General features: G+C 43.6%; 7 protein-coding genes, 1 long non-coding RNA gene and 1 other non-coding gene across 90 annotated transcripts; 4 read left to right on the top strand and 5 right to left on the bottom strand.

The window, feature by feature from the left end:
- Positions 1-16,742: 16,742 nt before the first annotated feature.
- On the bottom strand, positions 16,743-16,849 carry LOC145508035 (U6 spliceosomal RNA). Its single transcript, XR_014055305.1, has one exon. It is a non-coding gene; the product is annotated as a U6 spliceosomal RNA (small nuclear RNA).
- A 20,358-nt stretch (positions 16,850-37,207) lies between these two features.
- Positions 37,208-45,898, top strand: ZNF687 (zinc finger protein 687). 10 transcript variants are annotated; one of them, XM_081487565.1, is made up of 11 exons: positions 38,126-38,515; positions 38,752-38,847; positions 40,342-40,503; positions 41,191-42,464; positions 42,611-42,789; positions 43,190-43,366; positions 43,448-43,610; positions 43,771-44,103; positions 44,224-44,336; positions 44,528-44,669; positions 44,794-45,898. In XM_081487565.1, the coding sequence occupies exons 3-11, from the start codon at positions 40,359-40,361 to the stop codon at positions 45,289-45,291; spliced, it is 3,024 nt and encodes a 1,007-aa protein (XP_081343691.1). In that variant the 5' UTR covers positions 38,126-38,515; positions 38,752-38,847; positions 40,342-40,358; the 3' UTR covers positions 45,292-45,898. The 10 variants fall into 10 exon arrangements, 8 of the variants coding, with proteins under 8 accessions (XP_081343689.1, XP_081343683.1, XP_081343685.1 ...); XM_081487563.1 differs by lacking the exons at positions 38,126-38,515; positions 38,752-38,847 and adding an exon at positions 37,208-37,343; XM_081487561.1 differs by having other exon boundaries at positions 37,432-38,515; positions 40,342-42,464.
- A 226-nt stretch (positions 45,899-46,124) lies between these two features.
- Positions 46,125-72,849, bottom strand: PI4KB (phosphatidylinositol 4-kinase beta). Of its 25 annotated transcripts, none has more exons than XM_081487570.1 (15): positions 72,702-72,849; positions 71,659-71,831; positions 70,500-70,678; positions 64,581-65,517; positions 59,892-59,936; positions 57,214-57,441; positions 56,092-56,319; positions 54,064-54,173; positions 53,367-53,471; positions 52,740-52,863; positions 51,747-52,012; positions 48,458-48,590; positions 48,110-48,230; positions 47,395-47,457; positions 46,125-47,013 (listed from the first exon to the last, which is right to left on the bottom strand). In XM_081487570.1, exons 4-15 carry the CDS (start codon positions 65,487-65,489, stop codon positions 46,832-46,834), a joined length of 2,514 nt encoding a protein of 837 aa, XP_081343696.1. In that variant the 5' UTR covers positions 65,490-65,517; positions 70,500-70,678; positions 71,659-71,831; positions 72,702-72,849; the 3' UTR covers positions 46,125-46,831. The 25 variants fall into 25 exon arrangements, 24 of the variants coding, with proteins under 24 accessions (XP_081343696.1, XP_081343698.1, XP_081343692.1 ...); XM_081487572.1 differs by having other exon boundaries at positions 70,578-70,678; XM_081487566.1 differs by lacking the exon at positions 70,500-70,678 and having other exon boundaries at positions 71,656-71,831.
- A 10,869-nt stretch (positions 72,850-83,718) lies between these two features.
- On the bottom strand, positions 83,719-90,165 carry RFX5 (regulatory factor X5). 10 transcript variants are annotated; one of them, XM_081487547.1, is made up of 11 exons: positions 90,127-90,165; positions 89,421-89,538; positions 89,140-89,268; positions 88,855-88,888; positions 88,349-88,431; positions 87,789-87,908; positions 87,463-87,582; positions 87,241-87,322; positions 86,740-86,941; positions 86,418-86,518; positions 83,719-86,264 (listed from the first exon to the last, which is right to left on the bottom strand). In XM_081487547.1, the coding sequence occupies exons 3-11, from the start codon at positions 89,253-89,255 to the stop codon at positions 85,263-85,265; spliced, it is 1,860 nt and encodes a 619-aa protein (XP_081343673.1). In that variant the 5' UTR covers positions 89,256-89,268; positions 89,421-89,538; positions 90,127-90,165; the 3' UTR covers positions 83,719-85,262. The 10 variants fall into 10 exon arrangements, with proteins under 10 accessions (XP_081343673.1, XP_081343680.1, XP_081343677.1 ...); XM_081487554.1 differs by having other exon boundaries at positions 89,511-89,538; XM_081487551.1 differs by lacking the exon at positions 90,127-90,165 and adding an exon at positions 89,862-89,946.
- Positions 90,166-100,632: 10,467 nt separating this feature from the next.
- On the bottom strand, positions 100,633-161,945 carry SELENBP1 (selenium binding protein 1). Of its 6 annotated transcripts, XM_081487539.1 has the most exons (15): positions 161,618-161,807; positions 149,637-149,692; positions 149,418-149,527; positions 112,345-112,707; positions 106,516-106,572; positions 106,260-106,372; positions 105,794-105,979; positions 104,995-105,115; positions 103,316-103,498; positions 102,858-103,036; positions 102,096-102,174; positions 101,879-102,000; positions 101,533-101,625; positions 101,251-101,369; positions 100,633-101,052 (listed from the first exon to the last, which is right to left on the bottom strand). In XM_081487539.1, the coding sequence occupies exons 4-15, from the start codon at positions 112,403-112,405 to the stop codon at positions 100,890-100,892; spliced, it is 1,476 nt and encodes a 491-aa protein (XP_081343665.1). In that variant the 5' UTR covers positions 112,406-112,707; positions 149,418-149,527; positions 149,637-149,692; positions 161,618-161,807; the 3' UTR covers positions 100,633-100,889. The 6 variants fall into 6 exon arrangements, with proteins under 6 accessions (XP_081343665.1, XP_081343664.1, XP_081343669.1 ...); XM_081487538.1 differs by lacking the exons at positions 149,418-149,527; positions 149,637-149,692 and having other exon boundaries at positions 161,618-161,722; XM_081487543.1 differs by lacking the exons at positions 112,345-112,707; positions 149,418-149,527; positions 149,637-149,692 and having other exon boundaries at positions 101,481-101,625; positions 161,618-161,945.
- LOC145505322 (single-stranded DNA-binding protein 2-like) lies at positions 142,461-143,543 on the top strand. Its single transcript, XM_081487034.1, has 2 exons — positions 142,461-142,556; positions 142,596-143,543. Exons 1-2 carry the CDS (start codon positions 142,461-142,463, stop codon positions 143,541-143,543), a joined length of 1,044 nt encoding a protein of 347 aa, XP_081343160.1.
- PSMB4 (proteasome 20S subunit beta 4) lies at positions 161,808-166,981 on the top strand. 3 transcript variants are annotated; one of them, XR_014053054.1, is made up of 9 exons: positions 161,808-161,954; positions 162,196-162,402; positions 162,642-162,788; positions 162,955-163,036; positions 163,412-163,528; positions 163,729-163,817; positions 164,002-164,079; positions 164,848-164,897; positions 166,348-166,981. XR_014053054.1 is itself a non-coding variant. In XM_081487545.1 (7 exons), exons 1-7 carry the CDS (start codon positions 161,815-161,817, stop codon positions 164,012-164,014), a joined length of 795 nt encoding a protein of 264 aa, XP_081343671.1. In that variant the 5' UTR covers positions 161,808-161,814; the 3' UTR covers positions 164,015-164,121. The 3 variants fall into 3 exon arrangements, 1 of the variants encoding a protein (XP_081343671.1); XR_014053053.1 differs by lacking the exon at positions 166,348-166,981 and having other exon boundaries at positions 164,848-165,450; XM_081487545.1 differs by lacking the exons at positions 164,848-164,897; positions 166,348-166,981 and having other exon boundaries at positions 164,002-164,121.
- On the bottom strand, positions 165,392-227,692 carry POGZ (pogo transposable element derived with ZNF domain). Of its 33 annotated transcripts, none has more exons than XM_081487525.1 (20): positions 227,494-227,635; positions 200,233-200,357; positions 199,106-199,264; positions 198,833-199,021; positions 191,667-191,842; positions 190,665-190,773; positions 189,214-189,504; positions 188,915-189,106; positions 183,889-183,995; positions 182,867-183,204; positions 182,328-182,482; positions 174,976-175,076; positions 174,145-174,291; positions 170,976-171,110; positions 170,687-170,859; positions 170,389-170,529; positions 169,854-169,910; positions 169,542-169,654; positions 169,265-169,289; positions 165,392-169,137 (listed from the first exon to the last, which is right to left on the bottom strand). In XM_081487525.1, exons 5-20 carry the CDS (start codon positions 191,766-191,768, stop codon positions 167,466-167,468), a joined length of 3,858 nt encoding a protein of 1,285 aa, XP_081343651.1. In that variant the 5' UTR covers positions 191,769-191,842; positions 198,833-199,021; positions 199,106-199,264; positions 200,233-200,357; positions 227,494-227,635; the 3' UTR covers positions 165,392-167,465. The 33 variants fall into 33 exon arrangements, with proteins under 33 accessions (XP_081343651.1, XP_081343643.1, XP_081343650.1 ...); XM_081487517.1 differs by lacking the exon at positions 227,494-227,635 and adding an exon at positions 216,416-216,733 and having other exon boundaries at positions 188,915-189,133; XM_081487524.1 differs by lacking the exon at positions 227,494-227,635 and adding an exon at positions 216,416-216,733.
- On the top strand, positions 227,495-232,982 carry LOC145505455 (uncharacterized). Its single transcript, XR_014053055.1, has 2 exons — positions 227,495-228,109; positions 232,572-232,982. It is a non-coding gene; the product is annotated as an uncharacterized LOC145505455 (long non-coding RNA).
- The last annotated feature ends 6,605 nt before the right edge of the window (positions 232,983-239,587 follow it).

Below are 239,587 nucleotides of genomic sequence, written 5' to 3'. Positions count from 1 at the left end.
CAGATGAAAAAGTCAGAATACCACATATCAGGGATCTTGGAGACATTTCACAAGGTGGAAGTTGGTGAAGGAGAAACATGATTCATCTTGGAGCACCAAATTTAGAGGCAGGTTTTTTTGGGGCATGGAATAGAATGCACAATTCGTATAATCTCCCCCTTTATTACTATTATATTTGAAAAGGTAAATAATATTTTACACATAAAATACTTAACCTATTTATGAAATGAGATGTAAAGAAATTAATATATCTGAAATTGCTCAATGTAAGCTAGAATATTACTTGTCACATACCTAGCCTTCTTGAACCCACTTCTTCACATCCTCCTCAGAACTTTTATCCTGAATCTCACATTTATTATTTTTTTCCCTTCATGTCTTCTCATATACATAAAGATTCCTGACAAGAATGTTCAGTTTTAATGTGTTTGAGCTTTATAAAAAATAGTTTTAGGGCGTTCACTGGCAGGCAGTCCAGTGGTTAGGACTTGGTTCTTTCACTGCCAGGGCCTGGGTTCAGTCCCTGGTCAGGGAACTAAGATGCCACAAGCTGTGTGATGAGGCACTCCCCCAAAAAAGTCCTATACTCTGAGACTTACAGGACTTGGTTTTTAACAAATGTTTTGTTTCTTAGGTTCTTCAAAGTTGCTGCACTTAGCGGCTGGTTATTCATTTTTCATGGATGTATATGTATTCTGGGAATGTTCTACAATCGCACCATTTTCCTGTAGATGGATCTGGTGTTGCTTCTAGTTATTTTTCTAGTATCAACAGGATCTCGGTGTTTTTTGTACATACCTCCTCATGCATCCATACAGGAATTTCTTTAGGATACTTTACAGGATAATGACGAATTGTTTTTCAAAGTGGTTGTATGGATTTGCACTCCTTCCTGCAGCCTACAAATTCCTATTGAACTCATCCCTTTCCAGCCCTTAGGACCATTACAAGTTCTTAATTTCTGCCAGTCCAGTGAGGATAAAATGATAACTCATTGTGATCTTAATTTATGTTTCTCTAATTGCTAATGAGGTTAATTATCCTTTTATTTTTTAAAAAATAGGTCTTTGTATTTCCATTTTTTTGAAATTTCATACTTTTTGTTCATTTTTCTCTTGAGTTCATTTTTTTTTTGGTGGGCTGAGTCTTCATCGCTATGCAGGGGCTTTCTCTAGTTGTGGTGTGCAGGCTTCTCACAGCAATGGCTTCTCTTGTTGCAGAGCACAGAGTCTAGGCTCGAGGATTTCAGTAGTTGTGGCGCACAGGCTTTAGTTGCCCTGCAGCATGTGCAATCTTCCCAGACCAAGGACTAAACCCATGTCTCTTCCATTGGCAGGCAGATTCTTACCCACTTCTTCCCACCAGGGAAGTCCTTGAGTTAACTTTGTATTGATGTTTTATAGAAGTTCTTTATTCTTAGTATTAAATCATTATTGGTTATGTATTATGTCAAATTTATGACTTGTCTTTTCACTTTTTTTTTTTTTTTGGCACTTTGTGCGTGCTTAAGGGATCTTAGTTCCTCAACCAGGGATTGAACCTAGGCCCTGGAAGTGAAAGCACTGAGTCCTAACCACTGGACCACCAGGGAATTCCTTTTCATTTTTTAAAAGGTACCTTTTAGCGACCAAAATTTTTAAATTTAATGTCAGATTTCTTAATCTTTTCTTTCAAAGTTACTGTTTCTTGTGTCCAGCAAACTCTTCCATAGGTCAGAAAGATAACCTATTTTTTTCTGAAAGTTCTATGGTTTTACCTTTCACATAGAAATTCCTTATTCTGTCTCAGTGTACACTGAGATGGAATCCAATTTCAATTTTGTAATATGGAAAGCCCTTGTTACAGCATTATTTATTGGGGGGGATAAAAAAACCTCCTTTCACTGTAGTGCTACTTCTGCCTGGGCCAAGATTCCATGAATTTTTTTTTTTTTTTTAGTTCTACCAGTTTATTGCTACCAACCCATCTCCCTCCACCCTCATGCACGCATGCTCAGTCATGTAACCCCATGGATTGCAGCCCACCAGGCTCCTTTGTCCATGGACTTTTCCAGGCAAGAATACTGGAGTGGGTTGCCATTTCCTTCTCCAAGATTCCATGAATTTAATTTGCAGTATCCTGAAGTCAGACCTTAAAGCTTGAATGTCAACAAGGTTCCATATTGGATGTGTACCATTTCTGAATAGTGAGTTTGAAAATGTGTATGTTGAGCAGGACACTAGTATTTTTTGAATCAGATATTTACTTGAGAGAAATGGCTCGTCGGACTTGGCAGTCTTTTATAGGTGTTGATTTTAAAGATAATGGTCACTTTGGCTTCCCTGAGTCTGGGGATAGTTCCCCAGCCAGATCATGTTTTGGCAGAGTCTGCCCATCTAGTTGTGATGGGCCCTGTGTCCCATCTCTGGTCCTCTGCATGCCAGCTGAGTGACTTCAGTGTTCATGAGGATGACTCAACCAACACCTTGGCCTCTTCCAATTCAGAGATCATCATCACAGTTCATTCTTTTGTATTTATGGCAACACAGTGGATCACATCCACCTAAGAAATGCTCCCGGCTGATTCAAATACTCGACCCATGGACCCCTCTTTTTTTCAGCTCTCCCACTTTGATAGTCCGTATATGCTTTTCAACAGTACTGTGAAAAATGTGTGTACTCTGGGCATTCGATTTCAGGAATTTAAATAATCAGAGAAATGACAGAGATATGTACAAGGATGTTGAAAGAAAGGAAACAACCTAATATCCAACAATTATGTTACATCATTGTGGAATATTACACACTGTCAAATTTTATTTTAGAAAAACATTTAATGATACTGAATATATGATTATATTAGCAGATGCTTGTATAACAGTGTGCCAGAGACTATTCTAAATGCTTCACACTTTCGAATTATTCAGCTTCCACAACCCTATGAGGTAGCTGTAGCATCATTAATCCTAATTTACAAATAAGGAAACTGAAAGCCAGAGAGGTAGGTAACTTACTTTATAGTGATGGTGCTGACAGTGTAGTCTGTGAACCTCTAAGAGTCCCCAAGACTATTTTAGGGAGTTTGTGAGGTCAAAACTATTATCATCATTAATACTGTGTTAGGATGTTTTTCTTCTCTTCCACGATGATGATACTTGCAGTGATGCCGAAGCAGTGGGGGTAAAACTTTTGGTGCCTTAGCACAAATCTAAGACAGTGGCAGTCCACACACCCCTGGATTGAAAACAACACAAAGACTGTCCTTGATGAAGCAGTAAAATCATGAATTGTATTAAATATCAACCTTTTTAAAATATTTGTTTCTTTTGGCTGTGATGAGTCTTTGTTGCTACTCAAGGGCTTTCTCTAGTTGTGGCAGATTGCAATGGAAGGCAGATTCTTAACCACTGGACCACCAGGGAAGTCCCTAAATGTCAGCCCTTGAGTTCACATCTTTAGTATGTCTGAGGTAAATTGGGAACTACATAGAGCATGTGGCTGCATCCTGGGATACAGTGATGGACTTGAGGAACCGTACTTGTGCAGTTGTTCGACTTGTAAGATGAACTAGCCACTTTTTTTTTTTTAAATAAAATAACATTTTTACTTGAAAGAATAATGCCAGGGGCTTCCCTGGTGGCTCAGAGGTAAAGAATCTGGCTGCCATTATATGTGACATGGGTTTGATCCCTGGTCCGGGAAGATCCCAGATGCTGTAAAGCAACTAAGCCTATGTGCCGCAACTGTTGAGCCTGCACTCTAGAAATCGGAAACTCCGACTACTGAGCCCACAAGCCACAACTACTGAAGCCCTCGAGCCCATGCTCTGCAACAAGAGGAGTCACGGCAATGAGAGAGAAGCCTGTGCACCGCAACTACAGAATATCCCCCCCTTACCACAACTCAGGAAAAGCTGGAGCAGCAACGAAGACCCAGTGCAGCCAAAAAAGAGAATAACTGCCAGACAAACTATGGTTATTCAGACTTGAGTATTTGGCAAACACTTTCTCAAAAGTAAATGATGTAAGCTTCACTTCAAGGAAAACAACTGACAGTTTTTGTTGTCCGTGATGAAATTTGAGTTCTCAGGTGAAATTTTGAATTTTGGAAAACTTCTATGTGCCACAGTGAACTTGACATTCTCAAAATATTTTAGATGGGTGATATTAATAGGTTCCTATTAATGTATCAAAGTTGTGTATTGTAATGTGTAAACATTAGGAAGCTCTGCATTATGCAGTGAACCAATATTCTCCAAATGATCCATTTCAAATGCAAAAAAAAGAAAAGCAATGGATTCAGATGTAACAGATTACAAAAAGTATACTGATATGGTTTGGGATCCCACATGGTGACACATTTTAAAGACTACTGTGTATTGAATTTCCCTGGTGGTATAACCAACCGGAAGGGTTAATTTTGAATCCATACTGGATTTGCTTCTGTGGCTTTAATTCTTATATTGCTGCTTTTCTTATGATAGGCATATATAAATGCCTCAGGGAGACCTGCCCAGCCCCTTCCACCTGACCTTTGGGCTAGGGTGTCTGGTTCACTGGGAGTTAGCTTGACCCTGCCCACTTGTGAAGGGTCTTAAGGAAGTGAAACTAACACATCCCTCTGCCCCAGGCTTGCCATTCTAGGAGATAAGGGATTAGGTGACATTGTACAAGAGGCAGTGATCAAGACCATCCCCAAGGAAAAAAAAAATCCAAAAAGGCAAAATGGTTGTCTGAGGAGGCCTTACAAATAGCTGAGAAAAGAAGACAAGTTAAAGGCAAAGGAGAAAAGGAAAGATACATCCATTTGAATGCAGAGTTCCAAAGATTAGCAAGGAGAGATAAGAAAGCCTTCCTCAGTGATCAATGCAAAGAAATAGAGGAAAACAAAAGCATGGGAAAGACTAGAGATCTCTTCAAGAAAATTAGAGATACCAAGGAAACATTTCATGCAAAGATGGGCTCAATAAAGGACAGAAATGGTATGGACCTAACAGAAGCAGAAGATCCTAAGAAGAGGTGGCAAGAATACACAGAAGAACTATACAGGGGCTTCCCTGGTGATTCAATGGCTAAGGTTCCGAGCTCCCAATACAGGGGGCCCAGGTTCGACCCCTGGTCAGGGAACTAGATCCCATATGTCATAACTAAAAATCCTGCATGCCTCAACTAAGACCTGAAGCAGCCAAATAAATAGATAGATATTAAAAAAAAAAAGAACTATACAAAAAAGATCTTCATGATCCAGATTCAGATGGCGTGACAACTCTCCTAGAGCCAGACATCCTGGAATGCGAAGTCAAGTGGGCCTTAGGAAGCATCATAACGGACAAAGCTAGTGGGGGTGATGGATTCCAGTTGAGCTGTTTCAAATCCTGAAAGATGATGCTGTGAAAGTGCTGCACTCAATATGCCAGCAAATCTGGAAAACTCAGCAGTGGCCACAGGACTGGAAAAGGTCAGTTTTCATTCCAATCCCAAAGAAAGGCAATGCCAAAGAATGTTCAAACTACGCACAATTGCACTCATCTCACACACTAGCAAAGCAATGCTCCAAATTCTCCAAGCCAGCTTCAACAGTATGTGAACCGTGAACTTCCGTATGTTCAAGATGGATTTAGAAAAGGCAGAGGAACCAGAGATCAAATTGTCAACATCCATTGGATCATCAAAAAAAGCAAGAGAGTTCCAGAAAAAACATCTACTTCTGCTTTATTGACTATGCCAAAGCCTTTGTGTGGATCACAACAAAGCAAAGTTCTCAAAGAGTTGGGAATACCAGACCACCTGACCTACCTCCTGAGAAATCTGTATGCAGGTCAAGAAGCAACAGTTAGAACTGGACATGGAACAGCAGACTGGTTCCAAATCGGGAAAGGAGTACATCAAGGCTGTATATTGTCACCCTGCTTATTTAATTTATATGCAGAGTACATCATGCGAAATGTCAGGCTGGATGAAGCACAATCTGGAATCCTGATTGCCGGGAGAAATATCAAAAACCTCAGATATGCAGATGACATTACCCTTATGGCAGAAAGCCAAGAACTAAAGAGCCTCTTGATGAAACTGAAAAGAGGAGAGTGAAAAAGTTGTCTTAAAACTCAACATTCAGAAAACTAACATCATGGCATCTGGTCCCATCACTTCATGGCAGATAGGTGGGGAAACAATGGAAACAGTGAGAGACTTTATTTTTCTGGGCTTCAAAATCACTGCAGATGGTGAGTGCAGCCATGAAATTAAAAGACACTTGCTCCTTGGAAGAAAAGCTATGACCAACCTAGACAGCATGTTAAAAGCAGAGACATTACTTTGCCAACAAAGGTCAGTCTAGTCAAAGCTATGGTTTTACCAGTAGTCATGTATGGATGTGAGAGTTGAACTATAAAGAAAGCTGAGCGTGGAAGAATTGATGCTGTTGAACTGTGGTGTTGGAGAAGACTGTTGAGAGTCCCTTGGACTACAAGGAGATCCAACCAGTCAATCCTAAAGGAAATCAGTCCTGAATATTCATTGGAAGGACTGATGTTGAAGCTGAAGCTCCAATACTTTGGCCACCTGATGCGAAGAACTGACTCATTGGAAAAGACCCTGATGCTGGGAAAGATTGAAGGCAGGAGGAGAAGGGGAAGACAGAGGATGAGATGATTGGATGGCATCACTGACTCAATGAATATGAGTTTGTGTAAGCTCTGGGAGTTGGTGATGGACAGGGAAGCCTGGTGTCCTGCAGTCTATGGGGTCGCAAAGAATCGGACATGATTGAGTGAGTGAAATGAACTGAAATGGCCTTTTTACTTTGTTTTTTCACCTCCCACCCATCTCTGATCCATAGAAGAACTTAGCTTCCAGGCCCTGACAAGATGGTTATTTTAAAGCGCTAGCCTGAAATCTTCTCAGTCAGCCTCTCAGTTGATGAGCTTGGACTCAGTAACAGTGGCGCAGAGGATAAGAATCCACCTGCCAATGCAGGGAACATAGGTTCAATCCTTGGTCCAGGAAGATTCCATATGCTGCAGACCAACTAAGCTCATGCATCACAACTACTGAGACTGCCTGCTGAAACAACTGAAGCCTGTGTGCCTAGAGCCGTCGCTCCCCATCATGAGAAGCTGGTGCACCATAACGAAAAGTAGCCCCCACTCGCAGCAACTAGAGAAAACTTCTGCAAAGCAATGAAGACCCAGCATAGACAAAAATAAATAAAAATTAAAGTGACTGTGTATCAAGATTTGGTGTAGTAACAAGAAAGAATATCCACAGTTATCCGAAAAAGCATTTTGAAATATTCCTCCCTTTTGTAACAACATATTTGAAAGGTCATATTTTCTTTATGTATGTCAATCAAAACAACATTTTCCAGCAAATTGAATGCAGACACAGATATGAGAATCCAGTTATCATCTGTTAAAGAGACTTGCAAAAATGTAAAACAGTACACCCATCTCATTACATTTTTGTTTTGGAGAATGTAGTTATTTTTCATAGAAACTGAACTATGTTAACATGTAATGCGTTTATGGTTGCTATTTCTTACAGGATTAATATTTTTAAATTTTCTGTTTTAATTTCTAATATAGTAAATATCAATGTATATGTAATTTACATAAACAAAAGCTCTTGGGAATCTTCAATTTTTAAGAGCGTAATGACCGCCATGCTCTTGTGACCAAATTAGACATGAATCTCTCTTCTTACGTAGAGACTTCTTCGCTGAACCAAGTTCCTCCCGGTCTATTCAAGGACTTCTTTCCTGCTAAAGTTCAAGCGGCTAACAGTGAAACTGAGCTTGGTGCAAGCAAGACAGGGTTTTATGCAATGGCCAGAGAACATGGGTTCTAAAAGCACCTTCTCCCCAAAGGGAGGGGAGTAAGGAAGTTTTAAGGCCTAGGAGGCAGACATTTATTCAGGATTCTAGGAAAGAGAAGGGGATTTTCAGGGGCAGCCAGGGCATGGGCAGTCTTCCACTCTCCTTTGCACACAGCATAAATCATGCCTGTTAGACTGCAAATACCCACTTTGGGTGGAGATCTTAGCATGGTAATAAGAAGCAAAAGTAAGGCTCTAACACCTCCAGGTTCCATCTACCTGCTGCGGTCAAGTCAGAGCTATTTCGGGGGCGGTTGATCACTGTATTTCTCTCAAAGTACAGCTGCAAAGCATCTCTGCCAAATACTTTCAAAACAAACACAGATCAATCAGAGCAGAGTCCTTCAGCTCTCCGGGGTTAGTGTGGAAACACAGAGATGAATGAAGGCAAGGATAGCAGTGACCTTTTAGCCTACTTCATCCACCATCTTGGATCTTGCCGGTTCAGTCTGGTTTTGTCTCTGACTTGTAACCTGTTGATAAAACAAAAGTAGCCTGTAAGGTTAAAAACGAACAGTTTCTACTCCTAAGGCCTGCTACATAGCATGCATGCATGCTAAGTCATTTCAGTTGTGTCAGATTCTTTGCGACCCTATGGACTGTAGCCTGCCAGGCTCCTCTGTCTATGGGATTCTCTAAGCAAGAATATTGGAGCAGGTTACCATGCCCTCCAGGCAATATTCACCACCCAGGGATCGAACTCTCATCTCTTACATTTCCTGCATTGGCAGGCGAGTTCTTTACTGCTAGTGCCACCTGGGACACTTAAATGTTTAATTATACCTAATTGTTTCCTAGCTTAAAACAAGGACTGGCAAGACAGTGGTGAAAAGGGCTTACCAGGTGGCTCAGTGGTAAAGAATCTGCTTTCCAATGTAGGAGACGTGGGTTTGATCCCTAGGTCAGGAAGATCCCATGAAGAAGGAAATGGCAACCCTCTACAATGTTCTTGCCTGTGAAATCCCATGGACAGAGGAGCCTCGTGGGCAGCCTACAGTCCATGGGGTCGCAAAAGAGTTGTACACAACTTAGCACCTAAACAACAACGTTTATTTCTGGACTATAGAAACGCAGATTTGGGGGGAAGGGGTTGCTTTTATGAATGTTTGAAAATGTTTCAGGATGTTACTTTTGTAGTACAGGGAAACATGTAAAATTACTTCTTTGAACTCTATTTTTTACTGATAGCTTCTTCCTTGCTTTGTGTCTATCTCTAATGAGCAAAGGCCTCTTAACCTATCATTTAAACCACTATCTTTCCAATGATTTTTATCTCCCAAGTTCCTTTTTAACCCACACTTGCCCAGCTAAACCGCAAGCATGGATTGGTTCTCAACCACCTACCTTTTCAATATTTTCATCTGGACTTGTCTGTTTCAGAGAAGTTAAGTCATTTGAGTAAAGAAACGTAGTTAATTAAGGGTCAGAGCCAAGATCAAAACCCAGTCTATTTCACTAAAATGTGAGCCTCCACGAAACAACTATTTCCCATTATCAGCAGCCCTCTCATCATTTCCTTGCAGCAACTACTTCATCACACTTTCCTCTACTCCCCCATCACTCTCAGCAGAAGACATCACCTTTACAAAGGGAGTCAAGGCCCTTAGACAGTAAGCTCTGAAAGTTCTGAACCTCTTCTCTTGTCTTCTTCAGCCTCTCCTGGCAGCAGTTATGCCCCCTCTCTCTCCTGTCTCTCTTGTCCTCAGCATCTGCTCTGCCAGTCCTTTTCCCTTGGCATATAAGCATCAAGTCCACACTATCAATAACCTTACCTGAGACTTTATGCTTTGCTGGTTGATGTTTTATTTTACAATGAAATCTATTTCCTTTATAATAAAAAAATATATAAGTTATTTATGGAAAGGGAAAATGCTCATGATGTATGAAATGAAACAAGAAACCTTCAAAGTAGATAATTTTTATTCAAAATGTCTCCTCTGTCAACTGGGTTTATAGAAGAACTGTCTATTCTTTTCACTTTTCTGTGCTTCCTGAGTTGAATGAAAAGACTATGTAACTACTTTTGTAATCAGAAAAGCTCACATGTTGTCTTTCAAAAGTAAAATCACCATCACAGCAAAAAGAATAAAATACCTAGTAAAAAACCTACCTAAGGAGGCAAAAGACCTGTACTTGGAAAACTTGGAGACACTGATGAAAGAAATAAAAGATTCACAGATAGAGAGATATACCATGTTCTTAGATTGGGAGAATCAACATTGTAAAAGTGACTATACTACTCAAAGCAATCTGCACATTCAATGCAATCTCTATCAAATTACCAATGACATTCTTCACAGAGTTTGGACAAAAATTTTACAATTTATATGGAAACACAAAAGACCCGCAAGAGCTAAAGCAATTTTGAGAACTAAATACAGAGCTGGAAGAATCAGTTTCCCTGAGCTTAGACTATACTATAAAGCTAAGGTAATCAAAACAGTATGGTACTGGCACCAAAATAGAAATATGAATCAATGGAACAGGATAAGAAGTCCAGAGATTAAACCCATGCTCCTATGGTCACCTAATCTATGACAAAAGAAGAAGAATTTACAATGGAGAAAAGGCAGCCTCTACGAATAAGTGGTGCTAGGGAAACTGGACAGTTAAATGAAAAAGAATGAAGTTAGAGCACTCCCTAACACCATACGCAAAAATAAACTCAGAATGGATTAAAGTCCTAGATATAAGACTGGATGCTATAAAACTCTTAAGAGGAAAGCATAAGCAGAACACTCTGACATAAATCACAACAAGATCTTTTCGACCCATCTCCTAAAGTAATAAAATAGAAGCAAAAATGGACAAATAGGATTTAATTAAACTTAAAACCTTTGGACAGCAAAAGTAAACATAAACAAAATGAAAAGACAACCCTCAGAATGGGAGAAAATATCTGGAAATGAAGCAACCGACAAGGGATTAAGCTCCAAAATATACAAACAGTTCATGCAGCTCAATATAAAAAAAAAAAATCACCAAATCAAAAAGTCGGGCAGAAGATTGAAATAGACGTTTCTCCAGAAGACATACAGATGGCTAAGAGGCACATGAAAAAGATACTCAACATCACTAGTTATCAGAGAAATGCAAATCAAAACAACATGAATTATCACCTCACACTCGTCAGAATGTTTTTGTTGTTCAGTCGCTAATGTCTGTATGCGGGTTGGAAGAGAATTTCCAGACATGAGGCAGAATGAGAGGAGAATAAAGTTTATTAGAGTGGGAGGTGCTGTTAGAACAGTGGGCTGGCTCAAGAGAGAGCTGAACGCTTTCACAGGCTTGCAGCTGTTTTTTACAGCCTCAAAACAGAAAATTCCTACTGGAAGGGTGACATTAGGTGATTGGTTAGGATGCTATAGGGTGGATAGTAGGGTGGGTATTTTACATAATATGGAGTCAAGGAACTGGCTGGTTTAGATTTGGAGGCTCATGGCAACAGTTGCTATGGGGCTTGGTCAGTTCTAGGGATTTTTATCCTGTGACTTAGGAACAGGGCTCCACAGCTATGACCTTGGTATAGGGCTCCACAGTTAAGCTGTGTCTGACTCATTGCAACCCCATGGACTGCAGCATGCCAGGCTCCTCTGTCCTCCACTATCTCCCAGAGTTTGCTCAAATTCATGTCCACTGAGTTGGTGATGCTATCTAACCATCTCATTCCATGCCACCCCTTCTCCTTTTATTTATTTGTTGATGCTGCAAAAACCTTTATTCTTTCCATTTGGTCCAAGGCTTGTGAGGGCTCCAGGGTGTTAAGATGCTGCCTAGTGGCTGCAGAGAGGGGGCTTCAGGCAGAAGCCTTGATATTAGGTGTGTGTGTGTGTGCTCAGTCATGTCTGACTCTTTGGAGTCCCATAGACTGTAGCCTGATGTTAGGGGGTCTCCTCAAAGACCACTGGGCTTCAAAGGCTCCTAGCCATGGTTGAGGGTGAGCCTTTCAAAGAGATATTCACCCAACCCAGCCTGGGGACCAGCCAGCCGGCAGAGATTGCCCAGGTGGTCACCATCTTCTTGAGGAGTTTCACCTCCTCATCTAGGAAGTGGTTTTCCAGGAAGTCACAGAGGTAGGGGTCTGCATGAGCAGAACCCAGGCCATGCAGATCCGATATGGTCTGGTTCAAGTTCTTCTCTATGAGAAGGGCAGATTCCATAGCGTCCTGGGTTTTATCCCACTCATCTTCAGATGATTTATGCACGTCCAGAAAGAGGGGGCAGCCACTGCACTGGTTTTGCATTTTCAAGAGACTTTCTATGCCCTCACGCTTCTCCTAGGCCAATTTGCAAAAAATTGGGCCACACCCTCCAGAGCCACAATGTCCTGGTCAAAACAGAAGCCCAGAGAGAGGTAGGTATAGGATACATGTTGACCAGGTGATGACGGCGGCCTCCACCTTGGTGGAATAATTCTGACAAATCTGGGAGTTCTTGGTTGATAGGTAATAAGGAGTGAAGCTCAAAAAATGGTGGCTAGTCCTGGTGATCACGGACAGCTGAGTGGTTGATTCCAAAGCCTGCAACTGGAAAAAAAGTTGGAGGGTGGTTGCAGGCTGGAGCAAGGGGGTGTCCTTGGGTCTGTTCCTTTCAAGAACTGTTGAAGCACGAGACAGATCCATGGGACCACCAAGTGCAATTTGCCCCCTTCTCCTTTTAAGGCCTTCAATCTTTTCCAGCATTAGAGTTTTTTTGCCAATGAGTCAGCTCTTCCCATCAGGTGGCCAAAGTTATTAGAGCTTCAGCTTCAGCATCAGTCCTTCTAATGAATATTCAGGACTGATTTCCTTTAGGACTGATTGATCTCCTTGCAATCCAAGGGACTTTCAAGAGTCTTCTCCAGCACCACAATTTGAAAGCATCAATTCTTTGGCACTCAGCCTTCTTTATGGTCCAACTCTCACATCCATACACGACTACTGGAAAAACCATAGCTTTGATTATATGGACCTTTGTCAGCAAAGTGATGTCTCTGCTTTTTAAACATGCTGTCTAGGTTTGTCATAGCTTTTCTTCCAAGGAGCAAGCATCTTTGAATTTCATGGCTGCAGTCACTGTCTGCAGTGATATTGAAGCCCAAGAAAAGAAAGCTGTCACTTCTTCCACTTATTCCCCTTCTATTTGCCAGAAAAGATGGAACCAGATGCCATGATCTTAATTTTTTTCAAGTTGAGTTTCAAGCCAGCTTTTTCACTCTCCTCTTTCACTTTCATCAAGAGGCTCTTTAGTTTCTCTTCATTTTCTGCCATTAGAGTGCTATCATCTGCATATCTAAAGTTGTTGATATTTCTCATGGCTATCTCTCCTCAAAATGGCTCTCATCAAGAAATTTACAAAGAATAAATGCTGGAGAGGGTGTGGAAAAAAGGGAGCCCTCCTACACTGTTGGTGGGAATATATATTGGTGCAGCCACTATGGAGAACAGTATGGAGGTTTCTTACAAAACTAAAAAATTGAACATATGACCCAGGAATCCCACTCCTAGGCATATACCCAGAAAAAAACCAAACATAATTTGAAAAGATATATGCACCTCAATATTCAATGCAGCACTATTTACAATATCCAGGATATAGAAACAACCTAAATGTTCATCACTAGAAGATTGGGTAAAGAAGATGTGGTACATAAACACGATGGGATATTACTCAGTCATAAAAAGGAATGACATTGGGTTGTTTGTGGAGACATGGATGGACCTGGAGAGAATCATATGGAGTGAAGTCATATAGTTTAATATAAAGTATATTTTTCCTCAGATTTTACTTTATAAGGCAATGTCATATTTTGACAAATACTTGTGAGATATTCTTTTATTGATCTTCCTGAGAATAGAATGGAGACAAAATATGAATCAAGCACAAGGCCCTTATCTGATAAGATAGAGAAATCAGAGCAATATGTCAAATGAGCTAAGACTATAATGATGAAACAACAGAATGAGGTACTGTTGAATCAACAACACTTTATGTACCTCACAGCAATGAGAAAAATATTTTCCTATCCTAAGAGGACAAATTTGATGCAAAATAAATTTTTATAATGTGAAAGCACATTGTATGTTAGGGCTTCCCTGGTAGCTCAGACTGTAAAGAATCTGCCTGCTAAGGAAGGAGACCCAGGTTTGATCCCTAGGTCAGTAAGATCCCCCGGAGAAAGAAATGGTAACGCACTCCAGTATTCTTGCCTGGAAAATTCCATGGACAGAGGAACCTGGTGGGCTACAGTCCATGGGCTTGGAGAGTTGGACATGACTAAGTGATAACATATACAGATTATTATAATGTGAAAGCACGTTAGAGTAATCCAAGATGTATTTTTCTAGTAGATTCCATTAGGATACCTAACGATCACTGGGGGACTCAGTCAAATGTCACTTCTAGTTCTCAGAGACATACTTGTTTAGTACATCTTGGGCAGGGTAATTAATATGCATTTTTAAGCACCTTCTCAGATAAAACTGACTTAAGTTGTTAACACTATTTTCATATTGTGTGAGAGAGGAATGGATAATTTATACAACTCTTCCTGTTTGTTTTTGGCTGCACAGCCTTCAGGATCTTAGTTCCCCAACCAGAGATTGAACAGGGGCCTTTGGCAGTGAAAGGGCGGAGTCCTAACCATTGGATTGCCAAGGAATTCTCTATACACTTCTTTTTTTAGACTTCTAATAGATGCTTTTAGGGCTTTCCAAGTGGCTCTAGTGGTAAAGAATCTTGCCTGCCAATGCAGGAGACATAAGAGGTGCAGGTTTGATCCCTGGGTTGGGAAGATCCCCTGGAGGAGGGCATAGCAACCCACATCAGTATTTTTGCCTGGAGAATCCCATGGACAGAGAAGCCTGGTGAGCTACAGTCCATAGTGTTGTAAAGACTGCAGCTTTTAAATGCTTTTAATGTACATAGAGACCTCCATGAAATGCTATAACAGATATAGAAATTTGCTGCATCTTTTGAGAGACAAAAAAAGAAAAACTAAACCCATAGCTCATCAGGAACAAAATAAACCTCTCCAACCTACTGCTTTTATGAAATATCACTTTAAACTTTTTATCATAAATTTTGGTAATAAAATAAAATCAGTTCACTTAGTATACTTTTTAAAGTAGAAGATGAGAATTTAGCTCTTTACTCAATATGTAACACTCATCTCCTCTTCCAATAGTAGACAATAATTTTTGGATAAATTGGTATTTATTGTTTATATAAATATGATTTTGTAAGGTTTGTTTTTGCTGTTGATTAGTCGTTAAGTTGTCCAGTTCTTTTGCAAACCCACCAGGCTTCTCTGTCCATGGTATTTCCCAGGCAAGAATACTGGAGTGGGTTGCCATTTCCTTCTTCGGGGAATCTTCCCAACCCAGGGATCAAACCTGTGTCTCCTGCATTAGTAGGCAGATTCTTTGCCACTGAGCCATCAGGGAAATTTGTCCACTATTAAGCCTCTATTAAATCTGCCTTTTATGGATATTTTTGTTTTTCCCAGAATTTATAACTGCCTTGGGTTTTTTTGTTTCTTTGTTTTGCTTTCATTCCCTCTGTTAGAAGTGTAAACCTCTTAAATTGGTCAAAGTAGGTAGCCTGATGACCTTGTGTGATGGCCTTCTGTTCTAATCTGGCTGGTTGCATGAGGCCTGTAGCAAGATTGTCGTGGTTCTTCCCTATACCTTCATCCAGGGAATCCCTTTGTTTGTTTTCTCTGCGGATCTTCTGTTTCCTAGATGCCATGCTCTGCTTTAGTGGAATTCTTCATCCACAAGTTTCCTGAGGAAGGGAGCCCAGAAAACAAATTTCCTGTCTTTGCATGCCTGAAAATATCTTGGCAGAGTATAGAATTTTAGATTAAAAATACTGTTTTTAGAATTTTGAAGGCATTGTCCCATTGTTTTCTAGTTTTTAGGAATATTATTAAATCCAGTGTCATTCTGAGTGTGCAACTGAATATCTTTTGTATGCAGCCTGATTTTTCTCTCTGGACGACTTTACAAGTTGCTCTTAATATTTACTCTGAAATTTGATGATGAAAAACCCTTGGGTGTTTGATTTTTAAAAATTTTTGTTTGTTTCCTTGTTTTTTTAATTTAATGTGCTGGTAATTTCATGGGCCCTTTCTAGCTATAAACTCATGTCCTTCAGTGTAGGAAATTGTTATTGAATTATTTCTTTAATAATTTTCCTACTGATTATTTTATTTCTTCTCACTTTCTAAAACCAGATACTCTGTCTCCTAGACTGAATTTCTAATTTTCTTACATTTATTTTATATTTTCTATTTCTTTGTATTTTTATTCTATCCTCCAGGATATTTCTTCAACTTTGCCTTTGTTGTTTAGTCGCTAAGTCGAGTCCGGCTCTTTGCGACCCCATGAACTGTAGCCCACCAGGCTCCTCTGTCCTTGGGATTTCCCAGGCAAGAATACTAGAGTGGGTTGCCATTTCCCTCTGCAGGGAATCTTCCCAACCCAGGGGTAGAACTCACATATCCTGCAGTAGCTGGCGGATTCTTTACCACTGAGCCACCAGGAAAGCTTCAACTTTGTCTCAGAATTCTTTTTATTAAATGACAAACTTCCACTTATACATATATACATATTTTCTTTTCTTTTTGGCCACACCCCATGGCTTGTGGGATTTTAGTTCTCCGACCAGGGATCCAACGGCGCCCCCTGCAGTGGAAGGGTGGAGTCTTCACCATTAGACCAGCAGGGAAGTCCCTCACTTCATTTTTTTGTGGGGGGTAGGTTAAAAATATGTATTTATTTTTAACTGATCACTTCATATTTTTAATTTCCAGAAAGTCTTATTTTCTTTTTTTAAAAAATATATTAAAGTATAACTGATTTATTATATTGTGTTAGTTTCAGGTGTACAGCGCAGTAAATCAGTTATACAGAAAGCATGAAACGCTTCATGAATTTGCATGTCATCCTTGTGCAGGGGCCATGCTAATCTTCTCTGTATTGTTCCAACTTTAGTATATATGCTGTAGAAGCCAGCACAAGTTTTTATTATTTTCTGAATGTTCCTTTTAATACTAGCATCCATTCTTTTGTCATGGGTGCAATGTTTTCTGTTGACTTCTGATGATATTAATTGCAGTTTTGAGGACATTTTCTTCTGGTCCCCTCATTATATGTTACACTCGAGGTTCCTTTTCTTTTGGCTTCTGTCTTTTATGTGTGAGGCTTGTGAACTTTGGCTGTCTGTTCCAATTTAGGCATGAGGTCCAAAATTGCTGATTAGAAGCCCAACGCAGGAGCCAGAGGTGGTCAGCTGGGGGTGACTCACCGTGGGGTGGGTGAGGGAGGGGAGGGATCCATCTTCTAGTTCCTGTTAAGGTTTTTTCCTGTGTCAGTCATCATCCCCAAAAGAAATTTTCAGTCCTCTTGCCTCTACTGCCAGAGGACTAAACACTTTCAATTTTTAAAGTCTTTACAAGTTCTAAGACTCCAATTATTTCATGCCTTTTTGGTTTTCCTCTCTCTACCTCATGAGTAGAATGGAAAATATTCAAACTTAAGGATTTAAAACCTTACACATGAGACATTCCATTTTTCAAAATTATGTCTCTCATTGTCTCTAATCTTCTCCTTGAGCTTTTATGCTTTTTAATTTCCATACTCTCCTTTTGATGTGATTTCTGGATGCAGCAGAGATAAATGGGTATTCTCAATCCACCATGTTTAACCAGGAGTTCCTACTTCCTTAAGTCTTAATTACCTTGTTTTTCTCACTCATGAGGTGGTTGTAAAAATTAAAAGCGGTAGTGCATGTGTAACAGGATGTTCGAACAGATTTTTCTTGTTGTCTTAGAGTTTGAGCTGAGTCCTCAGGGAAGGAAGAGCATGTAGGTTCCCCACATGATAGAGAAAGACTTTACTGGACAGACAAAAGAGAACAACTCCTCTAACAATGATGGTCCCTTATCATCATCTTCAGCCTCTATAAATGATACTCTTGACAAGGGAATGAAGAGTTGTGGAGGTAAGAGTTGTCAGTCTGCTCTATAGAGCTTTGTTATCTCCCCTACTTCGTCCTTAGAAAGGTGAGCAGAGGCTACAGACCAAGTAAGGCGAGTACCAAAAGACTGGGGGTGTCTGCAGGAAAATCACTCCTTGACCGGATGATTCTTGGGTAGTAGAATTATTATCCCAGTGCTGCAACAGACCACAAGCAAAGCACTGTGAGAGAGGTTTTTAATTAATTAATTAATTTGGCTGTGCTGAGTCTTAGTTGGGGCACTCAGGATCTTCAATCTTCGTTGCACCATGCAGGACCTTTTTTAGTTGCTGCATGCTGGATCTTTAGTTGTGGCATATAAGATCTGTTCTCCAAAGAGGGATCAAATCCGGGCCCCCTGTGAGAGAGTTTTGGAAAAACTTGACGTGAGTTTACTGGCATTTGGGAGATGCTTATGAACCTAGGGAAAAGTATTTGCTGATGGTTTGGTGAACAGGGTATGTTAGAGAATGACTGGAGCCCAGACCAGGAATGGCAGTGCTTGAGAGTAGCCAGTGCTTCTAGCCTCTGGCATGATAAGGATGTGGAAGTTTCTCATGGGCCAGGAGGACATCATGGAGAGTACCTGGGTTTTAACCATACAGATGGGGCTCTGTCCAAGAGAGGTCCCTGCAGGGCAAGAAGACTCTAATGGCAAGGAACAGCGTGCTAGAAGCTCAGAATGCTCTGCAGGATGTCAGTTGGAGATGCACTGTGATACCAAGGGGTGCGCGGTGTGGAGGGCCCGTGAGTCTCCTCAAATACCACCCTCCAAGAGAAAGCCAGTACTTAGGCATCTGTCATATGGAAGGTTCTAACAGACCTGGTCATATAAAACTACCCTTTTTCTTTCTCCCACTATTCCAAGCCTGGAGAAGTCAGAGGCAGGAAGTGGAGGGAGAATGAAAGAAGAGTGAAGATAAAAGTACCCCTCTCCCCACTTTGCGGTTTCTGGTCTCTGGGCTTTGAGTCCAACCTGAGCTGGGGGGTGGGGAGTGAGCTAGGAATTAAATATAAGATTGAAATTTTTAAAAATGGACTGTTCGAGACTTGTATTCCATGAAAATAACAAGAAAACCATGGGGTGTACTTGAGAAATGTGTTCCAAGGATGGGGAAGTTTGCTGACAGAGCAGAGTTGAAGACAGCAGCTGATGGCAGGATGGGATGGGTGGGGGGGATTCTTTGTACCTTATCAAACCCAGACAGTTAAATAAATCAGTTAGAACTTAAAGTGCTAGGCAATCATTCAATCAGTATTTATTGCCAAATTCTATGTAAGTTTCAGGGAATAAAAACAAGAGTGAAACCAAGAGTCCCTGCTTAGATAATCAAATGAGGAAGACATTCTGTCTAAGGTAGGAACTGCATTTAGCAGCTAATAATGGAGACCAGAAATAAGATTGAAATTTTACTTTTCTCTTGTGTAAAAAATGTCCATAGATAGAGGGTTCATAGTAGCTCCACTGTCAGCAGAGCCCAGGGTCCTCCTATCTTTCTGTACCACCATTCTCAGACTGTGGTTATCATTCTTAAGACTTGTGGTCTAAGGTGACTGAATGGAGCTCCAGTTGTCATATACCGAATTCCAGCCAGAAATCAGGAGGAAATGGCAAAGGGCAGAAAAGGATCCATATCAGCTTTTTTGCCCCCTTTTAAAAAGCCTTCTTGGGACTTCCCTGGCAGTCTAGTAGTTAAGACTCCAGATTTGCAATGCAAGAGGAACAGCTTCAATCCCTGGTCAGGGAACTAGTATCCCACATGCTGTGTGGTGCAGCAAAAACAAACAAACAAAACAGCCTTCTTGGATGTCTCATCCAACAACTTTGGCTAACATCTCATTGGCCAGAATTTTGTCACATGACCACTCTTAGCTGCAAGGGAATGTGGGAAATATAAAAATTGTTTTATTGAGGAAGAAGCAGAGAATAGAGTTTAGATAGGTAACCACCAAACTGTGTAGCAGTACATCCCTTTAGCTGCTCAGAATCTGTTAAGTTCCTCATGTGGCTGTTTGTGGTCCAGCAAGCTGTAAACCAAAGACAAGGTTTCAGTCCCCAACACATCTGATATACAACGGTGGAAAAGTCCACCACAAGCAAAACTCTCGTTCAGAAAAGGAAAACACCCAGCCGTCACTAGTCACTGGTCTATTGATGGGTTGTATATGCTCTCATCCCTTGAACCGGGATGTGCTAGTAGCTGCTTGGCCAGTAGAGCATAGCAGAAGTAAAGCCCTATAGCCTCTGAGGCTGGGCCCTGAAAGGCAAGGTGGCTGCTGCCTTGTTTGCTGAGACACTTATGCTGGGACCCCCTAGTTAGCACTCCAACTGCCCTAGGACCACCATCTCCACCATCTTGTGAGGAGGCCCACATTTGCCTATACAGAGAGCCATGGAGAAGCCCCAAGAATATATGAAAAAGCGAGATGCCCAGTTAGCCCAGAGCTGCTCCAGCTGCAGCTGTGTGATTGTAATCATGTAAGGTAACTCGAGTGCCCAGCCAAGCCCTTAGGAGCTGTGGGAACTCTGGGGATAACAAATAATTGTTATTCTGAGCCACTAAATTTTGGGGTGGCAATAGATAACCAGAACAACACTGTGTATTGGATCTGGGGGGCAAGAACCACCTGCCCCAACACAGGAGTAAGTTCCTTGCTTGGTCTGTTTGGCTTCCCCAAGTTCTACCCTCTTGGGAAAATCCTCATTTTTTTTCCCATGATCCCTTGCTCTGTCCTCATGAAGGTGTTTTTTTTTTTTTTTGTACTTGTGTGCATGCTCAATCATATCCCACTCTTTTGTGACCCTATGGACTGTAGTCCACCAGGCTCCTCTGTCCATGGAATTTCCCAGACAAGAATACTGGAGTGGGTTTCCATTTCCTTCTCCAGGGGATCTTCCTGGACGAGGGAATGAACCTGCGTCTCCTACGTCTCCTTCATTGGCTCTCGAGTTCTTTACCACTGAGCCAACCAGGGGAGCCTAAGTGATAGTTGCTCAGTCATGTCTGACTCTTTGTGACCCATGGATTTTTTTCATGTTTATTTGTATTTACTTATTTCTTAGTTTCAGCACGTGGGATCTTTGATCTTCGTTACAGCCTGCAGGATCTTTAGTTGTGGCATGTGAACTCTTAGTGGTGATATGTGGGATCTAGTTCCCCGATTAGGGATCAAACCCAGGCCCTCAGGATTGGGAGTGCAGAGTCTTAGCCACTGGACTCCAGGGAAGTCCCAGGCAAGTAGTTTCTTGTCCTCCATCTCTCATGGCTCATCTGAAGTGGGCCCTGTGGGTAACACTTCCTTAAGGGCTACACACCTTTGGCAGCTACCTCTAGAGGGAGCCTCTTCTGTGTAAGAGATTCAGGATGTTTTTGCCAACAGCCATAGCTGCTGTAGGCCAGATGTGGGTTTTGTTTGTTTTTGTTAGCGTGGTTTCCTGAAATAAATAGTAGGCTTCCAATCAATTCTTAAGCATGAGTTACTATGGCCAAAGATCTTAAGTGAGTGCATGCATGCGTTCTCACTCACTTCAGTTGTGTCTGACTGTTTGCAACCCTATGGACTGTAGCCTGCCAAGCTCCTCTCTCTATGGGATTCTCCAGGCAAGAATACTGGAGTGGATTGCAGGCCCTCCTCCAGGAGATCTTCCCAACCCAGGGGCTGAACCTGAGTCTCCTGCATCTCCTCCAGTGAAGGCTGATTCTTTGCCGCTGAGCCATTGGGGAAACCCAAAGATCTTATGTAACATATTAAACCTTAAAGATCACATTTTGCATGTTTGTTTCTGTGCTCTGACTATCCTCCCTAATTATTCTTCAAGGTTTGAAGGAGAAAATAACACTGCTAATCTGGTCTTTGCTGGGAGTTTTGCAGCTCTTAACAGTGATCAATGCAAAGAAATAGAGGAAAACAATAGAATGGGAGAAACTAGAAATCTCTTCAAAAAAATTAGAGATACCAAGGGAACTTTTCATGCAAAGATGGGCACAATAAAGGACGGAAATGGTATGGACCTAACAGAAGAGAAGCAGAAGATATTAAGAAGAGGTGGCAAGAATACACAGAAGAACTACACAAAAAAGATCTTCATGACCCAGATAACCATGATGGTGTGATCACTCACATAGAGCCAGACATCCTGGAATGTGAAGTCAAGAGGGCCTTAGGAAGCACCATTATGAACAAAGCTGGTGGAGGCGATGGAATTCCAGTCGAGCTGTTTCAAATCCTAAAAGATGATGCTGTGAAAGTGCTGCACTCAATATGCCAGTGAATTTGGAAAACTCAGCAGTGGCCACAGGACTGGAAAAGGTCAGTTTTCATTCCAATCCCAAAGAAAGGCAATGCCAAAGAATGTTCAAACTATGCACAATTGCACTCATCTCACATGCTAGCAAAGCAATGCTCAAAATTCTCCAAGCCAGGCTTCAACACTATGTGAACCATGAACTTCCAGATGTTCAAGCTGGTTTTAGAAATGGCAGAGGAATCAGAGATCAAATTGCCAACATCTGTGGGATCATCAAAAAAGTAAGAGAGTTCCAGAAAATCATTTACTTCTGCTTTATTGACTATGCCAAAGCCTTTGACTGTGTGGATCACAACAAACTGTGGAAAGTTCTTAAAGAGATGGGAATACCAGACCACCTGACCTGCCTCCTGAGAAATCTGTATGCAGGTCAAGAAGCAACAGTTAGAACTGGACATGGAACAACAGACTGGTTCCAAATCGGGAAAAGAGTACAACAAGGCTGTATATTGTCACCCTCCTTATTTAACTTCTATACAGAGTACATCATGAGAAATGTCGGGGTGGATGAAGCACAATCTGAAATCAAGTTTTCTGGGAGTAATATCAATAATCTCAGATATGCAGATGACACCACCCTTATGGCAGAAAGCAAAGAAGAACTAAAGAGCCTCTTGATGAAAATGAAAGAGGAGAGTGAAAAAGTTGGATTAAAACCCAACATTCAGAAAACTAGCATCATGGCATCTGGTCTCATCACTTCATGGCAAATAGATGGGGAAACAATGGAAACAGTCAGAGACTTTATTTTCTTGGGCTCCAAAATCACTGCAGATGGTGAGTGCAGCCATGAAATTAAAAGACACTTGCTCCTTGGAAGAAAAGCTATGACCAACCTAGACAGCATATTAAAAACTGAGACACTACTTTGCTGACAAAGGTCTAGTCAAAGCTATGGTTTTTCCAGTAGTCATGTATGGATGTGAGAGTTGGACCATAAAGAAAGCTGAGTGCCAAAGAATTGATGCTTTTGAACTGCGGTGTTGGAGAAGACTCTTGAGAGTCCCTTGGACTACAAGGAGATCCAACCAGTCAATCCTAAAGGAAATCAGTCCTGAATATTCATTGGAAGGACTGGTGCTGAAGCTGAAGCTCCAATCCTTTGGCCACCTGATGCACAGAGCCCACTCATTGGAAAAGTCCCTGATGCTGGGAAAGATTGAAGGCAGGAGGAGAAGGGGACGACAGAGGCTGAGATGGTTGGATGTCGTCACTGACTTGATGGATCTGAGTTTGAGGAAACTCCGGGAATTGGTGATGGACAGGGAGGCCTGGTGTGCTGCAGTCCACGGGGTTGCAAAGAGTCAGACACGACTGAGCGAATGAATGAACTGAACTGAACTGAGCAGAGGGTGCTTGAGAAAGGGTTGGTGTCTGTGTTAGATCCTGGTAGGGTGACTATTTAGCAGCTACCATTCTGAACTGCTTCCATTTGGAGGGTAGAGAAGCAATTGACTCTTTCAATCCAGCAGGCTCCGTTTAATAAGACTCGCAGTCAACTTTTATGTTCGTGCTTTTGTGTGTGCCTGAAGTAAAGAGCACTTTCGTAAGCAGAGTATTATTTCCTTTTTAATGGAGACGTGTGCATATGTGTGTGCACGCAAAGTCATTTCAGTTGTGTCCAATCTTTGCAACCTTATGGACTGTACCCCGCCAGACTCCTCCATCTGAGAGATTCTCCAGGCAAAAATACTGTAGTAGTGGGTTGTCATGCCCTCTTCCAGGGGATCTATATGACCCAGGGGTTGAATCCACATCTCTTACATTTCCTGCATTGGCAGGTAGATTCTTTACCACTAGCACCAGCTGGTTTTCAATGTACACATTTTTAAAATTTAATATCTATTTTTATTTATATACTTGGCTATGCCAGGTCTTAGTTGTCGCATGCAGGCTCTTTAGTTGTGGCATGAGGGATCCCCAACCAGGAATCGAACCCAGGCCCACTGCATTGGGAGCTCGGAGTCTTAGCCACTGGACCAGCAGGAAAGTCCCCCTATATTGTACATTTTAAATATGTGCAGCTTATTGTATGTCAGTCATACCTCAACAAATCTTTTAAAAATGTTGTATGTGTCTGTGAAAAGAATATGTGCCCCCAATTATTGGCTGCAGGGTTTTAGATAATAGGTCAAACCTTCAATTATGTTGTTCAAATCTCCTATATTCTTACTGAAACATATTTTTTCTTTTTATTGAAAACTTTATCTATTTTTGGCTGTGCTGGATCTTTGTTGCTGCATGTGGGCTTTCCCTAGTTGTGCTGAGCGGAGGCTTCTCTCTAGTTGTGGTGCTTAGGCTTCTCATTGTTGTGGCTTCTCTTACAGAGCAGAGGCTTTAGGGTGCACAGGCTCAGCAGTTGCTGCTCTCCGGCTCTAGAGCGCAAGCTTCAGTAGTTTTGGCGCATGGGCTCAATTGTCCCGAAGCATGTGGAATCCTCCCAGAGCAGGGATCCAACCCATGTCCCCTGCACTGGCAGGCGGACTCCCAACCACTGGACCTCCAGGAAGTCCAAAACACATTTTTGTTGATCCATCGATCAACTGAGGGAAATATGTTAACATTTCCCACAATTGTAGTTATCAATTTTTCCTGGGAGTTCTGACAGTTTATAAATTTGGAGCTGTGTTATTAAGAAACATAGGTTTATAATTATGTCTTCTTGGTGCATTAAAACATATCACTGTGGCAGCTCTCTTTATCTCCAGTTCATGCTCTTAGTCATAAATTTTATTTTATCTAGTAGTAACATACCTACACCAGCTGTTTTATCTGTTTGTTTAGTATTTGCTTGGCACATATATATTTTTTGTTCTTTTACTTTTAAGCTATTTCTTATGTTTTAGGTATCAACATATTGTTTAGTTATCAACATATAAATGGGTATGAATTTTTATTTACTGAATTTTTGTCGGGGGGGCTAACACATGGCTTTGGAGATCTTATTTCTGAGACTAGGGGTCGAACCCGTTCCCCCTGCCGTGGAAGTGCAGAATCCTAACCACTGGACCACCAGGGAATTCCTCAAGTTAAACAGTTCTAATATTCGTAAACAGGTGTAAACAAAACATTCTGGTCCACTCTCCCCATTTCCCCCTACCTAGAAGCAACCACTTTGAAATCTTGTATCTGATACTTTATTAATTATCTAAGTAACATACAGTGACTGCTTGATTTTTTACTTAATAGCATTATGCACTGATATTTTTTTTAAGCCACACTGTGAGGCATGTGGGATCTTAGTTCCCTGATCAGGGATCAACCCTGGCCCCCTCCATTGTGAGCTCGGACTCTTAAACCACTGGACCAGCAGGGAAGCCCCTAGGCACTGATTTCTAAAATGGACAAAAAGGCTCAGCTGTTTTACATCCGCCTTCTTCTTCCCCCATTTCCTCCATATAATTATATATAACAATTTTCGTTAAAGGACTATTCAGAATTTACATTATTTTGACTATGCAAATAATATTCATAGATGAGTCACTATGATACTTGCCTTGAAGTGCTTTTGGTTCTCTAGCTATTACTAATTGACCCCAAACTCTTCTCCAGCTGTCTGGATCTCATCTGAAAGCATCTGTCAATCTCACTTTCTCACAGACATCTTTCTTTGAGCCTCCTGCTGGTGCCTCTCTGACCTCCTTGCCCTTTCCTCTTTGATCTCCCTTCATGCTCATCCTGGGAATTCAAACTCCTGACTTCTCTACATTGAATCCTACTGAACGTTTTTGGACCCTTTTTAAAAAAATTTCACTTACTTATTTAATTTATGGGTTATTTTTGGCTGCACTGGGTCTTCATTGCTGTGAAAGGGGCTTTCTCTAGTTGCGGTGCATGGGCTTCTCATTGCAGTGGCTTCTCGTTGTAGAATACAGGCTCTAGGGCGTGTGGCCTCAGTAGTTGTGGCTCGTGGGATCTAGAGTGTGGTCTCAGTAGTTGTGGTGCACGGGTCCAGTTGCCTTGCAGCATGTGGGATCTTCCCAGATCAAGGATTGAACTCATGCTCCTTGTATTGGCAGGTGGATTCTTAACCAGTAGACCACTAGGGAAGTCTGGATCCTATTTCCCATATTCCACTGGACTTCCTTCTTGGTCTCCTCTTTGCTTTGGTGGACCAAAGCCCCCAGTTTTCTTTGAGAGAGTTATTCTAGCCCAACCAGCCAACCACCAGCATGACCTTATTGGCCTGTGGCAGTGAAGGAGATCACAGACCGAAGAAAATGTGAGGCATTTCATGAAATAAAGGACAAGATTATGTGTGCTCCAGGATTGGGGGCAAGGGTGAACCTTAGGTGAGATTTAAATGAAGCAGTGTTCTTGGAGGTTCAAAGGAAATAGGGATCTGTCTAGAGGTTAGTAACCATCTGGAGTCTGAAGTCAACACTGATGTAGAATGATGTGTCCAGAAACCCCTTATCTAAAGCTTTGCACCTGGGCTGCAACAATCAGTGCTGCTCCTCCATCTCAGGGTGACTTGGATCCTCCAGGCAAAAGGAGAATGACTCATTCTTACTGATATGCTTTCCAACAGCAATGTTTCTTATAGTTCCTGATTTCAGAGAACAGGGTTTCTCAGTGCATCAGAAAGCAATAGTCACAGAAAGGGGTTGTTAAGAACATCTCTGCTACACAGCTTGGGGAAAACAGTGTTTCTTGTTCACTTTGCTGGCTTTCTGTGTCTCTTATCCCAGCCTGATGAACGGCAGGGGGAACTGACTCTCTCAGTCACAGCTACGTTTTAGTTTCCCAGTGTGTGTGGGAGACAATATTTTTGAGACTTTCTGGGGAGCTGTTAACTGTAAGGTTCTCTGTAGGATGATCTAGCCAGGTCTTTTCTTGAGGGAACCCCAAATGTCAGTATCTTTAGATCAGATTCTCCAAAGCAAACCTATTCCAGTCTCCTACTTGGAGACAATAGTTCTGATTGCCAGTGTTCTGGGTACTGAGCTAGGGGGAGAGGCTGGGGTTCTCGGAATACAAGATGTAAATGTTCTCTCAGTCCTCTCTGGAGCATGAACCTCCAGGTTTCTGCTGTGGTTGAGGAGAGGCAGTCAAATTGCTGTGTGGACCTGGGATACATGCCTTCTTAAACAGTTTCAAATAGTTCTCCTGTTTCTCATCCCGCATTTATCAACCACTTCAGAGGTATCTGGTGTTGCTGACTCCTGATAATCAGGGGGTTCTTCATCTGCAGTGTCATCAGTTTGTTTTTTCAGCTTTGCCCACTGACTTAGAATTCAGTTTTCTTTGATCTATCTAGTCAGTCACACATATTTATTGGCTTTTTTAGCATCCAATGCTGTTGTCTTTTCCATTCTCCTTGTCTTTGGGAGCTTCTGTCTTTAAAAACAAAAACTCTTTACTGTCATTTCAGTAGATTTCAGGAAGGAAAAAAAATAAATGAGTATATCCAATGTACCCTCTATACCCAAATGCCTGTCTTGTTTTAAAACCATGTAAATCGGATATTATCATTGTTGTCGTATATAAGCAGTGTTGATTTAACTTTACTCATGAGTTTACTAATTTTTTTCCACACTAATTCTTGCTTTACAGATCTTCTTTCTGGGATAATTTTTATTCTTCCAGGAGGAAATCTGCTAAAAAAGTTCTTTCTGTTGACGTAAAATGTCTTTGTTTCACCCTCACACATTCCAAGAAGTTTGGACTTTATCATGCAGGCAATTGGAGAGAGTGAAGAATTTTAGGCATTTGAGTATGATTAGTTTCATTTGGGGCGGGGCAAGGATGAGGAATCTGTTGAAAACACCCAGGCTAGATATAATGGTGGCTGGAACAGGGTTGTGATCGTGGGCTTGAGGGGTGACTCTGAGCGATATTAAGGAGGTGGGATTGACGAGCTTTGGTCATGACAGGGGACTAGAAAGAAGGATGAGGAAAAGACAATTCTCAGGTTTCTGTGTGGGGGTTAGTGGTGGTAACTTTCCCTGAGATGCAAATCCAGGAACAAGAGAATGTTTGGTAGAAAGCAGTGAATTTGGTTTGCATTATGGGGCTTTGGAAGTGTCTGGTATTTTTGGTGGCACCCTGGAATTTAGGTGGAAGATCTGAGTGAGAGATGCAGAGTTACTAGGCCAAGGTGATAAATGTTTGTGGACAAGGTCACCCAGGGAGAGGGTATGGGTTGGAGAGGGAGTGTTAGGGTAAGGGGTGTGAGGGCTTCTAATTTCTGAAGAGTAAGTCTACCTGAAAGAGAGTGTTGTTGAGTTGGGGAGGAGGCGGCTGAGGGGACTTTTTAAAAAAATTGTTTATTTATTTATTCCTGGCTGTGTTGGGTCTTTGTTGCTGTGCAGGCTTTCTCTAGTTGTGGAGAGTGCGGGCTGCTCCATAGTTGCGGCTCGAGGGCTTCTCATTGCGGTGGCCTCTCTTGTTGCAGAGCATGGGCTCTTGAGCACAGGCTCAGTGGTTGTGGTGCACGGGCTTAGTTGCTCTGCGGCATATGGGATCTTCCCAGATCAGGGATCTAACCAGTGTCTCCTGCATTGGCAGGCAAATTCTTTACCACTGAGCCGCCAGGGAAGCCCCTGAGGGGACTTTTGGTTGGACTCTGTATATGCACATATATGGCAGTTTCAGTGGCTCAGTTTTCCCTTAGATTGCAACAATTTAAAATAAACCACAGGAAAGCTTTTCCCTTCTTTATTACCACAGTCCCACCTACCCTTTAGCAAGACAGCTGCCTGCGAAATAAGATAAATTTAAGCTCCAGGTAACAATAATAAGCCACCAACAGCACTGGGATCAAACAACTGTGAGGACTGGATTGGTCAGGGTTCTGTAAAGTAAAGAAAATCTAGCCTAGGTATTTTGAGGAGAAAGGAATTTATTGAATTAGGTTTTTACCAAGTTATTAGAAGTGAAGTAGGAGAGGGGTCTACTCTGGGCTTCCAGGAATAATTCTCACAACATGTCAAAACCAGTCTGTCGGGGAGGCTGCTATATATACCATGATCAGAAAGCTGGGAGGCTATCAGAAGATTTACTGAAACTATTCAGTTCAAGAATACAATACTGGGACTTTCCTGGTGGTGCAGTAGTTAGGACTCTGCACTTCCACTGCAGGGGGCATGGGTTTGTCCCCTGGTTGGGGAACTAAGATTCCCAGCATAGCCCCTCCCTCTGAAAAAAAAGTACCATTTATTTATTAATTTTTTTAGTACCACTTATTAGAAAAACAAAAGAACACAATACTACTCCATTGCAATTCAGTGGGGGAGAGGATGGTCTTTTCAATAAATGGTGTATATCCATATGGAGGAAAAATGAACTTTGATCCTTAACCTCATACCACATATAAATATTAATTTACAATAGGTCTGTGGCTGAGACAGTAAACAATCTGCTGTGATGCAGGAGACTTGGGTTCGATCCCTGGGTTGGGGAGATACCCTAGAGAAGGGAAGGGCAACTCATTCCAGGGGATTTCATGGGCAGAGGAGCCTGGTGGGGGGTCGAAAAGAGTCAGACACCACTGAGTGACTAACACTAATGAACTTAAAAGTGAAATGTAAAACAAGCCTGCTAGGGAAAAAAATTTTTCTTGACCTTAAACAGGAGGTGGAAAACACTAACCTAAAAGAAAGGTTGATAAATTGAACTTTATTAAAATTTAAAAAATTCTGGGAATTCCCTGGTGGTCTATGGTTAGGACTCTGAGCTTTCACTGCCATGGCTCAGGTAAAATCACTACTTGGGGAACTAAGATCCCACAAACCATGTGGAGCAGCCAAAACAAACAAACAAACTTCTTGGATGAACTTGGAAAACATTCTGCTAAGTGACAGAAGCCAAACATGAAAGGTCATATATTGCATGATTCCATTTGTGTGAAATATCTAGATAGTTAAATCCATAGAAACAGAACAGAGGCTGGTGGTTGCCAAGAGCTGAGAGGGTGGGGAATGGGAGCAACTGATTGATGGGTATGGAGTTTCCTTCTGGGGTGATGAAAATGTTTTAGAACTAGATAGCTGTGGTGGGCTGCCGTCTATGGGGTCGCACAGAGTTGGACACGACTGAAGTGACTTAGCAGCAGCAGCAGCAGCTGTGGTTACACAACAATATGAATATGCCACTCAATTGTTCACTTTCAAATGTTAATTTTATAATATGTGAATTTTACCACAAAAAATTAAAACTTTATGTTCACGAAAAAAATCATTAAGAAGGTAGAAAGGCAGACTTCCTTGGTGGTCCAGTGGTTAAGAATCTGCCTGCCAATGTAGGGGCTACAGGTTCAATCTTTGGCCTGGGAAGATCCCAAATGCCTTGGGATGACTAAGCCCATGCGCCACTACTACTGAGCCCATGCTCTATCTAGAGCCTGTGCTCCACAGCAAGAAAAGCCACTGCAATGAGAAGCCCCAGCATAGCAACTAGGGAGTAACCCCTCATCGCTGAGGCTAGAGAAGGCCTGAGCACACCAACTTGGACCCAGTGCAGCCAAAAAGAAAGAAAGAAAATAGAAAGGCAAGCTACAGCCAGGAAGAAAATATCTGGAATTAATATTCTCTCTCTCTCTCTTTTTTTTTTTTTGATATTTGAACTACTTTATTCTGATTCTAAACAAAAAGGAGTGAGAACGACAGTAACAAACAAGATTCCACCTCTCAACATTGTGATGTGACTATGGCAGTCTTTTTATAAACTTAAAAAATATTAATTTATTATTTTTTGGCCACGCTGGGTCTTCATTGCTGTGAGACGGCTTTCTCTAGTTGTGGGGAGCAGGGCTACTCTTCGTTGTGGTGCTCAGGCTTCTCCTTGCAGTGGCTTCTCTTGTTGCGGAGCACAGGTTCTAGAGCATGGGCTCAGTAGTAGTGGCGCATGGGCTTAGTAATCCTGAAGCATGTGGGATCTTCCCGGACCAGGGATTGAAACTATGTCCCCTGCACTGGCAGGTGGGTTTTTATCCATTGCGCCACCAAGGAAGTCCTATGGCAGTCTTATATTTGAAACTTGAGGAGGAAACAGCTGTATCCCACAGCACCTAAATATGCAGGTTCAAAAATAAAGGTATATTTTTTAACTGCCACATTGACTCCAAAGCCCATCCATCTCCTTCAGCATTCAGAGATTAAGCACTTGTTCTGCTTAGCTGTATAATAAAGTGGCAAACTTGCTGTACCACTGACATCACAGAACAGTTGCCTATAAAACTGGACTTCTGATGCTGGACCCCAACTTCACTTTCTCACAGGTCATAATCTTTATCCGGGAGAGCAGTCGTCTGAGCAACCTCTAGATCATGCTCGTACTGCACCTCTGGTGGGGCAAGAGCAGGCATAGCAACAAATACCAAGTTAGGGTCTCCAATCAGTACCCACGTACTTCTCAAATTCACCAGTCAGATGTCGGTTCATGAATGTAGCTTTCTAGTACCACCATCACCAACCAATACAAGTTTGAACTGAACTTGGGGTTCTTCTTGGGCAGCTATCATGATGTTACTTCCCAAAGAGTTTCTGCCGGTCTGACTGAAGGCTGAAAAGATCGCAGAGTGCAATTCAAATCTGAAATTAACATTCTTGACAAGGACTTGTGTCCAGGATATATAAACAACTACAAATCAAAAAGCAAAACAAGATAAAACAAAAACAAACAAAATAGACCTCCCTGGCAGTCCAGTAGTTAAGACTCCACACTTCTACTGCAGAGGGGCGTGGGTTCCCTGGTGGGTTCAGGGAACTAAGATCCCACATGCCACATGGCATGGCCAAAAACAAAGAAATGAACAGACTAACAATTAAATCCTGGACAAAGCACTTTACAAAAGAGATGATACAAATGGTCAATAAGAGTAATGAGAAGGTGCTTAACATCATTTTTAACCAGTGTAATACAAATGAAAACCACAATGAAATACCACAATGTATCCATCAGAAAACATCTATTTCTGCTTTATTGACTACGCCAAAGCCTTTGACTGTATGGATCACAACAAACTGTGGAAAGTTCTTAAAGATATGGGAATACCAGACCACTTTTCCTTCTTCTTGAGAAATCTGTATGCAGGTCAAGAAGCAACAGTTAGAAATGGACATGGAACAACAGACTGGTACCAAATTGGGAAAGGAGTATATCAAGGCTGTATATTGTCACCCTTCTTATTTAACTTCTATGCAGAGTACATCATGTGAAATGCCAGGCTTGGATGAAGCACAAGCTGAAATCAAGACTGCCGATAGAAATATCAATAACCTCAAACATACAGATGACACCACACTTATGGCAGAAAGCCAAGAACTATAGAGCCTCTTGATGAAAGTGAAAGAAGAGAGTGAAAAGCTGGCTTAAAACTCAACATTCAAGAAATGAAGATCATGGCATCCGGTCCATCACTTCATGGCAAATAGGTGGGGAAACAATAGAAACAGTGGCTGACTTTATTTTCTTGGGCTCCAAAATCACTGCAGATGGTGAGTGCAGCCATGAAATTAAAAGACACTTGCTCCTTGGAAGAAAAGCTATGACAAACCTAGACGGCATATTAAAAAGCTGAGACATTACTTTGCCAACAAAGGTCCATCCAGTTAAAGCTATGGGTTTTCCAGTGGTCACGTATGGATATGAGAGTTGGACCATAAAGAAAGCTGAGTGCCAAAGAACTGATGCTTTTGAACTGTGGTGTTGGAGAAGACTCTTGAGAGTCCCTTGGACTACAAGGAGATCCAACCAGTCTATCCTAAAGGAAATCAGTCTTGAATATTCATTGGAAGGACTGGTGCTGAAGATGAAGTTCCAATCCTTTGGCCACCTGATGCAAAGAGCCCACTCATTGGAAAAGTCCCTGATGCTGGGAAAGATTGAAAGCAGGAGGAGAAGGGGACAACAGAGGCTGAGATGATTGGATGGCATCACCGACTTGATGGACATGAGTTTGAGTAGGCTCTGGGAATTGGTGGTGGACAGGGAAGCCTGGTGTGCTGCAGTCCATGGCGTCACAAAGAGTGGGACAGGACTGAGTGACTGAACTGAACTGATCTACCAGAATGTGTGTTAATTGTTCAGTCATGTCTGACTCTTTGCAACCGCTTGGACTGTAGCCCACCATGTTCCTCTGGCCATGGTATTCTCCAGGCAAGAATACTGGAGTGGATTGTCATTTCCTTCTCCAGGGGATCTTCCTATCTACCAGAATACTTAAAACTAAAAGGATCGACAGTGCCAAGTGTTGGTGAAGATACTGTAGGACAACTTGAACACTCATAAATTGCTAATAGGAGTATAAACTGGAATACTTAGGAAAGCTGGTACTACCTAGTAAAGGCAAAGATAGATATCTAGACCACTATACATATGTATATGCTGCTGCTGCTGCTGCTAAGTCGCTTCAGTCGTGTCCGACTCTGTGCGACCCCACAGACGGCAGCCCACCAGGCTCCCCTGTCCCTGGGATTCTCCAGGCAAGAATACTGGAGTGGGTTGCCATTTCCTCCTCCAGTGCATGAAAGTGAAAAGTGAAAGTGAAGTCGCTCAGTCGTGTCTGACTCTTCGCGACCTCATGGGCTGCAGCCTACCAGGCTCCTCCGTCCATGGGGTTTCCCAGGCAAGAGTACTGGAGTGGGGTGCCATTGCCTTCTCCGACATATGTATATACATACATACATATATATATACTTTTCTGAGTATATACTCAGGAAAAATTGGTGTACCTGTCCATCAAATAGAGATATAAGAATTTTCATAGTAGTTTTAATTTTTATTTTTTTGGCTATGCTGGATCTTCGTTGCTGCTTGGGTTTTTTCTCTAGTTGCAGTGAGCACGGGTTGCTCTTTAGTTGGGGTGTGTGGGCTTCTCATTGTGATTGCTTCTCTTGTTGCCGAGCACAGGCTCTAGGGCTTCAGTAGTTGTGGCTGAGTAGTTGTGGTGTCCAGATTCCAGAGCAAGGCTCAATAGTTGTGTTGCAAGGGCTTTGTTGCTCCACAGCATGTGGATCTTCCTGGACTAGGGATTGAACTTGTGTCTCCTGCACTGGCAAGCGGATTCTTTACCACTGAGCCGCCAAGGAAGCCTCTATACATACATTCTTATAATAAGTTCACACATAGTACCAGTATCAACAACCTCATATAAGCAGATGATACCACTCTAATGGAGAAAGTGGGTAGGAACTAAAGAGCCTCTTGATGAAGGTGAAAGAGGAGAGTGAAAAAGCTGGCTTAAAACTCAGCATCCAAGAAATGAAGATCATGGCATCCCGTCCCATCACTTCATGACAAATAGATGGGGAAAAAGTGGAAACAGTGGCAGATTTTATTTTCTTGGTCTCCAAAATCACTGCAGATGGTGACTGCAGTCATAAAATTAAAAGACACTTGCTCCTTGGAAGAAAAGTTACGACAAACCTAGACAATGTATTAAAAAGCAGAGACACCACTTTGCTGACAAAGGTCCATAGAGTCAAAGCTATGGTTTTTCCTGTAGTCATGCACAGATGTGAGCTGGACCATAAAGAAGGCTGAGCACCGAAGAATTTATGCTTTTTAATTATGGTGCTGGAGAACTCTTGAGAGTCTCTTGGACTGCAAAGAGATCAAACCAGTCCATCCTAAAGGAAATCAATCCTGAATATTCATTGGAAGGACTGATGCTGAAGCTGAAGCTCCAATCCTTTGGCCACCTGATACAAAGAGCCCACTCATTGGAAAAGACCCTGATTCTAGGAAAGACTGAGGGCAGGAGGAGAAGAGGGTAACAGAGAATGTGATGGTTGGATGGCATCATCAACTCAATGCACATGAGTTTGAGTAAACTCCGGGAGATAGTGAAGGACAGAAAAAGCTGGTGTGCTGCAGTCCATGTGGTTGCAAGGAATGGGACCTGGCTTAGTGACTGAACAACAACAATAGTACCAGTATATGAGTCGTAATTACGGTTCCATGGGCTTTCCTGGTGGCTCAAGTGGTAAAGAATCTGCCTGCAATGCAGGCGACCTGGGTTCAGTCCCTGGATTGGGAAGATCCCCTGGAGGAGGGCATGGCAACCCACTCCAGTATTTTTGCCTGGTGAATCCCTTGGACAGAGGAGCTGGCAGTCTACAGTCCATGGGGTTTGCAAAGAGTGGGACAGAGCTGAGCGACTAAGCACAGAGGCACAGGAAGACTCAGAGGAGAGAAGAATGAAATGCTGGTGGGCATTCCCATACATATATTCACACACATTCACATACATCCAGTATGCGATTCTAGTTAGTTTGTTCAGAAGTGGATGAGGAGCTGTGAGTTGGGACAACTGCAAGCAATCTTCAGAAAGTCAGAGCTGGAGCTGCTGCTGCTGCTAAGTCGCTTCAGTCGTGTCCGACCCTGTGCGACCCCATAGACGGCAGCCCACCAGGCTCCGCCGTCCCTGGGATTCTCCAGGCAAGAACACTGGAGTGGGTTGCCATTTCCTTCTCCAATGCATGAAAGTGAAAAGTGAGAGTGAAGTCGCTCAGTTGTGTCCAACTCTTCGCCACCCCATGGACTGCAGCCTACCAGAGAGGGTTCCTAATCCCATTTGCCATGGCTTTACAAAGCACTTTGACATTCTAAACCGTTAAAATCATCACAGAAACCATGGCAGGTGGGCATTATAATCCCAATTTTATCCATGAGAAAATTTGGTTGAGGAGGTTGAGCAACTTGCCCCATGGAACCATATGACAAATGGTGGCCCAATACTCCCACCCGGAGGTTCTGATTCACACTTCAATACAATCGCTATTAACACTCTTTCAGGGAGCGCCATAGTTGTCCTGGGTTCCGGAGTCTTGGAAAGCACAACAGAAACATCTTAATAACTACATTTAAGGTTTTCAGCGGCTGTGTGCAAGGCGGAATAGGCAGGCTTGTCGGCCAGCTGGGGTACGCATGAAGTGGTATACTGGACTTGCAAACGAGTGCAGCGAGCGCTTGCTGACTTGCTGTTGTTGTTTAGTCGCAAAGTCGTGTCTGACTCTTTGGGACCCCACCCCCCCAACCAAGGAGTGTAGCCCGCCAGGCCGATTAGAGAGTATCACTTTCGGAGTATCCCTCCTCTTCCTCCGCCTTCAGGGGGCGGGGCCACAAAGCGCGGGAAAACCGGCCACGACTCCACCCTCTACCCGTGCTGGGGGCGGGGAAGACGAGAACTCTTAAATGGGTAACGGAGGTGGGGAGGGTTTCTCCATCTCCTGTCTCCGTGTTTAGGAAGCCTAGTACAGTGCCGCTTTAAGAACCCTTTTGAAATGGCCCTGGCCACGCCAGCACCCTAACGTCACCTCTCCCTTACTTCCGGTCTGCAAGCCCGTTCCAGGCTTCAGGTGCCCGTTCTTTCCACACTACAAATCCCGCCCCCGCTACGAGCCCTCCTGCAGAGGGAGGAGCAGTGGTTGACGCCATCGCCCAAGAGCTAGCCCTTGCGAGGATCCCATCCAAACAGATTATATGACGGTTTAGATAGTGGGAAAACCGCGAGGAAATGGTCAACCAGATGACGTGATGCTTTCGGTGACGTCCCACTTTGTGACTTCTGCATGGAAAGACTGGCATTGGGGTGTTGCTTGAGAAAACAGCGCAAATGAACCCACACACCCGGGTTCCACTCAGGGCCAACGAGGTTCTCCTCAAAGTGCCCAACAAATAAAAAGCAGAAGGTTCTGATATTTGCATAAGTGAACTGCAGGTTTCTTGGATCGTGACCAATAGGGAGTGAAGGGGCGGAGACGCACCTGGGTTAGTCACCGCCTCCAGTAGGAAAGCAGGGAATCAGATTGGCTTCTTTCTAAGCGACAGTCGCGGAGGCCACTCATTTTTGAGACGCACAGATGGGGGCAGGTGGGCCCCGGCGCAACCAATGAGGAGAAGCATCTCCAGAAGGACCAAGCTTCTTGCCCAATGATGCCGGGAAGGCTGTACAGAGCTGGTTCAGAGCGGCAGCACTTAAGGCCAACCCAGTGTGGAGCTGGGAGGGGCGCAGTGCTGAACGACGGGGGCATTGACCAATGGCGAGTGCGAAAGCGGGCAGCCCAGACCAGGGACGCGAAGGGAGCTGAGGGAGGGGGAGGTTGAACCGGAGAGAAGCAGGAAGTAGCGGCGGTCGTGGAGAGGGCGGCGGCGGCGGCGGCGGCGGTAGCGGCCGGAGCCGTGGGGAGACCGCTGGGTCTCGGCCCGTACTGGGAGCGGAACAAGAAAGCGTGTCTAGGGTAAATACCCGCCTTTGGCCCCGCCCCCTGGGGGGGCGGGTAAATACCCCCGCCCCTCCCCCACTTGGTCAACTACCCCCCCCTCCGCGCCGCCCCCCGGGATGGCTTCTACTGTGGCCCCGACGCCGCCCCCGTCCCGTGGGGCCGGTGGGCGAAACTCCAAGCCTGTTGAAAGCACAGCCCCTAGCAGGGTAAACGTGGAGGGAGGGTCGGGGTCCCCAACTCCTGGGGCCCCCGTCCCAAGAGGCGTCCGAAGCGCGGCCCGGGGACTGGAAGCTGCGGGATGTCGCGACCTAAAATGGTGTCCGTGTCCGGGGTTGGGGGTGGGGGCGGGGGAACTGGGCCAGGCCGGAGCGGAGCCTGCACCCCGCCTGGGCGCGGGTCAGCGTCCGGGCCCGGACGGGACTCAGGCTCGAGCCCCGGGCCGCGGCGCGCCTTCCGATTCCTCTCTGGTCTCGAGAGAGCCTCGGGAGACCGCGGGGGGAGGAGGCTGCGCTGCGCAGGGAGGGAGGGAAGAAGGTCGGAGTTGGGACGGACCCCGGCTGGAGAGCTGCGAGTCAGGCAGAGACAGTCCCCTCCCCACTCTCTTTCCACGCCTCCCCTACTCCCGTATAGTCCAGGGCCGGGAGGTGCGGCGCGGCAGCTCCCTAAGGGCCTGGCCTGGCGGAGGCCCGTCCTTCCCTTCGCACGCGGGTGAGAATTAGAGAAGGGCGGCGCGCCTCAGTTTCCCCTCTGACTTCTCCCATGTACACTCCCTCCCCCCCCCGCAACCCTGGACATGCTCCCCGCGCCGGTCCTCGGCAGATGGCAGAGACTTAATTCAGCCCGCTGCCCAGCTTGGCGGTAGCCTAATCGCCCCCGGCCGCCGGCCCCTCGCCCTCCTCTGCGCAGCAGGCCCCGGGCCAGGGAAGGGGACGCGGGGCCCCCACCCGACCCAAGCCAGTTCACCCTCTTCCTGTTCAACCCCTTCCTTTGGCTTTTGGGGAAGAACGGAGGGAAGGAGGGGGGCTGGAGCCCAAGAGACAGGGCGCAGCAGCCGCAGAAAGGCCTGGACTGTGGGGCGGGGGAAGCCTCCACGGCCTTGAGCTCCGCTGCTTGATCTACTGCCTGTTCCTGACTATCCGATGACCTCTAAGTCACTTGGACGTCAAAGAGGGAGTTGCTTGGGGGAGGCAAGTTCGTGAGTGTATTCTCATAGTCTCCATTGATCTGTGCTCCACCAGCCCACTTTTCTGAGGGCCCAAGCGGAAGGTGGCTCTGGCCTCTCAGGGTGGGAACGGCGCCGGGGCAGGGGAGGGCTGCAGCCATCCAGCAGGGCGGACGCAAGGTTGGAGGGCTTTGTTTAAACCCAGAACCTACAGAATGAAGTAGAGGGGGATGAAGGGAGAACTCCCCTTTCTTCCTCTAGTTGGTACCCTCTCTTTCCACCCTCACCTTGGTCCCAGCAATGCCAGCTGCCACCTGCTGGGACTCTCTCCAGTTACAGTCTAAAGGCTGGAAGGAGGTGAGAAAATTGGCCTGGGAAATGGCTTGGATCCTGGGCAGGGAATGTGGAAGGAAAGAGACTTCTTCAGTTGCTTCTTCCTAGATATAGTAACACTGTGGGGAGAGAGAGATAGGGAACAGACCTGGGTTCCCCACAGACTTTCGGCTGACCTTGTTGGTTTAGTACCGCTTTAGTCTCTTGGGGTTTTCTTTTTTTTCTTGTACTAGGACAGGTGGGGGTTGGGTGAGCCTTCCTAGGCCACTGTTGCCAAGGGAAAGTGAAAAGGGTGAGGAGTGTGAGTTGGGGATAACCTGAGGTGAGGAGCTCAGAGGAGACATGACAGGGGTGAGGGGCCTGACTTTTGCCGATTGTGGCAGCTGTGTTGGATAAGCCCATACCCTGGAGTTTTAGTCCTGAGAGAGCAAGATGGGGAGGCGGGGGCGGGGTTGGCTAGGGGAAGGCCAGGCACTCCTGGGAAGGTAGGTGAGGGAGCAGCAGGTGTTTGTGACAGCAGAGGCTTAGGCTGGGGCCCTTGTGACCAGGCTGCTGTCACGGTTTTCCACTGCTTCTCTTTGTCTCTTTCTGTTCCTGTGTCTTATTCTTTCCATTTTTGTCTCTTGGGCAACTTCCCTGAACCCACTTCTCCCTGTTAACCCAGCTAGATCTCCAAGTGCCAGTAATGACCCCAAGTGGCCCAGACTTGACCTTCCCTGACCCCTGACTCTCATCCCTAACCCCAGCCCTAGATTTCCAGTGCTTATTCTCTCCCAGGACCTTCTCGGCCTGGCATGTCCTAGCTGTAACAATCAATTATTCTGTGGGTTCTGACTCTCAGGTTTAGGATTCATATCATGCTCAGAACAACCCTATGATAAACCAGTTATTTGCCTGCTGTTTCAGACAGCAAGAGTAAGGCAGTTGAGTAACTTGTTTATACATACAGCAGGCTGTTGATAAGGCTGGAACTGGAATCAATCCTTGCATCTTGGCTTAAGTTGCTGCCCTTTTGTGCATATGGCCTTTCAGATCTTTGTGGACCCCCAGAAGATCCATGAAGAATATGAATGGATCCCATGCTGCCGTGAATGAGCTTTTAAATCTAGAGCATCATTACATTCGTCTCCTTAATAGTAGTATTGATTAGTTGATTGATCCTGTGCTGGGCACAGGAGGGGTTGTGGTGGTTTCAACCAGGACAATCACAGAGCTCCCTCCATCTCTACTCTCTTATCTCTCAGCTGTGTCTCTGAGAAGTCTCTTTTCTTTTGCTTTCTCTGGATCTTCTATGGATCTTTCTCTGGAATGTGCATGCTACCGTCCTTTCCAGTTTTAGGGTTTGGCAAAACAGGTACCTCCACCAGCTCTCTAGGATTTGCACTATGATGGAGGTGTATCCAAGTCAGTGTGCATGGGCTTCTGAGAGGGAATGTATGCGGAGATCCTGAGGGAGGAGGGCCAGAGTTCCTGCTTTCAGACATCTCAGTTTCTCACTTTTTTCCCTGTTCTCTTCAGGTCTGGGACAGATTGCCATGGGGGACATGAAGACCCCTGATTTTGATGACCTCCTTGCTGCCTTTGACATCCCTGACATTGATGCAAATGAAGCCATCCATTCTGGGCCAGAAGAAAATGAGGGGCCAGGAGGCTCCGGGAAGCCTGAACCCAGTGTAGGAGGTGAATCTGGCGAAGCAACAGCAGCTCCTGCTGGGGATGGCCCTGGGGGACCCACCCAGGCCTCTGACCATGGCCTGCCACCGCCGGACGTCTCAGCAGTCAGCGTCATCGTCAAGAACACTGTGTGCCCTGAGCAGTCAGAGTCCCTGGCTGGGAGTTCAGGAGGGGAAGGGGCCCGGGCTGGGGGAGTGACGAAGGAAGGCCCTCTGGGACCTCGTCTGATGCAGAATGGTTTTGGGGGCCCTGAGCCGTCCCTTCCAGGAACCCCACGCTCTCCAGCTCCTCCCAGTGGGGGTACCTGGAAAGAAAAATCCCTGGAAGGCAAAGCTCCGCTGGATCTGTTTGCTCATTTTGGGCCTGAGCCAGGGGAGCACCCTGATCCTCTTCCTCCCTCTGCACCCTCCCCACCTCGGGAAGGGGCCCTGACCCCACCTGCTTTCCCCTCTCCCTTTGAGCTGACCCGGGAGAATGGCCCAGCCTTGCTGCCCCCCGCTTCTCCCCCATTGCTGGGGGCCTTGAAGCAGGAAAGCTGCAGCCCTCTTCATCCCCAGAGCCTCGTTCAGCCAGGCTCAGGCGCTAGCCCTGAGGCCACTGGAGTCCCTGCCAGTGCCTCCCCTTCCCAGGTGGCAGGGGTGTCCTTCTTGAAGAAGTCTCCGGGGCACCAGAGCCCTCTTGCCTCCCCTAAAGGGCCCAGCTGTCAGCCCCTGAAGGAAGAGGAGGATGAGGGACCAGTAGACAAGTCTTCCCCGGGAAGTCCCCAGAGTCCCTCCAGTGGAGCTGAGGCTGCGGACGAGGACAGCAATGACTCCCCTGCCTCCAGCTCCTCTCGGCCTCTCAAGGTGCGGATCAAGACCATTAAAACATCCTGCGGAAATATCACAAGGACTGTAACCCGGGTCCCCTCAGACCCTGATCCCCCTGCCCCCTTGGCTGAGGGGGGCTTCCTGGCAGAGGCTAACCTCCTGAAGTTGTCCCCGGCAACCCCAACCCCCGAGGGTCCGAAGGTGGTGAGTGTCCAACTGGGTGATGGCACGAGGCTCAAGGGCACCGTGCTGCCCGTGGCCACCATTCAGAATGCAAGTACTGCCATGCTGATGGCAGCCAGCGTGGCCCGCAAAGCTGTGGTTCTGCCTGGGGGCACTGCCACCAGCCCTAAGACGATGCCTAAGAATGTGCTGGGTCTGGTGCCCCAAGCCCTGCCCAAGGCTGAGGGGAGGACAGGGCTGGGGACAGGGGGACAGAAGGTGAATGGCGCCTCAGTGGTAATGGTGCAGCCTTCTAAGCCGGCCACTGGGCCGGGGGCAGCAGGTGGCACGGTGATCTCACGGACCCAGTCCAGCCTGGTGGAGGCCTTCAACAAGATCCTCAACAGCAAGAACCTGCTGCCTGCCTACCGGCCGAACCTGAGTCCACCAGCTGAGGCCGGGCTGGCCCTGCCACCCACGGGCTACCGCTGCCTCGAGTGTGGGGATGCCTTCTCATTGGAGAAGAGCCTGGCGAGACACTATGACCGCCGGAGCATGCGCATTGAGGTCACCTGCAATCACTGCGCCCGCCGCCTGGTCTTCTTCAACAAGTGCAGCCTGCTTCTGCATGCCCGCGAGCACAAGGACAAGGGCCTCGTCATGCAGTGTTCACACCTGGTCATGAGGCCGGTGGCCCTGGACCAGATGGTGGGGCAGCCAGACATCACGCCCCTACTGGCTGTCCCACCTGCCCTCGGACCTCCAGCCTTGCCCACCTTGGGCAAGGGTGAAGGGGCCGTCACCACATCCGCCGTTACTGCAGTAGCCGCCGAGGCCCCCGTGCTGCCGCTCTCAACGGAGCCACCTGCCAACCCTGCCACCTCCACTTACACATGCTTCCGCTGCCTGGAGTGCAGGGAGCAGTGCCGTGACAAGGCCGGCATGGCTGCCCACTTCCAGCAGCTCGGGCCCCCTGCCCCTGGGGCCACCAGCAATGTGAGTTGCCTTTCACAGCCTCTCCCTGGGAAGGGGACAGCCAGGTGCCACGGGGACACGGTCTAGGAAGGTGTGGGGGCTTGGTTAGAAGGAATGGGTGACAGGCCCCTCCTCACAGACTCACCTTGTTTCGACCTCCTTGACAGGTGTGCCCAACCTGCCCCATGATGCTCCCCAACCGCTGCAGCTTCAGCGCCCACCAGCGCATGCATAAGAACCGACCTCCCCACGTCTGTCCTGAGTGTGGGGGCAACTTTCTGCAAGCCAATTTTCAGACCCATCTCCGGGAGGCCTGCCTACATTTCTCTCGCCGCGTAGGATACAGGTGCCTCCCACACCTCCTCCCCATATGTTGACACTTTTCTTCCTGTACTTGATGGTCTCGTGGCTCCTGGGACCAGCCTTTTAGAAGGCGAGCCCGTCTCTCCTGCTGAATCACTCAGCCATGCTGTGTTGGCGAGTGCAGCCTGAGCTCTCTGCCTTTCCGGCGCTCCCCCGGAGAGGAGCTAGCGAGCGAGCAGGACCACCTCTGGAGCACCAGCTCTACCTCTGCAGGCCTCCCCTCTGGGCCTGGGTCCTGTGGCTCTTTCCTTCCTCCACTTGCTCATGTTCCACTGCTGATTATAACTTCTCAGGCCACCTGGTCCCTGAGAATGAGTGTGGGGTTGAGGGTGGCTGCGGGGACACCCCCTACTCACCACCATCCCTCCGACTTTCTCCCCAAGGTGCCCCAGCTGTGCAGTGGTGTTTGGAGGTGTGAACTCCATCAAGTCCCACATCCAGACATCACACTGCGAGGTTTTCCACAAGTGCCCCATCTGCCCCATGGCCTTCAAGTCTGCACCCAGCGCCCATGCCCACCTCTACACCCAGCATCCCAGCTTCCACACGCAGCAGGCCAAGTGAGACCTGGGGGGGAGCATAGGAGTGGGGTTGGGCCTTGATGGGGCAGGATGTCAGCACTGTCCTCTCCATCCACACAGGATGATCTACAAGTGCGCCATGTGTGACACGGTCTTCACTCACAAACCCCTCCTCTCCTCACACTTCGACCAGCACTTGCTGCCCCAGCGTGTCAGCGTCTTTAAGTGCCCATCTTGTCCTCTGCTATTTGCCCAAAAAAGGACCATGCTGGAACATCTCAAGGTACAGGAGTCAAGGGACGGAGGCGGGATGCTCGGCTGTATCATTCCGGGGTTAAGATCACACACCCCTCTGGAAATGGGAGCAGGGGAGAAGCCAGGACTTGGGCAAGGCCAGGCCCTCCTGCCCACCAATAGCCACATGCCTTGTCTCCCTCTCACAGAACACCCATCAGTCTGGGCGCCCGGGGGAGGAGACCGCTGGGAAAGGAGCTGGGGGTGCCCTTCTGACCCCCAAGACAGAGCCTGAGGAGCTGGCTGTGTCTCGGGCAGGAACCGCTGCCCCTACTGAGGAATCTTCTTCAACCTCAGAAGAGGAGGAGCCACCCAGCTCCCCTGAGCCCCCTCGCCCAACCAAACGGCCCCGGCGAGAACTGGGGAGCAAAGGCATCAAGGGTGGGGGAGGGGGCCCTGGAGGCTGGACCTGTGGCCTCTGTCACTCCTGGTTTCCTGAGCGTGACGAATATGTGGGTCACATGAAGAAGGAGCACGGCAAGGTGAGGGGGGGCGCCCTCTGGGAGCCAGAGGGGCTGCACTGGGGTTGACCTATGTGGCACTGGGGATGGGGTCCCAGATGGGAGCCTGGCTCTGAGATCCCCCACCCCCTGCTCTCCTAGTCAGTGAAAAAGTTTCCCTGCCGCCTGTGTGAGCGCTCCTTCTGCTCGGCCCCCAGCCTGAGGCGCCATGTCAGGGTCAACCACGAGGGTATCAAGCGAGTTTACCCTTGCAGGTAACCTTCACCCCTGTGCCCCTGTCCTCTTCTGTCCAGCAGGGTGCCCCCGACCCTGGTTCCCCAAAACACCTTCCCACCTGCCTCTTAGGTCTGAGTGGACTGACGGTTGAGGCCTCCCTCTGCTCAAGCCACGAGCCTTGGTCTTTGGGCTGTGCCCCGGCGCCCACCCCGCCCGCTCTCCCCTTTAGGTATTGCACAGAGGGAAAGCGCACCTTCAGCAGCCGCCTGATCCTGGAGAAACACGTCCAGGTCCGGCACGGCTTGCCGCTCGGGGCCCAGTCCCCTGGCCGGGGGAACGCCCTGGCTCGGGGCCCTGGTGCCAGAGCCCAGGTAGGCTGAGGCCCAAGCTTCCCAGCGAGGACGGTGGGAGTGGGAGCGTGCGCAGCCTCAGGGCGCTGGGTGGGGGTGCCGGGGCCATGGGATGACCTGGACACCCAGTTTCTTTCTTCTGCAGGGGCAGGGACGGAAGCGCCGCCAATCCTCAGACTCTTGCAGTGAGGAGCCTGACAGCACGACACCTCCAGCCAAGTCCCCCAGGGGCATGCCCGGGTCGGGTGGCCATGGCCCCCTGCGCTACCGGAGCGGCGGCTCGGCAGAACAGAGCCTCATGGTGGGCTTGAGGGTGGACGGTGGTGCCCAGCAGTGCCTCGACTGTGGCTTGTGCTTTGCCTCGCCTGGCTCCCTGAGCCGTCACCGTTTCATCAGCCACAAGAAGAAACGGGGTGTGGGGAGTGCCAGTGCCCTAGGCCTGGGGGATGGGGAGGAAGAGGCCCCCCCTCCTTCCAGGTCCGACCCAGATGGTGGAGAATCACCCTTGCCTGCTTCAGGAGGCCCGCTGACCTGTAAGGTCTGTGGCAAGAGCTGTGACAGCCCTCTCAACCTCAAGACCCATTTCCGCACACATGGCATGGCGTTCATCAGGGCTCGGCAAGGGGGCAGTGGGGACAACTAGGGCCCAGGCCTGGACTGAGTGAGTCCCCTCCCTCTTCCTTGGGAGCTCTGGGTCACTGCTGCTGCCTGGTCCCTGGGCTGGGGAGTTCCATTATAATTCATGTTTTGTTCAGCTCCTCTTCCGCTAACCCCCAAGGACAACCAGCTTTTGAGGATGGTAGTTACTTGTGGTCCCCCCTTGGGTCCTAGTAGAGTGGGTCCTCCGTTCCTTCTTTCTGAGCCCAACACTAATTATTTTCTTGCTGCAGTTCCCCCCCATGTGGGACGGGGGGGTGGGGGGGGGAGGATGGGAAGGCCTGATACTGGGGTGGTCAGGGACACACTCCTCACCTCTGTGGGCACGGATGGCGGCCCCATCCTTGTCCCAGCATGCCCTTCAGACTCACTGGCACTCCAGCCCCCCACCCCTGCAGTGCCTTTCACTTTTTTTTTTCCCCCAGAAATCCGGGGTGGGGGGGTTGGTGGGGGTGAGTCCTGTCAAGGGGGTTCCAGGGAGAGGAGAGGACAGGCTCTCAGGAATCCTTTATTCTTGTAGTAATAATACTAACAGTGGGGGAAATGGGAGGGAGAAAACCAGACCATTAAAACTGCTCGTGGTTTAATCCCCATTCAAGCTCCTCTTTTTATGTGACTTAGACAATGTGGACGGGTCTGGGAGGGAGGTGAATGACAAAGCTGGGAAGGCCCTTCTTGGGGGATGAGGTGGTTATTGACCAGGACAGGCAGGGAAAATGCAGTCTTCCTCCCCCTTGTTCTGTGTGGTTCCTTTTATAACCTGAACACAGGCATGTCCACTCCCCACCCCTGAAAGAAATACATCTCAGAAATGACACAGATGGCTAACTAAGGACTTTATTTCAAACAAAAATTAAAAATAAAAAATTGAGAGCTATCTCCCTGGGTGTGGGGAAGGGATAAGGGCAAGGAATTCCCCGAGGCTAGGCCAGTACCCTCAGACTGGAGGGGCCGTGATCATTCCCTTCCTCACTTCTGGGATGGGGGACCTCAGCAAGTGCAGGACCCTATGCCAAAGCCCACCTACCCAGGGGAACTCAGGCTAGGGCTCAGTCCCTGGGAGGGGACAGTCAGGCAGCAGCATGGCCAAAGGCCAACCACAGGATCAAGTCCTAAGTACCAAGAACCTACTCTTCTCCTTCCTGGGACCCAGAATACATGAAGAGGATGGCCTGTGGAAAGAACCTCTTGGACCCTGGTGAGGAGAAGCGAGGCCCCAGCGCCCCCCACATTTATCACTTCTGTTTTCTGGAGGGCATTGAGTCCTGGAGTCCATCAGCTGGTAATACTGACACAGCTGGGGTGGCAGCAAGGAAGCCCCAGTCAGTCTGGACCCCACAGCTGGCTCTCCCCACCTTCCCTGGCAAGCTCTACTGTTACCACATGATCCTTTGTATTTCTTGCCTTCCATTTCCCTTGGTGGATGGCTAGGTGGGTGGGGCTTCCTGGCTTAGGGTTTCTCCAAGGGCCTTCCCAGGGAGGGTCCCCGAACCTCCCCATTGCACTGGGGCTTGAGGAGGAGGGTGTCACATGATGCCGTTGGTGAGGTACTGGAAGCCGTCATAGAGTTTGGTGGTGATAGACCGCATGCTGCCGTCCACCATCTGCTCCACCAGCAGCTGGAGCTGCTCCTCAGTCATGCTCATGTGGAACCTCTCCTTGAGGTTGCGGATGGTGCTGGAGCCATGGAAGCAAGGAAGCTGAGAACCTGGGGGCAGCAGCGAGGAACAGGGTCACAAATGGAAAGGCGGGAGGGCCAGTGTAACAGTAGAAAGCTAGGCTTCCTGGTGCCCCTGCCCTCCCACCTCAGAGATCCCTGACAGCATGGATGCAGGTCTGCTTGGGCAGAGAAGGGAGAATTGGCGGGAGGCTCTGTCTTGAGCCCCTTTTCATCCCACACTCCTAAGTGCCTCTAGGTAAGGGCACAAGGCAGAGGAGGGCAGGGGGTCAGCACCGTATCTCCTCCAAGAAGGGTGGAGAGAGCAGTCTTAGGACTCAGAGGGAAGGCTGGGAAGAGTCTGGGGAGCGGGCCCTGAGCTGGGCACTTATCTGGTTGCAGGCCTCTGCCTATGCTACGTCTGACACTCACAGATGACCTGGGCCACCGTCATCATGGGGCCAGACGGGGATGCTCCTGAGCAACGGCGACAACCTGTGGGGTGGGAGCAGGGATGGGGAGGAGGAGACTGGCAGCTCAGACTGGGTGGACACCAAAGCCCTGAGGAGGAAATGAGGATGAGGGCCCAGAGAAGATGGGAGAGGAGGGGTCCTGGACAAAAGACTAGATGGCAAGGCCATGAGGCAACAGCAGTGAGAGCAGATAAAGAGAAGAACACGGCTCGGCTCAGAGCAGAAGGGGTGAGTATGGCCCAGGGAAGGGGTCTGAGGATAGGGCCATCAGAGGTCAGAGGCCAACGGGGAGCAAGATGGTGACTGAAAGCACCTGAGTTGGGGAAGAGCCAAGCGACAGAAGGAGACAAACTCAGAGCTGGACCAAGGATGGGGAGACAGCAAGAGACCAGGGGACAGGAGATGGGACTCTTTTTTTTTTTTTTCCCCTTAAGGCACATAGGAGGTAGTTTCTGTTGCCTCGGTTCTCCCACCCCCAGGACTAGCTGTCAGGAATCGGGAGGAATATGTGGAAGAAGAAACAGGGCACTGGATTAGAGCTGGGAACCCCACCCCAGTCTTGAGGTGGAATCAACTTTCTGGAGGCTCCATGCCCCAGGGACCCACCATAATGGGAATCCCGAAGCACCATGGGTCCCACCCTGTCCCCGAACATAGGCTTCTCCCCAGCCCACCTTGCTGCATGATCTCTACGATCTGCACCACCTTATCCATGTGTTTCCGAGCAGCGATCAGCCCCTGCAGCATCAACATCTTGTAATAGTTGAACATGTCGCCATCCAGGCCACCCATCACCTGCGAGGAGAGAGTTGTGTGAGCAAGGGAGCTCACAACTTCCTCCCTTAGGTAAACGTGCTGAACTCTGTTACTTGCCCACCTCTTATCAGGCAGGAAGCCTCCCAGGACATCCAACCTCACCCTGACTTATTCCCATTTCTGATCTGTTTGTTCCCACTTGGGGGAAGACTACCAGCTCCCCATCCCATGACAGCACAGCGAGGCACCTCTCCTTCCTGACTCACATCCACAAACTCTGTGGTCAGCTTAAAGGCTGATGTCTCAAAGCCCAGGTTTCGGGGTGAGCTGGATAGGATGAAGCCAAAGTCAATGTGGATGATGTGGCCTTCTGCGTCCAACAGGATGTTCCCATTGTGTCTGAGGAGGGGGCAGATGAGAGGAAGAGACAGTAGTAAGTCTGACTGAGGTGGGAGCTTAAGCTGCAACACACTGGCCACACGACACCAGGCAAGGGCCCTGCCACCTTTCCTGCTGCCTAGAGCTCTGGGTCCAACCCCTAGAACCCAAAGCTGGCAGTGGAAAGAAAGGAAATTAGAAAAGTAGACTGCTAACAAAGGCAATGGGGTCTGATTTGCTATCATTAACAACTTAGTAAAATAGTTTTAAGATTATCCCCATTTCCCAATAATTGCGCTTCTAAGCACCCAATCCCAATCTAGTAGAGAACTGGGAAGCTAGAAAAGACGGCCTCTGTACTCTGGCCAGCTGTCACAGAGGCCAAGCACTTGGCTTAGTGGGAGGCGGCCAGTTACAACCTAATTACCTGTGTTTTGTTTGTAATTCATATCAGCCCACTGCAAATCAGAAACCCCACTAGAAGGGAACAGCAATCCCAGGCTGAGTGGAGTTTAAATGTAAAATAGTGTGGGGGCTTCAAAGAGTCAGCTTTAACTGTCTGGTAAAACCACTTATGTAAAAAAATTCCCAGGAGGCAATTCCTACAGGCTAGCTGCATGAAGGAGAGAGAGATAAATCCCAGGTCTTTGTGATTCCCACATGAATGGCCAGTCGGAGGGGAACAATTAACATGCTAAGCATGTGAGGCCTGGCCCATAAGGGACCTCCTCAGTGTCAAAAGAGGCTTTGTTAGGCTAAGAGCTCACAGTCTGAGGCCACCTTCTCTGGGGTTGGTTTGACTGGCCAAAAGAAGAGGGACAGAGGGAGAACCCAGTCCCATCTGAGTCCTTACCCCTCTGGGGAAGCATAACAAATTTAGCAACACTCAATCTTAGAGCCAGAAAGCCCTAGATGTCCTAGTCCAGCCTCTCATTTTACAGGTGAGCAAACAAACCCTGATCTCTCAAGGTTCAATCTCTCAAGTCAGAAATGACTGACCTGTCCAAGGTCCCAAGCCTGGGAATGAAGGGCAGTTACTCTTCTCTCCTTAACCGCTGGAGGGAACTCCAGCTGCACTGCTGCAGGGGCCTCATTCTGAAGCACTTAAGGGGGCCTTCAGCTGCTTCCAGTTTGGGGCCCCCATCACTGCTAACGCTTCTCTCCAGTGGATGAGTCCATTCAGGACTTAACTACATCTATTCTTTTCTGAGTTATTATGAAAGGTTTACCCCCTGCCCATCTCTTCCTCCACTTTTAAAGAATGGACTCTTATCTTTCAAATATATTAGTTTCCTAAAGAAAAGCCCAGAGGCCTGACTATCACCTGCTTCTCTGCCCCAGCTTACTCAACGCAGGGGCTCAGGCTCTAGGCTCTCTGGGCCCTGGGTTCCAAATCCTGACTCTTGAGGGACAGTCTAAAGCTTACAATCAAGCTTTACTCAGCCATAAAAAAGGAATGAAATAATGCCATTAGCAGAAACATGCATGGACCTAGAAATCATCACACTAAGTGAAGTAAGTCAAACAAAAAGATAAATATTATATGATATCACGTCTAGGTGGAGTAATAACTGAACTTATTTACAAAACAGACTCACAGACATAGAAAATAAACTTATGGTTACCAAAGGGGAAGAGGGAGGATAAACTAGGAGTACGGGATTAACAGATACATACTACTATATATAAAATAAACAGTAAGAATTTATTGTATAGCACAGGGAAGTATATTTAATATCTTGTATTAACCTATAATGGAAAAGAATCTGATAAAGAATATATATGTGTGTCTGTGTATATATATCCCTCTGACTCAGATGGTAAAGAATCTGCCTGCAATGTGGGAGACCTGGGTTCAATCCCTGGGTTGGGAAGATATCCCCTAGAGAAGGGAATGGCAACCCACTCTAGTAGTCTTGCCTGGAGAATTCCATAGACAGAGGAGCCTGGTGAGCTACAGTCCATGGGGTTGCAAAGAGTTGGACTCGACTAAGCAACTAGCACACACACGTAGTTGTTTAGTCACTAAGTTGTGTCTGACTCTGCAACTCCATGGACTGTAGCCCACCAGGCTCCTGTGTATACACACACACACATACATATATATACATAACTGAATCACTTTGCTGTATACTTGAAACTAACACGATATTGCAAATCAACTATACTTCAATTTAAAAAAATGTCAGGCATCACAGGCACTTAACAGATGCTAGATTTCTGATAAGCGGCTCTGTTGGCTAACCTTAATGTGCTGCCATACCACTGGGAACCCTGGAAGCACAGGCCACTGAACTAGTGCTTTCCCAGGACAGCTGCCCTATGCCCTCTGAGGGGCCCAACTCACAGGTGCATTCCAAGTACTGACCCTGAGTCACTGTCTGGAGACAGTCTTAAAAAACAGGGCCTCAAGGGTGTAATAATCTTTGGATGGTATGTTGTTCACCTATATGCAAAGATGAGCTTCCTAAAGGTCACATGATACTGGCAGAAATGGCAGCTCTGGGCAAAACAACAGATACTTAAAGAGTTTTGGAAATCATGCCGGAAGAAGGAGAATTCAGAGCTGAGAGTTTCAACTTTGTGTCCACCATGTCTTTCACATTCATCTTTCTGCTCTCAGTCTCTACCACTGCCCTCACACCAGGCCTCGTCACCTCTTGTTTGACAGCTGAAGGTCCACTGATCCACCCTCGCACACAGTGCCACAGGGCACACTCACTCAACACAGACTGGCTCATGGTATTTTCTCTGCCTACAGAATAAACCTCCTGAGCCTCATGAAGGCCCTACTAATCCAGCCTCAACTTACGTGACGTCACTGCTACTACTGTGCCATGCAGTGTTGCCCACGCTTAAATGACCTCGAGTTGTTTCCTCTGCCTGGAACATCCTTCCTTTCCATCCACAGCTTTCTCTGTTCTCATTCTCCTTTGTCTTTCAAGACTCTGCATGCTCAGACCCTTGCTCCTCCCATAAATGCTTCACTTCTTTGCCCCTTGCCCTGGTACTTGTCAGTCTGCCTCCTTGCCTTAACAAAACAGGAATACATCTGTCTCCGCCTAAAATATGTTATTTCATCTTTATATCTTGGCAGTGGAAAGTGGTGATGAATAAATGAGGAGACAGAGGAAACTCTGGAGAAAAGCTAAGGATCAGGGACAGGAATTCACCTACCTGTCCTTGACCTGCAGCAGGTAGCAGACCAAGCAGTAGCCAGCACAACTCTGCACAAAATTGCGCTGGGCACTGAGGAATGCCTCAGTGGTGTAACTGCCATGCTCCTGTAGGAAGTAATCGAGCAGGGAGAGCTGTGACTGCTTCTTCACCTGGTGTATGGATACAGCGTTGACCACTGGTTCAATCATGCCACTGTCAGCCGAAATCACAAGAATCTTATATGGCTTGATCCACAGGGGTACTCGCTCCTGTTCCCAAATGGACTGTGAGGAAACACACAGTGGCGTTGACTCTCTGTCTAAATGAGAGGAGGAGGCTAAAATCCCTTCTGTTCCCAACCTCAGACAGTTCCCATCCTTGGTGGCCTTGGATTCTAGGGCATCGAGTAAGTAAAACCCTGTGATCCCACTGAGGACCAGGAAGTTTTGAAAGGAAATCCAGGGTCTGACAAGACACAGGGTGGCATGTAGGAAAAGGCCTCTTATAGAGAGCAGTTCAAAAGAGGAGGAGAGGAGACCTCACTGTCACAGCCCAGGCAGGGCAAGTGGGAACTGTTAATCCAAGGTCAAAAAACTGGGAAAAAGACCAAGAGATTTAGGTTCAGAGAAACCTTCTCCAGAAAATGAAAATATTTATATCAAGAACTGATTAAACAGGTGAATTTGCTGGTAGGCAACCACCCTGGGGGGTCAGGGATTGATATCTCAGCCCACCGCAAACCACTTGCTGCAAAGGAGTTGGGAGTTTTTTGATCTGTGATCAGAACAGGTGCCAGTCACAAAAGGGCCACAAGAGATCGCTGTGGAGCTGCTCCTGGGGCTTTACTTCTGGGGAGGAACACCAGCTTAGTTTAATGGAAATCCAACTTCGGCCTAGGCAGGAAGTTGCTCCCCAGCAGAGTTCCCTGCAGAAGGACCTGTGTGATCACCTCAGGTGGGCTACAGATGGGCTGAGTTTCCCTTCTTTCTCCCCCCGCCCCCATTCTCTTACCTGCAGTTGCTTTAACACCTGGAAGGCCAACAGCTCCTGCCGAAGGTCATCCCCACATTTGACAATGACTGACAGGAGCCGCCAATTGGGGAGATGGCCATAGGGAGAACCCTCTCTAATGCGCCTGTGAAGAGAAGCAAAAAAGTGTCAAGGGTGATGCCAGGCTTCCTTAGTGGTCCAGTGGTTAAGAATCTGCCTTGCAATGCAGGGGACATCAGTTTGGTCCCTGGTCCAGGAAGATCCCATGTGGGATCTTGCAACTAAGCCCTATGCCACAACTACTGAGCCCATGTGCAGCAACTACTGAAGCCCACACAACCTAAAGCCTGTGCTCCACAAGAGAAGGCACTGCAATGAGAAGCCTGCGCACCACAACTAGAGTGGCCCCTGCTCTCTGCAACTAGAGAAAGCCCACGTGCAGCAATACCCAGCACAGCCAAAAATAAATAAAAAATATTAAAAAAAAAAAAAGAGCGGGGGTGATGCCAGGTTGAGGACAGAAACACAACTTCTATAAAAAATTCAAATCAAACCCCTCTCAAGGTAAGGACTCAGACTGCCTGAGGCCTGATGGATTTTTCAGAGGAGACTGACAGAATATGGAAGGTGTATCCCCACCCAGCTCACCGCACTTTCTCCTGCCAGGGCTCTTTGAGAGCAACTGCAGAAGGATCTTCTGGGTCTCGTTTGAAGGCTGTAGGGGTGTGAGCCAGCTGCTCGGAAAGGCGCCGTCTAGCAGGAAGAAACTGTTATCATTTGCTTGGAGGAGTTACCCCAGAGCCTCCTGTCCCTGTCTATGCCAGCATTTCCTGCACTGTTTCCTTGACTCTGGGCACACAGAGATAGAAACCTGGGCTGAGAGAGACTCATGGAAGGAAACACACCGATACCTTTCTACTCACCTGTTGGTTTGCAATCATGTTAAATGCAGATTAGCAGCCCCTCCCCATTTTCCTACCAAGATTCTGCATCAGAACAGATACAGCTCCAGCATCTGCATTTCCCACATCATCTCCTCCTTCTCTGAGCAATGCGTCGGACACGCGTGTCCTCTGTCTTCCCAGACTCACTCTGGGAAACGCTCAGACCTTTCTCCGGTGGTTTCATTCCTTTGGAGTCCTTTTAAAATTTACTTTCTTTCTGTAGTAGCCCAGTAACTTCCCAACCCACCCCTTCACTCCCTCTAGTTTGGTGGCCTCAGGACAAGGACAGAGTAAGGAAAGAGAAGAGGGAAGCTACAGGCTGACAGAAAGGAAGGGAACAAAGAGACAGGCGGCGCCTAAGACAGGGATGAAAAAGGAGGGGCCACACGGTCTGGCCATACCGGATGTCACCTGCTGCAATGAACACAGGCTCCTTGCTTTCCTGGCTGGTGATGCTGTCCACGGAGAACTGGGAGATGTTGTCACAGCTGTTGGTGTGCACTTCAGGGAGCTGGGGAGAACAGGGCACTGCAGGTCAGAAGCGCTAAGCACAGGGACGCCTCTTCCACCTCCTCTTCAGATCACCCTTCGTGCTGCCCTCTCCACAGCATGACCAGTCCTCCCTTTCAAACTCTGCTCCAAGAAGCCTCCCCAGGTCATGCATCTCCTGGACCCTACACTATCTAGGTTCCCCCTCCACCCCCAGACCCTCTAGCAGTGTTTTTCAATGTGTTGACTATAGCTGCATCAGAATGACCTGGAATGCTGCTAAAACACAGATCCCAAGCCACCATCGATCTGAATTTAAATGACTGGGAATGGGATCTGGAAGTATGACTTCCTAACAAAGCCTCCAGAAGACTTCCAATGTGTTCAAGTTTGCAAACCACTGCCAGGACCATCACAGAAAGCTGAACTTTCAGCTTTATACTGAGAGCTCCCCAAGGCCAGGAATGCGGTCTTCCTTAGGGTCCAGAACAGACCCTCTCCAGGCTAGGTTCCTCTGAGCATTTCTCTAAACTAAGCCATCCAGTCTTTCATATGTTTTGGCTGTGCTGGGTCCCTGTTGCTGTGCAGGCTTTCTCTTGTTGCTGCGAGCAGGGGCTACTCTCTAGTTGTGGTCCTCAGGCTTCTTATTGTGGTAGCTTCTCTCGTTGTGGCTCCTGCACTCTTTTTGTGGCACACGGGCTTGGTTAGTTCGCATCATGTGGGACCTTCCCTGACCAGGGATTGAACTTGCATCTCCTGCACTGGCAGGTGGATTTTTTTTAGCACAGAGCCATCAGGGAAGCCCTAAGCCATTCAATCTTATCTCATCTCTCTCTAACTATAAAATATCAGACTCCAAGGCCCATATCAAGTCCCTTCTTTTCTCCTTCCTTTGTACCAGTGCACTTCTCCTGAACCCCATTTGCCATTACTGCACACTGCTTTGTTGTGTATCTTATACATAGATTTTTTTTTTTTCCTCTTAAATGTCTGCATCTGGTCTCCCCAGATGGACTGCCAGCTCAAGTACAGAGTCTGCCTTTTCACAAAGTGGAATCTGGTTGGGTCACAGCTCTAACAGAATCCTGTTCTTGATCCCTACAACCCCAGAACAAAATCCCAGTTTCTTTCTGCACCTTACAGGATCCTTCTTACATCTGGCCCACGTTGGCCTCTCCAGCCTCATTCTTTACCACTCGTCATCTCCTGACCACACATCAGAGCCACACAAAATTTCTTTCTAGTCTTAAAATGGGCCCAGCTCCCTTCTATCTTCTGGTCTCTGCACGAGCTGTCCCCTCTGCCTGGAATACTCTGTCCAGCTAATTCCTACCTCCCTCCAGGCCTCAGCTGAGATATTACTTTCTCCAGGAAATCATTTGGGGTGTGTCCAACCCCAAGTCTGGAATAAGCACCACCCCTACCTGCACATGCTCCCCTGACACCAAATTCTCTGCAGCACAACTTGGATCACACCCCACTACATCTACCTGCTGACTGGCCTTGTTCCCTCTCCTATTAGGTCACAAACTCCTTGCATGCAGGGGCCAAGCCTTATTTACTAGCACGCAGCACTCAGAGTGGGCACAAAGAAGGCCCTCCATAAATATTCCTTGAATGAACAAAATGACTTATTCTTCTTTGCTTTATATAGCAGGTGTTCAATATATATTTTGATTAAATTTTCCTCTCTCCCCTGGGCTTAGAAGTTCCTCCTTATGTTAAGCCTAAATTCTTCTTGCAGGAAAACAAGCTCCACCTGAATCTATTCCAGACTAGACCTGTTCAGTGCTTCCCCTCTCACCCCTGTCACTAACTACCCCACTCATTTGGGCACTTGCTCCAGCCTGCCTCAGGAAGCGTTGTGTTCTCTCAAATACATTGCAAGTGCCCGGCGAACAGGTCCTGTGCCCAGTACTACTTGCTTGGAGCTCCCTCACCTCCACCTGCAGCTCGCCTATGTCATCCACCGACCAGGCCTCGTCATCGTTGTCATAGTTGGGCACAGTGCTGAAGCTGCCTGCCCGCTGCTCGTGGGTGATGCCGCATTCGGGCAGGTTCTCTACAGACCGGGTGCTCCGAATTCGGTTCTCGGGGATCCGGGCAGGGACATTAGTGGTGTCGAAGTTTTCACATTCGAGGACTTCCACATAGATCAGGTAGGGAGCCTGGGGGGATAGTGAGAACAGTATGTGTAATATACCTCCACCACTGTTCCCCCCAAACCTCAACCCTGGTAACAGTTTGTCCTGCTACCCACCCCTGTACCAGCCCGCCTCCATCAGTCCCCAGACACCAGGAATGCCTTACTTAGGGCAGGAACTGATCCTATGAATACATATGTAAGAATCTGGCTGAGAGTATATAGGTCTAGCAAATGTTCAGCTGAGCTTCAAAATGTATAGAGGGTGCACCTGACCAAAACCACCCCAAACTATTAATTACCACCCATCAGAGAGGCCAGAATGCCTCTGTGGGCTTGTCCTCAAAACAGAAAAGACTAGGAAAAAGCTGGGCACTGTGCCAAGCAGGATTCTAATCTTCAATATGTCTTCTGGGGAAAAAAAACAAACATCTGAATCATTAGTACCCATTTCAAGCAGCATACTACTTTAGCTAATTCTCTCCAATGTGAACTGGGCACCTTTCTCTCCTTCTCCCTGCCCACTGTGATCAGAAAAGGTCTTAGAAACAAACATTTCTCTACTCTTATTGTTGCTGTACCTGGAAAGCGTAAGAGTTATGGAAGGGCTGGAGAAGAGCTCCCAGAAGGACTAGAAGGAGGTGAGGAGAGCGGCTCTCCTCTGAGACAGGGCAGGAGGCAAGCTGAACACATTAGGCCTCTTTGGTCCAGAAAAACAAAGCCTAAGAACAGGGAAAGGCGGGCCCTCGGAATCACAGCAGAGCAGAGGTGAAGGCAAGGCTGACAGGTGCATATGAGCTATGGAGAAGTCCAGGATGCCAGGGGGGCTTCCCTGGGCCCGTACACACACCCTGGGCCCGTACACAACCACGGGAGTAGAGTCAGATGAGGGGTCTGGTTGAGGCCAGAGCCCACCTACCTTGTCCTTAGAGTTGAGGACGACAGCCTGGGTGTGGGGCACGCGGACCACGTGGTGGTCAAAGCAGGCAGTGGGCAGCCAGACTCGGGCGGGGAGCTTGTGGTTGAGCAGGGAGAGCTCTGAGATCAGCCGCTGTGTCTTCTGCTCCTTGGTGGGGAGTGTGGCCAGTCGCTTGCCAATCGCCATCAGGGACTTGATGAATTCTCGCTCAGGAGCCAGTCTGACGGGCTACGGGGGGTGGGGTGAAGTAAAAGATGGTGAAGAAACCATAGAAAAAAGTGGTCCTCCCACTCAGTCATGACTAGCCCCACAGGCCAGGGGCCCCAGTGTCTCCAGTACTCCAGGGAAGGGATCCCTTCCGGCCCTCTCAGGAGATCCCACCCATGTCCATCAACCTGAATTGGGAACAGGCAGAAAAGCCATCACTGCCCTCCTTCACAGGCTGTTTCTTGATGGGAAGAGGGTGTGTGACACCAGGTAACTCGATGCACCCCACTTCTCTTGGACTTGAGTTCCCGAGGAACTGTCCCAAGGCTTCCAGACGAATGGGAGGAGAGGTCAGCCAAGGACCCAGACGGAAATGCTGCTCACACCTGAAGCGCTTCACCCATCTCAGTAACGAGGCCATCCCTCTCCCCACCAGGATCCCTGGGCTGGGTCTCCACCAGGCCCACAGAGCTCCAGAGGGGAGCTGTGAATCAGTACACCCCCATTCAAAGCAGGATTCAATCCAGTCAAGTGACTTTTGCTACTTCCATGGCATTCCCCTGTCCACCCCACAATCTCTCACCGAGGGTCAGTGCGCATGCAGGGTATAAGGCAGGATGAGCAGACTTTGCACTAATGAGGGAACAATCAACGGGGAAAGAAAAAGCAGATGGAGGCTGGGAGGTGTGCTCAGGTGGGTGGAGAAGACAGCTCCTTTCAGGCCCTGGTGCTGGCCCTGAAGGCCTGTCTTTTTCAGTGATTCCTCCTTGGATCCTCTTCCCCTACCTCTCAGGGACTAGGCTACCCACATTTGCTCCCTCCTGTGGGCTTGGCTGCTCACGCGGGGCACTTCAGTCATTTTCAGAAACGGCAAAGTCAGTGTTGGAAGTCAGGCAGGGATGGGGAAAGAGATGGGCTCAGCTAGACATGGAGAGGGCTCCTTTCCCAGCCTAAGGGGCTCCTTTCCCAGCCTAAGTCCTTCCACCTTAAGGGGCATTTTATCAAGATGGCCACCCAGCTCCCCGGCCCATCTCTCCTCAGCTAGGCAAGAACAATATCTCTTCCTCAAATAGAAACAGTAGTATCTCACTCACCAGGCTTCTCTCTCCCTCTTTGTGTGTCATGCTCAGTTTCCCGAGTGAGAATTTCTACCCTCACTCCCTCACACTGCCATAAAGAGCTTCTTTGGAAAGCTAGGCAGTACCAGGCCCCCCTCTGCATGTGCTCAGAGCCAGGGTTCAAGGGGATAGCTCAGCTCTCAGGCTCTACCCACAGGGGGCTGGCCCAGGGCCCCACACAGTAATGAAGACCGGGGTGTCTGAATCAGTCAGGAATGCTTTGGGAGGCAGGGTTGAAAAAGAGATAAAGACAGGAAGACAACAGAACTAGACCTCTGGTCCCTGGAAATATCCTAGGGGCTTCAGAGAGAGAGAAAGAAAGGAAGAGGAAATCTGGAGACTCACTCCTTCATTCATCCTGATCCCCTAATCCATCCACTCAGGTGGCAAACGGTCATGGTCCCAAAGACCCTCCACCCCAACCACTTCATAGTTATTTCAGATTAGAAACAACAGAATTCCTTCCCAATCTCAATTCAGGCTTTGGGCTGGGAGCCCCTAAGTTACGTCAGCATGTTGGAAATATGACCCCAGGCCTCGAGAGAGAGGCACTGCCACATGGGAGGAGTGACTGAAAGGGGGTCAGCACAGAACAGAGAAAACTGATTGGGAAGACAGATCAAAAGTAAAATGTAAAAGAATCATCCAAACTCCCAGAGGGTCCAGCATTTCCTCTCACGTCTCTGCCCAGCAACAAGGTCCGAGACCCTGTGGGACCGGAGGGTCAGGAGTTAGTCCAGAGGGAACAAGAAAGGAGAATGAGGGTTAAGAAACATCCTGGGCAGGAAGCTGGGAAAGGGAAGAACTCAGACCTGGAAGAAATGTGAAGTTAAAAAGGAAACCGGCTGTGGGGAGGTACAACTTTCCTTCAGGCCAAATCCTGTTTGCTTTTCCAGTCAGCTCACCCAACATGGGGCCTGGCATTTGGAAGACACTGAATAAGTATTTGATGGTCTGATGGCAGAAGCCACAGGGAAAGGGTGCTGGGTGGGAGAAACAGGATGCTGGGGGTTTCTGCCAAGCAGTTCTTGGCTTCAATCCAGGGGTAAATTCTACCTCTCTCCCAGCTGTTTGCTCTAGAGAACCAGGAGCTGGGGGCTGAGTTGCACTGCATCCCAGCTGTCCTGGGAGAAGGATCAACTGAGCCCCCTCAGTCTGGGCTCATAGCACTGGCAATGAAGAGCAGGGGCTCCTTCAGGTCTCGGAGGCCTGGGAGCGAGGGGCTGAAGTCCCAGGAAGAAAAGGCAACTTTTAACGCCAGCCTTGACCTGGGGACTCAGAAGACCTGGGGACGGAGAGGAAATGCGGCCATGGGGGGAGTCTGCCACCCAGTCCCAGCCTGGCCCCACTTACGGAACTGAATGAATTATCAATACTCTCGGTGCTGGAGGAGAGCTCCTGGGAAAGGGCCGGAGGGCAAGGGGAGAAGAAGGGGGCAGGGAGGGAAGGGAGAGAGACAAAGGCAAAGAATTTAGCTCCAACCTGGATCATAACTGTTTTTCTTATGTAGCTCTACCTTTCCGCTTTAATGAAAGAAAGTCAGCCCACAAATGCCACTTGCCCAGATTCTTGACATTGTGGAAGATGCTAGAAGGCTAGCATAGACCTTGAAGTCAGAAGGGTTGAAGAGGTAATGGCCTCTGCTTTTCACCTCCTGCCCTTCTGTTCTTGCCTGCACAAGGCTTCCTTCTAGGACAAAATCCTACAGCTGGATCCCTGAGGGAGGCAGGTACCTCGATGCTGCAAAGCTTTCCTGCTTCCTCTTTATTCACTCACATACTCTCAACCAACCCCTTCTCCACGGAGACCACCATTGAGACTGAATTTAACAAGCTGCATGGCCCCCATACCAGAAATCCCATGTTCCTCCAGCTTCTTGGAGACATCAAGGAGGAAGCAGAAGAGCTAACCTTTCAGAGCCAGGTACATCTCCCCTCTAATCAGCCTCATTATCACCCTAGCAAACCCAATCCCACCCTTGAATCATGTGATGAGGGCTAGCAGGGACCCAGGAGCATGAAACGTCTGTGCTAGGTGCTGCTGGGAGTTAAGGATGAGTAATTCTCTTACCTACCAAACTTCTGTAGGCTTCCGATCAGGGTGTTTCATGTGACACTCAATAAACTACAATTTTTGTTGAGAAGCCAGGTCCCAACTGAATCCATTTGAGAAAGCTGAGCGGCTGGCTGCTCCACAGCAGCTGTCCTAGTCCCAGTTCAGGGGAGTTAGCTAAAACTCATCTCATTCCTATGTCTTACTAGCGTCTGTAAGCAAAACAGGGACAAGGACTGGTGCTGAAAGTCACTGAGTGGCTCTGCTGCACTCGTGCACAGGCCCACCCTGGGTTCTGTCCACCAAGGTCTCCCAGGACAGGGAGAAGGGGCAATATGGGTACACAGTGCGCAGGAAGGGAGGGTCCTGGACTCGAGAGACAAAGTCAAAGCAGCTGCCAGGGCAGGAGGGCAGTGGTCACTGAGCTACTCTGCAATCAGAATTTCAAGCATCTACTTAATTCGATTCCACGGTTTACATTCTATTCCAGCTGGAGGCCCTCTTGTCGGGTCTTTCTTTAGAGAATCTGAGGAGAGTGGCACTTTGAGGGAGAAGTCGAGCTGAACACTCTCCCAAGACCACAGCTCTTCTGCTTGGGGGGTAGTGGTGGTGGGAGGGAGCACCAAGGCAGTGAGGATACTCAAGTTGATGATGACTTGCTGGCTCGATCTCTCCCCAGGAGCTGGGTGGGGAAGGAACACTAGGCAGGATATGGGTTCCACAAGTCCCGCTCCAGCTGCTTCTACAGACAGGACGGTCCTGTCTGACTCATTAACAGCCTTGTGGGCAGGGAGATATATCATGAACTGCTCCTCTCTCCTCCTCTGGAGACTTGAGTCACTCAAACTGAGTCAGCTCTAAGGAGAGAAGCTTGAGGCCAAGAAGCTGACATCACACTCTATTGGGCTGGAAGGCCTCCTGGGCTTCCAGTGTGATATGCAGATTTCTCTGTACAAAGGTTATGGCCCTGAGAAGACAAGGCTGATCTACATTATGTGGGGAAACGTGCGGGGTGGGGGTAGGATCTAAATCACTCTGTTCCCTGAGCCCCCACCCTAGGCCAAAATATTTACCATGTGGCTACAACTGGAAAGGAAAACTACCTGAACAACTTAAGAGTTCCCTGATTAGGTTGAGAAAAACTGCTCTGAAGGGTTGGGCTGGGGCGGGGATGGGCGGAGGGGGGGAGAATGGTAGGAGATGGGAGAAATCAGTGCTGGAGCCCTTTAATTGTAGGGGAGAGTGTAAAGGATTCCTCATTAAAAAAGAGAACCCTCTGTGAGATGTGGGCAGAGAACTCTGCCGGGAGACCCTAGGCAGGAAGAGACCACAAGAGCACCTGGGATGCTTCTTGGAGGCCTCAATTCACCCTCCAGAGGTTCCCTGCTGGTGGTGGGAGCACAGTATTAAACTCGGAACCCACGGGGAAAGCCACAGAGGGCAAGCAGGGTGTCTCTCCTTTGAGAGTCTCTGTTCAGACCTTAGGTAATCATATGCTTTGTTTTAGTGAGCTGTATACTTCCTCCTCCCTCATGTGCAGGAATCAACATTTCAGGAGAGGCACGAACTCCACCAGAAAACCGCTAGAACTAATAAATTCAGTAAAGTTTCAGGATATAAAATTGAAGAGTCACAAACCAAACAACTTCCTAGATAATGGGATCTCCCTATTACCTTGTAAGTTTCTTGAGAAAAGGACAGCATTTTATCCTACATCTCCCACTGCCTCCAGCACAGGGCTCTGCAGTGGACAAGCTCAAGAACTACAGGCTGAATGAATAAATGCTGCATGAGAGGGGAGAAGGAGGATTAGAAAAAAGAAAACCAATACTTGGGAGACAAAGGCCTTGAAAGCTGTATCTCCAAAAAGCCAAAAGGGTTTGGAGAGACCTCTGTGCTGAAGACTCCAATGCTTAGACTCCTGGTGACTCTCACTCTCACATTTCTTGGGGAGCCACAGTGGATTCTGGTGTCTCTTTCTGCTAGCATCATATAACCTGGGAGTGGTGTCTCCTTTCGTCCCTGGATCTACTGACCCAAGAAAAAGGAGCCAGGTTGGGAAGAATGGCAGCTGGAGAAGCCAATCTAGAGGATTTAAGCATTTATAGAATACCTGTGTCTCAGCATCACCCCAAACCCCATCCTAGGCAGGAGTGAGCTGCAAGAGGGACTAAGGATCAACACAGAGTACAAAAAGCCTGAGGCCCCAGTTTTTCTGGTCCTAAGATGAGTACTACAAAATGCCTATGGAGAAAAGCCAAGAGGCACCTGACACGGGGCACCAAGGGATTCACTTACAGCTGCTCACACTCATACCACTACAGGCTTGACCCCAAGAGGAGCTCCCAAACCCTTCACGACCTTAGTCCCACCAGCTCTGGATGATTCTTCTTGCTCTGCAACAGCCTCCCTTCAAGACCCTGGGATTCCTGCCAAGCTCAGCCGGAAATGAAAATGGTCCATTCTGGTTCTGAGAACAGCTGGGCCCTGCCTGTGCATGGGCGTGGAAACTTTCATGGCTAAGGCCTAGGCTGTTCTTCCCCGTATAGACTCTGACAGCTGAGGCTGGGTGTGACGGACAATGGTTGAGAAACTTGAGGCAAATCATCTAACCTCTCTGTTTCCTCAGTGGTAAAATAATACCTGTCTCTTAAGGTTGTTGTGAGGATTAAATGTAAAATATTTGACATGACGCTTGGCACGTACTAAGTGCTCAATAAATGTTAGCTCCTTTAGCTTCACTATTATTATCATAATAAAATACCAAATTTCCAGACAGACCTCTTTCCCTCCTGCCTTTCCCTGCCCTAGTCACTCTGACCTCTCTTTACTTGAAAGAAGTCCCATTGTATCAAAAATGTGGGTGGGTTGTGGGCCCCAGAGAGGCAGATGCCAGTACCACAGCTACATGCATTCTCCAGCAAGTGCAAATTCCTCGGTCTTTTCTCCCTTCTTCCCTAAGGCTAGACTGGCAGCCAGATGGGAGCCTGGCTGGTGGGGAGTCAGGGGTGGGGTGGGGACTGGGAGACCATTTTCTGGCTGGGACATTAGGTAGGTCACTAATGGTTGTTCACTGGGCAAGTTTCCCTGCTCTCTGTCCAGATGTGGAATAAATGGTGTGTATGAAGCCTGGCGTGCTGCATCCATGGGGTTGCCAAGAGTCGGACACGACTTAGAGACTGAACAACAATATGACCAACCTGATGGCTTATCTCACCCCCACTCTGTATCCTAAATGGGGCACCCCAACTGCTGCTTTCTCTTCTGAGGTTTCAGGTCCCTGACTTGACACTGGGTGTGCCCAAGATTTACTCTGTGTCAGGATTGCTTCCCTCTTTCTTCTGTGCTTCTCCCAAACGATATAGGAAAGAGACAAGCAAGACAGCCCTTCCCCCAAGGAAAGGCAGGCGGGAAGGCATTCTGCAGATGCCTCAGTGATAAGGAATGAACCTTACCCTTATGTCAACAAGGAGCAGGATCTCCAGGGAGTGAGGGAGAGGGATTATGAAGAGCAGTGGCCAGGAGAATGAAGCTGAGATTCTACTTATCATCTCCCCTCCCCCAGCACACACAGAATGCACACACACAACCCCTTTTCCTCCTCTCCATGGTTGCTGCTCTGAGAGGTCCTGGTGGATATCCCAGAGTTCAAGTCAGGCTGGGGAGGGTCTCTGCCATAGTTCTCAGGAAGTAAGAGGATGGCAGTGCAGTTTAGTAAAAACCCACTGGACAGTCAGGAGTATCAGCCTTGCTATTAAGCTATACGACCTGAGGCAAGTCACTTTATCTCCCTGGGTCTCTGAATTCTTCCTTTGTAAAATGAGGCAGCTGGAATACATGAATCCTAAGGTCTTTTTCCATTCTAACATTCCATCTTTAATTGGTGAAATGAAACAGAGGGAAGGAGTGAAATGGACAGAGTAACCCTGAACCAGACATCCTGACTCCACGCCACCTGGCTTGCCCCTCCGTCCCGCCCCAGAATTTTACCTCATCCTCATTCTCCACTTTAGGGTTGCTGGCTGTCCGTTTCAGGTTGCTGCTGAGACTTATGCTGGCGGTGGCATCTGACTTAGAGCGCTGGTGAGTCCTTTTAGAGGGAGACAGCCCTGTGTCGGGGGCTGGGCTCAAGGAGGGCAGCTCCCTCTTTCGGTGAGCGGGCTTCAGCTCATCTGAGAGGATCAGCTTCCGTAGCTTGGTCCCACGGGAGTGTCGCTGAGTGGAAATGTGCATGTCTGAAGAGTAGGCCCCCAGCAACAGGGCACACTGGAGGGAAAAGTTAATGCTCTGGCGGCAGCGGTGGACTATGTAGGGCTTGATGGCATCACCCACGTCCTCGTCCATGTGGATGTACATGTTAAGCAACTGGGGCAGATAGAAGTCCACATCCTCATTACGAAAGCAGAAGAGCCGGTTGCCGATGTAGGCCTGCACTCCAGGCTCCTTGGAGTTATACAGGTATGAAATGGCCATGGAGATGTCAAACAGTTTCGACTCAAATAGCCTCAGCAGCCAAGACTGTTTGGCCGAGTTGTTCTGCCGCCGCCTTCTTGCTCCCTTGCCTGTGTATGAGGCCACTGTGGCCCCCATCTCATCTTCCTCTTCCCTTATCTGGGCGGGTGGGTCGTCCAGGCAACGGATCTCGCTGTCCACACCATCCCCATTGACCAGCTCCAGTGGGGTGTCTCTGCTAGAGATGGCCACGCCTCCATGCAAGAGCTTGACTTTCTCCAGCACCTCCTGGCAGGCCTTCTGGGCCACCTCAGGGTCAATCACTGAGAGCTCCCCGACCCCCTCCGTGATGACACTTAGCAAGGAGCCCCCATTATTTCCTGGTGGGCCAGGAATGGGATCGGAAGTTGGCTTCAGAGGGGCAGGCTCCACTACCGTGTCTCCCATGGCCACAGCCAGACTTTGAGCTTCCAAGCTAAAGAAGGAAGGAGGGAGAAAGGAACAGAAAGGGAGACACACATACATACACACCATTAGTGGTGCCGACCTCAGGTCTGGCCCTCGCCAGGAAACCTTCCCAGGCATCCCCTTTCTTTACGTCTTCTGGGACCCATTCAAACTCAGATGAAAAGTCATCCCCTCCCAGGAAGCTACCCTGACTCCCTCCTTCCATCTCCGACCCCTACATTACTCTTCACTCCTTTTGTGCTTAGCTTAGCCTCTGTTCTTAGCTAAGCTTCAGCTTAGCCTCTGTTCTTAACTTCTATTTGCAAAATGTTGCTTTATGTGTGTGACGTTTATATAGGTTTACAAGTTCTTCAGATAGACTGGCAAGCAATTCTGGTCTTAATTCTCTTGTCCCCAACCCTTCAAATGGTTTTCTCCCTCCATGCTCTTCCTATATCTCCCTCAAATGCCTTGCCAGTAACCTTTATTTTTTCCTCTTTAAACTGTATTTTCTTCCTCATATAACACTCCATACACAGGTCCTGAACATCTCATCTTTATTTAGCGCTAAAAATCTTGATGTGTTTTTCCAGTTACAGATACTTTTCTTATTTTCCCTTTTAGACTCAAAGCACCCAAAAAATAATGGTCAGCAAACACCACACCAGGCTTTACCAAGAAGAAAATAGCTCAGAAACAACCATTGTCAATCCTGCCGAGGTGTGCCATTTCTCTGCTTGTCTGAGCACATGACATTGTTCTCCCTTCCTCCAGTGCTGTGGTAGCTGAAGGATAGTGGAAAAACTCCTGAACTTGGAGTCAAACAGGCTGAGATTCAAAATCCTGGCTCTGCCAGTATGTGTATAAACTTATGCAAACCACATATCTTCTGAGCTTGTTTCCTCAACTGTAAAATGGGAGAAACATGTCTATTTCTTAATGTCACTGTGTAGTAACAGAATGAGTAACTTTATGTGTGTAAAAGGAACTAACACGTCTGCCCCTGGCACACAGTGTGTATGTGTGTGTGTGTGTGTTAGTCACTCAGTCGTGTCCAACTCTGCGACCGTATGGACTGTAGCCCACCAGGCTTCTCTGTCCATGGAATTCTGCAGGCAAGAATAGTGGAGTGGATTGCCATTCCCTTCTTCAGAGGAACTTCCCAATCCAGGGATCGAACCTTGGTCTCCTGCCTTGCAGGCAGATTCTTTACTGTTTGAACTACAGGGAAGTCTAGTATAGGCACACAGTAGTACTCTACAAATGCTAGTTAAATTCTAATCACCTAAAAGGTTAATAAACAATGCACGTGCACACGCCTATGTTGTTTATAAGGGGAGTGACTTAGTTAACACTTGTTACTCGAGACTCTTCTAAAACATTTATGTGAGCCTTCTTCTATCCCAATCTTACTTTCCCCCATTCTCATACACACAGTCCAAGAACTGGAGGGGCTGTGAGAAGACAAAAAGATATCAGTCTGGAGGCCACGTGTCCAGAATGTCCAAAGGAGAAGAAAACATACAACCAAGGATCCCTCTATGGAGGGATCAGAAGGAAAGTCAGTGAGAGGACACTGTTAATAAAAGCCACTGCCTTCCTAGAATGATTCTTCAGAGACGCACCAAATCCAAATCAGGAGCATCAGTGCAGAACAGGAGGAAATCTCAAAACAAGGACTGGGAGAGGTACACTATATTAATGTCAGATTGACACAGCTCCAGAGTCTGGCTGTAGGCAGCAATGCACTCAAGAGGCCTCTTCACAAAAACACAAATAGCATGAGGCTACGTCACACTCAAAAGCATGAGCAAGAGGAAGGCAGGAGCAGTTGTGGAGCTGGAAGGCAGGTAATTTCCAACTGATAGTGACATCAATGAACCTGATAAGTGGGGTTTGACCCTAGTGAACCCAAGTAAGTGGAAGGAGGCTCAAGATACAGATTCTCTAGTCACTCTGCAAAGCCTGAGTTTCCACTGCTACTCTTTCAGTGCCTCTTCTTGAACCTCTGAAATGTTAAGACTCAAGGTTACCTTCACCTGCCCAACATATATAGTCCAGCTTGCTCTCCCCCAGCAGTCAACCACTAACATTGTGCAGGAAGATGGATGGAGAACTCTTAAGTTCTCAAGGAGTATTAAAAAAAAAGGCTACTTCAGTTTATTTTTCTCCTAACTCTGTCAAGCAAGAAGTTCATCCCCCAATTAGATTTCTCTGACGCAGTCTGAGATTGGAATCAGCAAGAAAGTGGCAACTCCTTCAGTATGCCCTTTCCCAAATGAGGCAGTGACCTCTGAGCAGTAGAACCAGCATGGCTGCCTGGCTGCCCATGTGGATCTGTCTCTACTCGCAACTGTGGGTTGCACAGGAATAATAAGAGGGAAGTGTTAATCAGTACCTGCTGCAACTCTGTAGCACACTGCACCAGAGGGTTCTCAAATTCCTCAAATTCAACTGGGACCACTATTATCCTTTAGGTCTGCTTAGACACTCACACAACAAACCCAAATCACTTTATACAACCAACTTTTTTTTCAATCTCTATATGCTTGGCACATGTTTCTTTTTTCCTCTACTCCAGAGATTTTCAAGACACCAAAAGCTCCTAAAAGACCACTTTTCAAAACTTCCAAGGGAAAAGAAGTTCAGACATTCTCCCACATACAGCATTTCAGATTCCACTAGGAAATGCAGATGATCTGGAAATGGTCACAAGTGGGATTACTAATGGCACCAGGAAAGAAGGCAAGGAGGCCATCATTTCTTTTATCCAAGAGTTGAGCTAGAAATCCCACATCACAGTTATTTAGGGGACTTGCCCACTGAACAGAACAGGTCCTCCATCTGACAGCCTTTACTCCCCAGGGAACAGATAATGTCAAGAGGAGGAGGAAAAGCAAACTCCTCTCTTGTAAAGGGCAGCTTTGCCACTAGAAACCACCAAACTGGAGCTTGGCCTCCCTCTTGGCCTTCCTGAGTCTCAGGAACTGCCTGCCTCTGAAACAAGTCATGGGGAGAAGGAGGAGTTGAAGGAAATGTAGGTTGTTTTGGCAATTTAGGCAATAAGAAATAAGAAATGGATTTTTCAAAACCTAAATCCAGATATGGTCTTTAACATCAGTTAATTCATTCTGAAATGCAAAGAAAATACAGCTTTGATAAGTAACTATTCTAAAGAGAGTGAAAGGACTAGAAAGCAAAAAAGGAAGAACTGGTTTCTGTATTCACCACCTTCCCTCTTTTAAGTCAGAGAATAAGGAAAACCCCAGAGAAGAAAATCCAAACCTTTAGTATCAAAAGACTCCTATGGCTCTCAAGGACACAGACAACTGAGGCTCTACATTTCACACTGGGAGCCTAAAGTGGCCTTCCAGTCAGGCTAGAAGGGAGCTGAAGAGGTCTACCATGACCCAGACTAGCAGCTAGCTTCTGGGAAAGGGTGTGTGTGGGAGGCGGACGGGGAATGTCGACAACCAACTGGCTGCACACCTTATGTCTGGGCAAAGAAGGGAATCCTCAGGTGAGCGTCAGAGGGTTGTTCGGGGCAAAGCAGAGGACAGCAGTGAAGGAGGACAGAGAGAGTACATGTGCATGTCTTCTGTGACTGAGCATTGAAGTCTGCAGAAGATTTTGGGGGTAGGGAATGCTATCATTTAACCTGGCTTCTTGCTTCTCATCACCTCAAAAGATTCTAGACAAACAACCCTCCACTGGCCTCCATGAAACGACTTGGTGGATTGGTCTCTGCTAGGACAAGATGTAAAGAGTCCCAAATCAATTTCCTCACATAGTTAATCACCATCCCCTTCTTGAAATCTTTTTCCATGAACTAGATAAACATGACTGCTTTAGATCAATCCTGATGGTTTTAAGATGTTCTTGTATTTTCATAGAATGACCCTTAAGAGATCATCTTATTTATTGCTCTACCTCCAAACAGAAAGGTGAGCTTAATTTTCCATCGCCTTTTAAAAGATCCCTCTGGAAAAAAAAAAAAGAAAGATCCCTTTGAGATGGAGAGAGATGGATCATGTGAACCGGAAAAAAGAGTAGTGGAGCCAATATCTTCATCCTACAAGGTAGGTAGTTAAGAGAGGCTATTAAAAGTTAATGGATAGGGTGGGAGGTGGGAGGGAGGGGACATATGTATACCTATGGCTGATTCACACTGATGTATGGCAGAAACCAACACAACATTGTAAAGCAATTATCCTCTAATTAAAAATAAATAATTTTTTAAAAAAGTTAATGGAAAGGAGGTTCAAATATATCATTTAAAGGTACTCAGGCTTCCAGTAGAAACAAAAACAACATATAAACAAGAGGTATGAATCTTCTAAAACACAGTCTTCTTTTGTAATGATTAATAAACCAAAAAACAGAGGAACAAAAATTTTATCTAAAGCTCTGGCAATAACTGTCAGAGAGAAACACTAAAATAACTAAGAGGTTACCTCTAGGAGTAGGGATGAAGGGAAAGGGACTACTGATTTTCATCATAAATTCTTTTAAGTCCCACTGGATTTGTTACCAAATGCACATATGTCTTTAATAATAATTTTTAAAAAGAAGTTGCTCTTCAAAAGGGACTCCTAATCACTAAGCTGCCCGTTCTGCTCCTGAGGACTCCCTCCTCATGTCTCAAAGTTTAACTCAAACCTTTCTTTAAGGAGGTCTTAGCTCATCCTTCCCTCTTAACCTCAATGGTAAAAATGGAGTTTGAGTACAACCGTTTCCTTGTAGAAACACAGAACCAAGCCGTCAAACAGGCTCAAGCCCTTCCAGGAACCAGGTAAATGCTTACCCGAGGCCCCATGGCAGGGTGGCATCAGGGGATAGGGTAGGGAGAGCAGTGGTCTCAGGGAAGTTAAGTCAATATTGAATGAGGTGGAGAAATCTGTTCACGGCTCTAGAGCTGGCATAAGCAGATACCAGCCAGACAGTCCAAGCCAGCTCTGGGAGCCCCTGCTGTAAAAGACAGATGGCAAAGAAAGCAACCTGTACACTCACCTCTCTCTGAACTGTTCCTCCCCACCACAAGCTCCAAATGCACTTGAACTAGGCTCTCTTTGGTCTCATGTCACTTACTGAAAGGTCCCTCTCAAGCTTCTTCCCCAAATTAGACAATCTCACTTTGCTGCTTTGGATAGTGTTCGGCAAATGTGTTCTCACGCAGTGTGGACTCAGCTCTGAGAAGGAAGCAGAGAAACTAGGAGGAATATGACTTATATGACTTCTTTAGAGGTGCTCCCAAGTAGCAAAGCTGCTCCTAAAAAGGGGTCTTATGAGGTCGGACACTGGCTGGCTAAGGAGGAGGCAGACAAAGGGGGAAGTGGGACAAGGTAACATGATTACTTTCAAACAGGCTTAGAGTAGGAAGATGAAGAGAACTTCATGTGCCCTTTGCACTACTGGAGGGCAAGAGAGAGACATGGCATACAGGTGAGCAACTAGCTTCCTAAGTCCCAACTCACTCCAAGTGTTCTTTTCCAGCCAGTTTCCTCCAAGGGTTTTCCCACAAACATACTTTACGCCTACAGAATCGGGAGTTACGGCTCAAGTACAAGAGGAACAGCAAAGCTGGTCAGCAGCTTAAAGCAGTGAGGAACCAAATCAAGGCAGATGAAAGAATCAAGCCTGGAGCTTGCCTTTCAAACTTTGATTTACTCCCATGGTTGGAGACTAGAAAGGTTCAACAGAGAGACCAGAATGAAGGAAAATTCTCAGAACAACTAACTCACTACTAATAAATACCTTGTGTCTGAGGAACCCAGTGTTTCGTAAACAAATAATGAAGTCAAATTTTTTCCCCCACATTGTGCTATAGGCCTATAACTGTACCTATGCCTATAGAGTGGACCATTTTCTCAAAAAATGTCACGCTAAAAGTCAAGTCAAGTCACATCCTGAACCCAGGAGTCCTGATTCTCAATATACAAGCTCTTTCCATTGGCTCATGTTCCTTTTCCCAGTTACCCCCTGACCAAATCAACTTTACCGCCTGACCAAATCCACTCCAGGCCTAAGCTCTTACGGAATCAACCAAAACCATTCTAGTAAAGCCACAGAGAGTAAACTGATTCCTCTTAGGGGTGGGAAGACACTATATTCTGTGATCCCTCTAAGACAAGCCTAAAATTAAATAATCCAAAACAAAATTTCTCACAACCTCATTCAGTTTCCATGCAGGCCTGTTCATTCCTCCAGCAAAGTGTAATCTGATAGGAACTGCTTTAAACTTGCTCCATCCTTCTGAAACACTCTCTGTCCAGAGAAAAGCCTGAGACAGCTGAGGCTCTCCTTCCTCCCAACCCATTTTCTTAGCTCAAGGTTTAGCTGATCCTGAAATAAGAGATATGTAAAGGTAGAGTGACAGAGAACACATAAAGACCACAGGGAAAACAGTATCACAAGGATCATCAAAACCCTTGAAACTCGAGGGAGGTGTCAAAGTTGGAAATCCTGAATGGGAAGGAGCACTGTCAGATCTCTCTTCTACAGGAACAAACCTCCTGAGGTTGGGAGATCTGAGGAAGGGTCGAGAAAAGCTAAAGAAAGTTACAGAAATCATTAAGTACTCTGGAGAAGAAAGGATTAAGGTCAAAGCAGAATGTAAACAGTACTTTGGGAATGATGGTGAGGGCCTGAGATCCCTTAAGGAGAAGGAATAGACAATTCTTGGAAGTCAGGAGCTGGGTGGGTGGGTGGCAGTGAGGTAATGGAATCAGAAGCAGCAGAGGAAGAGACCGCCAGAGGCTCGGGAACCAGGGGCTGGGAATGCACAGAGACATCGGAGTTAAGGGGCAAAACAGGAAAAGGGATAAAGGCAGAGGCTGTGGGAAAAGGGGCTGGGACACAGACAATGAGGAAAGACAAACAAGGATGGACCCTATAAAAGGCATCGTGATGTGGAAAGGCTTGACGACTTAAGAGAAGACGATTCGGGACAGAGGCAACAGGGATAAGCATGAGGGAGGGGGGAATCCCCGGCAGAGGGAGGAGCTAAATAGAAGAGGAAGCCAAAAAAGCAGAGGAGGACCCCAGGCTCGGGAAGAAAGGGTGGAGAAGGAACCCGGGGTGCAGCTGCCACCGGGAGGACAGTTTTGTAGTCGAACCCAGGTGTGGGGGTGGGGGAGGCTGTGCTGGACAGGGTGGGAGAGGGACCCCTTCACACACAGGGCAAGGGGCACTCACAGGGTAGGAGTCGCTTACCTCCGGGGGACCCCGGCGGAGGGGGTGCGGGCGGTCGGGGTCGGGCTGCCGACACCGCCGCCTCAGCAGCAGCGGCCGCTCCTGGGTTCCATTGGCCGCCTGCGCTTCCCTGACAGCGGCCGCGGCGGCTGCACCAGGCCCCGGCTGCGGGGCTGTCCTCGGCGCTGCCTGAGGGGGCCTTCGCGCTGCTGCGCGTTCGACCGGGCCTCACAACCTTCTCTTCCTCCCTCGCACCACCAGGGTTAAAAAAAATAAAATAAATTCCTCAGCAGATCTCGATTTTTCTTCTGAATTCAGGCCCTTCGTGGGCTATGCTTTCTTGCTACTCCGACACTCAGGACCCTACCGATCCCATAGTAATCTAAGGAGTCGGGTGAGCTGCCTGAAACATGCCTGTTCAGAAATAGAGAAGGGGGCGGGAAGAGAGATTTGGAAGCCGGGGAGGATTAGAGGACCAGGGGAGGAGCTTACGGGTGGGAGGAGGGGCCAAACCTTGGGAGGCGGACCTAAGAGGCAGCGTTTGGGAAGCTAAGGAAGCCGAAAGGGAAGTAAAATTTTCTGGATAAGGGGGCAGGGGCTCCTGGCTTAGAGCAGAAGGCGGCTGTGTAGCGGGCGGGCGTGGGCCCCCTGCTAGAGGAGAAGTACAGGCTTGCCGCGTACTTCAGTAAACACTGGAACATGCAAATTATACGTAAATAAGCCCGTTCGAGTTAGCAACCGAGTTACCGTAATGGCAATCAGTGACTTTCCCCTATTCCACACGACTGTTTTAGTAAATCAGGTCGGGGGACGGACGCTGGGGGCCGAGCTGGACAGCAGAAAGAGAAAGAAAGGGCAAGCGGGGAAGATAGTCACCTTCACTATCCTATTCTTACTCATGTTTAAGGACGACGCCAAGGTTACGCCTCTTATCGCTTGGGGAATGGCGCGGTCCAACCGCGTCAATGTTTCGCCGTTAGCGGCGCGACTCGAGGCCGCGGTTCTGCCTCCGAGGTCACCACCTGCCTGGGCAGCCTTTGGCCTTCAGCCTCCGGACCTCGATTCAGCTTAGGAGGGGCTGGACTGGGCCAGGTTGGGAAAGGTGAGTGAAATGACAAAAGCTTGGAGGGCATAATCACGCCTTCCGAACAAAACCAAACCATGTAAAATCTAAACAAATAAACAAAAATACGGCCTGCAAATTGACTTCTGGTGTCGTCTTGTGTAATTCTATTTGTCAGTTAGCTTTCTGACTAGGAACCCTTTGCATCAGAACCTCTGTCCCGACGTAACCTCTGCCCCTCATAGGACCTTACTTAATAGTCTACATTGAAGCTAGTTATTTGAGCCCAGATCTTGGACGGCACCCTCCCTGCCACTTAAAGGCTGTTTGATTTGGAATGACTGATTTATCCTCTGTGAACCTGTTTCTATGTCTGCAAAGTAGATCCAGGTATATTAACACCCTACAGGGTTTTGTGAGGACTAAAAGAGGGCACAGATTACGACTATTATCGGGACAATAATAGGAGGGAATGGCAACCCACTCCAGTTCTCTTGCCTGGAGTATCCCATGGAGAGAGGAGCCTGGCAGGCTACATACAGTCCATGGGGTTGCAAAGAGTTGGACACGACTGAAATGACTTAGCACAGCTCAGTTCAGTCGCTCAGTCGTGTCCGACTCTTTGCGACCCCACGGAGTGCAGCATGCCAGGCCTCCCTGTCCATCACCAACTCCCGGAGCCTACTCAAACTCATGTCCATTGCCTTGGTGATGCCAGCACAGGGAAAATAATATAAATGAAAGAGGGTCATTGCTTCAGTGTTTGGATGGCAGAATAAAGATTAATAGCTTGAAAATACCTATGTAAAACGTGCAGTATGTATAAAAGAACAAATAGGGTACCTGACTGCTAAAGGAACATATGGTTAATACAGAAGGCCACTCTGTATATGATAAATAATGTATGAAAGTTTTCTCAATATTGTGAGGCAGGTCATACAGGAGATACTGGAAATGATCCCAGTGGAACAAGAAAGAGGAGGGAGCATTCTGAAGGGAATTTGCTCATGAGAAGACAAGCTGATAAGCTAGGTTAAAGCAAGAGTACAGTAATGAAAGATGAGCAGAGAAAGAGGCCAAGAGTGCCAAAGATAGCTTAAATTTGTCACCACTGGTCTGGAGTGGGGAATCACCAGTCCACCTGTCAGGCCCAGCAGCTCTTGGCCAGCTCCTAGTCAGCTGTGGAGCAAGAATGGAGAGGTGATGACCCTGCTTTGCCTAGAGTTTACAATGTCACATGTCCATCCCCTCAAAGAATAGGGATTCCAAGGTCTGAAGGAGTAGCTTTTTGAAACATTGTGAAAAGAGACGTACATTTTACTTTTTATTGGAGGAAGTTTTTCTACTTTCCAGTAACATCTCTGTTCAAACTTTAAAGTAGGAACTTTTTGTAGGTATAGCAGTTATAAGTCCTTTATTAACTGAGACCCATCTCACACACACACACACACACACACACTATTGTGAGGTAGATTTTGTTTCAAGTTTTCTGTGTTTATAGATCTAAGGGCCTTTATGTGTTTCTTTGCATCTATGACTTTGCCTTTCTGCCTTCTTTTGGAGTTTCCTTTCCCTCTGTTTCTGGGTCTCCAACTCCCTCTAATCTGAGCTCCTTAAGGCAAGAATGAATTTATTTTTGTATCCTAGTCGTATCCTTAGTTTCCACCACAAGAAAATGTTTATATTTGTTTATGTAGCAACAAATTGAATGCAGAAGCAGATACCAGAATCCAGTCAAGCATTAAGCAGATTTTGAAAAATGTGTAACAGTGCCAATTGTCAGATTTATTGTTGTTGTTTTGGTAAAATAGTTATTTTTCATAAATGAATTAATAAAATAAAAATATTTATAAATATGTTGACTAAATTATTCACCCGTTTCCTATTTTTCTTTTCTCCTCAGTCTCTTTAATTGTTAAATTACAAAACTGAATACTATTCTGTTTCCCATATTTAAGAGCATATTATCTAAAATTCCTCACCACACTGAAACTATTTTTTAGATTCTGTTTTGATAGAAAAAAAACAAAAAAACACCTCTGTCTTAGGTCCTAGGGAGTCACTAAAGGTATAGATGTATGTCGGTGACCCGTACATGGTGACTCTATAGGAACCCACACTGTCCTGTATATGCATGAAGCCTCTTACTTTGATGGGAAAGCATGTATGCATGTGGGGTGTGAGGGCAGGAAAGTACTAACAGGGTCAAGTAATGTCATTTATTTATTTATTTTTAAATTTATTTATTTGGAGGCTAATTACTTTACAATATTGTAGTGGTTTTTGCCAAACATCGGCATGAATCAGCCATGGGTGCACATGTGTTCCCCATCCAGAACCCCCCTCCCACCTCCCTCCCCATCCCATGACCCAGGGTCATCCCAGTGCACCAGCCCTGAGCACTCTGTCTCATGCATCGAACCTGGACCTGTGATCCGCTTCACATATGATAATATACGTGTTTCAACACTACCCTCTCAAATCATCCCACCCTCGCCTTCTCCCACAGAGCCCAAAAGACTGTTCTTTACATCTGTGACTCTTTTGCTGTCTTGCATATAGGGTCATCGTTACCATCTTTCTAAATTCCATACATATGTGTTAGTACACTGTATTGGTGTTTTTCTCTCTGACTTACTTCACTCTGTGTAACAGGCTCCAGTTTCATCCACCTCATTAGAACTGATTCAAATGCATTCTTTTTAATGGCTGAGTAATATTCCATTGTGTATATATATCACAGCTTTCTTATCCATTCGTCTCCCGATGGACATCTAGGTTGCTTTCATGTCCTGGCTATTGTAAACAGTGCTGCAATGAACATTGGGATACACGTGTCTCTTTCGTGTCTCTTTCAATTCTGGTTTCCTTGGTGTGTATGCCCAGCACTGGGATTGCTGGGTCGTATGGCAGTTCTATTTCCAGTTTTTTAAGGAATCTCCACACTGTTTTCCACAGTGGCTGTACTAGTTTGCATTCCCACCAGCAGTGTAAGAGGGTTCCTTTTTCTCTGCACCCTCTCCAGCAGTTATTGTTTGCAGACTTTTTGATAGCAGCCATTCTGACTGGCGTGACATGGTACCTCATTGTGGTTTTGATTTGCATTTCTCTGATAATGAGTGATGTTGAGCATCTTTTCATGTGTTTGTTAGCCATCTGTATGTCTTCTTTGGAGAAATGTCTGTTTAGTTCTTTGGCCCATTTTCTGATTGGGTCATTTATTTTTCTGGAATTGAGCTGCAGGAGCTGCTTGTATATTTTTGAGGTTAATTCTTTTTCAGTTGCTTCATTTGCTATTCTTTTGTCCCATTCTGAAGGCTGTCTTTTCACCTTGCTTATAGTTTTCTTCGTTGTGCAAAAGCTTTTAAGTTTAATTAGATCCCATTTGTTTATTTTTGCTTTTATTTCCATTACTCTGAGATGTGGGTCATAGAGGATCCTGCTGTAATTTATGTGAGAGAGTGTTTTGCCTATGTTTTCCTCTAGGAGTTTTATAGTTTCTGGTCTTACGTTTAGGTCTTTAATCCATTTTGGGTTTATTTTTGTGTATGGTGTTAGAAAATGTTCTCGTTTCATTCCTTTACAAGTGGTTGACCAGTTTTCCCAGCACCACTTGTTGAAAAGATTGTCTTTTCTCCATTGTATATTCTTGCCTCCTTTGTCAAAGATAAGGTGTCCATAGGTGCGTGGATTTATCTCTGGGCTTTCTATTTTGATCCATTGATCTATATTTCTGTCTTTGTGCCAGTACTATACTGTCTTGATGACTTTGTAGTATAGTCTGAAGTCAGGCAGGTTGATTCCTCCAGTACCATTCTTCTTTCTAAAGATTGTTTTGGCTATTTGAGGTTTTTTGTATTTCCATACAAATTGTAAAATTATTTGTTCTAGTTCTCTGAAAAATACCATTGGTAGTTTGATAGGGATTGCATTGAATCTATAGATTGCTTTGGGTACTATACTCATCTTCACTATGTTGATTCTTCCGATCCATGAACATCGTATATTTCTCCATCTATTTGTGTCATCTTTGATTTCTTTCATCAGTGTTTTATAGTTTTCTATATATAGGTCTTTTGTTTCTTTAGGTAGATTTATTCCTAAGTATTTTATTCTGTTTGTTGCAATGGTGAATGGAATTGTTTCCTTCTCTGTTTTCTCATTGTTAGTGTATAGGAATGCAAGGGATTTCTGTGTGTTAATTTTATATCCTGCAACTTTACTATATTCATTGATTAGCTCTAGTAATTTTCTGGTGGAGTCTTTAGGGTTTTCTATGTAAAGGATCATGTCATTTGCAAACAGTGAGAGTTTTACTTCTTTTCCTATCTGGATTCCTTTTATTTCTTTTTCTTCTCTGATTGCTGTGGCTAAAACTTCCAAAACTACGTTGAATAGTAGTGGTGAGAGTGGGCACCCTTGTCTTGTTCCTGACTTTAGGGGAAATGCTTTCAATTTTTCACCATTGAGGATAATGTTTGCTGTGGGTTTATCATATATGGCTTTTATTATGTTGAGGTATGTGCTTCTATTCCTGCTTTCTGGAGGGTTTTTTTTAATCATAAATGGATGTTGAATTTTGTCAAAGGCTTTCTCTGCATCTATTGAGATAATCATATGGTTTTTATCTTTCAATTTGTTAACGTGGGGTATCACATTGATTGATTTGCAGATATTAAAGGATCCTTGCATCCCTGGGATAAAGCCCACTTGGTCATGATGTATGCTCTTTTTAATATGTTGTTGGATTCTGTTTGCTAGAATTTTGTTAAGGATTTTTGCATCTATGTTCATCAGTGATATTGGCCAGTAGTTTTCTTTTTTTGTGGCATCTTTGTCTGGTTTTGATATTAGGGTGATGGTGGCCTCATAGAATGAGTTTGGAAGTTTACCTTCCTCTGTGATTTTCTGGAAGAATTTGAGTAGGATAGGTGTTAGCTCGTCTTTAAATTTTTGGTAGAATTCAGCTGTGAAGCTGTCTGGTCCTAGGCTTTTGTTTGTTGGAAGATTTGATTACAGTTTTGATTTCCATGCTTGTGATAGGTCTGTTAAGATTTTCTATTTCTTCCTGGTTCAGGTTTGGAAAGTTATACTTTTCTAAGAATTTGTCCATTTCTTCCAAGTTGTCCATTTTATTGGCATAGTTGCTGATAGTAGTCTCTTATGATCCTTTAAATTTCTGTGTTGTCTGTTGTAATTTCTCCATTTTCATTTCTAATTTTGTTGATTTGATTCTTCTCCCTTTTTTTCTTGATGAATCTGAATAATGGTTTGTCTATTTTATTTATCTTCTCAAAGAACCAGCTTTTAGCTTTGTTGATTTAAATTTAAATGTCATCAAATTGAGAAAAGAAGTTGGCTTATTTATCAAAAGTTAGTAAAATTAGAGGACCCAGGTCATAATACAGCTCCAGTTATATACTAAACACCCCTATGGTTAAATAAACTATAAAGAGTAATTTTTTTCCTGAACCATAGATATTGGTTTTTTTTTTCCCCCAGAGAAAAGAAAAAGAAGCTACTAGCAATTATTGCTTGGCCTCTTACTGTGTATAAATACTAATGCTACCTCATTTATTCCTCAGTACATCTGTGTGAAAGAGATTTTATTTTATGGAAACTGAGCTTCAGAACGGCTAAGTCATTGGTTTTTGAAATTGTTTTACTTCAACCCACAATAAGAAATCAATTTTTTCATCATGACCATTGAAGAGACCATAGACATGGTCTTCACTGAAGTAAGTTTCAAGAAGCGATATGCAATTACCCTACTATATGCAATGCACATTGATACTTTCTACTCTATTTCACTTTTTAAAAGATATTTTTTGGTCGTGGCACAAGGTATATGGAATCTTAGTTCCATGATCAGGGATTGAACCCACACCCCCTGCATTGGCAGCATGGAGTTTTAACTACTAGACCACTGGGGAAGTCCCTATTTCACTTTTAAAAACATTTAGCTTTGCATATTGCTAAATTGGTTTCACAACCCACTACAGAGTTGCCATCTGTTTTTGAATCTGGTTTAAAAAAACTGGACTAAATAATGTTCAAAATCCTATTGAAAGTGGTAAAGCTAAGATTAGAACTGAACTCACGCTCTTTCGGGTAAAATGCCTCTTCACAAACATGTCTTAAGAAATACTGCATATATATATATATATATATTATTAGCTTTATCTCATAAGATGGAACCAGTAGAATGATCCTAGACAAAGCAGGAATAGGCCTACTGATGAACCATGACAAAACACATAGACAAATATATAATGATATTAATTCCCCCGTTTAGCATGTGAGTCAATGTGGTATTTGCTTTGATTTTTTTAAGAAAATTGACTGTTGCCTACAAAAATAAACAATACATTCATTTATTTGAGGCCACAGACTAGACATATAGAGTTTGCCTTGGTTTAATAGCAAAAGATTATTTCAAGTTTTAGTAAGTAACAAATTTTTATTTTTGACTTACTTTATGCTAGGGCTAAAATGAAAAAAGACAGCAGTGGGACTGGGGAACAGGGTATTGGGGAGAGAATAAGGAATGGTAGAGAGGAAGCAATAAGCAGTCCCCAAAACCTTTGTTTAGCCCTTCATCTAACCAACTGAAGACTGCCTGACCAACAGAATAACTTGTTTCATGTTAGATTTTTAAAATATTAGGGTAAAAATATAAAATAGGCTACTTAAAACCCCCATAACATTCATGTAAACCTTAAAATCACCCAGTGGTCCTGTCTCCTAAAGTGAATGGATATATCCCCAAACCCAATCGTGGTGACGGCACTATTCCCTTGGAAGCTTCTATCCTATCACCAGTGGTTTACTTTTCCGTATGCCTATCACCTCCAAATTGTTAGCAACCTGGTCCAGTCCCTCATCTCCTCCCACATGGATAATGGCAACAGCTGTCTGGAGGGTTCTTTTTGACTTCAGTTCCTCCATCCTCTAATGCAAACTTCACACCTTTCATTCATTCAAGCAATGGATTACTTTCAATTCCATCACTGGATAACTTTTACCCATTCATTCAACTGTTGTGTGTTCTTCTTCCAGTTGATTTCTCTCTCTTGTTCATACATAACCTTTCTGCCGGACAGGTCTTTTTACTGGGTTAGACTGCCATGTCTTTACTCACATTCCACATCCCCAAACTTCTGCTTTTCCTGGAATGACTTTTTTTTTTTAATCTACTTAAGCTCTACTTAAAGGCTTAACTCAAGGCTACCTTTTCCATGAAGCCTTCCCAAATTACTCAATCTCTGAATTTATAGCTCTTAGGCAGCAGAACGGGTATCATGATTCAGTTCTTTGTATCATGTCTTCTGTTGTTCTGTCCTTGCTTTATGAGTTGGCCTTGTCCTACTTACCTCTACTAGGAAGTCATTTCTGATCCCTGTCTATTTCTCTGGGCTCCCACCGCTCTCTGTGCTTACTGCTAACATAACTCACACTGTGCTGAGATCATTATTGACTTACGGATAGTGCTAAGTCAGCTAGCTTCCAACAAGTGCAGAGCTCTTAATAAGAAGGAAAATGCCAAAACTACAGTAATGGACTTCTACTTCTGGCAGCATGGAGGAGAGAAAGGGCTCTCTCACTAGAACACCACTGGATCCTGGATAAATTACAGTAAACATGTTTGTCATGCTCATCAGAAAGTAGAAGAGATCACTAAAGGAAGGGGAAAAAATAGCACTGAGCTGAAACCTTATGCAGAATGAGTAACATGCAGCAGAAGCAGGTTTGCTCTGGGAAAAAATGCCAGTATCAATATCATGAACAGAGGCTAAACCCTGGGCCCAGCCAAAGCAGGGGAGAAAACCTGGGACTCCTGAGTTAAATCAGGACTCCTGAAGGGGTTAACACAGTCCCAGGTAAGGAGCACCCTTTGTCAACTGGCAGAAACAAGTGCAAATTCTCTCTGGAGGAAAGTACCCCCAATTTAGGTCCACTGGATTTCCTTAGATTAAGTTTAACAAAATAGGAGCTCAAAATCCAAAAATACAAAATATACCAGGGAACAAGCTGCTATGGGAAAATCAGCAAAAAACAACAAAACAGTCAGATATCCAAGGTAAGTTACAGAATATAAAATTGTTGTTGTTTAGTTACTAAGTTGAGTCTGACTCTTTGTGAACCCATGGACTTTAGCCTGCCAGACTCCTCTGTCCATGGGATTTTCCAGGCAAGAATACTGGAGTGGGTTGCCATTTTCTTCACCAGGGGATCTTCCTCACCCAGGGATCGAACCTGCATCTCCTGCATTGGCAGGCAGGTTCTTTACTACTGAGCCACGTGGGAAGCCCCAGAATATAAAAATAACAATCCTGACAAACTTCAAAGAACTGCTATCACAGAGACCACATTTCCTGAGAACAAATTATCAAACTGAAAATCAGTATCAAAAAGATAAAATGTTAAATATCTAGATTTTGGAAATTTAGAAAACTTTTCTAAATCACGAATCAAAAAAGTCATAAAGGTAATTTAAATATTTTTAGAACTAAGTAATAAATACTTTTAAACAGAAAAATGTGGAGAATATAGGGAAGTGGGTCCTTGAAAACTTATAATAGAAAAAAAGACAGCTTGAAAATTAATTAGATAAAAATTAAGATGTAAAAGAACATAAAATTAAAGAAAGCAGAAGGAAATACCACAGATAACATCCATAATTAATGAAGTAAAAAGCAAATATTTGTGGCTTCCCTTATAGCTCAGTCGGTAAAGAATTCACCTGCAATGCAGGACACCCTGGTTCAATCCCTGGGTTGGGAAGATCCCCTGAAGAAGGGATAGGCTACCCACTCCAGTACTCTTGGGCTTCCCTTGTGGCTCAGCTGGTAAAGACGCTGCCTGCAATGCGGGGGACCTGGGTTTGATCCCTGGGTTGGGAAGATCCCTTGGAGAAGGGAAAGGCTACCCACTCCAGTATTCTGGCCTGGAGAATTCCATGGACTGTATAGTTCATGGGGTCGCAAAGAGTCGATGTAAAAGAACATAAAATTAAAGAAAGCAGAAGGAAATACCACAGACATCATCCATAATTAATGAAGTAGAAAACAAACATTTAAGGGAGAGGATCAACAAAGCCCCGAGTGGCAGCTAAATCAAACAAGTAAAACAAATTTCTGGTGTAGTCGGTCAAAGGGGAAAAAAAGAAGGCACAAGTACACAGCAGAAATGAAAAGGAGGACACGACTGCTCAAGGAGCTAAGGCGAAAAAGAACATGGAAGGAATTGCATTTTAAAAAATGACGTAAAATGCACAAAACTCTAGAAAAACACTTTACCTAAATTGACTCAAGAAGAAAGAGAAAGCCCAAATAGCCTATAATTATTAAAGAAATTGAGTTAATAGTTAAGATGTTTCCCACAAAGAAATGCCAGGCTCAGATGGCTTACCAAGCAAGTTTTATCAAATGATCAAAGGACGGTTCATTTCAATCTAATATAAACATTTTTAGAGAATGAGACAAGAGGGAACAGTTTCCAACTCAGAGGATGTACAGACCAAAGGAATCATCTCAGAAGCTTTAGAAAGCCTACTAAAAACAAAGGCACTAACCTGTACAAGAATAAGAATGTTAGTGGCAGCATTATTTATAACTGCAAAATACTGGGAACAACCCAAATGTCCATTGACGGATGGATAAATTGTGGTTTATGCACTTGAAATATTATATAGATAAAAATGAGCGAATAATAGCTATCTACAACATGGATGAATCTTAGAAATAATGTTATGTGGAAAAAAAGAGCAAACCACAGGGGAGTATTAGAGAACAAAATTTTGTAAAGCTACAAAAGCAAAACCATTTTTAAAGGGTATATACATAAATGGAAAGGATATATATATATACATATATATATATGTATATATTACAGGTAGTTAATAAACACAAAATTAAAGATGGTGACCTCCAGGGAGAGGCAGGATAGGCTAGGGGAAGAACACAAGAAATTCAGTAGTATTTCTAATGTTTTAATGTACCAATTGGGTGATGGGTCACTTAATTATTATGCTTCATAACTTATTCACGTTAAATATATTCTTTATAGATATCAAACATTACATATAATTTTTAAAAATCTGCAATGGTGGAAATAAATGAACAAATGAATGAAGGCTCCCTGAAAGAAAACGGAGAATCCCTGATGGAAGCTACCCTATGCAGAAGACAAAGTAGGTCCTTAATTAATGTTGGTTGGTTTACTGCTTTTCCCAAATATATACCTGAATTCCCTTCCTACTGGTGCTCCCTGATAGGCAAGGTACCTCCGTCCATACACACAGCCTAAACCCACAATCCCGGTCTGGCTAAGTCCTGACACTTACATGACAAGAGACTGACACCTGGTGGATACAGAGTGAATTTAATACAATGACTAGGGAGTAAATCTCACTCTACTTGGTGCAAGAGGCAGTAGAGTGGAGCATTGGGAAGCAGGAATGAAGAGGACACTAAAATTCAGAAAGAGGAGAATGAAGGATATCCACCTCTGAGATGGAGGTGGAAAAAAAAGGGGGATTGTTATCCAAATGAGACTAAAGAGATAGTCTCCAAACGAGAAAGATTTCCTTCTCATTCCTTGAGACCAGAATAAGAGGAAAGAAGTTACAGCTGCAGTAAGGAAAATTCAAGACTATTTGGAAAAAAGGAAGGAAGATAACAGGTGTCAGCCTAGCAAGCTAAAACCACACCTACTTCATAGCAGTGGCCAGGTGTCAGGTGACTCCCCGGGAACTCCCTACTCCCAGTCCCCGTTGAGGAATCTATGTGATTCTAAGGAGGCTGATCCTGCCTTTTTTTCAAAAGGTGCAGGCCATGATGTAGCACAAATAAGCAAATTAGCATTTATTATACCAATCTCCTGCCCACAGTGACTGGCTAGGGGTGGGTGTATGACCCAGGCTGACCTCACTGAAGTAAATCTTAGGGCTATTGCTAGGACTCCTGGCACAAAGATGCCCCCTCTTTCTGATTGGACATGAGAGAGGAAACATGGAATTCTAGGAGTGCTGGCAGCCACGAGGTGGACCAGGCTTAAGATGATCCTACAGAAGGTAGAGTGGTGGGGAAAAAATCAATCAGGTATTTAGAGACTTATGGAGTCACTGGATCAGCTTTACCTGGAGCTGGCCCTACCTCTGGACTTGCCAGTCACATGAGCCAATAAATCTTTGTTTTTAAGCCAGTATGAGTTAGGTTTTCTATGATTTAAAACCAAAGACTCCAAACCTAGGCATTCAATGTATTTCATCCTATATTCCCACAAGATAGCGCAGGGATCCAGGAGAGGGGTCACTACAGATTAGTGACTCTAAAGCCAAGGGGACTGAGCTGGAAAGGTGAGAGGCAAAAATCAGGCACTATGTAAGACAGGGTGCCTCAGCTGTCTATACAGAAGAGAATGAAGAGCCAAGTGAGAAGCAAGTGCAAAGAAGGGCCTCTTCTAGGCAGCCAGGTAGAGTTAACATAGGGCTATAAACACTCCTCCCCACATACCTATCATGGGGGTGCTGCTTTGGGGTCTTTTCGCTCATGGGGCATGGAGCTCGGAAGCACATGCCCCTTTAAGTCTTTATTACCCTGTGTGGAGGTGTCTACTTCTCCCCTGACCAAATGAAGAGCCTCCTTTTGGCTTCTACTGCCCCTGATGACACTCACTTTGGGTGTGACAGGAGGAATTTTATCTTCTGCTTCTTTGGCATGACGGGAACCAGGGCCCCTTCCTCCTTTGGAAACAGCGCCATCCTCCTGACCTTGGGCAAGTACCCCCTTCTCAGCCTCTCCCACTGGCCCTGACCCCCCTAACCCTCCAGCTGAGTTGCTCTCTCCTCCAGAGGCCCATGTCTCCCGTGGTAACCTTGAGGACTGGGCTGAGTCCACAGCAGCTGCTGACTTGTCGGGGGTAGAATTCCTTTCCCTACTTCCACCTGATTTTTTTCGAGGGCGCCCCCGTTTTCTTTTGGCATCACTTCCTGTATCGTCTAGATCCTGCTTTGTGGCTTTAGCTGGTGGGTCCTGCCCACTGGCTTCGCTCACAGGCACTTCAGCTGTCCTCTTGACACCCTTGTCATGGGGTCCCGGGTCACCACCTATGCCCACCTCCCTGTTGTCTGCACCCCTTGGCTGAGCGAGCCCCCCAGGGGGAGCTTGCCCAGGCCCAGGTCCAGGTCCAGGTCCAGGTCCAGGCAAAGCAGGAACGGTTGGTAAGATCATGTTAATGATGGGAACAGCTGCTTGGGGTCCCCCAGCCCTACTGGGCAGAGGCAGTGCAGCCATTTTCAGAGTGCCTGAAGAAAGTTTGGGGGCTAAGATGGGTGGAGAGACTCGGATTGGTGGAATAAGTGAACGAGGGGCCCGGGGGAGGAGCAGAGGCAGCCGGGCCACTAGGGCATTAACCTGCGGGTTATTGGCTACTGGCGCCGGGCTCTCCACTACATTCTTCTTTCGCTCTCCACGTGCAGAGGGGCCAGCCCCAGCCCGGGGGTCTAGCTCTTTAGGAGGCTAAAAAGTAAAGAGAAGAACACAGTAAGTGGGAAGACTGGACAATGGAGGGAATATAGGAACAGGACATGAAAAAGTACTGAACCCACTGCGAGAAGGGTATACTACACCCCCAGCCCAGGGGAGTAAGGTCAAGGGCATCAGCTTCCTCACCTGGGCCTGTCTCTCTGGTCTCTTATGAGAACCGCCCTCCAGGTTCTCTACCCCATTCTTGGATTTAGATGACCGTTCCCGAGGGGCATGTTCGTCCTCTTCTGCGGAGGTGCCAGAAAAGGAAAAGAGGTGAGGAAGAAACAGAATGGAGGAGGGAGGTGATTCTGATTGACTGGTAGAGAGGCAGGGGAAAGAGGTGGGCTAAGGCATGTCTGGGAAGGGTCTCTAAGAACAGAAGGTGTCTCTCTCCTCGTATGTGGGAAAGCCTTTAAGGTTGAAAGCAGCTGAAGGTTTCTCAGAACATAATACAGGGTCTACCCACCAGCGAGTCCCATTGCTTTGAGCACATGGGCGTGTGCAGATCGGGCAGAGATGAGATGCTGCTGTAGCAGGAAGCGGGCAACCTCAACAATGGAACTGAAGGACCGTTTCAGGATTCGCTCAGCCCAGTCACAGGTCAAGGCACAGGCTGCTTCCACCAGCTCATCCCGAGGTGCTGGGGTTACTTCTGGGCCCATTTCTGGCTAAACAGGGGAAGGACACGCCCAATTACACTGTGAACAAAGGTCCCTCTGCCCCTCTCAGGCACCAATGCTGACAGTAAGACCAGACTAGGGATGGCAGTAGCTTCTATCATCCCATCCCAGAAACCCCTAAATTCTCTTCCTCCTCTGCCTCAGCCATAGCGTAGGCAGAAGGGCATATCCTATAGGCTAAGAAACTGTGCTGAACGACCTGGGCTGTGTCAGGCCTCAGAACATCTCCCAAAGTCCTCTGCCATCTACCCTGGGGAGAAGAGTGCAGTTGGAGGGTTGTTACTTACACTCTCAGAGCCCTTTAGGTCAAGTCCGGGCAAGGGCGGCATAGATACCAAGGTCTTCCTTCGTATGCCACTGTAGCAATATCTGACATAAGTTAAGGGGTAACAGCACACTGGAGGTCCCCAAGTAGGAAGGTTGGGCTGTTTCCACTTCCAGCTCTTCACATCCTCATCCTAAGTTTCTTTCCCCAGGTCTTCCAGCCCACCCTCTCCAGTCAAGGATACTTGGATTGGCCCCGGCCACCAAGCCTTCGGGCCTTGATGTCAGGGAATATCTCTCTGATGATTTTGCCAAAGTTGGCTGTGCTGAGTGGGCGGCAACACGCGAGGCTCTCGCAGTACTTCCTGAGTGAGGCAGGGATAGAGTGGGAAGAATACTCAGAGAAGGAGGTTTGTGGGTGGGTTCAGAGGGTCCCTGGGAATCAAGGTTGGGAAACCCTTGAAGAAGGCAGGCTCCACCAAGGCAGGAGCCTCTCCAGGGAGGAGGGGGTAGTCCTAGGCCCACCTTCCCACCCCCCTACCCCCCCATCTTCCCCCTCCCATCCACCCACCTATAGGCATCATAAACACTTTGTTTTGGCAGGCAGGTGTCAGTATGCTCTTCTAGGTGGTTGCGGATCCACCTGTAAGCATACATGTACTCCTCATTGCTGAGTGTACTTGGCTCTGAGCTGCAAGAGAAATAAAAGAGACAAGTATTACCAACATCCCAACAGTTGCCCTGGTTCCATCCAGATTATCACCTCAGTAGGGCTGGACTGAATCAGTGCATCCAGAATTCACCTTTCCCAGGTAAACCAAGGCAGGACAGCAACTTTTATTCCCGACTAAGGAGAGCTGTTATGAGTATTCCTATTCACCAAGCCCTTTTTAAGGGAGCCTTTCTTTTTTTTTTTTAAAGCTTTTATTGAATTTGTTACAGTACTGCTCCTATTGTTTATGTTTTGGTCGGGAGTCATGTGGGATCTTAGCTCCCCAACCAGGGATTGAAACCACACCCCCTGCATTGGAAAGTGAAGTCTTAACCACTAGACCACCAGGGACCACCTCTAGGGAGCCTTTCTTTAAAAATAAGCACCTCTGATATCTAAAATTCCAGCACCAAACCTACCTTTTGTCTCCAGTACTGGGCCCCGAGGGGAGCTGAAGGTAGAGATACAGCTTGTCATTGTCTGAGAATTTCTGTACATCTTGCTGAGGTAGGGAGGAAGAGAGAGGCAAGAAAAATTATAAGGCCAAGACATATCCAAGGTAGGATCCTCTGATCCTTACTAAACAGTCTAGCTGAGTGAGTGTCAGGCTAACAAAGCACCTTAGAAATGATTTGAGGCTAGGTGCGCAACGTGCCCTGAGGAGCCCTTAAGGATTACCAAGGTGAGAAGGGGAGTGGAGGGGATCAGCTCTGGTTTTATTTCTACTGGGATTCTACACAAGAGGTCACAGAGATGAAGCAAGATGCTCAAGGTCAAAGCGATAACAAGTTGTAAAGCCAGTTATGTTCTGACAGGGCAGAAAGCACTGACTCCCTTGCATAAACCTTTCTGACCCATATCCTCACCATCTTCATCCCCCCCCCACCAATGCCACCTCTCTTGCCTTCTTCCCCAGAATACTCACCAGGATCCCCTCTACTTTGTTCTGCACGGCCTTGCTGTAGAGAAGAGGAAAAAGCTGGAGGTCATACAAAAGATTTCTCCCCATCCCTGTGGCTGACTGCCAGGGAGAGGAAGAGGTCTGAAAAGCCTAGCAGGTGCTCAAGAACTGCTACCATGATGAAAATCTCCCCTGGTCGGATGCACTCGCTTGGGGAGGTGCAGGTCATCTAATACAGAGGAAGAGAAGTGCTATAGGGATCTATACCCAGGTCTGAAACAAGGTTTAGAGATGGTGATGAGTACTTACGAAATGGTACCTCGGAGCCTTTGAAGAAGGGTGGTGGGTTCCCCTGCCTCAGCACTACCTGAGGAAGTCCTTCCCCCAGTCTTTGGGCTCTTAGCATCAGGTTCATCTTCTGCCATCCTGGCATGAGGGCTAGAGTTGAGAGAAGACAAGACAAGAAGATTTAACAAGATTTCCCTTCCCCGCTGGAGGTCCCAGGGCACTCCTCACCTCTCTACCCAGAAAGACAGAAAAACAGAAAGAAAGCCTCTGAATTTCCCCAGTGGTCTTTTTCTATAACTTGCCTTCTCCAAAAATTAGAAATTATTCCATTACTTCTCCAGGCCCATATATACCCAAACAGATTTTTGCCATCTCCATTCTATATGCCCCACCTTTCTGCAGTCTCCTAAATGTGGAAAACTGTAAAGAAAGAGATACGGGGGATTGGGAATCCACGTTAGAGAGAAATTTTCATTTCTTCCTCTGACCCCATGCTGCCCTCCTTTCCCTCAACCACCACCACAAGATAAAGTTGTTTAATTCTCTAATATACTCCTCACCACTGAATTTGCCTGGGAGGTCAGAAAGGATACGAACATTTTCTGCCCTTCCAGGCTTGGAAAAAACTGGGCCTAACTTCTCTTTACTTAATCTCGCCACGGCTTCCCCCGCAGCTCCCCCTCCCCACGTCGCCGGCCCCTACGTCATCGCCCTCAACCTCCCCTCCCGACGCGCGCCCCCACTTCCCTCCCTTCCCCCTCCATTCAATCCCGCTTTGCTGCAAAGTAGGGGGTTCAGGGTAGCGGAACTCCTGTGCTGGGCGTAGGAAACCCGGTTGCGGGAAAGGGGTCCTAGATTCGGGGCACGTGCACATGGGTGAAGGAGCAGTTGAAAATACAGCCAAAATCTTGTCTGCTCTCCTCCCAACTCATATTGCCCCGTCCCTACCTTTGAACAATCACCTTCCAAAACAAGCAACAATAAAGGTAAGGGAGAAAGAGAAACTACCTCGTAGCCACCTTCACTCCAGCCCAGCCCCACGATCCTGGCCCAGCGGGCTCGTGCGTTGCTTTATTTCCTTTTTTCTGAATGGCTGGAACGGCCCCGATCTGCCTAGATACTCGGACGGCCTGCTCTACGATTGGTCGTTGCTGCCACCCGGACACAGAAGGCGCCGGGCTCGCACCGGCGGCCGCTAAAATCTGCCTGGTAACAGAATCTGATTGGTCAATAGGGGAGGGAAAATCCAAAGTTGGTCTTATTTGAGTCAAGAGGGGGAAGTCCGGGTTAGGTTTCGGTTAAAACTGGGGTCGGTTGGGACTGCCGGTCCCAAGAGGTTCTTCTCTTAAAGGGACCGCAGGACGAAAGACCGGACGCTCTCCTTCTTTTGAAGCTTTCTTTGCTTTCTCCGTCCGTATTTCAGTTTTGCCTTCGGGCGTCAGAGCTACTGGAAGAAAAGATTCAATGGATGATAAAATAGCTAGAAAATTACAGGTAGTAATGATGGAAGTCGCTGGAAACTGACATTACTAGCTTTTGATGAAAAACAAGTTGAACTATTCCCCCCTAGTCCCCACCACCCAACACGTGCTTCCGGACTCTCAGAAGAAACCTACATGCACAAGCTCACATTCCTCAATTGATGGAGGCCTCTTAACCTCAGCAGCTGTACCACGTAAAGCTAAAGTGCCCTTAGTCTTCCTGGGTTTCCCGCAAGTACCTCTTTTCCTTCCAAAGAGTCGCTGCTACTTTTGCATCCCCTTAGTTCTGCAGTCAGTGAACAATGGAATTTTGACTTATGCCCCCAAGGGGTGCTGAATTCCCACGTGGACTTTTTCACCTCAGAGAACATTGTACTGAACCGTCAAGCGTCCCTCTCCCTTTTGGTTAAGGCTTTTTAAGGTCATGAGTCTGATGAAAACAATGAACCTTCTGCCATGAAAATACAGGTACAGGCCAAGTGGTGCATCTAATTTAACAGGTCAAGGACTCAAGGATAACTACCCTTTGAATGGATGCACAGTTTTTTGTTTTGCACAGCAGATACGTTACACTCAAAACTGTGTTTGTAGTCCTGACCTGCAGTTCTCCAGTCTCATCATCATTGTGCTTTTGTTAAGAGGAGAGAAGTGTTGCCTCCTCATGTGTTCATGCAGCTCAGTCATTTTGACTCTTTGTGACCCCCTGGACAGTAGCCCACCAGTCTCCTCTGTCCAGGGAATTTTCCAGGCAAGAATACTGGAGTTGGTTGCCATTCCTTTCTCCATGGGATCTTCCCAACCCAGGGATAGAACCAATGTCTCTGGGGTCTCCGGGGTCTCCTGAATTGGCAGGCAGATTCTTTACCACTGAGCCATCTGGGAAGCCTGATTTCGTGATCATCGCCCTTTGCAGCCTGCATTTCCCTACTACCAGCTTTGGAGGGTCCTGGGGGAACAAACCCAGGGGATTGTGGAGTTGGGGAAATACAAATATACTGGCAAGAAGGTTTTCTAGTAACAGCTAAAATTTATTTGTCTATTGCGTGCCAGACACCAGACCAAATGTTAAATACCTTATTTTGAAGTAGGAACTATTGTTGCCTCCATTTTACAGACAAGGAAGCAGACTTGGAGAGGTGAAGGGACTTGTCCAGAGTTACATTGTAGTAAGTGCTGGAATCAGGATCCAAAGTCAGTCCCTCTGCCTTCGGAGCCCATTCTCTTGAATACTGCCCTAGATTGCACCTATACAGATTTTCAGGTGCTCGTGTACAAATATGGGTATAGACTGATGGAAAGATACCCCAAACATCACTGTTTGGTATAAAGGGGAATGTAAAGCACTTTAAATGGAAAAAGAATTTGGGGTAAATTATGCTGGCTTACAAATTTCATTCTTTTTTTTTTAATCTTAATAATCTTGTTTATTTATTTTTGGCTGTGCTGGGTCGTTGTTGCTGCATGGGCTTCTCATTGCCGTGGCTTCTCTTGTTGCTGAGCAGGGGCTCTAGTGCACGTGGGCTCAATAGCTGAGGTTCCCAGGCTCTAGAGCACAGGATCAGTAGTTCTGGTGCACAAACTTAGTTGCTCTGAGGCATGTAGATCAGGGATTGATCCCGTGTCTCCTGCATTGGCAGGTGGATTCTATATCACTGAACCACCATGGAAGCCCTGGCTTAGGAATTTGAAGGTGGCAGAGAATAATCAGAAGCTTTAGCAAAGGGAGGAAAAGTACCATAGCTGTGAAAAGGAAATTATTTTGACAGCACTGTAGAAAGGCCAGGTTGACTCAGGAGGTGGGGAAGGCTAGAGATGGGAAAAACAGGCAACTAAATATTTATGCCAAATTTTTGCCTAAGAGCTGAGGATACAAAGCTGAATAAGGTATAATAAGGTACTGTTGCAGGAAGGAAGCCAATTCTGACTCCATGTTGGAAACTGTTTCTTTGACTTGCTTGTATTATTATAATCATACTCAATGGCTTGCCTGGAGAACCCTGCCCCTCTGCTTGACTGTAAACTAAAGTGCCTTTGTTCGGCTCATGGAGAGATAGTTTGTCCCTGCCCACCTGTGAATAGAAGAGACTAACATACCCCTTCTGAAGGCTGGACATTCCCTTGGAAATGTTTTACAAGACTGAAGACCCTTTCACTTTATTTCCCCACTGCATCTCCCTCTCTACTCTGCCTTTTGACTTTAGTTCCTCATTGCTTCTTTCTCTCTAATCTATAAAACAACCTGGCATCCAGACCCCAATAAGATGGTTATTTTGAGGTGCTAGCCTTGGCTTAACACCTTGTCTCTTGGATTCATTGGTCTATTGTGCAGCGAGCAGAGTGAGATTGGACTTGGTAACAGTATGATGGTCCTTGCCCTGAGAAGTAACAATAAAAATTGTCTGATAAGCATCATTATAATAACAGCAAATATTTACTAACATTAATATGTGCTGAGGGTTGTTCTAGGGCCTCATATAGGTTACATTTTTAATCTCATAGCAACTCTATCAGATAGGTACAATGATTATCCCTATTTTACAGATAAGGAGACTGAGGTAATGAGAGATTAATACTTTGCCCAAGGTTACACAGTAAGTGATGGACCTAGCACCTGAACTGGGCTGCCTGGATTCAGAATTTGCTCTTAGGCACTATTATACATTGCCTACTAAAACTGGGAAGGAATTCCTTTTTTTTCCTTTTATTCCTTTTTAATATTTACTTTTAGTTATGTGTTTGGGTATGGCACGTGCAATCTTCAGTCTTCCTTGCATGTGACCTTTTTTTAGTTTCGGCATGCAGGATCTCCAGTCATGGCTCCTGGGCTCTAGTTCCCCCACCAGAGATCAAACCTGGGTCCCCCATATTGGGAGCTCAGAGTCCCAGCCACTGGATTACCAGGGAAGTCCTAGGAGGGAATTTCTTAAACAAACATAAGAATGTAAACCATAAAGGAAAATACTGATAAATTTAGATACATTGACATTAAAAACAAATTTATTTTAAAAACTACTGTAAAAAGAATGCAAATTCAAGCTACAAACTTGGAGAAGACGTTTTCAAGACATAACTGAAAAGGATTGTTATCTGGAATTTATAAAGACCTCCTACAAATAAAAAGATGAACCACCAAATAGACTAAGGGGCAGAGAAAATGAACAGGAATTTTATAAAAGAAGCAGAAATGGCTCATAAAAATGAAAAGTTGTTCATTCTCTATAGTAATCAAGAAAATATAAAGTAAAACCACATGAAGATATCATTTCACACTGATAAACTGGCAAAAATTTAAAAGTCTAGCAATATTGAGATTTGACATGGCTGTGGATCAACAGGAGCTCTCATCTACTGCTGGTGGAAAGTATAACTTGGTATAACTATTTTGGGAAATCGTATGTTTTGGTATAGCTATTTTGTATTACTTGGTAATGTTGAATGTGTTAATATCTTATGATTCTGCAATCCTACCCCTACAGATATGCCCTAAAGACAGAAGGAGTAAGGTTTATAGTCCCATTGATTTTGCATTAGCAAAACTGGAAACTCAAATGTCCACCTGCAGTGGAATGATAAATTGTAGTACATTCCTATGATGGAATGTCAGAGAGCAGTATAAATGAATGAGCCATGGCTACACATGTCCACAAGGGTGAATTTTAGAAACAGTGAAAGAACACAAAAGAAAATATACAGAATGGAATGAATAGCTATTTAATGGCAGGCAAAACTGAATAATGTATTATTTATGGATTTTTACATATCTGGTAAAAAAATAAATGAAAAGTAATAGTATCATTATAATAAAGTTAAGGATATAAGTTACCTCTGGTAAGCAAGGGAAGAAGGGTTCGGGAATAATTGTTCAGCAGCCAATCAATCAATAATACCTTCCATAGGATCTAATTTAATTTGTTTGTTTCCCAAATGGATGGCCAGTCATTTCAAAATGTTTATCATTTCCTTCTTATTATAGTTATTTCCTTTTATAATGTTATCTTAGACTTTTATCCTATGCTAAGTTCCCTTTTATAGTTGGGCCTATTTCTGGGCCTTTTTCTCTTCTGTTGATTCTGTTTGTCTATTAGTCTACCCATAACACTCTATTTTAATTAATGTAATTATATAGTATGTTTGGGGACCTCCCTGGTAACTCAGTGGTAAAGAATTCACCTGCCAATGCAGGAGATGCAAAAGACCTGTGCTTCATCCCTGGGTTGGGAGGATCATCTGGAGACAGTGAAAGTGTTAGTTGCTGAGTGGTGTCTGACTCTTTGCATGACTCCATGGACTGTAGCCCACCAGTCTCTTCTGTCCATGGAATTCTCCAGGCAAGAATGCTGGAGTGGGAATGAGGAGATGCAAGAATGAGGAGAATCGTGGGTTCTCCTCCAGGGGATCTTTCTGACCCAAGGATCTAACCTGGGTCTCCTGCATTGCAGGCAGATTCTTTACTGTCTGAGCCACCAGGGAAGCCCCTCCCCTGGAGAAGGAAATGGCAACCCACTTTAGTATTCTTGTCTGGAAAAATCCCATGGGCAGAGGAACGTGGCAGGCTATATAGTCCATGGGGTTGAAAAAGAGTCAGACATGACTTAGTGACTAAACAACAACAGCAACAGTGTGTTTTGATGTCTAATGCTGAAAGTTTTCCATTATTAGTTTTGTTAACTGAAAAATATTATTCCTACATAGGGAAGATTATATTTTTCAAATATGGGCACAATAACATTTCTGGTTCCACATGCTATTCCAGAACCTTGCCACTTTCCCATGAAGAGGTGGAATTTGTTTCTTGTCCCCTTAATTTAGCCTTTGTCAGTGTCTCAATAAATGCATGTGGTGGAAGTGACACTGTATGACTTCCAAGTCTGGGTTAGAACAGGTAATAGAGTTTCTTCTTTCCTGTCTCTTGGGACATGCCCTTGGAAACCAGCCACCATGTTGTGAGGAAGCCACGCAGCCAGATGGAAAGGCCTTGTGTAGGTCATAGCCCCAGCTGGGGTCCCAGGTGACAGCCAACATCAATCATCAGACATGTGAGTGAGTGAGCCATCAAATGACTCTAGCCTCTAGCTTTTAATTTGCTCCCATTGACACAGAATGGAACAGAAACAAGCTGTTTCCACAGAGCCCTTTCTAAATTACAGGTTTGTGAGTAAAAATATTAATCCGCTAAGTTTTGGAGGTCCTTTGTTACACAGCAATAGATAACTGAAACAGTGCATTTAAATTTCTAGATTAGTTTTAGAAACATCTTGTCAAGTTTCATTGTAAAACCTTCACTCCTCTGAGGTAACATGTTCTGCTAAGTAGCATCCCACACCCATTAACCTGTCCACAAGTCTACCTAAATGGAAGTTTCTGTTGAATTTCTTCTTAAAAGTGGGAATTTTACTATACATATGTAAGATATATACACACGCACACATATATCTGCAACTTAACTTTAAAAATAATACTTACTTGTTTTTATTTGTTTATTTGGCTGAGCCAGATCTCAGTTGTGGCACGCAGGATCTTCAATCTTCATTGCGGCGTGTGAACTCTTAATTGCGATATGTGGGATCTATTTCCCCAACCAAGAATTGAACCTGGGCCCCCTGCATGGGGAGCGCAGAGTCTCAGCCACTGGACCACCAGGAAGTCCCTGCAACTTGGAATGGCAGTGGGGTGGACACTTTCCAGTACTCTCACATCTATCAGCGTGGTAGACTGAGGCTACAGCTTTTCTCAGGGCGGAAGGGTGTCCCTGGGCTTAGCAAACTCTCCAGAACCTTCCAGATGGTTTTCTAGGCCAACTTGTGGAGCTGACCATGGTGCTGGCACGAGATCCCAGGCGATATACCAGAGTTTTCATGTAGCAAGCTCAGCTTTGCTATTGTTCAGTAGCCCAGTGGTGGGCCATGGGGTGGAATCTTCATGAAGACAAGAGAGAGAGGTCTTCTCATGGTGGATATATCAGGGATTAGGGGAGACTGGGTCACAGATTGCTGGTGGCTGGGTTGTCTGAGACAGGAGGGCCTCTCTTGTATTTGGAGTGTCTGTTCCAGTGATGTAGGGGCAGAAATAGTGAGGTGAGGCCAGGATTAGGATGCAGGTGAAGAGGTTTCTTTAGAAAAATAAAGTTTCTATTATGAAAAAATTTCAAATATAGAAAAAAGGAAGGAAAACTATAACCCCCATATACACATACTCATCATCCTGCTTTAAGAATTATCAACATCTGGCCAATCTTGTTTTATCTAGACCTCCTCCACTCTCCAACTCACTCACTCTAGATTATTTTATAGATACTCATTGTATCATTATAGCTGTTATATATATATATCAAATAATATATATCATATATCAAATAATTCAGGATTTATGTAAATACCTCAGTAGACTAAAAATAAGGACTCTTTTTAACACAGTCCTAATGCCATAATCATGCCTAAAAAATAATCTGTTATTATCATCAAATATCCACTGGGTGTCCAAATTTTTCCAATTTTCTGAAAGAAAATGTATTTTTCTGTGATATGTTCAAAACAATAACAGCAAGGTCCACACATTGCATTACATTTGGTTTTGGTTGATTTTTTGTAAATCTTTCTAATCTATATTCTCTCAGTTTATTTGTTGAGGAAACTGGTCATTTGCTGTATAGAATTTCCCATGCTCCCTATTTTTATAATTGCACCTTTATAGTGAAATAACCTTTTATTATTTAAAAATTATTTATTTATTTATTTGTATTTATTTATTTATTTTTGGCAGCTCAGAGTCTTCATTGCTGTGCAAGATTTCTCCAGTGGCAATCCTTCTCATTGCAGTGGCTTCTCTTTGTTGCAGAGCACAGGCTGTAGGCAAGAATGCTCAGTAGTTGGGGCTCACCAACTCCAGAATGCAGGCTCAGTTGTTGTGGCGCATGGGCTTAACTGCCTGACAGAATGTGGGATCTTCCCAGACCCGGGATCATACCTATGTCCCCTGCATTGGCAGGCAGATTCCTAACCACTGGACCACCAGGGAAGTCCTGTTTTTAACCTATTAAACTTGTTCCTCTGTCTCCTGTATTTCCTGTAAACTGACCATGAGCTCTTCAGTCTTGATCAGTTTAATTCTGACTTTTTGGCAAGAATACTTTATAGGTGGTGCTCTGTACTTCCTACTGCATCACATTAGGAGGTACTCTTTTTGTGATATAAAGATTGAATAGTGTATTCAAGTTTCATCATCTGATCTCAGTTCAGTTCAGTTCAGTTGCTCAGTCGTGTCTGACTCTTTGCGACCCCATGAATCGCCAGCATGCCAGGTCTCCCTGTCCATCACCAACTCCCAGAGTTTACCCAAACCCATGTCCATCAAGTTGGTGATCATCTGATCTAGCCATTATGAAACCCCATTTCAGTCTTTCATTGAATGGTTTTAGCAGTCACTGATGATTATTGCGTGGATCCAATTGTCATTAGAGGTTACATATTGGTACTATCCAAATTCTATCACTCCTTCAGAATTTACTAGCTAAAATTCTTTGTTGCTCTTGTTTGGTTGGTTGTTTTCTTCATTTTATTTTTGCCTGGGAGTTGAGAGGCTTTGGGGTTGGGGGCATCAATTTAGGGGCAGCATTTGATGTCCCAGGGACTGATGGGACATGGAATCCAGCCCCTAAGGGCTGTCATGCACTGGGGGAGCTGATGGCTACCCCTCCCCACAGGTAAGGACACCTGGGGTCTGACTGCCTTGGGGTGCTAGGTGGTGACTCACCAGGACCACGCGTTCCTGCCTACCAGCTGACATTTTGTAAAGGACTTTGTAAGGGACTTTTCCTTATCAACTATTTGCTTACCCCAAGGCAAGTTCTTTCTGAAGAAGTTTGGTTATCGAAAAGGACAGGGTAGAAACCTAGGAGAGACTTGTGTTGTCTGGGTTTGCTAAGTCGCTTCAATTGTGTCTGACTCTTTGCAACCCCATGAACTATAGCCCACCAGTCTCCTCTGTCCATGGGATTCTCCAGGCAAGAATACTGGAGTGGGTTGCCATGCCCATCTCTTCCCAACTCAGGGATTGAACATCTCTTGTATCTCCTACTTTGGCCACCTGATGCAAAGAGCTGACTCATTTGAAAAGACCCTGATGCTGGGAAAGATTGAGGGCAGGAGGAGAAGGGGACAACAGAGGATGAGATCATTGGATAGCATCCCAGACTCAATGGACATGGGTTTGGGTAGACTCCAACAGTTGGTGATGGACAGGGAGGCCTGGCGTACTGTGGTTCATGGGGTCGCAAAGAGTCGGACACGACTGAGTGACTGAACTGAACTGAACTGTATCTCCTACATGGGCAGGCAGGTTCTTTACCATCAGCACTACCTGGGAAGCCTGAGACTTCTATTACATGCTACGTGCTAAGTTGCTCAGTCGTGTCTGACTCTTTGAGGCCCCATGGACTACAGCCTGGCAGGCTCTTCTTTGAACTCTGTTAAGACCCGGTAAATCCCAAGGCTCCCTGAAACTTAATCATCCTTTACAGTCACTTGTTCATTAAGGCAGAAGCTGGATGCTGAGAGTAGGCAGGAATTCTCAGTATAATGTGGCATATATTCAAGCTGAGATGAAGTGTTTGTTGTTATTGTTTAGTCGCTAAGTCATGCCTGACTCTTTTGTGACTACCATGGGCTGTACCCTGCCAGGCTCCTCTGTCCATGGGATTTCCAAGGCAAGGATACTGGAGTGTGTTGCCATTTCTTCCTCCAGAGGATCTTCCTGACCCAAGGACTGAACTCATGTCTCTTGCATTGGCAGGTGGATTCTTTCCCACTGAGCCACCAGAGGTAAAGTCACTAACCTGGAGCCATTAGGGAAGGAGGTTTTCCCAGGGATATGACAATCTAGTCTAGATGGCAGGTAAGGCAGTGAGGGAATCAACACTCAAGTTGAGGTAGGTGTTTCAAGACCTCAGGGAAAGGGAATTTCCCTGATGGTCCAGTGGTTAAGACTCAGTGCCTCCAATCATTGGGGAACTAAGATCCCATATGCTGCATCACATGGTCAAAACGAAACAAAACTGTAAAGACCTCAAAGGGAAAGAGGGCAGCCTGGCCATTGTGGGGATCTTAGACTGTTCCAGTATTTAGAATAAAGACATCTTTGTGGTAGACTGAAAAGAAGGTAATACCTGCATGTTGCTTGGTACTGTCTTGGATAGAGAGTAAAGGAGTCAATGGAATTACCGCTTGGCTGCTGCCTCTTAGATGCCTGAAACTTCCATTGCATTCCTCTTACAAACAACTAATGACTTAATGCAGAGAAAGGAGACATCTCTGATTTGGGCAAGGTTCTAAAACACCGTCCAGGCAAGGAGGGAAGAGTACTGGGGCCTGGTTGGCTGGGTTGGTTACCTTGATGTCCCAGCCTTCCTGCCCCATCTTGTTCCTGTCTTCCAGGTAGGAGATGACAAACATAACCTCCCCAGACCGGTGTGTTCTTGCAGTCTTGTCAGCAGCATTGGGAACTGACAGCACCATCTATGTCAGGGGACTAGGGGATCTCCTGTGTGTGAGAGGGCATGTTACATTCTCCTGGGGGTGGTGGATGAGATGGTTGGTTCATTAAAAGAAAGCACAAATTAGCGACTTCTCTGGTGGTCCAGTGGCTAAGATTCCACATTCCCAGTGCAAGGGGCCCAGGTTTGATCCTTGTCAGGAAAGTAGATCCTACATGCCACAATTAAGAGCCTGCACAGCCAAATAGATAAATGTTTTTTTAAAAATTTAAAAGATTAAAAAAAAAATAGTTTAGGAACGCTGATTGATAGTCTCACCCTGCCAGCTCTCCTTGTGACAACCACCTTCAAAATCTTCAGGTTCTGTCTGGCCATAAAAGTGAGATTTTGGCACCATTAGCATCGTACTGTAATCATTGGCATGAACTAGTCATCATAACTACCCCACCCCTTGGTCCTCTTCAGGACTTTCCTGTGCAAAATACAAAGGGTCGGCAGAGGAGGAGCCATAGGCCCAGTGCCCCTAGAGACAAGGTGATCTCAGGAAGAGGTTCACCAGTTTATTTCTTATAAAAATCATTCCCAACAGCTCATGTAAAAACAGCACAGTGAGCGGCTTGTGGCCATGGCAGGCAGATGGAGACATGGCTTACTCCATGTCAACGGCCTGGGTTTGGCTTTAAAAGGAGAAGCTGCTAAGGGTCAGAGGCTGCGAGAGCAGAGTGAAGGCAGGTGTCTGCAAAATGGAGGGTTCAAAATGTGGAATGCAGCTAGGAGCTGGAGTAGGGAGCTGAGGGGCTGCTTCAGAGCCAGATGTCAGAGCTGCAGTCGCCCCCAGGGTAGCGGAGCTCATGGGCCAGGGCTGGGCCAAGGGGCTCCTTCCCAAAATCCACCAGGAAGTTGGAGTTCAACTTCAGCCCTCCCCTTACTGTGTCTACGTCGATCTGCAACATCACAGAGCCTTCCCTGGTGGAAACAGGGCAGGAGAAGAAAGAGATCAGAGAGGGCCACCTCTCCTTCTGTCAAAATTAGGTAAGTGTTGTGGGAGGGAGGAGGGCTTTCTGAGGAGGGAGCAGAGTCTGCAAGCGGAACTGAGGAGTCTTCAGGAAGCCCAACCCCTCTGGGAGAGGAGGGCTGGGAGGGGAGCCCAGGTAGTCTCCTTACCTGATGAGATCAGGGTAAAACTGCTTGTCCCAGGCACTGTACAGCGATGTGGTGACATAGAGACGTGTCCCATCCAAGCTGAGCTGGATCATCTGAGGGCCTCCAGCCACTCGCTTCCCCTTGGGAAAACCAGGGGTCAGACCCCAGGGTTACATACAGATCGTGGGAATCAGTGGCACCACTCAAACCCTGAGAGGTATTCAGCTGCAGCCCAGCCCTCTCCCTCATACCTCTCCAGCAGGGATCTGAGGGACCCTTGATCTGTAGGGGAGACAGCCTCACCTTGACCACCAGGGGCTCTGGCTGGCATTTTAGCTCCTGGTCCTCCAAGACCTGCACAGGGCCTCCCTTAACAATGCTGCCCCCAAGGAAGATCTGGATGGGGAGGTGCAGAGCAGAAAGGAGGACAGTGGTGGGCGGTGAGGACCTTTCAGGAAGAGCACCTCACTTCCTCAGGTTCCCCACATGCAACCATGATTCCCTGTGGTTCTGGCCCGAACATTCCTCAGCCCCCATCTCTGCTTTTCCTGCGCCTTCTTTACCATCCCCCAGGTACTTTATACCCTCCGCCTCATGTCTAGACATCTACTTCCTCCCTCCCTCCCTCTCCATCCTGCTGGGACCCCACCTGTCCCACGAGGCGGGGCCTCTTGGGGTCAGAGATGTCGTACTGTCTCAGGTCCCCGTGCAGCCAATTGCTGAAGTAGAGAAAGCGGTCGTCCAGGGACAGCAGGATGTCAGTGATCAGGCCTGGCGGTAGGGGGTGGGGTCCAGAGGCTTTAGGGACTCTTGTTCCCCAGCCCAGGAATCAACATTCCAATTCCCATGCTCCCCTGAGCACTCACTTGGCATTTCAGGTAGTATCCAGCCCTTCACTTTCTTGGGGGGCACCTGGATCACCTTCTCCACTGACCAAGTTCCTCCCTGCATTGGGGTTAGGAGGCAGAGAGGGGAGCCTGTAAGAGTTGGGTGATGGGTGTCAGGTCTAGGTCTCCCCAGAGTGTATTGTCTGCAGAGAGAGAGTAGGTATAGGGTCTTCTTGCCACTAGGGTCTAACTCCCATGCAGACCCTCCTAAGGCAGGGATGATGTCTGCTTTCTCCTTGTATTCCCAGCACTTAGCACGGTGTGTGTGCACATGCTAAGTTGCTTAAGTTGTGTCTGACTCTTTTCGACCCTATGGATCTCAGTCCACCATGTTCCTTTGTCCATGGGGTTCTCCTGGCAAGAATACTGGAGTGGGTTGCTGTGCCCTGCTCCAGGGGTTCTTCTCAACCCAGGGATCAAACCCACGTCTCTTTACATCTATCTGCATTGGTAGGTGGATTCTTTACCACTAGCGCCACCTGGGAAGCCCTAGCACAGTGCCTGACTCACTAAAGATTTTTGAATAAATACGGCCAGTTGGGGCTTAGGGAGAAATTAGCCTAGGACAGAGAAGAGAGGCAGGGCAGGTGGCCTTATTTTTAATTCCTGGGAAGTCTGGGTTGGTGGAGCCAGAGGAGGAGGAGGCCTGGGTCACCCTGAAGGAGAAGGGAGTGACACAGTACGGAAGCTGGCAGAGAGTTGACAGGACTGCTGGGAGGAGAGGGCCAGAGCTCACATCACCTGGTTCTTGTAGAAGCGCTGGATGTTGGAGCCAAGGGCACAGCCCACGAAGCCCTGGTCAGCGGCTGGGTTGTGTAGGAAGCGGATCTCCAGGGGGATGAGACCATCCTGCATAGTCAGGGTCTGCACCCTCTCATGGCGCTGCCAGTCCCACACGTATAAGCGTTGCCCATACAGCCCTGGGGTGGAGACGCGGTCGGAAGATGGAATCAGGATCAGGGTAGGAGAGCCTGGGCCAAGGCTGGGGCCCAGCCCAGGGTAGAAGGATGAAAGATGGGTTGGAGGGAGCAGAAGGATGCTTGAGCAAGTCAGAGCACTCAGCACATCCTATACCATCACCCCAAGGTTCCGGGGTCCACATGAGGGAAGTAAGATGGCTGGAGAGTGGGGGTTTGGAATAGAAAGCAGGGGTTCATGTGAGCAGCCAGCCAGCCCACGGGTATACGGGGGATTCTCACCTGCCTCCACATCAGCAGGGTTGAAGCCATCTCGTAAGACATTGGGAGCTGCCCATTCAGTACTGATCATGACATTGTGTCGAGGTTGGTACCAGAAGTCATAGCCCATAGGCGCAGCACCTCCAGGCCGCTCCCACGTCCCCTTCACCTCAAATGTCTCTCCATCCAGGAGCACAAAACCCCCTGAGCAGTGAGGAAAGTCAAGCGGTAGGTAGAGGTGGTGGAGACAGGACCCGCATCCAGCCCTTTACCCCAGGCCTGTCCAAGAGGCTCTGAGTCCATCGCCTGGTGCCCCTCCTCCCACTGGGTTTGCCAGATCCTTAGATTCAGGAGCTGGATTTGGCCACCTGTCCAAAGGGTCCCACCCAGAAGCCCAGGTGAAAGGTGGGGACTTGCTCTGGTGTCCCTGCCTCTCATCAGTTCATCCCTCTCCCAGACCACAGGATTCATTTTTCCTCCCTTGTGCCAGGATCTTTTGGGACTCTGTACCCTATGCTTCCTCTGCCCAGCCTCCTACTTTCAGTGTAGGATTCCTGCCAGAGTCTAAACTCCATTCTGCTCACTACATTTTTTAGACAGAGAAAATGCTCTTTATTTGTAATTCGACATGAGTGCCCACTATGTTTTTCCCTAGCTGAGTAGGTTGTGACACCTTGCCATTTCTTTGCAAATGTAAATAGATGTCTACTCCTAAGTGTTCTTAAATCTTGGAATTTCATGCAACCCATCTTCTGAAAAAAGCAGTTAAATGGAGTCTAATGCAGTAATCTTGATCTAATGCAATCTAATGCAGTAATCTGCAGTCTAATGCAGTAATCTACTGCAGTCTAATGCAGTAATCAGTAAGGTCATCCATGACCTTAACTGATAGTTCACTCCAAGCCCCTTGGATGGAAAGCTCTGCTGAAACAGGTGAGGCTGGGAGAGAAGCAGTACAGCACGGTGATTAGGACATAAATTGGGGAGCCGTAGTGCTGGGTTTGAGTTCCAGCTCTGCCACTTAATAGCTGCTGACTTAACCAGTCTGTGCCCCAGTCTCCTAACATGTGAAACAGGGATCACAGTAGCATCTATCTCGTAGGTCGTGTCTGGCATATAGTAGACATTTCATGTAAAAGCTATTGATTACACCATAAGTGAGCAAGTAGCTGTGACAATTAAGGATCCCAAGGATTGTGAGATTTGCTCTTGAATTTGGGAAGGCTGATATTAAATGTATTTGTTTTCTGAGGCCATGTCTGTACTCTCTCACATTCCCCATGGCAGACCAGAACTTGTAAATGAATTCATCATTCAAGGCTCATCCTCATAAAAATAATTGAAACAACTGAAGTTACACACATGTGTGCTAAGTCGTTTCAGTTTTGTCTGTGTGCAACTCTATGGACTGCAGCCCACCAGGTTTCTCTGTCCATGGGGTTCTCTAGGCAGGAATACTGGAGTGGGTTGCCCTGCCCTCCTCCAGGGGATCTTCCTGGCCCAGGGATCGAACCCACATCTCTTATATCAACCTGCATTGGCAGCTAAGTTCTTTACCACTAGTGTCACCTGGGAAGACTAAAGTTACATGATTATCATTTAAATATTGGATGAGACCCACCCTCTGATTCTCCCTGGAAGGTCATTCCATCCCTCCCGTAGTTTGGAATCCGCTTCCCTCACAGGTGTGCCTACAATACCTTTGCCATTGCCCTTGGGGTCTCCTAGGGTACTGATCATCACCTCCCCACTGGCCAGACAGTGGCTGGTGTGGAGGTAGCCCAGGTCACACTTGGCATGGATCTCCTTGGGCTCAATGACCTGGAGATGGGTAAGGAATGATGTCAGAAACTAACAGGGCCAGGAGTCTCCACTCCTTACTCCTCCCCTCCCACACTTCTATTTGCTGACCCACCCTCTTTTCCTTTCAAACATGGACACAATTTTCCCTGTAGGAATAGGGCAAAGATTCAGACTGCAGAGCAGAAGGGGCGTCAGAGAGACTGACAACTCTCTGGCAGAAAGCTGGAATTTCTCGCCTCCCTCCTCCCCGCTCCTCCCCAGTCTTGAGGGCATTCACAGCCTTTTGAGACCATAAGCTCCTCCCAGGCTGGGAGGATGCCAGTGTCAACTCTGTATCACCAGCGGCCAGCAGTGAGTGCCTAGCACAAAGAGGGCACTCAGCAAAGTGTTGAAAGGAGGGATCAGAGGCTCCGCCTAAGGGAAACCCTGGGCTTACTAACTCACTGGGGAAGAAATGGCTCCTTCAGCTCAGAGTGAAAAACAAGAGACTTCTTCCTCCCCTGTGGTGCCCCTGGGTGTTGATGACCCAGCACACCTGCTAACTCTCCTCCAAAGTCCAGCCCCGCTCTCTGCTGCTGAGCCTGACCCTGTGAAGGAGCCCGAGGCAGCTGCTGTAGGGGTGGCTTTCCTGCCCATAGGCTGCCCCAGGTGCTGAGCACATTAGGGGCTCAGAGCTGGCTAGGGCAGAGGACGTGCCTTGTGCAGCTTTGGAGCACGGGGCTCGGTGGCCACATCTACCACATAGACTCGGGAGGAGATGAGACTGGGCAGCACCAGCTTGGTGCGCGACTTGGTGCTGTCCCCGAAGCAGCTGCTGCACGTGTTCCATCCTGAGTGATGCAGTTCGTCCTTCAAGTTGGGCATGGGCAGCCGGTGGATGACCTAGCAGAGGAGAGGGGGTATGGGCAGTGCTTATCCAGACCATGCCTCCGTGTGCTTTTCAAAAAGGGGCCCCCTGGACCCACTGCAGCTGGCAGCAAAGCACAGCCTTGATTCCAGCACTTGCATGACCTTGCACATGGGTGGGGGTACTCTTGTGCAATGAACAACCTAAACAACCAGACCTAGGGAGGGTGAAGAAGGATGGAGTGGGGAAGGGCATTGTCAGGGCTATCTAGAGGAGGGGGTCTTAGGGCCCTCTGTTGTCCAAGCCCCACCTCACCTGGGAATACTGGGGAGACTTGGGGTTAACATCCACAGTGGCCAGGTAATCGGGGGCTTCAGTGCCCGTGTTTCGGTAAATGCAGGGCAGGTAGACAATCTCCTCCCTGGGTCCTAGAAGGTAGAAAGCAGGCAGTGGGGGTGACAGGCTGGGGAGGAGGGCCAGACCAGTGCAGGGTGTGCCAGCAACGGGGTCAGTAACAGGCACTGGCTTGCCCACTCCTGGGGATGCTGGATTTCAACCTTCTCACACTTACCTTTCATGGCCTCCAGAGGGGAAGGGTAACCAGGTCCGCACTTGCCACATTTGGTCGCTGTGGAAACAATGGGGCTTGTTGGCTGGACCACACTCTGGAGGACGAAGGCTCCTTCCTTACATGCTGCAACCCTCGGTCCTCCCATCCTGCCCCTGGCCAAGGCAGAGGCACCGTCCCAGGTCCCCTCCAGACCCTCCTGAGTGTGTGGGAGTGGTGGGAAGAGTTGCAGGGGTACAACTTGAAGGTGCACAGACCCTCAAGCAGGACCTAGGGGAGGCAGGAGAAGGGTAAGTGCAGGGGAGGCTGTGTGGTGCAATGGTTATAACATTGACTCGGGTCTCCATCTCAGCTGGTCACTGACTGGCCATGGGAACTTAGACACATCACTTAACCTCCTTGACCTCAGTTTTCACATTATCTGTAAAAAGAGGGTAATAAGAATACCACAGTGGGCTTGTATGAGAAATAAACCAGGAGTTGAAGTCAAGCTTGCGGCTGTGTACTTGCCTGGGAGCAGCCAGTAAACCCTGGTTGTGCTTGAGGAACAGCCCTCAGGTGGCGCCGGTTCATCTCATTTCACTTGAAAGGCATCTAAGCCAGGAGCTGGAATACTTCCTGCTTCCCTTCCCTTTGGGTCCTGACCTCAGGCTGCCAGCCAGCGCTAGGGTTATATAACCAAGAGTCTGGGAAGGGATAGGAGGCTGAAGTTCAAGGCTGCAGGACTGACACCAGCTGAAGATCCTTAGACCAGTTTCTACCCCTGGGTGGGCCCCATCCACTTGGTTTATCTGTAAACCAACCCTGGAGAGTTCAGATGCCCAACCACCAGGGCTGTAGGAAGTGGCCCTCCTTGTCCCCTGAAGTCTGGCAAGAGAAGCCACGTGGATCTAGGGGACCAAAGTCAGGAACCAGTCAGTCCCTGACAAGGAGGGCTACCACTAGGCATTAAGCATCAAGATTTGGGGCCTAACCTGGAGGAAGGGCTGAGGAATAAACAGAGAGAGCTGTAGGTTGACGGAGAAGGCAATGGCACCCCACTCCAGTACTCTTGCCTGGAAAATCCCATGGACGGAGGAGCCTGGTAGGCTGCAGTCCATGGGGTCGCTAAAGAGTCGACTTGACTGAAGCGACTTAGCAGCAGCAGTAGCAGCAGCTGTAGGTTGAAAGAAACCCTGGAGTGGAGCTCACAGGACTTGACACAGCCTCCCTGCCTGGCGCATGGCCAGTCTGGCCACTGCTCCAGAGTCCAGCCTCCACTGGTGCCTGGGCTCAGGCCCTCAGCCAGGTAGCCAGGTCCCCTACTTGCAGCAGCCATATGACTTAGGAATCTGAAAGGCAGTGACAGCATTGTAGAGTCCAGAGTGTGGTTTCAAGGTCCAGGTTTAACATCTACTCTCCATTTTCTCCCCTTTGCCTAAAAAGGCTAATAATACCTCACCTTCTTCTATAAGTGGCTGTGAAGGCCAAACAAGACAAAGTATTCAGAAGTACTTTCAGGTGAGAAATGTTGTATAAATATGGGTAGGGCTGTGCCAGAGATCCAAGGCAATTGGGCTGGGCTGGGACAGGTGAGGCCCAGCTCCAAGGAATTAATACTTGTTCAGCTCTACAACCAAGCTGTGTCAGGGTTTGGCACAGGAGGTGAGGGGGAGGGGAAGGAGGTTCAAAACTCCAAGACCTCAAGGGACTTCCCTGGTGTCCACTGGTTAAGAATCCGCCTTGCAGTGCAGGGGATGTGGGTTCGATCCCTGGTAGGGGAATTAAGATTCTGTAGGCAGTAGGGCTACTAAGCCCACAGCTCTGGAACCTGTGCACCACAACTAGAGAACCCTTGCTACAATTAAAAGATCCCTCGTGCTGCAACTAGGACCCCATGCAGCCAAATAAATGAATAAAAATATTAAAAAAAAAAAACACCTAACTCCAAGACATCAAGACAGATACAAAAACTGCAAAGCCAGAGACTGAGAGAGAAGTAAAGGTATGAAGGAGGTGTGCTGTGAAGGAGGTATCGCCCCTAAGCACCATCCTCCCATCCCAGAGCCTAAGTGCCCCATCCCCCAACGCCCACAGCGTTTCTCCCAGTCCGGGTCAGGCCCTGTGAGCCACTCAGACTCCACTGAGCATCAGTTGGGAGCATCTATCTTAAGCATCTCAAGCAACATCTTTGAATATCTTTGGGTTTGAAATGAGCCCAGGGGTTCTTCCAAAGCCAGGCTGGCTTGTTGGGCATTCCACCAGTACAGGAAACAGCCAGGTCCCAAGAGGCAAGAACCTCAATACTCCCAAGCAGACCCAGGCTGCTCCTCAGCCTGACATCAAGAAGTCCATGGATAGGGGAATAGGAGAGCTTGAGACTTGGAGGACTGAGAAGGTGGGAGGCACTGAAATAGTCTGAAACACCCCTTCTCCCCCGCCCCCCGTTTGAAGAGACTGTGGGGGCTCCCTGATCTCTCTCCTGGAGTGATTGGTGGGGCAGGATAGCTAGAGAGCGATCCGGCCACGGAAGACCGGGTTGCCTAGTCCCTGCAGTGAGAAGCTGGCCTAGGGCTGAATCAGGGTTGTCAGTCTCCCATGGTAACTGTTAGAGACGGTACAGTTGCTCCTAAGTGCCCTCACCAAGGCGCCCTGGTCCCAGGTTGCAGCTGGGGAGCTGGGTGGGAGCCCAAGGTCACCTTTCCCAGCAGTCCCTCTGCTTTCCCAGAGGGACGATTCCAGAACTTTGGTTCTGGGAAATCCAGGGGTCGGGGTGTGGTGGCGTCGGTGGAGCAGAGCCGGGCAGCTCCCTCCGCTAACCAGCTCCCGTTCCAGGTTTTCGGTCACTTCCTGGTGGGGGGCGGGCCAGCGGCGGGCAGCGCACGGTGGTCAGAAGCCCCCCTCCTTACCCATGCTGCTCGCTGGTGCGCTTTGCTCCCGAGGGTTCTGCCAGGAGTGGGCAGAGAAAGAAGGTGTCCGGGCTAGCTGGCTGTGCGGGAAAGGGGCAACGGGACGGAATTTATACAAACAGTTGGGGTGGGCGGGGCAGGGGGAGGACCCGGGCCGCAGCTGGGAGGGAATGACGGATAGCGGGGCACTTTCAAATGGCCTGGGCAGCTGTTTGTGTGAGAGTGCAAGTGTGTGTGGGAAGGAACCTGAGCGTGTGCAGATGTGTGCTGTGTCTGAGCACGTTTCCCTTTAGTGGGGTGGGTGCCTGGGCATGTGCTTTTGTGTATCTGGGCGGGTTCTCGCTCCTGTATACCTGTGTGCTGTCTGCGTGTGTACTTTTATGCGGGAGTGTGTATTTGTGTCTGTGTGGCTATGTGAGGGTGCTTGTATGTCACAATCTGTGGCTGTGTATGTGTGTGCCTGTGCACATCTGTGTACCTGCCAGAATGTTTATGCCTTTGTGGGCATGGACATGTGTGCCTGTGTGTGTGTGTTTGCATGAGTGTGTATGCTCACACATTTCTGGATTGCTAAATGCTCATCTCTGCACGTGGACCTGACTCTTGGCATTCAGAGACCCTGAGGACTGTGGGCTCATTTGCTCCCCCATCCATAGCTAGGGTCAGCTCTCTCCTGAGGTTCCTTCTTATTCCAGACATCTGTGTTCCCCAAGGCTGCTCACCCATGTCTTCCTACCACAGCTGCCCTGACAGGAGCCAGGGCGGGGTTGTGTGTCCAGGTTCCACCTTCCCCAGACCCGTTTACTCCTCATAAGCTTTGAAGTGGAAGGAAACTTGGCAGCGCTCATTATTACCCTCTACTACCCTCATAAACCTCAGAAGGTGAAAGTGGAATGCCTCCCCCTCATCTCCCAGCCTGGGGCCACAACAACTCCTTAGGGCAGCCTAGTAGGGCCCAAGGACAGTCCAGCGTGATGCCATTGTCCCTAGCTGACCATGACAGGCCATAAAACTCAGGCTCTCCATCTATCCAGGAATGAGTTTTCCAACTGGAGGATTCCATGACTGCTGAGCCTGCTAATATAGTGTCCCAGCCCCTAGGCAAACGACAGCTACTTGCTCAAGAACTGAGGCATGGTTGAAGCCTGATCCCTTAACTCTCTGGGGCTGCCCTTATCTGGGGAGTGAGGGTTTAGAGAGCTGAACAAGAGGACCCCCACAAATTGCTCTCCATCTCGAACCCGAGGGCCCCCTCTCTCATCAAACTTGGCCATGTGACTGGGGTAACCCCTGCCCCCCTCTTCTAGGAACCTGCTGGCTCTGGTCTCAGGAAGCCTCTTTCATCTTCTTGGATGAAAGTTCCGCGGTGAAGTTTTTATTGGAGAGTGAAAGCAATAACGTTTGGGCTTGAGGTTGCCAGTAGAAAAGAGCCACAGGGTTTCCAAACCAGAGTGGCAGGCAGGAGAGCAAGACTGGGCTTTGGTGCGATGGCTGTCTGGCCTCCTGGTTCCCATGGGTGAGGGATCATTTGACTAAAGGGAAGATGCTCTGTGGCTGCCCATGACCAGGGTCCTCCCTTATCCCCTCATCACCAGTGTCACTCAGCCCCTCTTGGCTCTTTCCTGCTTCTACATTCTCGCCATTGTACTGTCGCCCAGGCAGCTGATAAGGGGGTGCAGCTGTCCCACAGCAGGTGGCCCCTGAGGGCTGCTTCTTTACCTTTGCCAGCTTCCTGCTTCCAGGCTGCCTCCACTCACCCTGCCCCATCCCTCTGGCCACCGTCATCCTGGGGTCTCTATTGCCTGCCTCTTCTCTACTCTTCTACTTTTTGGCTTGAGTGAGACTAACAGCCAAGATCTGAAAGAGAAAGAACCCTCAGCCCCCCCTTATCAGAAGTTCTTAACTTCAAAGAAGCTATTATTTCACTTGTCCCGAGTCTGTCACGCAATGCAAGTTCTCTCATGCCCTGCGGCTCCACACTCTCACCTCTAGCCTCTTCTCGTGATTTTTCTCTCAGAATCCTCACTCTAGAGCCTGCAAAGTTCTGGGGAAAGTTGTCCCAATCAGGGCTGCAGGTAGAGGCAATCCAGGGTCAGGGTTCAGACTGATAATGATAACAGAGAAGCACCCTTGGTGTATTTGCTTCTTTGGGTACGAACAGGGCTTGGGGTGAACTGTACCCCAACGAGCACGGGTTTCCTGAGTGCCCCTACTGCTGCTTCTCAGGAATTTCAGGGATCCCTTTCCTGAAACAGAGGACAACCAGAGCTGGGCGAGCTGGACTTCAGTCTACTCACCTGGGTGGCCCTGAATGACCCCCTGACTTTGGGCATCCTCCAGCCCGAAACAGGGTGCTTGGGAAGGCTGGCGGGGTGGGTGTGTTCCTTCTGTTGTTTCAAGCCCCAGAGAAGCGCAGTAAGTATTAGAAGTGATAGGTTATCAGGTTAACAGCTAGACAGCCAGACGATTGTGTAACCGCTGCCTGAGCTTTGGCTGTGGCCTCCACAAACAGGAAGTGGGATGTTCCTGGCTGAAGTGGGGGGTCCCGGAGCCGCAGCCACAGGGGACAGGGGTGGGGGGCACTGCTGGTCCCCCCTTTTTCTTCCACCTGAAGCCCTATTTCTTTGGGACCCTGTAAAAAGGCCCTGAGAACATTGACAGGGAAATGGGGAATTGAGGAAAGATGTACTAAACCCAGCGAAGGAAAGGGAGAGAGGAGATGATGAACAATATGATGTATTTACAAAAGAAAAGAAACCTTGGTGTTCTTGATCTCTAGCAAAACAAAAGTGACAGGGAAGGAGTTGCAATTGGCCTGGGGGTGATATTGGGAAGAAAGGAAAATTAAGTTATGAAATCTCCTCCCACGCGCCAGCCCTTGTCTAGTGCCCAATTTAACCCTTGTCCCAACCCAATCTTGTAAGTAAATCATCTTTTCTCTTACAAAGAAACTGAGGCTCAGAGAGGGTCAAGGCCACTGACAGATGGTATGGCAGGATTTCCATCCAGATCTGCCTGATTCAGGAGCTCACAGTTTTTATAATCATTCCTTGGCATTTCTGTGTTTTGCTTTGCTTTGTTTGGTTGAAGGAGGAGGGTGGGGAGCACAGGAGGAATGTGGAAGGCTGTGGTGTTTTGTTTCTGAGAAATCTCAGAACTTGGAGACTTTCTCTGAAAGGGGGAGAGGAGTGAGGAAGCAGATGTCTTCAGCTTGGAACTGTGCAGTCTTGGTGAGGGGAGTGGTGAAGACTCCCCTATGCTCCAGGAAAGACTGGGAGCATATACATCTGAATGCCAGCCTGGTTACCTTTGGAAAGAGGCAAAGAAAGGAAGGGGATAATTTTCCATTATTTAAAAAATATAATTCTGCATTTTAAAAGATAACCATCATGGGGAATTCCCTGGCGGTCCAGGGGTTAGGACTCAGTGCTTTCAATGCGGTGGCCAGGTTTCAAGCCCTGGTCAGGGAACTAAAATCCCACAAGCTACACAGCCAAAACAAAGCTGTGGCCAAAAAAAAGAAAAGATAAAAAGTATGTGCTACTTTTGTAACCAAACCCCAAGTAAAGGTATTAAAACAAAACAAACAAATATATATATTAATATTAGAGAGAGAAAAGAAGGAAGGAAGGAAGAAAGAAAGAAAGGAAAGCAGGGTGGAAGATCAATGTGGTGCAGTCAGGGCCACAGTGGGGTCCCATGCCTTGGAGGACTGGCTCTGGACCCTTCACACAGCAGTTGTCTCACTAATCTGTCCGCCCTCTCCTTTGGAAGACAAACGTGTACACGGTCATTCATGTATTCAATCTCCACAAACACCCTGTTTTGGTAGACAAAGTGGTAAACAAGACAAAATTTCTATCAAAAAGGTAACATTCTAAGGGAGACAGCCGTAGAATATTATCTAATATCATTAGATAACAAGTAATCAAGTAAATGTATAAATAAATAAGATCATTTCATATACGTTCTAGGGTGCTTCCCTGGTGGCTCAGATAGTAAAGAATCTGCCCACAATGCAAGAGAGCTGGTTTCAATCCCTGCGTCAGGAAGGTCACCTGGAGAAGGGCATGGTAACCCACTCCAGTATTCTTGCCTGGAGAATTCCATGGACAGAGGAGCCTGGTGGGCTACAGCCCATGGGGTCACAAAGAGTCAGACACGACTGAGTGACTAATGCTTCCATATAAGTGCTAGGAAGGAAGTCCGACAATGTCAGGATGATAGAACAACATTCGATAGGGCTATCTGGTATATTCAGGGACAGATTTGTGTGCAAACGAGCAGCATAAACAAACTAAGAGCCCAAGAACACACGAATGTATACAAAAATGTCTGTAGCACATAAAGTGGCAGCCTATGGCAGCCTGGAGCAGAACTGGCTAGACAGGTTGAGGTTTTAACCAGCTCAGAATTTCTGAGCCCTGCCCTGCTCATTTCTCCACACTCTCAGAGGAAGAGAATAGCTTTTACTCAGAACCTATTACCAGGTGTGACTGGTGCCAGGCTGGGCGCTGCATGCTAGCAGCAGGCCCACAGCAAACTTGGAGAGGCAAGGAGCTTTTTTTTTCATCCTGCATTAAAGAGACAGAATCTTACTAATTTATCCAACTGCTTACGCTCATCTCACAGTATCTCCCATCTCTGAACAATGCTGAATTCAGAGCCTGCTGCCCAGACCAACAATAAAGCTCAGAGAAGAGAAATAAAGAGAAAACCACACTGCCCTCTGCCAGGGCTTCCTGCAAAGGGCAGAATGTGAGAGAGCTTCCTTCCTACCTCTAACACACGCAGAAATATCCTACCTCTGGCCTGCAGCCAATGCTTGAAACTTTGCCACCCACCGTTTCTATCTTTGTCTTGTGGGGTGGCCTCTTCTCACCCCTGAGCTGCAAGGATTACCCCTGGGGTGGTAAGCCACAAGCATCTTAGCAGTGTGGTTAGATGTATGCCTCCCAGTGGGCAGTGCTGAGGAGTGGCTATTGGTCTAATGGCAAGAGCAAGGGAGACTCGAAAGAGGGAAAAGAAGGTGTTTTAAAAGCGCTTAACTATTTTGTCCCTATTTCTCTTTTTATTTTTCCTTAATTGTTTTTTGGGCCATGCCGGGTGATACATAGGATCTTAGTTCCCCTCCTCCTTCTTTTTGTGTGCAGTCGTGTAGTCCATGCGACCCCATGGACTACAGCCTGCCAGGCTCCTCTATCCATGGACTTATTCTGGCAAGAATGATGGAGTGGGTTGCCATTTCCTACTCAATGGAATCTTCCTGATTCAGGGGTTGAACCCGTGTCTTCTGCATTGGCAGATGGGTTCTCTTCCTCTGCACCACCTGGAAATCCCCTTAATTCACCCGCCAGGGATCAAACCTACACCCCCTGCCTTGGAATCACGGAGTGTTTTTGTGGTTGTTGTTTTATTTATTTTTGGCTGTTCTAGGTCTTCGTTGCTTCTGTGCAGGTTTTCCCTATGTGTGGTGGTTGGGGGCTACTCTTCGTTGTAGTGCTGTGGCTTCTCATTTTGGTGGCTTTGCTTGTTGTGGAGCACGGTCTCTACAGCTTCCAGACTCTAGAGCACAGGCTCAGTAGTTATGGTACACATGCTTAGTTGCTCCGTGGCATGTGGGATCTTCCTGGATCAGGGATCAAACCTGTGTCTCCTGAATTGGCAGGCAGATTCTTTACCACTGTGCCACTAGGGAAGCCAGGAAGCTTGGAGTCTTAACCACTGGACTTCTGGGAAAGTCCCTGTCCCTATCTCTTGAGAGAAAAAAAAAAAATAGAAAGTAGGATAGGGAGATCTCTATCTTTCTCTCATTCTGGAAGATATCAATAAATACAAAAATAGAATGAATAGTATAATGAACCCACAGGAACACCATCCACTTTCAGTAAAAATCAGCTTGTAACCCATTTTGTTTCAACTATACCTCCCAGCCTCCCTCTACCTTGGATTTTTTTTGTCAGTGAACTCTAGGCATTTTATTATATTTTGAATTAATATTTCAGTATGCATCCCTTCAAGATAATTCTTTTTAAAAATATTTTTAATTAATTAATTATTAGGGCAAAGGCTAATAGAGTTTTGCCAAGAGAACGCACTGGTCATAGCAAACACCCTCTTCCAACAACACAAGAGAAGACTCAACACATGGACATCAGCAGATGGCCAACACCGAAATCAGATTGATTATATTCTTTGCAGCCAAAGATGAAGAAGCTTGATACAGTCAGCAAAAACAAGACCAGGAGCTGACTGTGGCTCAGATCATGAACTCCTTATTGCCAAATTCAGACTTAAATTGAAGAAAGTAGGGAAAACCACTAGACCATTCAGGTATGACCTAAATCAAATCCCTTACAATTATACAGTGGAAGTGAGAAATAGATTTAAGGGACTATATCTGATAAACAGAGTACCTGATGGAGGTTCATGACATTGTATAGGAGACAGTGATCAAGACCATCCCCAAGAAAAAGAAATGTGAAAAAACAAAATGGCTGTCTGAGGAGGCCTTACAAATAGCTGTGAAAAGCAAAAGAGAAAAGGAAAGATATATCCATTTGAATGCAGAGTTCCAAAGAATAGCAAGGAGAGATAAGAAAGCCTTCCTCAGTGATCAGTGCAAAGAAATAGAGGAAAACAATAGAATGGGAAGGACTAGAGATCTCTTCAAGAAAATTAGAGATGCCAAGGGAACATTTCATGCAAAGATGGGCTCAATAAAGGACAGAAATGGTATGGACTTAACAGAAGCAGAAGATATTAAGAAGAGGTGGCAAGAATACACGGAACTGTACAAAAAAGATCTTCAGGACCCAAATAATCACGATGATGTGATCACTCACCTAGAGTCAGACATCCTGGAATGTGAAGTCAAGTGGGCCTTAGGAAGCATCACTACAAAGCTAGTGGAGGTGATGGAATTCCAGTTGAGCTATTTCAAATCCTGAAAGATGATGCTGTGAAAGTGCTGCACTCAATATGCCAGAAAACTTGGAAAACTCAACAGTGGCCATAGGACTGGAAAAGGTCAGTTTTCATTCCAATCCCAAAGAAGGGCAATGCCAAAGAATGCTCAAACTACCACACAATTGCACTCATTGCACATGCTAGCAAAGTAATACTCAAAATTCTCCAAGCTAGGCTTCAGCAATACGTGAATCATGAACTTCCAGATGTTTAAGCTGGATTTAGAAAAGGCAGAGGAACCAGAGATCAAATTACCAACATCCGCTGGATCATCGAAAAAGCAAGAGAGTTCCAGAAAAACATCTATTTCTGCTTTATTGACTATGCCAAAGCCTTTGACTGTGGATCACAACAAACTGTGGAAAATTCTTCAAGAGATGGGAATACCAGACCACCTGACCTGCCTCTTGAGAAACCTGTATGCAGGTCAGGAAGCAACAGTTAGAACTGGACATGGAACAACAGACTGGTTCCAAATTGGGAAAGGAGTACGTCAAGGCTGTATATTGTAACCCTGCTTATTTAACTTATATGCAGAGTACATCATGAGAAATGTTGGGCTGGATGAAGCACAAACTGGAATCAAGATTGTCAGGATAAATATCAACAACCTCAGATATGCAGATGACACAACCCTTATGGCAGAAAGTGAAGAAGAACTGAAGAGCCTCTTGATGAAAGTGAAAGAGGAGAGTGGAAAAGTTGTCTTAAAACTCAACATTCAGAAAACTAAGATCATGGCATCCAGTCCCATCATTTCATGGCAAATAGATGGGGAAACAGTGGAAACAGTGGCTGACTTTAATTTTCTGGGCTCCAAAATCACTGCAGATGGTGATTGCAGCCATGAAATTAAAAGATGCTTACTCCTTGGAAGGAAAGTTATGACCAACCTAGACAGCATATTAAAAAGCAGAAACATTACTTTGCTAACAAAGGTCTGTCTAGTGAAGGCTATGGTTTTTCCAGTAGTCATGTATGGATGTGAGAGTTGGACTATAAAGAAAGCTGAGTGCTGAAGAATTGATGCTTTTGAACTGTGGTGTTGGAGAAGACTTTTGAAAGTCCCTTGGACTGCAAGGAGATCCAACCAGTCCCTCCTAAGAGAGATCAGTCCTGAGTATTCATTGGAAGGACTGATGCTGAAGCGGAAACACCAATACTTTGGCCACCTGATGCGAAGAAGTAACTCATTGGAAAAGACCCTGATGCTGGGAAAGATTGAAGGCAGGAGGAGAAGGGGACGACAGAGGATGAGATGGTTGGATGGCATCACTGACTCAATGGACATGAGTTTGGGTAAACTCCGGGAGTTGGTGATGGACTGGGAGGCCTGGCATACTGTGGTCCATGGGGTCGCAAGGAGTTGGACACAATTCAGCGAATGAGCTGAACTGAACTGAACTGTTGGATGTGCTGAGTCCTTATGACTCGACTCCTCGGGCTTACTCTAGTTGTGATGAACAGGGGCTACTCTCTAGTTGCTGTGCTCGGGTTTCTCATTGTGGTGGCTTCTCTTGTTGCAGAGCACAGGCTCTAGGACTCCCAGGTTTCAGTAGTTGCAGCCCATGGGCTCTGTAGTTGCATTTCCCAGGCTCTGGAGCAAAGGCTCAATGGTTATGGTGCATGGGCTTCGTTGCTCCGTGGCATGTGGGATCTTCCTGGACTAAGAATGGAACCCATGTCCCCTGCATTGGCAGGTGGATTCTTTACCACTGAGCTGCCAGGGAAGTCCTTGATTTTCTGTTTAAATGAAGAGTCTGACTAGAACAAAAATTGTGTCTTGTTATACATCTAGTCTACAAGAAGAAAAGGTGAAATGGATTTGAAAATCAGTTACGTGTTCTAGAAAAGATAATACCGGTTATAGGGACACAAGTGAAAGTTTGCCATCACCCCCAGCCCCCCACCAATCCTTCCTCCCTTGCCAAGACTGGCTCCAGGAGAGCTGAGACAAGAGCCATAAAATGACTTTAATGCCATCATCTCTATCTTTATAGAGGCCCACTTGGCTTGCACCCTTTCAGTTAAGAGCCTGGGAAGAAAGAATTGCATCAGTCTTGGTTAATGGCCCAAATTAAGCCATGAAACCCGTTAATCAAGCCTTCATTTTGGACATGTTACAATACTGTAAATAAAATATTCAAAGGAAAATAAAAGCCCTTCAGTTTGAGACTGGAAGGACCTTTGGTCCCTGGAGTCATATTCCTGAGTCACAGTTTCTCTACTAAGAATTGGGACGGGCAGGAACAAATCATCTCCTTCCCTGGGGAGCCCAGGGCCTCTGCTTTCTCACCTCAGCACCAAGATGCTGCCTGGTAAGAAGATAGGGGCTGCTTCTCCCAGAAAGACAGGAATCCCGAGGTCTGGGGAGACCTGTCCTTAGTTCTACTTGAAATCAGAGGAAGGCCTGGGAAAAGTCTTCATGTAGATTCTCTGTCTTCCATACACTTGTCTAACCTTCTGTTTCCTCTAGGATCTCCCCAGAACCAGGAATATTAACAGTTTCTATTCGGTAAAAAAATATTTGTGAGATTTCCTGTCTCAGCTTATCAAAAGTCTGCTCAGTAACCAAAGTTTAAAAGTTTTAAACTGAAAAACAGTGACTGCTTCCAGATCCAAAAATCTCCAACAAATTTATATTGGAAAAAGCGCAACAGAAAAATGTGCCGAGAATATGAAAATGAAAGATAAATGGCTAATAAACAGAAGAAGAGGTACTCAATCTCATTAACAACTAGAGAAATGCTTGTTAAAACAGCAGTATGATATGATTTTCAAAAATAAAACGATTGATAATATTCAGGGCTGGAAGGAGTATGGGGGAAAGGTCATGCTTGTATTTTATTGGCAAGAGTATGAAATAGTGGAATATTTTAAGAACGCAATTTAGCAACACCTAGCAACATTTTAAGGGGTTTCCCAGGTGGCTTTAGTGCTAAAGAACTCGCCTGTCAATTCAGGAGACATAAGAGATGTGGGTTCAATCCCTGGGTTGGGAAGATCTCCTGGAGAAGGGGATGGCAACCCACTCCAGTATTCTTGCCTGGAGAATCACAAGGACAGAGGAGTCTGGTGGGCTATGGTCCATAAAGTTGGCAAAGAGTCAGACATGACTAAAATGACTTAGCGCAGCACAGCACAGCAACATTTTAATCAGAAATCTACTCTATGGAAAGACAAGTATACAATACAGACAAGCACACTGATATGTGAATAGGCTGTTCATTGCAACATTGTTTGTAATAGCAAAAAGTTGAGAACAATCAATAGAGGAAATGGTTAAATATATTATGTAAAATCAATAATATGGAACACCAAGTAATCATAAGATACAGTTTTGTATTGTATTGTTCAGTTGCTCAGTCGTGTCCAACTCTTTGTGACCCCATGGACTGCAGGATATCCAAGGAGTCGAGGGGTAAAAGGCAAAAAAAGAGAGTATAATCCCATTTAATTAAAACTATAGATAAAATTAATGTGTTAAACAATGTGCACGCTAAGTCACTTCAGTCATGTCCAACTCTTTGCAACCCTGTGGACCATAGCTCGCCAGGATCCTCGGTCCATGGGATTCTCCAGGCAAGAATACTGGAGTGGGTTGCCATGCCCTGCTCCAGGGGATCTTCCTGACCCAGGGATCGAACCCACATCTCTTACATCTACCTGCATTGGGAAGAGGGTTCTTTACCAATAGCACCATCTGGGAAGCTTGTTAAACCATGTAGTTTAAATTAATTAATTGCTTAAATTAATTTAATTTGTACTAATTAGTTTAAATTATATATGTTTAACTTATATCTGTGTATATTTATATGTTCATAGAAAAGGGTTTGTAGACATAAAGTGAAAGTGAAAGTCGCCCAGTTGCGCCCGACTCTTTGTGACCCTGGAATTCTCCAGGGCAGAATACTGGAGTGGGTAGCCAGCCATTCCCTTCTCCCGAGGATCTTCCAAACCCAGGAATCAAACTGGGGTCTCCTCATTGCAGGTGGATTCTTTACCAACTGAGCTATCAGGGAAGCCCTTTGCAGAGATAAATCTTCCTTTATTATATCAGGCATACCAAATATAACTAACAATGGTTTTCTCTGAAGACTTGAAATATAGGGAGCAATTTTAAATTTTTTATGTTATATATCAATTATATATTTTTATCTTAATTTTTAAATTAAAAGAATTTTTGTGGCCACTTGGTGATCTTAGTTTCCCAACCAGGGACTGAACCTGCAACCTTGGCAGTGAAAGCTCAGAGTCCTAACTGTTGGACCACCAGGGAATTCCCCAATTATGTGTTTTTAAAATTTTAATAGTAGGTTTCAACTAAATGCACAATTTGAAAATTGAAATAATGAAAGACTACAGTAACACTGTTTCCTATTAGAAGAACAACATTTTAAAAGGTTAAAATCCAGTATTGGTGAGACATGAGGAAAAGGGCATACTCATTTAGGACTGGTGAGAGTACCAATTGGTGCCTTATTAACAAAATACAGTCTGTCAGTACCTATCAAAATTTAAACCATGCATATCATTTTCATAGGAATTCCATTTCTAGGATGAGGTTCAGAGACACACCTGGTCAAGTAGGCAAGACATAGGTAATAATGCTTACTAAGTCCTTGGTGCTGTTTTAAGGACCTAAAGACAAAGTGGCATGAACCCAAGCCTCACATACAAGCATACCTGTACCAGGTACTTCTCTAAGTTCTTTACATCCTCTGTTTGTTTAATCCTCATAATAGCACTGTGAAGTGAGTGCTCTTGTGTCCATTTGACAAGTATGGGGGTTACACATACAAAAGGGAAATAACTTGCCAAAGTCATACAGGTAGGGAGCGGCAGAGGCCAGGATTTGAACCCAGGGAGTTGACTTTAGACTCTGTGCCTCTAAACTCTACATTATAATGTGGTAAATCATGTAATCTTCACAACAACTCCTTGGAATAGGTTGTTTTTATATTTTATTGTTTGGGTCTGGCCAACACATACATCCTTTTTAAACTTAACCTAGGCCCCCTGCATTGGAAGCACAGCATCTTAACCACTGGACTGCCAGGGAAGTCCCCCTCTTCTTTTAAGTCTGGTGGGAGACAGAACACACCAACCACTACAGGAACCAAAAGACCAGACCCTCGCTGTCTCAGGTCCCCTTGTAGCCAGGAGCAAGCATGTGACTTGGCCCTGGACAGCCAGACTGTGACACAAAGAAATAGTTCCAGTGGGAAGTGGGCTTTGGTGGATGTGGGGCCAGGCAAGTGTGTGGGTGGACAGCAATGCTATAGAAGACCCCAGGGTCCCATGATGCTGTGGTGCCGGGGCCGTGCTTGAAATCTGAGAGGCAGAAGTAGTGCTCGGAGAATGGAGTCTTGGGCCAGGAAAGACTCTGTGGCTGCTCCTGGCTGCAGTTCAAGCATGTCGGCTGCTGGAGCCTCATGACTCAGGGGATCCAGTGGTGTTTGATAAACGGGAGTGATCCCTGAGGCTGTGACAAGTGAGTCTCAGAGAGAGAGTCCCCAGGGTGGCCCAAAAGGGTGCTGAGGCCCAGCCCACTTCAGCAAGTAACTGTACTTCTCTTGGCAAATAGCTTTTGGATCCCAACAGAACCCAAGCATGGGGTTTTGTGACCCTAGCCCCATCATGAACTGAGGATTACCTAATCCATTTAGTTGGCCCAGGGTCTCACAGGCCCCGGTGCTCCTCATCCTCAAATAGAGCTGGGTGGAGCCTAAAATTACCCTGAAGGCAGAAAGAAGCTACAAAATACCCTAGTGTGTCCTCTAGCTTGCCCTGTCTCACCAAATAGCCTCTCTTCCTGCAGTCCACTCCAGTGGCTTCAGGACAAGTTAGGCATGAAAGATAATGGGAGAAAAAAAATAAACAACATTCCAGCTTGGATTACAGCTGGCTGGCTCTCTGCCATATACCATCACCAGCTTATTATTAAGAGACCGACAGCAAGAATTCTAAATAGATAAACAACAAGGTCCCACTATATAGCACAGGGAAATATATTCAATACCTTGTAATAATCTATAATGGAAAAAAGAATCTGAAAAAAAAATCAGTTATATATATGTGTATATATATATATATATATATATATATATATAACTGAATCACTTTACTGTGTACCTGAAACTTATACAACATTGTAAATTAACTATACTCCAATTTTAAAAAAATGCTTAAACAAACCCATGGTTTAAGAAAAAAGATTAGTAGCAAGAATTCTAGAACCAGATTGCCTGTATTTGAATCCTGGTTCTACCAGTTCCTAGCTATATCATGTTAGGCAAATGTCTTAATCCTTCTGTACTTCTGTTTCCTCATCTCTAAAAGAGAGACAATAAAAATACCTACCCTCAAAAGTTGCTTTGACAATTAAATAACAATATATGTAAAGCTCTTTGAATAGTATTTTCATGTCCTAAGTATTACTGTTATTATTGCAGTAATAAAGCCCTTCTGAGAAAAAGTTCTAGAGCTCTGTTGTACAACAGTGTGAATATACTTAACACTACTGAACTGCAGATTTAAAAATGATTAAGATGGTACATTTAATCATGTAGGTTTTTTCCACAATTAAAAAATGTTTTAACACTTAGAAAACAGAAGTTTTTAACATGAAATTTTATAATTAAGATATTTACTTTCAACTCTAGAGAATCAATGGTCCTTTTCTTAAATTGTAGATAATTACTAAATGTCTCTTGATAAAGAATAATAAAGCCCTTCTGAGAGATGATCCTGAATGTTAATGGAGAAAGAAAATCCTGCAATGGGTAAAATTTCAAGTAGAATACATCATTGGCTCCGCTGGGAGAAGAAGACCCAGGGGATCTCTAGGGATTCATGTGCAAGGCCAGTGCTTTGGCTGGGTGGACAAACTTGGCTGGAACAAAAATCAGAGGTTTGGGAAGAAGTCTTGTGAATAGAACTCACAGGAGGACCCCAGAACACAAGAATATTTGTGTCCAGTACATCAACTCCCCATCATAAGGCTGACTCCCTTAGAGGCTGCTCCTGTGATTAGATGGGTGAGGTGAATCTGACTTGTGGTTGTCATTCTGTCCCTCCCTTCCCCCCAGACATTCCATGCACAAAGTGGCTGTGGTGCCAAGGACGCAGCTCTATGTGGCCTTCATAGGATGGACCACCTCTTACCAAGTCAGACCTAGTGGGGGCTACTACTTGGCCCACAAATGCTAGAAACCCAGCCCACCCATGTGATGAAGTGTGTTTATGTTAGCTCTCTTCCAACGTGGAAGGGGCAGAAATTTGTTCTCTCTAGAAGGCAATTACATATTTTTTTTCCACTGTTGATTTCATGATTATTTTATTTTTTAAAAACTTATTTTTTTTTAATTGGAGGATCATTGATTTACAATGTTGTGTTGGTTTCTGCCATACATCAACATGAATTAGCCATAGGTATACTTACATCCCCTCCCTCTTGAACCTCCCTCCCACCCCCAACCCCACCCTACCCCTCTAGGTTGTCACAGAGAACCAGGCTGAGCTCCCTGGGCTATATAGCGACTTCTCATTAGCGATCTATTTTACCCATGATAATGTATATGTTTCATTGCTACTTTCTCAATTTGTCCCACCCTTTCCTAAAAGGCAATGACATATTTTTAGCCTTGGATTTCTTTTCCCTGCTCACTTACATCTGCCATCCCCACCACTTGTGGACATTCTAGATGCCTCATATACATGGTTCCCCACAAACATGGCTTCTGACCAGGAGGATCTCACTGTACGGTGACAGTGCTAACAGTGTCTGGCATGTGAAGATCTCTGCAAGTATTAGTGTAACCGAGAGTGGGGTCCAGCTGCTCACCCCTCAGAAGCCAATAAAGAAGGAAGTTGGTGGAAGGTTTGCTCTATTTTGGATGTGACAACTGGTGACAGGCGGAGGAGGGGGACTAGAGCAGACTACTGTCCAAAGGCTGACTCCCCTTGACGCACAATCAGTGGGCAAGAGCTTTTATAGATGGAGGGAGGGGGCTACATGCAGAAACAGCATAGTCCTCTTGAAATTGGTCATGTGGTGGTCTGACCAGCATCATCCTGATTGTTACAAGGACAGTTAGTATTCAGTTCCAGGGTTGGTTTTTATTCCCATTTCCTTGAGGCCACTTCTCAGAATTTTCATGTCTATGTCATGGCTACAGTCTGGTCATTGGTAAGTTAACTTCTTCCACCTGGCAGGAGGTTTGGTATCTATAAGACAGCTCACAAGATATGGCTCAGAACATTATCTGTAGCCCTTGAGGAGGGACTAAAGGCTCTTGACTTTGCTTACTGACTAAACTATTATTGCTTTGTCCTGTTTGACTGCTTTTTTTTTGTTTGTTTCTGTATTTTCCCACTCCTCTGATTAAACTTATTCTTTGGCTGGAGTTTTTCCACAGACAAAATGCAGGCAGAGGATGTGGCAGGGAAGGACCATATGGTCCTGCTCTGTTTCATTAGCTCATCTAATCTTCATAGCAATAATATTAAACTACATACTATTATTATTTCAATTTTACAGATAAGGAAACTGAGTTACAGAGAAAGGTTTTTTAATATAACTTTATTTATGTATTTATATTTGGCTGTGTTGGGTCTTTGTGGCTATGCTGGCTCTCTCTAGTTGCAGGGAGCAGGGGCTATTCTATAGTTGTGGTGTGCGGGCCTCTCATTACGATGGTTTATCTTGTTGTGGAGCATGGGCTCTAGGGCACATAGGTCGATAGTTGTAGCGCATGGGCTTAGTTGCTTGTGTTATGTGGGATCTTCCCGGACCAGTGATCGAATCCCTGTCACCTGCACTGACAGGTGGACTCTTTACCACTGAGTCACCAGGGAAGCCCGCAGAGAAGTTTTGTAAATGGCTCAAAGTCACAGTAGGTAAGCATGTGGGGAGCCCTATATTTGAATCCAGACAGTTTTGTTCCAGAGTTCACACTCTTACCTATTCCAGGAAGACCCACGGGAGTCATGGATTTTATGATGTAGCCCATCCCTCAGAAGCAGGTGGCATTACACAGACTTAGTTATGGCAAAACCTTCTGAGGATGGCGTGCTGACCACAAAGGGGAGTACAGTGTATGCTCTGAACTGGCAGCCATTCTATGACACCATTTCCTCTCAGCCAGCACACATAATGGCCCCAAGAAGACAGAGAGAGAGCAGGGAGTGGGGCCTCTCACTCCTCCACCTAATAACCCATTCATGACATTTTTACTTGTAGTCCCATGACTCTGGGCTCTTCTGGTTTAGAGGTTTGATAGTCCAAGGAGGGGCTTCCCAGGTGGCACTAGTGATAAAGAACCATCTGCCAGTGCAGGAGACATAAGAGATGCAGGTTCGACCACTGGGTCAGAAAGATCCCTTGGAGGAGGGCATGGCAACCCACTCCAGTATTCTTGCCTGGAGAATCCCATGGACAGAGGAGCCTGGCGGGCTACTGTCCATAGGGTCACACAGAGTCAAGCACTACTGAACAACTGAACACGCAAGTACACACACATCCCAAGGGGATGTGCTCCCACAAAGAGGAGATACCAGTAGTCCCCTTACACCGGAATTGGAGGCAGACACCTGGCTATTTAAGGCTTTTTATGCCATTGAGTGAACAGGTAGAAAAGGGGGATAAGATATTAGCTGGGATGATTGATTCTGATGATTTATAGAAAATAAGGTTACTGTTACACAACAGGATGAGAGGAAGATATGTGCAGCCCAGGAGCACGCAGGGATATATTATACCACCATGTCCAGTGGTTAAAGTTAACAGAAGACTAAAGCAGCAAAAGCAAGAAAATAGAGTTCAGATCCTCCAGGAGTGAAGGCTTAGGTCACTCTATAAGAAAAGAACCCAACCATCTTAAGTCCTGACTGTGTAACAGTGGTTTAGAGACTGAGCTCTGGTACAAGATTACCTGGATTTATATATTTTTATTTTTAATTTTAAAACACTTTTTAAAATTATCAAAGTATGATAACACATTTACAGGAGACTTGGAAAATACAGAACAAGGTTCCACTATATATTACTATTTTTTTAAGTAGATAAATTAAGATTTTTAGTTGGAGTCTCAATATCAAGCTCTCAAAAATCTATAGAATGAATATACAGAGAAGTAGAAGGATGTAGTAGATCTGAAAAGCATTGTGAACCAATTCAACATAATTAAGATTTATACAATTTTCATACAACATTAGGTTATAAATCCTATTCAAGTTCCCATATGCTATAAACAGGAGACACTAGAACATATCCTGGGTCATAAAACAAGGTGCAAACATTTCATGGCCTAAACAGACTACTTGGATTTAAATCTGAGTGCTAACACATGCAAGCTGTGTACCTGTGTCTACTTTAGTTTCCACACCTGTAAAATGGGGATAATAATAGTTCATATATCAAATGGTTATTTTGAGAATTGAGTAATACTTATAAAACACTTGGGACAGGGTCTGGCATGTAGTAAACACTCCATAAATGTTAGCTATGATTAAGGCAAAGGAATGAGAAGCGACAGAGGAAAGTCATAAATACCAGTAACAGCCTCGGGATCAGTTGCGAAAATGAGAGCAGTATACACTAAAACTTGTACAGGAATGTTTATACCCGTTTTACTTGTAAGAGCCAAAACTAGTCAGAAACAATCCAGATGTTCTGCAGTATGTGATTAAACAAACTGTGGTACATCCACACCATGGTAGATTACAGCAGTCAGAAGAAATGAACTATTGCACAGTGAAAGAAACCATCAACAAAATGAAAAGGCCGCCTACTGAATGGGAGAAAATAGATCCAAATCGTCTATCTGATAAGAGGTTAATGTCCAAAATTTATAAAGACCTCGTACAAAATTTATAAAGAGCTCATACAACTTAACAGCAAAAAAACAATCTAATTAATAAATGGGCCAAGAATCTGAATAGACATTTTCCCAAAGAGGACATAAAGATGGCCAAAAGGCACATGAAAAGGTACTCAGCATCACTGCTCATCAGGGAAATGCAAATCAAAAGCACAGTGAGATAACATTTCATACTTGTTAAAATGGCTATTATCAAAAAACAGCAAGTAACAAGTGTTGGTGAGGATGTGGAGAAAAGGAAACCCTGATGCACTGTTAATAGGAATAAATTAATAATAAACAAATTGGTGCAGCCACCATGGAAACCAATATGGAGGTTCCTCAAAAAATGAAAAATAGAACTGCCATATAATTCAGCAACTACAATTCTGGGTACCTAGTCAAAAAAATGAAAATACTAACATAAGGAGATATGAGTACCCCCATAACATAGCAGCATTATTCACACTAGCCAAGACATAGAAGCAACCTTAGTGTCCCTCTATGGATGAATGGATAAAAAAAAATATTACACACACACACACACATACATACACATGGATATTTTTTAGCCATTAAAAGAAGGAAATCTTGCCATTTGCAAATTTGAAAAATCATGAGTGGACCTTGAGGGCAATACACTAATTGAAATAACTCAGAAAGACAAAGACAAATACTGTACAATCTCACTTATAAGTGGAGTCTTAAAAACAAACCAAACAAAGTCATAGATAGAGAGAGCATGCCAGAGGCAAGGACTGGAGAGGCAGGGGGAAGGGGATCAAAAGGTACAAACTTCCAGTTATAAGATAAATAAGTCATGGGGATGTAATGTATAGTGTGGTGACTATAGTTAATAATACTGATTGTATAGTTAAAAGTTACTAAGGGTGTAGATATTAAAAGTTCTCATCACAAGAAAGAAAAATTTTGTAACTATACTGATGGACACTTATTGTAGTGATCATTTACAATAAATACAAATATCAAATCATTATGTCGTATACCTGAAACAAATATAATGTTGTATGTCAATTACATCTCAGTTTTAAAAAAATGAACTATTATTATATGCAACAACCTGGTTGAATCTCTAGAGAATTATGCTAAAAAAGCCAGTCACAAAAGGTTACAAGCTATATAATTCAATCTCCATAACTTTCTTGAGATGATAACAATATACAAATGGAGAACAGATTAGAGATTATACGGAGTTAAGGTGTGCATGGGACCTTTTAAAGGAGGTGGCCATTATCTTCATTACCTCTACCATAGTTTGGCCTCAGGTCGAATAACAGGGAGGGGACTCAGCCCTGCCCTTCAACAGAAAATTGGATTAAAGATTTACTGGGCATGGCCCCGCCCATCAGAACAAGACCCAGTTTCCCCCTCAGTCAGTTTCCCATGAGGAAGCTTCCATAAGCCTCTTATCCTTCTCCATCAGAGGGCAGACAGACTGAAAATCATAGTCACAGAAAACTAACCAATCTGATCACATGGACTACAGCCTTGTCTAACTCAATGAAACTATAAGCCATGCCAGGTAGGGCCACCCAAGACAGATGGGTCACAGTGGAGACTTCTGACAAAATGTGGTCCACTGGAGAAGGGGATAGGAAACCACTTCAGTATTCTTGCCTTGAGAACCCCCAAGAACAGTATGAAAAGGCAAAATTATAGGACACTGAAAGATGAACTCCCCAGGTTGGTAGGTGCCATATATGCTGCTGGAGGTCAGGGGAGAAATAACTCCAGAAAGAGTGAAAAGACAGAGCCAAAGCAAAAGCAACACACAGTTGTGGATGTGACTGGTGATGGAAGTAAAGTCCGACACTGTACAGAGTAATATTGCACAGGAACCAGGAATGTTAGGTCTATGAATCAAGGCAGATTGGAAGTGGTCAAACAGGAGATGGCAAGAGTGAATATCGACATTTTAGGAATCAGCAAACTAAAATGGACTGGAAAGGGTGAATTTAACTCAGATGACCGTTACATCTACTACTGCGGGCAAGAATCCCTTAGAAAAAATGGAGTAGCCCTCATAGTCAACAAAAGAGTCCAAAATGCAGTACTTGGATGCAATCTCAAAAACGACAGAATGATCTCTGTCTGTTTCCAAGGCAAATCATTCAATATCACAGTAATCCAAGTCTATGCCCTGACCAGTAATGCTGAAGAAGCTGAAGGTGAATGGTTCCATGAAGACCTACAAGGCCTTTTAGAATTAACACACAAAAGCGATGTCCTTTTCATTATAGGGGAATGGAATGCAAAAGTAGGAAGTCAAGAAATACCTGGAGTAACAGGCAAATTTAGCCTTGGAGTACAAAATGAAGCAGGGCAAGGCTAATAGAGTTTTGCCAAGAGAACGCACTGGTCATAGCAAACACCCTCTTCCAACAACACAAGAGAAGACTCTACCATGGACATCACCAAATGGTCAATACTGAAATCAGATTGATTATATTCTTTGCAGCCAAAGATGGAGAAGCTCTATACAGTCAGGAAAAACAAGACAGGGAGCTGACTGTGGATCAGATCATGAACTCCTTATTGCCAAATTCAGACTTAAATTGAAGAAAGTAGGGAAAACCACTAGACCATTCAGGTATGTCCTAAATCAAATCCCTTATGATTATACAGTGAAAGTGAGAAATAGATTCAAGGGATTAGATCTGATAGACAGAGTGCCTGAAGAACTATGGACAGAAGTTTGTAACACTGTATAGGAGGCAGTGATCAAGACCATCCCCAAGAAAAAGAAATGCAAAAAGACAAAATGGCTGTCTGAGGAGGCCTTACAAATAGCTGTGAAAAGAAGAGAAGTGAAAAGCAAAGGAGAAAAGGAAAGATATTCCCATTTGAATGCAGAGTTCCAAGAACAACGAGAGATAAGAAAGCTTTCCTCAGTGATCAATGCAAAGAAATAGAGGAAAACAATAGAATGGGAAAGACTAGAGATCTCTTCAAGAAAATTAGAGATACCAAGGGAACATTTCATGCAAAGATGGGCTCAATAAAGGTCAGAAATGGTATGGACCTAGCATAAGCAGAAGATATTAAGAAGAGGTGGCAACAATACACAGAAGAACTGTACAAAAAGATCTTCACGGCCCAGTTAACCATGATGGTATGATCACTCACCTAGAGTCAGACATCCTGGAATGCGAAGTCAAGTGGACCTTAAGAAGCATCACTACGAACAAAGCTAGTGGAGGTGATGGAATTCCAGTTGAGCTATTTCAAATCCTGAAAGATGATGCTGTGAAAGTGCTGCAGTCACTATGCCAGCAAATTTGGAAAACTCAGCAGTGGCCATAGGACTGGAAAAGGTCAGTTTTCATTCCAATCCCAAAGAAAGGCAATGCCAAAGAATGTTCAGAGTATTACACAATTGCACTCATCTCACATGCTAGCAAAGTAATGCTCAAAATTCTCCAAGCCAGGCTTCAACAGTACATGAACTGTGAACTTCCAGATGTTCAAGCTGGTTTTAGAAAAGGAAGAGGAACCAGAGATCAAATTGCCAACATCTGTTGGATCATCAAAAAAGCAAGAGAGTTCCAGAAAAACACCTACTTCTGCTTTGTTGACTATGCCAAAGCCTTTGACTGTGTGGATCACAGCAAACTGTGGAAAGTTCTTCAAGAGATGGGAATACCAGACCACCTCACCTGCCTCCTGAGAAATCTGTGTGCAGGTCAGGAAGCAACAGTTAGAACTAGACATGGAACAGTAGACTGGTTCCAAATCGGGAAAGGAGTATATCAAGGCTGTATATTGTCCCCCTGCTTATTTAACTTATATGCAGAGTACATCATGCAAAATGCCGGGCTGGATGAAGCACAAGCTGGCATCACAATTGCCAGGAAAAATATCGATGACATATGCACATGACACCACACTTATGGCAGAAAGCGAAGAACTAAGGAGCCTCTTAATGAAAGTGAAAGAGGAGAGTGAAAAAGTTGTCTTAAAACTCAACATTCAGAAAACTAAGATCATGGCATCTGGTCCCATCACTTCATGGCAAATAGATGAGGAAACAGTGACAGACTTTATTTTTGGAGGCTCCAAAATCACTGCAGATGGTGATTGCAGCCATGAAATTAAAAGACATTTGCTCCTTGGAAGAAAAGTTATGACCAACCTAGACAGCATATTAAAAAGCAGAAGATTACTTTGCCAACAAAGGTCCATCCAGTTAAAGCTATGGGTTTTCCAGTGGTCATGTATGGATGTGAGAGTTGGACTATAAAGAAAGCTGAGTGCTGAAGAATTGATGCTTTTAAACTGTGATGTTGGAGAAGACTGTTGAGAGTCCCTTGAACTGCAAGGAGATCCAACCAGTCCATCCTAAAGGAGATCAGTCCTGGGTGTTCATTGGAAGGACTGATGTTGAAGCTGAAACTCCAATACTTTGGCCACCTGGTGCGAAAGAGCTGACTCATTTGAAAAGACAATGATGCTGGGAAAGATTGAGGGCAGGAGGAGAAAGGGACGACAAAGGATGAGATGGTGAGATGGCATCACCAACTCAATGGACATGAGTTTAAGTAAACTCCAGGAGTTGGTGATGGACAAGGAGGCCTGGTGTGCTGCAGTCCATGGGGTTGCAAAGAGTCGGTCACGACTGAGTGACTGAACTGAACTGAACTGAAGGTGTGGATGGAGGTGAGAGGAAAGTTGGTGTGGCTATAAATAGGTAACAGAAGGTGATAAAAATGCTCTGTATCTTGATTGTATCAATGTCAATTTCCTGGTTGTGACAGTGTACTATAGCTTTGCAAGGTGTCACCCTTGGGAGAAACTGGGTAAAGGATACACAGTATCTTTCTTTCTTTTTTTTCATTATTTTTTTTAATTGGGGGATAATTGCTTTACAATATTGTGTTGGTTTCTGCTATTATTATGTATTATTTCTTATACAGCATGTGAATTTATACTTATCTCAAAATAAGTTTAATTAAAAATTGAAACAGCAAGTTTTTATTCATATTTTCTTCCTTTGTTTTGTGTATGTGTGTTTTTAACTTGTATCATTTGCCAATTTTGTGGTGTAAATACTACTGATTTCAAGCTACCAAGGTGCCATCACTAAAGGTGGAATTGGAAAGAGATGTGCACAATCATTCCCAGGTGGTGCTAGTGGTAAAGAACCTGCCCTGCCAATTCAGGAGACATAAGAGATGCAGGTTAGATCCTTGTCGAGAAGATCCCCTGGAGGAGGGCACGGCAACCTACTCCAGTACTCTTGCCTGGAGAATCCCATGGCCAGAGGAGCCTGGCTGGCTGCAGTCCATAGAGTCGCACAGCATTGGACACACCTGAAGCGACTGAGCACATATGCACATGCACAATCAGGTTCCAGAAGCCAGTGCAGGCCAGCAAAACCTTTTTGCCCTATTAGTTTGGCAAAAGTTAGAAAGGTTGATAATGCACTGTGTTGGAGAGGTGTTGGGTCTTCCCAGGTGGCTCAGTGCTGGAGAATCCACCTGCCAATGCAGGAGACATGGGTTCCATCTCTGGGTGGGGAAGATCCCCTGGAAGAGGAAATGTGACCAGTCTAGTATTCTTGCCTGGATAATCCCAAGGACAACGAGGTCGCAGAGTCAGACACAGCTGAGTGACTGAGCACACAGGCATGGAGGGGTATTAGAGGAGAATATGATACATTATTAATGGAAAAATCTATTAATAGAAATACCTTACCAAGTGCATAAAGACACAAAAATAGCCATCTATTGTAGAACTATTTGTAATAGTAAAAACAGTAGACATTTCATTAAGGAGGATGGTGAAACAATTCATGATTGGAAACTTTCCTGATGGTCCAGTAGTTAAGACTCTGTGCTTCCATGCAAGGAGGGCAGGTTCGACCCCTGGTCTGGGAACTAAGATCCCACATGCAGAGGACAAAAAAACCCTAAAAACAATTCATGATTGTACATCTGAAACTAATACAACATTGTAAATCAACTATACTTCAATAAAAATAAATTAAAAAAATAAAAAATAACATTTTATGATAGATCTATGTTGTGGAATACTATGAAGTAATCACAACAAATATTATAAGTAAGCCATACATGCTGGCATGGAAGGAGAGTCAAGATATTTGAATGTGAAAACAAGCTGCCATACTGTCTGTACAACATGATTTTTTTTTAAAAAGTAAATAACTTTGATTGCATGTGGACAAAAGCAGTCTGGAAAGACACAACCAAATGCAAGTGAAGGTTATTTCTGGAAAAGGGTGAAATTGAATATTTTTACTTTGTTTATGTATTTTTATCTTAATTTTTAAGATAACAAATAGGTATTGTTTATCCTTTCTACAACTAATTTTTAGCCCAAGCAGGCCTGAACAGGACATATTTCATAAAGCTCATAGAGGACTGTCTCAAGGCCAGGGACCCTAAAACAGAAGGTGACTCAGAAAAGAAGGACATTCACTGAAAAAAATTCCAGTAATTAATTTAATCCTATAAATTATCTTAATGAGAATGAAAACAGCAAGACACTGGAAGCAACTAATGTGGCTGCAGAGACAAGTTCTCTGAAATAGGATTTTTGAAGGGCTTGTTCCAAACATGAAAAGAGGAGGGCTGAAGTTTTCCCCTTTGCTCTCCAATATCTTTGCTTGCTTTTAGATGACTTTATAACACCAGCTTTACTGAGATACAATTCACATACCATAAAATTTACCCATTTAAAGTATACAGTTCAGTGGTTCTTTTTTTTTTTACTGATCATTTCAGTGGTTTTTAAGTACACTCACAGGTGATCCAATCATCAACACAATTGAATTTTAGAATATTTTCATAATCTCAAAAAGGAAATAGTATCTGTTAGTAGCTACTTTCCATTCTCCACCCCCAGTTCTGCTGCTGCTGCTAATCTATAGATTTGTCTTTTCTGGACATTTTGTATAAATAGAACCATATAATATGTGGCTTTCTATGTCTGATTTATTTCACTTCGTGTGATGATGTCAAGGTCCACCCACCCATGTTGTAGTAGGTATCAATACTTCATTACATTTCACAGCCAAATAATATTCCATTGTACGGCTATACATATTCTGCTTATCTACTCATCAGTTGATCGACATATGGGTTCTTTCCACTTTTTGGTGATTATGAATAATGCTACCATGAACATTTGTGTACCAGTTTCCTCTGGACATATATTTTCATTCTCTTGAGTATCTCACTTAGGAGTGGTGAGAAACCTTTTTCTGTCTGATTGAGGAGGGGGATTTCTGTCTCTATCATGTTGGTGGCTTTTCTCAAATATCTAGTTATACCTGGTGATCCTGTTTATATTTAAATCAGATTTTTTTCAGCATGTCCATCTCAATCCAGCCTTTCAAAGTAGCCGTTGCCTCCAAATTCCAAGATTCTTAGGATATTTTTGCTTTGCCACCTTTTTCTTTCTTTTTTTTTTTTACTTTTTATTTTTTTATTTGGCTGCACTGGGTCTTAGTTTCCACATGTGGGATCCAGTTCCCTAACCAGGGATGGAACCCGGGCTCCCTGCATTAATAGCAGAGTCTTAACCACCGGACGACTAGGGAAATTCCTACTTTACCATCTTAAAGCCCAAAGTCTCTGGTATACCTTAAAAATTAACTACAGAAGCATTGATTATGTACATTCTTTTTTTAAAAAAGTATAATAAAGTTAACCCTGGAGATGAGAATGGCTACCCACTCCAGTGTTCTTGCCTGGAGAATTCCGTGGACAGAGGAGCCTGGTGGGCTGCAGTCCACGGCGTCTCAGAGTCAGACAAGACTGAGTGACTAACACACATACACGCACACAGACAGAGTAAAGCTCAAGTTCCGTTATGACCCCTTTCAGCCCTCTTTCCCTTTCCAGAGATCAAGTTATTCCTCTCACTCCAGCAAAGCATACTTTCTGCTTTAATTCTGTTTTGGATTGGCAGATTTTTTTGATTTTTACCTTGGGTATATTTTTAAGAGATTCCTTGAATTTTTCCCCAGAGTGTCATTATAAATAAGATTATATAACAATCATTTTCAACTGCCATCATGAATCCATTTTGTTTGTATATACATATACATATATGCCTAATGTGTTTTGTGTGTTTAACACAAAACCTATAACATCATTCATATCATTCTGTGGTTTGCCCTTTTCACTCCACAATGTGTTATATGTTAGGTTCTTTCTTTTTAGCCACCTTGTATCATTCATTTGTAATAACACTTTGCATTTAATTTATTCATTTCCTCTTTGATGGGCATTTAGACTATTGTCAATTTTTTGCTATTACAAATAATGCTCCAATGAACATCCTTGAACCTGTTTCCTTGTGCCTATGTGTGACTGTCTATAGGTCATAGAGTCATTCAGCAGGTATATTTTTCAATTTTATTAGATGCTATCAAGTTGTTTTCAAAGGGCCTGCTTCAACATACACTCCCATCAGCAATCCATAAAAGGACCTTTCTCCATACCTTCTCCAACAGCTGATATTGCCAGATAATTAATATCTGATAATCTAATTGGTGAAAAAGTAGTATTTCTATGTTTTCATTTGCATTTTGTTAAGTGAGGGTCTTTTATATTTTATCGTTTGGATTTCTTTTCTATACATTGTTATTTATATTACTTGCTCATTTTCTTAGGATTTTTCCTACTAATATGTAAGTAAGTGTTCAGAATTCTAGTTCTTTATATGATATATTTATTTCCCTGTCACCTATATTTTACTTTGTAATAGTATCTTGGATCATAATGATTTTTAAAATTTTGAAATCAAATTTATCAATCATCTTCTTTACAGTTTGAATCATGTTTTAGGAATTTATTTACTATCATAAAATGTTAGTTCTCCCAAAATTCATGTACATATTTAACATAATTTCATTTAGGATCCCAATATGATTTGGTGCTTTTATAATTGGATGCTGCTGCTAAGTCGCTTCAGTCGTGTCCAACTCTGTGCGACCCCATAGACGGCAGACCACCAGGCTCCCCCGTCTCTGGGATTCTCCAGGAAAGAACACTGGAGTGGGTTGCCATTTCCTCCTCCGATGCATGAAAGTGAAAAGTGAAAGTGAAGTTGCTCAGTCATTATAATTGGATAAAATTATCCTAAAGAAAGAATAAATAAGGAATTGCCTGTCAGTCCAGTGGTTAGAACTTGGTGCTTTCACTGCCATGGCCCTGGGTTCAGTCCCTGGTCAGGGAACTAAGATCCTGCAAGCTGTGCAGCATGGTCAGAAAAAAGAAAGAATAAATACACTAACTAGCAAGACAATGTGTTAATATTCATAATATGTCAAAAGCTCTTAAAAATTAATCCAGTATAAGAATGTACAAACAATATGAATAAACAAAGCAGAGAGGAGAAAATTTTCTGCCAAGAAATAATGAAAAGATGCTTAAATTCACCGTTAGTCCAGAAATTCAATGTAAAACAACATTATGACATTCCATCTGTCAGACAGGCAAAAAATGAAAACGAGCTATTGCAGCTATTGCTGGCAAGGATGTGGAGAAAAAATGTGCTTAGTCACTCAGTCGTGTTCAACTCTTTGGGACTCTATGGACTTTAGCCTGCCAGGCTTCTCTGTCCATGGAATTTTCCAGGGAAGAATACTGGAGTGGGTTGCCATTTCCTTCTCCAGAGGATCTTCCCGACTCAGGGATCAAACTCAAATCTCTTGCATCTTCTGCACTGGAGATGTGGATTCTTTACCACTGTGTCACCTGGGAAAGAATACTTTCATCTTTAACTTTTGACAAAAGGTAACAAACTCAGGGCTTCCCTGGTGACTCAGATGGTAAAGAATATGCAATGTGGGAGACTCAAGTTCGATCCCTGGGTCAGGAAGATCTCCTGGAGAAGGGCATGGCAATCCACTCCAATATTCTTGCCTAGAGAATTCCATGGACAGAGGAGCCTGGCAGGCCACAATCAATGGGGTCACAAAGAGGTGGATACGGCTGAGTGACTAACATGTTAACAAACTCAGATTTATATACTGAAAAAATCTTTTTGTTTATAAATATTTTCTTACAGATCTCTCATTACACCTTTTTGTCTGGATTTACGTTTTATTTTCTTTAATGTTCTTTAGTTCTCATAATAATTCTATTCCTCAATATTGTTATGCTCTTCTGAATGGAATTCTATATTTCATTACATTTTCATAGCATGCCCATTTAGTCTCTTTGATTTTCTATATAGGCATTCATTTGCCTCTCCACATTTTTTTCTTCTTTAATTCCTATGCCTCATTTCTTTTTCTTTCTGTTTCCTTCCTCCCTCCCTTCCTCCTTTTGTTTTATTTATGAGGCTAGAATTGCCAGTCTATCAGATGCACTGATAAGGTCTTTATCATATTCTTTACTTTAATGAGACTATGGGACTACATCTAAAGTTTTACCACTAACTACTGTTTATTGTTGTTGTTTAGTCGCTAAGTAGACTCTGTAGCCCCATGGACCCTCCTTGTAGGTTTGTTTTTTTTTTTTTGATACGCAATTTTCTTTATTTTTGGCAGTGCTGACTCTTTGTTGCTGGGAGGGCTTTTTTTCTCTAGTAGTGGTGCTCGGGCTTCTCATTGTGGTGGCTCCTCTTGTTGCAGAGCATGAGCTCTAGGGTGCTCATGTAGGGTGCTCAGGCTTCAGTAGCTGTGGCTCCTGGGATCTAGGGCACAGGCTCAATAGTTATGGCACATAGGTTTAGTTGGTCCACAGCATGTGGGATCTTCCTGGACCAGGGATCAAACCTGTGTCTCCTGCATTGGCAGGTGGATTCTTTACCACTGAGCCACCAGGGAAGCCCCTCTTTGTAGGAATTTGGTGGATATCCTTTATCAGGCTAAAGAAATTTCCCTCTATTCCTATTTTGTTAAAAGATTTGTATATTCTTTTCATGGATGTCTCTTTTAAATGTCATCAAATTCTCTTTCTGCTTCTTGTGATATATTCTCTCTTTTTTAATCTGGTGAACTACATTGATAAATTTTCTAACGGTGAATTAACCCTGAAGTCTTGAGATAAGCTCTACTCAGTCATGTGTAGTTTGTTAGTCACTCAGTTGTGTCTGACTCTTTGTGACCCCATGGACTGTAGCCCACCAAGCTCCTCTGTCCATGGAATTCTCCAGGCAAGAATACTGGCATGGGTAGCCATTCCCTTTTCCAGGGGATCTTCTCAAACCAGGGATTGAATCTGGGTCTCCTGCATTGCAGGCAGATTCTTTACTGTCTGAGCCACCAGGAAAGCCCATAATGTATTATTTAATATACTGCTGGATTCAATTTTCATTATTTTACTGTTTTTGCAAACACATTTAATAAGCCTAAATTTTTCTTATACTCTCCTGTCTCAAACAGTGGCCTTTACCTAAAGGTATACAATTTGACTCTAATCTTCCCTGACTATTCACTCAACAATGTAGTGACAACGACTCTTAAGCATGATTTTGGCAGGAAGCATGTTAGAATTATCTTCCAATTTCTGTTTGTTTCACTTAGGACGGATAAGGGGGAAATGTGAATACCCATAAACAGAAAGGCTTACTTCCCTGGGAGGGTTGTATAGGTTGGCCATGAAATTTCCTCTACTTCTGCTAGAACCTGGAGCCATGCAGTTCAATAAATACTTAGAGGTGTGATGAGAAGACAGCTATTTTGAGTTGCTGCCTAGGCATTTTACAGTGCGACAACCCCATCACACCAGAGTTTGAACATTTAGATAAAGACTTGAGCTTAGAAGTCCTATGCCAAGTTCCTGTTTTGCTTTTCCTGGGGAATATTTTTAGTTTTTTCTTTTAAATCGATTTTTCTTGGAGTATAGTTGATTTACAATGTTGTGTTTCTGCTGTGCATCTAAGTGAATCAGTTCAGTTCAGTTCAGTTGTTCAGTCTCGTGTCTGACTCTTTTGCGACCCCATGGACTGCAGCACACCAGGCCTCCCTGTCCATCACCAACTCCCGGAGCTTACTCAAACTCCTGTCCATTGAGTCGGTGAGGCCATCCAACCATCTCATCCTCTGTCATCCCCTTCTCCTCCTGCTGTCAATCTTTCCCAGCATCAGGGTCTTTTCCACTGAGTGGGCTCTTTGCATCAGGTGGCCAAAGTACTGGAGTTTAGCTTCAGCAACAGTCCTTCCAATGAATATTCAGGACTGATTTCCTTTAGGATGGACTGGTTGGATCTCCTTGCAGTCCAAGGGACTCTGAAGAGTCTTCATCAACACCACAGTTCAAAAGCATCAATTCTTCAGCGCTCAGCTTTCTTTATAGTCCAACTCTCACACCTATACATGACTACTGGAAAAACCATAGCTTTGACATATACATATATCCACTCTTTTTAAGATACATATATCCACTCTTTTCAAGGTTCTGTTCCCATATAGGTTATTGCAGAGTACTGAGGAGAGTTCCCTGTGCTACGCATGGGCTTCCCAGGTGGTGCTATTGGTAAAAAATCTGCCTGTCAATGCAGGAGAAACAAGAGATGCGGGTTTGATCCCTGGGGGGATCCTCTGGAAAAGGAAATGGCAACCCATTCCAGTATTCTTGCCTTGAAAATTCCATAGATAGAAGAACCTGGCGTATTATTTATCTATTTTACATATAGTAATGTGTATAAGTCAATCCCAGTGTCCTGATTTACCGCCCCCGTAGCCCCTTGGTAACCATGTTTGTTTTCTACATCTGTGACTCTAGTTCTGTTTTGTAAATAGGATCATTTGTACCATTTTTTAAGATTCCACATATAAGTAATATCACATGATATTTGGCTTTCTGTGTCTTGACTTATTTCACTCAGTTGACAAAATTTAAGTCCATCCATGTAGCTGCAAATGGCATTATTTTGTCCTTTTTATAGCTGAGTAATATTCCCTTGTACATATATACTACATCTTTATCCATTCCTCTGTTGATGGACATTTAGTTTGCTTCTATGTCCTGGCTATTGTACACAGTGCTGCAATGAATACTGAGGTAAATGTATCTTCAAATTACGGTTTCCTTTGGATATATGCCCAGTAGTAGGATTGCTGGATCATGTGGCAGCTCTATTTCTAGTTTTTAAAGGAACCTCCATACTGATCTCCATAGTAGTTATACCAATTTACATTGCCACCAACAGCATAGAAGGATTCCCCTTTCTTCACACCCTCTCCAGCATTCATTGTTTGTAGATTTTTTGATGATGGCCATTCTGACAGGTGTGAGATGATACTTCATTACAGTTTTGATTTACATTTCTCTGATAATTAGTGATGTTGAGCATCTTTTCAATGTGCCCCTTGGCCACTTGTATGTCTTCTTTGGAGAAATGTCTATTTAGATATTCATCTCATTTTTTGATTAGGTTGCTTTCTTGGTATTGAGCTGAGAGCTGTTTGTATATTTTGGAAATTAATCCCTTGTGGGTCACTTCATTTGCAATTATTTTCTCCCATTCTGTGGGTTGTCTTTCATTTTCTTTATGCTTTCTTTTACTGTACAAAAGCTTTTATGTTTAATTAGTTCCCATTTGTTTATTTTTGTTTTTATTTTCATTACTTTAGGAGGTGGGGATCTTTTAAAATAACCACTGAGTGTTGTGCCCCAGAACGGTTGGTGACCTCTATCCCAAGCTTGCTACATTGCTCTCTATTTCTTGCTCGTTTGTAACATGGGACAGAGAAGTGGCCTTCCCCTGGTTCATTGTGCATGCCCCTGTTCCCCCACACACACTCTGTTTCTGGGATCTGTAAGGAATAAATCTTGTGACTCCCTTTGTATAAATGGACTGTGATTGTGCCTTCAATCAAAATGACCCCAGGGTTTCACTTCCCCAAAGTGTGAGCATGGATGCTGAAGGAGCTACCTGCTGACCAAAGCGGGGTGGCTTGTGCCTCCTGATTCAGCAAGTCACTGCACAATCTTAATTTAATACACCAGGTACGGGCCCCCAAACACAAAGAAGAAGAATGGATGAAGTAGAACTGGATGTGCAAATAGCTGGCTTTTCTACTGCGCATTCCAGGGGATGAGCTTTCATAGCACGAGGGGTCCTCTGAATGGGATGGGTCAGGCCAAGTGGTTTGGGGAGAGAGCATGTGTTGTGAACATCTGCTTGCTCTTTTAACTTTAGGACTCAAATATTGTGAATCTGTGAGTATGAATAAAAAACACTTTAATAAGAGGGACATTTTAATCATGTCTATTTCAAACTAGTCATTGCTACTCTCAAAAGTTTATATACCAGGGGACTTCCCTGGCAGTCTAGTGTTAAGGACTTCACCTATCAATGCAGGGGATGCAGGTTTGATCCCTGGTCAAGGAGGTAAGATCCCACAAGACTAACCAAAAAAACTAAAACATAAAAAAGAAGCGATATTATAACACATTCAATAAAGACTTTGTGGTCCACATCAGAAAAATCTTTTAAAAAAGCTTGTGTACCTTTATTTTCTATCAGTCACTTTATTAAATTCTTATAAATTTTTAGTTTTTAATTGACTATGATTTCTAGAAGTATAATCATATATGAAAAGCTAAATAATTTTATCTCTTCTTTTCAAATATTTATGCTACTCTTTCTACTTTATTGCCTCATTCCTTCAGCTGTAAGCTCTACAAAGGCAAGATATTTTTTCATTGCTCTATAGACTGTTATACCTAAAACAGTTCATAGCAAACACTCAATAAACATGTGCTGAATGAATAAACAAATCACACAAAATCTTCAAAATAATGTTAAATATTTACACTAATAGTGGACCTCCCTGTCTAGTTCTTAATTTGAATACTTTAGCAGTTAATAAGTTTGTTGTTAGTTTTAGGCAAATGGACACTGTTACACTTAGATTTCTATTTCTATACATATTTTGCATAGAGTTTTATTAGGAGTGGTTGTTGATTTTCACACACTGCTTCTTCGGGGGTATCTATTGATACAATCTTATGGGTTTGCTCCCTTATGTTATTGATATAGTAAATTATGTTGATAAAATTAGTAAAAAGTATTAAAGTCCATGGTCTATATAAGGAAAAAGATAAAATCTTAAAGATCAGAAAATGACTATGGAAAGGTAAACCATATTTCTAGAAGGAAAAATTCAATGTAGGAATGTTAATCCTCGGTGGCTGCGTGGGTCGCCATGGGGACGGGGCTGTTCCCGGGGAGGCTGTGGTGGGTCGACGGGTGCGTGACAGTGGGAGCTGCTCTCGGCACAAGCATGTACGGCAAAGGCAAGAGTAACAGCAGCGCCGTCGCGTCTGACAGCCAGGCCCGGGGAAAGTTAGCACCCTACGTATATGAGTGTCTGCTCCATGTAGGAGTTCAGAAATCAGCCCAAACATTTTAATCAGAGATAAGATGGGAAAAGAACATCACGTCGGGGGAGCCACCAGGATTCTTACATTCTTGGTGGTGTGTATTTTGGGATCTCTACTGTGCAGCTCCAGAAAGACGGGAAACATGTAATTCAAGTGAAGCAAAAGCCTTCCATGGTTACAGTGCTGCAGCAGCTCCCAGTCCAGTGCTAGGAAACATTCCCCCAGGAGACAGTATGCCAGTAGGCCCTGTACCACCAGGGTTCTTTCAGCCTTTTATGTCACCTCGGTACCCTGGAGGTCCAAGGCCCCCGTTGAGGATACCTAACCAGGCACTTGGAGGTGTCCCAGGAAGTCAGCCATTAGTTCCCAGTGAAATGGACCCAACTAGACAACAAGGTCATCCAAATTTGGATAGGCCAATGCAGAGAATGACTCCTCCAAAAGGAATGGTACCCTTAGGACCACAGAACTATATAGGTGCAATAAGACCCCCACTGCATGCTTTAGGTGGCCCCGGAGTGCCTGGAATGAACATGGGCCCAGGTGGAGGTAGACCTTGGCCAGACCCAACACATGCCAATTCAATACCATATTTCTCAGCCTCTCCTGGGAATTATGTAGATCCTCCTGGAGGTGGAGGGCCACCAGGAGCGCCCATCATGCCTAGTCCAGCAGATTCAGCCAACTCGGGAGACAACATGTATACTTTAATGAATGCAGTACCTCCAGGACCTATCAGGCCTAATTTTCCAATGGGCCCTGGGTCAGATGGTCCTATCGGTAGATTAGGAGGAATGGAGTCACATCACATGAATGGGTCTTTAGGCTCAGGAGATTTGGACAGTATTTCCAAGAATTCTCCCAGTAATATGAGCCTGAGTAATCAGCTGGGCACTCCAAGGGATGATGGCGAAATGGGGGGAAATTTCTTAAATCCTTTTCAGAGTGAGAGTTGCTCCCCTAGCGTGACAATGAGTGTATGATCCATTACCAAGTCTCCTCATGGAAACCACAGTGAGTCAGCCCTTCACAGAATTACTATGGAAGAAAATTATTCATCACAGTGTACAGTTAAACAAAGGAATCTCAGTCACACCAAACAAACCTTTTTATTTCCTGCTCTCTTCCCTATTTTGTGAAGAAAGCGGGTCCAAACATGATTCGAACAACTGTACGGAGTGGCACGTTAGAAGTGCCCTCAACTGAACGGCAAATGATGCATGTATGTACGATCTGTGTATGTATATGTGTATTGTATGTGTGTATGTTATACGGACACATGTACATACATACACTGACTCACAGGACATTGTAAAATACTATCACATGACATCTTAAGTAGAAATGAGTAGGGACTTTTATTTCATCCTTTTTTTTCACGTTTACATTTTAATTATTAAAAGTTGCTCCTGCCCCTCCCTGAACTATTTTGTGCTGTATATATCACTGCTTTATCTAAGTTATTTTTTAAGGTGAACTCAGATGTTATGGTTTTGTAAATGTCTGCAATCATGGATAGGAATAAAATCACTTTTTGGGAGCTTTCACTAAAAAAAAAAAAAAAAAAGAAATATCAATCCTCAAATGAGTAAGTATTTTCCATTGAGAACCTCAATGGGGGGTTGTGGTCAGAATGGCAGAGTAGGAAGACCCTGAGCTTACCTCCTCCCACCAGCATATAAAAATTGCAATATTTACGGAGTGACTATCCATGAAAATGACCTCAGGAGTAGGAAGAAAAGATCATTTACAGTTGAAAATATAAGGAAGGGACTGTAATGAGACAAGTAGAAGAGGTGGAGATGGGGTATAGTAGAAACCCATGTGCACACAGGTGGGCAACCCACAAATAGGAGGATAATTATAATTGCAGAGGTTTTCCCCAAGAAACAAGAGATACAGTCCTCACACCAGACTTCTCAGGCCAGAGTGTCCTGCATTAGGAAGATAAGCCCCCAGAACGTTTTGAAGTCCAGCAGCACTTGCTTTTGGCAGAGTCAGAGGGCTGTAGGAAAGAGATTTCCCCCCCTAAAAAAAAAAATTTATTTATTTCTTTGGCTGTGTTGGGCCTTAGCTGCAGCACACAGGATTTTCCCTGCATCATGTGGGATTTTTATTGCAGTACATGAACTGTCAAGTTGTGGTACACAGGTTATGGCACAGGGCTCCAGAGCACATGGGCTCAGTAGTTGTGGTGCACAGGCTTAGTTGCATTGCCACATGTGGGACCTTAGTTCCCCAACCAGGGATTGAAACTGCATCTCCTGCATTGCAAGGTGGATTCTTTTTTTAAAAAAATAAATTTATTTATTTTAGGGGGGCTAATTACTTTACAATATTGTAGTGGTTTTTGCCATACACTGACATGAATCAGCCATGGGTTTACATGTGTTCCCCACCCTGAACCCCCCTCCCACCTCCCTCCCCATCCCATCCCTCTGGGTCATCCCATTGCCCCAGCCCTGAGCATTTGTCTCATGCATCAAACCTGGAATGGTGTTCTGTTTCACATATGATAATATACATGTTTCAGTGCTGTTCTCTCAGAACGTCCCACCCTCACCTTCTCCCTCCGAGTCCATAAGACTGTTCTATGCATCTGTGTCTCTTATTCTGTCTCGCATATAGGGTTATCGCTACCATCTTTCAAATTCCATATATATGCATTAGTATACTGTATTGGTGTTTTTCTTTCTGGCTTACTTCACTCTGTATAATGGGCTCCAGTTTCATCCATCTCAATAGAACTGATTCAAATGTATTCTTTTTAATGGCTGAGTAATATTCCATTGTGTATATGTACCACAGCTTCCTTATCCATTCGTCTGCCAAGGGACATCTAGGTTGCTTCCATGTCCTGGCTATTGTAAACAGTGCTGCGATGAACATTGAGGTACACGTGTCTCTTTCAATTCTGGTTTCCTCGGTGTGTATGCCCAGCAGTGGGATTGCTGGGTCATATGGCAGTTCTGTTCCCAGTTTTTTAAGGAATCACCACACTGTTCTCCATAGTGGCTGTACTAGTTTGCATTCCCACCAACAGTGTAAGAGGGTTCCCTTTTCTCCACACCCTCTCCAGCATTTATGGCTTGTAGACTTTTGGATAGCAGCCATTCTGACTGACGTGAAATGGTACCTCATTGTGGTTTTGATTTGCATTTCTCTAATAATGAGTGATGTTGAGCATCTTTTCATGTGTTTGTTAGCCACCTGGCAAGGCGGATTCTTAACCATTGGACTACTAGGGAAGTCCCGAGATTCCACTCTTAAAAGGCACATATCAAATCTCATGTGCTTTGAGATCCAGGGCAGAAGCAGTGATTTGAGAGGGTCAGACTCACTTGCTGATCTCAGAGAGCCTCCCGAAGAGGCAGAAGGCAACTGAAACTCACCCCGGGGGACATAGATGCTGGCAGCAGCTATTTTGGGAGTGCATCCACCATGAAGACACTGGTGTTGGCAAGGACCCCTTTGGAATCCTCCCTCTAGCTTGTTAGTGCCAGCCCTGCCCACCAGCCGGTTGGCACCAGTCCTGGGATTCCCATGCCAAGCAGTTAGTCAAGTAGGGACAAAGCCCCACCTAACAGCAGGCTGGTTTTCCTAAGACCACCTGAGACCTAGTCCCACATACCAGAGGGCCCAGGACCCAGACCTGCCCATTAGTGTACCAGCACTAGCCTTAGGACCTCAGTGCCCCCACAGCTAGCCATTAGACCCAGTCCTGCCCACCAGTAGGCTAGCATAGCCCTAGGACCTGGCCTCACCCACTAATAAGCCATAACCAGCTCCAGGTTACCCCAGACCCTACAGCCAGCCACGTCAGGAATTGGCCCTTCCCACCAGCAGGCCAACAGCAGTCCCTGGACATTCCTCCAGGCAACCGTTCGGCCAATCAGCAGGCTGACACTATCTCTGGGACCTCTGATCCCATAGCCAGTCACTCCAGAACCTGGTTCCATTCACCTGTGGACTAGCACCAGGACTTGGGTTTCGCTGGACATGTACCCAGTTGCAGCCAGGATCAGGCCTAAGCCATCAGTGGTTGGCAGCCTCCACACAAGGCAGGGTCTAGAAACCAACCAGACCAGGGACCAGCCATGTCTAATAGCACCCCCATAGTCAACCAGACATGACTGAGGGACTCATGCAGCACACAGAGGCACTCCTAGAGCATAAAACTCTGACGATCAAGGGGAGAGCACTGCAGGGCCCCATTTCCTACATAAGGCTACGTCTCTATGACTGGAAAACACAAACAACCTACCACATAGAAATAAAAACAGCAAGTTAGGCAAAATGAGGCAACAATGGAATAGGTTTCAATCAAAGGAACAAGATGAAAAGCCAGAAGAACAAAGTGGAGACAAGCAATCTACCCAACAAAGAGCTTAAGGTAATGTTCATAATAATTCTCAGAGAACTCAGGAGAAGAATGGATAAACAGAGTGAGAAGTTATGTTTTTAACAGAGTTAAAAAATATAAAGAAGCAGAGATGAAGAACACAATAACTGAAACAAAAGATTACACCAAAAGGAATCAACAGTAGAGTAAATGATACAGAAGAACAGATCAGCAAAATGGAAGAATAGAGTAGTGGAAATCACTCAAGCTGAATGGAAAAAAACGAAAAAAGAATTTTAAAAAATGAGGACAGGAGACTTCCCTGGTGGCCAAGTAGTTAAGAATCCACGTTCCAATGCAAGGGACATGGTTCCATTCCCTGGTCGGGGAACTAAGATCTCACCTGCTGCCAGGCAACTAAGCCTGGATGCTGCAACTCCTGAGCCCGTGTGCTCTGAAGGCCACAGACACAACTAGGGAGAAACCTCCATGCCTCTGTGAAGAGCCCACAGGCTGAAGCTAAGACCTGACATGGCCAAAGTAAATTCTAAAAAATGAGGACAGTTTAAGAGACCTCTGGGAAAACATGAAACATACAAATATTCATATTATAGGGGTCCAAGAAGGAGAGGAGAGAGACAGAGAAAGGTACAGATAAATATATCTGAAGACCTAACAGCTGAAAACTTCCCTAACTTGGGAAAAGAAACAGACATCCAGGTCCAGGAGGAAAGTTCCAAACAAGATCAACCCAGAGAGACTCACACCAAGATACACTATGATTAAAATAGCCAAACTTTAAAGAAGGAATATTAAGAACAGCAAATGAAAAGCAACAAGCTATATACAAAGGAACTCCCATAAGACTATCAGCTGACTTCTATGCAGGCCAGAAGGGGGGGGGCATGATATAATTAAAGTGATGAAATGGAAACAGCTGCACCCAGGAATACAGGAATACACCCAACAAAGCTTTCATTCAGATTTGAAGGAGAGATCAAGTTTCACAGATAAGCAAAAGCTAAAAAGAAGTTTAGCACTATGAAACTAGCTTTACAAAATTGTTAAAGGGTAGTTACAAGATTCAAAATTAATATACAGAAATCTGCTGCATTTCCATACACCAACACGAACTATCAGAAAGTAAAATTAAGAATACAATCTCATTCACAATCACATCAAAAAGAATAAAATACCAGGAATAAATCTAACTAAGGAAGTAAAAGTGTATTTTGTCACCTTGCTTATTTAACTTATATGCAGAGTACATCATGCAAAATGCCAGGCTGGAAGACTCACAAGCTGGAATCAAGATTGCCAGGAGAAATAGCAGCAACCTCAGATATGCAGATGATGCCACTCTAATGGCAGAAAGTGAAAAACTAAAGAGTCTCTTGATGAAGGTGAAAGAGGAGAGTGAAAAAGTTGGCTTGAAACTCTACTTTCAAAAACTAAGATTGTGGCATCTGCTCCCATCATCTCATGGTAAATAGCTGGGGAAACAATGGAAACAGTGACAGACTATTTTCTTGGGCTCCAAAATCACTGTGAATGGTGACTGCAGCCATGAAATTAAAAGACGCTTGCTCCTCGGAAGACAAGCTATGACAAACCTAGACAGCATATTAAAAAGCAGAGACATCCCTGTGCGGACAAAGGTCCATCTAGTCAAAGCTATGGTTTTTCTATTAGTCGTGTATGGATGTGAGAATAGGACCATAAAGAAGGCTGAGTGAGGACGAATTGATGCTTTTGAACTATGGTGTTGGAGAAGACTCTTGAGAGTCCCTTGGACAGCAAGGAGATCAAACCAGTCAATCCTAAAGGAAATCAACTCTGAATTTCCATTGGAAGGACTGATGCTGAAGCTGAATCTCCAATGCTTTGGCCACCTGAAGTGAAGAACTGATTCCCTGGAAAACACAGATGCTGGGAAAGACTGAAGCCATGAGGAGAAGGGGACAGCAGAGGATGAGATGGTTGGATGGCATCACTGACTCAATGAACATGAGTTTGAGCGAGCTCTGGGAGATGGTGAAGGACAGGTAACCTGCTGCAGTCCATAAGGTCACAGAGTTGGACATGACTGAGTGACTAAACAACAACAGCCACAACAATTTTTTGGGAATTCCCTAGTGGTCCAGTGGTTAGGACTCCATGCTTTCACTGCTGAGGGCCTGGATTCAATCCCTTGTTGGGGAACTAAGATCCCACAAGCTGTGTGATGCAGCCAAAAGAAAAAAAAGAATATATATATATATATATATATATAAACACTTTTCATCAGCATAATTGAAACTAAAATAACATTTCATTATCAGATTGGCAAAAAGTGAAACTGTGATAACACCCAATGGTTTTGAGAGTGTGGGGAAACTGGGACACATTCTAATTATACAATCATACACCATTTATGAGAGTCAAAGTTTGATACAATCTGTATTAGTTGGCTTGGGCTGTTATAACAAAATACCACAGACTGGGTGGCTTAAACAATAGAAATTCATCTGCTTACAGTTTTGGTGGCTGGAAGTACAAGGCCAAGGTGCCAGCAAGGTTGATTTTTGGTGACATCTCTGTTCCTGGATTACAGATGGCTGCCTTCTTGCTGTGTCCTTACATGGCCTTTGTGCATGTGGAGAGAGAGAGATCTCTGATGTCTCTTTCTCTTATGCAGACACCAGTCCTACAGGATTAGGGCTCTACCCTTATGACCTCATTTAACCTTAATTACCTCTGTGCCTAGTCTCCAAGATAGGATTCAGAACTTCAATATGTGAATCAGGATGACTGTGAGGAGAAGCAAAATTCAGGTCATAACACAGTAACTGTCTTTTTTGGAGGGACCGCTCTACCAAGTATGCATGTGGAATCTTAGTCCCCCAACCAGGGATTGAACCCATGCCCCCTGAGGTGGAAGCCTGGAGTCTTAATCACTGGACCTCCAGGGATGTTCTAGAGAATTGCAGATATATATACATATATATGTGTGTGTGTGTGTGTGTGTGTGTGTATTTTTTAAATAATTTTATTTATTTCTGGCTGTGCTGAGTCTTCATTGCTGCTCAGGCTTTTCTCTAGTTGCAGCAAATGGAGGCTACTCTCTAGTTGTGGTCTTTGGGCTTCTCGTTGTGGTGGCTTCTCTTATTACAGAGCATGGGCTGTAGGGTGTGCAGGCTTCAGTAGCTGCAGCTCCTGGGCTCTAGAGCACAAGTTCAAGAGTTGCGGTGCACAGGTTTAGTTGTTTCACAGCATGTGGGATCTTCTCAGACCAGGGATTGAACCTGTGTCTCCTACATTGGCAGGTGGGTTCTGTACCACTGAGTCATCATGGAAGCCCCATTTAAAATATTTTTTAATATGTCTAAGTTTTTAAAGATTTATTAAAAAATATTTTTGGCCATGCCACACAGCATGTGGGATCTTAGTTTCCCCACCAGGGATCAAACGTGCATCCCCTGCAGTGGAAGCATGGAGTCTTAACCACTGGACCCCCAGAGAAGTCCCCATAACATAGTATTTTTGAAAAGCATCTGCCAACATCTATTAAAATTAAAAATATGCTTATTCATCACAGCCAACAGGTGGAAATAACCCAAATGCCATCAATAGATGAATGAGTAAGTAAAATGTGGTGTATAGCTTCTGTAACATCTTACAGAAAAACCCAAATGAACGTTTTGGCCAACTCAATACATACAACAGGATATTATTTTTCCTTAAAAAAGAGTGAAATCCTGACAAACAAAATGAATAAACCCTGAAGATACTATACTAAACGAAATAAGTTAGACAGAAAATGACAAAGATTCAAAGTGGAACAGGGCTTACCAGGGACTGGGGTGAAGAGGGAAGAGGTAGTTATTATTTAATGGGTATACAGTTTCTGCTTGGGATGAAGAAAAAATTCTAGAAATGAACAATGATGCTAGGTGTACAATATTGTGAAGATACTTAATGCCATTGAACTGTACACTTAAAATGGCTTAGATAATAAATTTCATGTTATGTGTCATTTACTACAATAAAAAACTCAAAACAATTTTAAACGTACACGCCAATTTACACAATTGAATACCACAAACAAACAACAACAATACCACAAACAAACAAAAACAATCATACCATTATATACAACAACACGAATGAATCTCAAAGACAAAGTGTTGAGTGGAAGAAGCCAAACACAAAAGAGTACATACTGCATTATTCTGTTTATCTGAAGTTCAAGAGCAGACAGAATTTCTATGTTAACAGAAGTCAGAATAATGGTTTTCTCTGCTGAGGAGGATTATTGATGAGGAAGGAGGAAGGAACATAATAAAGAGTTTTCTGGGGGCAAGATTTATATCTAGATCTGAATGGCGGTCACATGGATATATACACACATAAATGTTATTTGAGCTGTACATCTAGAATTTCTACACTATAGATAAACCCATAAAGATGTAAAAAACCCCACGTATCTTTGATTTAGAAATCACAATTTTGGGAATCTAGCCTACTGAAACAAAAGCATCACTATGTAATAATAAAAGTTTGCACATCATAAAAACAAATCGCAAGATTCTGGGACAATGATGATTACACAGTTTTTGAATCTCACTGAATTCCCTCATAAAAATAGAACAACTAGGCAGCAAAGCCAAAATCCCATTAACAATGACAAACTGACGGGACCGCAGCCCCATGACATCCAAAAACAAGCGGGTGGGGACAAACCACGTAAAAGTTAAAAGACCAGTGTGGTGTCAGCACTTGTGTGGGAGAGACACTGGGGCCTCTGACACACCTGAGAATACCAGACCCCCAAAGAGCCAACAGACATTCATGGGAAAGCAGAACAGGGTAATTTGAAAACAGCAGTTCAAGCAGAGCAGGGCTTTGCCCAGTCATGAAGCTGAAGAATGCAAGGAGTCTGTGGTAAGGTCTGAGGGGGCTGGAGTAGCCTCAGTCCCAGGAACTGTCTGACTGAGCAGGAAGGCTCCTTCTGGGACAGGGCTCCACACTGAGGAGAAACTGATGCAAGCAGAATAAAAATCAATTAAAACAGGACAATAGAGCCGGATGAAGAGAAGGAAGGTCTAAGTAAAAGCGAAGAGAAAGCTAGGAAATCTCCGAGAACAGGTCATGTTTTTTGAAACATTACCTAAAACACAACAGCAGAGGGAGCTCTGTGATGTTAGAAAAGCTATCCTGAACCATGCCTCTTAAAAGTTCAGGAAAAGAAATATTTCCAAAAGAAAAGAGGAACAAGAAAGGATCGAGGGCAATTCCCACACAAAGTTATTATAAAAATAAAGAGAAAAAAAAATAAAGAGAATAAGAAGCAGAATAACATCCTTACTGACAATGGAAGTACACCAGGCAGACATGTTCACAAGCAGAACAAACTATAATATGCTATTTCAAAATGAGTTGAAAGATATTGTGAAAATAATGTAGGAAATGAAAGAACAACAGAAATCAGAATTGAAAAACACAGCTATTAGGCGACTAAACATAGGAAGTAACTGAAAATAAAAGAAAAAATCTTTTCAGAAATGAAGACTAAATTAGAAGGAATATAAGACTAAGTATATATAACAGTGTCTTAAGAGAAATAGACGGTAAAAATTTTTTAATTAAAATAAATGAAGAGATACAGGGAATACATACTAAAAGCTAAAAATCAAGAAAAAATTTAAATAACTACATATTGAACTAACATACGAAGGCAATGGCACCCCACTCCAGTACTCTTGCCTGGAAAATCCCATGGACGGAGGACCCTGGTAGGCTGCAGTCCATGGGGTCACTGAGAGTCGGACACGACTGAGCGACTTCACTTTCACTTTTCACTTTCATGCATTGGAGAAGGAAATGGCAACCCACTCCAGTATTCTTGCCTGGAGAATCCCAGGGACGGGCGAGCCTGATGGGCTTCCGTCTATAGGGTCTCACAGAGTCGGACATGACTGAAGCGACTTAGCAGCACCACATATACAAGATTATCAATTCAGAATAACCACTGTTGTCATGTTCTAGTAAAATTACTGAGATTTAAGGGAAAAAGTATTTCATTATCCAAGCTATCTACATAAGGGAGAAAATTATATTGTCATTAGACTGTTTGACAGGAATAATTTATGTCAGAAGAATTCTCTGGTGGCTCAGAAGTAAAGAATATGACTGCCAATGCAGGAGATCCAGGTTAATCCCTGGGTTAGGAAGGTCCCTTAGAGAAGGAAATGGCTACCTACTCCAGTATTCTTGCCTGGAAAGTCCCATGGACAGAGGAGCCTGGTAGGCTATAGTCCATGGGGTCGCAAAAAGACTTATCAACTAAACAATGACAACTGAGATACACTCAAAGGGGAAAAATGTGGGCTAAGGGTTTTATTCAGCAAAACTGAATTGGAAGTTTGAAGGGCACACACAATTGTTACTAGTGATAACTAAGAGAAAGTATACTCCATGAGCCCTCCCTGAAGGATCTAGAAAAAAGCTTTACAAACAAAATGATTACAGCAACATCAACAGAAGGACTGGTGATAAGACATATATATGTGTGTGTATATATAACTTTTAGAACTAGGAATAAATATATGTTTATTTTCTTTTCCCCAAACCCTTCCTTTTGTGAACAATTTAATCCAAAGCCATTAGGTGGGACCAAGCAATGTAGGCAACCAGGTGAAGCAGAGAATGGTGCAGAGTCACAGTGGCCCAGCAAGAGATGTGAGGAAGACATATAAGCAGGGAGGTGGCAGTGATAGGGAACTGACATAGGCTGTTGGAGCCACAATAGGATAGAGGGTGTGCACTTGGAAAATGGCCCAGTATGGTAGCCTGAAAGGGGTCCAGAGAAAATCTTCATGAATGGATGGTCCAGTAGGCTGCTGGAGCCAGAGCAGAGTGAGGAGGGCAATGGTGTAGGGATGCAGATGTTGACAGTGATGCAAGATTGGTTATGCATAAAAGAATTGATTTACATACAGAGAGAGGATAATTGGAGCTAGATTTCTCATTTTCAGAAAAGGAAATTACAAATATGGAAAGGGAGGAGGTTAGAATATGCCCAGTAGTGCTGGATTGAAATTGGAGATACTGGTATAAACCTGTATAGTTTTCAGTTCAGTTCAGTTGCTCAGTTGTGTCCAACTCTTTGCGACCCTACGGACTGCACAAGGCCAGGCTTCCCTGTCCATCACCAACTCCCGTAGCTTGCTCAAACTCATGTCCATCGAGTTGGTGATGCCATCAAATCATCTCATCCTCTGTCGTCCCCGTCTTCTCCCACCTTCAATCTTCCCCAGCATCAGGGTCTTTACAAATGAGTCAGTTCTTCACATCAGGTGGTCAAAGTATTGGAGTTTCAGCTTCATCATCAGTCCTTCCAATGAACATTTCAGGACTGATTTCCTTTAGGATGTGCTGGTTGGATCTCCTTGCAGTCCAAGGGACTCTCAACAGTCTTCTCCCACACCACAGTTCAAAAGCATCAATTTTTCAGCGCTCAGCTTTCTTTAAAGTCCAACTCTTACATTCATACATGACTACTGGAAAAACCATAGCTTTGACCAGATGGACCTTTGTTGGCAAAGTAATGTCTCTACTTTTTAATATGCTGTCTAGGTTAGTCATAACTTTCCTTCCAAGGAGTAAGTGTCTTTTAATTTCACGGCTGCAGTCACCATCTGAAGTGATTTTGGAGCCCCCCCAAATAAAGTCTGTCACTGATTCCACTGTTTCCCCATCTATTCGCCATGAAGTGATGGGACCGGATGCCATGATCTTAGTTTTCTGAATGTTGAGTTTTAAGACAACTTTTCCACGCTCCTCTTTCACTTTCTTCAAGAGGCTCTTTAGTTCTTCTTTGCTTTCTGCCATAAGGGTGGTGTTATCTGCATATCTGAGGTTATCGATATTTCTCCTGGCAATGCTGATTCCAGCTTGTGCTTCATCCAGCCTGGCATTTTGCATGATGTACTCTGCATATAAGTTAAATAATCAGGGTGACGATATACTCCTTTCCCGATTTGAAACCAGTCTGTTGTTCCATGTCCAGTTCTGTTGCTTCTTGCTCTGCATACAGATTTCTCAGGAGGCAGGTCAGGTGGTCTGGTATTCCCAGCTATTGAATTTTCTACAATTTGCTGTGATCCACACAGTCAAAGCCTTTGGCATACTCAACAAATGAGTAGAGGTTTTTCTGGAACTCTCTTGCTTTTTTGATGATCCAAAGGATGTTGGCAGTTTGATCTCTAGTTCCTCTGTCTTTTCTAAATCCAGCTTGAACATCCGGAAGTTCACAGTTCATGTACTGTTGAAGCCTGGCTTGGAGAATTTGGAGCATTACTTTGCTAGCATGTGAGATGAGTGCAATTGTGCAATAGTCTGAACATTCTTTGGCATTGCCTTTCTTTGGGATTGGAATGAACACTGACCCTTTTCCAGTCCTGTGGCCTTTGCTGTTTTCCAAATTTGTTGGCATAGTGAGTGCAGCACTTCAACCGTATCATCTTTCAGGATTTGAAATACCTCAACGGGAATTCCATCACCTCCACTAGCTTTGTTCATAGTGATGCTTCCTAAGGCCCACTTGACTTTGCATTCCTGGATGTCTAGTTCTAGGTGAGTGATCACACTATCGTGGTTAACTGGGTCATGAAGATCTTCTTTGTATAGTTCTTCTGTGTATTGTTGCCACCTCTTCTTAATATCTTCTGCTTCTGTTAGGTCCATACCATTTCTGTTTTTTATTGTGCCCATCTTTGCATGAAATGATCCCTTGGTATCTCTAATTTTCTTGAAGTTTATATATAGTTTTCAGTATATATATTGATAGATAGATACAGAAATAAATATGATGTAAATGTATGTGCACAGCTCTATCCACTAAGTAGTCTTAGGGACAGCAAAATCTCAGTAATGAACTCACTAGAAACCAAATTTGGTCTCTAAATACCAAGGTCAAGAATTTCAGTGATGGTCCAGTGGTTAGAACTCAGTGTTCTCACTGCCGAGGGCCCAGGTTCTATTCCTCGTAGGGGAACTAAAATCCCACAAACTGCGGAGCCAAAAAGCAAACAAACCCACCCCAAAACAAACAAACAAACAAAAAGAGGAATAGATATCAGTCTCCACTAAAAGGAATCAAGGTCCATTGGAAAAATGACTGATCCAGGGCTGGTGCAGAGAAAGTATGAGCCTGGAACGTCTTGTTTTGCCAAAAAGTAAGTGATCAAATAATGATGTGTGTGTCGGTCGCTCAGTCATGTCCGACTCTTTGTGACCCCATGGACAGTAGCCTGCCAGGCTCCTCTGTCCATGGAAATCTCCAGGCAAAAATATTGGAGTGGGTAGCCATTTCTTTCTCCAAGGCATCTTCCCGACTAAGGGATCGAACCCAGTCTCCCACATTGAGGCAGACTGTTTACCATTTGAGCCACCAGAGAAGTCCAAATAATGATAGGATATGTTAAAAGGATCCAGAAGCCAGTATTTTTAAATTAAAAGGCTCTTGCTGGCCAAATCTGGAATAATTTGAGCATCAGCATGAATGTTTAAATCTATGAGTTCATAAAAATATATTAAAAAATCTTACTGGTCACATTTAGATAATGATAGGGGCAAATCATTTTAAAAGTTATTAAAGAGAAAGAATAAAGCATTTATCTGGCCTTTCTTACTTGGGTTTATCCCTGGTTAACCAAAAAGTAGATGAGAAATGTCTCTTTATGGAAACATTCAAGCTAATGAATGAAAACAAAGTTACAGAATTAGAATGTCATTATTGTGCAACACCAAATGAATTAACTGAAAATGAGCAACTGATAATATCACAATAAAGAGAGACAACTAGACACAATGGGCTTCCTGATTAAAAAACACACCACCACTTACAGTCTTGCCAAAGGCATCAAATATGAGTGTAAAGAGACCTCTGGATTGAGCTGTCCATGTGCAGGAACTGAAAGACTGAAGAACATGTCACAATATTCTATTAGCATGCAATCAGTAAAACCCAGGCTGTGGGCAAAAAGTAGGGTACACGGCTCAAACATCCTGAGGTCTTCAGCAGATATACTGTCATGAAAAGAAAGGGCTGGAGGAGGAAGTATGTAGATTAAGAAACTCAAAACACATAGAAAGTCAAATAAACCGGAAATCCAAAGTATAGTGTCCAGGGAAGCACACTTGGATGATGAAAGTATAAAGAAGTCCAAGGCGATAACTAACACAAAATTCAGGAGAATGGCTATTTTCGGGAGAGGAAGACAACCGCGATCAGAACTAGGCTAGCTGGAGAATTTCCATTTCTTGATTTAGATGGTAGTTGTTTTTTTTTTTAATATTTTATTTTATATATTTATTGGACATGCAGCATGTGGGATCTTAGTTCCCCAGTCAGGGATTGAACCCATGCTCCCTCCATTGGGAGCTTAGACTCTCAACCACTGGACCACCAGGGAAGTCCCTAGATGGTAGTTTTAAGGGTGCTGGCCTTAAAATAATTCATTAAGTCATATACTTGATTTATGTGTTTTATTTTTCAGTTTTACAAAGGTAAAAAAAAAAAAACCCGCAGCATGGCCTTCTGATTACAGATGTGGTAGGCTGATAACGGTTTCCCAAGATATATCCACAGCCTAATCTCTGGAACCTGTGAATACTTCCTTTTCTGCAAAATAAGGAAAGAGAGCTTTTATGTGGAAAAAGGGATTTTCCCTGCAGATGTGATTAAACTAAGGATTTTAAATGAAGAGACTATAATGGATTATCTGGGTGGGTCCTACCTGTAATCACAAGTGTCCTTATAAGAGAAGAGCAGAGGGGGAATCTGATAGAGGAGGTTCCTGAGCAGAGGAGTAAGAGGAAGATGGAGAGAGATTAGAGTGATGTACACACAGGCCAAAGAACACAAAGTAAGTAATGCCAGCAGCCACCAGAGGCTAGAAGAGGCAAGGAATGAGTCCTCCTCCAGATCCTCTAGAGGGAGTGTTGCCTTGATGTTGCTTGGCTTTCAGACTCTGGCCTCTAGAACTGCACGAGAAAAAAATCTGTTGTTCTAAGCCACTAAGGTTGTAATTACTTGCTAAGGCATCCACATAAAACTAATAAGTCAAGTAAGTTGTAGGGCATGGCTGGTCAGTATTCCTCCTATAATAAGAAGCTACAAAAATTATAAAAATCGTATTTTTTTGAAGGAAACAGGACATGTCAAGGGAATGAAGACTAAACCAAGTTAAATTCCAATGACAAGAGAATCTTTCTGAAGTGAGCTGAGCACAGGCTGGAGATGAGGCCTAACTTAGGTAGAATGTCTCTGCTTGGGGAAGAGAAATCACTGAAGATTTTGATGGTCATGCAACATTGGAGTGACAAGTTAAAACTTAAGGGGCCTCAAATGATGGCTAGTTTTATATCTGGAAAATTTGCTGAACTCTGGGAATGTTCATGAGACTGGAGAGTTGGGCTAAAAGCTTCTAAAAAGTACAGTGAATCTCCCATGTGTGTGTGTGCTTATTCATTCAGTCATGTCCAATTCTTTGTGACCCTGTGGACTGTAGTCCACCAGGCTCCTCTGTCCATGGGGATTCTCCAGCCAAGAATACTAGAGTGGGTTGCCATGCCCTCCTCCTGGGGATCTTCCCAACCCAGGGATCGAACCCAGGTCTCCCGCGTTGCAGGCAGATTCTTTACCATCTGAGCCATCAGCAAAGCCCAAGAATACTGGAGTGGATAGCCTATCCCTTCTCTGGGGGACCTTCCCAACCCAGGAATCGAATTGAGGTCTCCTGCATTGCAGGCAGATTCCTTATCAGCTGAACTACAGGGAAGCCCAAATCTCCCATAGTCTGGCATTACTGATTAGGAATGAAGACTTTCTGAGGCAGAGAAAGAAGAGCCTCAACCACTCAACTGGTCTCCTCCTCAAAATACTTGCCAGACTTTGAGACTCCCTGGAACAGGAGCCTGGAGAGCTAGCTCAATCTTCTTCAGTATTTCAGAGCTAAGGAGATCAATACCTGCCCAGCTTTCAATTAAAAGATTGTGAGGAACATGCCTGAAGAATATGGGTGAATTGGGCTGAAACAGCAACCCAACCTTGACATAGCCTAATCCTTGACAGGATGGACTGCTCAATCCCTCATCTTATCTGCCTAATGGGAAAAAGGGAGAACACTTTCTGGTGGAAGGGAATGATATGGAGCCTTTGTAGTTATTCACAGTTTCTGGAAAACAGCAAAAAAGCATGAGACTTGTAAAGAGAGAAGAAATATGACCAAAATGAAAAGAAAAAAAGAGATAACAGAAAAAGACTCACAGATGACCCAGATACCAGAGTTAGTATGCACACAAGGTGCTCAGTCGCTAAGTCACATCTGATTCTTGGCAACCCCATGGACTGTAGCCTGCCAGGCTCCTCACACATATGATCAATGATTTCAACAAGGGTTCCAAGCCCATTCAGTGAGAAAAAGAGTCTTTCCAACAAATGATGTTGAGAAAACTGGTTATCTGCATTTGTAATAATGAAGTTAGAGCTTATCTTACACCATAGACAAAATTTAACTCAAAATGGATGAGATCAAAACATAAGGGCTCTAAGTATTAAGCTGCTAGAAGAAAACATAGTGGAAATGCTTCATAACAGTGCATTTGGTAATGATTTCTTGGATATGACATCACAAGTATGGATATGATATCAAAAGTATAGGCAAGAAAAAAAGATAAACAGGACTACATAAAAATCTGAAACTTCTGTGCATCAAAGGACATTGTTGAAAAACAATCTGTTTCTGCTTTTGTGGAACTTTTGGTTTAGCAGGGCACCCAGTCTTTAGATAAGTGTAACACATTCTGTGAGAAAGATATTGCAGAACTGAATTATAGAGGATATAAAATTGCAAAAATCCCTAGGGCATACCCACAGGGAAGTGCAGCCATGAAAAAGCTTGGACACATTTTCTTTTTCATCTTTTTGTTATAGCCCCCAGGGCCTGGCCCTGAGCAGGTCAAGAAATGATCCTTAACTCTTTTGTAGTTGAAGTTTCAAATTCCACTTCTCCTAAAATATGGAGCATTAGCACTTTCACTGTGGGAGTGTGTAAAATCTTAATGAGGTGGTGGTGATGGTGATGATTAATTTCAATTTAGTCTAGTGTTATTTCTGAGCATTTCAAGACATTCCCTATAACCAGAGGATATCCTGACATGTTACAGAACCAGTCTGATGACTACTGACTTAAAAGCTTGAACACTGGTGAGAGCTAAATACTAATTAAACTCAAAGCCAACCACAGAAAACTGGGCAAACTTAAAAATGACATTCCAGATAGTACCAGACCTTATTTAAAAAGAGAAGAAACTTCTTAAACTTGCCTTGTTTCAGTTTAACTTATGACTTATTGTTTTCATCTTAGCACAAAAGACATGCTAGTCACCTTCTTCTGAATACTGCATCATCAAACATTAGTGGTTCGCTTTCCCTGTCATCCTACTCTCAGGCTGGATGAATCTAGATTTTCACTTTTCTTCTTTTAGACCCTGTGGAATTTGATTGCCTGCCTGATCTCTGGAACTGGTACCGGCCCTACCAGAGCCTTAATCTAGGGATCTAAAATGGAGTGAGACCAGAAACCAGCAAGCCACCTCAGGCCACTTCCAAACAAGGATATAGTCAGTTAATTGATGGCTAATTGCTTTCAAGTTCATGTGATGAGGGCTCTCCTAGCTATGAATGTCAAGGATTCTAGCAGTTTTGGAGGAATCCCAGTAAGCCTTTTGTTACCACCTGTTATGTGTCCAAGTAAGCCTCTGAGAGGCCCAAGAATCACCTGGAATATGGGGGTTGGGAAAAGATGGCTATTAATTAGAAGAAAAAAATATACTACCTGGTTTTCAAGTCCAAAAATTGACGCAAAGAGCATCATTTGGGTGCCTCTAACGCAAGATCTTGACCCTTCCCTTTGCAGGATTTCAAGACCTAATTAAATAACTTCATTTCAATTAGGCTAAAATTTCATGCATTGCTTTGGTTCAAATTAAAATCAGGGAATTTAAAAAACAAAACTGATTTGGTTTCCTGCTGAGTAAAACATTTTGAATCTAGTTGTGAAGGGAGGAGTGGCAAAGGAGTAGTTTTAGGGTTATTGTTTGATTCTAGAGACTGCTTCCAGGCACTGCTACAGAATCACACTGAGATTGGAATTTAGTTACAATCCCACAGTCGATGGAATTTTTCTGCTGTTTAAAAGGTAGGCAAGAGCATCTGACAATCAGAAAACTTTCAGAGATTTGTCCAAGGTCCTACAGAGTGAGTGATCCACCTGAGATAGCACATATCCCAAGGTACTCGCAACTGTTTGATTCCTTTTTAAATTCTGAGTTTGAAAACTCAGACCTACCATTACTTGCCCTGTGATCGGGTTAATCACTACACAAGTCTCGGTTTCTTATCTGTAAAATGCGTCGAATATGCCACATGAAGCTGCTTTGGGAAATATAAATTTTTTTTCCCCCTCCCTCCGGGAAATATAAATTTAAGAGACCCTGAGTTCACTGTTAGTTTCGTATGGGGTTTTCTTTTCCAATCTAAAAAGAGCTGCTTCCTCGCGCAGCGTCAGCGTCTTGAAGTGCCCCACCCCCGCCCCATACCCATCTCCCACACCACCCACCCCTTCCTTGAATTCGTGTGTCTGAATACAGTTCTAGTGCAGACTCTACCGCGTTATAACACGAGGTCAGGCAATTCCAATTCTCAGGGTCTCGGTCGCTGCCCGGGACACGGATACGGTTGGGCCCGACCTCATCAACATGGCTGCTGGAAGTGGCTTGCAGGAAGAAGAAAGGTGCGGCACTGAAGGATCATTTCCGCTTCCGTTGGTGCAAAAGCTTTCACTTCTCGTGCTACCGTGACTAAGATGGAAGCACTACTGGAGTCGCGGTCCGGACTTTGGGCCGGGGGTCCGGCCCCCGGGCAGTTTTACCGCATTCCGCCCACTCCCGGTTCCTCTGTGGACCCGGCGTCCGCGCTGTACGGGGGTCCGATTACGCGCACCCAGTAAGCTCTCGGCGCCTTAGCCTGCGCAGGGGGAGGGACAGTGGGGCCTGGTGCTGCCGGCCGGTTCTGGGAGCCGGGGAAGTCGAGGCGAGGACCCTGGGGCGCCAGCGGGGGAGCTCGGGGAGGAGGGTCTCGGAGAATGAAAGGAGCCGTGGAAAGTCAGAAACGGAACCCACAGCTCGGGAAGCGGGCTCGTGCTTTTCGCCGCGCCGCCCCTCGCCAGACCTCCCTTTCTCTCTAGGAACCCCATGGTGACTGGGACCTCGGTCCTGGGTCTCAAGTTTGAGGGCGGAGTGGTGATCGCAGCAGACATGCTGGGCTCCTACGGCTCCTTGGCTCGTTTCCGCAACATCTCTCGCATTATGCGAGTCAACAACAGCACCATGCTGGGTGCTTCCGGAGACTATGCTGACTTCCAGTATTTGAAGCAAGTTCTCGGGCAAATGGTGTAAGTCATCTAGAGAATAGAAGTAGTTGCCAAGTGGGGAGGGGAACCCACTGTTTTTTAATCCCTTCAAAAATTTCTGCGGGTAGAGGACAGGGAGACTTGCTGGGGGTGGAAGATGTGAGAATTTTTGCAAATAGTTTATTTCAGTGGGTTTAAGTAGGGAAGATTGTGGTAACGTCTTTTGGGGATGGATGGAAATCCTGACTTCTCTCCCTTTTCTCGCAACCGATTCTTATAAGGATTGATGAGGAGCTGTTGGGAGACGGACACAGCTATAGTCCTAAAGCTATTCATTCATGGCTGACCAGGGCCATGTACAGTCGGCGCTCCAAGATGAACCCCCTGTGGAACACCATGGTCATTGGAGGTTATGCTGATGGAGAGAGGTTGATTTTAATACAAATAATTTAATTTCCTTGACTACCCACCCTCTCGTGCCTGTGTAGTGTCTGTCTCTTCCCCCTGAGTGAATCCCACTTCTGCCTCAGACCCTATAGTCCCATTCTTGAGCTAAGATAAAGAAACCTAAGATGACCTATTGTGTCTTTTTAGCTTCCTGGGTTATGTGGACATGCTTGGTGTAGCCTATGAAGCCCCTTCGCTGGCCACTGGTTACGGTGCATACTTGGCTCAGGTAAGTAGTCAGTTGAGGGGTAGAAGACAGAAGGTAAGGGGATTAGTGGCTGTCTGCTTGTTTTACCCTTTAAATTCTGACATGAGAAACAGACTATGTTCCCTACTGCTGGGTTTATTTTTGGACCAGAGGCTGTAATGACAAGGTGGGGTATGTCCTGGAGTGAGTCAGTATATGTATGCAAAGTGAGGATACCCATGAATTTCCCCTTCAAGTGGGTTTTAGCACAAGTAAGCAGAATTCATTCTGCTGAGGCAGTAGGTGTAATGTCAGCTTTTCACTCATTTATGATTCTTTTTACATCATGGATTTGCAACAGATCATCTGGTATTCAGCCCATGGTATTTCCTATGTTTTATCCCCTAATCTCCCTAGCCTCTGCTGCGAGAAGTTCTGGAGAAGCAGCCAGTGCTGAGCCAGACGGAGGCCCGAGAACTAGTGGAACGCTGCATGCGAGTGCTGTACTATCGAGATGCCCGTTCTTATAACCGGGTGAGAAGTGTGAATAGTAAATGGGGATCTAATTGGCAGGCTATGCAATTCCTGAGTCTCTGTACTTTGAAGAACAGGCCATTTCTGTGTCTCTGATTTCTCACATTTCAGAAAAACCCTCCACTTGACCTTTGACCAGGCCTGAGACTTCTTTGATGACAGGGTTGGTATTTTCATTGAGAGCTCTGCTTTTTTTTCAGTTTCAAATCGCCACTGTAACTGAAAAAGGTGTCGAAATAGAGGGACCCCTGTCTGCGGAGACCAACTGGGATATTGCCCACATGATCAGGTGACTGAAATTAAAATTACAGTGGAATAATAGTTGGGAGATCCCTGGTTGTAGTAAGGTTGGTTTTTCTGGAGGTCTCAACCAAAAATTCTCTGGGTGGCAAGGGTTTGGGTTGAAGATAGAGCTACTTTTGGGAATTGATCTCTCACTCTATGGCTTCACGATTGTCTCATCTCTTTTTTAGTGGCTTTGAATGAAATACAGATACATTATCCAGAACTGAAGTTGTACCCTTCTAACTTTGAACTTGGCTGGTTCAAAGGTACTGTTCTTTTGTAAAATAAATAAATCCTTTGAAATGCTGGCTGAGTGGTTGTATCGTTTGACTAAGTCACACCAAGAATGAAACTGCTAAGTACTGCTATATGCCATCTCCCTGCCTGGTCAGAGAACTCTGGTTCTTGTAGCACGTATAGACTGCTCTGCATAATACAGAAGATCCACTACTGTCTTCATTTGGGTCTGTACTGAAGGCTGCTTTGTGTAAAAGTCAGACTTGATCTTTGTGTGATAATACAGTTAGCTTTTGTGTTTAACATTTTTCTTCAACATTCTCACCCATGCACTAGACTCTAAAATACAGGCTTTCTGGTTAATGTTGACTGCATATGCAATTTTAGTTAAAATGTCATTTCAAAGATGGAAATGTACCATCTAGTAGAGCTGTAGATTACTCCCAAACCAGAATAGCCTTAATCCTGCACCCATCCAACCTCCTCACCCTTCATGGGGAAACCTAATTTTGACATATAACCTAAATGTTTATTTCCAAATCTACTACTGATTTCTAGCACTGTAAGAAGACCTCTTAGAAGTATTGTGTGTTCACTTAGAAGTTCTGTAGTTGTGAGTCAAATCAGTTGGGAGTTATTAGCCAGTTCTTTTGCCAGGATGGTGTTAAACTTGAATTTTAAAAAACACCCTGGGTAATACTGATGGTGTATCTTTTCTAAACCTCTTTTTGAGGAACTAGTGTAAGCAGGAAACCCCAAAACTATTACAGGCATACCTTGTTTTTTATGCTTTGCAGATACTGCAGTGTGTTTTACAAATTGAAGGTCTCTGGCTACTCTGCACTGAGTAAGTTTGGGTGTCATTTTCCCAACAGCATTTGCTTACTTTGTGTCTGTGTTAACATTTGGTGATTCTTGCAGTATTTCAAACTCTGATTATTTGTTATGGTGATCAGTGATCTTTAATGTTACTACTGGAAGAAAGATACAACCTGCTGAAGGCTAACCTGGTGATAAGCATTATTTGGCAGTATTTTTTTAAGGTATCTCACGTTTTTAGATATAGTGCTATTGCATATTTAATATACTATAGTATAAATATAACATATGCACAGGAAAACACAGAAAATTTGTGACTCGCTTTGTTGTGATAGTTGCTTTATTGTGGTGGTCTGGATCCCAACCTGCAGTATCTCCAAGGTATGCCTGAAATTCAGTGAGGTGAATGCTGAGGGAGAAGTCAAACCCCTTTCACCTGTGTCATCCATGTTAGCAAAATTTAAGCAAAAGAAAACCATCAGCTTTCAATCTGAATTTGACACACTCAGTCTCAACACAAAGTAGTCAATAAATACTTGTTTATTGATTAAACTGAATTATAAAAAACAAAACAAAAAAAATTTTCTTCTACTACTAAGCCATGCAGGCAGAATCCACAAAAGTAATAACTTCCTGGCCAAAACCCAGCCAATCCACTGTTGGTATTATGGCCTTAGAAAAATTACCCATCAGGAAAGTCATACAGTGTGCAGAGGCCAGGAACCCAGCTCTGCTAAGTCTGGGGCTGCTGCGGAGACTACCACAGAGAAAGATTAGTCACTGTACATAGGAGTTGACCATAGTTCTTGAACTTTCTGAAAGGCAAAGTTTTGACTCAAAAGTCCATATTCTGTCAAAATGGCATCAGGCAAAAAGCTGGGGAAGAGAAGCCCAGGTGGTTCCTCCATTCAGTTTTCATATGCCATGGGTTCACAAAGCTGGCCAAGCTGTTTACGGAAGGGAACACTCCAGTTCACTATATTATAGTGTGCTGGGAGTTAAAAAACACAAAAAGAAAAACAGATGAGGAGAAATAGGTGGTGTACCACCAGGCCATCACATTTTGAGCACCTCCCAGTTTGTGAAAGCCTGTTCAGATAGGGTCACCTAGGAAAAAAACCACATTGCTTATAAATCCATTTCCCCTCATTTTATTAAATGTTCCACTTATGTACATTTTAAAGATGAACCATTTACAAGCCTACGCGGGTTGCCTCCTTGGCTCACAGAAGGGAAACATTGCAGAAAGCCTCAGGATGGACAGAAGGACAGTATAGCTGTGGGAAAGGTAGACCTGGATTTTTTTTGCTCCTTTTCTCTGTTACAGTACATTTCAGTCTACAGCCATGAGTACATACGATTAAAAAAAACTCCCTCATGCAAATTGTAGAAAAAATTTTCTTTCCTTGAAGCTGGCAGTGAAAAATAAAGATTCATGTCTTTTTCTTTGTGCACACCCCTATGTGTTTCTTCTTCAGGTCAGATTCTTCTCTAAGCATTAAGAGAAATAGGGGAAAGCCACAGGGCAAGCAGGATTTCAACAAGTGGTCTTTTTAAAGTTCAATACAACTTCTTGCACAGTTAGCTGCTGGCTGGAGGACATGTGATCCCTTGAACAAGTATGCTGTCCACTTAATAGTAAGTTCGACAAAGCAGGGACTGCCCCGTGGATTGCAGGATGAAGACCCATACACTGGGAATGGCTTCCACCCTAAGGTTCTGTGTGATCACCTCAGTACCTCTTGCTTGCTAATGACCCACGTATGATCCTTTGTCCAGAGGGATGGTGTAAGAATGGGGAAGGGGGCCAAGGATCACGAGTGCAAAGAATATTGGTTTTGTTGTGTTTTTGTTGGAGGGAGGGTGGTGAGGAAAAAAAATCTCATCATTCTGGATGATTAAAGGTGGTTTCATGCATTTTTAAAGCCACAATTTTATATCTAGAGTTGATGTGGAAACCAACATCTCTGGAGAGGGAAGGAAAGAAAGGAGAAGTAAGAGAGTTCAGTGGGATTCTTTTTCCATTTTCATTTTTATATAAAAGTGTTAAGACCACAATGAAAAAACTTTTTAATCCATATATATATATATATAATAAACCAGTTTGTGAGCTACAATGTTTGTCTTTCCCATCTTCAGAAATGTTCTCACATTGACAATGGTTGGATAGCATCATGCCCAAAGACATTGGCCACACAATAAAATAAACAAAACCCAGATGTACTATGATACAGTTGAGGTAAAAGGGGAAACAAAAAATTTAACATTCGCCCACAAAGGATTTTTTTTCTTTTTCTTGATTTTTGTCAGAAAAATACCAAACACAGTGATTTAAATTTAAAAAAAAAGTCACAAAAACCTGTTTTTAGCAGAAGTGAATGACCAACAGGCCAGCTCATCGGCTCAGACGTGATCGCTATAGGTTTTCCTAATAATCCACAAATCCACAGGGATGTATATAAGTCAACATCGGGGGGAGTGGTGGCATAAAATTAAAAAATATAAACCAAATACCCCCACTTGGTATACCCCTTTATCCTCTACCCTCCCTCACGCTTTCCCACCCCTACTCCACACCCCTTTATGACCCCAACACTCAAATCTCCATGAGATCTAGGTCAGCTTCTTCAAAGCCATAGAAAGATTCGGTCTCGCTTTCACCCTCAAAGAGCTGGTGAAGGCTTTCAGGCTCAACTGTCTCTTCAGGAGATGACCTGGGTCGAGGAGTGGAAGCTGAGGGTTCCTCGGACTGTTCCCCACTCAGCTTTAGCTGCTCCTCTAGGGAGGCAATTAGCTCCTCCTGCATGTCAGCATTTCGTGTGGGTGAGTTCATGTTGCCATCAGGGCCAGGCAGAACGCTAGCCACCAGGAAGGACCGCTGAACTAGCTCTGGACAGTCCCCAATGACACCAAGCACCTCAGCCAGCCAGACCAGAACTAGCTGAAGCAGGACATCAGAATCACACGCAGTATCTGCCATTTCCCGAGCCTGCTCCTTCCACTTTTTGTGCAGGAAGTTCTTGACAGTCCGTTTGATGCATACATCTAATGGCTGGATTTTAGAGCTGCAGCCTGCGGGGACGACTGCAGGCAAAGTGCTAGAGGCACTCAGCATAGCCAGCACCTCTTCTGATAAGTGAGTGCGGTGACAGTCCATCACCAGCATGCCTTTGCTGCGCTGGCAAGCCGTGTGTTTTTGCCACACTCGGGATGACCACAGCTCCATGATCTCATCGTCACTGTAGCCACTCTCCTTCGCCTCTAGCAAGATAGAGTCTGGCACGTTAGCAGGCTGATCCATCTGCCCTCGGTAGAAAACCAGGGTAGGGAGGACAGTGCCATCTGCCAGGATGGCCAGCACCACGTCACACCAAGGCTCCCCTGTGCCCACTGTCTGCAGGGCATTCTCCTTTCGGTCTTCGCTGCTCAGAACCTCCGTATCAAGGAACAAGGAGATCTCATCGATAGCCACAATCATAGACAAGGACAAGTCCTGGTTGTGAATTTGCCGTTGTACAAATTCAATGAAGAGTCCTGCATTCTCTGCCACATCCTTAGGTAGAGTATGGGCCACAGCTCGCCGTGCGTGGGGAGTCAGGTGGTGCCGTAGCATGAAACGCACAGCCCACTCATATGAGATCTTAAATCCTCCCTCCAAGGAACGTCCTATTTTGGTGGCTTTCTGGAACAAAGTCTCCTCATTTACAGGTAGCTGTTGCTCTCGCTGGGTCAACACCCACTCTGCCAGTTTCTCTTCCGCCTCTAAGCTCAGATACTTGCCCTCCAGACTCTCCCCCTGAGAGGCCTGGAAGCGCCGGAGCCAACGCCGGATGCGTCGCTGGGGGTTTCGGAAGTGTTCAGCTGCCTGTTCTGTGTTGCAGCATAGGGCAAACAGGACCACTCGAAGCTTCTTCACAGAAAGCTGCTCCTTCTTGCCAACCCCACTGCTACTACCACCCCCTGATGCTGGCTCAGGCTCCTGGGTGACTGGGCTCCCTTCATCCTGGTCATCAACATTCAGACATTCGGCCTCCTCCACAGCCAAGGGTGGAAGGGCTAAAGTCTGGAGATGCGTGGGGGTTGGTGGTGGGGTTGCAGTTGAGGCCGGTGACGGGAGTGCCTGGGCCACAGGAGCTGGCAGCTCTTCAGGCTCAGCTGGGGTGACTCCAGCAGACTTCACAGTGGCAGCTTTATTAGAAGGGAAGGAAGGAGGAGGGTACAAGTTTTTCAAGTTCCGGTCGTGCACTCGGTCACGAGTCTGCCCATGCCTAAAGGGTTAGCAAAGAGGAAGAAAAAGCTCAGTTAAATTAGGAAAACAAAATAATATTAGTAGTAGTAATAAAGAATAAACATACTATAAAATAGAAATTAAACCATCAAATGAGTTTCTGTTACCTTGAGTGAGATATCCAAGTGAGTCCTATGGGAAATAACACAATAAAAATAGGTTAGCTTGGTGAAAAAACAAACCCTCCTGAGACAGTTCTTGAGATTTTAACCAAAAAAAGCACATCTACTACTTTCCCAGTCTTATATAAATCTCAGGTTAGAACGCTTCCAACTTGGTGAAGTATGTCTCAACAGTGAATGGGTTAGGCCAAGAGGAGATTCACCTGACTCACTATGACCTGTATCCTTAGTCCCACCTCCAACTCCCATCTCTCTTACTCACCCCGTGGCAGGATGCTACTGGATCTATGAGAAGGGTTGAATACCAAATGCTTAGCCATGGCATCTCCCACAGAGGTAACAAAGGTACATGAAGTGCAGGCCAGCTTGCTTCCACTGAGAAAGAGAGTCAAGAGTATGTCAGACAAATGCAGCAATGACTCTACTGAGAGTTAAGCTTCAAGACTTAATAAAGAAAAAGTGTGTCCCTCTTTTCTCCTCTCAAATTAATGCATATGTCTATCCCCCAAAGTAATATAAGGGATTTAATGTAAAGCTTGAACAATTAACAGACCATCAGTAAGTTTGTCATTACCTCACAGAATTTTTAAACAAAGCCAAATACTTGGGGCTCTTCCGTGGAACATGATTGCTGAGAAAGACAAAGAGAAAGTTGTATGAGTTACATGGTTCTGCTCGCTAAACTAGAGATCACCAGCCATTGACAAGGCCTGAACAAAAGAAATGCCTCTTCAATCAATCCTAACCTCAACCCAAGCTTATCACATTAATGTTTCCTATTAATATGAAATAGATCCTGGAGGTGGGGGGAAATCTATTAAAAGGCATATTCTGGTTGTGGGTGGAGGGGTGGTGACCAGGGCCAGAGGACATATTTCTAAGAAGTGCCCTGGCCCTTGGACCACATTTTGAGTAGCAAGGTTGTACAAAACCAGATTACAGACCAAAGAAAGCCAAATAAAGCTGGGTCTGGTCTCTGACAATGCTAGCAAAGGTGCACAAACAGCTCTGAAAGTTGAAGGGGGAATCACCATAGCAGGGGAGGGAATGAAATGAGTTCTGAAGAATCTGAAATCCCAGAGATGAACATTGGTTTAATCCTGACTCACTTGATCATGTGGTTGGCATAAGCTCGAGAACAGCAGGTACTATAGCGACACAGAGAGCAGTGGACGTAAGTAGGGAAATGATTGGGGAAGTCTGGGATCTCAAAGCTGCACTCCAGACACGTCTGCCGGCCCATGACACTCCTGTCGAGAAACAAAGAAAATCTTATTACTGCCTCAGGGGTCCCCAAACTGTACAGATTCAGGCAACAGACTCTGCTTAAAAGGCTACCAGATGACACTGGCTCTCAGGAATAGCTGTTGCCCACCCGGCCCCCAGCCTCCAACAGAAGGCACTGACATTTTCCTAACAGCTCTCTTCTGAACGTTGCGCTGGACAGGGGGGTAAAGGAAGACGGGCAGAGGGTCTGCTGAGGAGGCCAGTGGCGCTGCTTCCTGCAAGCTGCCAGGAGGTCCATCACTGGAGGGTACAGGAGCAGTTCGTGGCTGTCCCCGGGAAGCCCGGATTGTCACCTGGGAGTCAAGGGAAGGAATAATTAGACACTACCTACGAAAGAACCTCAGAACACTGAAAAGCTCTATTCCTCCCCTTCTTGGATCTGTGAAGGGAATGTCGACAAACCCTTTACCTTGGTGCCTGGTTTCAAACCTTCCAGCTGCTTGGGTTTACGGAAGGTTTTATGGTGCTGCAGCTTGTGTTCAATTTTGTCCTTGGCAAAGAGAAACTGCAGCCGGCATTTGTTGCAGTGATAAACATTCCTCTTCTGAAGGGGAAAAAAAGAGACAGAATCCTTTAAAGGTTCCCAATGAATTTTCTTCCTGAGGAGAAGGTAGATCATTGCCAATCATAGCATTCTTTCCATCTTTCTGTTGATAATTTAACAGAGTTAAAAAGAAATAGACAACATAACACCTAACCTAATTTTTCAATCTTTATAACTTTACATATTTTGCAATATAGTTATAAGCCTTATTATTAGGTGGTGAGAATCATCACGTCCCATGCTCCCAGAGAAAGGTGGACTGAAAGCCAGGTTAACTAGGTCCTCAGAGCATCACCCACTGACTTGCTTTAACAGCTTGGCTGAGTGGCTTAAGCTTTACTTGCCCTACTACGTTTTTTTAATTTAGTTATCGTTTTTATTTGAATTACTGTCAATGTTCATTTCATCCTTGATAAACTATAAGCTTGAGATTGTCTTACTACTTTATCTTTACAGTGTGGATGGATATTGCTACTATTTCTGAATATTCTTGGTTTTTTTTTTTAAGTATTTTATTTTTTAATTATTTATATATTTGCCTGTGTCGGGTCTTTACTGCAGCATGTGGGATCTTTAGTTGAGGCATGTGGGATCTAGTTCCCTGACCAGGGATTGAACCTGGGCCCATTTGCATCGGGAGCACAGAGTCTTAGCCACTGGACCACAGGGAAGTCCCTGAATATTCAATAAAATGTACATGGTGGAAAAAAAAAATCATTCTTTTATTTTGTACTCCTTCATATGGTAAGTTTACCTTCAACTCCACTCCTCAGGCCCCTTCCACAGAAACAACTTGTTACCAGCTTCCTGGGTATTCTTTCACAGATAGTCTGTGCATATAACCATATAGCAAACTCAAATATCTCCATTCACCACCCCTGTTTTCCTTTTTAACAAAAAACAATAGTACTTTCCTACACAGTGCTGTTTTTTCCCTCTTAACACATCAACACATACAGATATGCCTCCCTGAAAGGCCATTTTGAGATTCAGTCTGCCCAATACTGAAATAGGACACATGTCTATGATTCCCTCCTAGGATAGCAAAGGCTCTATAACCTCAGCTACAGGTGACAGTTCCTATGCTAGTATATGGAAATACATAAATGGTGGATTACAGCAGTCACTATGTGTGAACCTAAGAAGGTGCTTACAAGCGAGAAGCCAGGGCACATGTACACACACGTGGATGTTACCCACCGGTGCACCCATCTTGTTCTCTATTTTGTTCCCTCTCTATGTACCTTCACTCTCCTCTAGTGGCTCCTTTCCTGCAGCATTTTAAAACAAAGGCTTATATATTCCATCTTCAAAACAAAACACAGCAGCAACAACAAATTCTCCCTTGCTACCTCCTTCCCTGCATCTGCCACCCCTGGTCCTACCGTTCAAAAATTTCTTTAAGTAAGTTGTCTCCATTTCTTTACCTCTCATTCATTTGTCCCACTGAAATCTGGCTTCTACCCTGCTGACCAACAAAATGGGTAAATTAAAGGCTGGCCTCTCACGTTTCTATCTTGCTGATACCTTCTTGCAACACTTGACCACACACTTTCCTTCAAAATGCTTTTGTCTCCGCCTCTTCCTCAACATCGAGACTCTTTAGATTTTCATTCCAGGACTATGGCCCTGGCTTTGTGGAGAGAGAACTCAATGGTCCTTCACCTTATTCTCAATTTGGGGGCTTGGGGGTGGGGGTGAAGCTTAGCACTTACAAGTTTAAATCTACTGGATTTATATAATGATGATTTCTAAGTCTCTTTCACAATTCAGGCCTCAGACCTATATATCCAACTATCTATTTATACTCAATTACACTTGATGTCCATAGATACTGCCAACTCAGAATATCCATCCAAACTTAGAATCCTCCCCTCAAAAGCTACTTTCTCCAGTGTTCCTATCTCAATATAGTCTCCCCATTCATCCAATTACCCAAGACGGAATCCTGGGCACTATTCTTAACTACTCCCTCACTACCTTCACCTAATCCATCTCATAGCACTTATCTTCTCAGTATCTTGCAACTCTAATCCTCTTCGTCTTCATTTCAAAAGCAATGCCACTATCATCTCTCAGGTAAACTACTGAAAAAGCCTTTGGCTTGTCTCCCTAACTCTTGGAGCAGCCAGTGTAATCACAACTAAAAGCAAATGTGAACACATCACTCCAGGATTTGAAAATCTCTTCAATGGCTTCCCAACATCAACTTCTTTTTTAATTAACAGAAGTCTGTATTTTATGTTGATTTGCTTAGTTTTTACATACACTCATTTTTTTGGCTCTAGGTTCCCATCCAGGATACCATCTGATATTTTACTAGTCATGTCTCTAAGTTCCTCTTGGCAGTTTTCCTCAGACTTCTCCCAACAACTTCTTATAATAAAAGTTGAAACTCCTTTTTATTTTTTAACTATTTTATTTTTTGGTCAGTTAAAGCCACAGGTTTGTTTATTTACTGGTCGTGCTGTGAGGCATGGGGGATCTTAGTTCTCTAAGAATTGAACGCGGGCCCCCTGCATTTGGGAGTGCAGTCCTAAACACTGAAGCACCAGGGAAGTTCTGGAGACTCTTTTTTATGGCTCTAAGACTCTCCACGATCTGTTCTCTAACCTCCAACCTCCCCCATAGCCTACACACTCCAACCACACTGAACTTTCAATTCCTTGAGCCTCCCTGTGCCTCTGAGCATGCTGTCCTTCTAGTCCACTTCACCTGGCTCATCCTTACTCATCCTTCGGGTCTTGAACACCCCTTTTCCTGGAAGACTTACTAGGTTCCCAGAGTAGGTTATGTTCTTTTCTATATTCTGTATTTCCCCTAACACAACATTGTTCCTGCTTTATTGTACTGTTTAACTGTCCTGTTTAACCACCAAATCTCTAGCATCTAGCCGAGTGCCTGGTACATCTTACTGGAATTCAATACATTTTTCAAACTCACACATATAATCTTCTCTACCAAAATTATTTGCCTCGCTCAGTCCTGGCCCCAGCATCCATAATTAAACAGGGCATTGCTTGGTGTCTGGTACCTGGTGCCTCATGTAATGCTGTTGGAACGCACTGCCATTTTTGAAGACCTTCAAGCAATAAGGGCAGAGCAGGTGCCGAGTATCCTCATGGATCATCCGAAAGTGGACATCTACCTCAGAGTAGAGTGAGGAGCGGTATTGACACACCTGAATGACATAAGGAAAATAAGCTAGAAGTGAAGTGAACAACTGAGGTCTTAGAAAAGGGGTAGCAACAAAAATGTTAACATAGAAAAAAAATTTTTCCTAAATGTACAGAAATCAAGTTATTTTTCTGATTTTGTAATGCAGGGTTATGTTTGTGATCATGAATTCAGCTGTGAAATATAATAAAAACAGGAAGGACAGGAAAGTCTGAAAAGTCCAAATTCTGGCTAAGAGGAGCAGTTTTTTTCCTATCTCCACAGGGAATATTCAGGAGACAGACACTCCCTCACTTTTTAAGAAGTATTTATGTATTTCGCTGCACTGCATCTAGAATTGCATGTGGGATCTAGTTCCCTGACCAGGAATCAAACCCAGGCCCCCTGCACTGGGAGCACAGAATCCTAGCCACTGGGCCAACAGGGAAGTCCCAGACACTCCCTTACTACAGGTATTGTGTTCCAAGACTGGGTTCCTTGGCTGGGTACATGCATATATCCTTTAAGTTTTCCTCCTACATGAAGAACCCTGAAAATAGAACCTGGGTTCAGTATTTCTTTTGTACTTCCTCAGTGTTCCTTAAACTGAGTATGTGGAATAGGTACTGGGCAATGTTCATTAGTGGATTCTTCACATTCAGCCTGAGAGCAAAAGACTAAATAAAGCTTCCTAAGGAAAAGGCAATACCTGGCAAACATAAGGCATCTCTCCAGGCTTATGAGTATCCTTCATATGCTGGAGAAACAGTGGCTCACTCTCAAATGCCCACTCACAGATCTTGCACTTGGCTGTAAGAAGAAAAATAATCAATAAATACACCTGAAAATAAGACCAAAATCCTGCTGATCCATAATCTTTATTTTCTGACTCCTGTATCTTTGTTTTCAATAGTATCAGTAACTTATGAGGTCTCTTCTTTTCTTTAAAATGGTTGTCAACAGTTGTGTTGCTGATAAAAAGTATCCTTCTCTCTCTAGCTCAGATGTCTTCACCAAAGCTCCGTTCTAGAATTTGAACTCTCTACAAGACATTTAAGGAGAAGGCACCCCACTCCAGTACTCTTGCCTGGAAAATCCCATGGACAGAGGAGCCTGGTAGGCTGCAGTCCATGGGGTCGCCAAGAGTCGGACACGACTGAGCGACTTCACTTTCACTTTTCCCTTTCATGCACTGGAGAAGGAACTGGCATCCCACTCCAGTATTCTTGCCTGGAGAATCCCAGGGACGACGGAGCCGGGTGGGCTGCCGTCTATGGGGTCGCACAGAGTCGGACACGACTGAAGCGACTTAGCAACAGCAACAAGACATTTAAACATGAATAGTCTACCATCTACTATAACTGAATTCAGCACCCTCCTGCTTCTCATCATTTCTCTTCTCAATTCCCCACCTCCTCCTGGGCTCAAAACTTAGGCATTATCTGTCTCCAAATTTCTGTGTTCTGTCACCATTATTTCAAAATGCATTGAGCATGATCCTCTACATAGAAAACCCTAAAGAATCTACCAGAAAATTACTAGAGCTAATCAATGAATACAGTAAAGTTGCAGGATATAAAATTAACACACAGAAATCCCTTGCATTCCTATACTCCAATAATGAGAAAACAGAAAGAGAAATTAAGGAAACAATACCATTCACCATTGCAACAAAAAGAATAAAATAGTTAGGAATATATCTACCTAAAGAAACAAAAGACTTATATATAGAAAACTATAAAACACTGATGAAAGAAATCAAAGAGGACACAAACAGATGGAGAAATACACCGTGTTCATGGATTGGAAGAATTAATATAGTGAAAATGAGTATACTACCCAAAGCAATCTATAGATTCAAGGCAATCCCTATCAAGCTACCAATGGTATTTTTCACAGAACTAGAACAAATCATTTCACAATTTGTATGGAAATATAAGAAACCTCAAATAGCCAAAGCAATCTTGAGAAAGAAGAATGGAACTGGAGGAATCAACCTGCCTGACTTCAGGCTCTACTAGAAAGCCACAGTCATCAAGACAGTATGGTACTGGCACAAAGATAGAAATATAGATCAATGGAACAAAATAGAAAGCCCAGAGATAAACCCACGCACCTATAGACACCTTATCTTCGACAAAGGAGGCAAGAATATACAATGGAGAAAAGACAATCTCTTTAACAAGTGGTGCTGGGAAAACTGGTCAACCACTTGTAAAAGAATGAAACTAGAACACTTCCTAACACCATACACAAAAATAAACTCAAAATGGATTAAAGATCTAAACGTAAGACCAGAAACTATAAAACTCCTAGAGGAAAACATAGGCAAAACACTCTCCGACATAAATCACAGCAGCATCCTCCATGACCCACCTCCCAGAATATTGGAAATAAAAGCAAAAATAAACAAATGGGACCTAATTAAAATTAAAAGCTTTTGCACAACAAAGGAAACTATAAGCAAGGTGAAAAAACAGCCTTCAGAATGGGAGAAAATAGTAGCAAACGAAGCAACAGACAAACAATTAATCTCAAAAATATACAAGCAACTCCTGCAGCTGAATCCCAGAAAAATAAACGACCCAATCAAAAAGTGGGCCAAAGAACTAAACAGACATTTCTCCAAAGAAGACATACAGATGGCTAACAAACACATGAAAAGATGCTCAACATCACTCATCATTAGAGAAATGCAAATCAAAACCACAATGAGGTACCATTTCACACCAGTCAGAATGGCTGCTATCCAAAAGTCTACAAGCAATAAATGCTGGAGAGGGTGTGGAGAAAAGGGAACCCTCTTACACTGTTGGTGGGAATGCAAACTAGTACAGCCACTATGGAGAACAGTGTGGAGATTCCTTAAAAAACTGGGAATAGAACTGCCATATGACCCAGAAATCCCACTGCTGGGCATACACACCGAGGAAACCAGAATTGAAAGAGACACGTGTACCCCAATGTTCATCGCAGCACTGTTTACAATAGCCAGGACATGGGAGCAACCTAGATGTCCCTTGGCAGACGAATGGATAAGGAAGCTGTGGTACATATACACAATGGAATATTACTCAGCCATTAAAAAAAAATACATTTGAATCGGTTCTATTGAGATGGATGAAACTGGAGCCCATTATACAGAGTGAAGTAAGCCAGAAAGAAAAACACCAATACAGTATACTAATGCATATATATGGAATTTGAAAGATGGTAACAATAACCCTATATGCGAGACAGAATAAGAGACACAGATGCATAGAACAGTCTTATGGACTCTGAGGGAGAAGGTGAGGGTGGGACGTTCTGGGACAATAGCATTGAAACATGTATATTATCATATGTGAAACAGAACACCATTCCATGTTCGATGCATGAGACAAATGCTCAGGGCTGGGGCAATGGGATGACCCAGAGGGATGGGATGGGGAGGGAGGTGGGTGGGGGGTCCAGGAAGGGGAACACATGTAAACCCATGGCTGATTCATGTCAATGTATGGCAAAAACTACTACAATATTGTAAAGTAATTAGCCCCCCTAAAATAAATAAATTTATTAAAAAAAAAAATGCATTGAGGAACTGTCACTTCTGCATTCTCACAGGTACAAACCTGGGAGAAGCCCAGCTGCTAATCAGCTGGCTTCCAATACCTCCTATCTCTCCAATAAATAGTATCTATTCTTTATATACCATCGTCAAGTAAATGCTCTTAAAATACTGTGTTACTTCATTCCTCTGCTCAAGGAGAGACAATGATTATCTCCTATGAATAATTCAACAGTTACTGAACATGTACTAAACGTGGACAAATACAGATTTGTCCTTAAAAGACTGACAACATGAACAGAATTTCTTGCCTTCTTAGGAGTTATTGCTAACAAACTGAGATAATTAAACTTTAAAATTAGCCATTTTATCAAACTTCTATATAAGGCTGCAATTCTAAATTTTTGGCAAATATTTTAACTGCTACATATTGTGAACTATGCAGGCAAAATAAAGACAGTTATTTGTATTTTTCTTAACATTACTGAAATTATTTTCAAGTTTTTGCAAACACATAAATTGTAAATTTGAAGCTCTAAGTGCTTATTTACTGTCTAACCCTTGCCCGCCACCCCCACACTCCCAAATGAGTGAAGCTGAAATAAAACAAATGAACAAAAACCAGGGGTTTTAAATCTGGGGTCCAAGGAAGAGATCTCAGGGAACCCTGGTATCCCCCGACATTATCTGCAAAGAGTGAAATGTTTATATTTCTGGGAAGTTTTGTGTTGATTCTCAAAGGTATCTGCAACCCATTTAGAACCACTTCCCAGAGGTACATTAGGTATGAGAACAAGATAAATAAAAAATTCTGCCTAGAATGAGGAAAAGTTGATAACATAAGCTGAACCTTGAAAGGAATAGTGATTTGCCAGACAGAGAAGACAAGAGAAGAACTTGAGCAAAGGCATGGAACTGCACGGCATGTTTGGGAAACTGTAACTAGTGGCATGACAATCTTTTCTCCCGTTTTCTTGCCCTTTACTTCTCAATTCAATTCGCTTAGCGTCTTTTTTTCTTTTCTAGAGCACTTTAAAGCATTGGTATTTTTCCAGCCTTCTGTCCAAGCCTTTTCCTAGTCTCTGTGTTTTCCCTGGGCAACCTCACTCACCCTTAAAGGCTTTTCCTATATCAGCTCTATTGTTACAGCTGTCTCATAATATCAATAGTAACATTTATTAAACAATTTCTAATGCATAAGCAACATCCTAAGATTTATATGTATTATCTCATACAAAGAAAATCAGTGAGAAAGGAACCAAAGCCATCAGTGGATTTAAGGGATCTCTAATAACCTTTCATACCTGTTCTAAGGGGGAAGGAGTTGATTTGAAAAAGTTTCAAGAGGGAGAATTGACTGATTTTCCAAAGTGGCTATCCTAACACTGTCCCTCCCAGCATTATCACTCTCACCTCCTTAACACCCACCACAGTCTCTTGCTTTGAGAAAACAGGTGTGAAATACTATAGATTCTGCTTCCTGCTTTCCATATTTGGAAGGACAGATCCTTTTTGCCTTTTTAAGGTTCATCCAATCTCATCATTTCATGTATATATACCATGACTTTACCAAACAAGGGGTTCTCCCTTTCCTGAGTCTTTTTTCACAAAGGATCCTTCTGACATGTGAACACAAGTTAAGCATCCATCCCTCAACCTTACCTCTTCCTTAGTCTATTGCCCTTAAACAAGTTTAAACACAATAACCCACTGATGTTTTGGAGACAATTCAGGAAACTTGAAAATGAAGATAGATGATATTAAAGATTTTTAATTAATCCTGTTATGTCTTGATAAAGATACTATGGCTATGTATTTTATTTCTTTCAGGCTAGAAATGAAGTTTACTAAAGTGTTAACTATATTAGCTGGACTGATCAAGTTTATACTTGTTTAAACCTGTAGTTATCACAAAGTGTGATTTCCATTAGAACCCATAGCTTGAACACAGATCTGGTTGCTGAGGGCATGGAACCCCAGGAAGACCACTGGACTCTGTCGCACTTGGCCTTGGTTTGTGGCAGATGTCCCACTCTCCCAAGGTGTCTCCCATGGCGTCTGCTCCGTGGCTTATGCACGAGTGATTTTACATACGCGGAGCCATCTAAGTGTTTCAGAGTAGGGTAGTTATGCATTTGCTCACATGAATAACCAAGTGTGTCTCTTCCCATCACCCTTCAGAACCCACATTCTTCAGGGACCCATCCCAAGTGTTCCCTAAGATTCCTGACTGCGGTCCATGTAGAGTCACGCGATATGCAGTGGGTGTTAACTCTTCAGTAAATGTCAGCTCTCTGACCTCTTGGCCCCATGTTGAGAGATACAGATGGAAAAAGGCCATCTTTTCTGATGAGGATGGGAATGCCTGTGTATTTTAAATGTCCTTACTTCTCAGAGATATATAATGAAGTATTTAGAAGTGAAATGTCATTATGTCTATAATTTAGTTTAAAAACACTTCAGAAAATAAAAGAAAAAAATTTTTTCAAAACTAAAAAGAAAACAATGGATCTCAAGATACTAACGAAAAAATAAGTTACTTTCATGAAGGATCTGCCACAGATGCAAAAAAAAGGGAGCTATAAAAGAATCCAAGAGTAAAATTGATATATACTAAAGCGTAGAAAAGGCATTTACCTGTTCGGATCAACAATGTCTCAGGTTTTTCATCAGTATAAACTGAAGTCACAAGACACTCAAAAACTTAAAAGTCAAGGATAGAACAGTGGTAAACGAAGAGGAAAAGACTGATGAGGTTCTGCATTGTCCACTTTGTTTTTTCCCATTAGAAGAACTAATCTTGTTATGTATAGTACAATATGTAAGTGGAATAACACACTCCACCAGATTCTGTATAAAAGCAGATGTTTTCACTGGGAGATTCAGATAAGTAACTTGGACTTCCCATCACTGACAGTGAAGAATGTGGGACCTAACTTAGACCAAGCTGCTACTCTGCTACATGTGGTGTTATGATGGTTGATCCCAATATCTACTCCACCCACAAATTGTTAGTCCAAAGTTCCATTGCCTACTATGGTAACCACCAGTATACACATGGCTAGTGAATACATGAAATGGGATGAGCTCAAATTGAGATTATTTGCTTTGGTATACACACTAGATTAAAAAAAAAAAAAGAATTTAAAATTTTTCATTAATTTAAAAATTTTGATTATATGCTGAGATTATCTTGGCTATTTTGAATTAAATAAAATATACTATTAAAATTAATTTCACCTTAAAATATTTTTATTTCAAACGACTACTAAAAAAATTAAAATTACATACGTAGCTCATTATATTTTCTGTTGATCAGCACTCATCTGAGTCACTCATGACAATCCTACTTCCCCTGACAATATGACCACAGCCAAAGAGATATAAATGGAAAACAATTTTGCCTTACAAGGAACAGACTTAGGAAAGATACAGGAAGACATGGTCTCTTTTTCATCTGTACAATCTTACATCTGAACGAATTCCTGAGATTAACATAGCCTTCCTGCTAGAGAGCCAGAGACAAGAAAACTGTTGAAAAGTAAAGACTTAAGTTCTGGGCTTGAAGCTTCCTCCACCTTAAGTCTTCTCAGTTAAAGGATCTAATAATAGATGTCCTTAATGTTTAATCCATTTTTAGTCAAGATTTTTAATCTGCAGCAAAAGCATCTATATTATGCATATTTTTCTGTCTATACATGTTTGCTTATGCTGTTCGCCATCACATAAAATCTTTTCTTACTATTTTCCATCCACCTAAATCCTTCTTGTAATTAAGACCAAGTTTATACATTACCTATTCTGTGAAATCCAGCCACAAGGATCTTTTCCCTTCTCTGAACTATTTTACCTATCATTCATATAATCTAATGTCTATATTTATAGTAAATACATAGTCTTGTTCTCAGATTTTCCTAGTTAAGCAATTTTTGTCTCTTCAACAAAACTAGAAATCCCTTATATGATAAAGGAAATATTTCTAGAAGACTGGATTCAAATCCTCATGTCACCTTATTAGAAGTGTACACTCTTAAGTAAATGACTAAATATTTCTGGGGTTGTATTAGCCTGTTTCTCATCTTTAAGATGTAGCTAACACTCCAACTCATCTTGTATTTCATGAAAGCACTGTCTTAATGGTAAAGTACTTGATAATATTATCTTTTATCCTACATAAAAACTATGATAGTACTAACTAAAGTGGAGACCCAAATACAGATGCTTGCTCCTTCTATAAAACAATCTAGGTAACAAACCCTTAAAATATACCTCTCTACAGTGGTCCAAGGCCCCTAATAATTTGGAATCAAGCACTGAACTCAACTCAAGCTTGAACAGAATAGAAGCCAGGCTTGTAAGAAAACAGAGTAAGTGAAGTACTGATTATAAACATGCAAAAAACCTACCTGACACTGTTACCCACATATGAATAAATATAAAGGGCTTGCCACTAGTGCCATTCATTGAGTGAAGAACAAAGTACACCCCTAGAGTTTATGAACTTCCAAACTTACTAGTTGATTCATAGGGACTATGAACATTTTCCAAGTGGCACTGGAGCTGGAAGGGAGTGGAAAACTGACGATAACAGTGCTGGCAGATAGTATGACCATCCACCTCACCGTTCTGCTGATCAAGTTCTACATGATGTTTCATATGGTTCATAAATCTGTAGCACAGCACAAAGGAAAAGTACAGACAACATAAAAAATCAGAAGCCTTGGAGAAATATAACAGCAGAATCACAGAACAGACTTTACACATGTCCCTTCCCTCCACCTTCCCACCCAACTTCCTCTCTTTTGGGACAGTCCTTTTCTCAGCCCAGAAACTAAGCGAGTTCCCGAAACTTTTCTGAGAAAGGAGATGCACTGGTCTCACTCTACCCAAAGTCATCTTTTAATTATTACCACAATATCTCCTGTAGTATTAGTTATTGATTTGATAACCCTGGCCAAGAGAGGATATAATTAGGGCCATTCTCCAAACAGAAAAACTTAAACATGTAAGAAGCTTTTGTCCAAGGTGAGCTCCAAGGCTCTTCAACACTCACCGAATGTTGTTTTTTAGCCTTTTGGTACAATGTGGGCATCGGAAAGATGTGGCGACCTTAGGGAAGTTTGTGAGCTGGGCTACTGTGCCACCATCCCGTCCATAGTAGAAGTCATCTACTAGCATAATGAGCTTGGTCTGGACGGCATCACCTACATTCTCATTTGGCTCTGGTACTTTGGTAGGTGGTGACAGAGCAGGAATAGGTGTAGAAGAGGGAGTGGAAGCAACAGGAGCTGTTTTCTCAGGGGATGGGGGCTTTGCTGCTGATGGGACACTGGGTTCTGAATCCAGAGACTTTCCTTTCTTCTGGTATTCAACCATTTCTGGGCAACAGTACTGTAAAGAAAGAAGACATGACATTTGATCATCCTGGTTCTCCTAGGGGCTGGGATGCATGTACTCCTCAGGTCCACTAACATTCCTTGGTAACAGTTTGGTTCTAGGTATTCTCACCTAGTTTCCACCCTGCAGTTTTCTACAATATCCAGGTTTCATTCTTTTTCATGTGTCTGTGTGTGTGTACTTATAGATATATGCCACTTCAAACACCATACTTTGTACTTCTTCCTGTTTTAGATCCTTGAACCACTTGCTAGTATAAGCTGGTTCCGAGGTCCCTGGTAGGAAGAAGTCCCACCCTTTGCATCTGGATTAATACCAAAAAATGAAAGGCTTGAGTTGGAAATTGCTTAATAGCTCCTGATTCATCCAATGACACAATAAATAGAAAATGAACTGAGGCCAAAAAGTTCTGATTATCTAACAAACCCGTCCTCCTGTGCAGTTCAAAATCTACCAACTAACGAATTAAAGTCACATATGTTCTGATCTATTTGAGGGACTTTAAATGTTTCCTATTACATTTTTGAGTTCATTCTAAAACAGGCCAAGAGTATAACCCTTTAAAAAACTTGCAAGTCATTTCAGAGCCCTTGCCTTACACTCTCCCAAGACTATAGGAAGTAAACAGTGAGTGGTAGCCATTTACACTGGATCCCTATCACAGGTGATATCACTTACACACATGTGACCTCTCAAAGCTTCAGTAACACGGAAGTGAGCATTACACTGTGGACATATCTTCCGTCCACCATCCTGGAGGTCAAACACTGGGATGGGCGAGGTCACTGGAAGAAGTGAGAACACAATAAGATTAGTAAGATGATATTAGAAAAAGACTACCAGCCTTTTGGAAAAAAAGGTTATTAAATACTTCATGAGAGGTATAATTAAGGTTGGTAAGCAAGCATGAGAGATCACTATGAGGCACATTCCTTTTACCAGTCTTCTAACTCTAGGCCAGGGGTTAGCAAATCACAACTCGTAGACCAAATCCTGGAGAAGGCAATGGCACCCCACTCCAGAACTCTTGCCTGGAAAATCCCATGGATGGAGGAGCCTGGTAGGCTGCAGTCCATGGGCTCGCTAACAGTCGGACATGACTGAGCGACTTCACTTTCACTTTTCACTTTCATGCATTGGAGAAGGAAATGGCAACCCACTCCAGTGTTCTTGCCTGGAGAATCCCAGGCACGGGGGAGCCGTCTATGTGCCATCTACGGGGTCACACAGAGTTGGACACAACTGAAGCGATTTAGCAGCAGCAGCAGCAGCAGCAGCAGCAGACCAAATCCAGCCAGCTGCCAGTTTCTGTTTGGCTAATGAACTAAGAATGGCTTTTATTGGGTTGGCCAAAAAGTTCCTACAAGTTTTTCCATAAGTTGTTGGGGAAAACCAAACAAACTTCCAGGCCAACTCAATATATTTTCTGTTGTTGTTCCGGTTATAAATCATGGTAAAATATACTTCACATAAAATTTCCTCTGAACTATTTTAAAATGTTTGGTTCAGTTGTTAAGAACATTCACATTTTCATGCAAGCCATCTCCAACACTCTTTTCACCCCTCAAAACTGAAACTCTATACCCATTATAATTCCCCATTGTCCATTCCCCCTGGAACTCTAGCAACCACCACTCAAATTTGTTTCTGTGAATTTGACTACTCCAGATACCTCATGTAACTGGACTCACATAGTATCTGTCCTCTTGTGACTGGCTTGTTTTACTTAGCATAATGTCCTGAAGGTTCGTCCATATTATAGCATGTATCAGAATTTCTTTCCTTTTTAAGGCTGAACAATATACCACTTAAGTACTGATGCTTTTGAACTGTGGTGTTGGAGAAGACTCTTGAGAGTCCCTTGGACTGCAAGGAGATCCAACCGATCCATCCTGAAGGAAATCAGTCCTGAATATTTATTGGAAAGACTGATGCTGAAGCTGAAGTTACAATACTTTGGCCACCTGGTGCAAAGAACTGACTCACTGGAAAAGACCCTGATGTTGGGAAAGACTGAAGGTGGGAGAAGGGGACGACGACAGAGGATGAGATGGTTGGATGGCATCACTGACTCGATGGACAGGAGTTTGAGCAAGTTTCGGGAGTTGGTGATGGACAGGGAAGCCTGACGTGCTGCAGTTCATGGAGTCACCGAGTTGGACACGAATGAGCGACTGAACTGAATATACCACTGTGTGTATATATCACCATATTTTGTTTATCCATTCATCAGTTGATGAACATCTGAGATGCTTCCATCTACAGGCTTTTGTGAATAACATTGCTGTGAACATGGGGGTACAAGTATCTGTTTGGGTCCATGCTTTCAATTCTTCTGGGTATGTATACCCCAAAATGGAATTACTAAAACATGTGGTAATTTCATGTTTCTTTTTTTGAGGGACCATCATCCCATTTTACATCCCCACCAGCAACGCACATGGGTTCCACTTTCTCTACATCCATCACCCACACTTACTATTTTCTGCCTTTTCTTCTTTTTTGGATAAGAGCTATATTAATCAGTGTGAAGCAGTATTTTCTGTAATTTTGATTTGCATTTTTATGATTAGTGATGTTTTAGCATAGTCAATAAAGCAGAAATAGATGTTTTTCTGGAACTCTCTTGCTTTTTCGATGATCCAGCGGATGTTGACAATTTGATCTCTGGTTCTTCTGCCTTTTCTAAAACCGGCTTGAACATCTGGAAGTTCATGGTTCATGTACTGCTGAAGCCTGGCTTGGAGAATTTTAAGCATTACTTCACTAGCGTGTGAGATAAGTGCACTTGTGTGGTAGTTTGAGCATTCTTTGGCATTGCCTTTCTTTGGGATTGGAATGAAAACTGACCTTTTCCAGCCCTGTGGCCTCTGCTGAGTTTTCCAGATTTGCTGGCATATTGAGTGCAGCATTTTCACAGCGTCATCTTTCAGGATTTGAAATAGCTCAACTGGAATTCCATCACCTCCACTAGCTTTGTTCGTAGTGATGCTTCCTAAGGCCCACTTGACTTCACATTCCAGGATGTCTGACTCTAGGTGAGTGATCACATCATCCTGATTGTCTGGGTCGTGAAGAACTTTTTTGTACAATTCTTCTGTGTATTGTTGCCACCTCTTCTTAATATCTTCTGCTTCTGTTAGGTCCCTACCATTTCTGTCCTTTATTGAGCCCATCTTTGCATGAAATGTTCCCTTGGTATCTCTAATTTTCTTGAAGAGATCTCTAGTCTTTCCCATTCTATTGTTTTCTTCTATTTCTTTGCATTGATCGCTGAGGAAGGCTTTCTTATCTCTTGCTATTCTTTGGAACTCTGCATTCAAATGGGTATATCTTTCCTTTTCTCCTTTGCTTTTCGCTTCCCGTCTTTTCACAGCTATTTGTAAGGCCTCCTCAGAGAGCCATTTTGCTTTTTTCCATTTCTTTTTCTTGGGGATGGTCTTGATTGATTCCTGTCTATGCCAAAGCCTTTGACTGCGTGGATCACAATAAACTGTGAAAAATTCTGAAAGAGATGGGAATACCAGATCAGCTGACCTGCCTCTTGAGAAACCTGTATGCAGGTCAGGAAGCAACAGTTAGAACTGGACATGGAACAACAGACTGGTTCCAAATAGGAAAAGGAGTACGTCAAGGCTGTATATTGTCACCCTGCTTATTTAACTTATATGCAGAGTACATCATGAGAAACGCTTGGCTGGAGGAAACACAAGCTGGAATCAAGATTGCCGGGAGAAATATCAATATGCAGAGTACATCATGAGAAACGCTGGGCTGGAGGAAGCACAAGCTGGAATCAAGATTGCCGGGAGAAATATCAATAACCACAGATATGCAGATGACACCACCCTTATGGCAGAAAGTGAAGAAGAACTAAAGAGTCTCTTGATGAAAGTTAAAGAGGAGAGTGAAAAAGTTGGCTTAAAGCTCAACATTCAGAAAACTAAGACCATGGCATCTGGTCCCATCACCTCATTGGAAATAGATGGGAAACAGTGGCTGACTTTATATTTCTGGGCTCCAAAATCACTGCAGATGGTGACTGCAGCCATGAAATTATAAGACGCTTTACTCCTTGGAAGGAAAGTTATGACCAACCTAGATAGCATATTAAAAAGCAGAGACATTACTTTGCCAACAAAGGTCCATCTAGTCAAGGCTATGGTTTTTCCAGTGGCCATGTATGGATGTGAGAGTTGGATGGTGAAGAAAGCTGAGCGCTGAAGAATTGATGCTTTTGAACTGTGGTGTTGGAGAAGACTCTTGAGAGTCCCTTGGACTGCAAGGAGATCCAACCAGTCCATCTTGGGGGAGATCAGTCCCGGGTGTTCATTGGAAGGACTGATGTTGAGGCTGAAACTCCAATACTTTGGCCACCTGATGCGAAGAGGTGACTCACTGGAAAAGACCCTGATGCTGGGAAAGATTGAGGGCAGGAGGAGAAGGGGACGACAGAGGATGAGATGGTTGGATGGCATCACCGACTCGATGGACATGGATTTGGGTGGACTCAGGGAGTTGGTGATGTACAGGGAGGCCTGGCGTGCTGCGGTTCATGGGGTTGCAAAGTCGGACACGACTGAGCGACTGAACTGAACTGAATAACGATGTTTAGCATCTTTTTGGTGCTTAATGGCCATTTGCATATCTTCCTTGAGAATTCTCTATTCAGCTCCTTTGCTCATTTTTTAATTGGGTTGTTCTTTTGTTGTTGGTTGAGCTGTAGAAATAGTTTATATTAAGCCTTTATCAGATATATGATTTACAAATATTTTCTCCCATGAAAAGTGAGTTGCTTTCCCACTCTCCCTAACCCTAACCCTCTGATGCTCTAAAGTTTTAAATTTTGAAGTAGTCTCATTTATCTACTTTTTCTTTTTGTTGCCTATGCTTTTGGTGTCATATGCAAGAAATCACTGCCAAATCCAATGTCATAAAGTTCTCCCCCTATGTTTTCTTATAAGAGTTTTATGGTTTTAGGTCTTTTATTTTGGGATTTAATTCACTGAGTTAATTTTTGTATATGGTAATGGCCCAACTCCATTTTTTTGCATGTGACTATCCAGTTTTCTCAGTACCATTTGTTCAAGGTTTTCATTTTTAATAAAATAAAATCAAAAGAAGGGTAAGATTTTCTGACACGTGAAAATAAAATGAAATTCAAAATTCAGAGCCCATAAAGTTTTAGTGGCACATAGTCATATGTCTATGGTTACTTTTGCACCAAAATGGCACAAAGTAGTTGTGATAGAATCATACTGTACATGAAGCCTAAAATATTTACTATCTGGTCCTTTACAGAAAAGGTTTGCCAAGTCCTATTCTAGGACTGAAATTGAAAATGGTTATGCTTATAACCCTTCTACACCTGAACACCTCTCTACCAAATCTCAACTTTAAAATCTAGTTCAGAAATCCATCTCCTCCTCCCTGAACTATCTTTTGATTATCCCACTCATCTCTGATCACTCAATCCATTTCACTAGTCTCCAAAGCACAATTAACAGAAAATTCCTTTGGGGTGACTTAGTTACACTTTTCACAAGTGGTAATCCCCTTTACTACACTAAAGTTTCTGTGATAACAGACTATAGCAACTATACCCTATTTTCTCTATTTCACAGTATAGACTTCTGATACAATAAACACTTTATGCTAATGTTTTTGAATGATTGGCTGCCTAGAGTCTTTCTGATTATCGTACCTTTCATTGAAGACTCAGGCCCGCTGGTTCTTTGAGAGCCATGTGCGGAGCTGTTGTTGGATACCACCACTGGCCCAGGACTCTGGCCCAGGGAAGGGATGGTGTTAAGGGTATTCACCAGTTTGGCCACTTCATTGCTATTTTCACCTGTAACACCAGGTCGCTTCACAGTGACAAAGCTGGCAATGCTCACTGCAGGTGGAGAGGGGAAGGAGGGAGCTTTGTTGGCCAAGTGATAATCATCTGTTCTCCAGCCACCACCCATCCCAGCTCTGCCATCTCCTCTTCCCAAGCCTCACCTAGTTTGGGATTCTGAGTCTGGTTGGATTGGCCTGGAGGCTGAACAGCAAGGTGCCCCAGTGAGGTCGGTTGTGTGGCAGTGGGAGTGGTGGAAGTGCTGGGAGTGGACTTGGTCGACTGGGACTGGGACTGTGGGACGGTGCTTCGAATGGTGAGAGTGGCTGGGATGACGGTGGTGAAGGTATTGGTGGTGGGCCGCACAGGCATCGTGGAGCCTGGCCTCACAGGGGTCATCTGAGAGAACACTTGTGGGACTCCAACTGTCGGCTTAACAAACTGGGTACCTGGGGCTTCAAAAGAGAGACAAAGAAAAGCACCAAATCTTGGTTAGTGAGCTCTCCTATAACACATTCCCTCTGTGTTTACTGGAAATACTGGGATAGGAAAAGATTATTTCCCCAAACTGATGAAAGTAGTTAGCCTCAGTAATCAGCCCTAAAAACGTTACAGTGAAAGCAAATTTCCATCAACTCCTCCCCAAACAGCTTAGCACACTGCCTTTTCTATTTCAAGAGTAAATCATGAATAGTCTGACCTTGGTATTGGAAGAGAATAATGGGCATAGAGTGGGAAGCAGTATGGGTATACATAGGCCAAGAGGCAGAGCTGGTTCTGAAAAAAGTAATCCTTCTTTCTCAGAATACTAAAAAGAGTCTTTCATTCTCTTATACAAACTCACATAGAAGACAGACTATGTATGCCATTCTACTAGGATGTCCCAAAGGTGAGTCTCCTGGATCAACTATAGACAATTCACTTACAAATATTTAAGAAATGTCAGAACTAGATAGGAGAAGCTCAGACCTGAAGGCCAAGATCCCAATGGGCTCTGAGAACAATGACAAAAACTTAGGAAGACAAGCTACCTTTACCACAACTAAAATAATACAGTATTTTTTGGCCCAAAATGTAGTAAACACTGAATACAGAACTGGGGGCAAAATTACAAGATTTTAAAAAATTACCTTTCAATTTAATTTCTTAAAAAACAAACAAAAAAACCCACCACTAGTCATTGGCAATATTCATCCTCAAAGAATATGCCATTTGTTTAATTTATATTCCAAATCTATGCTGTTAAATGCAAGCAAAATGAGTTTCTAAGTCTACCATGTAAGTAAGTAGACTTATCAGGAATACAGAATTTGGGAGTTTGCATTAATAATAGTCCTTCATAACAAACAATAGCTGAATAAAACAGCAGAAACAGAAAAATAACTATAAAAACCCTGTTTTACTACCTCATGAAAAGTGGTAAAAAGTTAAAAAGAAAAATAAAATTACCACTCTGGCCAAAGGTTAGGAAGTTTTTTAAAAATGGGGCTTAAATCAATATGATTTTTGCAGTTTCAGAAAGTATACTTTTTAAATGACCTTGAATACTTAGAAACAACAAAAACAAGTCTTTTGGATGCTGGTTTATTCCAAATGGGTAGACATTTTTCCTTACCTGGGACTAGTGTAATTGGTCTAACCGTTTGGCCTTGCTGTACGTTCAACACAATCCCAACCTGATTCATTGCATTTTGTACAGGCCGGACATTTCTTACAGGAAATCCCTGCATTAAAAAGCAAAATGATCTTTAACATGGAGATTAGCTAACACTAGCAGAGACTGTATTCAGACCTATGTCCAAAAAATTCCCACACTCTTACCTAATGATTCTCTCTCTCAAACTAGAGCTTTTAAATGATTGAGATGGAGAAAATTCTGGACTTCTGGCAAACTTTTGAGTGACAAATATTAAAACTGGAGAATGAGGTTTGGTGCATATGAACAAAAATGAAAACCTAGTTCTTAAGAGAACCTCAGTTTAAAAAAACTCATCCACAAACTGACCCCTAAGAATGGGAAAAAAACTGACACTAATGGAGTGATTCAACATATAAACAATTGTAGGAAACTGTTTCCAAAGTCTACTTCAAAAGGCCATACACCTCTGGGAAATTTGTGACAAGGCAGGAAAAAGCATCTGCCTTTTTATCCCACACCAGCACTGGGTTTTCAACTCCAATTCACATTTATATCAAATAAGTCATCTTCCTTCTCTTTCAAAGATCTCCCTGCACTTCACCAATTTTGCACATATATTTCCGTAAGTCAACTAACTCACCCCATTTTAAGAAAAATAGCCCAAGCAAAGGATGAGAACTTTTGAGGACCAAGTGTTAAGGCTTCCTAATGCAAGCTTCCCACTCTCTCCTGCCTAGACCTCAATCAAATTACTTAATAGCCCTCTAGGGGTATAAAGAGGAAATCACCCAGCTGTATGCTATGTTAGGCTTTCTACTAAAGTCAGCATCAAATTAAAAAACTAGTAAATGAGAAAGCCTGATCAAAGAACAGAACCTAGAACCATTTCTAATTATGCTGAAGACTCAAGTCAGAGCCTTCAAAGGTTTCCATAGTCCTAGAATTCTACCAGGTCCCAGAATTCAGAGTCCAACTTACCTGTGTAGTGATAAATATTGGTTGTGAGGCCACAGGGGAACTAGTCACATGATTGGCATTCTGCATGACCTGCACAGGCCTCAATACTGGTTGAGTAACCATTGTACCGAGACCTGGGGTTGGATTCTGGGTTAGGATGAGCGGCTGTCCACCTTGTTGGACCAAAGAATTGCCAGCTAAAGGGTAAAAAGAAGAAGAAAAAAAACACTGTAAGCCACAATTTATAAGTTAACACAATGGTCTTAGGTAAGAAATGGTGTCCCCATGTATCAAGATATCCAAGACTGCCACTCACCTCAGGTTTAATGTCACCAAACTTACCAAATATTTGAGCTTTACCCAAAGCTACAATTAACAGAAAAATACATAGACACAGAAAGTTCACTAAAATCTCCCTCATATATCTTAACTTGTTGTTATTTAATTGCTAAATTGTGTCCAACTTTTTTGCGATCCCATGGACTGTAGCCCGCTAGGCTCCTCTGTCCATGCAAGTTCCCAAGCAAGAATATTGTAGTGGGTTGCCATTTCCTTCTCTAGGACATCTTCCTGACACAGAGATCGAACCCGCATCTCCTGCACTGGCAGGCAGGTTCTTTACCACTGAGACATCATGGAGACCCATGTATCTTAACAAGGCATGTCTTAACACACATGGTAAGACTTTTACATGGCTATCACTTGGATGATTTAAGTGCCCACATATAATCTCCCCATACCAAATCAGCGAAACAAAGTAACATATAAATTCTTTCTCCATATTTTTACTACGTAAAACCTATTTTATTTGAATGTGATTTGTTGTTAATCTACCTTCAACTTTTTAAAAGAGGAATATTCATCGACAAACATTAATTCAGCAAGTACACAAAAGAATGGGATCACTTCCTAGTGAGCCAAACTTCAGAAATGCAACAGATTCTCTAAATATCCATTGTCTTGTACAGGTATGTATAGGTATGCAAACAGAGACTTCTTTATGTCATCAGAACTTATAAAGAAAACACCTGCCAAAACTATCAACATGACTTCAGAAGATTCATTCACGAATAAATAGTAACAATATCATAAATATTTTAAAACTAAAGTATTTTAAATTCTTTTTCCTGTGTGATAAAAGTAACTTTGGAAATGTTTTAAGTCCTCTATTTGCTGTATGTGCTCAGTTGCTCAGTCATGTCTAACTCTTTGCGGCTCCCTGGACTGTAGCCCACCAGGCTCCTCTGTCCATAGGACTTCCCAGGCAAGTATCCTGGAGTGGGTTGCCATTTCTTATTCCAAAGGCTCTTCCCAACCCAGGGATCGAACCCTTGTCTCTTGAGTCTCCTGCACTGGCAGGTGGATTCTTTACCGTTAGCTCCACCTGGGAAGCCTCCATTTGCTAAGTTTGGCTAAAAAATCACTAAGTTTCGTGATTTATAAAGACTACTCTAAAACAGAACTTCTATTTCAGAGAGCCAATATGCCTAAATCAAAGATTCAAACAAAATACTGCAGCTCTTTTCACTAGAATGGGATGGACTCCTCTGAAGTTTTAAATTACATGTGACAAATGGTGTTACTAGTTAGCTACAAAGCTAGACCACCAAAGTGGGTAGATAGGTGGCTGGCTATTAATGGGCCAATAGTGACTTGCCCCATGTTCTCCCAGAAACTGAGAGACCATCAGTGTACTAGACTCTCATAGTTACTGGGCCAGCAGACAAGTAATTCTAGAAGCTGACAGACAAAAGACTTCCAAGTTCTGTCTATGCTAATTATATGGGCCTTTCTCTCTATATATATTTCAGCTTAATATTTTATTATGAAAATGTTCAAATGTATATAAAAATAGAACACTATAATAAACCTCCATGTACTTATACCAGCTTCAATAATTATCAACTTAAGGCCAACCTTCTTTCATCTGTACCTCGCACCCTCTTACCAGCTCCCATATTATGCTGAAACAAGTATCAGATCACATCATCTATAAATACTTCAATATATATCTCTAAACAATAAAGATCCTAAAAAAGAGGAAATATAACATCATTATCACTCCTAAAAAATATTATAATTCTGTGACTATAGTGGATAACACTGTATGATATAATTAAAGTTTGCTGAGAAAATTTAAACATTCTCACTATTCCTATCCCAGCCCCCCAAAATGATAAATATGTGAGGTGATGGATATGTTAATTAACTAGACAGTGGGAATCCTTTCACAACACATACATATATCAAGTCCCCACAATGTACACATTAAGTATCTTACAATTTTATTTGTCAATTATACCTCAATAAAGTTAAATATATAATTCTTGGGGGCTTTCCTGGCGGTCCAGTAGTTAGGACTCTACACTTCCACAGAAGGATGCACAGGTTGGATCCCTGGTCTAGGAACTAAGATTCCACATGCAGCCATTAACAAACAAAACAATTCTTTGATATTAAATATACAGTTAAAATTCATATTGACAATTATATTTTTTTGTTTGAGTTAGGTTACAAAAGGATTCATAAAGTACAACTGATGGACATCTTAAATCTCTTTTAATCTATAGCTTCCCCATCCATCTCTTTTTATTCCTTCACAATTTATGGTTGAAAAATATTGACTAAATAAAAATATACATTTTCTATTCACTATTTTAACTGCTAGGGTAAAAGAAAATAAATTATCTGTTATTTATCTGACACTAAAAATTCTTAAGATAAAATCAGTGACTCAACATCTCATCTAAATATAGGAAGGGAAGGATGGAAAATGTTTCGTATTTATGTGGAATCAACTAGCATTAGGAAGTCTCAAAAGACAGGCCTTGTTTCCATGAAATCTATACATAGTCTACTACTATAAAGAATGTTAACACAAGCATTTTCTGCAAATATTCTCTGATGTCAGGGTCATGTTTGAATTTTGGTGAATTGTTAGGATCTTTCCAAAAATAAAGTGCAAACAAAGAAGGTTACTAAGCCTAGACTAAGTTTACAATTCAACTGAAAGCAAAACCAGCATATGGCAAGTCACCCAGAATAAATATTTATTTAATGAATTCTATAAATTCATTCTAATAATTCCAATTCAAACAAATGAATTGTTTTTAATGATTCCTGCATTCTTATTCTTTTCTAAAAGAAATGCTAACAATTCAAAAGTCTTCCAAAGTTCTACTTCCAGAAAATGAAAAAGACAGTCAGAATCTTGAGGTTTAAAAAAGCCTTTCAAAGAATCAACCAACCAATCTTCTACCTGTAGGTCTGCTCTCAATTAAGTACCGCAGCCTTAAACAGATTAAATAATAGAACATCCAACAGCTTCTCTCAAAACACATTCTGTTTATTTTACAAATCTGAAGGTCTTGATTTTTTTCATTAAGTTTATTTACATAGCCTTAAACCCCAGAGATAAGAGGGCTAAATGGAGTTGAAATGGACCAAACAGGAATTGAAAATCATAATTACAGTAAAAAAATTATAACATTAAATTCACATCATTCACAGCTCAGAATTAAGCAGTAGGTCATTTCATTTCATAATGTTCCTTTCCAATGCATACATACGATCAGCCATAACTACAGGAATAATTTCTAAATGCTGAGTGATGGATTCTGAAGAATGGCAAAAACAATAGTAAAAATCTTCTGTAATTTTATTCCTGACATTTTCTTAAAAAAGAAAAAAGCCTTACTGAGATGTAATTCACATACCATACATACTATATCACCCATTTGAAGTGTACAATTTGAAGACTCTTTAGTATATTCACAGGTTTTGTGCAATCGTCACCACTATTTAATTCCCGATTTCATCATCCCCAAAAGAAACCTTATAACCATTAGCAGTTATTCTCCCATTCTACTTCCCCCAGCCCTGGCAACCAACAATCTTAGTTTCTGTTTCTATAGATTTGCCTGTTATGGGCATTTCATAATAATGGAGTCATACAATATGTGGTGGCCTTTTTGTATTTGCCTTCTTTCACTCAGTATGTTTTCCAAGGTTCATTCATGCTGTAGTATATATCACTATTCCACTTCTTTCTATGACCCAATAATATTCTGTTGTATGAATATACCACATTTTGCTTATTCATTCAACATCTTAGGTAGTTTTCACTTCTGGGCTATAATGAATAATGCTGGCATTTCAAGAGTATTTGATAAAAGTCACACAGTTGTATATTTTATACAAAAAAGAAAGCTAGACAAACTCAATCTATTAACATGTACTTATCTATGCATGAGAGAAATTTTAAGCCTTTAGTTTTTTTTGGCTGTGAGACTTATGGGATCTTAGTTTCCCAACCAGGGATTGAACTCAGGCCCTCAGCAGTAAAAGCTCGGAGTCCTTACTGTACCACCAGAGAACTTCCAGAACTAAAGAACTTTTGGAAGAACACACAAGACATATGTAACTGTAGTAACCAGTCTATACCTTTTTTTTTTTTTAAACCATGAACACAGGTCAACATTTTAATTTGAATACTAGAGCTTTCTAAAATAAAATCAATTTTTATATTTCAAAAAAATATTTGGACATAGGCCACAGGAATCAAGGGTCCATTCAAAGAAATTAAGTCATGTGATGCTCATAATGGGCCTCGAAACGCTGTAATCAAAGGAAAATTTAGCAAAAGTGGTTGCTCATAGCACTTTGACAAGATTATTTTAAGAGAAACATAGGAAAGCAGTATAATGCAGTGGGAAGGCCACAAGTTTCGAAGTCTAATAATTCAAATCCAGTTTAGTCACTTACTATTTGACCTTACGTATATTATTCAGATTCTCCACACCTTGGTTTCCACATCTGTAAAAATGAAAAAATCTCTAGCAGTTCCTCATCTTTATATATATATATATGAGGGTTACTAATTATATGTTGAAAAATAATTCTAGGGATTTTCTATGTAATAAAAATCATTTTTTTGATATCCAAAGATTGACTGGTGAGGCCATATGTAGAGCAATCTCTTATGGCAACTTGATACTATCAAATTTTAAATATCTGACCCAGCAATCTCACTTTATATGACAGATATGCTTACATAGTAGGCACAGATATGATGCCTGAGAATGTTAATCATAACACCGTTCATAATCACAAAAAATGGGATTGTAATAAATGTCCAAAAATATGGAAGGTAAATGGTTATATCCAAAAGTAAGAATACCAGGTTCACTTCTACTGGAAATATAAGATACAACATGTCTAGATGGCCATTTCAGGAAAAATACTGATCAAAATCCTTAAAAATTGTGATAACCTCTGATACAACAATTTGGCATTTAGAAATGTATTCTCAGAACTAAGGATATGAGAAAAGACAGAGATGTTTACAAAAACTCTTTTAAAGTAGTAGTATACCCCTTTACAACCTATTGCTAAGGATTGTTAACCAAACAACAGGAAATAATCATAAAAAAATGTTACATAAAGATTTATTAAAATGAAAAGATAGTCACTACATATTAAGGGAAAAGCAATTAGAATATGTATGGGCCCATTTTTATAAGGAGTGAATCACTTCACATAGCATATAGATGTACATATATGGGGACTTCACTAGCTGTCCAGTGGTAAAGTGCCAGTGCAGGAGACACAAGTTCAATCCTTGGTCTGGGAAGATGCCACATGGCAACTAGACCTGTGTGCCACAACTATTGAGCCCGTGCCTCAACCACTAAGCCCTAGGGCCCATGGTCAGAAACAAGACACAATGCTGGAATGAGAAGCCTGTGCACTGCGACTAGAGGGTAACTAGAGAAAGCCCGCACAAAGCAACAAAGACCACGTGCAGCCAAAAGTAAGTAAGATAAATAAAGGAATTAATTAAAAAGATACATTTAAATACAGAATAAGTTACAAACAGTTATCTCCAGGTAGTAGGATTATAGTTAAAAATTGTTCTCTTCCTCCTTTTACTGCCCCCCTTTTCTACAATGCACATATTAGTCTTGTAAAATAATTAAAAATAAGTCTTTTATAGCAATGTAATATTCTATGAAGCTGTTTAGTCTAGACATGAATCTTGAAACATAACTTGCCAACAACTCATTTTCAGAATGTAGAAATAGTCATCAGAAAAGAAGTAGAATGTATGAGAGGAAGGAGACATATTAAAAAAATGTTACAATGAAGCTCATAACTGACCTTTGAATAGCAGGAGTTTTAAGTATGCTGTTATAAATCTGAAAGGGGCCGTTATGAAAATGATCAGACTGTAAGAGAAATGTGTGAGCTCACTAAACAAGGATTTCAGTGTAGATTTTGTCTTTATCAAATGAAGTTACAGCAAGAAGCTATAGTTAAAGTTTGAATGGAAGAGCCTGCCATTGTTGTTCCACATCTGGTAGTTGCTGTTTACATTCCTATAAAGGACGCCTTCATAAGCTTTTTGCAGGTACATGGTGAACACTTCAGTTGCATGGGCAAGAAAGGATCCAAGGTCATGGATACTCAGCTGATTTGTCTGTTTTCTTCTGCCTCATCCTGATTTACAAGCAAAATCTAGAAAACCTGCAAAAGTAAGTGCTTGGTGGTTTATCTAGGAATACTACAAAAACAATGCTGTTATTTTTGGTGAAGAAAATCAATTTTGTATAGTTTATTTCAGTGTAAATAAAATGTGAACTTTTTGTAAAGTTCAGGTATATTTTTTTTGGTGGGGATGAAACATATTCTTGTGGTAAATTCTCTTTTCAAAAATACTTATCATCTTCACAATTGAAGACAAGTTCTTTTTTTTTTCTTTCCTTTTTTTGGTATATGGTTTACTACTTTGGGGAATAAAAAAGCCATTTTAATTGTGAAATTATTAAGATTTATCTAACTTTTAAAATATTACATGCTATATGACCCCTGATATAAACTGTTAATGCTTGTATAATTGTTGCTGGCTAATGTAAATGAATGAATATTGCAAAAAAAAGAAAATAGAAAATGAAACAGAAGCCAATACTATATAACTTCACTAGTTAATAAACTCACTAAAAAAAACACTACTCTTTCACCATTTCCTTCAGGTAGACAACAACCCTATCCTATTTTCCACACCCAGGAACCAATGACCAAATGAAGCTGCCAAAGAAAATATGGAACAAAACTGCCCTGGGAGAATTCTTACCAGACTAATTAAAAACAAACAAACAAACAATCCCGCCCCCTTCATATCTCCTTACCAGTTAGGAATTTGGGGTTTACATGTTCTTTCCTAGAAATTATCAATAGTAAGAAATCAGCTGCCCTCTGACTGGAAACACCAGCATCGATTCAGCACTAACTCAGAAGAACAGCACCACTCACTTCCATATCAGAGAATCAGGACTAAACTCACTCCAACATCAGCAGAACCACATCAGTACCTAAAACTGAACAGGTACAGCTAATCTTAAGACCTCTTTTAGTCTCTCAACCCTCTAGCCCAGGAAGAATTTCCCAGTAATCCCACTTACCATTGTTGTTGGCAATGAGTGTGACAAGAGTCTTCTTAGTACTGTCGCTGTTCTGTGCCCCGCTGCTACTAACGGTGGTGGATGTAGAGAGATGCCCAGCAACAGAAGCATGGGCAGCGATGGGCACTGGAGCCGAGACAGGCTGCTGGCTCACAGAAACTGTGGGGAAGGGGAGGCACAGTCACTTGGAGACAGGGACAGATGACACTGAAGGACACTTTTCTAATCTTTCATCTTATTGCGGGTCTCTATAGCCAAAAAGTTTCCTGCTTTATTCGTAAATCTGACTGGTTATCTGATTTCTCCTCTTATGTGTCCCTCACACCACAAATTAGACACAATGCCTTCTTTTTTGTCTCAGATTTCCTGGTGAATTAAGTTAGATTACAAGCTCACTGAACCAGATTTCACTATTTTGCTTACAGAGCACAAGCAAACCTCTAGAACTCAAAAGGCTTATCACCACTACTGGTATTCATAACTACGCATTAGTAAGCTGTCCACAAGACCACGAACTGTCCTGTTTCAAACCAATGCCATCTTCAGTTCTCAAGGCAGGAAAGATTTTAAAAAAAAAAAGAGCAACAGATACAATTCAGGGGAAAAAGAACTACCACCCACTTTATGAATTTAGGGCAATCTAGAATTTGACCCTGCAACCGCACCTTTTTGAAAGAGAAGCTACAAGCCTAAGTTTGTAAACTGTCCCTGAAGGCAGACACTAAGCAAATTCTGCTCAGCTCACAAAGGAAACCAAGTTCAAATAAAACAAACAAAAAAATCCCTCAAGACTATGGGAACCTGTTTTTGACTGGGTATATAAATGAACACTAACACACACCACTTGTTCACACATCATTTGGTAAGAGAATTGCTTACGTGTTTGATAAATATTGGTTAACTCAACTCTCAATGTTTTTAAATTTATTAAACACAGTGTTCCTAGCTTTGTGTGTAAGGAAAACCAAAGCACTTACAGACCAGAGAATAGGGGGAAAAGGTAGTACCAGTGCCACAGAGAAGCGACCTTGAATTCTTAAAAGTCTTCCACCTCATACTGTCTTAACAAAAATGCCATTAAATTCAGTCAATATAACAACAATCTAAGATCAAAGAGTTTTTGTTACCTGTAGTAGTTTTATCCACTGAATTATAATCCTCAACTACAGAATCCTCAATGACATCACTGATTTTCTGCCATGGCTCCAACTCCTCCTCCTCACATTCCATAAACAGGTCGGTGTCCGCCATGCTACAAGAAAAAAAGATTAAATAAGATACTGACCTCACAATGGGAGAAATAGTTTTATACAAAATATGGAATCAGACTCTGAAGCTATTGGTAACCTATACCATTGTGCTTCCTCTACCATTTCGCCTAACCTCCCCCATTTCCAAGGTTCCAGAATTATAACTTTTATTCTTAAAAAAAATTAGTGTGGAAGACTCCACAGCAAATTATTTACTAATTATGGTCAAAAAAATTTAAGCTATAATACTCAGGGCTGGGATTAGGGTGAGGTGAACTTCGTAAGTGGAGGGTCAGACCTTTCTTATAAAATTGATACTTTGCTCATTATGAATTTTTTTGCACGAATATTTTTTTTAAATGATATATTTGCCATTTGAGGAAAGCATCCTAGGAACTTGTTTGGAAAACCAGGAACTTTTGAAGAAAGCACTAACCATTCTCATTCTGTCTCTAGACTGCTGTTCTACTGATCCTGGACTTGAGGTACAACATTTCCAGCCTCCAGCCAACTCTGCTTGCTGTAGACTGGCCCCCACAATCCTAATTGGCAAAAGCCAGTTCCTTAGTATCATCCTGTTGCTCATGTTCGGAATTCAGTGGTATTTGTGTACTGACAGACTCCTTGGTTTGTCACATGTCTGAAGGGAGGGGAGATTCTGTCAGCAACCAAGGACCTCGCTGTTCAGTCCTGAATGGAATTTCCTCCAAGTACGTGGTTTATCCCTGAATTTGTGCTACCAAATCCATGTGGTGGTTGCAACTTTTGCAACCCCATGAACTGTAGCCCGCCAGGCTCCTCTGTCCATGGGATTTCCAAGGAAGAATAATGGAGTGGGTTGCCATTTCCTTCTCCAGGGGATCTTCCTGACCCAGAGATCGAATCCCAGTCTCTGGCATTTAGCAGGCAGATTCTTTACCACTGAGCCACCAGGGAAGTCTGTATCTATCTAAGCTTCTTTATCTATAAATATATTTAAAGGTATTTATAAAGTATAAATATACCAAATCTATAAAGGTATATAATTATACCATTCCCTAGATTTTCTCTAGTTGTTTAATATACTGTACAATTTTAAACACATTGCATCCTTAAAGTTGTCTGTCCATTCACCTTTATTTCAAAAATCTGAACAAAGGCCCAGGATATACTTAAGCTCTGTGGTGAAATTTAAATGTAAATAAAATAAAAATAATAGCATAAAAATGATATATAAAATACTATTTATCTTGATTACTGAGCCTTTTTGTACTCAAGATAAGAGTCACACTCTAATTTCAACCTCTGTGCATGCATGCATGCTCAATACTTGACTCTTTGTGACCCCATGAACTGGGCACCAGCTGGGAATTCCAACCTTAAACTCCACGATGATTTTGGGAGTCAGCCTTTAATTTGAAAACACTGCTTAAAATTACATTCTTTTAAAAATAAAGCCTACCTCTTTGCAATGCAAATAAACAGCTGTTATTATTATGCTGCCCTCCAATATTAGTTGAGTAAAGGTCAATTTCTTTGCCTAGGAAAGGGAGTAGCTGCTGCTGCTAAGTCGCTTCAGTTGTGTCCAACTCTGTGCGACCCCACAGACAGCAGCCCACCAGGCTCCGCTGTTCCTGGGATTCTCCAGGCAAGAATACTGGAGTGGGTTGCCATTTCCTTCTCCAGTGCATGAAAGGGAAAAGTGAAAGTGAAGTCACTCTGTTGTGTCCGACTCTTAGCGATCCCATGGATTGTAGCCTACCAGGCTCCTCCATCCATGGAATTTTCCAGGCAAGAGTACTGGATGCTGCCCTCCAATATTAGTTGAGTAAAGGTCAATTTCTTTGCCTAGGAATGGGAGTAGCACTACTGCCCAATGTTCAAACAAAGCTTTTACTGCAAGAGCTCTCAGTGCCTCAGTATCTTAGAATTTTTTCCACCACACCCCTAAGGCAAAAGAAACAAAACAACCAATTTAACCTTTACCTTAGGGCCATACAATTTGATGGTTTGCAAGATGCCCAATAGATGGCGTTGTCTACTTGAAAATTTAAAATATTCCATAGCTAGTCAAGGGCCCATTTTAATGGGTAAAGTGCTTTACCTGATTCTAACTGGTCTCTAATATTCTAATTATTTCTGTTTTCTCAAATCAAAACCATACAGGAGAGATGCTATGAGTAAGGTAAGAAAAAGTTCTAAGGTATCAACTTAAATTTCCTTGTCGTTTAGTTGCTAAGTCGCGTCTTGACTCCTTTGAGATTCCATGGACTGCAGCCCACTAGGCTCCTCTATCTATGGGATTTTCCAGGCAAGAATGCTGGAAGGGGTTGCCATTTCCTTCTCCTGTAAATTTTCTTAGTTTTGCATTTAATTTACATATACGAAAGACAATGCTAGCCAGAAACTGAATAAAAAGCCAAATCTGTATCACAAGCGTTCTTTGAGTCAAGACTACACAACACACTTTTGTATTTTCCAATCTAGTTCCATTGAAAGAGATAACAGTCTAAACAACTTTTTTCTAACTACTTAATTTTATACTACTGTTCTTTGCTGTATAACTTTCTTAAGAGCCCAAAGCCAACAGATACTTCATGCATACTATAAAACATCCATCAGAATGCATATAAACTGTGGATAAATGTTTTTTAAGGACCTTCTTTCATCTCTGACCAGCTGCAAGCAAAGTCTTCATACATATGCTGAGGACTCGGTAGAAAACTTTCTATGGGAATAAGTAGAGCTATCTGAATGCAAATTGTGGTTTTCAGTGTGATGAATATGGATATCTTAATAGCACATCCAAAGGCTAGTCTTTTACCTCAACTACTTATAGCATCTTAAGAGACTGAGTTCATGTTTTGTCATGAACAATGAAGATTGTCAAACAATGAAGATTAATAAAAATAACGAAAGTTTCCTCCCTCTCACAGTCAAATTATGTTATTTCCACCACGAAGAAGGTATTCTAAGAAACAGAGTGGAAAAGGCAGCTGTGAAAAGATGGCAAGAAGGACATTTATGTCCTAATTACTTTTTACCAAGTGAGAAAAAATAACTCCCTAGCGTATATGCTCTGCCAAAACAACCAATGTAAATTAAAGGGCTCAAGAAAGAAAGAAAATTCAACTCAATATATTTTTCAAGATTTTTACAATGTGAAAGATGGAGTTAACCAACAAGGCCTATCAACTCAGAAAAATAATAAATCTGCTGACTGAACATATTTTATGACTTACACCCAAAACATCTCAGAAAGACACTGAAACCAAGTTTTTCAAACAGTTCTCAATTCTGATCTAGACTCTGTATCTGAGGATGGGATCATTCCTTTCATTTCATCATCTATAGCTCAGGGTCAAAAAATTAACTCTGCTGAAAAGATGGGCCATGCCAAAATAGATATCAACGTGAATTAAATTCCTTGTAAACTTTAAAAATGAAAAATGCAAATTTAGTACCCTTCTGTAGTTTTCCAGCTATCAAAAAGGAATTTTCATTAATACAATGAAGTGCTATATTTAATATCTCCACCAAGATGCTCAAGAAACACAATCATTCTCTAATCCATGAGAATACAGTCAAGTGATCTATGGCACAGAGTTACCTTTCAACTATTTTTGAACAAAGAAGACAAGAATTACTATATATGTAGTACTAAAATGTATAAATCTTTCCAAACGATCAGTCTACTTGGGTTTAACTTTTCTCCAGCTTAATTTCTCACAAGGCAAAAAAAAATCTGTAAATTTTTCCTATTATTTTGCTATAAAGGATAAGTGTACTCATAGGCTTGGCATATATTTCACACTAAAAAACAAACTTATGTTCAAGTTGAAACATTTTCATTCCTCCTGAAAAAGTGCCAGGTAAAAATGTGAATTTTGGAAATTAAAGGCCAGCATGTAGGGAACACTATGCTCCATCAAGAGGAAAAACCTGGACAGGCTGTAAATTTGAGAATCACACTATAGCCAAGTAAAGGGGCAAACCCCCATCATGTAACAACTATGAATCTCTGAATCAATACTCTAGGGATTCCTTTTCTGCTATTCTTAAAATAAGATATAAACTTTAATTATATATAAGAGTAGGGAACTCCCTGGCAGTCCACTGGTGAGGACTCTGCTTCGACTATAGGGGGCCCAGGTTCGATCCTTGATTGGGGCAAACACAAACACACACACAAGAGTAGACATATATCCATAACCCAGCTTTAAAAATTGTCAACCAGGCTTTTCTGGTGGTCCAGTGTTTAAGAATCCACCTTGCTATCCTGGGGACACTGGTTCAATTCCTGGTCCAGGAAGATCCTGCAGGCCCCGAAGCAACCAAGCCCATAAGCCATAACTAACTGTTCCCATGCTCCACAACAAGCTACCACAATGAGAAGTCTGCACACCGCAACTAGGGAGTAGCCCCTGCTTGCTGCAACTAGAGAAAGCCTGTGCACAGCAAAGAATACACAGCACAGCTAAAAAAATAATTTTTTAAAGTATCAACCAATGTTATTTCATATATGCCCTCTTTCCTTCATATTATTTTGAAACTAATTCCTAATATCAAGTTCCTAAATATTTTGTGTGTTGTATGTGCTCAGTCATGTCCAGCTCCTTGTGACTGTAGCTGTCCTCCGTCCATGGAATTTTCCAGGCAAGAATACTGGAATGGGTACCCATTTCCTACTCAAGGGGATCTTCCTGACCCAAGGATTGAGTCTGCGTTTCCAGCATTGGCACATGGATTCTTTACCATTGCGCCATCTGAAATATATTATGTATCTCTGAAAGCTAAGGACTTGAAAAGATCATGTATCCAAAAAAAAAAAAAATCACAGAGAATTCCTTGGCAGTCCAGTGATTAGGACCTGGTGCTTTCACTGCCAGGGCAGGATTTGATCCTTGGCTGGGGAACTAAGATCCTGCAAGCCCCCAGCCAAGTTAAAAATTAATTAAATAAACAAGTCATAGTACGATTAACATGCCTAAAAGATTTATAATCTCAATATCAAATATAAAGGCAACACTGAAATCTCAAATTCTCTCAAATACTGTAATTCTTTTAAAGATTTATTTATTTTTGGCTGCACTGGGTCTTCACTGCTGTATTTGGGCTTTCTCTAGTTGAGGCAAACAGGGGCTACCCTTTATTGCAGTGTGCATGCTTCTCATTGCGTTAGCTTCTCTCATCCTAGAGCATCGACCCAAGGTACGTGGGCTCAGTAGTTGTGTTACATGGGTTTAATTGCTCTTTGGCATGTGGGATCATCCTGGATCAGGGATCAAACACCCCTGAACTGGCAGGCAGATTCTTAACCACTAGACCACCGGGGAAGCCTCTCAAATACTGTTATTTTTTTCAATTTTTATTTTATATTGGAGTATGATTTACAATGTTGTATTAGTTTCAGGTGTACAGCAAAAGGATTCATTCATACATGTTCATATATCCATTCTTTTTCAGATTCTTTTCCCATATTGGTTATTACGGAATACTGAGTACAGTTTGCTGTGCTAATACAGCAGGTCCTTGTTGATTATCTATTTTATACATAGTAATGTGTATATGTCAATCCCAAACTCCTAATTTACCCCTCCCCCCTTTCCCCTTTGGTAACCATACATTTGCTTTTTTCGTTTTCTTTAAATTATTTATTTGGTAGCTTTGCATCTTCATTGCTGCTTGCTCACTTTTGCTACTTGTGGAGAGTAGGGGCTACTCTCTGGTTTAGGTGTGCAGGCTTCTCATTGTGGTGGCTTCTCTTGTGGCGGAAGACAGGCTCATAGAACCCAATGGCTCAGTAATTGTGGGGCACAGGCTTAGTTTTTCTGTGACACGTGGAATCTTCTCGAACAAGGTATCAAACTGGTGTCCCCTGCACTGGCAGGTGGATTCTTATCCACTGTATCACCAAGGAAGTTCATAAATTTGTTTCTGAAGTCTATGAGCCTGTTTCTGTTTGGTAGGTAAGTTCATTTGTATCATTTTTTAAGATCCCACATATAAGTGATATTCTATATTTGTCTTTCTCTGTCTGACTTCACTCAGTATTATAACTTTCAGGTCTATGCATGTTGCAGCAAATGGCATTATTTCATTCCTTTTTATGGCTGAGTAGTATTCCATTGTACACATGTACCACATCTTATTTACTCCTCTGTCGATAAGACATTTAGGTTGCTTCCATGTCTTCATTAAACACCATATTTCTTAAAGTTTGCTTTGATTTGGAGTCAAACAAGGTCTACATATTATGATTATTTGACAGATTTCTTAGGTCTCTTTTAATTTCTAGATCTTGATAAGCTGGATCTACAGGCATGATTAGATACAGGTTTAACATGCCCCTCTCCCCCTACAATACTCATAAGGGCAGGATTTCCTTCCATCAGGAACCCTCCCATCCAGGCTCAATGCCTAGATATAGTCATTCTAAATCTATCATTTCCTTTTCATTTGTTAACTGAAACACTCTGATTAAAAAAAACAAAAACATATCTACTATCTGGTTACCCAGTGGTGCAGTTCATATAGAAGTCTTGATTCTTTCCATCTTGCTTCTCTTTAATTACCAGTTTTCAAAATAATAATGTTTCACTAGCATTTCTTCAAAGTGATCACTAAGCTTGTTCTTAAACTATCATTATATCACATTACACATCTAATCATATTTGATGTGCTTTGATCCACAGCAGTTAACCTTATTGATATTCAAAGTGTCCTATTTTGCTCACTGGGAACTTCTCAGTCGGCTCCTGAGTTCTTGTGACACAATGCTTAGTAGTGTTTGATAAAATTCTGGCTATGGGATAAATAAAAAGTTCCAGGCTCATCTCATACATTCCTGCCCCATATCAAGAATCATTCATTTTCCCAAGGAATCCTGATTCCTTCTGTTACAGAATGATATTCCAAGATCACAGTCTAGATTCTAGGGGCTTTTCTGCTCATTTTAAACATAAAATTATTTCCACATTAATCCCCAACTCTTAGTCAGCTACCTTCAATTTGCTTCTGTGTCATTTGGCAAAAAAAAAAATTCCACTTCTATAAATAATCCTTGTCTTAGCACCTTAAAGTTCTATTTTCTCCTGAGATTCTTGAGATGTTTCAATCTTTTAAACTTACATTTATTAATTCTCAGTACTTTCACTCTTTTCCAAACCTTTCCCTTCCCCTTCACAAGATGCCTACATCATTTTCCTTACTGGTAGAATTCACATCTAGTTAAAAAAAATTTTTTTTAAGAAGAATCAAAGAGGACACAACATATAGATTTTAATCAAGTCCTTTAGCAAGTAACTTTTTTTTTTTGAGTCTGTCTTCATTACCTTAACACAATCATCTAGGTTTTGTTGAATTTTTAAGTAGTTTATTTTTTATCACTGAGTAGTGCTTCATTTATGGATAAGCCATCATTTGTTTATCCACCCACATGTTGGCAGATAATTGTTTTCAATTTTTCAGGTTATTATGAATAAATCTGCTATGAACATTTGGGCACAAGTCTCTGTATGTGTATATGTTTTTATTCTTTTGGATAAGTAACCTGAGAGGAATTTCTGGGTCATACAGTAATCGTACATTTGGCCACTTTTCTGAACACTAGCATAAGTAGCTTCTGACTTTCCCAATTTACAAGTCCTGCAGAGATGGCCTTGTTGTTTATTTATTAATTTATAGTCATGCTACAGGGCATATGGGATCTTAGCTCCCAGACTAGAGATTGAACCCTGCCCCCTGAATTAGGAGCACAGAATCCTCAATGATGGACCACCAGGGAAGTCCCTGCAACTTATTTTATAATGTGGAGTTGCTTAGCTCCTATGACCCTTGAAGTTTGGGGCTCTTAGCTGATACACTGGAACAATAGGAACATTCATATTTAACTAACATATAATTCAATTTAACATTCTTCCCTTAACTACCAGAAATATTTGAGTGGGCAGGAACCATGTCTTTCTTATTTATTAAACTGAAAAAAACTGATTTACGATGTGTCAGTTTCAGGTGTACAGCAGTGATTCAGTTATACCTATTTATGTTCTTTTTCAGATTCTTTTCCCTTACAGGTTATTATGAAATACTGAATATAGTTCTCAGTAACTATTTTTTAAAAGACTGTCTTTTCATGAATGCCAAGAAATAAACAGATCACTCCGGAGAATTTTGAACAAAACTTTTAAGTACTCCTAACATAAACTTTATCCAGAACACATAGCTAATAAGGTTCTTTTTCAAGCTTAGTGGGAGGGGGGAGGGGGATGAAATAAAGCAAAGACCTACACCTGACTTACAGATGAAGAGCTGCTTTCTACCTTCAATAAAATTTCCAATAGAGCCAAAAAAAATGTCATCAAACTTCAGTGTTCTTCAACACATAGTAAAAACAGTCCAAACTGTGCAACATATCTACAGAAGGTAACTATGTCCAACAGCTGCACATAGGTTATATAAAAGGCAATCTAGATCATTAAGGAATTTACATATGCCAGTGGCTTTTATCCAACTCAGTAACATTCAAACAGGGATAATTTGCCCCCAGAAGACATTTGGCAATGTCTGGAGACATTTTTGGTACTCATACTAGGGGTGGGGCTGGGGAAGGGTGCTACTGGCATCTATCTAGAGACAAGTGGCCAGGGGTGCTATTAAACATCCCACAATGCACAGGTTAGCCAAGGACTTACCAGGCCCAAAATGTTAACAGTGCCAAGATTGAGAAGCCCTGATCAAACTGAATCCATGTTCTGAAGCGGAAATTAAAAAAAAAAAAATCATCTCACATTCTATGCATATAGAACTTTCATTTTTCTTTTAAACTGAAGTATAGTTGTATTCAGTTCAGTTGCTTAGTCGTGTCCAACTCTTTGCGACCCCATGGACTTCAGCACTTCAGGCTTCCCTGTCCATTACCAACTCCCAGAGCTTACTCAAACTCATGTCCACTGAGTCGGTGATGCCATCCACCCATCTAATCCTCTGTTGTCCCCTTCTCCTCCCACCTTCAATCTTTCCCAGCAATTCTTCTTCAAAGAATCCCAGCGGATTCTTTACTAGCTGAGCCACAAGGGAATCCCATAGTTGATTTACTTTATGTTAATTTTCTCATTTCTTTTTAAAATAATTTATCCTCTCTGTAACAGAAAAGATGAGCACAAGATTCCCATGAATTGTTCGAATGGTTACATCTTACACAATAAAAACATTTTTATAAAGCTCATATACATCTAGTTTTGTTTCACCCTGTAATGATCTACCTGTGAAAGAGTTTGTTCCTGCCTAAGTACATAATTTCTCCTTAGAAAACTTGAGCACAGCACTATGATGTTAGTTCTCTAAATTTATGGTTACAATCAGTAATCCCCATTATCAGTATTAACTGTGGTAAATTATCCTTGTGAAAATAATTTCCCAAGTCCCCAAATCTCCATTTTCAAAATTTCTGGTTTTGACCTCTTTACTATTCTATTCCTCTATGGGTTGCTTTTGCTAAATATACCAATTCTTCTTCCCTCTTCAACTTTCAGATCATCTTCTCAGAGGGTGGCGAACCAAAATGACATGATGCAAACTTATTACTATGGTCTTTCTCAAAGTATTATTGTGCTTGAACTTAAAATTACAGAAGTAGCTCTATATCTCAAAGCCAAAGGTTATGACAATAATAAGTTTAAATAGAAAAATGTGAGCTGATAATCCAAACTCTACCTGTCATCAGCTGTTTGCTCTGTGGCTTGTTCTTTTGTTAGAACAAAAAAAACCAAAAGCTATTGACAATAATATGTAACCTGAATCAAATCTAGCACTTAAATTTAATGTCTACTTTTTAAGAAGTATAGCAATAGAAGAATAAGTAGTACCACAGGGAAATAATGAGATAAATCCAGAAAGTGGGACATTTTAAAACAAAATAATCAGACAAATGCAGAATACAGAATACTTTATAAAACTGCTAACACACTAAAAATGTCAAGCACACACCCACAATTACACACATGCACACACACACAGAAGACTAAACCAGACTGAAAGAAACTAAAAAGATATAACAAAATGCAACACGTGAAACTTTATTGGATGCTGGTTCATAAAAAAGGTATAAATGACATATTGGGGACAACTGGAACATTTAAAAATAGTCTAGATACAAGATTCGGAGAAGGCAATAGCATCCCACTCCAGTACTCTTGCCTGGAAAATCCCATGGACAGAGGAGCCTGGTTTAGCCTGCAGTCCATGGGGTCGCTAACAGTCGGACACGACTGAGCGACTTCATTTTCACTTTCAGGCACTGGAGACGGAAATGGCAACCCACTCTAGTGTTCTTGCCTGGAGAATCCCAGGGACAGGGGGAGCCTGGTGGGCTGCCGTCTATGGGGTTGCACAGAGTCGGACACGACTGAAGCGACTTAGCAGCAGCAGCAGATACAAGATTATATTTAAGAATTTTACTTTTCTTAGAAAGGATAGCAGTATTAGTTATGTAGGAGAATGTATTTATTCTTAGCAAATGTATGAAATGTTCAGTGGAAGTATCATGACTTTCAGGTGGTTCAGCAAATATATATTTTGGTGTTTTCTTATAGACATCAAATATGCCAGCGTGTTAAAAATCATTGAGTCTAGGTGGTGGGTTCATTGTAGAGTCTCCTTGTATTCTTTCACCTTTTTTTACATGCATGAAATTTTCTTGAATAAGGTCTGAGAATCTAATGCAAAATATGGTGGCTACAGTTGATAACACTGTATAATTGAGATTCACTAAAAGAGTAGAACTTAAATGTTCACACATACACAACCTAAATATGTGAGGTGATGGGTATGTTAACTGAATGGGGAAATAGTTTCACAATATTTATGTATGAAATTACGACGACGTACACTTTAACATCCTACAATTTTATGTCAGTTACACCTCAATAAAGCTGAAATTTAAAAAAAAGAAAAAGAAAAAAATGGGGAAAACTACCTAATCATCTTTTGGTTGTGATATTTTATATCTCTATATTCTGCCATTTCCTTTTTGCTATTAATTAAATCAAACTGGTAGCCTTGTGGGTTGAATTTTCTGTTAACTTGTTTTCATTTCTAGAAGTAATTTTCACACAGATTATATATACATATTTCCTAATATATTGCACAATAATTAAATAATACTAGAAAAAATAGTTGAGGTATACAGATTACCAAGGAGGTACTGCAAGATGAGATGAACACTGCCATCTTCCATTAATCAAGACATCTTGATCATCTGACATTTTGGTAACTATTTGGTTTCTCTGTTCTGTGGTAGTAATCTCACTGGTAACATGACTTCCCTGTACTCAGTACATTTTACTCAACACTGCAACTTACACAGGCCTACTAGTGACTTTCAGTCTTTGGCATTCATCTTTCCACTGTAATATGGGTATACCAGATACATACCTTTCTAGGGAGGATTGAACTGTTACCTTAAATGCTGGCAAACATGGTCCTATAAAATCAGCTAATAAGTAAAAACCTATATAGCTGAAAAGCAAGATACAAAGAGACTATGCAATCTTATTTAAAAGCAGCAAAGAGTCCCTCAGTTACAACTGTCAGTCTACTTCTGAGGTATTTAATGGGCAAAAAGGTTTATCTATCTTCGTCTCAAACAAGATTAAGAAAACATCTGTTTTCTACCAAAATTCTCCAGATGTGGCTTTTGAAGCTCTGGATTCCTTTGTCAGATTCTTTTGTAGCGCTAAAGTAAGTTCCAGGAATGAAGAATTCAGTTTAACATTTTCAATTCACTGCTAGTGCATACCCACCCATAAATCAAGATAAAAAGAACATGTGGAACACAAAAAATGTTTTAAAAACAAACAAAAAATTTAGAATACTACTCTCTCTTGCTCCTGGGTAAGAAATAAACAATAATAATCCTCAAAACAATTTGCATTTGTATTCAAGTTGAAGGCAAAAGGAGAAGAGGGGGGCAGCAGAGGATGAGATGATTCGATAGCATCACTGACTCAATGGACATGAATTTGAGCAAACTCCACAAGAAGGTGAAGGACTGGGTAGTCTGGCGTGCTGCAGTCTATGGGGTTGCAAAGAATCCGGACACAACTGAGTGGCTGAAAACAATGGTCAAGTTACCTCAATTTTTTCCTTTAAAAGGGATTAATTTCAGAAAATCTATAGGGCTGAATACTTAGTATGGCTATGAAACAAATTATTGGTGAACTTGTAGTAAGAAGCTTTTATTTACCCAGTCTATCACTCACAGGAATTATTGTAGAACCTCACATATAACTTTCACAATGGGTTCTTAAAATACTCTTAATAATCTAATACTCCTAAACATAAAATACTTCCCACTTATCTGGCAGCAAACTTCCTATCAAGAAGAATCCATATATATTCATTATAAGCTCTTTACTGAACAACTAAGTGAGCAGTTAAGTTTCCTATTTTTAAAGGGTTCAATATTCAGTTTCTCTCCCAAGAAAAGTTCTTCACTGACATGTTTGTTATCTAAATTCCATTTCTACTCAATTTCATTTAACTCTGCCAAAGCTAGCAAAATGTTATTTCTTTCTCCTCTCCTCCCGAGTTACATGTAAAAATGTTTTTGTGGATATGGTTTATTATCACAAACCACACTGCCAAAGAATCTATCAAAGTCTTATCATACTGATACTATGACAAAGACACCACTAGCTCTAGGATTTGCAATTTAAATCAGAAATCTCCATTTACAACAAAAAGACATACATGGAGAAAAAAGACAAAACATCATTTGGAATATATTTTATTTTACTGTCATATAATACCAGGCATTATTATGTACTTTACATTCATTACTACAATGAATTCTCCTAACTATGTCCTAAGTAATACTCTTTATAGATGAGGTCAAATGAGGTTTAGAGAATTTAAGTAACTTGCCCAAGATTACAGCTGGTCTGGGATATTTACTAAGCTTTTTTTGCTCTGCAATTCTCTCCCAATTCACTGCCTCTTCCACTATAAACTTCAACTAACATTTCTGAATTCTCCATAAGTTTCTAAATGAAGACAGATTTGGATGATCTCAGGAGCAGAAGGATAGGACAGACCCAGTTTCTGGTCTCAGAACCCCTTTACATTCTTAAAATTATTAAAGATCTCAAAGAGCTTTTATCGATGTGGAAAAGATCTTTTGATATTTACCTTAGGAAATTAAAACATAAGAAGTTTAAATATTTATCAGTATACTAAAAAACAAACCATTACATAATTAAAATATATAAAAAATTTTCAATTAAAAATGACTATTTTTCCCCCAAACGGTGAAATGATGTTGTTTTACATTTTCAGAAATCTTTCATGTCTAGGCTAATGAAGGCAGTATGACTGTCAAAGCTGCTTCTGCATTCAGTCTGCTGTTCTATGTTGTTTTGGTTATGTATATAATGAAGATCTGCTGTCACACAGACAGAAAAAGGGAAAAGCATTCTAAAAACCTTTTCAGATAGTTGTGTGTATTGAGACAGTACTAAAACTAGACAAATAATAGTTTCTTAAACAATAGCTGCATACTGGAATCTGAAACCCTACTGATGAAAGTTATGTTAAACTCCATCAGTGTATCTTGATTTTTGAAGATTACTCACGGTGACTTGACTCACGCAAAAGTCATTTGAAAATACAGATTTACTGAATTATGCCTATTTTCCAAATGTTGACACATTTCACCATAAAATATATTTTAAAAAATCAGTCATTAACACTGACTTGCAAGGAAAGTCTTTTAAGTACCAGAAGTTGTTAAACTTGAGATATCAAATTTTTAAAAATTCTAATTTTCACTCTCAAATTTTTGTCACTGAGAACAAATACTATCAATTGTTTTCCTTGAAGTGACAAGCTCACTTCATTTGCTTTCAAGAAAACATCGGCAAACACTCAAGTGTGAAAAACTGTAGTTTGTCAGTCGTTCTTTCCAAGTAAAAATGCTGGTCCAGGAAACAAGCAACTCACAGCTAAATCTCACAAGTGCCTTTCCTTATGACAATGATTTACCTCAGTAGGCAGTATCGGTGGTTTATGCACACTTCCCATTTGGTCACAGATTCTTACAAATTAAAAAGACATGTACTGGAGGGTTGAAATTTAATGGTTATTCTTACTGCTTCATCAAAGACATTCTCAAGTAAGTATGGTAGTTGTTTCCCACAGTAGTTTTATCAAGTGTTGCCTTTGGACCATCAGTGCAAATGCCAGTGAAAAAGCTAAACAGGGCCTCAGTATTATTTCGAAAACAGTTACCACCTCGTAGCTCTCCTAAGAGGGCCTGAGGGGATCCCCAGGAATCAGCAGGTCACATTTTGGGAACTGCTTTTCCAGATTTTACCACTGGTTCAAAGTGGGGTGGACACAAAATCATGTTCATCCCAAGAGACTCTATTCTGTTAGTTCCTTTAGCTTGAGATACTTCAGCATAGCTGGTACATTACAACCATAATATAGAAAGGGGAAGGAAATCAAGGGCATAAATTGCTACTTAATTGTTGGAAGATGATAGTTTGAGCACCTTTATGCTAGAACCATAACTCTTAATATGGTGGTTACCTTAATCAGTCTTAGCTGAAGGACTGCAGATCAAAAAACGTAGAGACATATACCTGCTTTCGCATCCCATCTAAATAAGCTTGGAACTGAGATATCCCGCAAAGAACACTTTCAGCAACCTGCAAGGTACTTTTTATGCATCCTGAAGACCGATTGTGCTTAGTTCAAACTCAAAATCCAAATCCCAGAGCCAAAAGCAACGGATCTCAAAATTCAATGTCGTTTGCCAAGAAGCAGCCCTCCGCCCCCGCCGTTTCCCTTCATCTAGACAGAAAAATTCCTTTGAAAGTAAAATTGCACGTCTGTGGGGTTTTGCGCGGAGGTGGGAGGTGTCTAACGGAGTGTAGAGGGCTGGGCCACAGTCTGCAATAGAATGACGGCTATTCCGAGATAGGACACCTGTATCTCAGTTTCCATCTCGAAAAAGAAATTTGGACTAGACGAGACTCCTTCCAGCTCTACCTTTTTCTGAGCTGAAAATGTCCTAGACAAGCAGAGCAACGTCCAGTATTATTAACAGTTTAAAGGAATCCCACGTCTGACGGGAGAGAAAGCAGGACAACTTGCGAAAGCAGAAAAAGCAGGTGGATCAACGATATCCCTCCTTTTCAGAAGGTGCTAAGAATCTAGAGAAAATAGTCCCTGGGATAAACATGGCGCCCACCGCGGCAGGATATAACCATACGAAAATAAGCTTTTTCCGCCCCATCCCATTTTATAAATCACGGCGCCATCCCAAAGAAATTTTAGAGCCAGGGGAGGAGACTTTGTAAACTAACTGCAGCGCACTAAAAGGCTTCGGATGTACTATAGGCGGGATTACATAACACAAGGGAGCGGCTAAGCAATCACTCATTTTCCTCCCCGCGCTCAAAAAGAGCGCCCCACTAGTTCCCCGGCGGGGGTGGCGGGGGAGGGGCAAGCACCACCCCCACCCCCGGGGGACGTCGGCCCGCCGGCCTCCCCGGCGCGGCCTCGCCCCCTCGCCCGCCCCTCCCGCCGCGCCTCGTCGTCTCGCCACCGCCCGCGCCTCCGCCCCTTCCCCAGCGGGCCGCCGCCCGCACCCGCGCCCGCCCACTCCTCCGAGACGCCTCGCGCCGGGTGTGCGTGTGGACGTCGGGTGTGTGCGGGACCGTGGGGCGCGAGTGCGCGCGCGCGCGCCGCGGCGAGCGCCGGGGGGCGGGGGCGACCGGCAGGCAGACAGGGGCCTCCCCGGCCCGGCCCGGCCCGCCGCGCGACTCCCGCGGCTCCCGGGGCGCACGCACTCACACACGCGCCCGCGCGCCGCACCCCACGCCGGCTGCCGCCGCGGACCGCGCCGCCACTCGAGGGGGGCGGGGGCACGCGCCACCGGGCCCCCCGCCCCCACCCCTCGCGTTCCCGCCCCATCCCCCACTCATTGTCTCGCCTCGGAACGTCTCGCCGAGCAAAAAGATAACGGAACCCCCGGGAGAAGGGGGTGGGGAGAGGGAAGGCTTGCTCGCTCACTCACCTCCCGTGGTCGTCGCCGCCGGTAGTCTGACCCGAGGAAGGCGCCGTCGCCTTAAAGGGACCTTGCACCCGGCGCCGGGAGAAGGGGGTGGGAGCAGGGGAGGGGACGGGGGCTTGGGGGGGAGACGGAGAAGAGGGAACCGTTGAAATCTCGTCTCCGCGAGGGTGAAAGGAAACCTCCCTCGGGTTCGAGTGATTTGGGGTGGATTTTTTTTCCCGAGGGGGGCGGGGGGGCCCCGAGGGAGGGGGGCGGGGGGGCCAAGGAATGCGGCTCCGTGTACGGGAGCTGGCGCGGGGGAGAGAGACGCCGACTCCCCCCACCGACCCTCTCGCTCCGCGGAGGGATACGGCTCGTCACTTCCGCCCTCCCCCTTTCGTGGTTTTTCAATTGGTTGGAGCGCGTCGCACGTCATGGACTCATCCTAACTCATGCCCGGGCTTCTTTTCTAGTCAAGTTTGTCTGGGCCTGCAAATAAATAATTTAAAAAATGAAATGAAAAATAATTAGCTTTAGAAGCAATATCTAAATTTTGGTGAGAACGATGGGGTTTCCAAAGAAAATACTTCCCTGGACTTCCTGGGAAAATTTTGAGCATCTCCACACTTTCCACCCAAGGCTTATACCTAATCGAGAGGATAAGCTCATGCTATAGGCCAGATGGTGAGGCCCAATGGCACCAACGACTGTCATTAGAACAAAGGCATCAAAATGGCACTCAGTGTACCTCAAGAGACATTTCAGTCAAGTAGCATTAAGTGAAGAGCTTTTAAAAACTATTTTTACCCTAAACCTTTCTAGATTATGGAAGCCACACGTGATTGCTTATCAAGGTGATTCATGTATGGAAACTGCTTTGATATGAATAGACTCGTCGTAGATCTTCAAAGAAACTGTAGACTCCCCAATAGCTTTTTGCTCCAATCAAGGCTGAGATGGATTGGCCCAAAGAAATTGTTTTGTCCATTCAAGATGATCCTCCTGTTATTCTTCCTCAAACAAAAACTAACCTCTTTACCAAGTAACTTAAGAGATTTTTTCCTTCATTACCTCCTGAGGTGATAAAATTTTAGTATTTTCCTTGGATATTTGAGGATATTATTGCTCTTTAAGCAATACACAAATATTTGTTCCAAACCAAATGCTAAATCAAAGTACTTGGTGCAAGACTAGGTGGATGCAGAACCACGTTTATTCCTTCTCTTGTACACACTCCAAACCACCAGACTATGAAAATAGGCAGTGGAAGGAAGCATCCCAGATTGTGCACCCATGCACATGCATGTACCACCACCCATTTTCATCATCCCATTTCATACCAGAAACATGTGAGTGATTTCAACTAGTCATTCATAGGAAGAATTTTATTCTTTGAATTGTAAGAATCACTGAGCCTTCTGAAAATACTTCTGAAGCTTTTCCAGACCTGATCTGGAAAGGCCCATGGTGGGATTATGGAATGAATCGTCAAGACATTCTGCATGAAGCTCTAATCCTGTTTTATGTTTTCCTCCAAAAGTTATTATAATTCATTATAATGTCATTTGCCTCTGAAGTATTCTTGCTGAAAAATATTTTGCCGTGCTCTTAAGTGCCAACTTATGATCTATGCCAATGAGGTCTAACTCAGCAGATTGTACCATCTCCCACTGATCAATAACCATTAGAGTACCTTACTGAAAATGCATCTATGCAACCATTCATTTATTCAGCAAATATTTATTGAGTACTTGCTATATGCCAGGCACTGGTCTAGGTGCTGGGAATGCAATAACAAAGAAAATCCTTGAATTCATGAAACTTTAGTGAGGAGAGACATACAATATATATGTAAATTGTTCCAATATCTATTATTGAATAACAAATGGTTGCAAAACTTAGTGGCTTAGCACAACAGTTTTATTATTATCCCTCACAGTTCTGGGAGGTCATTAGACTAAGCTAAACAGTTCTCACTTGGGAGTCTCATGCAGTGGCTGAGGCTGAAGTCATCTCAAAAGCTTTCTCAAAAGTTTAGAAGTTGATGATGACTGTTAGCTTGGACTGCATCTAGGGCTGTTGGTCAGAACAGTCAACAGTTGGCCTCTCCATGTGGCCTAGGCTTCCTCATATCATAATGGCTGAGTTCCAAGATTGAGGGTCCCAAGAGGACAAGGCAGAAGTTGTATGGGTTTTTGTGACCTAGCCTCAGAGGTCACTGAGGCTAGCATCACTTCCACCACAGTTACAGACCCACCTTGATTCAAGAGGGATGGGAAACATCTCTCAAAGGAAGTAGCAGAAACATCACATTGTAAGAAAAGTGTGTGAAATGCGAAATCTTGTTGTCATCTTGAAGAATACAAGCTACCACACAAATAAATTAATATATAATAGTGATATGATGTAAGTGCTAGGGGTGAGGAAAAGGGAAGGACAAGGAATTGGGGGTGTGGTACAGCAGTAGGGGTGGTTGGAGAAGGCTTCGTCATTAAGGTGACATTTGAGCACAGACCTGAAGAAGGTGAAGTCAAGTTCAGGTTTTATTCTTAGTGAAAGTGAAGTCATGGGAGGATTTTGAGCCAAGGAGTGACATGGCCTGACTAACATTTTTAAAGGACCATTCTGGCCACTTGGAGAGAATAACTGGTAGGGACAAGGTTAGCGAGCTATTGCAATTTACAGGTGAGAGATGATGGTGGCCTGGACCAGGGTGGGAACTGTGGAGCTGTGCTTCAGTTGAGTGAGTTCTGGAGTATGTTGTTTACTTCTCTGTGACCTATTTTTCTGTAATTTAGTTAGTGCCCTGGGAGACAGTTTTGACCCATAATGGCTAACAAAATGTGTGTGAGTGATGGTACTATGCCTGCCACAAAGAAATAAAGGAAGAATATCCTGCTGAATGTTAAAATGGGAGTTTTGCAGGGGCTGGGGAGGAAAGAATTCAGGAAACAAGGATAAAGATCAACAGATCATCACGGGATGGAGTAAATTCTTTGACACTGGAAAAGATATTCTAGCTATGCCACAGCCTGGGGGGATTGATCAACAGTTGAATGACTGATAGCTGGAAGAAATCAGGGGTAGAGGCATCTATAACCTCAGAGCATTTGAAGAAAACTATAAACCTGGCAACACCAGAGCAGCATCTCGAAAAAGACTATATAGTTAGCACTTCCATTTCCAGAAATGTATTCCCCTAGCTAAAGAGGGAAGACCCATATTAATTTGGACAGTCTTTGAACATTGTGTCATCAGCTAACACAGAAGTTTCTAGAGTGAAATATTAATAATATAATTGATACTTGTCATTCTTCTATATTTGAACCATCTTGATGATTATGGGAAAAACCAAAGCAGCAGAACAAATAGCCTGGATCAAATCCTTAGGAATTAATTCACGTAGGGCTCTATAACATATTGCGGATGGGTCTGAAAGCCAACCCACTTCTCCGTATTGAAGAAATTGGGACCCTAATGCTGCTGCTAAAAAGCTATCCCAGTCTTCAGTAACCAACTTAGAAAAATTGAATCCTCTCCATATGGGTTTCTAAGAAAGAAGGTCAAAAGTTAATGGAAGTCCCAAGTTGGGCATTTCACAGTTAGGTAGCAGGAGGGTGTTTCTTTTCAACAGTTTATGGAAACACTTATTTGCTTCCTTGGCTTATGGTTTCTGCCACGAGTTGAAAATTGGAAACACCTGTAACTTGGAGAGTGTCAAGGCAGAGATACAAATGATTTCAACATGTCTTCAGAAGTAGTGAGCCATGGGTGCCCCTCTGCTGTCATTTTGTTAATGTACAGACTCAATCACTGACTGCTCAGGTTCAGTGTGAGGGTGACCAGAACGTGTCAGGGTGGGGATTGGAGAGGACTGTGAGGTCAGTCCAGGCAGAAAGCAGCTTTGAGGGGACCAATGCCAGCTCATTTTCCTTAAAAATGAGCATCCCACTCTTATAGAACACACTCAGGGTTGTCAAAACCAAGAGCTCAAACAGAGCGACTCATTTTGGAAGAGCTAGGAAAACAGTGGCAACATTTTTCACCATCTGAGCATCTCCCAGCTCAAAAGATTGACAACTGATTGCACTGAGCCTGGAAGTCTAAAGAAGTCAACATGTAGGAGGAGAAGGAGACACGAAATGTCTAGCTTGACAGGGAAATCATCGTGAAATAAAGGGCAAGTTAAGACCTATATCTGACCGGTGTCAAATAAAAAATGGGGAACTTGAAGGCTGCTGTAGATTGTATTTATGAATATTATTTGCTAATTCCTTATGTTTATAGGCTCTGAGGTCCTTCCTAGGGGCTCAGAAAATTCTCAGGAGGTGAGAAATAGCTGGAGGAAGTTTTCATATTGGGTTTCTCAAAGCAGAATTCCTCATTCTCTTCCAACAAGAAGCAATGGAACGTCTCTGTCTTCAAAATATATTTTTCAAGAAATGCATGAGCAGTAACTGCATCAGTCATGAAGACTTCTTTGTGAGCTGCTATATGATTTCATGGAAGATAATAACTTAGTTAAATTTAGAATTAAATTAATATTAGAGATACCGAGAAGCAAACCTATACTTGTTGCATCTAGGTGTTGCCATGGAGGTGAGCAGGTATGAGAATTGAGTAATTAAACTGATTCCGTAAAACTTCATGGAAAAATGAATTGGATTACTTTATGGACACACTTGTTTGTTTGTTTGTTTTTTAGTTCTACCAGTTTATTGCTATCAACCCATCTCCCTCCACCCTCATGCACACATGCTCAGTCATGTAACCCCATGGACTGCAGCCCACCAGACTCCTCTGTTCATGGACTTTTCCAGGCAAGAATACTGGATTGGGTTGCCATTTCCTTCTCCACTTTATGGACACACTTGTTATGTGGCTTGTTCATTATAAGAGATTGCAAAGCAAAATTTAATTAAAAAATGTTTTTGGTCTAAGATACATTCTTTTTCTAATTTAGCAGTGTTTGTTTTTTTATTATAGTTGTAATAATTTCCAGACACAACTGTGGATATTAAAAAAACTTGAGTCATCCTTTTGAAGGACATGAGGATTAATATCATTGTTTTACAGTTGAGGAAACTGAGGTATCTTCCAGAATTAAGTTTAAAAATTTTCTGGTGTAGATAAGTGGTCCGATTTTGGGGGGTATCTTCTAATTGTTGGTTATATACAGTAAGAGTTAGAGATAGCAAGGAGACCATCTCCTGTGATAGCCAAAGAGGCATTTTTAATGCCTTTCCCATTGCCTAAAACATAAAGGTAATAAAATTGGAAAATGTGAAAGTGCCAAGATTCACCAATTTAAAATCATTTTAAAGGAGGAAAATTACTTAACCTTCATTCAGCCAGGAAATAATTCTCACTTCTAGGTTTGCATGTCAATGCATCGGTGTGTTAGTACTATGAGTCAGGGGGGAATATGAATTTCCTCTTTCCTATGCACCTGCTTCCTGGCAGCCTCTGATCTCTGCTTCTCCTATTCAGAAATCCTATTCCTAGTCTAGAAAAGTAAACCTTAATGTTTTATGCATTATGAAACTATTGAAAATCTCTATGAAAGCTATGGATAATCTCTACTAGAAAAATGCACATTTGTGCAAATACACAAAATTTTGCAAACACTTTCAGGTTTAAAGCCCATTCCCATGTCTGTAAATGGTCCCCAGGGAAAGCACCTCAGGCCTGGGGCTACTTGGACAAGATGTTTCACTTCCTATCTTCCCAGAGAAATGATAGCCTCTCAATAATCATATGAACATGTATGCCCAAAGAACTATTATAGAGTTCCTTCTTATTCTAAGTGGTTTATTATTATTATTGTTGTTACTGTTATTTTATGTCTTCCTTTACCTTTGCCCCAAACGTTCTTCAATATCTGTGAAAGTCCAAGCACCTCTAAAACCTGAAAGATGATCAGATACTCTAGTTACCTCAGCCAGCTGAACTTGATACCACTGGAGCGGAGGAGGTTATCTCTGATTCTCCAATCCTACAAATAAAGTGACCCTCTTGGGATGCTTGGCCCCACTCCACCTGATTCATTGGCTGTGGCTTATTTATTGAATATTCATGTTCTCTCTGCATTTCTCAGCCTCCCTTGCAAGTGTTAGGTAGGGCCTCAAGATTGAGTCCTGGCAAATGAGAATATGGGTGTTAAGTGATGGGTGACTCCCAGCCCACTTAAAGGCTAGTGTGGCTCTTCTCTTCCTACTTAGAGGAAGGGTAGAAACATAAGATGGAAACAGCCAAGATTCCTGAGTCACCCCAGGGAGGAGACCTGAACTACTGAGCTTTTCAAAATACGCTAGGTTTTACCAGAACAACCACAAACCTTTATTGTGCTAAGCTTTTGAGATTCGATTAATTTGCTAATTTAGCATGGCCTAACTATACTGATAAATACATTGGTATAAATACTGGATTAAAAAAAGAAGAAAGAAATTACCCCAGAACATTTTTATGGCTAAGAATGGAAATCAGTATGGTTAACTTGATAGGGCTTGATATTCCCTACATTGCAGGGTTATTGTATTATAGATATGATAATATATAAAATGCCTAGGATGGCACCTGGGTTATGTTAGCTACTCCATAAATGGTGGCTTTTATTGTTAGTTCTTAAGATATCCTATCCCATAAGTATTTAATGGGACATGATAAAACTTGACTACACTCATGGATGATAGGCTCCATATTCTGATTCTTTCTCAGATTTCTTCCCTTTAAGGTGTCTCTGCTAACTAGTTCAGCTGTGGGGCTCAAGTATCTTTTATAAAATTACTGCAAATCATAACTTCCAAGAAATAAACTGTACACTGTCTTTAATCCAATAAAAATTGAGTCAAATCCTGTTATTTCTTCCACGTATTAACTAACAAAACAGCATAACAGGTAAAATAATATCGCTAGGTGCTAATTCTTGTAGTCCAGACAATGAAAGAATATGACATACAAAATAATGCTACATGAAGGACTTCCTTGGTGGTCCATTGGCTAAGGCTCCATACTCCCAATGCAGGGGGCCCTGGGTTTGATCCCTGGTCAGGGGACTAGATCCTGCATGCTGCAACTAAAGATTCCACATGCTGCAACTAAGACCTAGCACAGCCTAAATAAATAATTTTTTAAAAATAAAGTAATGCTGCTGGAGACACAGTACATTCTGGGTTGGCGGCGAGGGGGAGGGTAGCTCTATGCAGGCTCAAGTCTTCAGTGAAAACTTGAAAGAATTAGGGCTCAGATCTTGTCTTAAAGCACAGGTAGGATGTAGATAAGTGAAGGAAAGGAAGGAAAACATTCCAAGTGGGCAACAGAATGATCAAGGTACTGATCAATCTCATAAAGGTTAAATATCCGTTTAAATCATATAAAATTATTGGGGGTTTTTTGGTAGGTAAAAAGCAGTCAAATATTGGCAATTTCATATTGTTCGTCCTAATAAAAGTGACATTTGTGGAGTGGTATACTGGAAGTTTCAACTGTATTGGTAATGTTTCTGTCTTTTGTACTGAGTGGTAGATACCTAAGTTCTTTATATGACTTATTTCTTAAATATTTCACAATTATTAAAATAATTAAAAGAAAAGGAAAAAGAGAAAGTTAAGTCTCATCAAATAATTTAAATAACTCCTTTAGGTAACACTTATTCTCTGGATGAAAATCACATTTCTCAGCATTCTCACACTTTCACTCTCTTTCCCAGCATTTCTCCAAGTGTATCAGCAGGGCTTATCAACCATGTGACAAAGGAGAGAACCCAGAGACCCCTCAAGTGTGGTGTCCTTGACTCCCCTGGCCTCTGGGGCCATGTCCCCTCTCCACCTGGCCACTCCTTGCCCTGCTGGTGTTTGCAACTGAAATTTGTGGTTGGAGACCATACGGCTATGATCTGTGAGCTGGCCTCCCTCAGGGTGCTCAGGCCCTGTGGCCCTCCCTCCACCTCTTCTTAGCGCTCTGACTGTGGGTCTATGAGGACAATGGTGCCCTGGCCCAGGGTAGCAGAAGGGGGTGGTTCCCTCTGCAGTGTTCACTCCATTGTCACCTTGTCCCGTAAGTTCACCCCTCCAGCCACCAGCCAGATACTCAATCACTGTGGCTCTCACTGTGGCTTTCCCAGGAAAGCCAGACCTCAAGGCCTCCTGCCTGACCACACTTCTACATGGTGTGACAGAGGGGAACAGAGCATCCTGGGCCTCCTTACGAGGGCCCAAATAGGACCAGCCTCTGCCATTCCCTCCGATTCTATGATGCACCCCTGTCATCTCTACACAGAAGCCCGGAGGGGAGAAATTGGGACACACATCTGACAGCTTCCCCCTTGCCCCTATTTCTTGTTCCTCCTACTTCCCATCATTCCCCCAGGACCAAAAACATAGGCTTGCCTGCCTTCCTTGGCTTCATGTCCTTCTGCCACTGAGCAGCAGGCATCAGGCCTGGCAGTCATACCCTCTGGGAGAACTTCCTGAATTAAGTTCCCCAAGTGGGGCTCTTCAGGGAGGCACAGGAATTCTCTTTTTTAAAGGGAATTTAGGAAATCCTCTTTCAAGCCACTAACCTGGCCTAGAAAGTTCTTGTCTTGCTATAAAATCCCATGTTGAATGTCAGAAGCCAAATATCTCAGTTATTTCCCCCTCAGTCCTTCTGTAACAAATCCTTATCTCCCCTAGGCAGATGAGTGTCAAGGGCCAACTGAGAATCAAGTCATTTTCTCAGAAAGGGAAAAAGGAAAGTATGTTATTCTTCAAAAGATTACTTTTCTAATTGCACAAAAATTCTCCCCATCCCCTTTCTCCCCCTCAAAGAGCTCCAACAACTCCCATGACCCCTACAGGTCAAACACCAAGATTTACTGGCAGGATGGGTACTCAAAATGTTGAACAACTAGCTGAATAGCAACCTAGACCCATGACAAACATGTACAGGAAATAAAACCAGTTAAGTAAGTTCATAGTGTTTGCTCTTCTTCTCTCTCAAAACACATCTGTGTACAGCTTTGTAAACAATTTACCCAAGGGCTCCCCTTCCTCCATCCACGTTTGCAATGACCCTCTCTTGCCTGGTAAATAAAATCTGTGGTGCACTTCAGATGCTAGTTAACAAGGCATGACTTCAAGGAACATAATCTATCTCATTGGTATCACAATTGCCTTTTAGGCAAGAGGTCTTTGGAGGAAAACACTCAGATTCAGTATTCAGTCAGTGAAAAAAAAATGAAAGGAGAGACCAGGTCAAGAGTCCTGCCAATCACAAACCAGCACATTACTTACCCTTGTCTAAGCTCAGTTTCTTCAATTATGAGATAGGGTTATTAGAATTCACTGACCCAATGCACGTAACTTGCTTAGCACAGGAAAGTGTTGAGAAATATGTGTTAATAATAATCATTATTATTACTTTATTGTTATTACTGGGCCAGTGGCCCACTATTGATGATGAAAGTGTTTCCCTGCCATCAGCACCTTTACCCACATATACATGTGGGCCTTTTGATCCAAATGTTGAACTAGTGAAAATGGCAGGAATGAAGTGAGTGTGTGTAATGGGGGCAAAAACAGAAATTTCAGTCAGAGACCATAGCCCTGATTAGCACAAAAGCAAGCTTCCCCCACTGAGAAGGGACAAAGTCAAATTCAAGCACTTCAGGCTCTCATATGACTTATACAGGACAATAAAAATATTTTAATAAACAATTAGGGAAAAGAGAAAAATGTTGATTTTAAAGTAAACATATATTAAAAAATAGATCCACAGGAATACTTGACCACATGCTATTCTAGTAACCCAGGCTTTCAGGTCTGCACTTGGGACAGTGCTTCCAGACGTGGAATGTGTCCATGGCCCCGGGGTCACAGGGTAATAGAAGAGCCATAGAGAAAAGAGGAGCTTGGCAGAATTCCCTTCATATTTTAAGCTACAGCTTTCTTTACTGAAATAATAGCTTTCAAGACAGAAATTATTCACAAACCATTAATAGTATATACATTGAGATGGGAAGATAAGCAAGAAGAATAACTAAGTCTGGCCTGTTCTTTCAATGAGGGCTTCCCTGGTGGCTCAGACAGTAAAGAATCTGCCTGCAATGCAGGAGACCCAGGTTCCATCCCTGGAAGATTCCCTGGAGAGGGGAATGGCAACCCACTCCAGTATTCTTTCCTGGAGAATTCCATGGACAGAGAAGCCTGGCAGGCTACAGTCCATGGGATCTCAAAGAGTTGGATAGGACTAAGCAACTAACAAACACACATACACACACACTCTTTAAATGAAATACTGCCTAAGTATAGAGTAATGAAGTAGATGACTTTTCAAACCTTTCTAGGTCTCTTAAAATAATTCCATTGTCTATCGCAGTGGTTTTTCAGACATTTTTTTGACCACAATACACAGTAAGAAATATATTCTACTTCTTGACCCCGTACATGCAAACGTGATACTGGTTTCACGAAAGAATACTGACTCTTAGTGTGTAATATTTTTCTATTCTTTTATTCCGACTCCTTCCTTTCTTTCCCTTTCTTTCTCCTTCCCTTCCTTTCTAAAACTCCTTGCCAAACTGATTTTTGCCACTTATAATCTGAAAAAATACAGGCCTAGTGGGTTTTTCTAATCACTAAATATTTCTGCAATATTTCTGCCCATCCAGAATATGGATAGAATTCAGCCAACTTCCCAGGACAGCAGTTTCTAGGTTTGACTTTTGTCTCTAGGATTTAAGAAGTCATTCCCAGGGGATCTTGTTTTCTCTATAGGTGAAGATAAGGATTTAGGAGCCTAGGGGAAGAAGGGGTTCAGATGAGAATCAACAGAAAGAATGGAAGGTCTGAAGACGAGAACCATTTATCTGGTGCAATATATTTTATGTTAATTTAAGAAAAACTCTATCTTAAATATTTAGCATCATCAAGCACCTTTTACAGTTAACCCAGCAAACAAAGCTCTGGCTTGGAGGCCCCATCATTTATTTTCACGGAAAAGAGACCTCTTTTTTAAAAGCCAGGTCCCAACCCCCGCCGCCAGAGCCCCAACCCCTCCCAGGCCTCGGGTAACTTTTCCCTCCAGTTTGGTGGAAGGTTACATTAGAAGAAAATAGTCCCTACCGTCTAGAAACTTTTCAGGGAAAAAGAGGGCGTTTGACGTGTGGGTGGGTGTGCGGAAAGCGCCGGCAGGAGCAGCAGGAGCGGCGAACGCCCGGGGCTGGGCTGCAGACGGGTGCGGAGGCGCCAGCGGCGGGGGTGGGACGGGGCGGGGGTACGCGAGGCGGGGCGCAGGGGAGAAGACAGCCCTGAAGTCTCCCAAAGGGCAGTGGCCGCCGGCTCTCCTCGGTTGAGCAGCCGCTGCCCGCGAGGGGGCGGTGGCGGCCGGGGAGTTGAGGATGGGGCCTTGGTCTCCCGAACCCGTGAGTCCGCTTGGGTTGTCAAGACTCGTCTTTTTTTTGATCATTTCTTTTTGTCATGATGCTCTTTTGGCCTCGGACTCCGTGAAGGGAGCCATATTAAGAGTGCAGAAGAGGTGACCTGGAGGAAAAATTAAAAGGCGACTTTTAAAAATAGAGTTTTTCTTACTTTTCTCTCGCTCAAATTAATTTAGATGTAAATTACATTTGGAAAGATCAGGCTCCGAGGCTCTCATTTGCCCTCACCAGATACTTAGAATAAGATTTCGGTGTGATAGTAATTTTGCCAATGGAAGCCGACTCCCCAAAACATCATCCTGGTAAGTAAGTAATGAACATTTCCATGGGTTATGACTTTGAGGTTTTGTTTTACTTCATTCTAATACATGGCCCTTCTAAAAGTGGTAAGATCATAACTCAGCCCAGGTTTAATTAAGATTATTTTTAAAAAATCTTGATGGGTAGGTAATTTGCCTAGTTTCTCCTTATTCAGATTTAGGAAATTTTGCTTTATTGTTGCATGCTTTTTAAGTATCTTTTGCCATGTTGTTCTTAGTGTGGATGGAACACAGCCTCTCTCTTTCCTGATTAGTATGTCAACAAACATTTGAGGAGTGTTTAGTTCAGAATACTGTTGGGTATTATGGGTTAAATAATCTGACATACCTGTCAATTTCATCAGAAACAGCATTTATGTATACATATAGTCTATATTGGGCTTCGCAGGTGGCACAGTGGTAAAGAATCCGCCTGCCAGTCCAGGAGATGCAACAGATGCAGGTTTGATACCTGGGTCGGGAAGATCTGTTGGAGTAGGAAATGGTAACCCATTCCAGTATTCTTGCCTGGAAAATTACATGGACAAAGGAGCCTGGAAGACGACAGTCCATGAGGTCAAAAAGAGTCAGACGCAACTGAGTACACACATACACACTCACACTCACGTGTCTATACCATGCTATACACCAGAACACACACACACACACACACACACACATCTATACCACGCTATACACCAGAAATCTTTGTGAAATGTAAACTCAAATTAGAGACCCTGTTTTATTTTGCAGTGAAATGGAGTTAATCTCCTTGCAGTGTTGTGTATTTTAAGATACCTAGGATATAATAGGGACTCATTAAATGAGAACTATTTATTATTTATCTAGATATGCTCTAAAGTGCTTTGCTCATGGCAAACAGTAAATACTGGTTGAATGAATGAACATGGCATGTTCCTTACTATATACATAGGGAAAATACCAGGATGGGGATCCTGTAGCGCGATGACATCATCAATAAAGCTTAGCATGGAAGTGTCTGCCCTAAAGCCCTTTCACCAGATGCAGGCTCTCTTGACCTTGGAATGCGGATTACTTAAAATTTTAGGGGGAAAAAAATGTGTACCTACTAGACTAGTAGGCCCTAGCCTCTTGTCAGTATGGAGTTTGAGAAGTTTACTTAAATGTGGAAAAGCTAAGCTCACTTGACACAAATCGGGGAAAAAAGGTTTCTACACGTTATTCAAGTTATTCATGTCAAAAGCGATTAGTGGGCCCCAGCTTCCATTACATCACTCATTGGGAGAGTGTAGGCTGGGAGCTCTGCAAGTCACATGATTCCATGGAGGAATTAAGGCTGAATTTTCTTTTGTGTTTCTGCCCTTAGCTATATTCAGTAGTAAGCATGTTTGGAAAAGGTTAAAACAGAACATGGAGCTCTAGTTTATTTTAATGCTGTCAGACTGCTAAGCAGTGGAAACTTGCTGAAAAGATTTACCAAGCTGTTTCCTTAAAGACTTTAGTGAATTAATTAAAAGGGTTCTGAGAGATACAACATGCCAGTCTCCTACTGGCTCATAAAATTGTTCTTTCTGATTGATGTGACTTGACAGCTAAGCACAGCGTATGTAAAGCTGCAGGGGAATAAAACAAGAGTAGTGCTGATGTGTTCAAAAGACATGTAAGTGTTCCACTTGAATTGGCTGTGACCACAGAGTCAGCTGGACACTGTGCTCATTTCCTTTGGCTCAAGTACCCGAGCTCCATAGAAGCCCAGATTTGGCAAGGTGCTGAACTACTGAGTGAAAATGAAGTCACAGCTTCAGAAGAGATTTCACAGATTGCGATGTGTAGGTATTCTGTTTCACGTTTTAGTCATTGCTTTTCGAATGCCTGCTTTAAGATAGTCCTCAATTATGGAACCATGTCTGTGCCACATGGTTTCCAGAGAGACTGAGCCAAAAGTGAACTATGTTCTTTAGTAGACAAATATCTAAGACAAGTAGATGGATTGCAGAAGTATTCTAAAATTTTTAGCCAAATTCTGGGCAATGTTGGGTCTAACTGGTTTAGAAAACACATTCTTTTTCAGCCAACAGTGAAGCCAACATTGTTAACAATATGAACCAACGCTGAAAGCCTTCATCATTAATACATACCTGCAGTCAGAATTTGAATGTGACCTAGCCAAATATATTTACTCATTCAATGCTAATTTAAATAAGTGGTAGGCCTTGGAGATACCTCAGTTCTTATATTCTCTCATAGTGCTGTTCAGTGGGAACATAATGTGAGCATATGTCATTTAAAATTTTCTGGTAGCCACATAAAGACATTTAAAAGAAACCAATAACATTAATTTTAATAATGTATTTTATGTCCACCAAATATATATATATTTTAATATGTAGCAATATTGAATTTATTAATATTTGCATTCTTTATTTTGAATTGTTGTTCTAATTCAGTGTGTATTTTACACTTAGAGCACATCTCACGTTGCACTACTCAGATTCCACATATGACTAGTGACGTTAGGCAGCCCAGGTCTAGAGGGAAACACAGATAAGTAAAAAGGTAATTTCAGTAAGACGTAATAAAGGCAACGATGAGATAAGTGTAAGGTACAATGAGAACATATAGAAAGGGCTTAGTTCCTTTAGTCTTCCACCTAAAATTTCCATACTTCTCTTTGCTTCTCTGTATTCTTCCTGCCACCACTCTGATGCAAGCTGGCATCATCTCTCTCCTTGATTTCCACAACAGCCTCCAAAATTGTCTGCCTGCATTCACCTATGGCTCTCTCTGCAGCTACAGTGGTCTTTTAAAAATGACCGTATGGGACTTCCCTGGTGGTCCAGTGGCTAAGAATTTGACTGCCAATGCAGGAAATATGGGTTCGATCCCTGGTCTGGGGAGATACCACATGCTGCAGAGCAACTAAGCCCATGCACTGCAGCTATTGAAGCCTGCTCGCCTAGAGCTTGCGCTTTGCGATGAAGAGTAGCTCCCACTCACAACTAGAGAAAGCATATGCACAGCAGGAAAGACCTAGTGTAGCCAAAAATAAATAAATAAGTAAATACGTTTAAAAAATGTCCACCTGATAATATCACTCCCCTGCTTCAAACCTTAACTGTATGATGAATGCACATTGAACAAATGCGAAATGATGGATATAAAACACCTGGCACAAGGCTTCTGCTCACTGTTTGGTTCTCCCCACATCTCCCTTTCGCTATCTTGTTTCTGTCATTTCCCTCTCTGGCTCTGGAAAAACCATCTGCCTCTCACTTCTTTCTTTCTCTTATCACTTCTTAGTCTGTTATCATCTGAATTTTCTTCTTTCTTTCTTGCTTTCCTCTTTCCTTTTCTCTCTCTCTCTCATGCTTTAGTTTATTACAATATAGAATTTAAACAGGCTTAAATTTTAGTGCTGTAGTGAGTTCCCTGGAGACCTAGTGGTGAGGATTCTGGTCACGATTCTAGACTTTCACTACCCTGGGATCAGTGCCTGGTCAGAGAACTGAGATCCCATCCCACAAGCCTCACAGCACAACTGACAAAAACAAACAAAAAAAATGTGTGCTGTAGTTATGTACTTCAAGTTCTTCATTTTATTTGCTCATTTGCCACTCGGCATGTGAGATCTTGGGCTTCCCGGGTGGCACGAGTGGTAAAGAACCTGCCTGCCAGCGCAGGAGACATGAGGGACATAAGTTCAATCCCTGGGTCAGGAAGATCCCTTGCAGGAGGGCATGGCAACCCACTCCTATATTCTTGCCTGGAGAGTCCCCTGGACAGAGGAGCCTGGCGGGGTACAGTCCATAGGGTCGCAAAAAGCTGGACACGACTGAAGTGACTTAGCACTCATGTGAGGTCTTAGTTCCCTGACCAGGGAATGAACCTGTGCCCCTGCACTGGAAGCAAAGTTTTAACCACTAGACCATCAGGGAAGTCCCAAGTTCTTCATTTTAAAAGTTAGAAGAGATTGACCTTGGATCAGGATTAAATTAATATGCTTTTTATTTCAGCGTGGCCTTCAATTAACTCTTCTTATAGAGAACTTCTATAGAAGCAAACGTATTCTCTCCTGGGAGGAAAGCAATCCCCTTTCATGTTTTGTAGCAGAGAAAATGATGCAGCTATATACACAGTATCCTCCTCTAGTGATTTGAAACAAGTCAGAAGGAGAAGCCAGGTACCTGCCTGTAGCTGTGCGTTTCTTAGGTGGATCGCTGCTGCCTTCTGGCAGTAGGGCAGTGAGGCAAGTTAATTATTCAGTGTCAGGGGAGGTAAATAAATAAATGAATTACCTAATTAAATAAACCTTCAGGGTGTTAAAAGCTGGCAGTTTCCTTAACCACACACTTGTTTTTGAGGACCAGTTCTCTTGTATGAAGGAACAACCAACCCAGGCATATGGGCTCTTCCCTTTTACCTCTGAGAAAGTGGATTTATGACCGTCTGTGTACTCATCTCTCTGTTTATGTCTCTGACATAGACCACTCTGCCAGTTGCCAGCACTCTTTCTACCTCCACTGAGAACATGGAGAGATTCTGCAACTACAGAAGGAGGAAAGAAAGTTATAATTCAAGAAGGACTTCTGGGTTTCCCTGGTGGTCCAGTGGTTAAGAATTCGCCTAGCAATGCAGGGGACAAGGGCTCGATCGCTGGTCCAGGAGGACCCCACGTGCCGCAGCTACTGAGCCCGCATGCAGCAACTGCTGAAGCCCACACACCCTAGAGCCTGTGCTCCACAACAAGAGAAGCCATAGCAATGGGAAGTTCATGCACCACAACTGGAGAGTAACCCTCGCTTGCCACAACTAGTGAAGGCCTGCATGGAGCAACAAAAACTCAGAGCAGGCATAAATAAATAAATAGATATTAAAAAAAAAAAAAAGAAAGAAAGGACTTCCTCCTGTCAAGGCATAACAAACACCAACACAAAACAAGTGAGGGAGAATCTTAGCCGAGAAAAGATGTTTCTATTACAGAAATTACCCCACCTCACCAACCCCCCAATCCAAAGCCTAGCTTGAGGGAGGCCCTACTCCCAGAAGGGCTTGGGCATTCAGAGTCAGAATCAGCAAGCTTTTGTTGAATAGACAGATACCACATACAAGGCAGCTCCATGTACTTCTTTCTACTACACCCTTTTAATATTTGAACTTAAGAGACACCCTCCAACTTTTTCCCAGATGGAATTTTATTTTGAAATGAGATCCTGCAGCATGAAGACCAACTACAGAAATACTTTAGTGTTAAGGACCTCCACAGCCTAAAACATTTTTCCTAACTTGTACCACTGTTCCATGCGCATCCAGAGGCTATACCACGTCCTACACTAACAGCTTGTTCTTAACCTCCCACTCCAAAGATTGACTGAGAATTTCTTTCTGAGCAGAACTACTCTCGTAAAAGAAATGGTAGAAGCATGTTGTGTTAGTTAGGATAATTGCTATAATAGATCCAAGTAAAGAACATAGCTCACATACAGTAGTTTATTTCTTGCTTCTAGGGTTGTATAACTTTTGAACTGTGGTGTTGGAGAGAACTCTTTGAGAGTCCCTTGGACTGCAAGGAGATCAAATCTGTCAATACTTAAGGAAATCAGTCCTGAATATTCATTGGAAGGACTGATGCTGAAGCTGAAATTCCAATACTTTGGCCACCTGATGCGAAGAACTGTCTCATTGGAAAAGACCCTGATGCTGGGAGAGATTGAAGGCAGGAGAAGGGGGTAACAGAGAATGAGATGGTTGGATGGCATCACCGACTTGATGGACATGAGTTTGAGCAAGCTCTGGGAGTTGGTGATGGACAGGGAAGCCTGGCATGCTGCAGTCCATGGGGTCTCAGTCAGACATGACTGAGCGACTGAACTGAGGCTTGCAGAGCAGCACTCCTCCATGTAGTCATTTAGGAACCCGGTTAATGAAAGCCTGCAAAAGGCATGGAGGAAATACCTAGGAGGTTTTTATGAATCTGAAAGTAGGGCTGTTGTTTTTTTGCTAAGTCATGTCTGACTTGGCGACCCCATGGACTGTAGCCCACCAGGCTCTTCTTGTCCACAGGATTTCCCAGGCAAGAATACTGGAGTGGGTTGCCAAAGAAAATTTTCATATAGAGAGAGGACTGAGCCCCCAGGATGAGGGTGAGCGATGTGGAGCGTATCCATCCTACTTTCATCAGCCTGGAGACCACTGACAGCCATTGGCATTAGTTACCATCCAGAAGGATTTGACTGCTAAGGCCCGAAGGAAAAATGTGTTTATTGACTGTGTCCATCTCTCACACTCAAACTTTTCTTTGCATTCTCCCAACAATGCCTTAATTCATCATTTCCTTTAAAAAAAAAAATTACGTATTTGGGGGCACTTGGTCCCAGCCACCGCTCACAGGATCTCTGATCTTTGTTGTAGCAATTGGGATCTTTAGCTGCAGTGCGCTCAACCTTTTAGTTGTGGCATGCAAACTCTTAGTTTTGACATGTGGAATCTAGTTCCTTGCCAGGAATCAAACCCAGGCTCCTTGCACTAAGAGCTTAGAGTCTTAGCCACTGGACCACCAGAGAAGTCCCCAGTTCATCACTTCTTAAACTATGTAAATAGCCTCCTAACAGAGGCCCCTACCTCTGTCCTCACCCCCCCCAACCCCATCTAACATGTGACTCTCACCGTGTTATGCTTCAATAGTTCCTTGCCACTCACAGGCTTGAGTCAACTTTTGTGATAAAAATCCCATCAGGACATTCACATTCCAGTCCCTTCCGACCTCTTAGACCTCATCTCCTGGCATTGTGCCCTGGGCATTCTGTGTCCAGCTTTGTCTTCCTGGCATACTCTATTGCCTCCTTGCCTGGGATGTGCCATCCTTCCTGGGACGTGCATCCTTCCTGGGCCCACTCCCACCTGTCCATCAGTTCTCTCTTTAATGTCACTCCATCCGTGAAACCTTTCTTGATTCTCCTCAGCTTGGTGATGCACCCCTTCTTCAGGACAATCATGATTGATTGGTAAAGAATAGTTATCTCTCTAGAAAATGTATTTTTCTCCCTTAGACTATAAGCTAAATGAAGCACTAGAACATGTGTTTTCATTGCATATCTCAAGTGCTTCATGTGGTTTCTGACAAAGAGTTGGTACTCAGTGAAGATTTGTCAAGTGAATGAATGAATGGTTTTTAACCTTTGGATCATTTAAGGATGAAGATGCTCTTTCTTGTCTGTCACCCACATAAGAATAAAGCGTTTGGAACTTCCATGATGATTCAGTAGCTAAGACTTCATGCTCTCAGTGCAGGGGACTCTGGTTGAATCCCTGGTCAGGGACATCCCATATGCCACAACTGAAAATCACGCATGCTGCAACGAAGACCTGGCACAGCCAAAAAAAGAAAGAAGCAAAAAAAAAGAATAAAGGGTTTGAGGAAGATAGTACGGGGAGTTGACACAAAAACAGAAGAAATGAAAAGTTGGATCTCAGAAGACTGTTGAATGAGAGGACTCTGACATGTCAGTGTGTAGGGTTGGATGGGACATCTCAGTGCTGTGAGAGAGGACTGCTAGTCAGTACCCAATCTTTCATGCCTCCTTACTGACAGAAAGCCCTTATATTATTCAAAGTGTCCATAAGCCTAGTTTATTGGAGGGGGTTTCTTGGAACAACCTTTAAAGATGGCTGACTTCGCTGGGAGGTCTCCCCTTTGCCTCAGCCTCATTTTTGCTGCTTAGAATGGATGTGGTATCTGCAGCCGGAAATCTTGCTACCAGGCGGCAACCCTGAGGATGGAAGCCATGGGCTAAGGAGAGCAGAATAGAGATGTAGGAGCCTGAGTCCCTAATAGGATGGAGTCACCCTACCGGGCCTGCCATGCCTCTTTTGAACTTCCCCATAAGAGAGAACTGAAGTTTCAGTTTGTTTATATCACTCTTACTCACATTTTCTGTTTTATGTGAAAGTGAAGTGAAAGTGTTACTCGCTCAGTTGTGTCTGACTCTTTGTGACCCCATGGATTGTAGCCCACCAGGCTCCTCTGTCCACAGATTCTCCAGGCAAGAATACTGGACTGTGTTGCCATTCCCTTCTCCGGGGGATCTTCCCAACCCAGGGATCAAACCTGAGTCTCCTGCATTGCAGGCAGATTCTTTACCATCTGAGCCACGAGGGAAGCCCAAACTAATCCCAGCTGATACAGAGGAGATATTTACAGAGTCCTCATACATCAGATATTTCATGCATGTTACCTCTTCCTAGCTTCACGATAGTGCTATAAAGATTGGCCAGCTTGCTCCTTGTCCAGCTATGTGTCATTGGGAAAGTTACTTCACCTCTCTGTGCCTCAGTTTCCTCATCTGTAAGATGAAGACAACACAATAATAGCACCTCCTCATAGAGTTATGAAGATTGGACAGTTCCCGTATGTAAAATACTTAGAACTGTGCTTGGCGTGTAGTCAGTGCCTACTCTTGCATGCATGCTCAATCACATCTGACTCTGTGACCCTGTGGACTGTGGCCCACCAGGCTTCTCTGTCCATGGGATTTTCCAGGTAAGAATACTGAATTGGTCTGCCATTTCCTTCTCCAGAGGATCTTCCTGACCCAGGCAGGGATAGAACCCGCGTTTCCTGTGTTGGCAGGCGGATTCTTTACCACTGAGCCACCAGGGAAGCTGGTGTCTACTCTTAGCAATTGCCATATTAGCGATAACATAATTGCATTCAGATGCCTGACTGTAGCTCAGAAACCTTCAGTAACTTGTCTAAGGTGACACAGTAAGTGGTAGAGCCAAGCTGCAAACACAGGCCTACATGAATCTTAAAACTATGGATTTCTCCATGCATTTTGGAAGAACCCAATGTGGGTAGGCTGTAGGGTGGAGGGCAGGAGACTGGATGGATGAATGAAATCCTGCCTTTTGCTCTTGTGTGACCTTGAGTCTTCCCCATGGAGCCAACATCCATCTCACCATCTTGTGGCCACAGGATTCACTGTGAGGTCTTGATAAGAAGTGATGAGGAGTCCCATGGGGAGAGCTAAAGCCAGCCAAGGGCTTAGCTCAGCCCACCATGGGAGGAAGATGGGGAATTTAAGGAGAAGGAAGGCAGCAAGCAAGTTCAAGGGAAGCACGCTTAGCCCGACTTCCCAGTCCCAAGTCCCCATCCTTAGATCTAAGAGTATCAGCCTCCCGTAAAAGTGAGACTCGGGAAACTCTAGGCAGTTGATAAGACCTTCTTAAGCATGATATGGGGCTCTCAAGAGAAGAAATGGAAGATATAATCCCTTCCCTCAAGGAACTCGTCATATAGGTATCCATTTGAGCAATCAAGCAGCAGACAGAACTGTGTATAGTTAAGGCTATGACTCTTTAACAGAAAACAGAATTGTATATGGTTAAGAGTATTAGTCTGAAAGTGAAAGTCACTCAGTCATGTCTGACTGTTTGTGACCCCATGGACTATACAATCCATGGAATTTTCCAGGTCAGAATACTGGAGTGAGTCACTGTTCTCTTCTCTGTGGGATCTTCCCAATCCAGGGATTGAACCCAGGTCTCCTGCATTGCTTGTAGATTCTTTACCAGCTAAGCCACCAGGGAAGTCTGACTGTCTGAGTGTAAATTCTGTCTCTACAATTTGCTGTGTGACCTTGAGCAACTTATTTAATTTCTCCGTGCTCTGGTTTTCACGTTGAAATGAAGGGTGATAATACCACCTGCTCATTGAGTTCTCATGGCAAGAATACTGGAGTGGTCATGATCATGGCATCCAGTCCCATCACTTCATGGCAAATAGATGGGGAAAAAGTGGAAGCAGTGACAGATTTTATTTTCTTGGGCTCCAAAATCACTGCAAACAGTGACTGCAACCATGAAATTAAAAGACGGTTGCTCCTTGGAACAAAAACTATGACAAACCTAGAAAGCGTATTAAAAAGAAAAGATATCACTTTGCTGACAAAAATCCATGTAGTCATGACTTTTCCAGTAGTCATGTACGGATGTAAAAGTTGGACTATAAAGAAGGGCTGAGCACTGAACTGATGCCTTCAAACTGTGGTGCTGGAGAAGGCTCTTGAGAGTCCCTTGGACAGCAAGGAGATCAAACCAATCAATCCTAAAGGAAATCAACCCTGAGTATTCACTGGAAGGACTATGCTGAAGCTGAAGCTCCAATACTTTGGCCGTATGAGGCAAAGAGCCCACTCATTGGAAAAGACTGATGCCAAAAGGAGAAGAGGGCAGCAGAGGATGAGATGGTTAACACCACCACCTCAATGGACATAAATCTGAGCAAACTCCAGGAGATAGTGAAGGACAGAGAAGCTTCTGTGCTGTGGTCCATGGCGTTGCAGAGTCGGGCACAGCTTAGCAACTGAACAATAATACCACGTGAGCTTCCTAGGTGGCACTAGTGGTAAAGAATCCTCTTGCAATGCAGTTGGCTAGGTTGGATCCCAAAGTCGGGAAGATCCCCTGCAGGAGGAAATGAAACCCACTCCAGTATTCTTGCCTGAAAAATTCCACAAACAGAGGAGCCTGGCGGGCTACAGTCCAGGGGGCCGCAAGGAACACACACTCATAATACTGCCTACTTTATAAAATCATCATGAAGATTAAATGAGGTAATATATATAAAAGAATAGTGTCTGGCGTATAGTATAAATGCATAGTGTGAAAGTCACTCAGTTGTGTCTGACTGTTTATGACCCCATGGACTACACAGTCCATGGAATTCTCCAGGCCAGAATATTGAGGTGGGAAGCTGTTCCCTTCTCCAGGAGATATTCCCAACCCAGGGATCAAACCCAGGTCTCTCACATTGCTGGAGGATTCTTTACCAGCTGAGCCACCAGGGAAGTCCATAAACACATGTGTTGTTTAAATAAATCTATACAATTCAAGAGTTTTCAGTTCAGTTCAGTCGCTCAGTCATGTCTGACTCTTTGTGACCCCATGAACCACAACACGCCAGGCCTCCTTGTCCATCACCAACTCCCAGAGTCCACCCAAACCTATGTCCATTGTGTTGGTGATGCCATCCAACTATCTCATTCTCTGTTGTCCCCTTCTCCTCCTGCCCTCAATCTTTCCCAGCATCAGGATCTTTTCAAATGAGTCAGCTCTCCGCATCAGGTGGCCAAAGTATTGGAGTGTCAGCTTTAACATCAGTCCTTCCAATGAACAACCAGGACTGATCCCCTTTAGGATGGACTGGTTGGATCTCTTTGCAGTCCAAGGGACTCTCAAGAGTCTTCTCCAACACCACAGTTCAAAAGCATCAATTCTTCGGCGCTCAGCTTTCTTCACCGTCCAACTCTCACATCCATACATGACCACTGGAAAAACCATAGCCTTGACTAGATGGACCTTTGTTGGCAAAGTAATGTCTCTGCTTTTTAATATGCTGTCTAGGTTGGTCAGAACTGTCCTTCCAAGGAGCAAGTGTCTTGTAATTTCATGGCTGCAATCACCATCCGCAGTGATTTTGGAGCCCAGAAAAATAAAGTCAGC

This window comes from Giraffa tippelskirchi, chromosome 5, assembly GCF_054371585.1.
Source record: "Giraffa tippelskirchi isolate mGirTip1 chromosome 5, T2T-mGirTip1v1.2.pri, whole genome shotgun sequence".
Taxonomy (NCBI): domain Eukaryota; kingdom Metazoa; phylum Chordata; class Mammalia; order Artiodactyla; family Giraffidae; genus Giraffa; species Giraffa tippelskirchi.
The sequence above is the reverse complement of the archived record's forward strand: the minus strand, read 5'-3'. Positions and strand labels throughout refer to the sequence as shown.

What these genes read in the sequence shown, in the direction of transcription:
- ZNF687 (XM_081487557.1), top strand. Translation starts at nt 40,359, where the DNA reads ATGGGGGACATGAAGACCCCTGATTTTGATGACCTCCTTGCTGCCTTT. An exon ending in CCATGCTGGAACATCTCAAG is followed by an intron (nt 43,611 to 43,770) that starts GTACAGGAGTCA and finishes TCCCTCTCACAG; the next exon opens with AACACCCATCAGTCTGGGCG. An exon ending in TGAAGAAGGAGCACGGCAAG is followed by an intron (nt 44,104 to 44,223) that starts GTGAGGGGGGGC and finishes CTGCTCTCCTAG; the next exon opens with TCAGTGAAAAAGTTTCCCTG.
- SELENBP1 (XM_081487539.1), bottom strand. Translation starts at nt 112,405, where the DNA reads ATGGAAATCCTGCCATACCATCTGTCAGTGGCCTTGACCCTCTCTGAG. An exon ending in AGTCTCCCCAGTATTCCCAG is followed by an intron (nt 105,980 to 106,259) that starts GTGAGGTGGGGC and finishes CTCCTCTGCTAG; the next exon opens with GTCATCCACCGGCTGCCCAT. An exon ending in GATACTACCTGAAATGCCAA is followed by an intron (nt 102,001 to 102,095) that starts GTGAGTGCTCAG and finishes CCCTACCGCCAG; the next exon opens with GCCTGATCACTGACATCCTG.
- RFX5 (XM_081487547.1), bottom strand. Translation starts at nt 89,255, where the DNA reads ATGGCAGAAGATGAACCTGATGCTAAGAGCCCAAAGACTGGGGGAAGG. An exon ending in CCCAGTACTGGAGACAAAAG is followed by an intron (nt 87,909 to 88,348) that starts GTAGGTTTGGTG and finishes TTTCTCTTGCAG; the next exon opens with CTCAGAGCCAAGTACACTCA. An exon ending in CAAAGCAATGGGACTCGCTG is followed by an intron (nt 86,519 to 86,739) that starts GTGGGTAGACCC and finishes GCACCTCCGCAG; the next exon opens with AAGAGGACGAACATGCCCCT.
- LOC145505322 (XM_081487034.1), top strand. Translation starts at nt 142,461, where the DNA reads ATGTACGGCAAAGGCAAGAGTAACAGCAGCGCCGTCGCGTCTGACAGC. An exon ending in TATATGAGTGTCTGCTCCAT is followed by an intron (nt 142,557 to 142,595) that starts GTAGGAGTTCAG and finishes TTTTAATCAGAG; the next exon opens with ATAAGATGGGAAAAGAACAT.
- PSMB4 (XM_081487545.1), top strand. Translation starts at nt 161,815, where the DNA reads ATGGAAGCACTACTGGAGTCGCGGTCCGGACTTTGGGCCGGGGGTCCG. An exon ending in GGTCCGATTACGCGCACCCA is followed by an intron (nt 161,955 to 162,195) that starts GTAAGCTCTCGG and finishes CTTTCTCTCTAG; the next exon opens with GAACCCCATGGTGACTGGGA. An exon ending in ATGCCCGTTCTTATAACCGG is followed by an intron (nt 163,529 to 163,728) that starts GTGAGAAGTGTG and finishes CTTTTTTTTCAG; the next exon opens with TTTCAAATCGCCACTGTAAC.
- PI4KB (XM_081487566.1), bottom strand. An exon ending in AAGTGGAGAATGAGGATGAG is followed by an intron (nt 59,937 to 64,580) that starts GTAAAATTCTGG and finishes GCCCTTTCCCAG; the next exon opens with GAGCTCTCCTCCAGCACCGA. An exon ending in CGTAGAGATCATGCAGCAAG is followed by an intron (nt 47,458 to 48,109) that starts GTGGGCTGGGGA and finishes CCCACCCCACAG; the next exon opens with GTTGTCGCCGTTGCTCAGGA.
- POGZ (XM_081487503.1), bottom strand. Translation starts at nt 200,356, where the DNA reads ATGGCGGACACCGACCTGTTTATGGAATGTGAGGAGGAGGAGTTGGAG. An exon ending in ACTCATTGCCAACAACAATG is followed by an intron (nt 191,843 to 199,105) that starts GTAAGTGGGATT and finishes TTTACCCTTTAG; the next exon opens with CTGGCAATTCTTTGGTCCAA. An exon ending in CAATATTTATCACTACACAG is followed by an intron (nt 190,774 to 191,666) that starts GTAAGTTGGACT and finishes TTTTTAATGCAG; the next exon opens with GGATTTCCTGTAAGAAATGT.